This window comes from Rhamphochromis sp. 'chilingali' (genome assembly GCF_963969265.1).
Source record: "Rhamphochromis sp. 'chilingali' genome assembly, chromosome: 7".
NCBI classification, from domain to species: Eukaryota; Metazoa; Chordata; class Actinopteri; order Cichliformes; family Cichlidae; genus Rhamphochromis; species Rhamphochromis sp. 'chilingali'.
Genome location: NC_137934.1, coordinates 10,377,733 through 10,601,474, shown reverse-complemented (window position 1 = coordinate 10,601,474; position 223,742 = coordinate 10,377,733). Strand labels below are relative to the sequence as shown.

The 223,742-nt window shown below is 40.3% G+C and overlaps 3 protein-coding genes across 10 annotated transcripts; all 3 read left to right on the top strand.

Moving 5' to 3' along the window:
* The first annotated feature begins 12,633 nt into the window (after positions 1-12,633).
* LOC308399218 (uncharacterized protein) lies at positions 12,634-61,866 on the top strand. Of its 4 annotated transcripts, none has more exons than XM_080886330.1 (5): positions 12,634-15,634; positions 22,403-22,492; positions 58,165-58,301; positions 58,444-58,523; positions 61,428-61,866. In XM_080886330.1, the coding sequence occupies exons 1-5, from the start codon at positions 14,636-14,638 to the stop codon at positions 61,589-61,591; spliced, it is 1,470 nt and encodes a 489-aa protein (XP_080742456.1). In that variant the 5' UTR covers positions 12,634-14,635; the 3' UTR covers positions 61,592-61,866. The 4 variants fall into 4 exon arrangements, with proteins under 4 accessions (XP_080742456.1, XP_080742455.1, XP_080742457.1 ...); XM_080886329.1 differs by lacking the exon at positions 61,428-61,866 and adding an exon at positions 60,589-61,191; XM_080886331.1 differs by lacking the exon at positions 61,428-61,866 and adding an exon at positions 58,795-59,337.
* Positions 61,867-64,353: 2,487 nt separating this feature from the next.
* On the top strand, positions 64,354-68,959 carry LOC308400133 (E3 ubiquitin-protein ligase TRIM39-like). The gene is made up of 2 exons (XM_080887632.1): positions 64,354-64,528; positions 66,432-68,959. Exon 2 carries the CDS (start codon positions 66,434-66,436, stop codon positions 68,291-68,293), a length of 1,860 nt encoding a protein of 619 aa, XP_080743758.1. The 5' UTR covers positions 64,354-64,528; positions 66,432-66,433; the 3' UTR covers positions 68,294-68,959.
* Positions 68,960-73,141: 4,182 nt separating this feature from the next.
* LOC308400053 (ELKS/Rab6-interacting/CAST family member 1-like) lies at positions 73,142-221,963 on the top strand. Of its 5 annotated transcripts, none has more exons than XM_080887530.1 (22): positions 73,142-73,404; positions 82,663-83,483; positions 85,763-85,840; positions 86,046-86,201; positions 106,303-106,550; positions 106,653-106,824; positions 111,918-111,992; positions 112,907-113,062; positions 114,902-114,985; positions 116,569-116,736; positions 116,839-117,006; positions 119,483-119,620; positions 122,217-122,357; positions 125,280-125,420; positions 127,644-127,837; positions 143,792-143,927; positions 146,461-146,592; positions 153,863-154,023; positions 180,203-180,350; positions 189,788-189,895; positions 197,697-197,882; positions 219,962-221,963. In XM_080887530.1, the coding sequence occupies exons 2-22, from the start codon at positions 82,980-82,982 to the stop codon at positions 220,097-220,099; spliced, it is 3,432 nt and encodes a 1,143-aa protein (XP_080743656.1). In that variant the 5' UTR covers positions 73,142-73,404; positions 82,663-82,979; the 3' UTR covers positions 220,100-221,963. The 5 variants fall into 5 exon arrangements, with proteins under 5 accessions (XP_080743656.1, XP_080743655.1, XP_080743657.1 ...); XM_080887529.1 differs by having other exon boundaries at positions 114,902-114,994; XM_080887531.1 differs by lacking the exon at positions 114,902-114,985.
* The last annotated feature ends 1,779 nt before the right edge of the window (positions 221,964-223,742 follow it).

The following is a 223,742-nucleotide window of genomic DNA, read 5'->3' as shown; positions in this document are numbered from 1 at the left end:
TCCAGCTGTGCCCCTTCGTGGATCTACTGGAGCAGCTTCAGCAATAGTAAGTACTGTAAGCTCTCAAGCTCTCAGTGTCATTCTAATAGAAAAGCTATCATATAATGTAGGATGTATTATTCAGTCATTAGAAATAAGAAACACGTGTTAATTATTTTATAATGTAGGGAGAAATGGATCCGAAATTGATTTGACTTTTTTTCGTTTTTAAGTTAATAGTTGACTAATAATTAATAATTGTCTGTATTGAAAAGTAAGCAAAGACAGTTTCTGTTTTAGGCTCATTTTTTGTTCATTGTCAAGCAAACAGAAAAGGTTATTCAGCAGACGCTTCGATCTTATTTTGACAACTCAAGCCGGAAATGGTTTTATTTCCTGCTGAGGTAATTTACAACGGCTACCGGAGGCAAACCCGTGCATAATGACCCACCAGACAGCAGCAGTGTGAACCAACACGCGCCGCTCATCGTGTTTTTATTTCATTTGTTTTTAACACGTGCTTTGCCATTTTTTATTTAGACCGATAATTGTTGAGGTTGTTCAATGACGCCCCCACCATCTTTTCCTAAATATTGACTAATTTACCCTGAAAGAAAGAGGCTTTCACTTCAGCAGCAGGCCCACTCTATGCTCACGTTTTCTTTAATTTTTTTAAAATAAAATTTCACTTCACTAATTTGGAAACACACTTCACGCGTGCTGCTTCCTCCAGATTGTCATGCAAATGTTATTTTACTAAAGCAACTGTTTTGAAAATGCCACACACAAAAATCTGATTGTGGATTGTGAAAACTGCTGACTAATTTTCACAGTCATCACCAACAGCTTTCATCTGAACTTAAAGTTTCCACGGTGAACAGCAGGATGATTCGCTCTGTGTCGCTGGTACAGGAAAATCAGCTGGTAAAGAGTTGAAAAGGATGTGTTCACGCCTGTGACTTCTACCTGTGTTTGTTACTGGAAGCAGTGGCAAGGCTACAGCAAAAAGTGAGCCATTAACTTGTTTTTGTTTTTGGAGTTTTCACATGGCCACCTGTAGCTTAATGTGCCAGCGAAACAGGAACGAGTGTCTCAACGCAGATCAATTTTTTTCAAGCCTGGTCTTCGTTCCTGGTGCGTGTGTTATCCTGCACTTTCCTTTAGGCAAAGAAAGAATTATGAGGTTGTAAAAACAGGTTAGCCAAGTACAGACTAAAGCAGATAAAGTATACAAAAGCACTCTATACATTTCTATAAGCTCAGGTAGCATCCTGACCCCACTGTGCTGTAGCGTGCAGCTAATCTCATTTAAAGGAGCAGTTGGGCATGTATGCATATTTGCTTTCTTGCAGTGAGTTGGCTGAGCCGTCAAGCAAGCCTAATTAAAGCTTAATATCCTAATGTGTGCATCCTAATATATTACATCCCAGAGTATGTTATTATAACTTGAGGCACACAGAGAGTTTATGGAGAACATGCATGACCGAGATACTCCAGTCTGCTTTCCCCCTACACAACAGGCTGAACAGGCTTAATGTCACTTTTCCTTTTTATTACTATCTGACTGGTGTTGGCGAATATGGATGACATTCTGCTAAAATTTGAATTTGTGGAAATTGCAAGAAGAGAAGAAAAGCTTCACATAAATATTTAATGTATAGTCATGAGAGAGTTCTCAGTTATCTCAGATTTAGTCAAGGAAATCAGTAAGCATATCACAAAATGTCAAAATAGTCTTTTCACCTTTAACTATCATGTCTCTAATTCCAGGACAGTTGTTTATGCTTTTCAAGCATAACCTGGAGAGAACTGAAAGCTTCTCCTTTTTTTACCATTGCAGTCATTTCACAGGAAGTCACTTTGGTTTGCATTGTAAAACCTGGAATCCAGTTTGCCTGGAATCCATTATCTAAAGAATTAGACTCATTTGAAACTCTTTAATTGTTGTTCAGAGTGCAGGCAGTCGCAGGAGAGCTACAGTCATGGAACAAAGAAAGCACAAAGAAAGCACAAACTCTGTCAATTCTAAGGTTTTACATATCAGGACATAACAAAAACAAATCTGGTCCTCAGCAGGTCTTAAAATTAAGTTACTATAACCTCAGATGAACAACAAAATATGACACATTACACTGTTAGTATGTGTTTAGGAGGAAGTAAGAACATCAGCCATGATTTTAGATAAGCAGTTGTTGTGCTGCGCATCAACCAGGGGAGAGCTATAAGGTTATTTCTGAATATTAAAGCCTACAGTGAGAAAGATTATTCAAAAGTGGAAAATGTCCAACATAGTTGCCAGTCGTTCCCAGGATTGGAAGTCCCAGAAAATTCTCCTAAAGGTTAGGTAATATGCAATGCTCAGAGAAAATGGAAAAGCCCAAGAGCTACATCTCTATAGGCCTCACTTAGCATGTTAATAATGAAAGTCCAATGAGAAAACAACAGGACATCTATGGCTTGTTTGGAAAGGTTGCATGGTGAAAGCCGCTTCTTTCTAAAATGAGCTTGGCAGCAGATTGGCAGCAAGAGAGTAAAGTGGAGATGTTTGGCCATAATGCACAAAGCCATATTTAGATAAAGCCAACTGTCAAACATGATGGTGGAGGGCCAATGATTTTGGGTTGTTTTGCAACCACAGAACCTGGGCACCTTGCAGTCACTGAGTCAAATACGAACTTCTTTGTATACCAAAGTATTCTAAAGTCAAATATGAAGCTATTTGTACAACAGCTAAAGCTTGGCTGAAACTGGGTGATGTAACAGGGCAACAATCCCAAGCACAGAAGTAAATCTATAACAGAATGACAAAAAAAAAAGAAAATAATCATGGTGTCGTAATGGTCCGGTCCAGTTTAAGAAGCACGCGAATAAACAAGTGCCCACAAACTTCAATGATCTGAAGCAACATTGTAAAGAAGAGTGAGAAAAAATTTGTCCACAATGACATGAGAAATATTGATAAAGTTCTAAACTGGTGCTAAGGGTGGTCCTACAAGCTATTAAATCATGGAGCGTACTATATTTACACACACTGCTTCTGCATTTTGGCTCAGTATTTGTTAAGCAAATAATGACACAGTGTAATATGTCATGTGTTCCGTTCATCAACGGTTACAATTACCTAATTCTAAGCCCTGAAAAGGACAACATTTTTTAATGTCCATACATGTATGATCGTAGAACAGACAGAGGGTGTACTTTTCTTTTTTTTTTTTCACCATGACTGTACATTCAAGCAGATCATTTTCACAGAAATTCAGTACCTTAGAGCTTCAGGCAAGCTTCATTCACTGACAAAGGGTTTTCTGAAACACACAATGCAACACTTCAACCACTTCCTTTTTTGTCATTTCTCTTTATGCCCCAGTAACCTAGTTTTATCTAACTTTGCTTCAAACTCAGCGCTACCCCACTCCAGTCCGTTTTGCTTGTCCAACCTGTTTTTTCAACGTAATCTGGGTGCTGTTAGTTCTAGTTAAATGAGCCGCCATAAATCTGACGTTTAAAAAAACAATAATAATAATGATTGAAGTTATGCCAAAAGCATGAGCAATTTTGTTTGCATTTATAATAACACTCTTAAAATAACACTCTCACTCATTTTTTTTAATATTAGAATGACAACACTATTTTCATAGTCACCAGGAAATGTGATTGATTAAATTCCAGTTGGCTTATTCCACCCTTTGGCTATACTGACTCCACTACAACAACATTTCATATTATCCCCAAGTTTTACTGATAAAAGTGCAACGTTTCAGTGTTATCTTTCCTTCTATATGGTCTCTTTAAAATGCATTTCATTATTTTTCATACTTAACGGGAGGTGCGGGCCGTGCTTTTCCGCAGTATGTGCTACAGCTTCTTTTTTGCGGAGCTTCTTACACCTCATAATGATACTAAAAGAGGTTTCTATGTGTTACAGTGCACGCTGTTAAAAACCATCTTACTCTGGCCCTGAAACTCACCCACTCAGCACATGCAGAAGCAAGCAAAAGAAGAAGCTGGAGACCAAAGCTGAACCAAGAATATGTAAAGAGGAAATATGCAGAGGGCTGCTGACATGGCAGTGCAAGTACATCAGTTACTGGTGGGTGAATCTTCATGCGATTTGAATGTATCTATATGTAAAACATAGTGCACAATAAACACAGTATGGGTTCTTGTGTCACGTGTTTGGTGATGTCAGAAAAAATCTGACCTTCCAAGCAAGTTCCAGCAGGCTGGGGAATTTGTCGAAACTTGGCTCAGGTAGTCAAAATAAGCCTGTATGTGTATCTTTCACTTAAATAAACACCAGGGTACATCTTCTTGGCAACCTGTCTTTGTCACTGCTGCATCTCTTGCATGGTAGATACACCAATTTTTATATACTCTTGCATTTTATGTTCCTCTTTAACTGTTGCATCATATATTACCGTAATTTGATCAATGTGTGAGGCCTGTGACCAATCAGATGCTGGTTGGCTGCTATGATTACTAACTAATGCTTCTCTGCACTTAAAAAAGAAAAGCTAGCATTTGACTAATTTCTTGCTATTCTAACTTTGCCTTCTGTGGGTGTGGAAACACTTAGACTTATTTAAACGACTAATTTCTGCATTTTGAGTGCACTGATCAAGGACTGGAGCAGAATTAACATAGGAAGAGAATAGCATGGTTAATGCTTTTAAGGTCCTTTCTTTCTTTCTTTTTCTGTTTTGCATCGAAACATTAGCTTACCCTAAACTTATTTGAATTACAGCTTCCAACGAAAGTGTGTGGGTGCTTCTGAGTGTCAAAGGATGTGCTTTAAAAGCTCTCATTTTGCAACACTGAACCTGTCACTTCCCTTCTCAGTTATACTGCATGCAGCTCGCACTTTCTTTCTCTCTTTCTTTCTGAGTGCCTTTATGTGTGTGTGTGTGTGTAGCTTTTAAAGAAAGCCTTGCACTGAGAAGGAAAAAAAAGGCTCAATGTCTGGATCTACTGTGCAATGTAGGCTAATGTTTGAGATAATTAACTAATTTAGTGGCGTGTACTTGCAGTCAAATGGAATTGAGGACTGAATAATTGTGCAATACATTTTATTACCAGGTAGTGACACTAAAGAGTCCAGTCTGTTATTGCCAAAGTTTGATTGCACTTTCACTCCATTCCATACATCTCCACACAGACTTGTTAGAAACCCATTACTCTGCTATATATATATATATATATATATATATATATATATATATATATATATATATATATATATATATATATATATATATATATATAAGAGCCTTCATCAGGAACTCAATGGGGATGTGGCGTACAACACTAGAGGCCAACTCCAAGCCCATAGCACAAGTCACCATCAAGTGCGGGATCTACCAAGGAGATGCTCTGTCCCCACTGCTGTTCTGCATAGGCCTGAACCCCCTCAGTGAGATCATTAACAAGGCTGGCTACGGATACCGACTACGGAACGGAGCAGTTGTCAGCCACCTCCTGTACATGGATGACATCAAGCTGTATGCCAAGAGTGAACGAGACATCGATTCACTGATCCACACTACCAGGCTATACAGCAATGACATTGGAATGTCGTTCGGACTGGAGAAGTGTAGTCGGATGGTAACAAAGAGAGGGAAGGTAGTCAGAACTGAGGGGATTGAACTACCAGAAGGCAACATTGCAGACATAGAGGACAGTTACAAGTACTTGGGGATCCCGCAGGCAAATGGGAACCATGAAGAGGCCGCTAGAAAGGCTGCAACCACCAAGTACCTGCAGAGGGTCAGGCAAGTCCTGAGGAGTCAGCTGAATGGTAAGAACAAGATCCGGGCCATCAACACGTACGCCCTGCCCGTGATCAGGTACCCTGCTGGGGTAATAGGCTGGCCAAAGGAGGAGATAGAAGCCACTGACATAAAGACAAGAAAGCTCCTTACCATGCATGGAGGGTTTCACCCCAAGTCCAGCACCCTGAGGCTGTACGCTAAGCGGAAGGAAGGGGGCCGGGGACTGGTGAGTGTCAGCACCACAGTCCAGGATGAGACAACGAACATCCAAGAATACATTGGGAAGATGGCCCCAACTGACCGAGTGCTCAGTGAATACCTCAGGCAGCAGAAACCCAAGAAAGAGGAGGGAGACGAGGAACCATCATGGAAGGACAGGCCCCTGCACGGTATGTACCACCGGCAGATAGAGGAGGTGGCTGATATCCAGAAATCCTACCAGTGGCTGGACAAAGCTGGACTGAAAGACAGCACAGAGGCACTAATCATGGCAGCACAAGAACAAGCTCTGAGTACAAGATCCATAGAGGCTGGGGTCTATCACACCAGGCAAGACCCCAGGTGCAGGCTGTGTAAAGATGCCCCAGAGACAATCCAGCACATAACAGCAGGGTGCAAGATGCTAGCAGGCAAGGCATACATGGAACGCCATAACCAAGTGGCCGGCATAGTGTACAGGAACATCTGTGCCGAGTATAACCTGGAAGTCCCGAGGTCAAAATGGGAGATGCCCCCAAGGGTGGTGGAGAATGACCGAGCTAAGATCCTGTGGGACTTCCAGATACAGACGGACAAAATGGTGGTGGCTAACCAACCGGACATAGTGGTGGTAGACAAACAGAAGAAGACGGCCGTAGTGATCGATGTAGCGGTTCCGAATGACAGCAATATCAGGAAGAAGGAACACGAGAAGCTGGAGAAATACCAAGGGCTCAGAGAAGAGCTCGAGAGGATGTGGAGGGTGAAGGTAACGGTGGTCCCCGTGGTAATCGGAGCACTAGGTGCGGTGACTCCCAAGCTAGGCGAGTGGCTCCAGCAGATCCCGGGAACAACATCGGAGATCTCTGTCCAGAAGAGCGCAGTCCTGGGAACAGCTAAGATACTGCGCAGGACCCTCAAGCTCCCAGGCCTCTGGTAGAGGACCCGAGCTTGAAGGATAAACCGCCCGCAGGGGCGTGCTGGGTGGTTTTTTTTATATGATTACCTCTCATTTAGCTCTCCTTTTTTCTAATTTGCAGTTAAGAAAAAAACCCTACCATGTCATATTTAACCTGCTCATGTGCCCGCAAATGAGCACCTTTAATAGATGGCTGTGTGACAAATGACATCCAGTCACAATAATCCTCTGTATCTTTTTGCTTCCTGGTACCTCTTGGGTGTTAAATCTAAGCATTTACAAATACGTCATAGCTGAAAGGTTTCAATCGTAGAATTTGCTGGGATATTATTTAATGAAATCCAACTGCAAAATGCAGCTGAGAGAAGCCAGGACTCATAGCATGTGTGTGCTTGTTCACACCACTGTGTGCTCACATGTGCTGTAGTCTGCAGTCTGCCCTAAAGCCACATTGTAAAAATAACAGTGGCCATAAATGCCAAAGTGTTTTCATGAAATAAACTGTAAAGCCAATAACACAGGCTAAACCTTTCAGCTTTTTCCACTTACTAGGTTTGCTAAAGAGACAGCTCAAGGTTCAACTGTATCCTGTCAGAATAAATATAAAACGAGAGTGCAGAAGCTGTAAATGGGAGATGAACTGTGCCAGGGGCTCAACAACTGGCTGGACCAGACATGCAAGTGTTCATCAGAAAAGCAGTGTCACTGGATTAAAAAGGAGCGCGTAGCAGGTGAAATATTTTACATATTACCGTTTTTAAGATTTGTAACAACAAAGCAATGAGTGGGTGCACCATTTTTAATTATCTGCAGCTTTGTTTTAAAATTTAATTTCCTGTTTCAAAGGGAAAGTTAACTGAAGCCACATGAAAATCAGATTTCACTTTCGGAGTGTGTGTTTTTGTGCAAATAGATGTCTGCAAAATGTGTCCACTTCCACTTTACGCTTCAAGTAGGGGTAATTTTAGACACAAGAAGAGGCATTATCAGCAATTCTACAATAGGAATATCAAAGCATTTGCTTTTCTAAATTGTTGAGGACCTTTTATTCATATGAGCATGTGATTCATTTTGTATGCAGTCTGCGAGACGGTCTCCCACATTCAGTGCTTTGCCAACCTCTTTTATCAAAGCCCCCTTGCTGTGTGTGAGTCATTCAAATTTACAGCACCTTTGGAAACATCTAGTCATCATTGGAAGAAGAGTCTGCATCTTATAATAGAGTATAATAGATGCTGCGGGAAACCAGGCCAGAGACACACTTAAATGAGTAACAATCAATTGTTGACCCATTTTTCTTTATAACTTTTCTAAAGCTGTCAAGCCTTGTCAGTGCTTTAACGTTCTGCTTGAATAGCAAAATAGTTGTGAAGGTAAAAGTAATAAAGAACAGAGCCGAATTTTATAAAAGGCTGACTGCACTCATAAACTATATTTAAACAGCTGTCATTAGAAGTGGAGGGTTATACTTTTAAGTTGCTGACAAGACCACAGCCAAGATTTTCAGTTAATAGATTAATGTATGTTAAACAAACAGGATGTTGAGGTTTTGCAGAGATGTGACCACTAACCATGTGAAGTTAACTTGTTAACATTTTGGACCTGTATTGATAATGGTGACAACGTTGGATCAAGTTAATAAGGCCCAGTCACACAAGCCTAGAGACAAATATACAGGCATTTGGCAACCTCCAGTTATGAGGTTTGGCAGGATGGGCTTTAGATTCTGTTTTTCTTTTTTTTGTGTGTTAACGTATCTGCTTTTAGCCTCAGGTGGAGTTACTGGATTGGCACTGTGCCTGTGAGTGGAAGTCTTCCCCCCCGGCTGTTCTCCCCCCACTTGTCTCCTACTGTTTAATCAAGCTGGGTATTTCCAGGCAGATGGGTGCCACAGTTCTCTGCCAGATCATCCTCGCTAACACTCAGGGCTCCAAAGTTTTCAGTAGTTTCTTGTGCTTACCCCTGTTTAACCTCCTTGCGATTACTTTGGTTCCAAGCAGACAGCCACAGAAACCTGTAATTTGCATGTATGACGTCAACTAGTCTATAAACTCTCACCAGCTACTCTCCGAGCAATTGCAAGACTGTAGAAAGTGAGGGACAAAACGTAATGTCTGCAGTTCTGAGGCACAATTTTCACTTTGATGGTGAAGGTTCTCTATTTCCAATTTGCGATGCACTTTTTCAAATTCTACTGCCGTTTGGAGAGTAGTTGGCAAGTGTTTGCAGACATTACAGGCAATTTGCCAGTGACCAGAGCAATCACAAGCAGGTTTTTTGCTGCAGCGCCCTCTTTGCAACTCATTTTACCTAGTAACAGTTAGCAACCTTCAGGAACCACTCACCACTCATTGTCTAATTGTTAGGTGATATTTATAGCTCAAAAAACATCATTCAAGCTTTCCATAGGTTTTAGGCAACATGATTGATATGTTTTTTTCATTACTTATACTTTCTTTAGCAGCAGAAAAACAAAAACAAACTTTAAACAGAGCAATTAGCCAAGACTATAAGTCGAACATTAAGCTGAAGTGACTGTAAAACAACTAATCACTCCCTAATAAAGAGTCTCCTCAGCTTATCCAATTTAACACCAGTTAGTGAACGCAGAAGAGGTTTAACAGTGTAGTTCCCACTCACTCTGACCTCTTTAACCCTTTAAAACCGGTGGTGTTGTGCGCATGCACTGCGTCTGCGCAGAAACATTGGGTAGGATGTTTTCTCAGATAGGAGGGATTCCCAGAACACCGGAACCACGTAAGGTAGCGCAATAATATTTTTTGCATATAAAACTAGAGGAGTTGTACTTACATCTTATGCCATCAGCTTGTCCTAAGTCACAGTTTCCTTCCACATATAGCTTTGCAAAAATTGCATAAAAAGCGCTTGCAGGAACAAAAACATAATTTTCCAGAGACACGCTTTGCCGATCCGATCAGCTGTTTGTAACACTTCCTAGTTGGAATAGACGTCAGCGCGAACTATCGCATGTCTGCCAGTACCTGCCTGAAACCGGAAGTGACGTCATTTTCGCGGAAAATGTAGTTTTTTACTTGTGGGCCGCATAAGCCTTTACTGGTGTTTTTAAAAGTCATGTTTGACATTATGCTTTTCTGAATAGTTTCTGGGATGCTTAGAACTCAAATTGCACTGCTTTAAATAGTTTATTTTGATGCACATGCTGTTTTCTTTGCAAATTTGCATTCTAGGATTGTTTTTAGTTTTTTCTGCAGTATATAAAAATTGGTGTATCTCAAAAATAAAAATATGAAGACACTCAAAATAAATTTCCTGTTGTTGTAAACAATTTTGTGCAACTTTTTTGTATTTAAAGTTTTGAGGGATAAAGCTCTTAAATTTCTCTAAGTAGAAATATATGTAAAAGACAAAACAAAAACAATTTTCAATTTTTTTGTAGTTTATTGCACTTTTTTGCAATTTATGTAGTTACTATGGACTTAATGCATACATATTATTAAAATTTGGGCTATAACAGATGTATTGATGTATAGCAACTTGAAATGCTCCCAAAAATGGCACTACAGCATGTAAAAATATAAAGTAAGCTCTGGCGGACTTGGTTCTATGGTAGGTCTTAAAGGGTTAACTACTATAGGTCGAAGCATTGTTTTGTTCATTAATGCCAAAAACTTGTCACAGACCAAGCTTTAAAAACTCAGATGCACTATATGTATGTATGTATACTATATGCTTGTTTCATACAGAGATTAGTGTGCTTGTATGTGTATGAAAAGACTCAAGTAAAAATGGCAAACTACAACAAATGTCCTGAGCAGGTGGAAGATGAAAGTGTGCACCTGCTCATCTGTCAGTGAAAACAAACTAGCGCTTTGATCTGTTACACCGTCATCCCACAGTTCCCCGCTGCATCGGATGTGTATGTTTGTCTGCTAATGCGGGCATTACAGTGTGAGTTTTGTTCGGCCCAGCGATGCTTATGGTATCAGATCAAGTAACATGTTTAGATGTACAAATTCGCCTTATTAACTTTGAAATTGTGAAGTGTTTTATCCTTCCAGCCAGAGAGTGTGCGTATTATGGGTATTGTGGGGAAATTGTACTATTGGGTATCTGCATAATAAATCATAAATCAATGTAAAGGTTAAGACATTTAAGTTTAAGTAAAAGCTAGTGAAGCAGTATTTATGCTTTGGAGCACGTCATGGAATGTAAGTGGCTGTAATGGCTCCCGATGTGATGGAAACATGACTGTGTGCGCGCGTGTGTGTGTGCACGCATGCGCATTACTGCAGTGAAAACCTTTGGAGCATAAAGGCCCTTTTATCAGTGCTTGGATGAGAGACTGGTACTGTCTGCTTAGTGTGCATGTGTGTGTATGACAGCAATGTACAAAGCGAGAGGTCAGTACTGCCTGGTACTCAGCTGCTGAAGCCCTATCTTTGTGTGTGTGTGTGTGTGTGTGTGTGTGTGTGTGTGTGTGTGTGTGTGTGTGTGTGTGTGTGTGTGTGTGTGTGTGTGTGTGTGTGTGTGAGAGAGAGCGCGCGAGAGAGAGAGAAAGAGACAGACAGAGAGAGAAAAAGAGATGGGATGAGAGCATGAACAAATGACTAATGGCACAAAAACAATGCATAATGACAAAGTGTCACATCACAGCTGATTTTAGGTTTTTTGGAGTTTGAATCAAGTCTTAGGTCATTTAAGACAAGCCCAAGATAAGCTTCAAATGAGGTCTCAAGCATTGTCTCAATTAACTGTTTGCTGTGAGTGGAAGCAAACAGCCTGCTTTGTTATTGTTGCATTGTCTTTCACAGTTTCCATGCCCACATGGCTCACTTGCAGGCTCCTTGATTCCAGATAAGATTAAACAAAAGCAGCTTCCTGTGTCTTGCTGAGACTTGCCAACTAAAATGTCAGCTGTTGCTGACAAATTTTATGCACTGTAGCTTGCTGGAGATGAGCTTATATTAGCAATATACATTGGTTAATAAATTGCTAAAGTGTTTATAAGTACTGAGGTTAAAACCGATGTCGTATAAGGTGGTTGCCGTTGACATTACGTTGAGCCCACTTGTCTTTGTGCTCCTTTTTTGCGCAGGAGCACTTAGATGCATGAACAGAAGGAGCATTGCAAACCCCGAGTCAAAGATACATCCCATAATGCACCGGGACACATATTCAGTGTTGAATGTTTGGGGTCTTTCAACATCATGTAACCTCACTCAGCCAAGCCAGCCAGGGTTGATCAAGTCCTGGCTTGTGTTCCAGCAGCACTGGCCCACAGACCATTCCCCCTGATTCAAAGCCATCTGGAAGCCCTCCATGGCAGACTCGATTGCTTTCCTTTTTGTAGCCCTTGAGATCCCAAGTAGCTCATAGACCTTGCACAGAGGCTTACAAGAAAAGCCTCTCCACACCACTTCGATAGGCTCACACCATGCCTTCCAGATTCTCCTTCAATACAGGGAGAAGCCTCCTGTTATTAGTGGGCTGATACCCCTTAAACCACAGCCAGTCACTGGCATCACATCATAATTGGACAATCCCTATGTGGTTGAGATTTCACAGTATCCATAGTAGTCTGCAGTGAACATTTCTTGAGAATAAACAAAATATTATTTCAATTTTGCATTAGTATTGTTAACTATTAATTATCTATTAGTAAATGTTCAGATAAGATGTCCCATGCTTTTTTAGAGGGCACAATACCACCTGGACCCAAACCCAGACTTAAACCTTTAGTTTGTGGATCCCTGCTTTGAAGACTTTAGATTACATTTTAGCCATCTTGGGTTTTTTTGGAGGAAGAGACATGCCTACTTGGAAGACAGTGAAGTGTTAAATTATCAGTTAATATCAGTAAACTTGGTGAGAAAGGGCATCAATATGGATGCATTAGTGGTGAGGAACATTCAAATAAAATAGTGGAGTTTCACTCTCAAAAGTACAAAGTACAGAAGGACTGTTAGTGCAGTTAACTACACAGCATGCCGTAATGTTTGACCGATAGTTGCATGCTTCTCGAGGCACCAGCACTATAACCACAGTCAGGAGGTACAGTTCAATGATTTGAATTACCTTAAGTCATGCTCAGATGCCAGCATGATGATGAAAACCAATTCTTTCAAACTCCTTGCACCAGAAGTAATGAGGCATTTTTCTGTTGTTTATGTATGGCCTGTAAACTCATATCTTCTTGTAATTTTGTATCACATGTGCATTGCCTTTTTTTCTAATGGTTTGAACTATTTTTCCACCTAGCTTGAGTTAGTCAAATCAATCTCTCCCTAGGGTAACTTTGGTGTAGTTCAACTTTTTCCAGCTGGGTACATAGAGGTGTATTCAAAGTAGCCTCCCCAACACTGCTAAGACTGTAGATGGCATTAGTTGCCTCCATACATGTGTGTGTCCTCGTTCACGTACACAGGACGTCCCAAACAAGGACACTTTCATAGAAAAATTGCTTCAGAATGCTAAGTTTGCACCATGCTGCCATTTTAACATATTTACTTATGTTTTTCCTGCATTACCTTAACCAAGATCTTGCAGGATAATTTTAGAAAGTGCACACTGCTTCTTTTTGTTTACAGCTTGCATATAAAAAGAAAGTCGGTAGTGCTCTCTAAAATGCCTCCCATTGCATTCCCAGTAAAGGGCTCACAGAAACAATTCATACCTTAACTCCTCATTATGAGTGTCATGCCTGCAGCTCTAAGTAGATTTAAAACACCACATGGTCCTTCAAGGGTTTCTGAGGGCGAACACTATTCACCCTGGTCCATGTGGTGTGTGTATCACTTTTACCTTGACAAGTAACATGACTCATTTTTCATCCAATTTAAATGGTTGCGTGCAAATCACAACAGAAATCTGCTTGGATGCTATAAATAAAATACATTCCATTAAAAGTATTCCAGTTCCGGGCACTGAAGTCTTTTAGCTCCCATTCAGTGTTTTGCACGGTATTGTAAGTGATTCACAACAAGTCAAGTCGAGTCAAGTCAGTCTTATCTATCTAATCCACTATCACATATCGCATTTGCCTTAAGGTGGTTTAGAATGTGTACAAAATTCAGCCCTCTTTTGTAATTCTATTATGAATTTGGAAAGGGAAGTAAATACCTCTAAAATTGTCATGGTCCTGGGTCGTGCGACCCAGTGTTTTGTGTTTTAGCCTATTTTGATGTTTATTCTTTGTTTAGGGTCACTAAGGCAGTCCAGCCATTTGTACATATTACCCGTGTATTAAGTCTCCCTTGCCCTTCGTGTGTTTATGTCTGCGTGTCTTATATTGTCAAGTCCATGCTGTCGGTTATGTCATCTCCCCTGTACTACGTCTCCCCGGTTCATGTGTCTTGTCTAATCTCCATGTTTCCTGTTTTACTTTGAAAGTCTGTATTCACGGTCAGTGTATTCAGTTTCACTCCTTCTGTCCTGTCGTTAAGTTCATGTGTGTCAGCTGTGTTCCCATGTGTGGCCACTTCCCCTGATCATCCCTCATGTGTATTTAGTCTCTGTGTTTCATACAGTCTGTCTCGCGTCGTCTGTGTTACCACCTCCTGTGTTCTGTACCTCCAGCCATAGTCTTTCCTTAGTTTTGTCCAGTTTAGGTTTTCTGTTGAGTACTACACGTATGCTGCCCTCATTCTGTTTTTGTTCTTTTCATCAGCCATAATAAAAGGCTCGTTTTGTTGGAATCCACTCCTGCATCCTCGTTTGTGTTCGCACCTGGGTCCACCACACACCTTTCCGCACGGTCTGCCTCCGCAGACCGTGACAGTACGACGCGAGCATGCCGGACCCAGCGACACATGACATGGAGATCGTCCGGACAGTGGAGTCGCTATGCGACCGATGGCTGCACTGCCCCAGAGAGGGGGAACGGGAAGAGTTAGCCCGCCAAGTAGGGGTGTGCGTGTCCGTGTTCCCCTGGTTATGGGAGACGCTGCACCCCCTCGTCAGCGACTTTCTCGTCTCCACTCTCCGACTCCGCCCGCAGCAGCAGCGGCCCGGCGAGCGTGAGTCGTCACCAGAGCCATGCTGTTGCGGTGTTACCCCGCTACCTCATGAACCAGTGGCGGTCAGAGTCGGAACGGTGAGGCTCACCACCGACACACACACTTCATCGGCTTCCGCATCTTCGCCACCGCCTGTCTGCACGGAGATGCCCGAGGCTATTGACTTCGGTGAGGAGGAGCGGCAGCAGGTGTTGCGGGCGTATCGGGAGGACGAGCTATGCTGGAAGCCCTGGCTTATCTCCGAGGAGGAGCTTCTGCCAGCCGCCCCGCCTCGGACCGGCCGCCCGTCCTCGCCGCCTCGATCGGACTACACTTCTCCCGCTTCTTATCTGGCGCGGATGTGGTCGGAAGACGAGGAGCCGCTCGCCACAGAAATCCAAGTTCCGTCCGCGTCCACTTCAAGACGGAAGCGACGTTCACGTCGCCATCGCTCATCGCTACGGCATGTGTCGCCCTCCACTGAGCTACACGAGGAAGCTGTGGGGGGCATGGATTCCGACCTCGAGGGGCGGCAGCGCGCCGCATGCGCGCAACTGCAGGAGGAGCTACGGGAGGAGCCATGGCTCGCTCCTCACTACGGTGAGATCTTCCGCGGGACACGCCTAGCCCTTGGGGGCCCCCGGAGTTGCCTGGAGCTCCCGCCTGCCGCCCCGCCAACACTCGCCGCCTCAGCCTCTGCGACGCCGCAAGAGGCTCCACTTTCCACGTCAACGGGACCCACGGCCAAGAAGAAACGGCGTTCGTGTCGCCACCGCATCGCCCGACGCTCGGAGGTTAGTGACGATGTTTTGTGTCCACCTAATCGCTCTGGATGTACTGAGAGCGAGGGGCTCGGAGGGACAATAAATGTCTCAGAGATGAAGACCCCGTGTACCGGTACTGTTAACTCTGTCACCCCCCCCAGGCACCGTGTCACAGTCTGTTTTCTCGGAGGCCAGTGAAGAAGCTGTCTTTCCCGTGCCTCTGGCTACTGATATTGAAGGTGTTACTCTCGTGCCTACGTTTTGTATTGACAATAAAGCTAAGTTTTCTGGTGTTGGGCATGCTGTTTTTGGGGACGCCACACTGCCCTCACAGTACTGTGAACCTGACACTGCCAAACCGGCCATAGGCACTTCGGTTTTGGGGATCAACCCGTGCGATGTTCTGTTAAACCCTGTTATTATGAGTGTGCAGGCTGAGGGGGAGGTTAGGGAGATAGAGGATAGAGAAGACGCTGCACACCCAGGACATGCGTCTTTCGCTAAGGAGGCTTCTTTTAAGACTGTTACGGCATCTGGAGCCTTTTCGAAGACTGTGTCTCAGCACCTGCTATCCATTGACTATAAATCACGTGAGAAAACGTCTGATCTGACTAGTAATAAGACTGTATTCCCTTTGACTAGCACCCACCTTTTGGGGTCTTTTTTCCCTGTTCCCAAGCCGAATAATGAATGTTCTGCTTATGTAACTAGCCCAGCGCAAGAAGGAACGTCTGGTGTTGATCGGGAAATTGTATGTTATGTTCCGGCGCTAATCGGGCCCCAGGTTCCTCACTCTGCTGATGATTTGACCAGAGTGAGTGCTTTGGGGTCCGACATCAGCAACCGCTCTTCTGCACCAGTCCGCCGGGGCTGGACGAGTATTAAGGGCCTGCCGGGTTTTCCTATGTCTGTGAATGGCATTGTGATTTCTGTTAATACTAAAGTGAAGGTCTGTTTATGTTGTGCTTTCCCCTTATCTAATGACAAGGCTGTATTTTGTGTTTCCAAGACTGTCGGGGGGGGGGGGCGCCACGCTAATCATCACAAACCAGCTAGCCCTTTAACCGCACCCCTGGGCCAGGGCCTTTTGACTGCAGTTAATGAACTGGCCGATCTAAGGACAATTCAGCCGGATTGCTCAGAGCCAGTCCACTATGTTTTCTATGCCACGCCAAGTCCATGTGCATCCCACTCACTAGCTTTCTACAGCCGCCTAGTGTGTGGGGCTGAACCCCTCCTTAACTCAGTCTCGCCAACAGGGCTCTTAGACTCCAGTAAGTGTAGTTGTCTCCCATGTGACTGCCAAATTATTGTGTTCAAATCATCTGCACCTAGTCCTGGTTGTGTTATGTGGGTTCATGCATCGAGTCTTGGCCTTAAGAGTCATGCTTCCTGGGACAACATAACTGTCACTTGTGTCACTGAGCCACCTTGCTTCTGGTCTGAAATATTGTTTGAATCGTGCTCCAAGACAGAAGGAGTGTTTAGCTCCCCAAGAAGGGCAACTAAGGACAATTCGGACTGTGTTAAGGACTTAGAGACATCAAGGTCCTTGTCTGTCGTTGCTCCTCTGCTTACATCTGCCAAGGACAGTGTCCGGAGCTTCGTGCTCACTCCCAGGGTGGCTGTGGCGTTACCTGACCTCTCACCTGCGTCTGATCTCCAGGTAGAGGCAGTGGACACCCAGCCAGCACCTGAGCTAGCTCCCACCACCAGGGTCAGGGCAGCCGGAGGTCAGCCATATCCTGCGTTTACACCCCAGGCGGGAATGGCTGCCGTCCGGTTTGTTCCTACACCCAGGTGGGTTCCCAAAGTTATGCCAGTCAGTACACAGCTGAGCTCCGCACCCAGCCTCGGCGCTCAGGTGGGAGCGGTTGTCGCTCTGCAGGCGCCTGCACCGGCTCATGTTTCCATTGGAGGCTCAAGAGAGTCATCGCCACCACGACAGCCTCCTGCTCTGCTCCCTGTCCAGGTGGCAGCCCTGCTCCCGGTCCAGCCAGGGGCCTCCTTAACTGTTCACCCTGCGCCTGCTGCTGGATGCCCGGGTGTGCCTATCCGGCATCCTGCAGCATCCACACCACTTCACGTCATGCCAGCTGGAGGGCCCGAGGAGCCCCTCCGGCCTCATGTCTCGTCAGCTGGAGGGTCCGAGGGGCCCGTTCAGCCTCATGTCTCCGCTGGAGGGTCCGAGGGGCCCGTTCAGCCTCATGTCTCCGCTGGAGGGTCCGAGGGGCCCGTTCAGCCTCATGTCTCAGCTGGGGGGCCCGAGGAGCCCGTCCAGCACCATGCCACGTCTGCTGGGGGGCCCGAGGAGCCCGTCCAGCACCATGCCACGTCGGCTGGGGGGCCCGAGCCGCCCATCCAGCCACCTTCTGCGTCGTCGGCTGCAGCCTCAGAGTCGTCGTCGGCTGCAGCCTCAGAGTCGGCGTCTTCGTCTGGTCCGGCCTCATCGGAGTCGTCAGCCTCGTCTGGTCCTGTGTCCACCGGGCCTCGGCCAGTGCGCCTGACACTGCTCCGTCGCCGCTGCCTTCCGCGCGGCCGGCCCCCTGAACTGCTCCGTCGTCTCCTTCGCCGCTGCAGTGATTACTCAAAGTGCTGTGATTTTGATCAAAGAATCATCCCTGTTTTCGATGTAGTGCTACCTGAGGACTGAAGATCACGGCTATGCAATATATATTTTTGCCTTTGAGCACAGAGATTTGGCCACATTATTTTGATGATATTAGGTACTGTAGATGCTGTGTTCAAACTCTTTTCATTATTTTACACTTAAAAATGTTCATCTTGTTCCACAAATTACAGAAAGGTTTTTGCAGTCTTGTGAACTAACTTCTATCTTTACTTCTGAGAAACCTGGATGCGTTTTTATATCCAATCATGTTAATAACCTGTAACCAATTAATCTAATTAGTTCAAAAGGTAGGCAGCACGGTGGCACGGTGGTTAGCACTGTTGCCGCACAGCAAGAAGGTCCTGAGTTCAATTCCAACATCAGGCCGGGGTCTTTCTGTGTGGAGTTTGCATGTTCTCCCCGTGTTTGCGTGGGTTCTCTCCGGGTACTCCGGCTTCCTCCCACCGTCCAAAGACATGCAGCTTGTGGGGATAGGTTAATTGGATAATCTAAATTGTCACTAGGTATGAATGTGAGTGCGAATGGTTGTCTGTCCCTGTGTGTTGGCCCTGCGACAGACTGGCGACCTGTCCAGGGTGTACCCCGCCTCTCGCCCTATGACAGCTGGGATAGGCTCCAGCGACCCTGAAAAGGACAAGCGGAAGCGAATGGATGGATGGATGGATGGATAGTTCAAAAGGTTCCTACAGCTTTCTTTTTAGTAGCACTTACTTACCAGCCTTTTATTGTCTGGTCTCAACCTTTTTTTTTTAGATCTGTTGTTCAAAATGATTGAAAATTTTCCATGAAACAGTAAAATATCTCAGTTTTTTTTGTATTGCTACATTGTTTCTGAATTTGCTGTGTGCTATGTTCTCTCACTTCACACAATGAAACTCTTCCCTTCTGAGATTTTTGAGGATTTGTGTTTAGAGCAGTTTATTTTGTTATTTTTGACCTTGAATGTTAATGTCTTTAAAAAAAGAGAGAAGAAAACACTTGCTTTGTTGAGTTAAATACGTATGAGTGAGAAAGAAAGAAGTAAAATAACAACAGATCATAAGTTTGTGCCGTTGCTGTATTTGTTTATGGAGGGTTATTTTTGGTGCCTTTTTCAGTTCCTGTATTTCTCAGTCAAGCTCTAACAGAGGCCATTAAATTATGTACTATAATAAACCTGTTTTTTTTACATTATAAAAGTTTTGTTGTTCTAGTCCTAAATGGTTGCCAGCTAGTGTATCTTTGGATCTGAACAGATACTAATGGGTAACATATCGAGAGTAATCTGTAAGCCAGCTGGGCTAAATTTAAAGTCAGAATTTTTCAGTGTAAGTTTTTCTTGACTAGAGTTTAAAATGGGCTGGGACTGTCACATTTTGAATGATTCTTTTATTTACAGTATGTTTTAGGTACTATATAGATGGATTTAGATTTAGCACAGATTAGAAAGCTGGCCTGTTTATTTGTTGGATATTTATCTGGCAACAATATTTTAATATGTCTGGGCTATTGGATGGAGTCACACCTAAATTTACACAAAAGTCTTTAATATTTAAATGATCATAAAAATTGTAGCTGCCTGTAAAAAAACAACAACCCCAAAACAAATTCTAACCAATAAAAAGTGTCAGGCTGGAGAATGATTAACAGAGAGCTAAGACGTAAGTTGCACCTGATAATCTTTTTAGGGTTGTCATTAGACTTGTCATTTGTTGTAACATAAAGCTGCTTTTAAAGCTTCACAGTTAACCAACAAAAAAAATCACTGTCAATGTCAATAAATGACTCATTTGTATTCATTTAAATGAATAAAAATGCGATTTTAAGTCAACTACAGTCAATCACCTGTTAGCTAACATAGCAGCTAGCTGGCTAAACTTAGCTTATTTTTTGCTAACATTGTCACCAGCAAGGTATTACCTCATGTCACATAATTATTAACTATGTGGAGTTTGTAATGTAATTTTTGTTGTATTTCTTTACTGACGTCACTAACTAGTAGACTCACTTTATCATTTTGTCAAGTCATAAGTCGTTGTTTATGTTTCTTACTTTAAGTGTTGTAGGTGGGGAGAGGAGGTGAATTATGTAAAGGGACTCTGATGTTATGTGGTAAAATAGGCTGAATGGAAATCAATACACAGGCTGTTAGAGGCAACCAAAACAGTTGTGGAAAGCCTAATATTTCTTAAGTGGTATGAAAAATGTTACAAAGTTAACCTTGAGAGTAGCAAAGCATTTCACTCATCAATAGTAGTCTGCAGCCAAGCAGATAGTTTTGGTATAACGTGTCCAGTTTTTGAGATAGCTGCATGTTGAAATTATATGGCCTGTGTCCACATAATATACACTCAACAAAAATATAAACGCAACACCTTTGTTACTGCTCCCATTCCCCATGGGATGGACGTAGAGACCTAAAATTCATTCCAGATACACAATATAACCATCCCTCCCAAACAGTGGTCACAAATCAGTCCAAATGTGTGGTAGTGGGCACATCTGCTATATTGAGATAATCCATCCCACCTCACAGGTGTGCCACATCAGGATGCTGATCTGACATCATGAGTAGTGCACAGGTGTACCTCAGACTGCCCACAACAAAAGGCCACCCTGGAATGTGCAGTTTTGTCTCACAGCAAAATGCCACAGATGCAACAAGCAATGAGGGAGCGTGCAATTGGCATGCTGACAGCAGAAATGTCAACCAGATCTGTCGCCCGTGCATTGAATGTTCATTTCTCAACCATAAGCCGTCTCCACAGGCGTTCCAGAGAATATGGCAGCACATCCAACCGGCCTCACAACCGCAGACCTCGTGTAACCACACCAGCCCAGGACCTCCACATCCAGCAGGTTCACCTCCAAGATCGTCTGAGACCAGCCACCCAGACAGCTGCTGGAACAATTGGTTTGCACAACCAAACAATTTCTGCACAAACTGTCAGAAACCGTCTCAGGGACGCTCAACTGCATGCCCGTCGTCCTCATCGGGGTCTTGACCTGACTCCAGCTCGTCGCCGTAACAGACTTGTGTGGGCAAATGCTCACATTCGATGGCGTCTGGCACGTTGGAGAGGTGTGCGCTTCACGGATGAATCATGGTTCACATTGTTCAGGGCAGATGGCAGCTGAGAATGTCCCAGTTCTTGCATGGCCAGCATACTCACCGGACATGTCACTCATTGAGCATGTTCGGGATGTGCTTGACCGGCGTATACGACAGCGTGTACCAGTTCCCACGAATATCCAACAACCTCGCACAGCCATTGAAGTGGAGTGGACCAACATTCCACAGGCCACAATTGACAATCTGATAGACTCCATGCGACGATGTGTTGCACTGCATGAGGCAAATGGTGGTCACACCAGATACTGACCGGTTCTGGGTCCCCAGACCCCCAATAGCGCAAAAAACTGCACATTCCAGGGTGGCCTTTTGTTGTGGGCAGTCTGAGGTACACCTGTGCACTACTCATGATGTCAGATCAGCATCCTGATGTGGCACACCTGTGAGGTGGGATGGATTATCTCAATATAGCAGATGTGCCCACTACCACACATTTGGACTGATTTGTGACCACTGTTTGGGAGGGATGGTTATATTGTGTATCTGGAATGAATTTTAGGTCTCTACGTCCATCCCATGGGGAATGGGAGCAGTAACAAAGGTGTTGCGTTTATATTTTTGAGTGTAGTATGGAGCATAGTTTCACAGAGCCTGGGCTCCTTGAATTTAAAAAGCTGCAAACTCCCAACAATGAAGCCTCAGTGCTTTACTGGGAGCACACCTGACCTCAGTTAATTTGACAGAAATACAGCAATGCGTTTGTTGTGCAAACAAGCACAAATAGACACACAAAATATGTATTTGTTTTCGAGCCTTTTAGAATTTTTTAATAGATTAAAGGAGAGAATACTGGCAAAAAAAAAAAGACAGTGGGAAACTGAAAGAGTGCAAAGCGAGAGTCAGGCACAGGGAGAGAGACCAGGGTAGGCTGAATAAGCTGTTTGTTTGTCCCTCTGTTGTCCACCCTGGGCTTGCCTTGTGCCTGGCGTCCAGGGTGATTTCCCTTCACAACGACCACTGCCGCTCTTGCATTAGTATTTTCACTGCTGTGAGAGTAGCATTCAAGGGTGTACTGTGTTTAGTTGCTTGCTCCTCAACGGGCCTCATTATGCAGGGAATGGGAAAGACCGAGAGAGGAGAGCAGGGCCGAGACATCGACCTGACATCGCTGAGATCCACCATGCCAGCCAGCGGGCCCCTTCAGGTTAGTATACTTAAAAAGGCAGAAAAACTTATAAATAACTATAGATGAATTGCTTATTTTATTAAGCAAAAGCATTGCCTTCCTATCTGCCTTCCTTTTATTTCACCCTCTTCCTTAGTTCCTATTTCCCTCACTCTTTAATCTGACTTTTTTCTTAGTCCTGAGAGTTTGTTACTCTGAATCATTGCTTCTATCTTGGCTTTACCACAAAGCTGTGGTATGTTCTGCCTGTGTGAGAGCTGAGGATCAAAAGGCTGCCCTGTGGTTCTCTTGGTTAGGTTAAGTGCCTGTACTCGATCCCAAGACTAAGACACAACTACAGCATCCATCAAATATCAATTAGGGCCTGGGTGCAAAGGTTAATAATACCTTTTAAAGTAGCTGTGGGTCAAAGAAACAGGTATGCACGAATATAGAGATAGAAAAGGGGTCGTAGTATAATTGGAGTTTTTAGAGGTTGCATTTATTTTTTGATATTCCCATACTTTACACACGAATTTAAGCTACATTTAGTTTATTCACAAATATTTTGGATTTTATTCAAAAAGATTGAAGCTTCTTTTTTCAAATAATCATCTGACTCAATTTCACAGAAGTTATAGATATTTACATAACTGTTCCTGGTGTCTTCTGCTGGTCTGTAATAGAGGTAACAGGGTTCCTCCACATCAACCAGTAGAGCTATCAGTTACTGGCACAGTATTTTTAGCTACACAGTCTCCAGTGAACAAAGTGGGATTACTTAAGACAAGCTGTGTGTGTTTGTGTGCGTGAGTGTGTGTGAGACAGTGATAGATGTGGAAGACAGGGTATTCGCTCAGTTCATCAGCATATGTAAATGTCCATATTACATATAAATTTATTGTATATACATCATTTTGGTATGTAAATGATGTGTGTAAAATTCTCAATGAGATAAGCAGAATTCTGGATCTTAAATAAAGTGCTGTTTGCTTCTTTTTGTACATACATTTTTGGAAATGCATGCTTTTTCAACGCAGACAGTAAATGTCCTTTTCGGTGACCCCCTACTGTTATCACATTAGCGACAACTTTATTCTATCTCATAGGTTATCTGCCCGCTAACCACATCCAAATGTAGCATGAATGCTTGTACTGTTTATTCATAAAACTGAGATTCATAACACACTCTTTGACTTTTCACCAGTTCTGTTTTGATAAGTCGTAATCTGATAACAGTTAAACAGAGAACAATGTTACAGTTTATTGAAATGGTATTCAGCATATCTGTAGCACGGGTATGAATATGAATGAATGTGAATATATTAGCAGCAACTAATAAGACAGGAAGGCTTGAAGAGAGAGAAGAAAAAGACTTGTTTGGATAAGCTGAGAACCTGTACAGTACCATTTGGCCACGTTCTGCCACTATAGTGACTCCAGTGATAATAACATCACTTTAATGTATATCTGCAGATGTCAAGTCCTCCCCGGAACTATTCATTTGAACCATAGTGGCATAATTATATGATGACAGACACAAGGAGGGAAATGTGGGATCTTCAGTAAAGCAGAAACAAGTTTACCAAAGCATGCGTGCACATGAATGCGTGTTTAAGGAAGCGTGTGTTTAAGAACTCACTCTTTCAGCACAATATGCATCCCGTATGTTATGCCAGCTCAAACTTGTGGTCTGTGTGTATATGACTAATGCTAATGCCTTTATTCATGTCATTATGTATTTGTTGTGTTGTGCCAACAGCCAGTTTAAAATCAAAACACTTGCATCAAGGTACTTTATACTTTACAGTATTCTAGTAAATACCCCAACAATCAGATTAAATTTTCTGTGCAAGCACTTTGTGACTGTGGGAAAGAAAAGCTCTCTTTTAACAGGGGAAAATAACCAGCGAAACCAGGCTCAGCGAGTTGCAGTCATCAGCAGCGACAAGAGCAAAAAATTGCATCATTGAATTGAATAATGAAAAATGTTGGCAAATAAGGGTTGTCAGATATACACACAGTGCTTTTAGTGTTTACGGAGCAAACATCTGGCCATCATCTGAATTTGTCTCAAGACACACTCAGAATATCTTTGTCATGTGATTAAAAAAATAGCTATAAATTGAGCTTGATATAGGCAGTAGGTGGTCATCCATGTAGTCACCTGTCCAGGCTTTACCTCACCTCCTGCTCAGTGTCATCTAGAATAATAATAATGTATACTTTATTGATCCCCGTGGGGAAATTACTTGTTTTTCTCTGCATTTGACCCATTCACTCAGTGAAGCAGTGGGCAGCCACTAAGCAAGCGCCCGGGGAGCAGTGAGTAGGGACGGTACCTTGCTCAGGGTAGCCGTTCAGTGGATTCGAACCCCCGACCTTCCAATCATGGAGAAACTACTCTACCTACTGACCTATCCCTGCTCCTAGAATAGGCTCCAGGCCTCCATAATGTTATCCACAATAAGGTAGTAGAGCTGAGGAATTGCTGGGATCTTTTTGGTTGAGATTTAGATTCATATATGCTACTGTGGAATAAAACAGGACTGTTGATACAGAATTATTACCCAGAAGGATTTCTTGGTCTTTGAGTTCATGACATCGTCACAATATCCTGATATAATGCAGTAGCATAGCTTCAGAGTGAGAGCTTCCCCAAAGAGAAGCATATTATTTTCTGAAATTAGATCTATGAGGCTTTCATTCAGTGTCTCTGTGAGCCTGTCATGATGAATCTATTTCCATGGTGTGAAAGCTTTACACCTCTAAGTCACTCTCTATGTATAGAGCACAGCAAGAGGGTGTGGAGCGCCAATACAGAATTAGGAGGAATCACACGGCCTCTCCAAGCTTGGCACTCATGTTTCAAAGAAAGAGAATGACCACACTGTTCGAGGAGGATGGTCACAGTATGTTTAGTGATTAGAAAAAACCCTCTTATTTTTAGTGTTTGATTGTGAACAAGCTCTTAAGATTACTTGGAGAAATCATTAAAGTGAAAATAACCTTAAAGCAGACATTAAAGACTAGAATTTGGTGTAAACACTTAAAATGTTGCTGTTCTTCCAACACCATGGATCTCCTTGGTTACCAACATTGCTAAATTTTACACTTATAGATTAAACCTTCCATGCTTTTTCAAGGATTTCTAGCTTATTCAGTGGTGACATTCAGCTTTCATAGTGTTTTTACAGACATAGAAATGGCATCAATATCTTAGTGTGAGGACATAATGCAAAAAGTGAAAATTGAAACACAGGCATAAGAATTATTTCAGAGAAGTGTAAAATCATGTGAGCAAGCCTGAGCTGGCCATCAACTGACTTTGGTAGATGTCAGGAAAGAAAGGTCACTTCAGAGCAAGTCTTGCACGCCAATCACAGAAAATAGTAGTAATATACATATTAGTTTACCAAAGATTAAATATAATAAGGGAGGTCTGCATGTGTCTTATATAGTACTATGAAAAATTCTTGAGTCACCCTAGTAGGTGCGACAGTTTATTAAAACGTGCAAACGTACATAAAATACATTATCTAAGGCAAAAACAGGTTTTACAACTAGCTTGAAAGTCAATATTTGGTATGATCACCTTTATTCTTCAACTCAGCCTTGCCTCTTCTAGGCAAGCCTCCTTTGATTTCTTGAAGTAGTCTTCAGAAGTGATTCTCCAGACTTCTTGAACATCTTTCAAAGGTCTTTTTTGGACGTTGGCTTCCTTTTGTTCCATTCTCTGCCGAGATGATCTGACACTGCTTACACAATGTCGAGGTCCAGGCTCAACATTATTCACATGGCTGATAGGATTCCCTTGTGTGTTCTTCTGTCCAGGTGCGACTTTACTGCCCTGGCAGTGTGCTTGGGGTCATTATCATGCTGAAAAAGGAACATCCTGCCAATCAGACACTTTCAGATACTTTCCATGATATTGCGTGGTGAATCGAATTCTGACCATATTCTTCTGCATTCAGTCCAGGTTTTGTAACTTGGCATACCTCAGCTTTTTCTCCCTGTTTCTTTTCCTTAAGAATGGCCTCTTGGCAACCACCCTTCTACTGAGACCTTTTCTGAGGCTGTGGTGAACAGTAGATGAATCATCTGAAGGGTCAGATGCATCTCTCAAGTCCTGTGTCAGGTCTTTGCTGGATTTCCCCCCCCCTATTTCTTAAGGACATGACTTTCAGATACGGTTCATCTGCTGTAGATTTTTTTTTTTTAGGCCTGTCACCTCTTCTTTTGTCCTCCACTTGACTAGTTTGCTTAAGTCCTAGACAATAACTCTTTGGGAAAACTCCTTGTTGACTCATAAATACTGTTTTACACCTGTCAGACTGTGTTATCTTGAGATTTTTAGATTCAACTAAAGAAAAAAAATTGTGACAGGCTATTAACAAAGTTCCTGAAGATAAAGTTCTTTGTTAGATAAGTTGCTTCATTAGGTTGTCTGTTACACTGGTTTAGTAAACACAAAATCATTCATCTGACAATGATCAGGTCCAAGAACTGGACTGAAAACGCGTGGAAAAGCAGCAAATATATATATAAAAAAGATGAGAGCTATTGCTCAAGACCACATTAAAAATTCCAGGAAAGTCTGGCTTCTTCAAAACAAAATATGCAGAGTGTACATTACTGTAGTGTCTATATAACAAGGACTATATCACAAAACTTTGTTTTTGATGCATGTTTATGCTTTGTCTTTCTTGTTTCTTGAGCTATGCATCACATCAGTTCAATTTTATTTATATAGTGCCAAATCACAGCAATAACTTATTGGGGAGATCTACATTTATTTGCACAAGTGTCTTCCTTATGGGCTCAAAAAGCAAGAACCCATCATAGTTGGGTTAAAGCTAGGTTAAATACTACGAGTACACAGTTGATTAGAAATGTAAATCAGTATAATGGCCTCTAAAGTTATGGAAACACAAGTCTGTGTGCATGTCTGTGATTGTGCGTGTAACCACCTCTTGGCCCCTACATGGCAAATGTTACATTCTGAGTGTAGGTGTGAAGTATGAGAGTGCATGCATGTCTCTGTAATTCTAGGAACCGTCATCTGACGCCCGGCCGAGCCTCATCTTTAACTGAAATGGAATGACTGTTGTTGTTTAATGACTCGTGTTGTGTAATAGGTGTAACCAAACTGTGGGTCACATTCTTTTCCATTGTATATGTGTGCAAGTAGAAAGAGTTGTGTAATTTACCAGATATGTACAATAGAGTGTGAGTAGCTTGTAATTACATGGTACAGCACAGAATATGTGACAACTTTGTCCAAAGCGACTTGTTTTTAAAAAGCTTATTACATGGTGCATCAGCAACGATTTGTCAGTTGCAATAGGGTAGATAACAGATAGAAGATAACAGATTAGGACATTTTTTTAGCAAGATAATTTTTATAAACCACATTTTTTGAAGTTTAAATGGCATTGTCATAGATGAAGGTTAGTCTATAAATGAACTATACCACCAGTTTCAGAGATGACACGCAATCATTGTTTTTGTCGTCATAACCTTGAATATCCAGGCCTCTCTTATCTCTTGCTACTTATTATCAGAGACCTTTTCTGGGAGACATAAAAAAATCTAAATTTAGTTATAAAACTGTAGAATTAAATGTGAACGTGAAAGCGTTTGTTAATCACAGACATCTAACCAAAAACCCAATTTAAAAACTCTCTTTAAAATAAGGGAACTAGAGGTGAAAAATTCTAATGTCTGGGTTCAAACATGGCCGTTTTGGTAGTTTGCTGGTTTGGGTGTCAGACTATGCAATGCTCAGAACATTTTTAAAATAAGATCTCAGATTTTACAGATCTTACTTAGCATGATAATTGTTAAAGTTCATGACCAAACAATTAGAAAAAACTGAACAAGTATGGCTTGTTTTAAAGGGTTACCAAGGGAATGCCTCTCCTCTCTTAAAAAGACAGGACTTTGCGAAGCTGCATCTGTGCAAATCACAAGACCTCAGTTACAGTATTCTTGGCCATAATGCACAGCATTACAAACACAGCATATCAGCAGAAACAACTCTTACCACCTGTCAGCATGGTGTGATGATTTGAGGGGTGATGATAGCCACAGGACCTGGGCTCCTTGCAGTCATTGAGTCAACCATGTGAGGACATTTGTTCAGCTGCTAAAGCAGTCAAATGATATCCTACAATAACAGGGAAAAATAACTCATTGTTTATTTACTTTACCAGAACAAGATCAAACCCAGTACAAAAAGAGACTCCTGTAGAAGCCAATGGTTTATTCAGTGTTTTCATGCAGGACCATTTCCAAAATTGCTTCTGTTACAAGGATATAGTCCTTCTCCAAGGTCAAGGAAAAAACGTGCGGCTAAGCAGAGCTTCCGGTGCTGTTTGTCTATCTGTCAGCACGATTGTGCAACAACTATTAAGCCAAATTTTTATTAAATTTGGCAGTAATGGAACTTGGACAAAGAGAGAACTAATTAAATTCTGATGCAGATCTAGATTGCATTTGTATGTTCTTCTGTGTGGAGTTTGTATGTTCTCCCAGTGCTTGTGTGGGTTCTCTCTGGGTACTCCTGCTTCCCACAGTCCAAAGGCATGTTAACTGGTTATTCTAAATTAGCTGCAGGTGTGAATGTGGATGTGAATTGTTGTTGACGTGTCCAGGGTTATCCCTCTTCTTAAAATATGACAGCTGGGAAAGACTCCAGCCGCTCCCCCTCCTGCATGGACCAGAATTGGAGAAGTGGTTAAGAAGATGGATGGATGGATGGATGGATTGACCTTGATAGAAGATATGAAGAAATGCAACAGACCAATTTTATATTTCACTGTAGTTTAACAGTAATAATAGTACACACTGAATCCTTGGTTATGGGTTTCAAACTAGTGTCGGAAAATCATAAAATAAATTAATCTAATTGGTCTTCATTTCCTCAGATACCAGGTGTACTAGAAAATGCTGGTGTTTGCTCTTGTCACATTTGGCTGAGACTAGATTAGCAGCATGGCCTGGACACAAAACAGTGAAGCAGCTGTATTATGCAAATGTCTTACATAGTTGGTAGCCTTCAGGGGTAACTAAACATGTAATCACTCGTATTGTATAAGCCCCGATTCCAATAAGTTGAGACATTGTGAAAATATAAAGAAAAAAGAATGCAATGATTTGCAGCTCTCATAGACCAATGCTTTAGTTTACACAGCAAGCCAACCCGATTTACTTTAGTTAAGACAAAGACTGTTATTAAGACACTTAAAATACAAAAAGTATATTTTAAACTTGAGTAAATTTTAACCACTTTTTATTACAGTCCTAGTACTTCTACTTTGGAAGCCAAACCATCTTGTGTCTCACCAATTTCTCATATGCAGGAAAAAGTGATGCAAATAAGCTGTTTATAAAATGGCATTGCAAACGATTCAGCAGCTGTGTTTTTTGTTCGTGAGAGTAATACCTTTGGCGTTGACATTAGCCTTTGTGACTTTGCTATATAAAACACTATAAGAAAGAGAAACAACCTGAAAGCAGGATATGGGCCCATTATCTGCATATCTGCTTTGATCGTCTACCACTGAAAATATTATTTGAATTAGAAAATACATCATACTTGTCCTTGTCTGTGTGATTTACCACCATCCTTTTCTGTCTTTCCCTCATCTTTTTCTTCCATTTTTCCTTGTTACCCTATTCCTCCTTTCATTTCTCTCTATTCTTGTTCTTCCTCTCTTCTCTGTCCAGGGGGGATACTGTGTTTTCTTTTCATTTTGCAGGGGAAATGACAGATAACTCAGTTTGAATCTAAAACAGTTCTAAAAGGAGCCATGCCCAATTTTTGTGTGTGAGCGTGCATGTGTGCATGAGTTCGTTTGTGTGTGTGTGTGAGAAAAGGTTCTCTCAAAAGCGTTAAAGAGAGTATGTGTACAAAAAAAGGGCAAGATGAGTGATACCAGATGAAACTTTAGATCCTACTGCATATAAACAATTAAATTATCACACAAGGACCAGTTGGTCTGTCTCCTGTTTTGTTCTATTCCCTAAACCCACAATTATAGTGTCACACTGAAAAAAGGCAGATGTACGGCACAAGTGTTCTCATGACACACACAAGTCCACCGTTTTACTTCCACTTCAGTGGGATTTAAAGTCTTTGTATATTAGGACTCGTCTGTTTTGACATATTTCATGAAGACATTGTTTGTCAAAGTAACCAACAAGCATCTTTAAAAATTTGAGCAGATTTTTACATGAGAAATAAATCATTAATAGGAGCTTTAAGGCCAAGAGTTTCGTGACAGACTTTTTTTTTTTAAATGACATCAGAAACAGCAGTATGCGACATTACGTGATGGCAGAGCTTCAGTTCATCCTTTGTCATTTTTTTTTTTTTTTTTTTTTTTAATAAATAGGACAGGGGGAATGAATGAGAGAAAGAGGGGGAGAGAAAGAAAGAAAACCAAAGGGGAGAAGAGACGGTGAGAAGGGGGGGGGGGGAAGAGAGAGAGAGAAAAAAAAAAAGAACTCCTGGGTCACCTGTATGGAGAAAAAAAAAAAAAACAAACAAAAAAAACAAACAGAGGAGACAGCAAACAACAAAGAGCAACATAATAATAGAGAAAACAAAGCACCATCACAATAAACTAGCTAGTCATAGATATCAATATTTACTAAATAATAAACGATATTGTGCAGCACGCAAGATAGACAGCGCACAGTGTGCTTTGAGGCAGCAGCCAAGAAAGCTTTAGTCCGCGTCTGTGAATACCCATGTGTGCATACCTGTGTGGATCAGCATGCTTGCGTTCCAAAGGTTTCTCCATGTAATGATCTGCTAGGGAGTGTGGGGGGGCCACAGCCCCGTCCTCCAGGGTGTGAAGCGGGTATGGAGGAGATCAAAACTCCAGACATCCAGAGGCCCCCAGAACACAAGAGACCATGGAAGACCAACAGAGGGGCAGCCGCGCCACTGTTCCAGTAAGAGCTGAGGAGAGTCCCAGATGAGGGCTCGCCCAGCAGCCGCGGAGCAGAAGTCAGGGGGAGTTGCAGTGACGCGCCCGTGAGCTCCGCCGGCCCCCAGCTGTGCCTGAGTGACCGAGCCCCAGGCCGAGAGGCCAGGGGCACCCCACCTCCAAAGGGGCCCGAGCGAGCCCCAGGCCCCAGGCCCCGACAAGCGGCCGCCAAGGAGTGAGCCGGTGTGTACCCGGACGCCCACCCCCAGACACAAAGAACCACCAACACACCGACACCTGAGGGAGTCCGCCACCGGCAGGGGAAGTGGTGGTGGGTGGAGATAGACCTCCAAACCTTGGAGGGCCTGAGGTGTCCCCAGAGAGGTGGCGTCTGATACCCAACCTGACATATAGACACAGACATACAGGCACACACAGATACAAACATCCATTCCCACCCTCATGCTCTCATATGCACTTACTCCACACTCAACCAACGTGGAGACAGACATAAAGAGACGCTGTACACACAATCACACTCCCCAAGCGTACTCTACAAACCGGGTCTAGGTACCCTTGCCCCTGGAGGGGGGAATTGCACCCAGACCCAGGTGGTGTTACCCTTTTCCCTGCGGTGGGGAGAGGCAGACCACCCCGACTCCGCAGCAGCAGGGAGGCCCCACACCCCAGACCGCAGTCGGACGGCCAACTCCTCCTACTAGCCCTCCCGCTCCAGCAGGCCGCAGAGAATGGGGGTGGGAGAAGACTCCAAACCTCCCTCCACCCGCTCATTGTAGTGTTGATGCATATGTGTTCTAAGGTGCAATTAAAACCCAGGAGGGCATGGAGCTACCTGCCAAGGAGCAGCAGGTAAGCGCATAGTCCCTCCTGCTAGCCCTCAATGACTAAGTGTATTTAAAATTGATAGGTGGGCAACGACGTCAGGGGTGAGGTATACACCCTGATGGTGATTTGGACTCCGTGATTGTGCCCACCCCCAAGATCCTATATGTATGTGTAATGAGAGTGTGAATAATGTGAATGTCTAAGTTGTGGGATAAAATTGAGGCAGAGGCAGCCAGAAGGGGACGGGGGGGGGGGGGGGGGTAGCCTCCTCTGCACCCTGGTGACATACCCCCACTCCAAGGCCCTGCATGTGTGGGTGGTTGTGGAGGAGCGGGAAGAGGGAGGCAGCTGGAGATGGGGAGGGAAGGAAGGGAGGGGCAGGTAACCCCTCCCTGGGGCCAGCTCCCCCGCTGACCCCAGTAGGCACTCCCACCCTCCGCGACCCGCCAGGGAAGGGGGGCCCAGGCCCATCAGACCGGGGCCCAGTGCAGTAGCGCCCCCTGGCTCCACAGAGCCCTGGACAGTCCACCCAACCCCACCACAGAGAAAACTGCACCCACCCCACCATCCACACATCTTCCAGACTACATAAGACGGTAAACGCCCAGGCTGAGATCTTCCTCCACCTCTCCTGTATCTCCCCCTCCTGCAGAGAGTTCCTGAAGAGAAGAAAGCTCCTGCAAGATGTGACCATCCCCCCCACCAGTTGAAGACCCCACAGACTTTTGTTCTTCATCCACTTGTTCCAGCCATAGTTGCCAAGAAAAAGCAGGAACCCCCCCCCCCCCCCAATGCCGAGGGTTCCCTGCAGGGACAGTAACTCACAACACTTAAGTCATGCATGCACACACAGAGATGAACATAAATCAGAGATGAACACCAGGCTTATAAATCCGTACGCCAGTCTTCTCACAGGCTCTGTGTACACACCCTTCTCATAAAAACATTTTCGAGGAATTATGTATTGCTTCTCTGCAGCATTTACAACTATATTCAACTATATTTGAGCTGCCTGCAGCCTGCACGATGTGTACTGTGCTCAAATTGTTGCCACATAAATATAGAGATACCCACATATGCACAGATCTGTGAAAAAGCATTAACGTAAAAATAGGCATAAAAACAACATATGCAATACTTAAGAGGCTGCATGTGGTAGGGATTGTGATGAACAAAGCCTTTGTGTTTATTGATGCACAGTGAACCAGAACCTTTCATCTAATTCTCGCAGAAGATTGCGAATAAACATATTTCCCCAAAAGGCTGAGCTATTTCTTTAAGAGAGGGAAGTGATAGAAAACACATGAGAAAGCAAGAAGTAGGACTGAAGGGCGATGCAGCTTGGCATGTAGAGAAAAAGAAAAAGTAATTCGGGCCATGCAAACACACATAGAGAATCTGATTTCATCTTTGTTGATGAAATGCATGGCTGTGTGCCGGGCTGCTGGCCAGGGCGGCGCATGTGTCTGCGTGAGCATGTGTGTGTTTATGTTAATTGGGGGTTGAAGTAGAGGTAAATACAGACCTCTCTTTATCTGTGTTTTCCTTTCCTCCAGCATGAGTAGTAGGTCACTGGACTGGACAAAGTTTGTGTGGGAAAAACACCCAGTCCTGAATGTTTCTGGTCAAGCTTGTATGGCTGCCAGTTTGTTTGTGTTCATACGTGCTACTGTCAGAGGTGTGTGCAGAGTTAAGAGTCCCAGTGAGATAGGGTTCTTTGTCTGCACTTATTTGAATCAAAACAATGGAAAAATACAACTCTAAAGTGACTCTTCATAAACATTTCAATTGAGGATAGATCAGACGTTTAATAACTCTATACTTCACCTCCTCCTCTTCAGCTATATTAGGGTTTAGTTGTCTTCTAACCCACCTTTTAGATTAAAAATCCTGCAACTTTATTGTTATTCGTTTTCTCATTACTCACCTAGCATTGGCACTACCACGTCTTCAAATATGAAACTGGCATTTTTTTTTGGGCTTGTTTGTTTTTCTTTGTTAGAATTAGCTAATTTTGCAGCGTCCTTGGAAATGCGACTTGATAAATATCTTGGATATTCAAAGCGTGACAGAAACAATGAACCCATGGAATTCTATAATTGCACAGTATAGATACGAAAGATTCTTTTGAATCTATAGTACAAAAGTTTATTTTGCCTGCTCTATTATTTACAAGAGGACACCACAGTTCATACAATTGATTTAACGCCAAAGGAATTTGTGTCTCCTCCAGGGACCGAATTGGGAATCTTGTCAGTCAATTGTAAACCATACATTAAGAAAAACAAAACATCTTTTAAGAAACTCACAAAAATAGTTGAAGCTGAGTTAAAAGGCTTGAGCACTGTGTAAAATTGTTAACCAACACAGGGCAATTAAAAATATCAATGAAAAAGAAAGATGTTGTATTAACAAAATTGATGGATAAACTTACACTCAGTCAACCAAGTGATTTCTTACACATGATAATCTGAAAATGCTGGTTGAGTCTGCACCTATTCAACTTGCCTGTTTTCTTCAGCTGGACACAGCAGGACAATAATGTTTGATGGGAGACAAACATGAAAATCGACCTGTGCTACAGATTTTAGTGGAATCCAAGGCAAGCAAAGTTAATTCTGCTTCCAGAGGTCAGAGCCAATTGTTGCCACAAGGTAGCTGTAATCTAGAGGATGTAACAAACAGGCAACGAAAGAAGCTTACGGAACAGAAAACTCATTAAGAATGAGGATGAGAGATCACTTTCATTGTATTTTTAAGTCATGTCTAGATTTCAATGGACAAGCACTGCTCATCTTGCTTGCCCCAGTGGAACACTGTCAGGGCAAAGCAAGGCAAACAATAGCAGTCATGCATTAATAGGCAACACACAAACCTCCACCTCTAGTATATTGTTCATTTATTTCTCAACTGTAGAGTGCTATGTACCCAGCACCAAATGACAGACAGACAGAGCTGCCACTTATTGGTGGACATACTGTAGTAGTTAGTTTCTAAAGGGTGAGCTACTTTTGCCAAGCATAGAGGTCAAAAACAGCATACATGTAGAGTTAAGGTTATTAAATGAATCAAAGCAAATAAGTTCTTATGTTGCTCTGCATCTTTGAATAGTTACATAGTCAACAATTTACCTGGATTAGCTAGTCCAGCGGTCTCAAACCCCCGGGCCACGGACTGGTGCCGGTCCATGAGTCATTTGGTACCGGGCTGCGAGAGTTGAGGCTCGGGTGTGACATGTATAGTTTTCAGGGTTTTTATCATTAACTCGGTTTCCCTGGGTCTTTTCCCGTGTTGTAGTTGTGTGTCTTATTTTGAAAGAAATATTTACACGTTACCATAGCGACCAGAGAGCATTAAGGGGCAAAGAGGAGGATGTTACTCTCAATGCTGTTGTCGTATTTCAGGAGGACGCTGCAAATAAAGTTACACAACTACACAGTGAATTCACGTTTATTATTATATTTACAAAATACCACCGTTTTTATCTTGGTCATATCATTTTATTTTGTTGTATTTATCCGCAATCCGGTCTGTGAAAATATTGTCTGACATTAAACTTGTCCATGGTACAAAAAAGTTCGGGGACTGCTGAGCTAGTTTACATTTCGTCCAAGTGGGAAAATGGTTCTGAGGACAGGAGGTGACTTCATTTTTTTTGTTTAGATTTGTTTATGTTTGGTTGATTTTTCAATTGTACACAAATTTGGTGATTTGATAGGATATTAGGACGACTTCAAGCTCTGTTTAAACAACTCTTGTTTTAGTTTGTAATGCAGTACATTGTTGTGAGGTCATATAATTATCTGTGCTTAAAGAAAAAAACTGGGGGCAGGAAAGCAGTGATTCAGGGAAAGAACGAAAGTGCAGGCGGCAGGCAAGGGTCAGTCTTACCTCATCCAGGCTCTGTCACTGATGCCCCTTGGTGTATGTGGTGCTCATGGGACTATTGTTGAGCTCAGCCCTATGAGATCATGCTAAGTGTGAAACAAAGGCACCCACTTAATAACTGTTGTCTGTGTAAAGCCACGAGTCAATGCAACCCATTTTTGTTTACACACAAACTGTTATGATATTCTCTTACCGCTAGGAAAACTGTTTTTTATTAAGCAGTTATGTAGTTTTCCCAAAAATATTCCACATTTAAATGTTTTAAAGCTGCAGACTTTAGGTTTTACTGTTAACAAATTAGTTATACACATGTTGATTTTATGCTCCTTTAAAGCATACAATGTAGGCATTTTCTTCCACTCTAAACTGTTTTAACAAGCACATTGCTGTGCTCCTATTTGTTTTATTAAAAAAAAAATATGCTCATAACCACACACATTAGATTTCCTGGGATATTTATTGTTTTTTTTCTCCACATAAGTTTACTCTGAACAAACATATATATCACATTTATGATCCTTAGAGGACCTAAATAAATTCCCAGACTGGTGTTTGGTCACTTATGTGTGTGTGTGTGTGTGTGTGTGTGTGTGTGTGTGTGTGTGTGTGTGTGTGTGTGTGTGTGTGTGTGTGTGTGTTGCTTGTTCAGGAATATCCTTCAAAACCAACTGAAATTTTGACCTCTTCACTGACAGCAAACATCCATAACTTCTTGAACCCAGCCATAAATCCTCTTCACACACACACACACACACACACACACACACACACACACACACACACACACACACACACACACACACACACACACACACACACACACACACACACAGAGAGAGAGAGAGAGAGAGTTTAAAAAAAGGGCTACAGTTTAAAAAAATGTATAAAACATTCCAAGGAATAAAACTGTGAGATTTCTTTGTTCGCTTTTGATTAGGGGCCGGGATATTCAAACTGAAGGAGACAATAGAAAGTATGTTGTCTCACTGTGCATGAAACATTTAATAGGTAAAACAGAGTCCTGTTCTTTTTGTTGTGTTACAGCAATGCCAATCAGTGAAACCCTCTATCCCATTTATAATTCAAGAAAAACTCTCCAGTATTGTAATAAGGACTGGGCGGACACTCAACATTATCAGTATTGTAGTCTTTCCAAGAGCAAAGCACTTTATATCTTGGCTTGCCAAAGACGTTATAAAATTGAATGAAAACTAGTCACTTTGTTTCACTTTGTGTATTATGCTTCAAGTCTGTTTGCAAGTCAAGTCAAGTCAAAAGTTTGGCAGTGAAAGAGCAAAATGATGTCTATACATATTCATTTCCAGGAGTGGCAGTGGGACATCACATTCTTGTGGTTATGGGAAATTATACAAGTGCTTATTGAGAAAGCTTTAGTCAGAGAGTTCTTAAATGTATGATGATCATTCCCACATTGCAACTGCGATACAAACCCTTTTTGTAATGAGATAGCTAGACTTTCTTTCAGGCTGATAATGATTGCACATAAACTCTGTAAAAGTTGTTCTCCACTGTGGCTGGACTGGTATCAAAAGTTTCTTGACTTCTTTAAGTTGCTTGAAGACGTTTCACCTCTCATCCGAAAAACCTCTTCAGTTCTAGGGTCAAATGGTGGAGAGTCCCAGATTTAATCCCTGTGGGAGTGTCCCCCCAAGAGAACATGGACCCCCTAATGATCCTCTATCTAATCACACGAGCCCAGGTGTGAAAACGGGTGTAGGTCACAATCAGCCAAGGTTTCAGGTGAGCTCATTGTGAAACCTAGCCCCACCCTATCGTGATTTCATGTGTGGGTCCATTTGGCCTCTCGGGGGGTTACTCCCACGGGGATTAAATCTGGGACTCTCCACCATTTGACCCTAGAACTGAAGAAGCTTCTGGGATGAGAGGTTCAAGCAACTTAAAGAAGTCCTGACACTTTTCTTTCCAAGCTCCTTAAACTACGATGACCTGGATGACTGAGAACCTTCACAGATGTATCAAAAGTTATTGCGCTGAAGTGCACCTTAATGACTTAGCTGCAACAGGAAATCCATTCTTTCACTTAATGTGTGTAAAATGGCTGTTGTAGAGTAAACCAATGTATCCACACAGTCCTGGGGCATTTGTAACTGCTCCTGCAAGTTTTCTTTTATATTACCTACATCGCGTAATGCATGACTTAGTCACACTGTGCCTGTTGAATCTTGGCAATGTCAAATAAGGAAGTTTTTCATCATAATCTTATACTTCCACGTAGTAATTAGCCATTGTTGCTTTTCCTTACACACATGCCTAACTTGTGTTTTTAGCTCATCAAACATCCGGATAGAAAATAAAGTCAAGTGCAGGTTCAAGTGCTATGTATATACACAGAACCAAAGAGACCGTGACCGTGCCACGTGTTAAGTCATGTTTGACTGGTTGAGCAGGTATTAGGTTGCAAGCACCAACTGTATAACGTTCAGCTTCAGTAGATTTCCACTTGTCACATCTTGAGTAAAATGTTGACAGGGTTATAATTAACTCGCTAACTTAAAAGAAACCCAGTGGTGTTTACTGCCAGTCAGGTTGGAAAACAGAGGAAAAACACTTAATGCGTCAATAGCACGACTAGGTATGGACTTTTGCATGTTAGCACTGAAAAGGTGTTAAAGCAAAAGAGGTTGAACAATGACCCTTGTTGATTACTTAAAATGTCCAAGCCCAAGTCATTTGTGTATGAATATTAGTAGAGTAGAGCAGCTGGTTGTACACAGAGTGAAAACAGGGTTAAAGGTAAATACATGAAAATTAAGAGAAAGAATCATATTAATTAGGACAGGATGTGGGACTAGCGATTAACCCAAGAAGGGATCTGCTGATGAGAGATGTTTGAAAATATAACTAAACTTAAGTATAGCATGTTCTAAAATGGTATAATGAAAAAACTGGGTGTATTTTGGTTTTGTCCATGGTGATCTTCCTATCTAGTCAGTCCATTTTCTCTCTCTTCACACTTCACACTGTTATTCTGGTACAGTTATGATTGCTCTAGTCAACAGCTTGCTGTACTTTCATGACTACATTGATATTATTGTGTAAAAAGTGCTCATTTAGACATATGTCCAATACTTAACTCTGCTTATAGTTTCTTACAAGGTATTTATTGTCTGTTATGTTGTCCCTTTATGACTAATGAAAGACCTTTACACAGTTTTAATATTATAGTGCCACAAAGTGTAAGTAATCTCTCCATAAAATCCTTTTCAGACACAGAATAAGTTATATTACTGGGTTTATCCAGCTCGTAAAGTGATGGCATTTTTTTCATTCAGACACGGCTCATTTTTAGCTCATTTCGGCAAGGAACTCAAATACTTACATTTGATGGTTCTGGGTATGACTGTACGTGAGCCTCCTTGGCTTCTCGGTACAATTTAATTGTCATTAGTTTATGCAATACAGCCAACCAATGACAAGAAAACATATTACTTTCTCTTGTTACATCACACATTACAGTAACTTGTAGTATGTGATGGATCGTGAGCCAGATGAGCTTTAATGTTAATGACATTCTGGTTTGTAGAGACCTACTTGTGATGGGGAGAGGCGTGGTATGTGTGCAGTTCTTGCCGTAAAAACAAGACATATTTATGGCAAAGTGAAGGCTGAATGTGCTTTCTAAATATTCTTTTTTCTCATTAAGAGAATGGTCTGTATCTATGCTGTGCTGGTGCTGCAGCGAGTAATATTCAAGCCCATTCCCTCACACATGGGCTCAGGATTGAGCATGCGCTCTATTAAATTGGGAATACTGAAAATGCACGATAGGCAAATATTTACTGGATATCGTAAATAGAGCTGAAAAAGATAAACCGTTATCACTGATGTTAATTGAATTCTACCAAAACATGTTTATCAGTTAACTCAGTAATGTGTGCGTCAGTCAACACACGCGGCCACATGGTTCACCTCAAGTAAGACTTTTAAAATGACCAGACAAGAAGTAACATTTTCAAAATGCTGTGAGATTAACAGAAAGCACTCCCTGTGTTTCAGTTATGTTTTGTTTTTTATGCATATATTTAATTTTCAACACCGTCTCTATCTGACTGCCTGTCTCTTTAAATGTGTCATGTAATGGGATGCAGTTTCAGTGCATAACAGCGGCATTCGTGGAACTCAGGAAGTAGGAATACCAACATACACGCATGCACAGAGGAAGGAAGTGTGTGTTGCGGACAGCGATGAAGGCCGGGTCATTAAATCCAGGAAGTTGCGATGAGGAATGTCCTGCGATGTCACACATGGCATGAAAGCTTGCAGGCCTGAGGGGGATTTAAAGACCAAACATCTGCGGAAAAAAACATCTCTTCAGAATAAGTGAAGAGAAAAAAAATTGTCTTCAAGTGTCACCTATTCACGTTAGGAGTTTTCTTTTTATTACACCTGTTCACATCACACCTTAGGCCCCGAGCCAACATTAACAATATACAGTATTGTACGCAATCACGCAGAAATGTATTAGTGAGCCTTTCCCGCAGTCCTCTCCCCATGTTTGTTTTGGATACAAGCAGTCTGGTGTGGTTTTAAGTCAAAATCAAATTGTGGAAAATTACCTGCTTGGGTCAATGAATTATAATTGCTCAAAACCACAACCACAGTTAGGACGCACTGTGTAACCGCAATATAGTCACTCTAAGGCTTATATGACTCATAAGTCTGATGTTTGGTGCTGTTTTTGATCGTTTAATGGTTTTTGTACTCGTGCCTACAATGTGCCAAGAGCACACAAGCACAAACTGCACACATGCAAGCACAGTGTGGATTTTGGAGGAAAATATTGCATTGCTCAATAGTTGTATAATATCAGGAGCAGTACGTGATTGAAGGTTTTCACTGCTAGATGAAACACTGTTTTTGTTCTCTGTGCATGCATGTCGTTGGAATTTCAAGATGCTAGTTTTTCTTTCGAGACCAGGGCCACATTTTAGATCTTCCATTCTCAGATTAAGAAAGGTCGTAAATCTCAATGAGGGGATTGTATATTCTACTGCCATTATAGTCAGTGCACACCCATGGTTAACATTATAACTGCCATTACAAATAGTTTTATATATGAAAAGTTTTTATATATGAAAAGTGCATATGCCCCACACATCTACTGTACATACTTCTACCTTGCACATTACCTTTGGGAATTGGGACTGCTTTTTTTTTAGTCTAAATCTAAATTATGTATTTTGTAAGGAGCAACAATGTAGAAATGACAATTTTGGACTACTCTTTAATTATTAAGATTTATTTTATAAACTCAAAACTTTAGTGGTATTGGTGAGTAAAAAAAGGGTGACCTGCCTCTTTAAATGCCCCAGCATTGACCTTTACTATATCAACAGGAGATGCAATTAGTCTTTTATTGTGCATAGTGTCTTCCTTACATACTCTGACACTGATGGACTGTTGCAGCTGTGCAAAACTGACTCAAGAAACTTCACATATGTGTAGTAGCTCAAAATGAAGGGTGAACTGGAAGATGGGTGGAAAAAAGGGGGCTGGAAGGACCAAGTGATTCTGTATTAAGTATTGTGTTCACTTTCTTAGTTTCTATTTCTCCCTCCTTCACTGTGTGTGTGTGTGTGTGTGTGTGTCTAAAATGATAAAATGTAGATCTGAACACATCCACTATAGCAGAATGCACCACAAACATGATAGCACTTCAACATTACAAGATCCATACGCAAAACAAAAAAATACATCCACTTGCCACTTTAGGTATTTAGGCCTGCAGACATGGTCACGTCAACCTGCTGAAGTTCAAACAAAGCATTTGAATGAATGAAGGAAACTAATTTAAGTGACTTTGAATGTGGTCTACTGGGATTTTCTCACACAGACATCTATAGGGTTTACTGAGAACTGTCCGAAAAAGAGAAAATATAGGATAATGGCCAGACTGCTTGAAACTCATAGGAAGGCAACAGTAACTCAAATAACTCATTATAATCAAGGAATACAGAAGAGCACCTCTGAATGCATAAAATGATAAAGCTTGAAGCAGATGGTCTACAGCAGCAGAAGACCTCACCAGACTTTCAGCCCCTTAGTACCAAATGAGCATAGTTTCAAGGTCACAGCTTAACTGAGTGTTGTTGCATCCATCCATGCACCCATCCACACCCACAGTATCTTCTGGTGCAGCAGGATAACCCACCATGTCACAATGTCCAATCATCTCAAAGTGGTTTCCACAGTTTCAGTATAATAGAGCACCTGTGGGATGTGGTGGAAAAGGAGATTCACTACATGGATGTCGAGAAGACAAATCAACATTAACTGCATGATGGGTGCCCAACACAGCACTAGCAAGGCACAACAACCCCCATTCTCTTGGACTGGTTCATTTGTGGGAGGAAATCAGACAGTGTGTATGTCAGGAATCGCTGTGCGGCAGGCAGGAGTTGGACCCAAAATGCAGGACTCACAGACTCGGGGAGGTGAACTCAAAACACAGCTTTATTTGCTGGGAGAACAAACATACAAACTAGACTAAACTGGGAAACCATAAACTAAGAACTCACAGGGAGACACAGGGAGATCCACACACAGCATGAGGGACGACGTCACGCCGAACAGAGGGAGACTCAGACAGAAATACACAGAGGGTAAACGAGGAAAGTGGGAACACACGGGGAACACAGGTGACACTGATAATCATAACGAGACAGGGCGGGGTGAACTGAACATGACATGTACGGGCGTGAGAGTCACAAAGTAAACAGGAAGTGCACAGAGGTTCAGACAGGAGGAGAGAGAGCACGGGGAAAACACAGACATAACGGGCTGGGGAAACATGAAACAACCACAAAGGGAGACGAGGGCTCATAAATACACAGGGCACACAGGGGGGAGAGAGAGAGCACGGGGAGAACTTGGACATAATGGGCAGGGGAAACATGGAATAAAACATAAGGAGAGACGAGGGCTCACAGATACACAGAGGGGCACACAGGGGGTAAAAGCCATGAAGGGAAAACACTTAGGGAACAACACAACAGGGCAACTCAGAAAACATGGCCTAAATAAGGAACAAAATACAAACATACAAGAAAACTAAGAACACTGGGCCAACATGGCCCAGGACCATGACAGTGTAGGGAGAGCTCCATACAGAAAGGCCCCAGGAAGATCTGAATCCAACAGCTGTGGTGCTAAATATAGCGTACTATTCAGATCTGATTGCAAGATGTCCTCCAGTTTAGTTTTTAAATTCAGATTCTTTCTAGAGATAATTGAGCAGGTGCTGAGCATTGGTAGAGTCATGTCCCTAAGAATTTATGGCTGCAGCTCAGTCTTTCACACATACGCAAGAGAAGATTTTGCATGTTTGCAGCTTAAAATAACCTCTTGGTCATGACTGCAGAATGTCCTACAGTAGCACTGGTGTGAGAACTATTTGCAAATTTCAAGTTTAAAGGAAATGGAGGTATATTTGTTTTCTGAGAAATGTTTAAGTCTGTCACACGAACATTGTTTCATGGAGCATTTCCCTTTCAAATGACTGATGTGCTGCTGCTGCAGCAGTGGCGTGGCACGATGTTTACAGACAGCATTCCTCCAACAAAGGTCTTTAGCCTGCTCCCATAAGAGCAAACAATTTCACCATAAAGAGTCTTTGTCCAACTTGCTCTTTACCCCTAACCTCTTTGAAGGTGTTGACAACTCAAAAAGCAATTTAAAATGGTATAATCTACCAAGAAAAACAAATGGTATTTGCGATTCCCTGGTTAAGCGAGTGCATATATATATAACTGCAAAGCTCTTTTTATGACAGGTTAAACACTGCAGAGATGGACAAGGAATTCCAGCTATTGCTGCCATTGCTGTGCTCACAAAGACTCGCTGACATCAGGCTGACAACTTTCCAAACATGCCTTCCTTGTAATAGCAACTTCAAGCAAACTCTTAACAATGAGTAGGATACTTTTGCAACTCAACAAATCATGGTGGACGTTACTGTTACCAAGGTTCTTTTAACACGGCATTGTGTGAGGTACATGTGTATGATTTAGTGTATATGTGCGTTTACGTGCATTTAAAGACATAAATGTGTTTCCACAGCGTGTGGACCCGCCTGGAGACAAATGAATGTCACCATCATGCAAATCATGTGTGTTTGAGTGCGTGTGTGTTAATCCTCAAACACACAACCTGGTGGCACGCTATTTTAATGTTATCTTTTTAGCCTCTATTGCCTTTCCATCCATGCTTGAAGAGGAACAGTTCCTCCTGTATGCACGGGACACGTTTCATCAGTCAAACCAAAATCGTAACACACAAAATGAAAACTTGTCTGGAATTGATGATTCCTTTCGCCCTGTTGTTGATTCTTCTTGGATCAGAGCCTAAAAATTTGGAATTGGCTTCGCTTTTTCAAATCTGCTTTGCTTGACTTAACTTGGAGAAAATCTGACTGATTTTTTTTTTAAAATCCCTCCCGCTGTTTGGAAAATAATGAATAAATGAGATGCCATATGTTACCTCTAATTTATGCGTAAAGCAGTTGCTGCTTGTCTGAACTGAGCTACGGTGCAAATTCTTTCTTCTGTAACGTGGAAAGCTGCACTATATGGTTATGTGAACCTCACATAAATCTTATGTAATTTTTATGGGCCCATAGGAGATCTCCTTGGTCCTAGTCCAACAGAGTTACCTCATTTTTTCATAACAAAGGTTAACTCTGCTGCTGCATGCTTGTCATTCACACTCTCCATCTCTGAACTTCACTGCAGAGAAAACACTTTGGAGACAATGAGAACATTTCTGTTTATTTGTGTGTTTGTTATGTTGCCATGCCAGCGTGTAATTTATCAGAACGCACCGATGGTGCACATACTCCTGGCATGTGATGCACTCCCATATCCATCTGACACACACACACACACACACACACACACACACACACACACACACACACACACACACACACACACACATCTGCTGCACGCTTCTTCAAAGGTATGTAGCATTCCAGATGATCCTTTAATACTAAGAAAAACACACCTACCTCTTGTGAAACAATCTTATAGTGTGACTGCCCTCAGAGGAGAAACACTTATTTTTGGATTCGCACACACACACTTAAAAACATAGGTACAGACCAGCACCTTGAGCTATGATCAGAATGTGTCTTTGCATGCTTTAACGGGTTACCCTTTCTTCTTATATTGTGACTAACTGTAAATTGGGTCTAATTTTTGTAGTTTTTGTGGATATTAAAACATCAGATCTTGTCAGTCTGTATCAACGACTCCAAATCATCTGCAATGCATCTTTCCAATAGAGGATTCGACTCAGCTCGTTGCTAAATGGTTGTATTCTGGTTATAGTCCTGCATAAAAGCAAAGGAGCCAAGTGCCTATGTCAGCTGTTGGACTCTGAATGTAAGTAGATGATGTGAATTTCTGCATAAGTCAACAGCAACAGGTTTGTGATTGTCACCTGTTTGGCAGAGTTACTCATGAGATCATCACAAACAGATTGCATGTAATTGCCAACTTGTCCCCATTCAGTTGCAAACTGATAGCAGACTGATGACCATTTTATCACCAACTTGACACACTGTAAATGACTGCAAGTGGTTATAGACTTGGTCCCTGTCTTCAAGGCAACCGTTTTAAAGGCAATAAGATTACATACGATTGCAATAACGCTGCTTGGTCTCAAACCACTGTTTGTGAGATTGTAGCATTAGACACATGAATTAAATCAGACTGTTGGTCAGAGACAAAAAACTGTCTTTTCTCACAAAAATTGTGAATTCAGTTCAGATGAGCTGATATGTGTCTAACTTATTATTATTACTGCAACAAGACGATCCAGTTTTTATAAACTTTTATTCTTTAATGTTATTTTCCTGAATTAAATGAAACCTTAAATAAACAGCAATTAAATTCCCCAGGACCCAATAGGAGGTCACACCATGCCTCTGGTTAGGTTAAGGCAGGAACAGCACTTTGGCAGACTTAAGCCTAGATTAAGACTTAAGTGTGGTCACAAGAATAACTCTCGCGCTAAGCATCTGATGCCAAAATTTGCGTCATTTTTTAGGAATAGGTCGTTTAGTTGAGTGTAAATGAGTGACTGTTCGGATGCCCCCCTGCAGAGCTGGAGGGGCCAGCTGGCTGAGTCACTGATATGAGACACTCTGTCAGACCATGTGGTTATAGTGAGGAATGCTGAGAGTCAAATGATATTATATCACTGACACGCTTGTTCTCCTCCGTCCAGATGGCAAATGGAGGCTTAAAAGGTTAAAGGACTTTGAGTCATCAACAATGTTAAAAAAAAAAAGAAAGAAAAGAAAGAAGGAGTAAAGAGCTCTGTCATAGCCGTTTTCAAAATGACATTATTACATACTGGATTTCTGGATTTTCATAACAGATGCAGAAACATTAAGTATTTTAACGATGTAGTTGGATGGAGATGGAGCTCATTTTAATGGCTTAATGCAATGTGTGGTTATAAAATAATCACAGTAGTACTTTGCTATACTTGTTGTTTAATAGCCACACTTTATATGACCAGGCAACATAAATAATCCCTAATGTGTGTCTACCTTAAAACTATTGGAGAACAGCACCTAAGAGAGTCTGTTTATTTCAATCAATTACTGTATTCTCTTGGTTAAATAACCAGTTGTTTCCCTCTATTAGTGATTTTTACAGCAAACAACATGATCAAAAATTGCTTTGAAACATGATTATGCTTCTATACTTGTGAGGACCACTCTCTGATACATTTTATTTGCTTTCCCCTCACCTTTACCTTCACACCCCTACTGATCCTAGCCCTAAAGTTCAGAGCTTTTTAAAGGGTAGGGTTTTTTGCGCTCAAGTTGTAAACTCACAAAGCACCTATATTCAGATGAACATCATGTTTAATTATAGAAGCAGCTATCCTCCTACTTGTTTTGCTACTAGGAAAATTGATTTTGATCACCACAAAGAGGCGGGGGAGGAGAAGGGGATCAGACAGCATCAGCTGGTGCTGACGTGAAAGGGTTTTATTTATGATCCATGAATGTTTGTAATAAATTAAGATTTCTGCTGGTTTGATACAAATATAATACTTTTCTGTCTGACTGTCAAAGAAAGTAGAGCTGGAAAGAAAGAGGTGATTTATGTGATAGATAATGAGGGTAGAATACAAGAAGAAGGAAAAGGTCAAATGGTCATATCTGGGGTATTAAATTGACTTGTGGGACTTTCCATAGATAGCAAAGTAGGGGATATCTTAATTAGGGAACATCTTTTGTTTTTGTTTTGGTGTCTGTGGGAACATGTGGTCCACTACATGTAAAGACCAGCCTCATGCTCATATTATGTGCTGTTGCTGACTATTTACACAGTTTTTCCGTGCACTTTTTTGTTAGCTAACTGGGGGAAAGGTCAAGGGTCACACTCTCTCAAGTTGCAAACCTACAGCATGTGTTGTGACTGAGAGATAAATGTTGTGTGTCTGTGTGTGCGTGTATAGATAACAGCCTATTTCCTGTCTTTTCAATGTCAAAGTTCAGTGGGTTGTGTGCACGTGTGCGAGTTTATCTTCTTTTTGTTTGCTTCTGGACTTGAGTCGTGTTCACTGGCAATATCCCCTGTCCAATTCTCACAAACACACAAACTAAACGACCTGAAATGAAGCATTTCATGTGTTTCGTATGCTAACCCGAGCCCCCAAAGGAAACAAGCCCAGAAAATGAGAAAAGGGCTCATTAACTGGCACTTAGCAGTCAGCTGACTTCTAAGAGTTTTTATGATTCAAAATTAGTTTTCAGTGTTTGCCCTGAAAATTGGTATTTTTTAAAGTAATTCTGTATTGAAGTTAAACACATTATATAAATTATGAACTGATAAAGTTGAGAAACAGATGAGCACATATAACTACTGAGAATAACTACTGTATTTACTTCCTCTTCTGCAACTTCTTAGCTCTTTCTCTGATATTTCATATCATTGTTATGCAGATGATATTCAGCTATATATCTCTTTGAGCCCACCTGATGTTTCTAAGCTCCAAATCTTGGAGTCCTGCTTAGATTCCGTTAGAGATTGGATGGCTGGTAATTACCTTCAACTAAATGCTGATAAAATGGAAGTCATTGTCTTTGCTCCTGAGAAATTTGTTCCCCTCGTGGTTAAAAATCTAGGCCCTCTTGCTTCTTACATTAAATCCTCCATCAGGAACCTTGGTGTTACATTTGATCCAGCTCTGATGCTGGACACACGTTAAATCTTTGGTTCGCTCTTGTTTTTACCATTTAAGAAATATCGCTGAGTCCCATTGTGTCACGTTCCGAATTGGAAATGATTATTCATGTTTTTGTTTCATCTCGCTTAGAGTATTGTAATTCCTTGTTTACTTGCTTAAGTAATGCCTCCCTGGAACAACTGCAGGGTGTTCAAAATGCTGCTGCTAGGCTTCTGATAAAGCATCACAAATACTCCCATGCCACTCCCCTGCTGATTCAACTGCATTAGTTCCCTGTCAAGTTCAGGGTCCATTTTAAGATCATAATCATGACTTATAGGGCCCTACATGGTGTAGCTCCAACTTACATAAGTGATCTTCTTCTTCCTTATCACTCCAGCAGGTCCCTGAGGTCTTGTGACCAGGGGTTGCTGGTTGTCCAGCATACAAGGTTAAAAACAAAAGGTGACAGAGCGTTTGTATCAGTGGCTCCCAGACTCTGGAACTCGCTCCCTTTGAGTTTGAGATCTGTGGACTCAGTCATGTCTTTTAAAAAGCAGTTAAAAACGTATCTGTTTAAACTTGCTTTTGGTTGACTTTGTTTTGTTTGAGATTTTAATGTCTGTTTTCTGCCTTTGTAAAGCACTTTGTGATTTTATCTTGAAAGGTGCTATATAAATAAAATTTTACTTTACTTACTTTACTACATCCCATCATTACCTGTCATCTGGAGCAGATGGCAAATGTGGCAGCCTTCAAGTTAAAATCAAAATCCATAATGGATTTGAAGGGTGACAGGTGGGTACACCCTTGGCAGGTTACCAGTATAGGATAAAACGTCACATCTTACACCCTTAATCTGGAGTCATTTGTCTCATTTTTGTTTGGTTGTTACCACGCCTCAGATAAAGAAACGTCACTTTAGCTGCTAGATGCTCCTGTTTGGTTTACCAGACCATAGACTGTATATAACAGATGGAAATAGCCACTGTGACTCACTGATTTGTTGACTTCTATTTCAAACTCTTGAGACCCTGTGTCCTCATAAGGAGACATTACATTTGGACTTTTCTGCACCTTCATACAGTGTTTGATGCTTTGTGACTCAATAGTGCTTTTAATAGTTTTAAATTTACACCAAAACTTAATAGTTTTCCCAACCACTGTGGCCTGGCACAGAGGTGTGCTGTGAGAAATGATCAGGTGTGCCGCGGAAGATTATCTGGTTCCACCTAATTAGTACTCTAAGTGACCGGCATGAGTAACGGGTAGAGCAATTACATTCTCTTGCTCTAGAGGGCAGTAAAACTACCTGCTCTAATTAAATGGGTTGCCAACTGGCAGTAAAACAGAAGAAGTGAGACAATGCTGCAAGTAATAGCGATAGATAATTACTGAAATGAAAAAGTGGTCAATCTAACCTGGGTCTTGGAGAAAATTCTGACCCAGATGAAGGCCCTAGCATGAGTAGTGGTCAGAAAAAGGAAAAAAGGTATACTGGGGACTAACCAAACCAATTCCGCTATCCTTTCTTTAAGTGATGACGTGATGAATCCTGCTTCCGGGCCCAAAGTTGTCTGAATTTAATAAGGCTGTTGTGTTTTTAACATGTTTTAATGCTTTGTATCTTGTTCTATTTAATCTCAACAAGCCCCTAAAACAGTCAGTGATCACTTTCAGGCCTCTCTCGGTTTTTATTACTGCTAATCACTTTAAAGCTCAGTTTTTAAACCCTTACAATGTAACTACAGCCCAGCCCATGCAGCAGTATATTAATGACTAACCTCGTATTTTGGATGGATTATCTCGGTGGTTCTCCTGACTGACGTTTGGTCTGTTTACAGCATCCTGCCATGCGATTGTATTTGCCCTTAACCATTAGGAACCCTCACGTTTGAAAAAAGTACTCCGTTCGTTAGCGTTCGTCCTACAGCTTTACTGTTTATATAATGCTAACATAGCTTTGTCGCGCTATCGATCACGTAGCATATCATTATATACCAGCTAACTAAACTTCAGTAACCCTACAAACGTCACTGCTGTTTACTTTCCTGTCTTCGTTTTTGTTGGAAGTGATAGCAGAGCTGTACGTTTTAATTTGTTTCATAAATCCCTCAGTCAGAACATGGTATATTATATTTAAACGGAAGCTAGTGAGCTAACTCCCTGCTAACTTCCAACTCCGTTAAATATTATAAATTCTGTTTTCATGGATGCCTGGATGTTAAATTTAATTGTTACACCTGGTAGAGCAGCCACACTGATCATTTTATTACAGATGAAAGAGTTTAGACAGTTTTTCAACTCTCAGTGATGCCGCAGTGATCATTCCACTTAAGGACTTGCAGCAGAATTTGGGCCCAGACACGGCTAATGACGTCAGACTTAAAGACCAGGTATCCGGTTCTTAAAAATGATTAATATGCTTTTTGTGGCATTTTTGTTTGGTGATGTGCTGTGTGATTTTTCTAATGTGAAATAGCATATCGACAGTGATGCAAATTTGGACTAGCAATAAAAAAAAGTATAAAATGAGTCACTTTTAGCTGGAAAAGGGGGTCCAACTTGTTACACTCATGCCCCGAATAACCTAATAATTATAGGGTCTTACAAATCTTCCATCAAATGGGTGAGCCATGCTAAAAAATTCAGTTGTCATGAGGAACTTTTGTGTGTGTGTGTGTGTGGGGGGGGGAATCAGTCCTTGCCTCTTTGGGGAAAGAAGCGATGGTCTAAGACCACTTAACATTGCGGTACTGTACTTATATGCTTAACACAGAGGAAAGATGGTCAACAACATTGTCGGACATTACTCATAACAGGTAATGTACACACACAAGCTTTTTCCTTCACATCACAAAGGTTCATATTGTTTCTTCCGAATTCTTGCATGTAAGCATTTTCTTAGACTATCATAGGTCTCATGACTTTATGCAGGTAATAGGTCTGATCAGAGATCAACAACCTGTGACTGTGTTTTGGAAATTCTTTGAAGAAAACTATACGTTTGACATGACACATCTTCTTCCAATCTCATGCTTTATTTCAGGGTGGGATACAACCTAATCTAGGTAAGTCTTAACTAGAGACAATACTCTGCTGCCACTCAGCCAGTGAAAGGAAACACATCTTATCTTACTGCCTTTCTGCCTCCATTTTTGATGACTATTTCTCTTTCTGTCTGTTTCTTTTCAGGTACTTTTCTGCTTTCTTCCAACTCCCTCACCCTAAATGGCAGTTTAAATAAACAGAAAGATGTTGCCTTTAGGCATTGAGAGCCTTGGAAGAAAGAAGAACAAGAAAGTCAAGCAAGTACATTTACACTGAGTCAGATACACCGGAGGTCCACTCCTAGTTGGGTTTCCCTTTTCATTGGCCCTCACAGTGACCAATAAGAGTACAGGGGTGGAGCACTTCCTTTGAAGATGAGGGGGGCCTCCCATGTGGTTTGGTGTGTATGTGCGTGTGCATTCACAGTGTAAAGATGTACAGTTTTGTAAGCATGTTTTTGCGTGTATTATTGGAACAAATGTGCTTGCCAATACACGTGGGGCAACATATTTTTGTATGTGCCTCATAGTATATGCATAGGGCAAGTATGCATTATTTGTCTTATAAAGGGTTTGTGTGTTTGGGTGTGGATTGTGTACACTATGTGATATGGCACAGTGCCTATGGTTAAGGTTCAGTGATGGGGGGGGGAATGAGTTTTACAGGGGCTCTGTGGTTCTGGGAAAAGTTTACTATATAAATCCAATTTTCAAAACCACAAGAGGAAATAGATCTTCTGTGTGCAGAAATTTAAATTTTCTTCCCACCGTAGTGTCATGATAGGGAACCATTAACTTATATAAGAATATTATTTTACTCTACACTATTTCATAGTAAACATACTAAATTATGGTTACTTTGCATCTAGTAAATTCTTTTGGACATTATGTATAAGAATTTCTGGAGTGGGATCACGCCTCTGTCTAACCACGCTCCTTCCGGTTCTTATCTGTATAGGTTCCACTATTTCTGCAAGCTGTTCATTCTCGTTTACGTACCCCACCCTCCCTCCCCTTTTCAATTCTTTAACTTCTTCACTTCTATTTAGTACACGGGGATCTGCCAGGCCGGGGAGCCGTTGCCAGTCCCCTTCGAGGCCTTTCCCAAACCGCAGCTCAATTCATGTCCAAGTATCACCTTTACCTACTAAAACGCTGTCAAACCTAAAATGAGGACGTGGGCCCAGCTAGTGAAATTGTTATTTATGGCTCACAATGAATACAAGAATATTCTTCGAGATCCACAAAACAGCCAAAATTCTGTTTTTCATTAAAATGTCATAGGAAATGTTTGATGAAATAACTTGAATATTTTTATTGTAGTAACTCTGGTAAACTTCTTCTTCTGTATCATCATGCCAAGTTTTTACTCGGCCACATTATTAGGTAGGCAAATATCTAATCAAGCAATCACATGACAGCAAATCAGTGCATTTAGGCTTGGAGACAACTTTCTGAATTAAAACTGAACATAGACCATGGAGAAGAAAGATGTTTTCACCATCCATTTTATTACACTTATCCTTATTAGGGCAATGGGAGGGGGCTGGAGCTACCTTAGGGTGAGAGGCAGGGTAAATCTAGGTACACAGACAACCATTCACATTTACACTTATGAGCAATTTGGAATTACCAATTACCCAGCCCCGCTAACAGAAAGGTGCCAGCAGTGGAGTCGAACTCAGGACCTTCTTTCAAACACTGCTGATCTGCTGGGATATTCAATAGTAATTCAAATAGCCACTCACTACAACCAAAGTATGCAGAAGAGCAGTTTTGAGCACACACCATGTTGAAACTTGAAGCAGATGGGCAGCAGCAGAAGTCCACACTGAGTAACATTCTTGTCAGCTAACAGGAACCAAGGCTACAATTCGCATAGACCAGGCTTGGCCAATTCCAGACCTCAAGGGCTGGTGTCCTGCAGGTTTTAGATATCACCCTGGGTCTACACACCTAAATCAAATGATTAGTTTAAATCAGCTGTGATGGATCAAGGACAAATGGAAAACCTGCAGGACTCTCGAGGCCTGGGTTTGGACATCACTGGTATAGACAAACCACCCAAACTGTACAACAGAAGACTGGAATAAACTGACTCGTCTGATGAGCCTCAGTTTCTGTTAGTGTAAACAAAATTCAAGCTTGATCCTGCAACAGTTCAGGCTGGTAGTGGCAGTGTAATGGTGTTTTAGTATTTTTTCAATAATTCTGCATGAAAAAAAGAAAAAAAAATCTTGGTTCTTCATGATGAAGGTTGTCTCAGATCAGCTTTACAGCCTAAATGTGTGCAACTGTCCTAACCTCATCGAACTGCTTCTCCTAAACCTTGCTGCAAATAAGGACTTCTCTCCGTGTGTGAAACAACAGTTAAAAGAACTGTCTATCATTCAGTGTTAATAAATAAAGATAACTGCAGATTAAGAATGATAAAAGTGCAGTCAGTACATTTAGAGAGACATTACACTAAATGAACACACATGGTAAGTAAATCTGTATAGCCCACTCCAATGTTTTGGTTGTGGTGTGCGTCTATGTGTGTGTGTGTTTGTGTGTGTGTGTTTGTGTGTGTGTGTGGGTGTGTGTGTTTTGGCAGCACTCCCAAGGCTGATGTTGATAAAGTGCGACCACGAGTCCCCAAAGGAGAAAAAAATGGAAAAATGCCAGTGTACAGGCATATTTTTTCCCCATCTCGCTCTTTCCAATGCTGCATATTTTTTCTCACTTCCTCACTACCCACCCTGTGCTTCTCTCTCTTTCTGTGCTCTCTCTCCTAACTCTTACCAAGTTTCTGTCTCTCTCTCTCTCTCTCTCTTACACACACACTTAAACACAGAAAAGCTGCGGTACATGTGCTCATGGTGTTTTGACAGTCTTACAGTTCTGGGAATTGCCGAGTAGTTTCTCGGAGATCTACGCAGTCTGGATGAAAATGTACCAGAGGATGAAATCAAGCTTTGAGCACTAAAGTACACCACAGGCACTATTTTGATGAAAATCACAACATTATGACAGATAAACTGCCAACCACAGAAACATTTCAAGACTTTATATCCTGGGATTGGTAAACATCTGGATAAAGTGCAATGTAAAGTATATTCAAAAATACCGAGTAAAAACAGAGCTACTTTTTCCTCATTGGTGAAAGGACAGTTTGTTTTGGTTTGCGGCACTTGAACCGAAATGTCAGCATCAACAGCTTGCTCAAGAAACTGCAGCAGCACAGTTATGAGAAGCCACAGACCTCATATGAACAGTGTCAGTGAAAGCTATTTGCTACCAAAGCGCACCTTGCAAATTGCCGTCTCCATGCAGAAGGAACACATCCAGAACTTGTGGAGTGAAAGGAAAGGAAGAGGATGTAAACACAATGGCTACGCTAGCAGCAGTTGTGGTCAGAATGCAAGGAAGACACCTAAACATGTGACCTTTAAGAACGCTGTGTTTACATCCTTCAGAGTGCACCTACTCTACAACTTCTGGAGCGTTTCCATATGTTCACTGAGCCAGCAAACTGGCAAAACAGCGTGATAGCGACTGCTGCCAGGCTTTTACGATCATCCAAACATTTCTGTGTTCTGACCACCTCATCAAAAGCGGACAAATCTGAAACCAGCTTCACTTATTTTAAAGGTGTGTTGAAAGAGAGAGTAAGCAATGTGAGCCCTGCTTACTTTTGCACGGCAGCACATCTGGCAAAGGCCTGTGTGGTGTGGGTGTGCTGGCTCTTGGCTTTTGCAGAGCTACAAACATTTCAGTTCAGAAGATTGCTTTGTTCAGATTCATTGTCGGGTTTAAGATAATAAACAAGTGGTTACGTTTATGGAATTATGTTTTAAAAAGGACAGGCTATTAACAGCTTTCTCTTGGGTTGAAGTCCAATGCTGCAGGGCATTCACCCCCCCCCCCCAAGCCTAAATTATGCCATTACTTATAAAAATAGGAACAGGTTTTGCTATTGTTATGATTTCCACATGATTTATTATGTATTTTGTGGCATGGCAACAAAACACACCACATTTATTCAATAACAGATAATTTCCACTAGAGGGTGTCAAAACCACAGTGTTTATTACTGCATAGCATTACAGCACTGGGTTTGTGGCTTGACCGTGGCCATGTCATGCTTTACCATGATCTATGCAATAGTTTTTGCCTGTGATAGATTATAATAGTAATATCATCCTGAGAGGAAGAGATGAGCCTGATGAAGATGGTTTATATATATAACCAACAAAAGATCATCACATTGAAGACTAACTGCTTCCTAAAAGCATTCGCTCAACACATTGCTCAGAGGTTTTGGTCCATATTGACATGATGTTATCACACAGCTGCTACTACAGGTAGCATACATGATACAAGCCAGGATCAAGCACCGCTTGCATGTTGTTTACATCAGCAGAAATACATCAGCAGAAATTGACACTCATCCAACCACTTAATATTTTTCAAATCTTCTGCTGTCCCAGTTTTGGTGGATTGTCCTTGCACACTGTAGCCTCGGCTTCCTTTTTTTTAGTTCACTCTGTGTGGTCTTCTGCTGCTGTAGCCTATCTGCTAGAGTTGGTCTCTGTCTCGAGACCACTTTTACGTGGTCTTGGTCTTGTCTTGGTCTCGGATCCCTCGGTCTTGGTCTTGGTCTCGCTGTCTCGGTCTTGCTGTCTCAGAGCGACATAGTGGTCGGGAGATTTGGAGTCAACAGTATCCATGACACACAGCATAACGTTCGATAATGTGTCATGCGCAAAAGCATCAGCTCTAAGAGCCGTGCTTAGAGAGTGCTTTGTAGTGAATCAGAAGAGTCGACTCCCATTGAGCGAGAGCCGGCTCCTCACTTCATTTCCTTTCGCTGCTCAGCTCTCACACAGTGGCTCAGCTATGCTCCAATTCCTCCATATTGTGGCCAATCACATGCGAGGATATAGGATAATATCATTATGTCAAAAACAGAGAGGGTGAGAGACGCGACAGTCAAGTGGAGCGTGCGTCTGTCCTCTCAGTAAGTGAGTGACTCAGTAGACAGCGGTGAGGAGGGCTGTGCGAGTGCATCGCAAAAACACATAAATATGCCTGACACCCGTAAACGAAGCAGCATCTGGCTGCAGTTTAAAGACTTTTAAGTCTCTGTCTCAGTCTTGGTCTCATCTCGACTTTGTCTTGGTCTTGACTCCGACTGTCTTGGTCTTGGTTTAGGCAGTCTTGACTACTGTCTGCTTCAAGGTTCAACATTGTGTGAGTGTTCAGAGATGCTCTTCCGCATACCGTGGTTGTAACGAGTGGTTATTTGAGTTACTGTTGCCTTTCTGTAAGTCACTACCATGTAACTTGCTGGTTGCATTAAAGGCCATTTAAACCTAATGAAAGGCCTTGTGAGTGTGTCTATAAAGTCAGATACTTGCTATAACCCTTCTTAATGCACATGTATATGGAATATACATGGCTTAAAAGCTGAAATTAATATCAGTCGCAATTGGTTGGTGATTATAAAAACAGACGCGGCGCAAACAGAGGAGCTGAAGTGTTAACAATTGCTGCACATGTACAATGTCAGCGCTGTTTATTTTGGAGCAGCAAAGCACATTAAAGCACAGTGAGGTCATGAGGTGCAATGTGCCCTTAGTGTGAATATGACTGACTTCATTTATGTGATCTATGTCTTCCCTAAGTGCATTTCTCTTTCTATGCAGGCTGAAGAAAAACAGATTTATGGTACACATGCATACACACAGCCATCCATTTGCGAACAGAGCACTTTAGTATATAGATAAGTCTTATGTAATCCAATATATGCATCTGCAGTCTGTGTTCTATAGCAGGACAATTAGATCTAGAAAATTTTAGCCCTTTATATGTGCTGTGAGTCATACAGTAACGTAATGATGCCTCATGTTTTCATTTCTTCTCGTCTCACTGCACACGTTCACTATTGCTACCTTTATAAAGATGGTAATGCACATTCTAAGCTCTCCAAATAGTGTAATAGTGTAATTAACCGTACATCAACACACATGCACACAATTTCAATTTATGAAACATGAGCCACAAACTGCCTAATGCACTTCTTCTCTTGCAGTTCTCAAACAGTTAATTTGTCTGTTAATAGATTGCATAGAGGAGTATCAGATGAACTCAATATACCAACTTTCCCACTCATCATATCTCTGGTTTTCCTTTGGTTGCAAATATTGAATATGATAAATAATATAATAGATTATTCTGTAACCGTATCCTTGGTCTGTACTGCCCTCTTGTGGCCAGTTACTTGTTAGAGAAAATGATGTTCAGTACAGTATTTGTCTTAGCTCTTTATATTTGTTGATTAATTGTTTGGGGGTGAGATGAGTGTTTGAACGCTACTGAGTTATATTTTTAATAATTTCTGATAACTTTAAAAAAAGATAATTTTAAGGAATCCAATTCAGTGTTAAGATAAGATAAGATAACCTTTATTAGTCCCACACTTGGGAAATTTGTTTGTTTAAATAGTGTTGTTTAAATAGCACCAATTCATGACAACAGTTATCTGAAAACGTTTTGTATTACAAGGTAAGATCCCTGCTGCATTATAATGGATGGAATGAGTTTAAATGTAGTTTGTAAAAAGCATGGCTTGGTATTTAGTAACCAAATGACTGAATATTTGGGACTGCATTTTGCCATCAGTATCTTACACTCTTATACTTCTACTTACTTGAAAAGAAGTGTGTGGATACAATTGTAAGATAACCCACTTGAAATCTGTGTCTCTCTATTGCAGGGTGGTTCAGCCTCCAACCTGAACATGAACCTGTATGCTACTAAGAAAACAGCAGCTGAAGGCATGCTGGACATCGCCTTGTTCCTGGCTAACATTACACACATGAAGACAGTCATTGAACAGGGTGCAGGCTACAGGTACAATATATGTACATATGAAGAAGGCAAAACCGTAACTGTTTACCTGTGAGCTGTTTCTCAATGATCACATTTATGTTTGCCAAAAATATTATCTATTCACTATCCTTTTGTTTGCATTGCATTTCCTTTTCGTTTCTAGGTATTACGCCGCTGTTCTGACGCTCATTTCCTTTTCCCTGGCTCTTCAGATAGTGGCTGGAATCCTGATCATCATAATCGGTAGGCATTATAGATTTAGGCTGGACATCTTCTGACTCAGAAATCCATCTTCCATGTTTTTAACCCATCATATTAACACACTAATTTACTGACACTTGTTTGTAGTCAAATACAGCTAGTGCAGGTTTAAAGGTAGTGGCTTTAGGTATAAAATCCATAAGCAATCTAATGCATTTTATATGCAAGAACTACAGAAACACGATGGTTCCCTGCACTTTATGCTCTCGTTTTGTTGCTATTTTTGGTATGTGTTTGTATATGTGCATTGCAGCCCGGCGAGACCTCAATGAAGAAGCCAACCAGAAGCGCCTGGACAGCCTGAACAACACCCTAACCATCACCATCTTCCTCGTCTTTGTCACCAACATCTTCATCACTGTCTTCGGGATGGAACGCACTGGCCTCTTTGCCAGGATGCATTTCTGACTGTGTAACGTAGGCAATGGTTCTAGTATGTACACCTGTTTAGAAAGTAAGAACAGATTCTGACCCACATAACTAGGTTGTGGTCACACAAGCACACAATCATAACACATGCCAGTGTAACCTATTGTCCAACTCACTAACTAATCAACTATATTACTATTGTATTGTTTAGTTCAGTATGGATGGATTGGGCCAGCGGACCAACTAGATGTGTGTGTCTGTCTCTGTTTTTTCTGTCTGCATGGTTGTGTTCTGGTTATGTGTGTGTGCAATGTATGTATGCATTTTCCATTTGTGTGTATGTGTGAGTGCAGCTCGACTGGAGCTGACCCGCCTCCCTTCTTGTCAGCGGTGCTTGAACTTCTTGAACAATCTAATTACCGGCATCATCTGCCTCACTTTCATTATCAACATTATTAAATCGGCCTTTGGGACACAGCGCAGCTGCTTGCTGCGATGGTTATTTCAGCGCTTTATTCTATGAGACAGATTAAGCAGACAAATGTATGTACATTGATAAACATAAACATTTGATTAATGTTGCTGATGAAATGTTGAACTTTGCACACACCAAATTTGGCCACAAAGTAGTCCCCTTTAACATTCATTCATCCACAGCCACTGAACAAACAGCTATTACTGTAGCATAATAACTGTTTGTTCAGTAGCTGTGGATGAATGAATGTTTTTAAAAGGTATACACACTTTACAGTCAAAGATTGCTTCAACATTCAGTCTTAGAGCTAAGTGGGAGCAAGCTCTCAGTCATGCCAGTAAAGTTAAGTTGATTTTTAAATATACTCATTAGCTTACTTGCTAGCAGTGAGCAGCTTCTGTTCGAAGGAGCAGGGCTAACTTTTCCCTCCTGCGCAATCTTTGAGCTCTATCCTTTGCGGTTTACCATTATAAAACACACAGATTTATGGTATATATATTAAAATAAGCTGCTTGCACAGACTATATATAAAAGGTGGGTGTAAAAAACCTAAGTGACTTATTTGTTAGACAAAAATAAGTTGAGAAAGTGGAGCACTAAGATGCTAGCCAATGCGAGCAAGTTTGGCTAGCTAGCTGGTTCTGTAAGCCCAGTCTTTTTTTTACATTTTTCCTGTGATCGATAATTTCCTGATAGTCACGGACTGCTCTCTAAGACTATGTGACTGAGAGCTTATTCATTCGACCCTACCTTGTCACACTTTCAAAATGGAGACAAATGACATCACATGGTTTGCTGTTAAGTTCAATGCAAAACCTCAGTAGAGCCCAAACGTTATTTTGTTACCAGGACGTACATTGGGCATTTTAACAAGGAAGTCTTACAGGACTGGTGTACTTTTTGAGCTAGCGTCACAGTGCCAGTTTCTCCAATGGGCACAATACAGAGCTTGCTCATCAATCCAAACTTTGGTTTAATCCTGTTCAGTTTTTATGTTTTACAGTGAAATCTGAACCAGTCAAACTCACATAGACTACAAAGAGGATGGAGGGCAGCATGAGTGATGAGCCAACAATATTGCTGTTGTTTGGATTACTGAACGTTTGTATGTATGGGTTAACTGTGAGAGTGGTGGTTGTGTTTGAAATGTTTGAAATTGTGTGTTTGTGTGTCTGTCTGTGTGCATGTGTGTGCATGTTGCAGCCCGCAGGGACCTTAACGTGGTGTCCAATCAGAAACGACTCGACTACCTGAACAACGTTGCTACAGGCATCATCTTCGCCACCACAGTGATTAACTTCTTCATCAGCTTCTTCGGCTCCAAGAGGACCGGATTCTTCCGCTGGCTGTTGGCTCGACTCCACTTTTGAGACACACAAAACTATGAAAATATATCCAAGTCATGCACAGACCCACCAACATGCTTTGCAGCAGTATTTCATCTGTGCAGTAGCATGACACATTGGCCTAAGACAAAGTTGGAAAACAATCCCATGTGTTCAAACATTGCATCTTAATTCCTATTCAGACACTTGTCAAATTTCTCACACTGTAATCGAACTAAAATATTTTTAACTTTAACCAGCTGTCATTTAAACATGCATGGTTTTATTTGCTCCAATGACATGCTTGTGCAAATATTGTACTTTTTTATTGTAGATGTCTCTACTTTTTCTGTGCATTTTACATGTATTCTTCCCTTCTTTTATGTGCCTAATCGGTAAAAGTGTAAAGCTTGTTTTGATTTTAAATATACATCTTATTTTAAAACATCTTTGACATCAGAAAAATAGAAAAAAAAATATGAAATGGATAAATATCTTTGTGAATAAAAAGCTAAATAAAACGAGTGATTATAAAGAAAGCTATACTTGGCTTATTGTATTTTTACTGAACATTGTTATTTTGGGCCTGCATCTATACTATTCTTTTGGCAGATTAAAAATATATATAAGGCATTTTGGTCAAAAGAAATGTGTCATCATCTGGTCTCATGCCTGTTTTTCCTCTATTGTGTTTGTGTGCGTGTGTGTGCGACACAGGCCGTCGGAACCTGAACAATTCCACTCTACAAAAGCGTCTGGACTACCTGAACAACATAACCACCATTATAGTCTTCATCACCTCAGGCATCAATTTGTTCATCAGTACCTTTGCCATGAAGAGCACTGGATACTTCCCGTGGCTTATGATGCGCATTCACTGATATACACATGCACATGTGTAAACTATTGCACTTTTAGAGTTGCGCCACCATAAAAGCATGCTTGCAACAGCTTAAAATGTACGTTTGTTCATACTAGAGAGTTTTTCATGCAGGTTTTGGGCATTTCATGGGTAACTGACTGCGCACACATCCATTTTAACAGATTTGTATGCATTCCTTACATGTAACATGTATAGTCCCCAGTTTGTTGAGCTCTAACTCTAGCAGAACACACAAGACTCATTCTTCTTTGTCATGTTTCTAAACAGTGAAATCAAAATATGTGAAAACAATTTCCCTCTCAGTGACTTACACTAAAGATCACACTTTATTTGAATGCAATAAAAGCTCTAATTTACTGTTTGGGCTCTTTTTTTCCACAATGCCTTCATCTAATGGGGCCAGCTAGTGACCAGACGGGGGAAATGGACAAGGGAATATATTTCCAGATGTTATCAGATATGTAAAACAGGTTTATGGAGCTTTCTTAAGAAGATAATAAAGTCTGATTATATGTGTGCAATACTAGCACGGCAGGTGTTTCTTGGTTTTAGTAACTTTTTCCAGGAAAAGGTGACCGGAAGCTATCTTCTTCTTGCCCTTATTCTTCTTGTTTCAGTTCTTCCCTTTAGGAGCAGATCATCTGCTTCCATATTACCCTATGCCTTGCACACTCCTCTCTCTATCAGCTTTTTGCATCCCTTTCACCACATCTATGAATTTTCTCTATGGTATTCCTTTTTCTCCTGCCTGGCAGCTCCATGTTAAAGATCCTTTGCCTAATATAGCAAAGATATCTCCTCTGCACATTTCCAAACCATCTCTACCTTTTGTCCAGACCGCTCAACTTGAGCTGTCCCTCTGATATACTCATGTCTAATTTTGTCAACCCTGGTCACTCCCAAAGTGGCCATGTATCTTCTACTCTGCTACCTCCAGCCCCACCTCCTGTCTTTTTGTAAATCCCGTTGTCTCTAAACAATAGTTACCTTTCACTCTTGCTGCTATCCTTCTGTCACAAATCACCCCAACAGTCATCACCATCCACTACACCCTAGTTGCTCTCATTTCTTCACCTCTTTTGTGCATTGTCCATTGCTTTGGTAGGTTGACCACAGGGTTTTAAACTCATCTATCATTCCCCAGAAATTAAATTATTTGCAAGACTCTCCAGAAGTTGGCTGCAGCTCAGCCGAGCTGGTAATGGACAGAAGATGAGATGAGAAAGTGAGACAGGAGGTGGTGGAAATGGGAGTACAGTACACAAAAAGGAGAACAACAGTAAGATGGTTCACTCTCAGAGAAGGCTGTTTAATTTACTGGCTATCAAAAGAAAATTGAAAGGGAGAATATGGACTGATTTTGAAATGGCCCAGATTCAGGTGAAGTCACAGGTGCTATTGGATCATTGTTATCTCCCTGTAAGGACTGTCCACCCTAATGGAGTCAACTTGCATGTAAGCCTGATTAATGATGTAAAAAGGTATCATCTCAGGAAAAAGCACAATGGTGCCAGCAACTCAAATGATTGAAAATGTTGTAGGAGTAATAAGGCAAAATGCCTCAAAGTCACCCCTGATGGTGAAAAATGACAATTGCTATCTAAAACTGCTTTCTAAAGTACCTGATATCTGAATTGCAAAACTTTGGGGGCACGTTTGCACTGTGCAAAGGCATCCAATGATGTCGTGGAGAACAGAAATATGGAAAATGTGACAGAAGCAAGGCTCAAGTTGCTGGAACCACTGAGGGCAGTGCTCCTCATCGAGGTAAGAGAGCAGCCAGTAGAACTGTCAACGATACTCTTTACTTTTTTAGAATAAATAAAAAACCTGAAATTAGTTTTTGGCACCATAAGTCTGTAGCCTATAGATTAACAACCAATCTCAAAATACTTGATGATCAGTCAGGCTGACAGTTTACACAGTGTGTGCAGTGTCTGATCATTTCAGTTTGTGATTTTCTACAGGAATTTTTTGCTGTATCACTGTTTTAGTCAGTTCAAGTGTGAATCTGCAGTGACACCATCTTATAAACAATTATGTTGGTCAGTTCAACAAGAATGCCTCTTTCATTTGACTGTACCCGTGCTAGGCATCCGGCATAAAATCTTTATCTTTGCCAAATAAAGCAGATGAAGGTGGTCAACTTGGCTCTGGCAATTTTGGCAGGTGCTACCGTTATTGAAATCTTCCCCTTCTGAATATCATTTTTTAATGCTGTTAGTTACAATGTAAATGTAGTCATGCTTTAAAATGTTTGTTTTTTAAAACCAAAATCATCCTGTGATTTATCTGTCTGCATGACTTCAACGATCCTGTCTATACTCCATATGGACACAACTACAAGATTTGTATCACAGAGTTCTGACACAGCAGTGATGTGACAAGTCTTCCCTCTGCAATTATCCCACTAGACAGGAAAGCCGGGCTTGAGAATGTAACATCAGAAAGAAAAGAATTAGAATAGACTAAATCCAGGGATGTGTAGGCACAGCACTGGTTTATCCCTGGAGTTCGGTTTATTTTTTATGCTTGAGTTACTCGTATGTCAGTGTTAGCTTAACAAAGAAAAACAAAACACACAAAACACACACACACACACACACACACACACACACACACACACACACACACACACACACACACAAAACCCTTCAACACAAGGACTGGACTGAAAAACATTTTAAAACTATTGCTCAAGACCACTTTTAAAAATTTCCTAAGAAAGTCTGTCTCTTTAGAAGTAAAATATAAAGAAATTAGGGGTTGTTATGCAAAAATAAATAAATAAACAATTTTCTTTAAAAAAAAAAACAACCCTATTTCCTTCGGAGACTGCGCATTAACTGATGGATGATGAAATGGGAAATGAAACTGCACGCCTAATGTGAAAAAGCTGCATTTTGTTTTAAACCTCAACGCTACATTTGGGCAGGTAAGCTTTGACATTTTTTTTATCTTGTGTAATTTCTTTTAAAACATTCCGCAAAGATAGTTGAAACGCCGACGTGATACGGTCAAAACTGGGCGAGGTACGACGGCAGAAATGTGAACCCATCCCCGGACTTTGACGTTGTTTCCGCGTAGAGCTGAGCTCTTAGACGGTCTCTGATAAAGTTAGAAATATAGATTTCTTTTATGCTCTTCTTCTTCTTTTTTTTGGCAACTAGTATAGTTAGGTCATGGTTGTGAACAAACGTCCACACAACGTCGTCTTTTCGACGTACACAGCCTCGTGTTAGCGATGTGCCAAACGCTAATCCGCAAAGTCAGTCAACTTCAACAAATCTCAGGGTTTTGTGGTTGTGCTTTATGAATGTGTGTGTGTGTGCAGTAAGTCACAAGCAGAACACTTTGCTAAAGCTAGTACGATAGGCAAAGAGCAGCAAACTTATTTTTTAAAAACTGTTTGTCTTTTAATAACATGTAACTTTGACTTTCCGGATCTCCACCATGGGATAAGTTCCGTATTTTGCCAGCATAGACTAGAATAGGTTGCTACTTGCCTTGATTTTGTTCTTAAAGTTTCAGTGGAGAAATAATGAATGTGCATATAAGCATATCTTACAACTTACAACATCTTTGTTTACTGGTTTTGACCCTATTTCTATTTATGTCTTACACATCAAGCTCTTTTTTCTTCCATGAATAACCTGTTTTAAGCAGAGATAATTCTCAAATGAAATATCAAAACAAAACAAACCACATTTACAATCTGATAATACCAGAAGTATCACTTATACATGCACTGGCCAATACATTAGTTACACATTACTGGGCTGGGTTAGCAGCAATGCTCAGGTAGGCTGTGGCGTTTAAATGATGCTCAGTTGGCATTAAGGTGCCCGAAGTGTGACAAGAAAATATCCCCCACACCATTATCCAGCCATCATCAGCCTGAGCTTGATGCAAGACAGCATGGATCCATGCCTTCATGTTGTATATACCAAGACACATCTTCCAATCTTCTGTTGTTCAATTTTGATGAGCATATGTGAATGGCAGCCCAGTTTCCCATTCTTTGTAAATGGGAGTAACGCCTAGTATGGTCTTCTGCTGCTGTAGCCCATCTGCTACAGGGTTCAAGATGCTCTTCCAAGTGCCTTGGCTGTGTAGCCACTGTATAGCATCAACAAGGAATTATCACCCAGAAAACTGGCTTCCTCAGGATATTTCGTCTTTTTCAGACCATTCTCTGTAAACCCTAGAGATGGTCGTGCAGGAAAATCTCAGCAAATCAGCTGTTTGTAAAATACTCAAACCAACCCTTCTGGTACAAACAACCATACCACATTCAAAGTCACTTAAATCACCTTTAATTTTCATTCTGATGCTCAGTTTGAACTTCAGCAGCTCATCTTGACCATGTTGATATGCTTACATGCACTGAGCTTCCTCCATGTGATTGTCTGATCAGATATTTGCATTAATAAGCAGTTTGAATGGGTGTCCCTAATGAAGTGGCTGGTGAGTGTATGTAGCATATTGTAGTAATTCAGTAAATGTCTTAATTAAATTTTTTGGTTTTGGTTTTATATAAGACGGTGCTATAATGTTTAAAGTTACTACTAAAGTGTAGAAGAGCTGACCTGTTGATTTTTGTTTTTACAAATAAGGAATTTAACAAAAAAAACCAAATAATTATATGATATCCAGAATGTTGTTTTCAGTTGTGTTTTCACTAAAGTAAAATATTAGGTCAAACAGATTAATCTCAGCGTTGCTAGCCATATATATGTATAAGTTTTACCTTGAAAGACACTTTTTTATATACAATTTAATGTTTTGTCTATTTGAAATTCTAAGTCGTCTTCATTCTTTGTTCGTTTGTTTTTTAGTCATGGCCTCAGCCAGCAGCTTGCTGTGTGAGGAACAGTTCCTCTGTTCAATCTGCCTTAACACATTTACTGATCCTGTCACTACTCCATGTGGACACAACTACTGCAAGACTTGTATCACAGAGTACTGGGACAGCAGTGATGTAACGCAATGTCCCCTCTGCAAGAAGAGGTTCCGCCGCAGACCTCAGCTTCAGGTCAACACAGAGTTCAGAGATATGATGGAGTGCTTCAACAGCATGAGAGTAAAGGATGGAGAGGTTCTTGCTAAACCGGGGGAGGTGCCCTGTGATGTCTGTATCGGACCAAAGCGAAAGGCCCACAAGACGTGCCTGGTGTGTTTGACCTCATATTGCCAGGCCGACCTGGAGCCTCATCAGAGAGTTGCAAGCCTAAAGAAGCACAAGCTGATCGACCCCGTATCAAACCTGAAGGGCAGGGTGTGTCAGAAGCATGACAAGATGTTGGAGCTCTTCTGCTGCACAGATCAGGTGTGTATTTGTTTCATGTGCTTGAAAGACGACCACGTGACACACGTAACCATCCCCTCCGAACGTGCTTTCAGAGAGGGGAAAGCCCGGCTTGAGAGCTTAACATCAGAAATGAAAGCAATGGAAAAGACCAAATCCAGTCATGTGAAGGAAGCCAAACGCTCGGCTCGGCAAAACAAGGACGAATCAGAACGAGAGGTAGCAGATATTGCTGTGGTTTTAGGAGCTCTGGTGGCCTCTCTGCTAAAAAACCAGGACGAGCTAATTAAGCTAATCCAAGAGAAGCACAAAGCAGTAGAAACACAAGCTGAAACCCACATAGCTCTGCTGGAAGAAGAAGTAGATGAGTTAAGAAGGGGGATAGCTGAACTGGAAGAGTTTTTACAGACAGAAGACCATCTCCATTTCCTGCACAGCTGCTCGTCCCTCCACTACGTTGCATTCAATAAGGACGTATTTAAACCTCTGTCCCACGGTGTGCCTCCTTTTACAGACAGCCTTTCTAAAATGAGTCAACAGATATATTTGGGGATGGTGAAGAAGTACAGTGCTCAGATAGAAAAGATACTCAGTAAAGAAGTGGGCATGCTTGTTTATGAGCTCAATTCGTCTGATGGCTGTGATGCTGCTGAACAGGCTGCTACAGCAGAACCACTAATGAGAGACAATTTTATTGAAGGAGAAGGGATATCAAGAGAATATGATTTTGAAGAGGAGTGGAGACCACCTCGGGACAAGCTAATGATGATCCAGCTGTGTAATTCGATGACTCTAACTTTTGATCCCCATGTAGCCCATCCAATACTCAAGGTGTACGAGGGTGGCAAAAAACTAACACTTAATATACGTTTACGGCCTTACTCTCCTCTTTTTGAGCGACCATTTTTAAATCAACCCTATGTCCTTGCGACTGAAGGATTCTCCTCAGGCAGATTCTACTATGAGGTTTGTGTCAGCAAGAGTAAAGTCTGGACTTTAGGAGTGGTCAAAGAGTCTGTGAACAAGCACATGGGTTTTCCTCCCACCCCCAAAGATGGAGCCTGGACATTAAACGCACGGTACACTGGATGGGATGTGCAATATTTTGCCTGTGATTCCGAGATTCTTCTTTTGCATGTGAGACAGACACCCAAAACAGTTGGTGTGTTTGTCGATTACGAGAAAGGAGAGGTCTCGTTCTATGACGTGGATACCAGAACCCTGATGTACTCCTTCACAGGATGTACCTTCACTGAGAAACCATCAACATTAAAAGCTCTTCTGTATTATCTGCTTGGCTTTCCTTTAAGTAACAGGTGCAAGCTGTATCCTATTTTTGGAATCTTTCCGATAGGTAATAATTTTGCCAACCAAATATCCATCACAACTTAACTGTGGACCTCACAACTTAAAGTGCCACGTGTCATTAAGTTGTTATCACTGAGGAAGAGGCTACGTGCTTTTGAATACATAGTGCTAAACATGTTCTGCAGCCAAGACCTCATAACAATTTAGAAGCAGCAGACGTAGTAGTATGACATAGTAACGGAGGACGGATTCATGTACAAAGTAGTTATAAACATAAATGGTTGCATTACCTGTATTTAGCCAGTAGGTAGCACCATTGTTTAGCCATTGTGCTGATGTGCTGCCTTACAAATAAAGGGCCTTGAGGGTGGCATCATGGGAAATTAACTGCATTTATAGTCAAAAATGCTTATATACATATTTTATGCACATGTTAGTTTTGGACTCATTGTCTACAATTTTGCTTTTGACATCACTGACTGTCAACATTTTTACTGTCTTGTGTAATTCAGTCAACAATTTTACTTTTCTTTCAACTTATCATCAGTGCATCCAAAAGCAGAGCTGAAGGTTCTGAGTTTTCTGTACAGAGTTTACATGTTCTTCCAGTGAGTGTGTGGGTTTCCCGATGGACTGACGACCTCTCTGAAGTATAACCTCTCCCTTTACAGCTGAGAGCATTTATGAAAATGACTAGATGGATTTACAAAATGCCAAAAACCATCATCTGACGACAAGCTGGGTTTTTTGGGGGGGGGGGGGGGGGGGTTTGTATCTTGTATTATACTGCTATTAAAAATCTATTTCTTAGAAATTTCTTCTGGACCTTTGTTTTCTGTAACTTCAGATTATATTCACCTATGCCTTGTTTATGAATGCCCAACACATGGAGAATGTTAAAAAAAAAACTTTAAAAATGCTCACAGTTGAAGTTTGCAAACACAGTTTACAAAACCGTGTTGGTCCACCTCTCTCAGGGGGAACTTTAGCCAGCAGACTATTTATACCTTTGTTGTCTGACTGACTGGCGCCGAGGGAACTGGGACACTGTAAATGTGTGTCTGTGTGCATGTGTACTTACTTAGCATCTAGTTGGAAATATTTCTTTAGGATCAGGTGTTAATAGTGCATTAGAGAGACAGATAATGCAATACACTGACTGGTCACCTTTTGCCTGCAGAACTGACTTAATTCTTGGTGGCATACATTCAAAAAGGCGCTGGAAACTTTAATCGGAGGTTTTGGTCCATATTCTGACCCTAACATGTGAGTGTCAGAGCAGAAATCAAGATGCCGAGCTGACAGTAGTGGCAAACAGTGTGGCCTTCTGCTGCCTTAGCCCATCTTCTTCAAGCATTCGGAGATGCTCTTCTGCACACCTTTTTTGTAATGTTAGCCTGAAGCAATCTGGCCATTGTCATTTGACCTCCAGCATTTACAAGGCATTTTTACCTAAATGACTTCTGCTCTCTTGATATTTTCTCCTTTTTGAACAAATCTCTGAAAACCTTAAAGATTGTTGTGTTTAAAAATTTCTAGTAGATCAACAGTTTGTGAAATACTTCCACAACCATGCCACATTCAAAGTCGCTTAAATCACTTGTCTTCCTGATTCTTAGTTTGAACTTTGTCTAAAAGCCTCAATGATTTGCTGCCAATGTGATTGACTGATTAGATATTTGAATTAGCAAGCAGTTGAACTGGTGCATCTAACGAAGTGGCCAGTGAATGTAGAGCAAGAAGATGAGGATAACCTTATGGGAAATCTACAAACATACTGTATGCATGCTGTATTCCAGTCATTTACTCATCAAGCAGCTAGCTCCAGGAGTGCCATAAATCTGAAGTATAACTTACGAGCATCACACTAAAAAGCTGACAGGCCCATTCAGTAAAAGCACAGAAATAAATTAGTAAAATTGATCTTACTACAAATCAAATGTGCTGACTGTCATATGGTATGGAATAAAGAATAACGCAAGACCGACGTAGCTACATTTTTTTGTTGAGAATTTTTGTCACGGCGTGGTGCGCCGGTGTGTTTTTTGAAACAGGACCCAAAAGCAGATGTGGACGAGGTGTTGCAGGTTTAAACAGAAAGCGATCCTTTATTTGGATGATTGCAGGGGTTAAACAAGGAACCCTAAGCAAACTAAATAACACTAAGAAACAAATACTATGAAGTTCTATGACTATGGTGGGGATAACAGACGCCCCGACAATGACATTCAGAAAACAGAGGACTTAAATACACACATGAGGTGATCAGGGGAAGTGGAGACACATGAGGAAACAGCTGACTAGGATAAACATAATGATGCACAGGCAAGAGTAAAACTAACCACATGAACACAGAACACAAGACCCTTTTCAAAATAAAACAGGAAACATGCAGACTTAGACACGACAACACAACTTAACAGGCCTAACACACATAACAGACTAGACAAGGAACCAAACATAACCACACATGACGCATGAACCAGGGAAACTTAGTACAGGGGAGATGACATAACTAAGAAACAGGACTACACAGTAATCTAGAAATTAACTAGGTGAACTAAGCTAAGGCACAAATAAATACAAAAGATACATAAACTCAAACACTGGGTCGCTCGACCCAGGACCATGACAATTTTGTTAAAACATAAAAATACTGTAGACTTTTATGATGAATCTGGCTATTACTGATCTAAAGAAACTAAGGTTTTCATCCAAACGGCCTTCTCACATTCAAGTTAAAATAGTACTCATCCTCAAATCCATCATCTGATAAAATCAATAAAGATCCATTAGTGTGGAGGAAGAAAATCACATAGCCAAAGGTTTACTTTATAAATCCTCTGTGACTGATAGGATAAAGGTTAACTTTACTGGTATTGCCTTCCTTCAGATAAATCCTTGTGCCGTCCTTTTAATGGCCGAGCTTTTTTTCTCATCTTAATATAGATTATTTATGTTTTGGGATGTTTTTTTACCTGCAGAAAAGAACATCAATACAGGGCAGCATCTAATAACATTAGTTACATTTGTGTTTTACAAGTCAGAGGGGCTATTTGTTCTGTCAACAAAAGAACAGGTGATCACCTTGAGTCAGTGTATTAGGTAGTTAACTAATCATACCACATTTATTTTTAAGTCACATTAAACACCTGTACGGACAAATAACATATACAATTTTGCTTTACTGTTTTTTAAGAGTAAGTAAGTTCACATGGACAGAAGATAAATTAAAGGACAAGCCTGAACCCTTGACCACTACAACAACAGGATCCGGTGGCTCTGTTGGCATGGTTTGCGGCCATCGAGAGAAGAGTGAGTGTAAATTAACACTGCTGATTTGTTGAGGATGATTATGATATGACTCATGCGCTACGGCCTTCACAGTCACCAGATCTCACTCCAGTTGAACACTTATATGAGATTCTGGACTAACGTGTTAGACCGCACTTTCCACCAGCATCATGAAAACATGAATCGGGGGAATATTTTTGGGAGAAACACATTTCCAAAAGGTTTGGACAGGGACATGTTTACCACTATGCAGCATCCCCCCTTTATTTTACAACAGTCTTTAAACATCTGGGAAAATCTGAGAGATCAGCTGCTGGACTGTTGGGAGAGCACCGTTGTCCCATTGTTGTCTGATATATGATTCTAAATGCTCAGCAGTCCTTCTTTGTCATATTTTTTTAATGTTTTGTTTCATGATATGTCAAATGTGTCCTACAGGCAGGCCAGCTCAGCACCCAAACTCTTCTAGCGTGAACTATTCAACCATCTATCACAAAATAGATGCAGTATGTGGTTTAGGTTTCATCACTGATGGTGTCTTTCCAAAAGTGCAAGCTGACAGTTCACCCTCCTACCATCATCCTTTTAAACGAGCTTTGGCCCGGGGAGATCCACACCACCGCTGGCTGAAAAGTGTCCCAGTCCATGATAGTAGGTCGTTTACAGGTTGCTGTAGACACTCACTGTTGCACTTCTCTCGTTACCTCCTCTGTATTTGTTGATTACAATTTGAACCAAAAAATTTAAGTTTGGATTCATCATCCCGTAATTTTCAGTCCATTTCTTGTGTATTTTGGCATACCTCATCCTTTTCTCCTTGTTTTTCCCTTTTTTAATATTTCTTAAGGAGAAATCTGCTGTAGAATTTTTATTAGGCCTGAAACTTCTTTTGTCTGCCACACAGTTTGCTTGATTTTTTTAAGGATCTCAAATTTTTGGGTAATAGCTTTTTGGGACTAGCCTTGTTGGCACAAAAATAAATAAATAAATTTTATGCAAGCTAAACAAGTGGTAGACATACCACTGGTTCGTCCCTTGAGTTAGGTGGCTTTTTTATGTTTTTATGCTTACCACTGACCTTATTAGGTCTAAAAAAGAAAGGAAAAGAAAACAAAATTCCTGTGACTATGATTAGGTAAAGGGATTGGACTAAAAATGAGTGAAAATGGAGCCAATGTCCAAAGAAAAACTTTGACCTTCAGAAGCCTGGAGTACTATTGCTCAAGGCCACTCTTTAAGAAATAATAAAAACAATAAGTCTGGCTCCTTGGAAACAGAATATATAGAAATGAGGGGTGGCTCAAGACTTTTGCACAGCAGTGTATGGATGACAGAACTAAAGGAAACCACAATAGGTTCATAGGATCAAACCCAATTTCTATTTGTCGGCAAATTCGGGAAATATAGTATTCTCAGGTATATTTAAATGAAAAAGCAGCGATTTAAAAAAAAAAGTGACACATCACCACGTGATAAATGGATAATAATCATGAGGTGTTTTGTCATTGCGACTTTTAATGAGGATGGTTTGACGTGCACGAGGGAGAGGGAGGGAGAGCGGGATGGAGAGGTGGAAAGGGGAGGGGGCGGGGTACGTGTCGGAGGCGCGCGCTCCACCGTCGTGACGTCACGGGAGCGCCCGAGCAGAGCGGTGGGGAAGCCACCAGTGGTAGAGCTGGCAAAGACGGAAAAGAGGGAAAGATAGAGGAGATAGACAAGAGACGGAGAGGAAACGGGAACACAGCCCGAGACAGAGCGTTTCACCTCGTTTCACCGTCACCACACGCCACTTTAACCCCTGACAGCAGCAGAATAACTGAAGAGTGTATGTGACTGGCCTTTTTTCCCCCCTTCTCTTTTCTTATTTCACAACCGAGGGCAGGGACGTTAACACAGCCGCAGTGAGTACTGGAAGTTCCTTGCCACTCTTGAGTGTGTGCGTATGTACACACATGCATGCTTTATAACACAGGCCTTTGTGTATCTCTGTGTTTATTTGTTGTGTGTGTGTGTGTTGTAGTCATATTGGCCACTTATTGGGTCAACCCCACATGTGTGGTGTCTCTCTGCGTGTGTGTGTTTGTTTGGATTTGAGAAATAACAGGAACACGGGCACTAACATAATTAAATAATTAATATTTGATGGTCTCCTTTAAGCGAAGCAGCAGCAGAGGCGGCAGCAGTTTTGGGTCAGCTGTGATGGGGCTCTCCGTGCGTGCTTGACTGTCATTGTGGTACAACGACAGTGTGAGCTCCCCCCCCCCCCGCTTTTTTATTGTTCAGTAAAGCAGTTGTAGCTGTGCAGCCTGTAGACTTACAACACTACGTCTTGTATTGTACCTCCAAATGCGATTATCAGTCTGCTCGGCGTGTTGCAGGCGGCAGATGAAGCTGACAGCCCTTCTCAAATCCACGCTATGTGGCTATAATATTTCTGTAACATCACAGCGCCCATTTACTGACATTACTGTCTCGGGTTTATCTCATGTGGTATCGCTGATACGCCCTGGGGCACTTGAAGTGTAGGAAGTCGATCGCTTGAGTTAGTGTTTCGTCTCTTCCCCATAATAATCCCGTGGAGACTTTTTTTTTAGTTGTGTTGCAATATTTCCAACAGGATGCTTCAGCTCTTTGTCAGCTGACAGATTGCACGCACTGATTTTGCAAAACCAGTGACAACAGCGTCTTTGCAAACTTTAGCAAAAACATAGATTTGATATGATCGTGTTGATAAAGACAGGACGGTGGGTGGTGGTGGGGAGTGGGGGACGCTCACAGCTCCATTTCTTTGCACCGCCCCTCCTCCGGGAACATCCACTCAGGGAACTGAGCTGCTTCCTTCCATTGAGTTTATTGTAAACAATGGACATTTTTAAAAGCCCAGGCTCCACACACCTTAGTCTGACGAGGCCTTGATGTCATTCTAGCACTCCCTTCTTAGAGTTAGGTTTAGTAGCAATACTAATATGTTTTCTTTTAGCTTAGCATGGCCTGGCTGCAAACTTTTGACACCGACTGAACAATTTCCACACCCCTTAACAGTGTCTCGGTCTCCCTACATCAAAGGTAAAAAAAAAAAAGGGTTTGTCTTGAGGGCCTGAGGCTTTGCAGCAACACCAGCATGTGACACAGAAAGCAGCTCTTCTTATCACAGACTTTGCTTTTACCTTAAGACCGTATAATCTTTGGTGGTTTGTTTGTTTTTTTAATCACTCTGGCAGGGTGAGGCTGTTCCTAGATGGGAAGATGGGTCACCCTCTCCTCTCGCTTTTACTCTTGTTTAGCCTGGCAAGCTGATGATCACATTCTTCTTTAAAGGAGAGCCTGGGGGAGTTGCACGCTCACTTTCTCTTCCATTACACACTCCCAAATTAGTTTTGTTCTTCCCTGGCTTGCGTTAATTGTCTCAACGGTACATTTTCCATATTTGTTATGTAGGCAGAAGCCAAGATTAGATAAGCGCGGTGTGTTGCTGCGTCCGTATGACATCAGTGTATATTTTTTGTGCATGATGTGGATGTGTGTGCTTGTGTACGAGTTATAGTGCATGTATGCATGTATGTTTGCCCAGCCCGCATCTTAGATTAATTTCCTGTGGTACACAATAGCCTGGAGCTGATTGTATCTGTCCCTTATCAGTTTTGGGCTTTCCAGTGACTAAGCCATATTATATGTGTTACAAATAGGACCAGTGGCACGGACCAAAGTTGCAAATTTTATATCTGTATCATGCCAAGATATCTACTGCCTAACACTGAATTCACTGTTTACATAAAGGCCTCTTTCAAGGCATTTCAGAAAATAATCTATAGCTGATCCTAAATAGACTGTCTGAAGTGATAAAGGTGGGCTTTTTTTTTTTTTACTAAAATCACACAGAAAAGTGTTACAGGTGTTAAAAATATGTTTAAATGCATTAATCAGTATGGATGATGGTTTCTTTTTGTGGCATCAAGTCAGATATCCCTAATAATGCATTGCTTAAATACAAACAGCATCATGGGATTAGCTATGAAGTGCACAGTTGTCATAAATGAACCCCAGTAATCTTAAATACATTGTGATGTAGTGAGCAACAATACTGGGAGTGACCTTTGGCCTAAATCTATCAAGCTGCTCAAATAGAAAATGGACTTGTGTGAAAGATAAAAGCTATTATCCTTCACCTGGGTTAGGGTTAGGGTTAACCCTTACCTGCAAACCATTTAAAAAAAGCTTTTAGTCTGACTTGCGTGAGTCCTAGGTGCCTTCTTGGTAAGGTGTTTCAAGTTTGTTCAACTGTGATGCACACCAGAGGGAAGACCCTCTGGTGTGCATAGACTGGCACTGTCATAACCTGGATGGACCCAGATAAGCAGCAGAAAATGTATGTATGGATGGATAAATTAGAGCTATAGTGTCATTACAGCACTTGTAGCTTAAAAATGAGAGTAACCACTAAGCCACAAAGGTTGGATAAATGTTGGATAAATGAAAATGTGAGTCAAAATGTGCGCAAATGTAACTACTCTTGAAAAAGAGCAGTCGGCTTTTCAAAGGAGTAATCCTGTTGCAGGTTTAAAAAAACCCTAGTGAACAGCCGGCATCTCTTTAAATCTTGCGTTCGGAAACGAGTACGTCTCTCCCCTTCAGCGGGGCTGTCGAGATGACTTTCAGTGTGATGTGTAACCCCGGACAGCACCAGTGAGTCCTTTCCAGCCACATCAAATCACAACGAGCCTGACAGGAACAGAGAGTAATGGAGAAATAGTAATATTCAACATGAACATAATGTGTTTTTATGAGCCCCAGTCCTCAGGCGGGAGTCGAACTTTGTCAAAATTGTCTCCCACACTGAAATACCAGCCGGCTAAGTATAGGTTGAGTGGTGTGTGTGTTTTTGTGTCGCACTGTGCGGTGTGACGGACGGATGTGTGGTTGCCACATAAATAGAACATGCTGAACACCTTCAGGAATGCTGATGGTAAAAGAGAGAGGCAGTGAGAGGAAGCGAAAGCATCAGGGAGACAAGGGAGAGTCAGAGAGGGAAAGGAGGCATTATAGGAATGAGTGTGATGAGAGAAAACAAGACATTCAAGTCTAGGTATTCTAACCAAGCACCATCTGCCGCTCATATTAGGTAACGAAATCAAAAAAGCCTTCTTTCTCGACCAGATTTTCTGTTTGAGCCATCTAGGATGTCTGCCTGGTCCTATCACAAACTCTGCATTTGTATCTGCATCATTAGAGCTAATTAAAACTACTATAATCAATAGTCTTTTTTTTATCTTGGCTGAAGATTACATGACTGCTTCTATGTGTTTAAGATAATCAGCTGAGCTGCAGAGCTTTGTATCACATTATAGGTAGTTTTGATTTTACAGCATACATTTTTATCCACTCATAGCACTGTTTTCAGCTGCAGCAGGGAGCTGTTTATTAGCATAAAATCTCTAAAAACCCAGCTCAACACTACTTACCAGTCACTAACTGCTAGACAGCAATGCTAGTAATTATATGGTAAATACCCTGGAGCCTTTAGCATCTAAAAACCCTTCTGTTTCCATCAGAAACTGGTGTAAAACAGCCAGAAATAGTGAGGATTGGATATGTATTTATTAGCTAGGGAAAAGTAAAATTTTGATATGAAGTATAACATTGTTCTGTAGGTCCTACATATCTTGTTGTCTCCTAACAAGTTAACTTTAGTGAAGTGTAGTTATACTGTTATTGTATAGAAAGCTTCTTTTTTTTTTTTTTTACTGAAAATGCCCAAAAGTTATTTATTTGTCTGGGATTAGATTTTGACTTACACATTGATCTGTGGTTATTTTGTAATACAAAAATAACTGGGGTTTTTCCACTCTCAATGTACATAATGGATGTCTACACTCAAAATTTAAGTGCTTGCCGTTCAACCATAAATACTTCTATGATTGTTATAGTTTCAGCATCTAAGGGTGCACGAAATTGTTACCGGATTATCAGGTCAGAGCAAATCTTTGGGGAGCCTTTCCATTTTTGTTAAAGGCCTGAAAATCTCTCAGTGAGCTCCTGACAACCAAGGTCACTGGTTGGCAAGTGGTCACCGGGAGCTGCTTTGGTTGCTATCAAATTGCCATACTCATTCGTAGTATCGTGTATGGAAGACATCTTTTTTGGATGTACAATTTTGGTCCACTGAAGGGGTTGTTTTGTTTCTTTTTTTCTACGTCTAATGAACGTCTAGTGTTGATGTCCGTAGGAACTCTAAGTACGGGTTATTTATAATCCAAATGCGCTCATTGTGGACGTCTTTTCAATGTCAAACCTAGACTCATTTTAGATGTAGTTTTTATGATGCTTCTATAGGCTCTGTTGTCCAATATTTCCAGAAGGTGGAGGACACATTTTCTTTACAGAAACAGATATCTCAGTGGCGGCGCAGGCTCTTGACGCTAAAACAAAAGTGAGCAGCTGCACGGTGGATTTCGAGCAGGAATGTCCCCAGCTTCTCGTAGGTAGTTTGCATAATGTGCGTATCAACAAAGACCGTCGAGCAGATAGTCCCGTTCATACACACACACTTGCACAAACTTCTTGTACTTTCTGTCGCAACTTCTCTACGTCCTGCTGAAACACTGTTGAACCATGTGTGAAATAAATAAAGAAATGAAATGAATCACAACCACATTTACAACCGCATTAGCTGGGGAATACACAGATTGCTAGGAAGTCGCTAACTGGTGTTTAGACCTGCGTGACTGAAGCCATAATCCCATTGTACTCAGATTGTCTATAATTCACTTAAAGGGCACTCACATAACAGCTAAATTGTCAAAATAGTTTTTTTTTAGACCTGTTATAGACAAAATGATCAGTTTTAATAGTCACAAAAACATTACTGATGATATGTATGGAATAATAATAACCTTTTCTCACAAAGAAGCTTGCCCATAAGACATCCTGGTAATCCATGTTGATTGGACAGTTGAAAATTTATGACATGGCATGCTCCAAACAATAGATGAAAGGTGCATAGTTACATCAAACTTCTTCTATCAAAAAAAAGAAAAAGAAAAAAGAAAAGTGAAACTGGAAGTTCCAAGAGTGGGAGTTCTTAGAGACTGTCTCTTCTTGCACCTTCTGATTCGTTGCTATTATGTTACCAATCCTTGGTAGTTTAGTTGGGTATTTTAGAGGTTCAAGAAAACATTAACAAAGCAAGTGTTGCAACTTGCAGCCATCTTTGATGCCCGTATCTAATGAACAGACAGAATCAGTCACCTTATTTCAGTGATCACTGGTAAAGGTATAGTATAGTCAGATCCAGTAAAAGTTTCTAAAAGGTTTATCAGTTTTTCCCAAAAAAATAATGTTCAGAAAGCTTCCCCCCCCACGAGCCTTACTTCTATTACACTTGAGCACAGTGCACAACATTAGCGATCAGTGTGTCAAAGTTCCAACTTGAACAGCAGCTCCAGTTGAAATGGCCGTGAACCTCAGTTATATGGATGTGTCAGTAGAACAGCATAATAAGCTAAAATGTTTCCCGTGTTGCGTGTCATTGTTCTAGAATTCTCTGGATTTTCAAAAGACATTGTGGCTTTAGCAGAGCACCACAGAGAGCTACATCAGCACCAATACTGAAAACTGCTCAAACAATATTTCTAATCGAATAAGGCAAAAAAATAAAAATAAATTTACTGTTTAATCGTTCACACTGATTTTCCCAGTGTCTTCAAGTGCAGCAAACTCCAGCTGCTGATGAATACTGAAAGACGGAAAAGCTCTGATCTGATTTAAGCCAGTGAATAGACCTTAGGTGTAGTTTTACTGTTTCCAAGGTCAAGAATGACCTCATTGAACTTTCAGTGTAGCATTGTTTAATAGATGTTTCTTAAGGCTGAGCAATATTGCCCTTTTTACATTTGTGAGAAATGGCGTGAGGAAGGGCAAGCCTCTTGACAGATGGGTCTTTGAGAGTCATATGCTAGTGCTCATTTGATCTCATGATACCAGCTGCATCATAGGTGGGTTTGTGTGAGTTGTTGTTGGTGTTTTTGTTGTGTATTTTTGGACCTCTGGCTCTGGCTATCAAACCAACAGAAGCCTCAACCTGTGAGATACACTGGTGGTTTATTCATGTGACCCCCAGACTTGAACATCAGAAAACACAACACAGGCAGTGCTGTGTTTTCCATGAGGTCCTCAAGGAAATAAAAGTAAAGAGAGTCTGTGTATGTGATAGATTCTGACTGTACGTTGTGTACCCTGCCTCTTGTCCAATATCTTATTGCCACAACCACTCAGTGCCCAATGTAGTTTGTCAGTCATAGCAATTTGAAAATCAGCCTTGTATGTGCCCACAAATGCTTAAATAAAACCTAAAAAAGACTTTGACTCTGTAGATTTTTCTATTAAAGCAAGAATTGGGACGTGAACACTTGGATTATCTACAGGTCATCAGATCTTTAGGGAAGGAGGAAGAAAGCCCCCAATCCACCCTTTCTGTCTCCATCTCCACAGACTCATGTTCAAATCAAGCGTTAGATGTATCTGTGTTTTTAATGACACGATCACTCACTGCGGAAACTTGAAATGTTTCTATTTGGATTTTTTTCTGTATGGATGGATTCAGCTCTCCGTATATATTCATTTTACTCAGTTTTGATCTGTGTGAATGTGCATGTCCATACTGTATGCCAGTGTGTGCATGCGTGGGTGTGTGCCTGTGCTAGAGGGAGGTCTTTGGCCTGTTTCTATCCAGGTGTGTGTTTTTGGCCCGTGGGGGGATAGAGCAGATGGTCCCTGTTTTTGTTTCAGAGTGTATGAGTGTGTGTGGCTGTAACTGACTGGCTGTCAGTAACGTTTCCCTGGCCAAAGATCTGTGCCTAGCAGAGCATCACTGGGGAGTATACGCCTGTTTAAAGCCAGGCTCGGGTGAAGGGAAATTCAGATTGTTTGACTGAGGGGCTGCACAACTCACATACTCAGGGAAACTAATTAAATAATAAAACTAAGGAATGGATTTTTTTTTGTTTACATCTAACTTTTATTGCTAATATTATTCTTTTTATTTTGAATTGATGCCCCAAAGTAAATGCAACAATTTAGATATGACCTTGCAGATAAACATCAGCTTCAAGATAAAACAGCTATATGTAAGTAGAGGGTAAATATTTCTGCATTTTCTGTAAGTATTATTGTTTAATAGTGAAAAGGCAAGGCGCAAGAAAAACAAGTTTCCATTCTTGTGTGCGCTGACTGTATCTGAAGCTGCACTTCTTGTAAGAGATATGGATCGGATGACCAGTGTGGGTGTCCATTGGGTCCACTGACCTGAAGATAACATCACTGGCTTAAAGAGTAGCCAAACAATGAGAAATTCTGAAATTCTATACCGACGAGTATACAGACCAAATTGTTTTAGAGTTTGAAATATACTCTGTATACTAAAGATGGGTGTCAGCACAGGAAAATAACTAAGTCGCTCTAAATAAAAGACTAATAAGATATGGAAACATCCTCCAGACTGAAGCACTGATTTGTTGGATGGTGTGAAAGAGAAAGTTTTCACAGGTCTCTGCAGAGTCCTGTGAAAAATCCACTCCATGATTCAGTAGCTTGTGGAATAACCTTTAGGAACAGTAACTTGAAGTAATCGTTTTCTGCATGACTTCATCATTCTCTGTTGTGGAGGAATTTCGGCCCGTTCTTTACACCAGAAACAGCGTTTCAGTTGCTTTTTGGGCGATTGCAACACCTTAATTCTTTTCTTTTTTTCATCTTCGGATCTCACATTTTTTTCTCTTTTCATCAGCCACAGTGTTGTAGATTCGCAGCTGTTTCTAGGATCGTCACCAACATCGCCAAAAAACATATTCGAGGGCTCTTTTGTAGTGAAACAAACTTATAGAAGCTGTGAACATGCTGTTAAGTTGGGAATTTTAACACAAGAGTCTGCATTTACTCACTTTTACCATTTTCCACCCCTAGACATTGGTGCTCAGTCTGTAACTTAGTCCACTCGATTCATAATTAGTGGGTTTCACATACTACATACAGTTTTGAAACCCTGGAAGCTTATAGCCTTCATGAAAGGAAGTTTGAAATTTCAGAAACCTGAAAGACATTTATCACAAACATGTGAGCCCAGGCTCATAAATCATGTTCAAAATATTTGGGATTACTCCTTTAAATTGATTACACAGGCGAGCGCAGCCGGGATGGCGTGTTTCATTTTTAGCACCACAATAAAAAAATTTAAAAGAACTGTTTGATGTGACTGACTGATCAATTTTAGTAAGTTATTTTTTATCCAACACACACTCGCACGCACAATTACCACTGTAACTGATCTCTTTATTGAGGCTTTAATAGAAATACAGACTGCTGGAAATTTATTCATCATCTTTTTTAAACACGATTTTTTTCTTGGCATCTTATTGCATAATTAAATTGAATTAAATGAAACAAACAAGCAAACAAACAAAAAAAATGTAACTGACTGAAATGAACAGAGGCAAAGCAAAGCTTGTTCCAAATATGAAGTCAGCTGATTGAATGTTATCTGATGCTGCACAGCTCTAGGACACAGTGTTTGATATGGTGCACGGTGTGAATAAGAACAAGGCATAACGGGTGGTGGAGAGACAAAGCAGCCTTTGTAGAAAAAGAAATCAGCCTTAATTTTTTTTTGCTGTGAGTGTGCATATACTGTAGCTCAGTGTAATACTCTTGCCAGTAAGGTCGTCCTTTAACCTGCTGTTAATTTATGCTGACATCTGTGGCAGCTTTACGCCTGGCTGCTAAGTGTGCCTTAAGTGTCTTTGTGGACACAGTTTTGTGGCCACTGCTGCAGTGCAAATGCTGCAGCAATGACTGTCTGAAATAGTCAAGCTTCCATCTAGAAACTCAAGAGGCATTTTCAGTCACATTTTGTCTTGTTAGCAGATTAACATAAAAAAAAGTCATTCAAAATAAAAACAAGTAACGAAACCTTTGCTATGACCGGCAAATGTTGTGCAATTTATTTCACATCAGATCGCTTTTGTATTTGCTAGCTACACTCAGAGATGTGATTACCCAGCTACTGTGCTGAACCAAACCACAGCCTAGTAAAAATCGTATTCCTTTGTGCCTTAAGTGCAGCTTGTCTTTGTCCAGTAATCAAGTCTCTTCATCTCTTTTCTTTTTAGGTGATCCCATCATCCAAGCCCTTGTTGACTGCCTCGCTTGCTTTATCCAGAGGGATGCCCTATTGATTCCTACTTTCTAACAAAGCCCATGGATTACAGCAAGGGTGTTGAAAAGGCCTTGATCACAGCTGCATCACCACTATGACATATTTCAAGTCAAAAAGAGCCCAAGTTGAAGACTGACTGATTTTCTTTTTGTGGGGGACATCCATCTAACTTTTTTTTTTTAAAATTTTGAGCATGTTTTTCTTTGATTAAGTTGATTTACTTGTTCGATCACACACATCTCTGTAGTGCACGCCACTCTTCCTGTCACCATGTACGGCAGTTCCCGTTCCGTCTCAAAGCTGGATGTTGTTGGATCCAATGGGAACGGGTCAGCATCTGGGAGTCCCGGTCGCTCCCCACGCCTGTCTCGCTCCCCACGTTTAGGACACCGGCGAAACAGCAGCAGCAGCTCCACTGGAGGACTTACAGGCACTGGTAAAACCTTATCCATGGAGAATATTCAGTCTATTAATGCTGCCTATGCAACTGGTGCCATGTACTTCACTGACACAGCTGAAGACCCGGTCGGCGTTGGGAGTCTGAGCAGTGGGTTGAATCCCTCGCTGCCCAAAAGCACCATGACCCTGGGGAGGGCTGGGGCCAGGGTCCCCTATGGGGTCAGAGCGGCTGTAATGGGGAGTAGTCCTAATATAAACTCTGGAGGAGGAGGAGGTGGAAGTGGAGCGCTTGTACCCAGTGATGCAATAGCGTTTGGTGGGGAAATGCAAAACCAGTCTCCACAGGCGGCTACTGTGCCTCACTCTATGAGACAGGTAAAGTGCTGAATTTTCTTATTTTCAGGACAGAATTTTGTATATAGCATATATGACATACCTAAAGTGTGGTAGAAGGGAAAACATTTTCAAAAGGTGCTGTATTATGTAAATACCCAATGGTGATTTTTCTAGTTCAGCTTTTTGGTTTTGAGATGTCAAAATTCACTTTTCTCTCAATTTAAGCAAAATACAGAAATCTGAAACAAGCATTAAAAAAGAGAGAAGTGTCGGTGATAAATCTCAAACTCATTTTACATCATGAGCCACATGGGACCACTTTGGTCTTAACTGACCAGTTAGACTCCTTTTTCTGTCAGAGTAAAGAAGTATAGAAAAATTTTAATATCAAAAAGAAATTTCAGCAATAAATGTCAGTTTTTCTGCATAGAAAAGAAACGCTGCTTTGAGCTTAAATTGTAAAATTATAGAAAAAGTTGTGCTAACTCACTGTGCTGACTGTCCTGCAATTATAAAATGGATAATTTTTGTTAATTGATAGAATGCCCTCTTTTTTTTTTGCAATCCTACTGCAGTAATCATGGATTTCATTAGTAAATAGTGAATAAACAGGACCCTCCTGTCATTTAATTGTTTATCTGTTACTTATTTACTTTGGTGTAGTATGAAGTGCCATGAGGAAGGTCCGTATCAGTAAGAAAAGCTGTAAAACTAATGAAAATACAGTTAAAAAGTCTAAAATTTATGCGCTTCTTCAAAAGCATTTTCCAAAGCAATCCAGTTGGGCACTTTGGAGTTTTAGGCTGATCAATTATGGCCCTGTGCCTCATGTTTAACACCCGTGGTCTAGATGCAGCATGTGGGATTTTTGAGTTGAATGGTTAATTTTTCCTCTTAAGTCCGCCCTACACCAAATGAAACAACAAAAGTGTGGGCATTCACACAGTGTGTTTAAATAGACTAAGGTCTGCCGTCCTACTCCCTCTGCACTATTAGTCATAACCTGCTAGCTCATCTCTGAAGAGTTAGCTCGCCTCCTCCACTTGTTTCTTATTTCTTTAAAAAAGCAGCAAAAATAAAATTGATCTCTTCAGCTGTAATTACTGTTACAGGGTTTTCTATTCTGCATTTCACACGCATGTTTTCCTTAACCTGGTCTACTTTTGCACTTGCAAAACTGGCTCTGCGCACAGCCTAGAAACCTCAAATAAGTTTTTCAAAGCCAAAGCAGAGTCTGTTTGTTAAAAATGAATCTGAGTTCTGTTTAATTCTTAATAGAGTCGTTCTGGTGGTATCATGAATGAAACATTGATATTTTAAACATTTTCTCATTCCTGGTGAAATGTTTTATGTAGTATATGAAGGGAATTTAAGCAGTTATTCATGACCTGCTAAAATACACTCAGTGGCCTCTGTATTAGGTACACCTCGCCAGCACTAGGTATTTCCTTCATAATTGCCTTAACTCTTCATGGCATAGATTCAACGAAGTGCTAAAACTATTCTTCAGAAATTTTGGTCTATACTGATGTGATGGCATCACACAGTTGCTGCAGATCGATCAGGTGTACATCCACGATGCACCTGTTCTACCAGACTGTGCTATATTGAATTGAAATCTGGTGACTGTGGAAGCCATCTGAGTGCAGTGAACTAATTGTCATGTTCAAGAATCTGTTTGAAGTGATTTTAGCTTTGTAACATGGTGTGATATCCTGCTGGAAACAGTGTCCTCATCAGGAGATGGGTACACTTTGGTCATAAAGGGATGGATATCGTCAGCAACAGTGCTCAAATCGGCTGTGCACATTGTGAACTATGGGGCCCAACCCCTGGCAAGGAAATATGTTCCATACTATTACACCATCACCATCATCCTGAACCATTGATACAAAGCATGTCCACATACCTAAATGCAAAGTCGCTGCCATATGATTGGCTGATTAGATATACAAGCAGTTAAACACATGCACCTAATGAAGGGGCTGATGGGTGTATATCTCGAATACCCTGTTCTGATCTTCTAGCGATTAATTATTTGCCTTGTTAGACTTTAAAGGCAGTAACTCTCCCAAATGGCTGCGCATGTTTGTTTTTTCAGATTTGTGTGGAATTTCAGCGTCAGCTGTTGCTTTTGCACAGAGTGCTTCATGTTCAGTGTTGTCGTCCAAGATCACTTCACAAACTGCGAGCAGTGGCAGCTTCAAACAGAAAAAATGAAAATGATACGGATGAGCAGAAACTTTTAACATTAATGGTGAAAAACATAGTGGACTAATACTGTTTGTGTGTGTGTGTGTGTGTGTGTGTGTTCTCAGGTGAGAGAAGGTGCAATGTCAGACCTTCAGACTCAGTTGAGAGAAGTGCTGAGGGAGAACGAACTGCTGCGCAGAGACGTAAGAACACTTGTACTCGTACACCCACGGCTATGAAGATAAATTCATTTATAATGCAACATATGATATCTTCTGTTTGTTTCATTGTGACCTCCTGTGGGAATTGCTGTTGTAAGATTATAGCTATAAGGAGAATTTACTTATGCAAACAAATAAACACATTTATTAACATGAAGTCACTGTGCTTGATTTTGTATTCCAACAGCTAGAGGCCAAAGAGTCCAAGTTGAGTTCTTCTATGAACTCCATTAAGACGTTCTGGAGTCCAGAGCTGAAGAAAGAGAGAGCGCTGAGGAAGGATGAGGCCACAAAGATGGCTGTCTGGAAGGAACAGTACAGAGTCGTACAGGAAGAGACACAGGTAGGGAAATGATGTGTGCGTCTGTGTGTGCTTGTTTATGTCTCTGTGTGTTTCTGTGTTGCAAAATCTAATACAGTGATTCATTGTTTATATCCCTGGACTGTCTTAGCTCACTGCTCAGCTGAAGAACAAATTAAGACATGGACAGAGCAGTATGCCAACTTTAATATCCTGTTTAGACTTCAGTTATTTCCCCCATCATTTCAGCTCATCCTGGATTTGTAGAAAGTCTTTATAGCTGTTGCTTTAGACAGCTTTTAGCCTCAACTAGCTCTGGCATAGCTCTTCCTCTCAATTTAGCCCCATTTTTTAAATGCAAAAATGCTAAAGAAATGATATCCTGATAATTTTTCTGGACTGTTCTGGTGGATTTGTCTTGCTGCTGCAAGGCATCAGCAAAGATGAGTAAACAGATGAAATAGGCTGCTTGGTTGGGGACTCCCAGCTGTCTGTTGTTGCTGAAGCCATCTGGATAAGAAAGCGATGCAGCAGGCTGAAATATTACACAAGTGATGACACGCAGACATGTGCACTTGCAGTCACTCACACTAAGTAACACAGCATGGAAGATGCTAGCAGCAAAGGGCCAGCAGTTTAGAGGTACTTCACAACGTGACTAACTGAGAAGATACGAAGACGCAGTTTCCCCTGTTGCCTTCTCCCTTTCTCGCTCTCTCACTTTCTTAAGCTTTGGAAGTGTTTGTTGCACTTAAGGGAACACAATGTGTTGTTGTCAACTCACTTAATATTTTTACTTTACCTATCTCTGTCGGCTTTACTCCACAGGAAGAGGAGGTGAACTCAAAGGGAAAGGAGAAACTAGCACAAGCATAAATGACAACGCTAAGCAATGACTCTAAACTGAACTGAAAACAGAGTAGTGAAAATAAATAGGACAAATAATGCAAAATTGATTTTTTTTTCTTTTGTTGTTTATTTATCTTGATACTCTTGTCCAATTCAGTGCATTTATAGACTTGCATGTCCAAGCCCAGTGTAAAAAAAAGAAAAATATGTAAATAAAAAATAAAAACAGAATGCAATGATTTTCAAATCTTATAACAGAAGCTGTCAGCTGATTTTAATTCGATGGGAGCAACATGTGTCAAAGATATGAGAGATGGAACAAAAAAAATATGGCAAAAGAAGCAGCGGTAAGAACATTTTGAAACTAATTATGTTAAATGGCAATAGATAGAATGCAATTATCTGGAATAAAATGCATCTGTAATTTCAGAATAATGTTCCTCATCTTAGAATTGCCACGACTATGAATAATTGAAAATCTAGAGAAATCTCTGTGCGCAGGGACGGAGGACAATACTTAATTTTGTATGCCTGTGGCATTCAGGCCCTCAGATAGCACTGGATGAAATAACAGCCATGATTCTGATGGGGAGACCACTGCACAGGGTCAGGAAGACTTTTAGAAATCACCGTAAGTGAACATAGTTCACCGTGCCATCTACAAATATAGGTCATGCAAACAAAGTAGCAGCCAAGTGTGGATGTGACGGAAACACTGCTCTCTGGGTCAAAGCTCATTTAAAATGGACTGAGGCAAAGTAGTCAGACAAATAAAAATGTGAAATACATTTAGGAAAAAATGGACATTGCATCCTATGAGGTAAAAAGGAGCGACACCATCTGGCTTCTTATACGATACAATTTTATTTATATATCACGTTTAAAGCCAGGGGGTACACCAAAGTGCTTCACAGTAAAAATAACAGTAAATGATTACACTAAACAGTAAGTCATTAAAACAAGGTAAAATAGAGAAAGTAGAGAACACAAACAAACAGCATTAGTAAGTAGAGATAGGGAGAGATCATGATTATCCAGAGAAATGAGTAGCGATACAGCAATTAATGAGCGGTGAGAATTAGTTGGAAAAGCCAAGTTTTCAAGCTTTTCAAGGATTGAATGGAGTCAGAGGCACAAATGGTAGCAGGAAGACTATTCCAGAGGTTTGGTGCTATAGAGGCAAAAGCACGATCACTCCTAGTCTTCAGGCAGTGCCTGGGCTGGGCCAGAAGTAACTGACCGGAAGATCGTAAAGAACGGCTGGGAGTATAGAGACTGAGGAGGTCGGTGAGATAGTCAGAGGCAAGGTTGTTTAGGCATTTGAAAGTAAGCAACAGAACTTTAAAATCAATACGAAATGTAATAGGCAGCCAATGTAAGTCAGAGAGCACTGGAGTAATAGAGACAAACTTTCTAGTTCCGGTTAGGAGACGAGCTGCAGTATTCTGAACGAGCTGTAATCTTTGGAGGTGAGCAAGTTGGAGTCCAGAGTAGAGCGAGTTACAATAATCGAATCTGGAATTCACAAAGGCCTGTATCACTTTTTCAAGATCAGATATTAAGTGTTTGACCTTTGAAATTTGGCGCAATTGGAAGAAGCCAGATTTAACCACTGAGGAAACCTGTTTATCCAGCTTAAATGAACTATCCAGACAAACACTTAGATTACTTACAGTATCTGTAAGAAAGCCAGCAAAGGGACCAAATCGGGCAGCTAGCTGGTCTCGTGGAGTGTGACTATCAAACACCATAATCTCAGTTTTCTTCTCATTTAAAATGAGAGAAAGGGCTGACAGCCGCTCTGTAACCTCTTTCAAGCAGTCAGACAAATGATTCAATGAAGCTGGCAGGTCATTAGACAATTGGAAATAGATTTGAATGTTGTCAGCGTTATAGCACTCGTTTCTCTAATGGTATGGGGGACTATGGGTGCTGAAGAGAATATACACATTTTAGAGCAACATGTGCCATCCAGATGATGTCTTTTAACTGAAATCCTTGCAAATTTCAGTAAGACAACGCTAAACTGCGTACTGTATCCAATACAACGATATGGCTTTGTAGTAGAAGAGTCCGAGTGCTGAACTGGCCTGCCTTCATCCCAGACCTTTCACCAGCTGAAAACATTTGGCCTATCATGAAACGAAACACAGGTTAAAGAAGACGAAGGACTGTTGAGCAGCTAGAATCAAGAATAGGACAACATTCCCAAATGTCCAGCAACTCTGTCCAGCACCTGGTCTCCTCAGTTTTCAGATGTTTGCAGACTGTTACGAACTTTTTGAGATGTGCTGCTTCAATAATGTTGCTTCAAGATGATCTTATTTGTTCCTTATAATGGTACATTTTCCAGGTTATATATGTTTTTGTGTTCAATTATGAATAGATTAAGGGGTTATGAGATTTATAAATTGTTGCATTCTGTTTTTTGTTTACATTTTATGTAGAATCCAATGTTTTGGAATTGGGGTTGTATTTGTTGGAAGAAGGTGATGGTATGTCTAGGTGGAGTTAAACGGTGTCTTATGATGTTTTTAAGTGTAAATGAGTCATTCCAGGATTTGGTGGTGGCAGCAGACACCTAAAGCTTCTAAAGATCGTTGCAGCCGTACTTAATGTGAAGACAAGGCTTTATGCTTGATTGGCGAGCTAACAGATGATGTCACATTTCTGTCAGAGTGGTGTCACCAGTTCCAATAACATTTTACACATAAACCTGAACTGATCGTGTCATCCACTTTTGCTGATACAACCATGTCACTGGCCCATGTACTAGTTTGTCACATTGGCAATTTAACACCTGCTCTGATCTCTGCATGCGTGTGTGTTTGTGTGTGTGTGTGTGTGTGACAGGCTTTGATGTTTAAATGCGGAAAAAAAGTGGGAAAGGATTTCAGGTTGTGAAATTACATCACCAAATATTAAATCAGTGTAAGAGAAATTGCAGCCAGTTTCACAGGTGTTGGAACATGCGCGGTGTCTGCGTGGCTCCTGATATGCTGAGTTCAGATGTGTGTTTTGCGTGTCCGCATTAATTCAAAGTGGTTCAGTGTGTGAGAATAGATCAAACAAAGGAGCACATGATAAGTTGATTAATCTATCATGTACCTGGCCAGCTGCCAGCCATACACTAATCCTCAGCTGCCTTCACACACACACACATGCACACACTGCTTTGTGCGTGTGCATGTGTGTGACTGTGCTGTGCCATAACAGTGAGTGAATGCACATGCCAAGGCATGATCTCTCTTATTGGAAAATATGTTCTGTACGCTCACCCCCCCCTCTCCTTTCACTTTCATTCCCATTCTTTCCTCCAGATAAATCACACCCATTTAACACAATCCGTTTCACTGCCTGCTCTCGCCGTCCTGCCACTTTCTCTTTTTCTGTCTAATTGTTTCAGTGTTTTCTGGCTTTTTGTTTTCCTCCCACTCCCATTTTTCTCCCCTCTTAGTCATTCTCCTTCTCTTCTATTTCTGTCATCACATGCTAAGTCAGCTTTCACATTCTCTTTCCACCCTCCCTCCTGCCGCTCTCTGTCTTCGCCATCATCTTCGCGTTAGAAATCAAATTAAGTTACCTCCCAGTAATTTTGGGATATGTGAGTTCGGAGACGCACGCACACACATGCACAGTGGCTCACGCCCCTGCTGAGGAATGCTCATCTCTTCTCCACCCTCTGTCTTTCCTTTCCCTCCTTTCCTCCTTACTTATTCACCTCCTCCTACATGCTCAGCCTACTATCTTTACCTCTGTTCCACCAGTTTCTTTCTTTATCTTTTCCTCTTTTTTTCTCTCCGGACTTCCTTGTGTCTTTCCTTTCCTCACAAGTACATTCAGTGTCTCATTGTAAAAGCCAGGAAGACAGGCAGCCTTGATCTCATATGTATAGAGGCAAGATCCAATTAATAATATAGCTTGAACATATATATTTTGAACATGTGTACTTTATTTAGTCTTAAATCATGCAAAACTTCACATCTCATTTAATTCGATGAGTGTTTTTACTGCTTTCTTAAATTAAATTGACTTATGATTGGAAAAAAATAGAGCAAAAATACAAAAAAATAAGCAAAAATCTTTTTAATAGTCTTCACTGAGGCTTTTTGTGTGATGATGGACTTAAAGGGGTTCGTTTAGTGTGGCATTCTTAAAGATTGTTGAAGTTAGGATTTTATTAGTATAATATGAATACCGATGCTCTTGGTACTAGGGCTGTCGAGATGCCAATAACAGTAGAAATACACGATTCTTGGTAGTCAGTTCAATACCAGAACAAAATGCTTATCCTGTGTTCTTAAGCATAAACCCTGCTATTATGCCTAGCACCTGTGGCTAAGCTAGCAATGGCTACTCAGCAAAAAGTGCTTAAACCAGCATGACTCTCCTGTAATGAGGTAAATCTTTCAAAGACTGTTTTCCTGTCTAGCGATTGAGAAACACACAGCAATGTTAAACAAACTCGCCTAAAACCGGAAGTCAACGATGTTATAGGAGGGATAAAACTTTGTTTGTCCTGGCTTCTATCTGTACCTTGGTTCTGGTACAGGTACCAATTTAGTACGGGTTCTCAACACCAATCCCTAGTCGCTCCAGAGCTCTGACAAACTCACAGAGGTTTTATGTGTCTTTCAGATGAAAACAAAAACAAATAATTTGGGCAAATACAGGAAATTTGCCAGGTTCTCAGTTGAATCAAATGAGAGGCTTTTGTAAATGGCCTGTATTTATATAGCGCTTTACTAGTCCCTAAGGACCCCAAAGCGCTTTACATATCCAGTCATCCACCCATTCACACACACATTCACACACTGACATGACACATTTTGTGTCATGTCCATGCTGAGGTTTAGATTATTATTCTCCTGCTGTACTCTCATTTGCTTTATATTGTTTAATTTTCTTCTACTTGTTATCAAGTTATTCCTCCGCCTGCTTATTGCCGACTCCCTCTCCATCTCTTCTTCGATAGCCTCACCATTTCACTCCTAGTATGGGACTCCTCTTCTCACTCTTCACCCGTGGAAAAGAATAGACACACCATAGTCTCACAAATCTATTGATCTGCATACACACGTCCACTCTGTTCAGTGTTGTCTGTCTTACTTCTCACGTTTAGTGCACGGCCTTGCTTCACTTTCTAAAATGTGTTTGAGTGTGCGTGTTTGAGTGCGCTCACCCGATTTGTTCCACCCCTTTGATCACAGTAGGTAAGTACAATGTTTCGTGCAGGAGGAGGGGAGGGTGGGGGAAAAAAATGATGAAGGAATGTTTGGAACGCACAAGGGAAGCATCACTTTCCCTACTTTCTCCCCATCCTTTCCCTCTCTTTGTTAATTTGTTTCATAAACAAAGCAGTTTTATCTTTTTGTATCTCCTCTCTCCGTCACGCTTCCTTCAGTTTCCTTTAAAAAATATGTGACTTCACACACTCACAATAGCAGTTAGTATTTATGGCGTCCAGCAACTCAGCATCATAGTTTCCATTTGTTGGTGTTCTCTCCCAAAAATAAATCCGTGCACGACAGAAGAAGTAAAAAAAAACAGAGCATGCTGCTATTTGGTCTGCAATCCAACCTAAATAATCAGATTAAAGTGTAATGCGATATGCAGGTTGTGCTACACGTTGTAATTGTTAACAGGTTTTCCTCATTTTAAGTATAGGAGTCTTACTGCCTGTTCTACGCAGTTTGTCCCAGCGTTGAATCACCCCGTCTGAACAATGACCGCTCTGTCTGCCCATTTCTGGAGCTGCTAGATGCAATCTGTCATGTACTGTACTCGCGGCGAGTCATGTGACGTCAGAAGCAACATGTGTGAGAATGTGTGTGAAAGACACTCAGAGAGAGAGAGCGACAGTGTGTCTGTATGAAATAGGAGTTTTCGACCTGCTTGTTTTCTGATAGCAGCCTCATGCATGTGTCAGGAGTGGTTGTGATTATGTAAATGTGTGCGTGCATGTATGTGCTGTGCTCTCTATATTTATGCGGGGTGTGTTTGTGTGCATTGTCATTTGAATGTATGCATCTTTTGTTGTGTTTGTTTGCTGGATGTGAAAGAGAGTACCATGAGGGAATCTGTGTCCTTGTTGGCAGGCTTATGTGCACGTCAGTACAATTGGGCTTTTGTGTGCACATGTGTGTGTGTGTCTGTATTTGTGTGTCTGCGGGGGCACAAAATGTGTATTGTTGTGTATTTGTATTTGCATATGGGTTAAGCGTGTATACAAATCACGCACATAGACACAGACTTGCAGGTGCATATCTTGCAGAGAACGTCTACGTACTCTGTACTTACTATTTTTATTTTGTGCATATGTCTCTACTTGCATGCAAAAATTTGTGGATTTTAAAGAATTGGAAGGCACATGTCAGAGTTGTGATGTTTGTGGGATTGTGGGAGTGTGCATGCACGCTCACCCATGCGTGTCCTTTTGTTTTGGCTGCCAATCGCTTTTGTACTGCTGCACTGTTTTCATTCTTTTCAGTTATTTAGCTTCATAGTTAAGGTGCTGATGGGAAATAAAACTCTGTGTGTGTGTGTGTGTGTGTGTGTGTGTGTGTGTGTGTGTGTGTGTGTGTGTGTGTGTGTGTGTGTGTGTGAGTGTCACTGTAGAGAGGCAGAAAGTGTTTTTCTCCCATCATAATATATGAATTTGTTGGCATTCCTCTTCCTTCAATTCATTTAAAGTTGTCTACGCATTGCATGTACTGCATATTGGTCTAACTTGAAGCCATAGGTGCTGTTTTCTGTTTATTTTTGGAGAAATGAATCTGTGAAAGTGTGAATGAGGCTGGATAAGTAAGAGGGTAATTCAAACAGGCAGTTGTGCACAGTTCCCGACACACCTGGGTGACATTTTCCCTTCAGGTGGAGGAATAGAGGAGATAAACACAGAGGAGAAACAGAGAAGATAGTCTTTCTTTCGTGTTTCTTCTGTCATTTTTCCTTTTCTCTTTTGCCCTGAGCAGCAAAGTTGGATAGATAGAAACACAAACTGGCACTTGAGTGTATTTTCCACTTCATGAACATGGCAGTAAATCAGGCCTTCAGGTTAATGTGTAAATGGATGGTGCCACCAGAGCCGAGGTCTCTTCCCTCACTGCAGTGGAAATGTTTTTCTGAATCATCAATAAAATACATTTATGAATTGAGAGATCACTAAATAGAGAACAAGGCACAGTTTGAATTAAAGGTAAAACATCAAACTAAGAGAAATCCTTTGGACTTTAGCTTCTGTGCTGACTGATTCAAAACTTATGTTGTAATCATTCCTCAGCACTTAATGTTATTACACCTAGATTTAAGTTTTAATTTCATTACGCCGAGCTGGCACTAAGATTGTCCTCATGAGCTCAAATGAGTTCAAATCCAATAGAATCTGACGTCGTCAATTGTTTCCTGTGTTAGATTTCCATTCACTGCACAGAAAAGAAAAATGTTTCCAGTAAGAGTTTCTGTGCCAGCTGGCTGTGAAAATGCTTCGCCTGGCAATCTGTATGCTGCCGTAGATTTAAAAAAAGACGGGGGTGGATAGTGAAGAATAGATCAGGAAGAGTGGATTGAGTAAAGATGTATAAAATGTAGCGAGTCAGAGGGAGGAAATCACGAGAATGGAGGATAGATCAGCGTGGAAGCAGGGGGGTGAGTGGTGAAAGGAGAGATGAATAGCACAGACAAATTGGGCTTAAGATTGCAGATGAAATGTAGAGAAAGACTGATGGGTGTCGATGTGACAGGAGAGAAAGAAAGACCGGACTTAAAAGTAGGTGATGAAAAAGAACGTCGGGATGTGGAAAAATGAAGGGAAATACATGTGCATGAATAAAAAGTAAAATAAGATGCTATAGAAATAGTTGCACTGTACTACTTTCCTGTCATTACTGGCCCTTGATAAATATTTCTCAATAAACTAGACACCTGAGTCTTAACCACATGTAGCTCTCTGAGGTGGGGGGGCAGATAAAACAGAAGAAGAGGAGAAATTACGGAATTATGGAAAGAGTCAAAGAGAAAAAGCAGAGCTTGAAGACAGATTTACTCTGTAAAGATTTTGTCCAGGAGTCCCACCTGCAGCCCTTCAGCCCTGTAATCTCCGGTGTCTCTTTTTCTGTTCGCTGATTCAGTCAGTCAGCTGAGTACAATGGGTATTTCTGTTTGGTTAGAAATAAAAACAGAATTACTTGTTGATAAGCCGATGAAATTTCTTCCTCCTATAATTAGCTTATGGGGCGATTGTGGCTCAAGAGTTGGCAGTTTATCTTGTAATCGGAAGGTTGCCGGTTCGAGCCCCGGCTCTGACAATTTTTGTCGTTGTATCCTTGGGCAAGACACTTCACCCATTGTCTACTGGTGGTGGTGAGAGGGTCTGGTGGCGCCAGTGTCCGGCAGCCTCGCCTCTGTCAGTGCGTCCCAGGGCAGCTGTGGCTACAATGTAGCTTGCTATTACCAGTGTGTGAATGTGTGTGTGAACGGGTAAATGACTGAATGTAGTGTAAAACTTTGGGGTCCATAGGGACTAAGTAAAGCGCTATACAAATACAGGCCATTTATTATTTGGTTACTTTTGGTTTCAGCTCTATTTGTTATGGTAACATTGAACTATAAAGGCAATTTCTGTGATCTGGAAATATCAATACAGCAAAATCGGATGATTGAAGAGGTTATAATGAAGCCAGGGCTTTAACCAGATTAAATCGAGCGTAGCGTTTGTTCAAGCATGACATCAGGTCAAGCTCAGTTGCAATCCCAGAAGATCATCTCAACTCAGTGCTAGCTGATTTCAGCGGATGGCTCAGCTGCTACCCTTCTACACATGCTATTGGTAAACCTCACATAAATCATGGTTTTGGTCATGTTGTGCCCAAATAATAATGTCACCCACGACTCACGCGCATTTATACTCGTATTCGCCTGCATAGTAGGTTTTGCCACTCGTCCAAAATCTCTGCAGTAGTGCTGGTAACGAAATTGAACCGTGATCTGGGAATCTTTGAGCTTCTGCACTGATATGTCATTGAAAAGCCAGTAAAAGCTGCCGGAGTCATATACCCCTGTCTTCAGCCATGCCACCCACATGAGGTTATAAAAATTTATAGGGACACAATCGGCCAAAATTACACCAAAGCATGATTTGTGCCTCTTCTGAGGACATAGTATAAATGTCTCTTTAGCCTGCCAACAGATGTTGTGCATCTGTGAGCTGCTTTGCAACTCACCTCTAGCCCCACTTTTCCTTCCCTGCTGTCTCACAGTCAGTGGCATATCTGATTGGATCCAAAATGCCACAGGGAGAGTGCTACCATGAACTACAAAGAGAGATTATATTTCTACAGTATTAACTACTCTTCACTGGCACTCTATTAAATCCAGAATTAAATTTATAATCCTTCTCCTCACATACAAAGACTTGAATGATCAGACCCATCGTATCTTAAAGACCTTTTAGTACAGTCTTACTTGCAGTCCCTAGAGTTTCTAAAAGCACATTGTGTGGCAGAGCCTTGAGCTGTCAGGCCCGATCAGGCAACCCTGAACCATCCCATAATTATTCTGTTATTGGCTCACGCTGCGGGGGAGACTTCACATGATGCACTAAATTTTTCTTCTCCACTCCTCACTCCCCCATGTGTTTATTTGCCACTACTGCATGTCATTAACTTTTGTGTTCTCTCATCTATAGTTTGTGTTTTGTCCTCGTCTCTCTGCAATCTCCTTTTTTTTCTCTCTTCCCCCTCACCTCCCAACCGGTCATGGCAGAGGGCTGCCCCTCCTTGAGCCTTTTTCCTTTGTTTGGAGGGCTTTTCCTGTTAAAAGGGAATTCTTCCTTTTCATAATCTCCAGGAGAATGCTCAGAGTAGATTGTTGAACTTTTTTTTCTAACATTGCAAAATAAAGCTCCATAACTGTTGTTTTGATTTGGTGCTTTATGAATAAAACTGAATTGAACTGATCATCTGTTCTGCTCCGTTCTCACTGCCTTACGCTTGCCATTTATAGACATAGAAGGGGACATGTGTTGCAGATGGAAATATCAATCTCTTTTTCACTATAGTGGTTGATATTGAAAGCTGTTCATTTGGAAATAAGCACAGCTAGTGTAAATGCAGTAGAATTTCATAATAAAAGCAGTATGTTAAATTGGGTTTCATAGCTGATCTCATAGTTTTCCTTTGGTTTATATTCCAAATAGTTTTGTGCAGTTTAAGGGACTGCATTTAACCATATGTCTGATTTTTTGGGGCGATCGTGGCTCAAGAGTTGGGTGTTCGTCTTGTAATCGGAAGGTTGCCAGTTCGAGCTCCGACACTCTCGGTCGTTGTGTCCTTGGGCAAGATACTTCACCTGTTGCCCACTGGTGGTGGTCAGAGGGCCCGGTGGCGCCAGTGTCCGGCAGCCTCGTCTCTGTCAGTGCGCCCCAGGGTGGCTGTGGCTACACTGTAGCTTGCCATCACCAGTGTGTGGATGATTGTGTATAGTGTAAAGCGCTTTGGGGTCCTTAGGACCAAGTAAAGCGCTATACAAATACAGACCATTTACTATTTTTTGTGTCTTTAATTTAACAAGTACAATATACATTTTGCAGTTTCAAGAACATTAATACAGATGGTCAAAAACTAAGACGTTGCTTCTGGAAGATTTTCTTTAAACACAGTGGGGAGATTGATGCTTGACTGAGACTGAGAGGATCTGTGATACAGGGTCCTTGTGGAGAAGACAGCAGGCAGGGCCAGTAAAGTTTTAAAAAGTCACTTCTCCACATGCAGTGATGATGATATCTTTGTTCTCTATCCTCTCTCCTTCTGTTGTTTGCAGTCTGTGCCTTTTTCCATCCTCTGCATGTGGACTCATGACTCATTATTACTGTTTTTTTTCTATGTGTGTGTGTGTCTGTGTATGCATGCTGTCATTTTGCATGTGCAGGTTTATGTACTTGTGTCAGACGGTCGCACCTTCTACCTTTTGAAGTCAAATAAATAAAACACTATTGCTGCAGTTATCCCAGCATTTGTGTGTCCTCCAATTATTGTGGTGGGAGAATTTTGTGTGTGTGTGTTTTCACACACAAATGCTCATCAGTAACAGATGGTCCCCAAACCTGTGTGTTTATTTAGTGAGGATGGAGAGATAGGTGAGAGAGAGGGATGAAAGGAAAAGGGAATAAAGTAAATACAGAGAGTGATAGCAGGGCACCAAAAAACAGATGGACAGAGAAGAGGACGACAAAGGTGACAAAGTGTGGGCTAGAAAGCACAAGAAGGGTTTATATGCATGTAGAGAGTAAACTGTAACTGAAAAGAGAGCAAGACAAGCGAGAGAGAAAAGGGAGGAGACTTGTACACGCAGGAGTGTTATAAAACTTTAACTTCAACGCAGAGACATGGTGAAACAGCACTCTTTCCCCATGGTTTTCTTTTCAGAAAGACTCAGTGTTCGTTTTACAGTGGAAAGACAGAACGATCTGAAACTGAAAAGAAGCACAGGGTCAGTTTGCGCTGCTTTCACACAAGGCTGTTATTTTGCGAATTTTCCCTCTCACTTACTCTCTCTGCGTTTTTGTGTATGTGTGTCCCTGCGGTAGCCATGGCTTTCCTTATAAGGAGTGAGTTTGGGAGAAGTTGATGGGGGAATGGACAGAATTACAGTACAGTCACTCCCCCCCATGTTTTCTTCTGCTGCTTGTCTTTTTTCTCTTCAGTCTGCCTCTAAAGTCCTATATGATTGAGCTTCTCTTCTCTTCTCTTCTCTTCTCTTCTCTTCTCTTCTCTTCTCTTCTCTTCTCTTCTCTTCTCTTCTCTTCTCTTCTCTTCTCTTCTCTTCTCTTCTCTTCTCTTCTCTTCTCTTCTCAGAAGCTACTGATTAGGGTCAACATATAACACATATATATACTCCTGCCTTTTCTGTCTTTTCTGTCACATACACTTATTTCCGTCCTCATTTTTTCCTTTTTCTTTTTTTAATAGATGCGTGTAATAATGCTGTTTTTGCATTCTCGTGTGTCTTCCAGCCATTCTTCTTCTTTGCATTTTATTTCATCCTATTCATTATGTTCCACCACCTTTATCCTCAGAGAAAGAAGAGAGGGAGTGTGTTAATCTGCCTGTTGTCTAATGCCTGAGTGGGCGATTCTTTCAAACTGCTCACGGTCATTACACACACACGCATGCACACAAACACACACACATACACACAGCATGACCGCTGCCTCCAACATTATGTTGTCTCCTGCATATGTGTGTATCTCTGCGTGTGGGCATTATCATGCGTCCATCCTAATGTGTGTGTGTGTGTGTGTGTGTGTGTGTGTGTCGTGTATACATGTTTCTGTCACAGTGTGTCTTTTTGTTAAGGGGGAAGCATGACTCACCCAATGAGTGCAAAATAAGCGAGGGATGAGACGGAGGAGTAATAACGAAGGGATGGTTAATATTGAACGACAGATGAGCGGTGGCCGGAGGGAGGGATGACGTTGGATGGAAAAATTGTGACTATGCGCACAAATGGATTTTCTTTTCTCCTCTAACCATGAATAGGAATTATGTAGACTGCTCATTAGATTACAAGACATCGTTAATTTATTTGTCTATGATTTTTTTTAATCGACTCATTCATGTTCTGTTTTAAGCAATAAATGATATTTCAGTATGCAAACATACAGCAGCAGTGTATCCTACTAAATTTTACTTTCTTTTGCAAAAATTTGGTTCCAGTAATTTTTCTAGTGTTTGGAAATTTGGTCTCTACCTTGCTACAAGTGCCCTCTGTCATTTGTGTCATGGGAGGGGTCACCCTCACCAGTTATGCTAGTGGTCCCATGCAATCTTGAAGACCTCATATTACCATATCCCCCTCATAGAGTATTTGAAAGTAAAATGGGAAGCAGAGTCTTCAGCTTTCAGGACCAGCTCCCAGTTTGGATTCAGGAGACAGAAATCCTCTGCTTTTAAAATTGGGTTAAAACTTCCTTTTTAGACAAATCTTATAATTTGGGCTGGATCAGGTGACCCTGAACCACTCTAGCAGGCCTAGGTTGCTGGGGGCTTTGGACGATGAACTGAGTGTTTCTTCTTCACTTACCTCTTTTCAGTTCTCTATGCCTTTACACACCACTTTGCATTTAATCATTTTTCCTGTCTCTTTCTCCTCAACCCCAACTGGTCGCAGCAGATGGGTGGCACTCACCTAGTCTGGTGCTTTCTTCCTGTTAAAATGAATTTTTCTTTCCCACTGTTACCAAGTGCTTGCTCATAGGGGGGCTTGTCTGATATATGTTATTTTATGGTCTTTACCTTACAATATAAGGCACCTTGAGGCGACTGTTGTGATTTGGTGTTATACAAATAAATTCAAATAGAATAGAATTGAACATTTTGATATTTTTGCAAAAAAAAATACATAATCTGACATCCTTGGATCTGGTAAAAGAGCAAATGAAAATCACAGGTGATAGTCTATGTTCTGCTTAGAACATACCCTGTGTGTTTAATCTATGCCGTTATATTTTTTAGAGGTTGTGATTTTATGTAAATTTGGCTTTTTGAGTAACAGGTGCTGATGTGCATGTAAATGCAGTCATGACAGCCTCTATAGATAATATTTACAGTAATCATGACATTTAAGGAGTTGACTACTCTCACACTAAACATTTCAAACCACTGTCCTCCAATGTAGGGCTGTGCGATATGACCAAAATCTCATATCCCGATATAAGAATTCTATCGTAGATAACGATATAAATCACAAAAACGTAACATTTTCTGTAAAGTCTGTGAATCTCGGGCAGCTCGTCTTGCGGGAAGTGTTTCCAGCTGCGTCATGTAGCTGGAGTCGAGTGTTTTAACCGATGCATGAAACGATACATTTTTAGACACAAGTTGTAATGGCCGCCGTTTTCTTTGTGAGTATTTATTACACGGCGAGCTGCGGGGAAAAGCCTGTTCTAACGTTTGACTCTAAGGTTTATTTTTTAGCACCTGGCGGCTCTTTTTTACTTCTCCGTAAATAATCTGCTCTTTCACGTGATTCTGTTTATTTTGAAAAGTCTCAACAGGATCTTGAGCTTTATTGTGAAAGGTTTATGTGGAACATAAACAAGCGGACACGCGATGCTGTTACCGTCATTGTTGCTAACGACAACGCATAAAAACAGGCGCTTGTCCGTCCATAGTGTGGTTATATTAAATATAAGAGAAAGCGAAAACTTTAAGAAATGAATATAGCCACTACAGTGACCATCAAAACGATGAAAAAATATTGTCGTAAACAGTTTACTTTGCGACACCACGAAACAAACGATAGCATAAAATGAAACGATAGACGTTTTTATATCGTCATCCGAGATATATCGTTATATCGAACAGCCCTACTCCAATGTGTTCACATAAGTGGATTCTATCTGATTCATACATTTCATATGCAGCTTCAGCTCCTCTGAGGTAGAGATTTATCATCTTGATTTGTCATCTCATGTTTTTTGTCCCCGTTTAGATTTTCTTCTTTTCTTCGCTCTTAGGTGAGGTGTTTTTGCAAAGAAGAAAGAAAGAAAACTGATGCAAAGTGAAAGTAAAAAATTTCCTTATTTTCAGTAGCCATGCCGTGTTGCTTTGAGTAAAGTTTCTTTTACTTCGTGATTCTGACCATACGCTCAAACCGAGTCGGTGTACATGTATGCATGTTTGGTGCATACGCCCCCATTCCCATGAGAAATCAGGAAATATTTGACAGGGTCAAAGGTGATAGCCACAGATGACTCAGCAGAAACTGAGAAGAAAAACAGAACTTTCTCTCTCTCCTCCTTCTGTTTCTAACACAGACAGTTAACACTGTTTTCTCCCTTTTCCCTTTCTCCTTATCTCCCACTCTGCTTGCTTTATTTTCTTCTTGCTTCCTATAATATTTTCCTCCTTTCTCCCTCCTTTTTTCCTGTTCTGGCATTTCTCAGCACTACATTCCAGCTGTGTGTGCGTTAGGGGGAAGGCAGTAACACAAACTCTGCGCGCATGTGTGTGAGTGTGTGCGCGCTCTGTTTCTGAATTGTTTGTGTGTAAACTTTGTGCTTCTGTATGTTCATGCTGCATATGGTTGACTTTGATGGAGAGGCACATGGATTCGCATTTGCGTGAGGATGACTGTTTCCATGACTCTGACATGCTTCTGGGTGCTTGATGTGAGGGTGTGTATGTGTGTGTACGTGTGTGTGAATGTGATGCATGGGTTCGTTTTATTAATGCGTGAATAGCACATGAAACACAGTACATACTATTCAGTATTATAATAATGAGCATAGTTATTTGTGTTTCTCTCTTTTATTCCTTTTGGCATGCCAGCTTTCCCCTGTATTCTTAATGTTGCCCCCAAGTAGTTATCCTGTCATAAGATACACTCAAATGGATTTCTGTCACTCTCTGTCTGGCTCTAAATCTTCAGGGGAGTCCTAGAAATGTCAGCCTCAGCCGTCAGATTTGTGTGCATGTGAGGAGCTTTTGTATGAGTCAGCAAACCGACCCACACATGGCGATACGATAAAGAGAGAAAATGATCAAGACAATAAAGATGTTCACCATCTTTAATTTGGTTCAATACAAATGCATAAATTTGAAACAAACCAGAAGAGATGCTGCGCTGGCTCTCGTGTGACATAAAGCAGAGTACAGACAGTTGCTACAGTATTATCTCATTACCTTTTATCCAATTTTTTGTGTCTGTTTATACGAGCATACACTATGTTTGTGATCACTATCAGCTCCTATTTCCTTTTCCTTTCTTCTTTCTCATCTTTTATATCTAAGGATTGTTTCTTTTTGTCTCCTCACTAATCATTTTTTCCTTTTTGCTTGAATCGTTTCCCTTTTCTTCGTCAGTGTTCAGCAATCATAGCTGCAGGGGAGCGATAGCATCTCATCTTTTCTTCTTTTTTAATAACCTCTCCTGTTTACTTCTGCTCTCACTCATGTGCATCTCTCTCAGCGCTTTGGTACCTGTATTATTTTTATCTCTGGAAATACTCCATGACTAGTGTTGCGATGACCTGGCCGCTGTTCAGGTTGTTTGTGACGCATTTTAAAACAGCCTGGGGACATCAGTGTGACATCACACACACACACACGCGCGTACACACACACACACACACACACACACACACACACACACACACACACACACACACACACACACACACACACACACACACACTTTTATAATGTGCTGCTTTTGTGTGACTAAGAGGTAGCCATGTCACATCATCTCCTGTCATGATGGCTGTGATACTTACCTGACGGGAAACTTTTAGAACACATTACAGAGATGACACACATATGCTACCTCAGTTGGTCTGTCAGCTACTCACATGTTGGATAAGCTCGATCTTGACCTATTTTGTGCATGATTTTGAATAAAATCTAATGATTTACTTTGGGATTTCTTCATTTGACTCTCTGCAGTTTATTAATTACAGATACATTTTTGAAGATGTTAAAGGTCCACCCACACTTTTAGTATGAAGAACTTATTATTTCATTGATGCATTTCAGCCCATGGCCTCCATTAGAGACACTAATAAAGTCGATCCTTACACTACAAGTGCTGCTGACGTTTTAAGCTCGTCAGACTTTATGCTCTTCTCTTTGAAGAAGGTGAAGTGTTGCTAGAAGCCTCTTCTCTGTTTCTAAGATACACTTTTTCAAACCTTCTATGCTCCTCCGAAAACTGTAAACACACAATTTTCAGAGTACATCTGCAAAACATTGGACTCTTTTGGTAAAACTTAACAATCAAATTATAACTTGGTTGATTTATCCTCAAAGGATCACACACAGCCTGTAAAAGCAATAAACTACTGAGCATTCATTACACAAAATACCAGAAAAATGTAAAAACAGCACCACAGAAAAAACGCTCACACACACACATATCCATCCATCCATCCACCTATCCCTCTTGTTCTCCTTATCAGTTGGGTTGCTGTGACAGCAGGCTTAGCAGGTTATTCTACCTGCCCTTCTACCCAGCCACACTTTCCAGTTTCTCCTAGGGGATCCTGAATTATTTCCAGAGATAATCAGTATAATCTGCAGGTTGTGTCTTCTCCCAGCTAAGTGCACCTGGAAGACTACCAAAGGAAGGTGACCAGTAAACGTCCTTGTCAAGAGACCTGAATCACCTCAAATGCTCCTTTTGACATGTAGGAGCAGTGGGCATTCAGACATCTCTCTGGATGTCCGAGCTCCACCTCATCGCATCTCTAAGGCTGAGCACAGCCATCCTACAGAGGAAGCTCTGCTGATATTCACAACCTGATTTTTTGCAGTCATTTTTAGATTTAATAACCACAAGACAGGCTTGGGACACATATGAACTGGTAAATTGAAAGCTTTCCCTCTCAGCTCAGTGCTCCCTTAGACGCGACAATCTTGCAATCTAATCTTGCAATTCTACAAAAATAACATACACATGCACGCAGGATACACAAAATATTCAAGACTGTGGTAAATCTGCTGAGACTGGGTTTTATTATTTGTCCTGCTTTACTCATACTCATGGAAAAATATAAAATGAAATATTCCATATTCAGGTTTCACATGCATTTTAGGGCTCATAAGACCCATCCATGTCTATTATTGTGAATGAATGAATGTGTTTGTTTTGACATTTTTCTCACACAAAATAATTTTGCATAAAGAATTCAATGAATGCTGTAAACATTACAGAATGTTGCATGAGAAAGATGTGAAAGTAGCTTCTGCTATGAGTAAGAAGAAGCTACTTTCAGCTGCTCCTTTATTCACGAGGGGTTTTCACAGCCAGTAGCTCTGCATCTTTTATTTGGCAGATTTTTAAACCAGATGCCCTTCCTGACACAACCCCAAAGGGATTCATGTCTCCTCTCAGGGCTGTAAACCACTACACTATGGAGCCACACCACAATCACAATATGTCATCCATCGCCATTCCAAGAACAGGAACACAGCCTGTCACCGCGGCTCAAATGTTAGCTCCTCTGCTTCTCAGATTATTTCCAGCCATTCTTGTTATAGATTCTTATCTCACCTTGCTGACTGTGCACAGGCACATAATTGGTAAGTGACATCACAAGTAAGAAGGAATAGTGTGAGGTAGTTGTGTTTAAGAAATGAAATCACTGTGCAAAATCTTTTTAACTGAGTTTAGAGTTTTGCAGTAAGTGTGAAAATGATGTGATTATTTAATATATTTATTAAGTTATTTAACTGCACAAGGAATGGTGCATTTCAGTTCCAGTTCAGAGAATTATATTTTTGGGTTGTTTTATTAACAGTTTAGAAAACTTGTAATATGCCTTTAAAAATGAGCAATCCCATTAGGGATTCATTAATTCAGCTTTTCTTTACCTTTTAATTCCTAATCCCTCACTGATTACATTGAGTTAAACAAAACACGAAGCAACATTTTACTATAGGACTACTGCTTGTGCATTTCTGATTGGTGTATTCCTGCTGACGATCTTGACGCAAACAACTAAAAACTTTAGCAAACAGCAAAGGTCCACAGTCTGGTTAAAACTGCCTGCTCTGTTGCATTTTTTTTATCCTTATCAGACTTGCAATGACAACAGGATGAGCACAGCAGGCCAAAGGTCTTTGCTTTGCACTGGTGAGCCCCAAGAGCTCCTGGGTCACCCTGGAGATACTGTATAATCCCTTCCAGCATGTTTAAGGCATGAGGTCAGACTTCTTAAAAAGGAGGTGGAAAAACAACACTGAGCTGCTGATAAAAAAATCAGTGTTACAGCAGCAGATGTCCCAGTAACCTCAAATTACCACACACACCATTTGGCACACAGTGAACCAAGAGCCATTGGGAGATCTGGAGGAAAAGGACCTGCGTTGTTGTGGATTGTTTTACACTGTGTGGTGTTAAAGAAATCCCTGTTCCAAAGGTTACTGTATAGATGTGCTTATTGGTATTCTGGTGTACAGTGAGATTATAGAGACAGAGTGAGTTGGTGAAGTAAGCTGACCAAGACGTGTGACACTTACATACAAAGATGCACAAAAGGAAGGGACGGTATAGAAAATTTAGCAACTTGTAGCAATGACTTATAAAATTACCATTAGTGAAGCTAAGAAAGCAGGTACCAAGTTAAACTTATCTCAACTTTGGACTGAGCAAGCGAAGTGACTAGCAATAGGTGTAAAGGATTATAGGTGACATTAGACAGTTGCTATGATGGACATTGCACGGTCTGGAATATCCATTATAGTAATCGCTCACTCTTTCATTCGTAAGCTGAACATCCCTGTTTCCCTCCCACCAGCATCTTCAATGCACCATCCAGGCTTTGCAAGATGAGCTCAGAATCCAGCGCGATCTCAACCAGCTCTTCCAATCCGATTACTCCGGCCTCGGAAGCCAGCCCATTTCCCCTCAAGAAATGACAGAGGAGAACTTCTTGCGCCTCCATGCCGAGTATGAGAGGCAAGCCAAAGAGCTCTTCCTCCTGAGGAAGACTGTTGAAGAAATGGAGTTGAGGATAGACACACAGAAACACACACTAACTGCCAGGTAAAGATTAAAAAAAGACAGTTTAAATGTAATTTGTTAAGGTATGATTTCAGTGACCTTGTCTAAAGCATGCTATTAACTTCCTTGTTTTCTTGTTTACAGGGACGAGTCAATCAAGAAGTTACTGGAAATGTTGCAGAGTAAAGGCCTGTCATCTCGGGCAACCGAGGAGGATCATGAGCGAACGAGGCGACTCGCCGATGCTGAGATGACCATCCACCAATTGGAGGGTCTGCTTGAGCAAAAAGACAAGGAGATGCTACAACTCAGAGAGGTGCGTGTGTGTGTTTGTGTATGTGTATGTGTGTCACTGGCAAAGAAGAAACAATATGCAATCAAGTATTACCATGTGTGCAGGGGAGAGTCTTTGTGCATATCCAGATGTGAATGTGTTCACATCAGAGTGTATCATATCCAGGCAAAGCCCTTGGCTTCTTCCAGTCTTAAGTGTACACTTTATCCCAGTTTCTCCACTCACGTTTCTTTTTTCTCTCCTTCTGCTGGTTTAATGTTACATTCACTTTCTTAATACAAAAGCCCCCCCTAGTGGCAAAATGCTGTCAGTGTACTACATCCATCCTTCCAGCACATACTGCCAATTTCAGTGTGGCAAATAGTCAAAATATACTCTTGTGCATCTTTTAAGCTGCATTTTCAGGAATAATTCACAAATATTTTGACTGACCTATATGTCTTCTTGAAGATTAAGAGATCTGTGATCCACAAAATTCTGCTTTTTCTGACATTACAGATTTGCACTTGTTCATATCTGACAATAGTAATAATAATAGTTATATCAACTTGATTTATGTAGCACCTTTAAAGACAGAGATTGCACATGCTTCAACGGGTGAACAAAGGCAGAATGCTCATAAGGTAAATTAAAACAAAAAAACAGGAGAAACTTGCAAAAATGCAAACCACCAATTGTCAGTATAAATGATAACAATAAATAACAATAAAATTCTGTTTAGGTGATTCTAAATTGCACATAGGTGTGTGACTGTGAATGGCTGTCTGTCTCTCTGTTAGTCCTGCAACACAGAGGACTCAGATTGGTGACCCATCCAGGGTGTAACCTCCCTCTTGCCCTATGGTAGTTGGGATAGGCCATTCTCCCATGACTCTGATAAGGATTAGCTGAAGACAATGGTTGGATGGATAGAACAATAAAAGAAAATATAAACAGTAAAACAATAAAAAAACAACATATGAAAGGCAACATATAAGCAAACAGGTGGTAAAAACATGGAAACATACAAATAATCAAAATATAGAAGTCAGCTAAAACATGAACAAAAAAATGCACAACAAAAACATATCAGTATACTAATGCATTAGCCAGGGTGACAAATGCACAAATGCAGCATAATGTTAGAGGGGTGATATAAAGTCATACTTCAGTAAATGAATCACAGCAAATGATAAGACCATAAGAAAGAACAACTGGGAGTCTCTGCATATTTTCTGGCTGATTTTTCATCTCACTGCATCAGTACACTGGACAGAGTTTTTGTTTCGAAGATGTTAAATACAAAGCTGGAACCAACCGAGAGAATGAGAAAAACATTTTGCAGTATCTGAAGTAAAGATTCATTATAGAGTTTAGTGAATGTTACAGTGCTAAATAATGCAAATTTCTATTGAGCAAGTCTTGCTAACTTCCTGATTCTGTGCTGACACTTCCTTTCGGGATATTGTTCATTTTGCTAATTAACAAACTAGACTGTAATGTCCTGCAGCACAATTTTCATACCCTTCAACAATGTCCCTCATGGGGATGCTGCTGTGCAGTTATTAAATAATCCTCTGCTTAAAGTACATGCAGCCTTTTAATCTAACCTCCTGGATTCTTGATTGTAAAATGCCACTTAATCACATAAAGTAATTAATCAGCAAAATCACCAAATATAGAACCTAAAAATATTCCTCCCTTCCTTCCTTTTGTTCAGACTTTTGAAAACATGAACTAATTTTAAAGTGCTCTTTTTAGGACACAGAAAGATCTTCCCTTCATGGTTACTGAATGTCAAAGGGTTTAGGAATTTTTCTCAAAATTTGTTTATGCCATTTGCATATATCCATATTAAATGTGACGTAGTGTGCACTAGATTTTTGTTTATTGGCTCAACAGGTGTAGTGTTGGACTAGAACTGCTGGGGTCCAAGTCTGAGACACAAAAGTTGACCATTTTGTGCAAAATTTTCAGTGACTTTTTTCAGCAAACTAATGGCCATGGCTGTTTTACCAGGCTGGTTTTTTGAGTAAAAGGAAAAGGGAAAGAGATATCCATGTCTGGTACTTGGGGGGATATAACTGTGCAAAAGATAATGTGTTGTCATTATATATGCCATTTATTTATCTGTTTTTTGTTTTTAAATTAGTTTTAGCTATTGATAAAAATTACTGCTGTAGCCAGCACACTTTAAAAAGTGTAGCTTTAATGTAACCCTGGCAATTATTTCATGGTTCAGGCTTTAAGATGAGAAAAGATGGCATATAATTCAATAATTAGCTGATTGTTTGGTGTGATAAATTTAAGTTTCAGTTCAGTTTCAGTTTTATTTGTCATATGCAGAGATGGGCAGTAACTGTAATGTGATTACTTTTTTCAGGTAACGAGTAAAGTAAGGGATTACTGTTGCAAAAACGGTAATTAGATTACCGTTACTTTCCCGTAGGAACGCTGCGTTACTGCGTTACTAAAACCGTGATTTTTTTTGCAAGAATGTCTCATGACAGTGACGTAAGCGAGTGCGACGTTCGTGACAACAGCTGTGTGCAGATCAACAGTGCATCATATATCGAGTGCGGGAGAGAGTATGAGCGTGCAGCGTTTAAAGCGTGGAAGTACTAACCTTACTTTGAGTTTGATTCCATAAAAAGTGACAAAAACATTAGTGTCCGTTGTGCGTGGGAAGAAAACTTCTTTTTAAAGCGAAACCCCCCTAAACACACCGAGTGCGCTATGACGTAATGGGAAACTCACAGAGAAACTCGCGGATTCTTCCACTGACCGCTGCGGCACACCTGCACCAGGGTAAACCTCCGCCTATGCCACTCCTGGTTTACAGGTGAAAATAGAGCAACAGAACCGCTAGTCTTTGATTTTATTTATTTTCTTCTGTGTTTTACTTGCATCTATTTGAAAGAGTGAGTGTAAACACACACAAAAAATATATTTTATGTGCTGGAATGTGCAGAAAATAGGTTTAAATGTTAAACAAATTTCTTCCAGTCAGAGAATGTTGCATATAATAAAATTTTTGCTTGATGCATAAAGTTAAAACTAATAAAACAAGTTTTAAAAAGAGACTTTTCCATTTGATTACATTTTGTATGATGGATTATGCAGAAAAGTAGAATTGGGCTGAAAGATCTATCGCTTTATCACCTATTCAGGTTGTAAATCGTGTTTTTAAAATGTAACTAGGTAACTAAGTAACTAAGTAATTAATTACTTTTGAAAATAAGTAATTAGTAAAGTAACGGGATTACTTTTTGGGGGGAGTAATCGGTAATTAGTTACTGATTACTTTTTTCAAGTAACTTGACCAACACTGGTCATATGCAAGTTACCATAGGGTCAACATTGCAATGAAATGTGTTTGACGAGCAGCAGTCACTCAGCAGCATGGTACAGTAGAAGAAAATATAATAAAATATAATAAAATAAAATAAAATAATAAAGAAATAGAAAAATAGTAAAGAGCAAAATATTAGAGAGACGTGGTAAAAGAGAAAAGATGACTAAATATATATGTATCTATAAATATAAATATATGTACACTAGTGATTAAATAAGAAAATCTTGAAAAGAAATATGACGGGAGGGCAGATGGGATATTGCACAGGAATGAGCAGCAGAAAATTTAATTGCAATGCCGTAATATGACAGGCAGTATTTAGGCAGCATTGGCTATTAAGAAACGAGTCCTCGTGTGCCAATGTACTTTTATATAATTAAAGCAACAAAAAATACCTTCGAAATGGAAAAAATAATTATATAACACGAGTGATGTCAGGTGACTTGTGCATGCAAAGACCTCGTACACAGGTTTGACAGTCAGTTAAGCTACAACTCCTCTAAATGACCCAGAAAAGAGGTGTTAGGTTAAGATGAGGGTGCTGTAATCTCTAAAGTAAATAACGATGGAGGCAATTTTTCAGCAGTGGTTAAATTTTACAGTTATGTTTTCTGACATTTCATAATTAAAGCTGTAATTACGTTCTTGTTTTTGCAATTGCTGTATCAGTACTTTTTCAGTGAATACCACAGTGTGTGTGTGTGAGTGTGTGTGTGTGTGGGCATCTGTACCATCCTTGTCATCGCCTCTAGCAATGGCCTCCTACTATCCCTTTCACTCACATGTTTTTATGCTTTCTGGCTTATGCATTAGCTCTCTTTGTGTGTGTCCTTCAAAGAAAAGCAGTGATGCATACACAGCCGTGTCCTCCCCTTTGCTTTCACTCCCTCCTTTGCTCTTTCTTTCTCTATTTGTGCCCTTCCAACTGCACTCCCCCTACTTTCGTCTCACTTCATTTGACTAGAAGACTAGTGATGAAGTAACAGCTGCTAGACATTTTACTGCATTTTTCTTAGTAAATTGGAGTAGTGAGATAGCATGTTTTTGAGAATTTTGATGATTTTAGAGAAAAAACACTCTGGACTTTGGGTTAATTTGGACTTTTAAACCATTTTATATTTTTCTTAATCCATGGATACTGAAGCTTGGGAACTAATTCATTGAATTAACACAATTCCAGGCTGTCAGATTTGATCATTAAAATCTAAACACAGGCTAAACACAGTTAGCGTCGTTAGTGCTGTTTCAAGTAGTTCAAATGATGTGGGATGGCCGGATTGATCCAAGGAGGCTAAAAGCCAGTGCTTCTCCTAGAGGGAAACCTCTAGCTGAATCTCTCTCCTTTCCTGTTTCTCCCTCGATCCCTATTCCCCCTCCTTTCCATGTGTCACCCCCTTTCCAGCCCTCTCCTGCTTTCTCCCCATCACGGCATCACCTTTTGCGTTCGTCTCCCTCCTTCCCTGTCCCTTCCCCTCCTTCTCACCGGCACTACAACCATCCGGTTGCCACCCCCTCCTCTTGTCCTCCCCACTTTCCCTCTTTCTTTGTTGCCTCTTCTGTCCACCCTTCCGCTCATCCGTCCCTCCAGCACTCGCCATCCTTTCCTGCACCTGCTCCTCGTCCTACACCAACGGTTCAGCCTTCACTCCATCCCTTCCCATCAGTTGCTCTCGTCTCGCCTCCTGGCCCTCGACCTTCTCCTCTCTTGCCCCATCCCTCGCTCCATCCCGCTGTGTCTCCCTCTCTGTCATCTGCTGATCGTGCTGTTTGTGCCTCTCAGGAGCTGCACAGGAGATACGAAGCAGCTCCAGAATCAACAAAGACCAAGGCCCTGCAGACAGTCATCGAAATGAAGGTAAACAAATGCTAATGTAATTTAGAAATGTGTTTGTATATATCTATATACAGGGATTTAAATTTATGTCTACATTTATAGAGGATTATTTTGACCCCAACAATACAAATTGTTAAAAAAAATGATCTGAAATGCTGCTAATTCTGTAGTGCTGTATTTAATGTGCATATTATGTGGATATTATAGCTATTAATGACATAGGATTGCTAGAGCATGAATGAATTACACAGTCCAAATACTTGGGACTATCACTGGTCTTCATCAATGTCTAAATGCACTGAGTTGCTGCTGTATTATTTGCTGATTATTAATAGTGTTAATGAAAAGTTTAATGAGTGTACATGTGGTTGCTGGGTAAATATGATGGAAAATAAGGTAAAGAATAGACACAAATACACCATGAAGTGCAGTTTCACTAAACAAGACTTTAAATATCCCATATTAATATATTTGTTGCATTGGATAACATTTTAGACTCAAAAGAAGAAAACAAATAATTTTTCAGACTCTCAGTCGGAGGTTTATCCAACACACAGCATGAACTGGACATTAGTGTTTCTGACCTCTAAATGCGTTCTACTACCTGCTGGAAAAACATACCTAAAGCATCTTTTTTGTTACGTTCTGTTGAAAGTCTTTCTGTCTTTGCAGTTAATATTGACAAGATAAAGTTGGCCAACTGCTATGTCTGTTGGGCTTCACTGATTATTATTGAGATACAGATTCAAGTATTTTAAAAACATAATGGATTATTAGATAAAGTCTTTAAGCATTCAACAATAGTTACATTTACATTATTTTCACGTAGACTTCCTTTAATTGCATTTCCACCTGTGCTCCTATTTCACCCCATTTTATTATCACCGTATATTTGTTTATGGTCTGATTAGTTAGATGTGTTTGTCTCCTGTCAGGATGCAAAAATCAGCTCGTTGGAGCGTGGCATGAGAGAGCTGGAAGAGGAGGTGATGATGCTGAAATCCAATGGCGCTCTGAGCAGTGAAGAGAGGGAGGAGGAGATCAAACAGATGGAGGTCTACAGATCCCACTCCAAGTTCATGAAGAACAAGGTGATAAATGTACAAACACATACAGTCCAGACAGTAACTGAAACATAATAATAGATACAGCATTAAACTGATTAAGAGTTGAGAATAGTTGTTAAGTTTGAGGACAAATTGCCTGTAAATAGAGTAATGAGGCCACCGTGCAAGTCTGAAAGGTAGCAGTGGGGCTCAAACAGCTGATAAAGTCTCACAACACAGGAATTCCCTGGAAGTCATAGGAACTAAAAGAGCTTCACAAAGATTTATATAGACTGATATCTCAAACTAACAGCCAAACCTCGTACAGACATTCATTCAGTTCTTTACTGCCTCAAGTGAGATTAAATTACATTTAAATTGACACACTTTTCAAACGTAAGTCAGAAATATTCAAACTTTAAAATCTTTAAAAAATGATACAAACATTATAATAATTTAGGGAAATACGAAACCGTTTCATCTCTCAAACATGGCAGTGGTTCTGTCAGCAACAAGGTTGCAGCAGTGAAGGCAAAGCATCAAATAAACATATAAACAATAATAAGAATATATCCTTATATCTATCAAAGGACTCTAAATAGAATAGTTAGCATGTAGGATTTGTTTGACCTTGTGTATTTACTTCCTTTTAAGTCCCAGTATGATTTAAAAGGGCTACACTGCTCTATCTTGTCAAATTTTAGTCAATGTGCTGGAGACTATAAAAAAAAGTGTTTTTGCTCCATTATTGCCTGTCTGGTTGTATTTGCTTGTCTCACCATTTTTTCCCTTTGTGTTTTGAACAATATCTGGATTTTCTTGCTTAGCTGAGAATAAATTTGCTTTTTCACACTCACTACCTTGACGGATACAACTTCACTGTCAGGAATAAAAAGTGTCTGGGAGCCGTGCTCATTAAAACGGAAACTCCGTATACGTCTGTCGTGTGGGGAGGCGATCCAGTTTGGAAATTCAGCAGACTTTTTGTGTGCGCGAGCTGATATATTCTTGTTTTTCTCTGTAGTGGATTTGTGTCTCAAAACTGGAAGGAAGTAATTTACATGGTGTACCTTTTTATAGTCGGATTTCATTGCTGTTGGCATGCATATCTGTGGTAATACACTAGATGCATTCTTGTTTTGGACATTATTAGCTTTAACGTGTATTTAATCGAAGGTGTAAAGCTCTCCTCAATCAGAGCTTTTAATAATAGCAACAAAGAGCCATTTCATTTGTTAATCAAAATAAAGATAATGCACGCTTCTTCACATGTTCAGAAATGCTCCAGTAAGAAGTCTTCAAAGGACAGAGTACTGTAAAACAATGTAGGGGTTATATACATTATTTAAGCATGCCAGATGCAACTGTGGCAACATACTTGTTATGGCCCGGTGTGCTCTCCATTTTGCTAATTAGATGTTTGCCCTTCTTCAAAGCTCTGCCACTCACTCCAAAATTGATTCAAGAAACACCATTATCTGGAGTTTTTAATCCTTTTAATGCATTTTTTGGAATCTAAGCTGGAAGAGCAGATGCTCCCAGCAAAAGCTTTCGGTCAACATGTGCTTATCTAGTGGTCAGCTGATCTGATGGGGCAGTAAAAGGAGCAGGCAGGCTGTTGTGGAAACAGTTCAGTATAACACGGTATTATTTATAATACTGTAGGCAAAACGCACACAACAGGAACGGAGGTACCTGCAGAGGCTGTAAAGTTACTTATGTTAATACTAGTAATGATAAGATAAACTGCAGGCTGTTGCTGCCCTCACACCTCTGACTTATTGGAAGCAGGTTAGAGGCAAGGAAGAAACACAAGTAAGGGAAGCAAGAAGCAAAGCTTGGCTAATGGGAAGCACCCATGTTGATGCCCTCCTCTCCTGCCAGGTTGAGCAGCTGAAGGAAGAGCTAACTCACAGCGAGTCAGAGAAGGAGGAACTAAGGCAACGAGCCAATGAGCTTCAGCAGGAGGTGTCGGCAGTAAGAGACACACCTCTGTGTCTGTTTGCGCATCCTTTCTTTCTTTCTTTCTTTCTTTCTTTCTTTCTTTCTTTCTTTCTTTGACTGGCTAACGTAGTTCTAGTAGATTTCCAATAGATTCCCGGTAGCATGCTGTGTGTTCAGACAGCAGTAAGCAACTATAACATTCAAATGTCAAAACTATGCACACCAGCTGCAGAGAGCATCGTGGACCGTTCAAACAATATCCACTCATGAGGTGTACTTATTTTTCTCATGTAGTTATTTCATCATATTGCCATTAACATGGTCCATTTTGCATATATCTGCATCCTATAACTGTTTTGAACCAGTTCAAGACATGAGGAATTACAGAGGTTAAGTTTAAAGCCAGTCTAAAATGAATTGAGCCATTCTTCAAAACCTGGGTTAGCAAATGTGTTTTCTACACTTTGCTAAATACACCAGGAGAAAGCATTTTCTATTCTTTTGGTGAGCTGACAAAGTTAGTCTCTATAAACAGCTCAGGAATTTCAGTTCTCTTTGTGTGTGAGATCAGTGGCTTTTGATAGTAATAGTCGTACGCAGCAGTCTGATCGATACGGCTACAGAATTCCAGCAGAGTCCAGTTGTGCTGTGCTGCAGTGTCTGTATCACTAACACACTTCTCTTTGTCCTTGCATGAGGTTTCAGTCCATTTGTAGTTTAGACCACTTTGCTCCTGGGTTTGCTTTGCTTTTATATGACTGATTTACTGTATGGTTTGGGTCCATTCTTGTACTGTGTCATGTTAAATTCACCCCTAATCACAACACCTGCAAACTGAATTTCATGTTAAAAGGAGTGAAATTGTAATACGCAACTTCTCCAAATGTGGCAGTTTACTGTATTTGATTCCTGAGCTTTGGCCAGGTGAAAGAATTGACCCTGACCCATTAGTTGAAGTGTATAGCTAAGAGCAAAATAGATTAATACTGCACTGACTTCCATGTATGTCTAACTTTTGTTTACTTTTCAGGAGAAGAACTAAAATAAATGGCCGTTCTTTTCTTCTAAGGTCCTCATTGTGTCAAGATATATTTGATCATAGTCACAGCTTTAGGAGATAAACTGACACACTAACCTTTGTAAGAGGGATGAGTTTAAAACCACGGTCTGTTCTTGTTTTTCACTTTTTATGTGGATGAGGTAGCAGTCTTGTACCTCTCTCCATCACCGCAACCATCATCTCTTTTTACTCGTAAAGGGTAGACGTGTCTGCAGGCCTTAATAAAATATCTGCAATCTTCCGTAACAAGTTCTTTCCCCTCTGAATAAAGCAGTAAAGTTGTGCATTTAAAAAAAGATTTGTATCTTAAAAGCATTATCAGTCAGCTGCGAGCACTTCTTATTATTGTACCTGTTTCTTCTTTTACAGTTGGTCTTCTGCAGAGTAATGGCTAAAACTAACATTAGGACTGAGTGCTTACTTTGCAAAGCTTGTAGTACATTTTAATGCTTATATATGATATTAGAAAGCATATCGTCCTCTCCAGTACACACCTTTACACGCTCTTTTTTATCTGTCTGTCCCTTTTATATTTTGTGTTATTCAGATGGAACAGGCCAAGCAAGAGCTGAGCCGTAAGGACAGCGAGCTGTTGGCTCTCAGGACCAAACTGGACACTCTGAACAATCAGTTTTCTGACAGCAAACAACATGTGGATGTACTCAAAGAGTCACTAACCGCCAAGGAACAGAGAGCTGCCATACTGCAGACTGAGGTTTAGCTACACCCTCATTACAACCTTTCTGCTTCTTCACCGTTGATATTTGGTGTGTGAATGTTTATTTGCACTTTTGCGTACCTACTTGTGGGTTCACAGGTGGATGCCTTGCGTCTCCGACTGGAGGAAAAGGAGTCGCTCCTCTCTAAAAAGAGTCAGCAGATCTCAGAGCTGACGGAGGAGAAAAGCACTCAGCAAGGAGAGATCACTGACCTCAAAGACATGATGGACGTCAAGGAACGCAAAGTTAATGTTCTACAGAAGAAGGTGAGAACACACAAAATGCACTCCATTAATATAGACACATAAAGCAAAGTTGAAGTCCTTGTGATCCCTGTTTTAGGTCTGAGCTAACCAGTAATTGTAGAGTCCTGGGTTAATGCACTGCATCTGTTATGGTTTAAAATGTTACAGGGTGAGCATTTATGGAGTGTTATCCTTAATTTAGTACACATTTAAAGTACACTGCCTCAATAGGCAGTGTACTTTTTTTCTTTTAGCTGATTCTGGTCATGTTGCCCTCATAGTACTAGCTTACTTCCAAATAAACCAGCATCACCATTACCTCTAATATCGTCAGTTTCATCTCTTTGTGTCCAGAGGAAAACTGCGATATTCAGACTTTTTGGATAATGGATAACATGCATTAGAGCTGAAGCAGACACACCTTTACTCCTTTTCATGCTGATAGAAATTGATGTTCTGAGAATATGCCAACATTTAATACTATGACCACTAGATGGAGCTCTAACACAGCATGTAGCATGCAAGCAGACGTTGACAGACAAACAGTCAGACAGACAGGTGAGCAGAAAGACACAGCTGCACACAGACAGGCCGTTTAGGCAAAACTGAAGTCTCTGGTGTTTTCTGCATACTTTTTCCTGGTCTTCACTATGTAGTTTTTGTGAGTATCTCTGCGGTAATGCTGTCAGTTAGATGGATGGGCCAGAGTGACCCCTTGTCTTGGCTGTCTACACACACACATATACAGACACACACATTCACCCTGCTATCCTAAAAACTCTTGTGCTTGTCAGATATGTTGGTGGAACTTTTGGAATAAGACAATTTAAGCAAACTACCATAACAGCTATTGTAGTGGTTTTGAATGGGGATATCTAAAGGAGGATTCTTGCAGTCATCTAGGCCACTGCATCTAACACAGTAAGTGCAAAGCTTACAGAGAAGCCAGTGTGAGGTTGCATTCCTCCATCATCAGTCTTTTGTGTCTTTTCTGCGTCTTAATTTTCTCCCTCACCCAGTCGCAGCATTTGTGTCCTGTAGAAAAAAATGCAGAAATGGAGACTGTGTGCAGATAATTGATACAGACAATCAAGCAGACAGACATAAAGCAAGACAGGGAGGGGGAGGAGAGAGACAGAGTGTGTTTAAAATCATTAGATGCATACTAATGAGTTCCTCTTGATTAATAAATGATGACCTCTGCCATCTTCAAATGGAAAACAGTTCAGAGCCTGATAGGGAGGCAGAGATGCTGCTGATTCCTTCTTGATATCATCTGAAAAAAGTATGAATTTGGTCTCCTTTTTTCATGTGAAAACACAAAAAATACCTTCTTTCCGTTTTGTGGCCCTCCGCCTCGTGTTTTAATAGTACATAGATGATTTCTGCTGTGAGGAACATTGTGACATAGCTGATCATTGTTTTTGTATTGGGTCATTATCACAGATGACTTGGGAACTAAAATAGGACAAGAGAGAAGCAGTGAGTGAGTGTGTGTGTATGTCAGGTTCAGGAAATGCAGATCAAAGGCTCTCACTGCCTCTCAATGTCAAGTGTGTGTTCACATATGTGTGTATGTGCATGTGTGAGACAGGAGACAGAGAGGAGGAGGAGGTGGAGAACGTGTCAGTCAACCTGTCAGGTCAACAGTTGATTAATGAGGTGCTGGAAATGTTTTACTGTATGAACACACAAGCACACACACACATGCTCGCAATTTTTGTAGTGCTGCGTGTGTGTGTGTGTGTCTCACCTGCAGTGATGTCAATCTGACTCCAGTCTTTTTTTGTGAGAGTTTGCCAATCATTTGATTAACTTTCTCTCTGGCAAGGGGAAGGCAAGAGAAGCATAAAGAGGGGGAGATTGAAATTGTGCAATAATCCCACCCAAGTTCACTCATATGAAGACATTACATAAGCTTTCAAGCTCTATTTTCCTCCTGATTCTGTTATTTCTGTATGGTTCAACCTTTTGTTCCATCCATTTCTTAATGAAGACCACAAAGTTGACATAACTTCTTATCTTTGTCTGTGATCACTCTCTGTCCCGCCTTCCTTTTTCTCACACAGAGAGCTTCACATGTGCTGGCACTTCTAGCTTTGCGAGGACCCTCATTTACATAATGGTTTCCCTGTGTAGTCACATCTAAACTATCCCTAACCCCAGCCTACAGTAATTCTAACCTTCACCCTGCAGTTTAACCTGAACCCTCAAAGAGCCTCAGACTTGCCTGAAGCTCAAGTTGTTGCTTATGTAGATTGATACATGTGCACACACACATACACACACTTTGTCCACATGTTTAAGATGTGCTGCTATATTTGCATTTCTTCTGCAGAAGTTCAGTTTCTTGTGGACTTAAAAGCACCTGCTACAGTACTTCACTTTGGCTGAGTCTTAGAGCCAATAGAGCTGCCAACAAAATCTCACTGAGTGGTCAATGCGCAAATTATTCTTGAAAACCCCACAGAATTATTCTCTCCTTTTCTTTCTGCAGATAGAGAACCTCCAGGATCAACTGAGGGACAAAGAAAAACAGCTGAGTGGCTTGAAAGACAGAGTCAAGTCTCTGCAGACAGACACCTCAAACACAGACACTGCACTGGGAACGCTGGAGGAGGCTCTGGCTGAGAAGGTATACACACATGCACGTACACGCTCACCCGACCGTTTAACTCTTGAGCAAGGTTACATTAATAAAATCTTGATGAGCAAAACTGCAGACCACCCACAGGATGACCAGATGGCTCTGGATAAATGGAAATCGACCAATAATCACACTGGCTGTTTCATTATTAAATCATCCAGAGCTTGTGTTCATAAAAGATTAGGAACTGTCCAATGTGCAGCCACATGGCTCAAAGTAGTTCATTGGTCACTCTTTGGGTTTGGACATTCAGGTACTTTAGCCACAGAGCCGACTGTTTTATGACTCTGCTCTCAGTGGGGATTTAACCCTGATTCTGGGAATCTAACCAGCGACATTTAGAGCGGCAGAACACTTTAAAGTGTTTGATGAGAATATATTTTTGCGGTGTTATGCACGATTATGTTACCAACTCAATCTCCTTTGCATTTGCACGCGCACAGGAAACAGGCCTATTAATTGTCCAGTGACTAATATTGAGGGTGTCAGTTAGACGTGTGAGTGTTGGCAGGATGATGTGGCCGACGACTCCTGCTTCACTTGCACGGCTTTCACAAGCTTTTTTCCTCTCATTTTCATTCTGCTGGCGCCTTTCATTTTTAGCTTTCTTCCTTTCTGCATCCATTTTTATCTCCTTGCCCTGCTTTCGTTTCTTCTTCTGCTTCTGAGATGAATTATGTTGCATTTTAACTTTCCAGTGCTTGAGTTTTATGCACAATATTACTCATGTTTGATGGTGTTTGCAGCTATATTCTGTATTTTTTGTCTCTGTAAACGGTAGAAACAACCATGACTGAAATATTTGCATCCCTCATTCTGTTATCATAATTATTTTGAAGAATGTTGATGTTACAGTGGTATTCTTCACGAAAACCAATAAACCCAGAATTAATTAATTAATTAAAGTCTTGACTAAGGAAGACCCTCATTGGTTTGTCTTTACAAACTATTGAGTTTAACCATTAAAGTGCAAGGTGCAAAATATGAAAAAATAGAGGTGGTAGAGAATTAGATGGAAGAGAAATATAAGAGTGATGATATAGTAACTATTTAATTCTTTAATTGCTTAATTCTTCATAGCATTGCTACAATATGGCGAAAATAATATTCCAGGATCACAGAGATTTGTCAGCTGGATGTCCGTGATGTGACTCTGAAGGCTATTTGAGTACAGCGAACTCATTGTCATGTTCAGGAAACCATACGAATGTCGTGGCAGAAATTGCGACTCATCAGACCAGGCACTGTTTTTCCAATCTTCTTTTTTCTATGCAAACTATAGCCTCAGTTGCCCGTTAGCTGACAGGAGAGGCACCCACTGTGGTCTGCTGGTGCTGTAGCTTATCTGCTTCAAGGGTCGACGTGTTGCACATTTAGACATGCTGTTCTGCATACCTTGGTTGTAACAAGTGGTTTTATAAGTATCTGTTCCCTTCCCATAAGCTTGGGGTATTCTGGCCATTCTCCTCTGACCTCCAGGCATCAAAACGGCATTTTTATCCAGAGAAATGTCACTCTCTGGATATTTTCTCTTTTTCATACTATTTTCTATAACAATTGTGTGGCAAAATCCCAATAGATTAACAAGTGTTGAAACACACACTAGCCTGTCTGGCACCTACAACCATGCCACATTCAAAGTCACTTAGATCACATGTCTTCCCCATTCTAATGCTTGGCTTGAATTTCAACAGGTAATTGTGACCATGTCTGTATATCTAAATATATTGTGTTGCTGCCATGTGATTATCTGATTAAGTTTTTGTGTTAATGAGCAGTTGAGCAGGTGTATCTAAGATCCAAGTGGCTGCTTAGAAACCATGATAATATTCAAGCTTTTTAGGATTTCAATGAGATGCTGTTGTTGTGAAATTATAAAAATGCAATGCTTTTATAGTGTTACAGATGCATAAATGATAAAAAGGGTCATGTTATCTCATTCAACAGGTCAATGTTAGGCAATATGGTGAGATCATAGTATCTGATGTACGTAAGAACATTCAAGATGTATCTGTGTGCCAGGTTTGATAGCTCAACTCCTGATAATATAGGATGAGAGTTAGAGATTGAATTTATTGCAGTAAGATTTAACACTACTTCTAAAGTCAACCTTAAACTAACCTTTAGCCAAAGTGCCACCGCTTTTATTTTGTACAAGTCAAATGAGGACCCATAATAATAATATTTTAATAAAACACACTGCAGACCCAGTATACACTCTTTGCACTGCTTTTGCACGTGTGAACTTTTGTACTTTGACTTGAACGGGCCGCTATGTTCTTCTCAAGCTATAGAGATCGGTTATTGTATTTTAGTGGTTGTGAATTTTACATCTTCTGCCAAAACATATTATGGGCCTAAAATCGCTGTTGGCTGTTAGATCCTGTCAAAGCTGCCATGTACATAAAGTTTAATATGACTGTTATTAGTATAGAAACTTGATATTGAGTGACTGTGAATGACTGTTGGAGGGTATCAGGTGATTTTTTTTCCTCTCTTATTTTCCATCACTTCTTCTACCTCGACTACCTTCTTTCACTCCAATCTCCTTCCTTCTCTCTCCCTTTCTCTCTTTTCACTCCAGGAGCGAATCATCGAGCGGTTGAAGGAGCAGCGGGAAAGGGAGGAGCGGGAAAAGGGGGAGGAAGTGGAGACCATCAAGAAGGAGCTGAAAGAGCTGAGGGAGAAAGTCTCCCAGCTGCAGGCTGAACTGGCTGACCGTGAGGTAGAAGACACACTCAGGAATTTAAAAACACACGTCCATATTTGTGCTAAAAGTCAAAAAAACACATTCTCTCTCCTTCCTCACTGTGTTCCTGTCAAGAAAATGTGATTAATCTATCACTGTAGAGCAGACCTTGAATCCTCCCAGAGTTCTTTCGCTGAAGGACAACGATGAAACAGTCATGTTTCTCTGACAACAAAATCCAAGGCCCACAACCAAACGAAACAATGATCAGAGCTGAATTTTTCTGCCTGTGACCTTTGTGATTTGTACAAAACACCTCAGCAGAGGCAAAGACAGAGAGATGCAGAGAATGACAAAGCATTCTCAGACTCTGTTTTCTCTTTATTCACCCTGCAGCACAACAGAATAAAAGTTACTATTAGCCAATTCATGAAGTTGAGATTAGAAGGGGACCTGTTATGCCGATTTTGAGCTCTATAAACCCACCTAGATCATTTAAGCAAAACTATTCCAAGGTGATGTCAGCTTGACATGAGTCTGAAGCATAACATTTATACATATTTTATATTAAGCTTATACATCAGACATGCAAGATCTACTTTAAGGAAAATAAATATTTTAACATAGATTTTCTGTTATGAAAGCCTATCGCAGTGTAACTGACGGTCCTGCTTTAAAGCCAAAAGGCAAGAAAGCAAATTAAGAAGTAACACAACTATCAGAAGGGACACCGTCAAAACTAAACTATTGTTTACTGCAGGATTTGCAGTAAGAGCAAATTTAACTATGTGCCTTAGTTATTTCACTAAGGCATATAAGGCTCTAATCCAGTGAGCGACTGGGGCCTTTCTGGGTAGACTTTGCATGTTCTCCCTGTAACTTTCTGGGTTTTCTCTCGGTACTTCGGCTTCCTCCCACAGTCCAGAGAAATGAATGTCAAGTTAATTGTTGATTCTGAATTGAAATTTAGAGAGCAATACATGTAGAAATGCAGTTTTCTGTTGTAAAGGATTTTCTTCAATTTCAGTTCTGTTTTATTTAATGCAGAATCACAACAGGAGTCCCCTGAAGGCACTGTGTATTGTAACATAGCTACAATAATACAGAGAAAACCCCAACAATCAAATGACCCACTTTAAGCAAGCACTTGGCGACAGTAGGAAGGAAAAAAACCTTTAAAGGGAAGAAACCAATAGCAAAACAAGACTCAGGGAGGAGCAGCCATCTGCAATGATGGGTTGATGAGATTTCCTTATGCATATATGGAAAACACAAGGTGGGAATATTCCAGTACAAAAACAGTGAAGGGATCAGACATGGCATTGATAAAGTTAGATGCAGCATGAAAATGAGGAGCTGGGGTTGAGGTGGGTTGCAAAGCTGCTTGCAGAGGGAGCAAGAATTGTAAGCAGGGTAAAGCAATCACATTTGGATGTGTAGAATGATATCGGCTGTGTCACAATTAGGCTGTGTGCAGGCAGGAATTGGACCCAAACGCAAACTCACGGGAAACAGGACTGAACTCAAAATACTTTATTGCTGACAGAAGTTAAAGGCGATACAAAATAATATAAAACTAAACTGGGAGATCCTAAAGGAACTGACTCACGAGGAAACACACGGCAGGACACACAGTCATGTGGGACAACACAACACAGAACTGAGGGAGACGCGGACATAAATACGCAGATGGTTAATGAGGGAAGTGGGAGCACACGGGGAACACAGGTGACACTGATAATCGTAACGAGACACGGCAGGAGTAAACACAACAATGGCGTCCACAGACGGGAGACTATCAAAGTAAAACAGGAAGTACACAGAGACGCAGACCAGAGAGGAAGAGAACACAGACATAGCGGACCAGGGAAAGCGTGAAATAAAACACAAGGAGGAGAAACAAGGCATGGGGACTCAGACACGTGGAGGGGGACCCTGGGGGTAAAGACACGACGGCAAATCTAGTAAACTAAACTGAACAACCTAGGAACCATGGAATGAATAAAGAACAAAATACAAAAACATAAGAAACCTAAGAACACTGGGTCAAAATGACCCAGGACCATGACAGGCTGGCTAGCATAGAGGTACTGTATTCTTGATATGAAGACTCCTATTGATCTTTTTCAACAAGAAATTGATTAGGTAAAGTTACCAAACTCGGGCTGTTCCTTTAAAAGGGCAGTTTTCTACTTGTTACTGTAAAAAGTTCTCTGTACCCTGTCTGACTGTACTGTATTCCTTAAACTAATTTTAGTGATTGTGGGGTCATAAAACCTGTCACAGTCCTATAATATAATTTCAGAAATACATGGGAAACTCTCAGAGAAAACAAGCATTCCTCTCTCTGCTGCTGAAGGCAGATGTGGGGTTTGTCTGACAACAGGAGTATATATGCGTACCTAAATATAATCAGAGTAAGGTTTCTTTGACCAAAGCCCAGTCAAACATGATGATCCGGAGTCTAGAGTTGTTATTGTCAGTCATGGGTAAAATTACATGTCTGACAGTCTCTCCTTCTGGTCTCATTGGTTTCTGTTTCACTGCGCCTACCAAAAGAGGAAATCCCAAGAAAAGAAAGAAAAAGAGAGACTTCACAGACAGACGGATTGAGCCTGAGAGTGCGAAAAGAGACAGGTCACAGGAAATGCAATGACAAACAGAGTGCATGACCGAAGGGTTTAAGAAGGGCTTGCAGATTATTATCACTTTAAATCTGTTTGTCTAATATCACATATTATGAATAAGAATTTCTTTCTGTAATATAATCAGAAGCACACAAATGTTTTTTCCCTACCTCATAATAATTATTTTTGCTAAATATAACATTATTGTTATAGGTTGGAAAAAATAAAAAAATTTAATTAATCCATTGTTGTTTTCTAATGGGTGTGAAGAATAAGCTAAATAAGTAATAACTATTAAGGAGCTGTCTCTAATGTTTTTTCCTCCACCCAGACATCAGTGTTGGATCTCAAGGAGAAGGCTTCCTCTTTGGCCTCCTCGACTCTCAAGAAGGACAACAGGCTGAAAAGTTTGGAAATAAACCTGGAGCAGAAGAAAGAGGAGTGCATCAAGCTGGAGAACCAACTAAAGAAGGTTAGCTGAAAAGGCTGTAAATATAAAGTAAATGGCAAATTATTCATAGAGCTATGAAAGCAAAAACGCTGATGCCTTCAAAGAGAGAACGAGGGATTTTATGTCACCTGTTGTAGGCCGCATTTAGACAAAAGCAGGTGGAATTTTCTTGGCTCATTCCTGACGACTACAAGATTATCTACTGCATGAAACTCAGAGGTGAAAAGCTGTTTAGAGTAGCTACAGTTAAAGCATGGAAAACAGCAGAAAACTAAACCTAACCTCTCATTTCTTTTTGCGCCTTCCTAGGAAGGCAGAGAGTGTGTACGTGCACGTGTGTGTGTGCATATCACATACGTATTCTCTCCCACACAGCAGCCCAGAAAATGTTGTGTGTGTGACAGCTTGCTGACAGCCTTACAGTCACTTTCACAGACTGGTGAAGACAGCACACCATCACATGCCGAATGTGTATCCAGAGCTGTGTGTGTTTCTGGATGCATGTGTGTTGTTATATGTGTGTGAGAGAAAAGGGGGAATGTGTGGTGTTTTACTCATCAGACTTGATTTCAGTCTCTTTCTTTTACTGTAACGCGGATGGAAAAATTGTGAATGTGACATTGTGTGCGTGATGTTTCTTTCTTCCTTTATTTGTCTTTCTCTGTCTCTGCTCCACCCAGATCTTCTCAAACATTTCCTCTCCACATAAAGACTTATGAAAACTGTTGTACACTTCCAAAACTAATAGGGTTTATGTATTGTAGGAGCAAGGCATTCGCACATACACACACACATACTAAGTCCATCCCAAGAGCAACATTTACTTCTGGGAAATATACACAGCTGTTCTAACCTCTAAGCTGGTTATAACTTGTTGTATTTGTCTTTGTTTTTTTTCTTTCTTCTTCTCACATTTTCTGTGTCTTAAGTTTAGATGAACAGAGCAGAAGAAAGAAGAGAGCCACTAAAACTTAGATGCTTTTTAAATTTATTCACCTTTTCTCATCGTTCATACTAATATTTACCAGAAACTTAGCTTGTGGTTTTGTCTTTTTTTGTTAATGTTATATGTGTGCCAATTTGCGAGTGTGTGAAACACATATGCCTAATACTTTCATTTATATTATATTCTCCTCATCATCTCTTTCTCCTTACCATGGGGAAACAGATATTTCAGAGCAGTTAGGGCAGAGGGTGGTTTAAAAGTATCGTCTGACATGGGGGTAAAAATGAAGACACAATTCACCAAATCTAAGAAAGATGTCATCTAATAAACGTCTGTTTATTAGATGACATCTTTCTTAGATTTGGTGAATTGTGTCAAACGTGGCATTCTTAAAAGTCATTACTTTAAATATTAATTTGATACAAATATAAGCTTTTAGCATCGGAACCACACCTGTCTAGTCTTGAAAATCTTACAATTGAAAATCTAAAATCTATAAAAGTTTATAAGAGGCGATCATAGATTTGTTAGAGACATGTGGACCAAAAAAAAGAAAAAATACAGTAAGCTGACTGAGAAATTAAAGTCCCCCAAACAATCAGCTAAAACTAGAATGAAGCCATTGCAATACAAATGGTTAATGAAAATTTATATTATGCCACAAAACCTGTGTTGTTTGTCCCCTGGCATCCCAGACGCCTGTTGGAAATGTTCAGAAGAAAACAGTATTGTGTTTCGCTGAGTATGAGACTGCTCAGAACTGAAGAAATACTGTTGTTCAGACTTTATCTGCTAAATTAAGGTGAAGGATGTGCACATACATTCAGCACAGGTCTTCACATTTCTCGCTAGTAATAAACAGAAATTTTTTTTTTGAGTTTTTTGGAGTGGAAAACATGGAAAAAAACACTAGGAATATTTGGAAACAATTAGAGCCCTTTAAAAAAATGTGTAACATGCTTTGTACATAATTTCTACAATACTGGGGTGTCTATTTCAACAGTTTGCTTTATATGCTACTGTAAATGCAGTATCTAAAACCTGACATATACAAATCTTGTATCTTACCGCTAAAGCCTGATGTTTAGAGCTAAATGTCATTTTATTTAAGAGGAACACTTCCACTAAAAATTTTCTAAAAGCATGCATCTTTTTGAAATCCATCCAGCTCACCCTCCACACATGTTGTTACTGGCACGTCCTTTTTTGGTTTGAGCTTATCGTTTCAATCGCGTGATGGTCACCTCATTTTGAAAGCTAACACTTGGTTTATTTTTAATAATTAAATCCTGTTCCAGGCTCAGAGTGCAGCGGCAGAGTCTCAGGCCAACGCTGAACTCTCTGAGCGGATCTCCAGCCTTGAGCAGGAAGTGACCCGGTGCAAAGAGGAGGCTGGGAAGGCCCAATCTGAGGTGGAACGACTTCTCGAGATCCTCAGGGAGATGGAGAATGAAAAGAATGACAAGGAGAAAAAGATTCATGAACTAGAGAGGTAAGAAAGGATGATAAATATGGTAGATTAAACAATTATCGACACTGAGCAGTTTTCTTTTAATACTTGTGTATCTCTTTCCTTTAACCTAAATCAATGGATAAATTGTGTTTATTGGTGAAATGATTGTTTATCTAAGGCTCAGTCACACAGGCCTAGAGATCGGTCCCGATGGAAAAATTTGTATTCCTCCACTGGCTGTAAGGGGCTACTGGAGTTTGCTGGCTGTGACTGTGAAATCAGTTGCTAAAGCCTCATTCATTCATTCAGGGTGTCACTGACCTGTCTCTAGGTTGTGTGAAAGACTGTGTCTCAGATTCCACTTTACCACCCATTATTTTTATTTTCTGACTGAATCTGAAGCCGATTAGAGTCATTGGTGATCTTTCCTGTAAGACGAACTCATTAGTTGTTGCAGGCTCATTCCTCTCCCTCTTTTTCTTCCCATTTCCTCCTACCATTTTCTCCTTTATTTCTTGCACCCTAATTCATCTCTCCATCCATTCCCCTTCTTATTCCCATGTTTATACACAAATATGTGTATATTCACATTGGTTCGCATTGGTGTGAGTGCATTTATGGTTTTTTTTGTGTGTGTTTGTGCTCATAACATCCCGTAACATCCCAGAAATCCTGCTGCCTCTCATCTGTGGCGTTCTCAGCAGTCGCGAAAACAGGCCCCTGCCCCGGCTGCCTCTCAGCAGCCAATGGGGGGGCTAGTATGGGACTACCTGGGCACGTGAGTGGCTGACAGCTCTGTCAGTCAGTTATTTGTCTGACCACTGCACGAAAGAAACTCACTTTGCTTGTCAGAAGAGCACTGTGATAATAACCCCCACCCATGTGGAAAAGGCTATGAAGCATTAGCCACAGGGTAAGAAGTTTGGATTTTAGATGAAAAACATGCAAAACAAATTCATAAATCTGGATTATTAGATAAAAAATAATGACCGACAGCATCTTACACATATACTTCATTCATCATAGGTTGTGTATAACACTGAAAAAGATCTTCTCTCGTCAGGTTTTCTTGTATTTGCCAGCCCTTTCCACATGGGACAGAGCTGAGTATGTTCACTAATAATCACCATCAAAGAGTTGCGGCATTGGATCACTACTTGCTGAGTTTCTCTGTTATGGTGTACTTGTACTGTTCTCTCTCCCACGTCCAGAAATTGGAGCTAGTTGTACTCTTACATATCTAGGCATGAGCACAAAGTCTTAGTCGCCTGTTACTGCAGTATGACAAGCCAAACAGCTCCCCAAAGTTTGTAAAATGAGGGCACAGTTTGGCACCGAAGTTGCTGTACAGCACCGAAACTCTTTGAGCCTCTGTTCCTGTCAATGATGCAACTCTTTCATTTAGTGGCTCTGTTTTCTCGCTTCACTTTTGCTTCACTTTCAGCAGAGGATGCTTGACTTGCAGAGTTTACCACAATCGTTTTCTTTTTCAGACTCTTTTTCAGATGTTTCTATCCACTTTTCCACCTTGCTGTGCAATTTTGGATTAACCTTTCTCTCAACCTTTCTTGCCTGTGTACACCATGTCTACCTCATTAGCTATTCTTATTCTGCCTTTCCTTTCTGCTTATATCTGCTTATTTCTCTGCCTGTAGCTTCTGTCTGCCTGCATGCCTCCCTAACTCTGTGTTTACCTGAATACCTGTTTGATGTTGTGCCTCTGTGTCTGTTTAGCCCCAGTACGTAAAGAAATTATATTACGGACAGCAGTTCGATATTAGTGGTTTGAGTTTTTTAAGGGTGTGTTTGGTGCATTTTTAGTTGGTGCTGTTGAATAATGGAGAATGCATTGCTCTTGTGAAATTAGAGTTCATCTTCATTGGTTAAATGGGCCAGATGGTGTCTATAGCCCGCCTGTCTTCCTCTCTCTGTATGGCTTTTTATGCCTTTGATTTCTGAACTTTCTTATGCCATCTGTCAGCGCCTACTCGCTTGCTGTCTCTTGAATCTTTTACTTCAGTTTCTTTCTTGGACAGAATCTCCACCCATCCTAACTCTAGATTCGCCTCCTTTTCTCTGTCTGTGCATTTAGCAACGTGACTGCGAGATTTATGGTTGTTAATGATTTCAGGGAGATTCACTGCATCTCTCTTTGGCCAGTAGAAACACAGGACTATTAATAATTCAGCACCGAATAACTTCAAACATGTGTGTTTTAAGTGTGTCTGTGTGATGTTTAGTCTGCCAGTAGCCACAGATGCAGATTTACAGCAGTACTAAGTTTACAGACAACATTATACAGTAACTTTATAAGCAATTAAAATTGCAGATTGGTTTTATATGGAAAGATGTTTCATTATCCCAGTAGGGTACAATAAAATAAAAGCATCTTAAAAGTGAAATTTAATATCTGGAGTTTGAAAGCTGCTCTTTGGTAAGTGGAAAAGTGTTACATTTAGACTTAGAAAAGTGTCCTTTAATACAAAATTTTAGATTAAGTATGAGTAAATTTAACTTGCTCTTAAAGTAATTGCTGTGAAGTGAAGTGTTGTACAGCAGTCATATCAGAGGATATGCAGTTCTTTGTACATCTTATCATGTAGCAGATTCATTTAGCTGTTAGGGGTGTGATGAGGGAAACTATCCATGGCTAATTTCAGTGATTAAGCCATACAATCTCTTTGATAAGATGGTGCAACAGGCTTAGAGGTACATTTTCTGTAGGTTGGAGTGCACTGCTCCTTTACTGTGGCAGTGTTGTATATACAGGTTTCCGCAAATTACTAGACATAGCTCAAAAAGGTATGTCAGGATATCCTTTTTATTACTTTTGTTTCGATTAAATATCATGTGGATTGCAGTGATAGTGGTAGCGGATTTGCCTCTTAAAACGTTAATCCTTCGATTTCATATAAAATAGTTCCACTTGTCAATTCTAAAGTTGATTTTTTTCCGTCTTGGGACAGAGCTGCTTATGCTACCCTGCTCTGACGTCATCAAGTCAGATGGTGAATGCACCAACTGACTTGTTGCAGCGGTGCCATCCTATTATTGTACCACGCTCTAATTCAGCCAGCACTTTAGAATAACCAGTTCTTTTACAAATGTTTGTAAAAAGGAGACTGCATGGCTGAAAGAATAACATTTTTGTCTTTATAGTCTACTTTTCAAAATTTGACTGGAGAAGTCTGATAACTGCCATGTTAAGGATTATTATGATGTTTCTGGTTATGGCTGCTTATATCTGATAGGACATAAATCATTGAAGTTGAAGGATAGTATTGACCATATAGGTCAAGATACCAGTGAGCTGTTTTAGCATAGCTGCTGGTCTAAACAGATAGATGGTTAAAATTAGCTTGCAGTCCCTGCTTGAGATAGCAACCTTATATTCTGTAACAAGGCTTTTGTGAAACCTTATATGTACAAATGCTGATTTTATCCTCAAGCTGCCTAAGCCTGCTGTGAATTATACGACTTTGTCTGGAGCTAACAGGTATGTCAGAGGAGAATACATTTGCCACAGGCCAACTCTTAGCTTGGCACCGGGGCTAACCTTGGGCTACAAGTGAGCAGCGGGAGCATTACTAATGAAAAGATCAGATGTGGGTTAAACAAGGGTAAGAATCAAGCCTCTCTGTTTCCCCTGTAGTGTAAATCCAGCTGCAATGGCACCAGGTTATTTATTTCAGTAACAAGGACAGTAATTGGAGCAGACTGAGTGACTTCACACTGAGGGGAAATGGGGCTGAAAATCTGCCCTGATGGCCAAAATAAAGGATTTGGATGGAAGAGTGGAAAACGTAGAGAGGACAGAAAAAGGAAAGGGAAAGAAACGTGGTGGAAGAAGAAAAACAGCGAGAAAGAACAGAATAACGAGAGGAGACGTACAGAGAAGGGAGAGAACGGGCTGCGTCGCAGGGAGAGGGAAACAGAAAACAGAACTCACGGAAAAGACAGAAATGGGAAAAGGATAAGAGAGAAATATGAGAAAACGGGAGGAGGTTTGGCGAGAAGCAGAGTGTAGACCTGAGTAGTGAGAAATTAGAGAAGTTTATTGTTATATTCCTCAGTAATGGACAATTTGTCTCTGGCATGCTCAGTCAAAGTTCAGTTATGAGGAGTTATTGCATGGAAAACGTTTTGGGTATGCCAGTTTAGGAAATGAATTTTCTTTAAGATTTCATGTCTTAATGATTGCATGCTGGTTACCCTTTGCTTGAGATTTTGCAAATCCACAACCGGTGAACTGTTTAAGTGGCCCCAGTGGGAAGCAAAAGAAGTCATCCACAAAATCTGAACCATTGAAGAAATATTTCATAGAGAGCTTGCCCTCAGCTTCTGCTTTGATTGGCTAATTGCTCACTTTCCATGGTTTGTCATTGTGCCCTTAAATGTTTGTAGGGGTCATTTGAGTTGAGCGGGCCTCTCATAGCCCTCAGTGTTGTACTGAAAGGAGAAAAGCCTGAGTCTAACCTGTTTTTATGAGACTGTCTGCCTGCCTAACTGTTTGCTTGGTCATGCCTGTCTTCTTGTCTTAGTGTCCGCCTGCTGTCTCTCTTTGGGTAATTATGTCTCTCGGTCTGTTCTTTTGTCTCTTACGTCTTTCCTGTGCTTTGAAGATTGATCAAGCTGGCTAACCTAGCTCTCAACTCCTGTTTCCCCTCTCACCTTTCCCTCTCCTTCTCTCTCTTTCCCTTTCTTTTAACTTTCCAATGGAACGTTGTCTCCCGCTCTACTCAGTCTTGCCTCAAGGTTAGTACAGCATGCCTATTTTTCTTCCTTCGTCATTCTCCCTGTATTTCTCTCATCTCTCTCCTTTATTGTCATACTGCGTGTCCTTGCATCAAGACACTTACTTCACTCTGTCATAAACTCTGATTTTAATAATTCTCATCATATCTGTCTGTCTTTGAAGGAGGCACCTTGACTTTCACTTCACTCTTGCTGTCACATTGGTGCCGCTTTGAAGAGGAAACATTGTTTCTTCCTTTCACTTTCCATTATAACATCCTGCCAGAGTCTTCACCACACTAGCAGTTAAACTTTGATACCAGAGCTTCATTTAATAACTTCAGATTTGAGGCTACCACAGCAAACGAGCAAAATGTATCTCCATAATTAACTTGGACAGCTGTGAACTTTTGCTCAGAGGTCTTTTTATCTCTGTTGGATTTCTGTCTGTGTGGCTCTTCTAAAGAAATTACTCCACTTTTCACATGTTCTTGACACCACTACTGAAAGTCTTAAAACTTGCCTCTAATAAGTATCACACATATAATGATAAAGAACTTAAACACTGAAACGTATAAATGTTTAACTGAAACTAAAGATTTTAAACCGTAAAAAGTAAATGGAAGTAAGCAAGTGAAACACCTTGACTCTTTTTTTTTAATCCATTCTGCTGGCGTGCTTGGGATCATTGTGCTTTTGCATGATCGAGTTTCAGCAAAGCTTTAGATAGATGTCCTCAAATTAGCCTCAAAACACTTTGGCATACAGAGGAGTTTATGTCTGGACTGGACAATGACTGGACAGTGTCATGAAATGCTTACCCTCTTAATTCCTATGCACACACTAAGGATGTACTTAGCTATTTACAGGAGAACAGAGGCCTTTGAAAACTTTCTTTTTTACGTGACTATTCATGGGGATTGTTTATCCAGCACTGGCATTAACTGGGTCAGAGAAATAGAGATTTCCACATTGGTGCTTTTTTCTCCAGAATCAAGCATAGACCATACAATAGTAGCTCTCCTAAATGCTACATTTGCTACTAGGACTGTGCGATATGACCAAAATCTCATATCCCAATATAAGAATTCTATCGTCCGATAACGATATAAATCACAAAAATGTAACATTTTCTGTAAATTCTGTGAATCTCGGGCAGCTCGTCTTGCGGGAAGTGTTTCCAGCTGCGCGTCATGTAGCTGGAGTCGAGTGTTTTAACCGATGCATGAAACGATACATTTTTAGACATAAGTTGTAACAGCCGCCGTTTTCTCTGTGAGTATTTATTACACGGCGTGCTGCGGGGAAAAGCCTGTTCTAACGTTTGAGTCCAAGGTTGTTGTTTTTTTTAGCACCTGGCGGCTCTTTTTTACTTCTCATCCGTAAATAATCTGCTCTTTCACGTGATTCAGTTTATTTTCAAAAGTCTCAACAGGATCTTGAGCTTTATTTTGAAAGGTTTATGTGGAACATAAACAAGCGGACACGCGATGCTGTTACCGTCGTTGTTGCAAACGACAACGCATAAAAACAGGCGCTTGTCCGTCAGTAGTGTGGTTATATTAAATATAAGAGAAAGAGAGAACTTTAAGAAATGAATATAGCCACTACAGTGACCATCAAAACGATGAAAAAATATTGCCATAAACAGTTTATTTTGCGACACCACGAAACAAACGATAGCGTAAAATGAAACGATAGACGTTTTTATGTCGTCATCCGATATATATCGTTATATCGAACTATTTGCTACCCATACATGATAAGAATGGTAATTGGACCACTATTTATATTGTGCTTTCCTGCTGTTACTTCACCTATTCGCACTCACATGCTTGAATTCGGTGTTTTAATCTATTCACTTTTAGTACATTTTTAACTGTTAAGAAAGCACTTCAATAGGATGCATTGTGAGCAGTTTAGGGAAACGTCAGGTGAACTGGAGGAGCAGAGACTGAACGACCTTTAAATGACAGAGAACCTGCTCTACCTTCCTTCCTCAGTCTCTGTGTACAACTCTCAATTCTCGTTCAACACAACAAAAAGAAGGAAGGCACCACCTTGTGGCACTATAACCGACTGAACTTTACGGAGGAGAGTCATCAAAGAGACAGTCCTTTGAAAAAGCAAAACAATAAAAAAAAAGTAATGCAAAAATTGGCCAATTAAAATCAACTGCTGAGGGATTTGACTGGCATATGCATCCAGTCCTACAAGCAATACTGGGGTTTGGCAGGTGACTGGCTTAAACAAATACATGGAAAATGACCCGGTCTAACACGCATCTTTTTGATTTTCCAAAACATTTAACTATCCAATTTAGAGTTTCATTGTCCAAACTTTCCAAACTTGTTTAACTTTTAAATATTCCTGTCCCCACTCAAGACGTCATAATGTAATGAGATTCCAGCATGCAGAAACCAAAATCCTGAATTCGCCTTTTTTTTTGTAAACCGACATATCAAAGTCATATTGAGATTTGTCCGACATACGCATTGTGATCAACCACATAATAACCACTTCTTCCTTCTGTTTCCTGCATAAATCTGGTGGTCTGTTTTGTGTGCTCAGCTCTGCTGTTAAGGTCTCCCCAGTACCAGCACTTTCTTTGCTCTTTCTTTCTTTTTCAACTTCTAGAGCCACTGTTCCCCCTGCCGACTTGTCAGCTTTTTCATTGCTGTTATTTTGTTTTTTTGTGATCCAACTCTTCAGGGGGAGAAAAAAAACAAAAGAAAAGACAGTACTGCCTTGGTGTCTGGTAGACGACAGAAGACATCTTTTCGTCTTCTGTCCTTTTTTGTGCTTTTTTGTTTTGTTTTTTTCCACATATTGCCTTTTTTATTTTTTTTTCACGGGTTGTTTTCATGTGGAGCTAAGGAACTCCTCATCCACTGCCAAATGTCTGACATCAAGGTTTGTGGAGCTTAAAAAGGAATTTCTTTGGTCTGTGTGTTTGTGTGTGTATCTGTTTGAGGTCCTGAGCATTGAGGTGGTGCAGGGATTTGTCAGCTAATGGCTGACAACGCGCAGACACACACACGCACACTATCACAGACCATGCACATTTTCTTCTTTTGTTGCTGTTGTTGTTTTCTCTTTCACACACTTGCACATACGCATACACACACAAGTAGGAATTTGCCTGCTAATAGGTGACAGCGATACTGTAGGGATTGCTGCTGAGAGTTATCTAATTAAAAACCCTGCAGTCACATTGAAGCCCAATCTATAACAAAATCTGTGAATTAAAAAAAAAAAAGAATTCACAGATCTGATTTTTAACTACCACTTAAATAATCCGAACTGGTCTAAGTGGCTAAAAAATATTTATTTTAATAGAATATATGGGGAGAGTAGCACATTCAGTAGCACATTGTGTTGCAAGTTTAGCCGTTTAGGAGGCAGATCTTTAAAAAAACCCTCTTCTTCAAAAATCCCCCATCTTAAAATTGCTATTCTGATTAAAATAGTAAAGAAAAAACGAGACCAAAGAATAGCTAAAATAGCCAAAAAGACAAAAAACTGTATAATGCAATGTGTCTACATGTCTCTCCACAGAACAGAGCAAACTGTGAAATCCTAGTAGAGAAGTAGGAGAACTCAGTGTGCAACTGTAAATACATCCTAGTGTCTAGTTTAAAAAAATACAGGTACTTGATCACATTACACCTTACCAGGAGCTGCTCAGTTATGGAAGTCCATGCCATGAAGTTCCCAGGGTGCAGTTTTCGTGCAGATGTTAATCCCCGAGGTGGTTTATTGTGTCAGCAGACCACTGGCAACTTTTAGACATGGTGCGCCTCACCAACCGTGCTCTGTGACTTTACGTGGTCTGCCACTTTGTGGCTGAGTTACTAAATGCTTCCACTTTTCAATAATACCGCTTACGGTTCAAACAGTTGGAATATCTAGGAGGAAAGACATTTTCCAGTCAGAATTTCCCATCCACTCATTCCGTCAGAAATGTTTGTAAAGGCAGACTGCTGTGGCCCGATATCTTTGTCCTATAGTGTAGCTCCTCTGGTGGATGTGAGGATAGTACCTGTCATTATAAGGTACTCATAAGATAAAGATTGTCCTACGTCATTCACAAGTATGTATAGTATAGTATGAAATCTTGCATTTTGGCTTTTTCTAAATGGAGGCACCATCACTCAACCCAAACCAAATCCTTCTCTAATCAACACAAAGGCTTTCGGCTGTGTTTTTCAGCTGGATCAATGAGCTTTTTCAATCACTTAGCTTATCAACACAACATTTAACAACAGAACAAATTTAGCTAAAAATGGCCGCTTTCATTGATGTTCCGCTTGTAATCAATCAATATTTATGAATAATTACATTGTTCAATTAATTGTTTATTGTCATTTAAATTTTGTTTAAGAGCTTGTTTGTTTAAGACTCACAAGCCTATAGTACAGTTAACAGTAGATACTCAGGTAGCACTTTATAATAATGTCATACTTTTAAGCAATAGTAATGTAAAACATTGTCAACTATTTTATTCATCATTTATATATCATTACTCCTCCTTAGTATGCCATTTATAAATACTGATGTTTATCCACCCATCCATTACACCATGTACAGCTAACACTGCTACTACATCACAACTAATAGTAATTATAATCGTAGTCATAGTAAAATATCTCTATTTATAAATGGCATACTAAGGAGGCTTAATGTGACATAAATGATGAATTTGTCACTAGTGTGACATTATCATAAAGTGCTACCGATACTCAGTGTAATGTATGTTTTTCCTCATACTGTGCTTTGTAAGGTTGTTTTAGAAAAGGAATGCAACTCTATTTCCCTTCCCTGTATGGTTATGTTTTATGCACCGAGTTAAAAGCACCGTTAAGATACAGAGCTAAATGCGAGTCGACTCATCTATAATAAAATCTCAGTTTGGATCAGTTAAGTTCATCAAAAGATGAATATGAGACTTAGAAACAGAGCGTCAGTATTTAATTCCGGGACCTCACGGTTCACCATGTTAAACAAAGACACTGCCAAGATCAACTCTGGCTCTCTGTCACATGCTTACACTGTTACTATTACCAAAAATTTTGGTTTAGATATACCCTTTAAATATGATTTATCTTCATAAGGACAGATGCGATTTCTTTCTGTTTGTATCACAGTGTTTTTACAGTTAGTTTCCAGTAACTCACACTGTGAAGGTTTGTAGACACATGCACACGGGTCTTAGCTGCCTTTACTCCTTATTTACTTCACAAATTTACTTACCTGAGGGATTTTCTAGAGTTGTTTCTCAAGTCATAAAATAACTACCTCCTTCTTTATTCCTCCAAAATGTTTTTCTACCACATCGACAGCAGGAAAGACTCAACTATTATGTTTTTGCTGTTTTTTTTCTTCTTTTCTGTATTTTATAGTTTTTATGGGCTCAGTGAAGCAGACCAATGTTTCCTGTATTTTCAAAGGAAATACTGAATTCCAAATACTTAAAAGGAAATCCTTGATGTTAATGTTGGGCGAACTATGTGCAGTAAACATACATGAGGCCCGCGAGCATTTCTGATCAAATATTTATACAGGACTCCAAATGTAATATTAATACTACCTTAATGTGGGTCCCTGAGTATCAGCAACATGCTAATGAGGGAGGTTGAAAAGTTTTTCTTTTTTTTAAGGGTTTGAGGTTTACTGAAGTTTGTGAGATTGTCTGTGTGCATGTGTGTTTTCCTTTTTCCTGCTAATTATCACCAATATTCAGTATATGATTTTTGTACAACTCTAAGGTTTAATGAAGGCTTGACTGCGTTGTACATTTGTGTTTATATGATTAGATGTGTGTGCGTGTGTATGGTCAGTGCTTGGGGATATTTTGGGTGGGGGTTGGAAGAATTAGGGAAGTTCAAAATCCTGTCAACAAGTATATCAGTGTGTGTGTATGAATGTTAACACATAATATCTATTTACCTTGTGTGTCATCGTGTTTGTTTACGTGCATTTATGTGGGAATGTTGTAAAATGGGTGCTTGTTGTTGTGTTACGCGATGCTGCGCTCACAGCTCTGTATGTACACAACTGCTTGTGGGTGCTTCAAATATTTGTGTGTGGTCCGAGCCGGAGATTTGATCTAATACAAAGCAGGTTGTGTTTGGAACACGACCCCGTGTATAACTGCGTATGTGCGTATTTTGTGTGTGTGCGGACGTGGTTTCACTGCACATTTGTATGTCGTGTTTACAGCGCTGTGGGTAGTGAGCTCTCCTGTGATTCCGCCTCCTCCTCCTTCAGCGGTTTGCAGCAGTTGTTGAAAATGATTTCAGAGGGAGGGAAAAGGAAGTATTTTACATATTAAAACAACTTGGAATGGCACTGAGCCTCCGCTGAGCCGAGGCAGAAAGTTCACCGAGCAACGAGTGAAGTGTTCTGCTTTTTACTTAAACGTGTGAAATGCAAACTACAGTTTTTTAAACAGTACATTCATATTACCCCCGGTTTGTTATTCAATACAGAGAGAGGAGAAATATAAAGAAAGAAATGAACTGACACATTTTTGTTAGATATATATACACTGGCCACTTCATTAGATACACCTTGTTTGAACTGCCTTTTGCCGTCCTTGATTTTTCATGGCATAGATTCAATAAACTGCTGACAACATTCCCCAGAGATTTTGTTTTATACTAACGTGACAGCATCACACAGTTGCTGCACATTTGTCAGCAGCACATACATGATGGTAATCTCCCAATCCACCATATCCTAAAGGTCTTCTGTTAGATTGAGATCTGATGACGGTGGAAGCCATTTGATTCTATCAACTGTATTCCCGTTTATGGTGCCTTTACCTTTAACTAACCTACCAGATAAAAGATCTACTGTACTGTGTCTGTTTTGTTTTGTTTTGTTTTGTTTTAATGAACTGCAGATTATTCAGTCAAGATTGACAGTAACTATTAGTTCCAGGCATAACTTATTTTGTTACTTTGTCTTGTCTGATAAAGAGGTTTTCAGCTGTTCTCTTATTCACAAAGGGGTCACCACAGCAGGTAGCTCCACATGGTTGATTTGGCAGATTTTTATGCTCCTGACACAACCCCAAAGACATTTGATCTTTATAAATTACATCTAAAACCATTTAGAGGGACTATAACATACAGGTGCAGCATACTTGTGAGGATGAATTTCATATTAAGTATGATTTATATTCACATGATAATCATTATAGCATAAAAGCTTGTTTTGGCTCCTTCAAGGAGTTTGGAAAGAAAGGAAAGCACTAGATATGGAAATGACAAAAGAGGGAGATTCAAGAGCTAGGGAGAGGAAGAGAATATAGAAATGGTCTATGGTCTGATGAAAGCATTTTATCCAAAGGAAAAAGTTATGTTGCATTTGGAAAGGAACCCCGAAAGGAAAGAGAAGCGGTATATTTGTTCTCCAACATTGGCTCAGTGCAAATAAATAATTGCTTTGCATGCATGTAATTATAATGCGACATGCAAAATATTGGCATGTAAGTGGGAGGAAATGGATTTTGCAAGCAAGAAAATTTCAATGAGAGAGGAGAAGAGGAGGAGGAGGATGAAGTTGGTACGGTTTGATGTGAATGTGTGATAGTTACAAATGCAAATGACCTACATGCTAAAAAGCAAGCAAAGCAAATGTTTAGCATTAGAAAAAGTGAAAAGACAGGGGGACCGAGTGTTGAGTCATTAGGAAACGCCAAAAAATAAAAGTCTATTTCCACATGCGCGTACTCTCACATATGTACAGTAAATGCAGCATGAAGGTCAGAAACCTCAGAAAGCTTCCTGGAAATCCTCCAATAGGAACATTCCTGCCTGTTTATGACCTGTTACACACACATGGGCGTATAGCACAAAAAAATCATTCCCAAACATATTCATACAACTTTATCTCCCAATCATGGTGCAAAGTTAAAGGAAAAACATAGATAATGCATGCTTACTACATCTGCCTTCTGTTTAATATTTGAACCCCTAAACGCACATGAGGCACACATGCATGCTCTTTAACATACACGCACATCTTAGCACACTAATGGTTATTCAGTGAGTGCTAAACAGCCAGGTGCAGCAGCATAATGTTGGCTCTATCATTAGATTTAGTCTTTTTTATTACAACTTTACAAATTTCTCTGGACAGTTTGGAATCAGGCCTCCTGGACCTTTTAGCAAACACATAGAGGATTTTATAATACCTTCTACTGCCAATAACATTTCTCAGCCTTTCTGGCAATGATATTTGATGGATTACTCTCATTATTTTTAGCTAGTTTAAATTAGAATAGCAGCTAGTTTGTAGCTTAAAGAGACATGAAAGATGAGAACGATGAAGGAAAGGTTGCAATTGAATGCAGACTATAATGTGTGTACTACTCTATATGTAAACAAATAAACCTGAACTCATTAATTCAGACAGATGTTTCTAACTAAAGTAAACTGTGGGATCGCAGCAGTGCAGATGTGCAGAGTTAAGCTTGGAGATTTGTGATGCACAGACTAAGGTCAAAGGTCATGTGGACCTGTTTACACCTTCGGAAACAAAGTATGCAGTTTATGGCTGGTAAAAAGGATTTACAATGAGAGCAAACGCTCTGGATTCCCCTCACTGGAGGTCTTTTTTACTGGCAGCTGCAGCCACAGATATGACGATTTATCTACAAGCCTGTAAAAACTTAGAACAGGAACACACACATATGCATAAACATTTGTACAGTGAAGGCACGCCTACTGTGCAAAATGTAAACATAAAAATGAGTCAAGGACATATATAGTATGAGAACAATGACTTTTATTGAGTTTGATCACCTTCTTTTGTGCTGGTCAGCGCTTTAGTTTTGTCTTTGTTGGACGTGTGCTGGTTTCATGGAAATGTCAGTGTGTATGCGCTGGCAAATCTATGCTTACACATTCACCCTTCTTGTTTGACTTATCTTTCATCTATGTCATGATTCAGTAGACCTTGTTAAACCTTACTGGCATTAGCTTGAGTTACTCCACATCTGTGTATGTCTGCAGCATGAAAGGTATGAAAGGTCCAGATCAAGTCAAGCTGGTGTGATAGCCGATAGTTCTGTGACACAGTCACAAAGGCTTGCAGAAAGCTTAAACAGGGATTAAACTCTTCGAACCATTCTTCTCCCAGGAGGAATTACTCTCTGCTGTTTCTCCGTCTTTCACTATCGCTCTGTCTCCTTTCATTTCCCAGATGATGATTTAGACTCTGCTTCCCGACACACGGTAATCCCTCTGTGAAAAGACCCCCGTGCTTCCCACCGTGCAGAAATCAAAAATGTCATCTTGTCATTGATTCATAGCTTTTCATTGAATTTCTTTACTGATCTGATCTGTTATAGAAGCCCAAGGGAATTTTATTACTACATTGTACTGCAAAGAATCGCACAGTCTTACTGTATCACCCAGACTTCTTGCCTTTAACTGTAAACACCGGCATATTCAGGCTGTCTGTATACATGTGGGTATGATCTGGCTGAGAGAGTTTTTAAGATCTGTTAAAGTACAAAGCTGGAATTTCGTACTTTCGCCTATTTGCACCTGTTTTGAAATTACATAATTCTAAACAGCAATTTCTCAGTGTGATGCCATGAAGCTTTTCTAATTTGGGCTTTGGGTTTGTAACGACGTATGGTCAGTAATGCTACCCTTTTCAGCAAAGTATATTTTAGGTAGTCTTTATTTTAGGGGAATTAGTGCAAAAGGATGGTCTTGAACTTGTGGATCTTCAACTTACATTATCAGGATCTTAGAGACAGGTAAAGAAGTTCTTATGATTTACTACAGCCAAGCCACATTTCTGATTTTTTGTAATATCACTTAGATTTTACATTTTATTTGGACATGCTCTGGAAACTAAAGAAGCAAGCTAGCAGAACTACAGTTACACACTTGCATAAGGTTAGCTAGCTGCTATTACTAACTTTGATATGGGTGAGCACTCACTGTAGTGATCAACTGAAGCTAAGGTGGCAATAATCCTCTCTGCCTTAAGTCTTGTGACTCCCGTGTTCAGACATGTTTTTCTTAACCATGGAAATAATTGTGTCATCTCCCTCCACGGAGGAGGTTATTTGTTTTGGCAGTGTTTGCGTGCGTGTCATTTTGTCTAAAAATACGATAGTTTGCAAAGTTTTGAATGAATTCTGAGAGGACTGCTCTCACGTTAAAATTCCATCTGCCTTTCTTTCAAATTGACCCCACAATGTCAATCTTTAAAGAAAGAGAGAGAAATGGCTGCCTACTGTAGTCAGTTAGAGAACTGTTGTTGATAATATGATATAATAAGCTCAAGTTATTAATTACAAATAGATACTTATTATTCATTATCTATTTCTACATAATATTCCTGTAATCAAAATAAACTTGTCATGCAGCCCTTTGCTGGTTGTTACTACACTGCAAACATCTTAAAGGACATTTAAAAAGAATAAAGAAAACAAAGTGATATACAAATATACAAAATACAATACTACTCACTTAAAAGTAAATATGGAGTTTTGCGCTCTTGAAGAGCTTCTTGTTGATTTGTCATGAAATACCAAGAACAGGCCTCATCTGACCATGAAAAGCTTGTCAGTCAATTGTCCAATTATTTTAGAGCCTCTGAAAATGGGGCACTATGAATAAAAATGCCTCTATCCATCCATCCATCCATTCGCTTCCGCTTATCCTTTTCAGGGTCGTGGGGGGCGCTGGAGCCTATCCCAGCTGTCATAGGGCGAGAGGCGGGGTACACCCTGGACAGGTCGCCAGTCTGTCGCAGGGCCAACACACAGGGACAGACAACCATTCACAGTCACATTCATACCTAGTGACAATTTGGATTATCCAATTAACCTATCCCCACAAGCTGCATGTCTTTGGACGGTGGGAGGAAGCCGGAGTAGCCGGAGGGAACCCACGCAAACACGGGGAGAACATGCAAACTCCACACAGAAAGACCCCGGCCTGATGTTGGAATTGAACTCAGGACCTTCTTGCTGTGCGGCAACAGTGCTAACCACCGTGCCACCGAGCTGCAATAATGCCTCTAATTTCTAAAAATTTAATGCAGAACTTTTATAAAACCCCTTGAATTAAAGCTGAAGTTCTGTGCTTTCTGCATATTGATTGGTTGATTTAAAATCAACTGAGGTATTGTACAGAGCCCAAATTACAAATCTCATTTCTATTTTTAGCCTATTTTTTTTAGAGTGGTGACTGTGGGTTTATTTTGTATTTTTCTGTGTCTATACAGACAGATGAAGGACCAATCAAAGAAGGTGGCCAACCTGAAGCACAAGGAGCAGCTGGAAAAGAGCAGGAATGCCCAGATGATGGAAGAGGCCAAGAAGAGAGAGGACAATCTGAACGAAAGCTCGCTGCAGATAAAGGTATGCAGGGGGAGGATGAGGAAGCAGGAAGGAGGAGAAAGAGAGCTGTAGAAAGTTGGAGGGGTGAAATGAGAGGGTGAAAAAGTTTTCCCCCTTCTCGGTGTCCTTTGAATATTTTGTGCTATAACAACACTGTATCATCATAATGTGACAAGGAGCAGCCTAAGGCAATGTCAAACTTTTTCTCAAACACACACACACATGATGCAGCTTTCAGTCGGGAGTGTGTGAGAGGGATAACTGAAGAGGATAATTGACAGGGAGAGCAGATAGAAGATGGAGAGAGAAGAGGTGAGGAGATAACAAATGTGGGAAGAGGGGAAAAAGTTTGATAAAATAGGTGGAGAGGTGATTAGAGGAGGAAGAAGAGAGCTGCCAAATGAGTGCTGTGGGCTTTTAAAATGGTTCCCGGGATCTGGAAGCTACCCCACCCCCCAACTGTGCTGGGCGTGTCAGATGAACATATGTGGGGTGATTACTCTAACTTTGGTTTTCTTCATATATCTGCAGAATGTAATTTTTCTTTCAATTCACTTTTCTCTCTTTATAATTTCATCCTTTCTTCCTACCATTCCCACACTCCCCCCCCCCCCTCCTGTCCATCTTCCTCCTCCTCCTCCACTTCCAGTAATTGTTTACCTCAGTGGCCTCTCTGATTATAGGCAGATGAAAATACTCAATGCATATGCGTATGCACCCTCTAGCTATGATTGATCTTTGGTTAAAGGAGTTCAAAAGTTGTCATTCATGTGTATGCGTGTGGTTAGGAGATGAGCTGATGGTTATGTGAGTCATTCAGACATATGAGACCACAGTGGTTACAACCATAACTGGTGTGTGTCAGTGCTAAGTCATTATGCACAGCTCAAACAGCACTGCAGACTGTAAATGGAATCTGAGAGTAATTCAGACAATAAATTTCATTTAATACAAATAAGAAGTTTTGAATTAAAGTCCATCTCAGTCTGCATAGTTAGACACCAAGTAATGTTGGAACACTGACGACTAAGATTTTCAGCACATGTGTTGGAGATGTTCTGGAGGTTTGTTCATGGCCACTGTAATGTCCCCTCCCTCTCACCCCGTTCCCACTAGTTATTCATTCAGCTTTAATTTAACCAGCAAAGTCAGTTGGCTGGCAAGAAGAAAAATAAATCTTATTTTTGGGGAATTGGTGGGAAGTTCATGTTGTCATTTTATAAGAAACAGCTTCATGTGTGATCACAATCGTCTGAGGGAGATGGAAATCAGACTTTCTTGTTTCTGAGTCTTTTATTCTGGTTCTGCAAACGTGAATGGGAGGGGGTGTCCAGGGTGTTTTAATCTAGGGGCATGCTAAGCAGCTGCTTTTACAGAAAATTCAGAGCACGTTGTAATTGTATGATGGATGTCAAACAAAACCAGATGAGTTAGCCATGTCATTTACTCACACATACAAAATTACTAAAAGACATTTGTAGGTACGTTGTGATGCGAAGAAACTTCTGAGTTAAGAAAAGTTATGATGTATATTAATTGACAACCTGCCTAAAAGTGTGGTGCCCATGCAGCTCTGATCCACTGGAGAATGGATCTTTGGGTCCTGCTTGTTGTGGGGTCAGACCTCCACGGGTTCTGCTTGTTCCAATTATCCTAGGCCACATGAGCACTTCAGAGGCTTTTTTAAACCTCGCTCAAGCAATTTCTGAGCAGTTTTTGCATCATCTTTAGCCTCAGCCTCATCCCATGGGGACATGGCATTTTGACTTTTCTTGCACATCATTTAGTACGTAACAACTGCATGTTCAAAGATGAAGCTTAGCTTTTATACTTATTAGATCCAACTACTCCAAAATAGCTTGGAGAAATTAAAAACACAATCACACAGGCATCTTTGTGAGCCACAGAGATTGCTCTAAACACTCCATTTAATTTCTTTTTAATATGATTCAGTTGTTACTCTTGGCTCTGTGTGAAAGTGAGACTTTTATATGGTCATCTCGAGGCACAGTCAGAGCACTGATGCCTCATCTGCCTGCCTCTCAAATCTTGTGTTAGTGAGAAACAGCCGGTCAGAATGAAAATTAGCTTAAGGGACAGTGAAGTAGAAACAGCTTGATTTAGGCATAGGATGGCTAAAGGGTTGCACTAATTCCCAATATAAGACAAATACGATGTATTGTGAACTAATAATAATAACAAATGCAGAACATAGGTATGTGAAAATTGTGAAAATCTTAATTTTAAAGCACATATATCTGGTTTTATATATGCCCATCACTCACACATAGAATAGATTTCTATATATATATATATTCTGCATTTAACATTAAGGGTCCCCAGATGATGAATCCCACTAAGTTTAGTGACTTTATTCTCTATTCCCATCATAGCTACATTTGCAGTTTTGACTGAAAAGTTGCTGTAACTTTTTAATGGATTTGCACAAATTTGGTTCAGACGTTCACGTCTGAGACAAGATTATTTGTTCTAACTTTTGGGATCCCTTTTTTCATCTACTAATACTCTTTTCTTCCATACGTTTGCTTTGTAGGACTCTCTCCGTCAGAAGGAGGAGCGCATTGAGGAGCTGGAGGAAGCGCTGAGAGAAAGCGTTCAGATCACAGCCGAGAGGGAGGTGGTGCTCGCCCAGGAGGAGCAGGCACGCACACAGGCCGAGAAGCAAGTACGGTCTCTCTCAGTTGCTCACGCACGCATGAAACTGCATGTATAAGGACCCAAACCTTTCCTTAAACTCAACCCCTATCAGTTATTTTCTCAAACAGACACAGATGTCCTCACTTCTGAGGATTTTCCTCATTCATTCCTTTGCTTTGCGGCACATTTGGACATATGATGAAAAAACATATGGGCAAACATATTTAAAGCTACATAAAAACTCTTTTTGACATAGATAAACATCGCAGTGCCAAAAGTAGCTAATGGCAGTAGCTGTACACTTGCCAACTGAGCTCATTCAGGTGTGGCTCTGTGTGTGTGTGTGTGTGTGTGTGTGTGTGTGTGTGCGCGTGTTTGTCCAGTCACTCTTCATTTGCAGGGGAGGTAAATACATCTCTATTTAAAGAACAGCTTGCATTTTGTCCACTTTAGCCTGCAACACACAAACAGCTTTTTCAAATGAAGCGCAAGCTGACCACTCCAATTTGTAATGTGTTTTATCTATATTGAGGCACTAAGGAAAGCTGGTACCGGTGTTAAGGGAGGCTCAGAACGGAAGGGTTTTTGGTGAATTCAACCTCAGACCACAGGGAGTGTGCATATGTGTTGTTCCCCTGGGTACCAGTGACTTAACGAGGCCATAGAGATGGGAAATGTTCCTCAGTGCCTGGATGCGTTTTGACAAGTGGGAGAAAAAAAACTGTGTGGGCTGTACGGATGAAAACTGCCCTGAGAAAACACGGTCGGCTGTAGCTGTTGGCAATACGGCTGGACTCCATTGTTATTACTCCTGCTAAATGTTGGCTGCCTGTTCTGGCTTTTACTTACCGGACTACTTCTGGACCGACATGTAAAGACGGGCATGCAAACAGATGTTTTACTTTTGAGGTATTTTGCTGACATCCTTGCCCACAGTCAATGTTAATGAGCACCAGAGCCAAACAAGTAGCAGGCAGAGAGATGGAACAGAGCAAAGACAGATCATGGGCAAAGTCAAGCAGATAGACGACACCGGCCTGGGGGACACACGATAGGTTATTATCCGGAATAGTAATTACAGGTGAAATAAGACTTAGCTCTTTCAGATCCATGTGCAAACAAGAAGTGTTGTTTTTATGTTTCAGATTCTAGTCAGGATCGGGAAGTTTTCAAAGGTGCTTAGTGCAACAGGAAAATATGTTTAAGATGATCTGCACGACAGGTTGAATTTGCCTTTTGATGTAATGATGCAACCAAGAAGAAATAGCATTCTGCATTTAGATATTTAACTCTCTGGGATTTTGTTGCAAGAAACGAACATGTGTGAATATCTGATATTCTAATTAGGAAATGTAGTTTATTGAGTTTTATTCTAAAACCATTAGCTGGAGCATGGCTCAGGTAGTTGACATTTATTTGCTTTCCCAGCAGTGTAGATGCCTTTTGTGGTGTTTGAACATTAATAAATCTTCATTTTGTATTTTACCATCATGTTATCATACTTGCCAGTCAAATACTGGCTCTTCTGTGTGTTATCCGTAAGGTCTTTTCCATTCTTTGACACACTGGCCATGGCAACATTGAATGGTAATCAACTCATCACACAAAGTAAAGAAATCTGTATTTTGTGGAACACCAGCGTGAAGTTGCCCTATGCCACGGCCCCATCCGGATCACCCGCTGTAGCAGGGTGCTAGCAGCTGCTGCTAATCAGGTGCTAATCAGCCACCTGATTAGCAGCACCAGGGGTACCAGAAGCTCAAAACAAGAGTCAATAGCAGAATAAGATGTTTGGTTTGTTTGATGGAGAAGTTTTGGGAAGTTTTCCATGACCACAACCCACAAATACATTTTCCCCGTAGATATGGCACCAGTTAAGGGGAAATAAACAGGCTTTCCAATGGTATAAGACTTACTGCCAAGAAAATTGTTACAACAAATAAATAATCGACCAAAAACATTTCCTTAGTTTTCGTGATAAGTTTAGATACCAGCCTGCTTTTAAGGAATGTAAATGTCCACATTCAGGGGTTGGTTGGATGAATGGCGATGGGTTGAATCATCATATGTTAAAGTTTCATTGACTGCACTGATTTATTGATGTTTCTTCATTTTGGACTTGCTTTTTAGTTTTGCTTTCATTCCTTTAATCAAGATTTAAGCACTAAAAGCTGCATGGTTAGATTTAGCAAAAGATTGTGGGTTTATTATTATTATTATTATTGTTATTATTATTTTCAGGAGAGACCTAGCCTAGAGGGCGGTAGAAGTTACAGCACAAACAAAAATTAACTCTGCATGTTTAAAAAAAACTTATATGCTGTGTTTGAGTGCATGACAGGCGGGTCTCACTGGTGAGGAAAGCTTTTTAAAATGCCAAAACAGCAATATTTAATGGCTGTTTTTAACTGTAGGAATTTTTAAAGCCCTCAGGAACCTTACATTAGTTTTAAACAAAGCTAAGAAATTTTTTAAATTTAGCTCTTTTCAGTGCAGTCTTTTCACGAACCACAAGAAAAGCCCAAAGCAAAGTTCCTTGGCTAGATTTTGCAAAGCTAATCATCACTCATTGGTCAAACACAATCCTCGCTGCTGTTATTAGTTGGCTGGACTTCGTTCACACAGTGAGGAAGCACCGAAAGCCACAAGTATTAATATTCGGTCAATGGTTTGACGTTTCATCTAAGCAGAGAGCTACAGAGAGAGATGAAGATGGTGAACAAGAAAAGCAAACACATTTTTTCTTTTTTTACAGCAGCAGCATTGCTACGTGGGAGACAGGAGTTCTTTCTTTTTAATCTTGATGTGTTTCTTTTATGATTTAATAATTCTTTTATTTAAATTTGTCTTAAAATTGAGCCCCAAAGAAAGTCCCAGAGTCCTGAGTTTAATGGTTGCCTATTTCCTGGAGCAAAAAAAAAATTGAAAAAAAATTGCTGCTTAATGTCTTTACTGTAATTTTGCTAAGCTATCACAGTTCATTTGGCTGGAAAAACTTCAAAATGCTACAAGTGGCAGCTTTAATTAGATAGAACAGAGGCCATTTAGGCCAGGACAGGGTCCTGGAGAGTGTCCTCGTGTTAAAATGCTTCAGTCGAGAAGGAAGGAGCAAAAAGCGTCAGCGTGTGGTGAATGAGTGGAGATGGCAGCCAAACACTCCTGGCAGCCCTCTCCCAACAGCACTAACTCAACCTTTCAGCACAGACATACATGCACATGTGGATGTGGCACTCGCAGACAGTGCAAGTAATATGCAAGACGCCGGACCACATACATGCATACTTATTTCTTTAAATGCACACGCACAAACACGGCAGAAAGAAGTGCTAACTGCTATTTAAACAGTACGCCGGCGCTGCACAACGTTGCATTCAGCAGGAGCCAGATGGACCCAAGTTTGGTTTTGGAACTGGAAACTCGCCTCTGTCCCCACAAGTAAATTGTAAATAAATATTTTGGTGTTTCTGTTTTTTACAACTGCGTCACTGCAATTAACCTTTCACATAATAAATTATAAAATGATGACAGAGGCAGACAATTTCCTCCCTTAATGAGGCCGGCCTGTTCAAAGGCACACACACATCACTTATTATGGGGTTGGCACAAATGCGTACACACGCATATGCAAATGCAGCCAAACCAGGGACATTTATACTCGCATCTTGACTCCATATTGGGAGCCATACACACAACTTTTATGTCCAGCTATAGAGACAACATGTGTTTGCATAGTTGTAGGTGTGTGTGTGTGTGTGTGTGTGTGTGTGTGTGTGTGTGTGTGTGTGTGTGTGTGTGTGTGTGCGCGACTGTGTGATGAACAGGGTTTTTCCGGCATAAACACCACATAAAAATATTGTTAACTTTTTCTGCAAGACATTAGTCACTACTGTATTTATGATCGCTGAAGGAAGCTGCGTTTTTGTGTGTGTGTTGTGTGTGTGTGTGGGTGACAGAGAAATGAGTCAACAGAATGACACACCATGTCCGTCTCTTCCGAAACCAAAGACAGACGTCCTCTTCTCCTGCTTCCCGTCTTTTATTAACCACACAATTTCAATTCTTGAACTCAGTGCACCTTCTTCTTTCATTCATACTTTCCTATGCTTAAAATAAAGGCTGAAATCACCCTTATTCACACACGGAAACACTCTCAGAACACTGAAGGGGTTGCTGTCCATTCCCAGCCAGACCTTGTCTCTCCTCGCCCCCTCCCACCATCCCCCCATCCACTAATCGTTTTTTAATGATGATCACGCTTCTCTCTCTTCCTCTCTCTTAACTCCAGGTTGGTATCATGTCCCATCTTTTCCTTCTTACCCCCAACAAACAACCCTCTTCTATTGTCCACTATCTTTCTGTCTTGTCTGAACTAGGGCTGTGCGATATGACCAAAATCTCATATCCCGATATAAGAATTCTATCGTCCTGATAACGATATAAATCACAAAAATGTAACATTTTCTGTAAATTCTTTGAGTTTGAGTCTAAGGTTTATTTTTTAGCACCTGGCGGCTCTTTTTTACTTCTCATCTGTAAATAATCTGCTCTTTCACGTGATTCAGATTATTTTAAAAACTCTCAACAGGATCTTGAGCTTTATTGTGAAAGGTTTATGTGGAACATAAACAAGCGGACACGCGATGGCGTTACCGTCGTTGTTGCTAACCACAACGCATAAAAACAGGCGCTTGTCCGTCAGTAGTGTGGTTATATTACATATAAGAGAAAGAGAGAACTTTAAGAAATGAATATAGCCACTACAGTGACCATCAAAACGATGAGAAAATATTGCCGTAAACAGTTTATTTTGCGACACCACGAAACAAACGATAGCGTAAAATGAAACGATAGATGTTTTTATATCGTCATCCGATATATATCGTTATATCGAACAGCCCTAGTCTGAACTGTATTTCATGTTGCTGCCTGTCAGTGTCTTCCTTCTTGTGCATTTTCCTCTGTCTGGTTGCTTCTCTTTCATCAGCTTAGCATTTGCTTATTTTGCATTTTTCCTCCCTTTCTTTTGACATCTCTCACCACAAACAATCACTTTTCTTTGCTTCCTTCTTTTTCTTCCTTCGGCTTCCTTGATTTGTCTTTGCGCCTATCTTTTCATTACCCTTTGTATTCTCCGCCTTTCCTCTAGCAATTCCTTTTACATCCTTATGTCCGTCTCCACCTCCTTCACTGTTGTCATTCCCGCTTCTCACATCTCTTTCTCTGTTATTTTGTATGCAGCTCTCTCACATTCCAATGCATGAGTTCATCACAAGCGGATTTAGGTGGTCAAAGGTAACAAACAATCATCCCATACCTTGCTCGTCTGCTTTTTACATTTGTTCATCTTTTAATTTTAATTTTTTTTATTATATTTCCTTAATTTTTTACAGTAAGTTGTAAATAATTAAAAAAAAAAAAAAAGCCATTTAACAAAAGCTTTTATTGGATCTGTTCATTTTGATCAGTCAACAGATGCAACTTTGATGGAAAGTGAAAAAAGTAGAATTGTATTGATAAGACTTTGATTTGTTAATTGGTAGAAATGTTTTGGGGCATGCATACGGTACACTATGAATTAGTTTTCTTTTTTCAGTGGCCTTATATGGGTTTGGATATAAAGAGACATATTTCAGTCAGGGCCACTTCAGTCAAAAGAAGTTTGTCATTTCCTTCTAATGTGGGGGAATTATGTTGTACTGGCATACGTGGAAAGCCATTTAGGCATAATGCAGGGAATGGATTGGGAGGGAATCTTTAAGAGTGTCAGCTGAGCCTTCAGCTGCTGAAGGTGCGTCAGCTAATGTGCTGGGACTGCAGCTGAGCTTGACTTTGTGGCCTGCCTGAACTAACACTATGCCTTTTCTTTTTTCTCTGTTTTTCTGTTTTTTTGTCTCAGTTCCTGTCTTATTTTTCCGTTCTCATTCCATCACCAGTGTGTTCTTAATTGCAAATTAAATCTTAATGTACTTATGCAAAGCTTTTCACTACAAGTCCTTCATACTACAAACCAGAAACACTATCACAAACCTGCACATCGATGACACATACAGCCTTTAAGTCTGTATCTTTCCCAAGGACAGGAATAAAACCACAGACTTTGATTACCTTTGTTTCGATCTCCTGAGCCTGACACCGGTGTACACAAATGTATCACAATATTAATGAGAAAACAACAGAGAACAACTTTTTGAACTCTGCCTTTCTGCATCACCGTCAGTGCTCTGGAGAGAGACGAAAGGAGAGAATGAGCCAGAAATTAAGATCATAGTGGTGGTGGAGAAGATGCTGAATCCCATTATAAATATCAGTCATAACACGCATTTCTTTATGGTGACTTGTTTGCAGAAATGTTTGAGACATCTTTCTTTACAAGCTAATCTGACGTTCAGAATCCATGTATGCAACCTAAACCATTCATACACATCTACAAATAAACATCTGTAGCCGAAACAGGCACGTTCATTCATCTTGTGAAAGCAACACTTTGTTTGGCTGTCTGTGTGTATGCGTGGCTCCATAGATTTAGCAAAGATATCCAAACATGTAAAGATCGGATGTGTATACATAACATGGTAATCCAAATAAAACTAAGGGGAAATAAGAAGAGAAGATCTCAATGTCTTTGTGGTTCAGGTCAGAAGAACTTCTTCCACATGGCATGTAATATTGTCTGAGCTCAGCAGTGTTTAAAGTACTACCCAGGGTGCCGTATCTGACTGTAAAGCTGTAAGTTGTGTTTTGCAAAATAAATAAATATGTTATTAAATTACAATCTCAGTATAAAGCAGGGACTGCACATTAATTTGGCTGTAAGGTCTCAGCGACAATGCTTCAAGTTCACCGTTTGTCTTTAAGCATTCAGAAAAACAGCGATGCAAGACGAATTTATGCTAATTTAAAACTTTAGAGGTGTGTAGTATATAACTAGGAAAGGAAAGAAAAAGGTTTCCAAAGAGAAAATGTGTGTGTGCTTGTGTGTGTGTAGTGGTTATGTCGTTGAGAGAAATCCACACTGACCTCACTCACATTAAACTGACAAACTGATATATGCCCAGTGAGAGAGTGGGACACAGAATATGTATCAGAGAAGAGCGGGAGAAAGAGAAACAACTGAGACAGGGGAAGGAAAACAAGGAGGAGGAAAATCAACATACAGTAGGTCATATATGCACCGTAATAGACGACACGCTCGCAGACATAAAGACTAATATGTGCAAAAAAAAAAAAAAAAAAAAAGGAAAGGCGAGGAAAAAAAAATGAGCCAAAATATTTACACTGTGTTAACTTGTATGTGTCAGGTGGAGGACCTGCTGGTTGCTATGGAGAAGGTGAAACAGGAACTGGAGGTGATGAAAGCCAAGCTGTCATCAACTCAACTCTCACTGGCTGAGAAGGAAGGTCACCTGACTTCGCTGCGGGCCGAGAGGCGGAAGCACCTGGAAGAGGTCCTGGAGATGAAGTAAGAAGAAGTCTTTCTCTCCATCTAACTGAAAAAAATTTAAGCTGTTACATTTGGTTACATTTCGTGTTTCTGTCCTTTCACGCGGCGTACGTAAACGTGCACAATGCCTCATAAAATCTATGTTCATTCAGTTTCATTCATTTACGTTTTCAGCCGTCTCATGTGGCTGCGTTATAGTTTCATCAAAACAGCAAAAAATAACAATATAATGGAAAAATAGTTAATTTCCCTCTAAAACTGTAAAAATGTGACCACAACATGAATGAATGGCGAAAATGATTGTGTGGATATTTCTCAGCTTGCACCACCTTATCACATTGTTAAAAATGTCTAAATACATTGTTGTCCCATTGAGCTTTTAAGGCATATTTTACAGTGTGCTCTCCAATCATGTCCCTGATCTTGAAAAGCGATGAAAGAGTTCGAAATATTGTCCATCCATCCATCTGCTTCCGCTTATCCTTTTCAGGAGAGAACCAATCGCACTTACATTCACTCCCACATTCACACCTATGGGCAATTTAGTGTTTCCAATTAACCTATCCCCACTAACTGCATGTCTTTGGACTGTGGGAGGAAGCCGGAGTACCTGGGGAGAACCCACGCGAACATGGGGAGAACATGGGGAGACCCCGGCCTGATGGTGGAATTGAACTCAGGACCTTCTTGCCACCGTGCTGCCCCCCCATTGGGTTCATTTAAATTTATATTAATTCTTTTACATGAACATACTCTGCATGGCTTTAGTTTCTGTGCGGGTTAGTGCTCCTATCTACTTGGTGGTGTGCCGACTGCCATCCACTGTTGGCAACACACTGACCAGAACCTCATACAAACTCTGAGTATAAATCATTTACCCAGTGAAATGTAAAGTCTTAGTATGCTTTGTGGGAAGCCAGACTGGGAAACCTGCTGCTTTTAGACATATCTCAACATTTTAAAATATTTTTTGGACTACATCGTTATTTAATAAAAGCGTGGGTGATGTCTCAAATGTCCTAGAAAATATTGATTGCTGTATCATACGTCAATATCTGGTCTGAAAATACAATTCCTAGAGATGTGATTTGTGGTACATTTTGCACACAGCCGTGCTATGTTATTCTCTTTAATGCAGAGGTTAACGTAAAAAGGCTGCATTCAGTTTTAGTTTAACAGTATAAAGTTTCCAAAGTTTCTCATTTATTCTCACTGCTTAGAATTTAAATACAGAACAATCAACTCTTGATATCTCCAGGGGTCTCTTCTGCTGCTTCAGTTTCTATGACTGGTCACATTGACATGATCTTCACCCGGCACCTCATTAACTCTCTCCTCTTATTCCTCCCCCTCTTTCTCCTTTTATCTTCTCTCTCTTTCTCTCCACACTTTAAAATGATATACTTAAGTACTGTGATAATGCAATAACCATGTACCGCTATAAAGCTCTCGTAATATGATTGATTACATTAACAGACACCTACACAGTCTAACTCAAGGTACGGTTTAATAGATGGGTTTGTAGCTTAAATGCAGCAAAGAGGAGTCCCTTCTGCTATTTTATATCCTCACTGAGACCTTACAACAAGGTCCAGTTTAGTGGAACAGTGCACTGGGCTGAAAGAGATGCCAAAGAGACTGTCAGCATGCCCTGTCTATTTAAACAGATTGTGGGACAGTCAACTGTTGGATCATGGGAAATGAGGGCTTCCATTGTGATTTAGTTTTCCTGAACTCCAAGTTTGCATTTTTATTTTTGTTCTTTTTTAGGGAGACAGTGTGTGTGTGTAAGTCTGTGCATGTCCATTCACAGTCCAGGTGAGCAGAGTTACGGACCGTTTTATTGGTGTAGCAATGACTCGTGTGATTATTGCAGGCGTCAGTGAATCAGAATGTGTGGTGTTGTGTTTGCATGAAATTGCGTCTGTGTGTGCGCGCACGTGTGCAAGCGCACTCTTGATTGATTTACCGATGTCAAGCCCTGTCTAGCATTTCTTTTATACATACAATGACTTCATGATGAATATTTACGTAACAGGCACAGACGTGAATAGACACACACACACATGCTTCTTATATCCTGTACACAGAGTTACAAACAGAGAACACACAAACACATATTAACGTCATATAAACACACACATACACGCTGACCACCCCATAAGTATAGAGTACCAGGAGTTTTTCACGGTTCAGAATCGTACTTCTGGGCATGACTACACACAGCAGTAACAGCATGATGACTGACTGCTGAAAGTTAAAAAAAGAAGTTTCCATTTTACTTGTTCAACGGTAAAAAACAAACAAACAAAAAGAATTTCCAAAAGTTTATTCTGTTCATCTGGACGTAGCGTTTTGTGGGAGAAATGTTTCGTCACTCATCCAAGTGACTTCTTCAGTCTCAGCTGACTGCAGGTTTCCCCAATCTCATAAACAGTATATTTCCATAATGACTGAAACCAGCCCAGTGAAGGAACAATGGGCTGGGAGGTCAGTTCCTTAATCTTAATTATGCAAATTCTCATGACCATTGATCAACAACCACTGACCAAAGCCCACTGATCAATGGCCTTGAGTCCCATTCACAGAGAGTTGGGGAATGGCTGCAATCACAGCATTGTAAGATGGCGAAAGATGTACCCTTAGGCCCCCTCCTCGATTCAGAGATGGTCTTTCCCTTTTCACGTAAATGGCCTCCTTGACTCTGCGCTCAAACCAGCGTTCCTCCCTGTCCAAGATGTGTACATCCTCATCCTTGAAAGAGTGTCCACTGGCCTGTAGGTGTAAATAGACTGCAGAGCCTCGGTCTTAAAGGTGCACCCTGTTTATGTATTTTCGGTAAACCATACAGACTTGGTGTAGACTCCCCTGGGTATAGCCTGCGGTATGAGGTCCGGTCAATAGGCTTGTCTTGTTCTAACTGCTTCAGACAGTCTATCGCCCTCTTCCTGTAGCCACTTCCTGGGTCTCGTTTCAGGGGCTCATAAGTATTTTCATCACTGAGTAGTGACAAAATTTTCTCATGATAGTCTTTCTGGTTTAGCAATACTGTGCACCTCCCCTTGTCTGCCGGAAGGATGATAATGTTGTTGTCATCACTAAGTGATGTGAGTGCCTTCCTCTCCTCCATGGTGATGTTGGATGCTGGGGGCTTTGCATTGCTGAGACAGGCCGAAACTTTCGTCCGTAGTTGTTCTGCTTCCACTTCTGCAATATTGTTGTTACGAATTGCTGTTTCTGTGGCTGTGATCAGCTCCACCAAACGCTACGTCCAGATGAACAGAATCAACTTTTGGAGATTTACTTACCTGAATGACTGAGCATGCATCAAGACAACAAAAAGAATTACTGTTAATCAGAGGCTTTAAAGATAAAGATTCCTTTATTTTTGCTATAATATAGGGAAAATCCTTTCTTCCAAAATCCAATGCTCACTTTTGAAATTCACCAGGTTATTGAGACCAGGGATGTCCAACTCATTATACATCGTGAACCACATGCAACCCACTTTGATCTTAAGTGAGCCGGACCAAAGAAACTCGCCTTTCCATCACTATAAGGACGTTTAACTGCGCATTAATTACCTTTTGTGAAAAAACTGAAATTTCTATTGTAGAAAAACAGGAACTTTTCTGTCATGTTTTTTTTTTATTATTCGATTTTTATTAGTAGAAAAAGTTGGCACACATGTACCAGAAAAACATCACAGCTGAGGAGGGGGAACTTCAATACAAATTGCCAGCCAGATTTTAAAAGAAAGAGCTGGCAAGATCATAAGTAATGGCACCGTCACATTTCCCCTTTAACGTAAGTCTGACATATAACCTATGGATATATTTGTATTAAATACTGTCCAGTGTATCAGTATAGGAATTTTTTGCTGCAGCAGCCACAAGAATCCATTATCGGTCAGACTCTAATTAACAATCTCAAGCAGCCAGTTTAGTCTGTGCATCATTTAACATCCCTCTCCTACCAGCTGAATGTATGTGTGAATGCGTGTATAAATATAGCATGATTCCCATGATTAAGCTCCTGTCGCCATTTTGTTCCAGCTTGCAACCTGAACTGTGAGGTGACTGCGTGTTTCCATACACAGATCAAACCTACTCTACATTAAACCAAATATTTACTCTGCTGATAACCTCTGCTGTTTCTGGAGCAGATAAATAAAGTTCAGTGTGACGAATCAGTGAATTATACATTCATTATGTGTCTGCAAATAATGACTCTCTCCCCCCCCCCCCCCCCCCCTTTTTTTTTTTTCTCTCTTGCCCTTGGCCTCAATCTTTAACACATATTCTAACTCAGCAGTGTGTTTTACTATTAATGTTTCTTTGTGTTGTTTCCACACATAAGAAACGTCAAGACAAATTTATAATTATCATCAAACTCTTCTTTTTGGTGTAGAATTTTCCTAACAATGAAACATTATGTTTGTATAACATACTGATAGATCAAGTCCTACTTTAATTAATAAAACGTCAGACAGACGTCTTTACGTTTGTCTAACTAACTGTTTATCTCCTTCAAAAATACTGATTATAGTTGGCACAGTAGTATGCACTGGGCTGTAGTTTGTTTGTCTTTTGGCTGAGTCTACTGTTTTCAGTTGGTATCTGTTTTGGAGCAACCTTATCAAATCTCTAAAAACCCTCCATGAATTGCCTTCAGGGGCTTATGTAATTTATTTGAGTATCCAACAACGCTGGATTTTAGAGCTCTTATATTTTTCATGCCGTTGCAGGTCTCTCCACACATTTGGGATAATGCATATCTGTGTCTGTTCCTCCTTAGTGAAAAATTTAGACATTTCAGGTAGCTGGTACTTGCCTCTCAGTGAGTTATGCCCATGACGCCATTGCTCATATTTTTCACAAGACATTAGAGTACGGTCAGCAAACACGTCATTTGTTTCTAGCTTTCTCCCACACGTGAAACATGAGATGTTTAAGGTGGCGGCGTCCCTTGTGTTCATATATCTCAATGTATTGCACATGAAGCTGTCTCTGCGCACACAGGCCGCTCTAACTCTTGGGGGTTTGATGTCTGATTTGCTGCCCAGTTTTACATCGGTGTAAGGTTTAATGTTGCTGTAAGACATGATATATGATACAGCATGTTTCAGTGGTTTCTTGGGCAAACACACACAAACACTCACTCCCATGCGGCAACATATACCAAATACAGCTGAGCGAATGTACATACTGACGTTCTGTCTCGCTCTCTCACCTTCTCTTGTTTCCTCCCTCCACACACACACACACCGATGTGAAGTTGTGAGGCTTTAAGTCTATCTTTGTGCTGTAGTTCTCAGCAGCTGGTACTATATGTCTTTACAGACTTTAATGCACACACACACAAGTACAAATACACAAAAAGAGCCACGCACATCTGCCCTGCAGGGTTCCAACACGTGACTTATTTTCTTCGGGGTTTATGCACATGCTCATTTTCTTCCAGTCTCCTTTGGGTTGATGTGCATGCGCGCTGTCATGTGTTTCTATAGTTTGGCATATGCAGGTGTGTTTGTGCGACTGTGTGTCGCAGCCAGCTGCAGGAATGTGCTGACAGTGTGTGCGTAACAGCAGGGTGTCAGGTCTGAAATCTCAATCTAAATGAATTAAAACCTATTTTGCTTTCTGCTGTTCAGCTTAACTGACATTTAACACACATCCCTCGCTCTGTCTTTCCCTCATTTCTATTCATCAGTTTCATACAAAGTCAAACACACACATCCGTGTCCATCTTTTATGGTTGCTGTATGTGTTGGGACAGTTTCTAGCTCCCAGTAAGCTAGAAACCCAGTACATGTGATGTGTTTGGTAATGTTTCAGTTGATGCAGCTGTTTTCGTTGTCCAAGACGAAGAGACAGTAAATCCAGCAGAACCATAACTTTAACATCTCCATCAGGACTCGATGGATGGAAGTCATCTCAAAAAGAGGTTCTTTTCCTTAAAAGGCTTTACAGTATGGACAGCAACGCCCTTTATGCCTTTATTTTTCACAGGAAAAAGTCTGCCAAGAAAACCTTTAATGCGAGGCTGTAATTTTACGATTTTTACTGTGATGACGAGTTGCTACATATTTCACCCCTTAACTCATTCAGCATGATAAGACCAGATTCTGTCAACACAGAAACACCCAGATTACAGTTAAACATGCCAAAGCAGTTGAACTTCTCATTCATCCATGCATTTTCTTGACTGCTTATCCAATGGGAGTTGCGGTGGAGATGAAGCCTCTCTTTGTTGACACTGAGCAAGAAGCAGAATACAATGTGGACAGGTCGCAAGGGCTACCACAAAAAGATAGACAACCACATACTAACAACTGTGGTCAATTTAGAAGCAACAGTTTACCCAAGGCCCAGAGGAAGCCTACGCAGGCACAAGAAAAGCATGTAAACTCGTGCAGGTTTCAGTCATCCAGGTCATGGTAGTCCTGAGTGCTGAGAAAATAAAGCAGCTGGGCTTCTTTAAGTCCCCGAAGGTGTATTAGCCACATCCAAGAGGCTTTTTTGATGATGGAGATTGGATCATCTCTGATGGAGAATCACTGGGACTTCACCTCTTGTGGTTGTCCCCCTGGAGGTGGTCCTGAGCGTCAATGACCCACTATTAATCATATAATGAACAAAAATGTGGGTCATTACCATCACTGGGGCCAAGGTGTGATACCTCTAAGCCCCACACCACCATCATGTGAGTTCTCGTCACCATCAGTTGTTTTAGAGCTCAAGAAGCCTCTTGGATGAGACGCGAAACATCTTTACAAACCTCCAGTTGCTGTCTTTTGAAGGACTCGACAAAAAAATGGAAGCTGCTACAGCAAAGACTCGGCCAACCAACAGGCTCAGCCACAGAACCTTGTTGCTGTCATGTGACAGCGATAACCACCATGTTGTGCTGGAAATCTGACACGGTTTGTGTCAAATCCACTTTTTATCAGATTAAATATTCTCAAATTTAAAGATTTGGTTGACCTCAGAACTGCACAAACAATGTACAAAGCAGCAAATAAATCTTCAGAACTTGTTCCAAAAAAGACCAAATACTCATGACCTGAGAGGAATCCTTATGTTCAGCAAGCCTCTAGTAAGGACAAATGTAAATATGACAGCATTACAGTCAGAGGAGTTAGTGTGTGGAACACCTGTACAGATGAAATCAAGAAAAGTACATCAATACAAAAATTCACACAATTGTTCAAAAAGAATAAATTGCATGAATATAGGAAATCTTCCTCTCAGTGACTGAGTTGTCTCATTGTGTCCTCATTTTTTATAGATCAAGGGCAGAGTAACCCAAGCTTAAGTGTTCATTAAGGTGTTTGTCACACAAATATAAAATAAGCTCAGAGATTAAGCGGGTGTTAAACACAGCGTGATTAGTTTATGTAAAAATGTAGTTTGTTGTTGTTCTGGTTTACGTGCTGAAAATGGTTTTATTTGTGTATGTTCAACGTGTTAGACTTGTACATAGTTAAACATATATTGATCAAATAATGTTGAATCCTGGATATGGATTTGTAAGCAATGAAATTTGAAATAAGGGGGTAGAAACAGGAAAACTTCATCCTACTCCTTTTCGAGCACACACATTCTGTAGACATAGATATATACACGAAAACTTAATGATTTTTAAGTTGTTTTTTTCTCTTGTTATTTCAATTATATTTGCATGTTCAAAATAAAATTCTGTCTGTCTGTCTGTCTGTCTGTCTGTCTGTCTGTCTGTCTGTCTGTCTGTCTGTCTGTCTGTCTCTCTCTCTCTCTCTCTCTCTCTCTCTCTCTCTCTCTCTCTCTCTCTCTATCTATCTATCTATCTATCTATCTATCTATCTATCTATCTATCTATCTATCTATCTATCTATCTATCTATCTATCTATCTATCTATCTATCTATCTATCTATCTATCTATCTATCTATCTATCTATCTATCTATCTATCTATCTATCTATCTATCTATCTTCCTTCCGTAGTGACCACATTTTCATATGACATTTCCATTCCAACAGAACTGGGTTTGTTGAGGTGTAAACTCTGGTTTCTTAATTCTGAGATTTTGGGTTCTAATTATGTTGCTCTCATAAAGGGCTAGAACACGATACATCATGGTATAATGATTAAAGCGTACACATGTCTCCATGATTGTTTTCTCCTCCTAGACGACTGGTATCTATAAATATCATTTCTTTTCTTGAAATCAAAAGCCTTGGTTTTTTATTTAAATTATTTTATAATGTGTCAAATGTTAATTTACCTAATTAAAAAGTGATAAGAGGAGAGGAGATGTGCAGGAGAGAACGAGGGGCTCACAGAGGAAGCAGCGGAAAAGACAGTAAAGAGGTCAGGGCAGGAAGTATAAGTCGCTTTAGGGGGGAAGGAGTAAGAGGATAAATTAAATGAAAGAAAGAAAAGCAGAAAATGTCTTTTTGGCAGAGAGAAAAGGAGAAAGACAGCTGTCCTACAACAACTTACAACATATCCAACAAAACTGCATGATATCCCAAAGAAATGATATTCCCTTCATCTCTGTCTGCCTTCCATCTTCCGTTCATCCATCAATCTTTGAGATGACACTTTATGGTTAATGTCCCCTCCTTTTACTTTCATGCCCTACCTTTATGCACAACTTTATGTCAACTAATTTATTGATCATATTTTTACCAGACAAGAAAAATTCACTTAACATTTTATGAACCTCAGAAATCATCTGTTGCACCAAATGTTGTAAACAGGTCATCAGAAAAAAAAAACACTGAAGAAACTCAAAGAAGAGAAGAAATCAGGGCGACGATGCACGACGTCAAGGTTTTCAGCAACAGGCAAACAAAGTCACTGGCAGCACTGGCAGTTATTTCCTTTCTGCAGAGAAAGACGCAGAACATTTTAGTTATTTAATCTGTGTGTGGGATGCTGCCTCGGGTTGAGAAAGTAGTGATAATCTCGTATTAGGAGGTGATTCACTGAGAATTTTTTTCCTTCAAATTCCCAGCAACACCAAACTCCATCTGGATATAATAGACCTGGATCTCCTGTGCGCACAACAGACTGGACAGATTTTAACCCACTAAGATGAAGCTTTTTAGTAGATTGAGAGGAAAAAAAATATCACATTTGTCTTTTTCACTTGTGCACACAAAGACTAGATTTTGAGCCTCGTGTACAATTAGGCCATAAAGAAAGTCTGCAGACACACGAAGCGGCTTCGCTGTCTTCAGTCTCCTGCAGTGAGAACCTTGGCCGATGCCTCAAGGTGAATGCTATAAATTCAATTTATTTCTCCTTAGCTGCTCTGTTCTCTGTTTTATCTCCCTACCAGACTCCTTCTCCTTCCCCCTGCGCCCTTTCCGCCATCCCTCCCTTCATTCCTGTCGTCCCTCCTTTACTTCATCTTTCAACCTGAAATAACTTCTCTCAGTCCATTCCATCCTCCTTTTTTGTCTCCTCCCTTGCATCCTCCCTTCCACTTTTCTTCATCTCTTTCCATTCATCTCTCCATTGCCATCCCTTCTTTTAAGCCTACACCTGTCTGGCAAAGTCATTATTGCCTGATTTCTGTTTGGCAAGCTGTATATCTCCCACCGTCCGTGTCTTCACCGTTGTCACTACATACTGAAACTAATCGATGACGTGTCGGGCTCTCTTTTTGCGCTTTTGCGTGTGTGTGTAGTCGAAGATCTCATTTTCGAAGGCTCTGTCAATGGAATGACATCTCTGCTTTTTACAGCTGTCACTAACAATATGGCTGCATGTGTAAGACACACACACACACACACACACACACACACACACACACACACACACACACACACACACACACACACACACACACAGTCGTTTACAAAAAAAAGGAAACAGACAGCAAGACTGCTGAGAAGCTTTCCCTCCCAGAGGAATGCTTGGAGATGTATACAAACACATACACACAGACGCATAAAAATACATCCTCCCACATGAATGCATGTACACATGATGCTCGTGGCAGCACACCAAGCACAGAGATGCGCTTTGATCCCCTCAGACAGCAATGAGATTAATCCACAGTGTGCCAAAGCAAGTCTGTGTTTGTGTGTGTGTGTGTGTAACAGACATGTTCAGAGCTTAGTATGACAAAAAGGGGCACGCAGTTTTGACACTTAGTCTTACAAGCTCAAATCAGGGCGCCACGCTTTATGTCTCGCTCTCTTCTCTCCACTTTTTTGTGCGCTCTGTATTTCCCTTTTGTCTTTCGCTCTGGCTCTCTGCCTCTGTTCTGATGCTTTTTTACTTTTTGTAGGAATCTGAAACATTTGAATCGGTAAACTAGAGACAATAAAAGACACGCTTCACTCAGAAGTTGTGTTCTTTTGTTTTTGTTTTTATTTGATTTTCTAAAAACAAAAGAATCCTTGTAAACCAGTGAATGTTTACTTTCATGTCGCTGGCATCATGTACGCTTTGTTACTACATTTTTTCGGACATGTAGCCCAATTCTTTGAATTAAACTCAGTTGGGGGGGGGGGGTTATATTTATAACAGGGAGATTACAGCTAAAAGAAACAAGTGGAGAGGAAAAACAGATAAAGGAAAAAAGGATGCGGCAAAACCTAAAGTTGCCTCTTTTCCTCAGGCTGATTACAGGTTGCGTGTGCCAGGCCATCAAACAGATCATTAAACAGCAATTAGAGGGAGGGAGTGATGAAGAGAGAAAACGTATCGAAAAACAGAAAACAAAACGTGGATTCTTTCAAAGCCTCTGATTGTATGTTGGAAGTGCCAGACGATTTCATTTCTATTCTGGGAATAATAAAAGTGCAGTATAAGACCGGCAGAGGAGAACCGAACAAACCAGTGACAAACCAGTCAGCTTCAGATGAAGCTAAAAATTGACCAAAATAGTTTGATGATTCAACTTTGTAATCAGGGTTAAACTATAGGTATAATGAATATTTGTAATGTAATGATACCATTTTCTTTTCAGACTTTTCCCTCCTTTTTGGCAAAGCTGGCTCGCAGTAAAGTGATTGTTAACTGAAATAAAATGATGGAAATGGGAACAATGGGTTATATTTCAAAGTGAAATAGCTTTAATCATTGTTTGAGTTTTGCCTTTTCTTAGTTTTGTGAGCAAGATTCACATTGAAAGATGATAAAAAAATTGTTTTAATTTGATTCTAATGTAAAGAAATAGCAGCTGTGTTTAGTGTTGCGCCGCATAAATCTAAAAATAGCGTTTTTGCTTCTGTAGAAAGTAAAGTTCAGTCACAAATATGAAGTATTAGCCTCTACATGTTATATATACTGTTGTCAAACTAAATAGACACATTAATTCACTGTAGTTCACTGTAATGAGCACAGTTTTTTGTCTACTAAACCAAAACATCAGCAATGTTGTAGCTGAAAAACAAAGTGATGCATTCTTGTCACTGGCTGGCTTTTTTTGCACAAATTAATGAGAATTGAAATCCACTGAGAAATCATGGAGGCTCTTAAACAGTCATAACCAGGAAAACAGTCAGTCTCCTTTCACTAACCAATGCTCTAAAACAGGGGTCTGAAAATCGAATGAGCTGTGGGCCACTGCTGGCGCTGTCATCTCATTGGAGGGCCACTTTAGTGTTCAAGTAGTACAAAAAACAAACAAACAAGAAAACACCCACAAATATTTCTGAAAATGTAGTAGGTAGTAGTAGTTTTTGTATAATAAGAAAAAGCTGCAAATGTATAATTATAATTTTATATAGTGCTATCATTTTTTCGTATTTAACAAATTAAAGAATGCAGACATAAGTGTGCACATTTTTCACTGCTAGTTAAAATAGTTTTCTTTACAAAGAATTCTCACTGCATTAATTATCTTATGGCCCTGAGTGAGCTGTTTAGGAAAAGGGACTTCACTAAAACAGGGATGACAGTGTAGTAACCAGCATGTGATGTTGATTAGGCAGCATGGATGCTATCTTTAGAAAATGAAGATCAATATCAAAATCAATAAAATTGCCCATAATCGTGCTGATGAATGAAGATAGGCACCATGAAATGAAGGGCAAAGGTTTGATGCAAAACAAAAAAAGAACAGCCATGTGTGTGTTTTTGTGCACGGTGCGCCACAAGAGAGTTTAATGTGCCACACGGCCGGCGTTCAAGCTCTACAGCCAGTGATGGAGTTTAACTGAATGCTTGTTACGCTCTAATTACAACATGGGTTGTCTGCTGAAGGGCAGGCTCCCTCTGTGTGCAGCAGGTGTCAGCTCAGTCGTCACTTGTCTGTAAATATCTATGAATGTCGGCGTGATTTGAAGATCAGGGTATTTTGGTTTTTAAGGTGTTATTAGAAGATGAGTATTCTAAGTGTGGTCTATTGGCCAATGACCACCTCTGATAGCACATTATGTTGCCCATAAAGTACTGTAATATATTTAGCCCAAGCATAGTTGATGTAGTGAAATGGCAAAGAAAAAGTACACAGACAATTACATCAAGGGTCAGGAAATGTATCAGTCTTCTCACTAACGATTCAAAATCTTCAAACCAGTCCAAAGAGGACAATTAGCAACATTAACCACCCGCCTCTGAACAATAAAGTGTTCGACATGCACATTTTTCCTGTAAAGCCCTCCATCACAAGCTAGCTTCCAGAAGTGGTAGTCATTCATCAAACCTTCGAGAGCCATGGATTAGAAGATGTGAAAGTTGCATCCAACCTCCGTCTACTTCCCCTTAATCCACTGACACGCAGTAGCGTTGTATGACGCCGATAAAGATCAGCCGAAAGATTTCAGTTACTCTTACGTAGTCATAAGATAAATTGCACTTCAGTGATCATGTGGGACTCACAGGTGTCCATTACTTTCACTGGTTAATATGGCAGGAGTGAGTTTGTGCTGACAGATTGTAAGCAGATGTCTTGGTCTCAGTAACTAAGCATAGAAATGGATTTACTGTAAAGAACCACAGTGAGCACAAAGCTGCAGCTTTGTCACACTTCTTTGTGTGTTTCTGTGTGTGTGTGTGTGTGTGTGTGTGTGTGTGTGTGTGTGTGTGTGTGTGTGTGTGTGTGGTCTCATGGGAAGAGCAAACTCCCGCACACCATAGATAATGCATTTTTACACTTTTCTTATTAGTCACAGTGTGTGTTTTTAAGTGTGTGTGTGCGAGCGTCTGAGCGACAGACAAAGAGAAAGAGAGGTGAGGGAGCGGGAGAAGTTTTTTTAGAGGGAAAAAAGGGAGCGAGAAAAAGGGGGGAATATGTCAAGAACAGATCCTCATTCTGTCATGCAGTAGTCCCACCTGCCCTTCTCTCCGTCTTGCTCTCTCTTCCCCTCTTACTTCCTTTGTCTCTCTACCTCCCTTTCCTGTGTCTGCTTCCCTGCCTCTCCTTCACGTCTCTTTGATTTGTTTTCCCTCCAAATCCTCCAGTTATTTTATTCCCTTCCCTGTCAATGCTGTGTATGTGTGTGTGTGTGTGTGTGTGAGTGTGTTTGCCATCTTGCTGTCTTTTTTTTTAAGCCTCTCTGATGTACAACAGCTCCTTGAGGGGAGCTTTTCTCTCCCTCTCAAACACTCAAGCACACACACACACAGATATCCTATGCACCAGCTTTAACCTATTTCCCTAACACTTGCCTCAGATGGTCTCTCATCCCGTCTTCTCTCTCCATGCTAAATTATTCATGTCCAGCATCTCTGACCCACTTCCATTATAGTTTAAGACACAGACTCTGCTCTCAAAAAGTTCTTGCCCAAAAAATCCTGCTGTTCTCACTGTGTTGTTATACATCGGGCTACTTTAATCTAGGCAGCGTCAGTCAAACATAAAACAAAGTCTCTACCAAATCAGGCTCTGGCTGCTGTGCTGACGGCAAGCGGATCATTTTTTCACTCATTATTATTTTTCTCAGTTTTTATAGGCTTGATAAAAACGTATGTTTTCCAGATCAGTAAACAGGATTTGGATTTTGGCATTGAATTAAAGCTTCGAGGCCATTCTCAGCTGTAATTCCCGATAATCATTTTATCATTCTTCTGCCTTTTCAGCATAGCGTTATCCCTTTGATGTGTTTATTGCAGCCCTAGAGAACTGTTTCAAAGTTTTGATCGCACATTACCACGTCGGTAGGTGTCGATAATTTTCCCTAATAACCTCAGTTGTATAATGTGGTGAAGTGAAACTTTGTGTTGGCCCTTCTGCAGGAGAGCGCTACAGTAAATAGTTTACTATAAACCAGAGATTTATTGGCTTAACTTTGATGGTCCACACATGGCAGGCCAGTAGTAACAAATGTTTCATAAAACCTGCTCCGATGTGTGCGTTCGTTGCACTGTGTTTTCTCTTGTAGGGTTATAAAGCAGAGTGTTTGTGTTTGGGAGTTTGTGTAGTGTACTGCAGTGCAGTCTAAGAGCAGAGGGCAAAGTGGAGCAAAGGCTTGCGTTACAGGAACTATTAACTCCATGTCAGATATAAATCTGGCTGTATATATTTAATGTGTGTGTGTGTGTGTGTGTGTGTGTGTGTGTGTGTGTGTGTGTGTGTGTGTGTGTGTGTGTGTGTGTGTGTGTGTGTGTGTGTGTGTGTGTGTGTGTGTGTGTAAGAGAGAGAAGCAGAGAAAGTGAGGGAGCTGGCCTTGAAGCAGATGAGTTGTCTACTTGCTGGTTGTCCGCCGCAGGACAGAAGTTGTCAGCTGGGAGAGAAATACTACCCACTCAGGAGACCCAGAAAGTGTGTGTGTGTGTGTGTGTGTGTGTGTGTGTGTGTGTGTGTGTGTGTGAGAGAGAGACAGAGAGAGAGAGAGAAAGAGGAGAAATCTATTAATTTTACATCCTCACGGACAATTAGATTATGCACAGTCATGAGCAGCAGAACCAACCAAAGAGATGTGCTTATGCATGCGAGGATTGTCGGAAACAGAGCTAAAAGCGTATCAGCAAAGGTTTAAAAAACAAAAACGAGGAAGTCTTTTTTTTCCTTTCTCTATCGCAGATTTCTCCAATCAACATCTTAGCACTACCTCTGTTTCTGTGTGTCTGTTTGCACAATATGTGTGAGTTCACGTGTTGTTAGCCACAACTGACAGACAGCTTTATTCTTCTCATTTCTACTTTGCACTCTCCTCTTTGTAAAAAATTATCTTTTAGCTGACATTAAACAAAAATATCACAGCCAATCTTTTGCCCCTTCGCTGCTTCCCTGTTTCTTCCTCATGCACAAACAGCCCATTCTCACTCCCGAGGCGTAACATGCCGACGTTTTGTCACGTCCCGCGGTGTTCCTGAGGAACGCGAAAGGAGACCTTCGGCGTTGTATTCCAGCCCTAAACCTAACCTTATCCCTAGGCCTAACCATAACCTTTTTCCTGACCTTAACCAGGACTGTAATGATGTTAAATAGCGTGTTTCTAAGCGATTTGAAGAAAAAGAGCGAACATGTGTAGATTGAGTCCATACGGTTCTCATATTTCCTCATTTTTCCGAGGTCGTCATTTAGGAACGTGGTGGGTAGCCGAAAACGTAATATGTTGACGATTTGTCACCTAGCGTAAAATTTTACGCTTTGGGAGTGAGAACGTGTTGGCACAAAAGAGAAAAAGCAGGAAACTGGATTTTTTATCATTAGTTAATGGTATGCCTGTTCACACAATTTCCAAATTTCATGTGTCAATTTTTCTCTAAAGTCACCTTCAAGCTAAGTTGGTAAGGTCTGAAATTTTTTTAACCCTGGAGAACCAATGGGGTCGGCTCTGACCCCATTGGTTCTCCAGGGTTAATTTATGTTCTTCAGTGTGATGTGTCTAAGTGTGATCTAAGCCTATCCAATTAGTACCTTATACGTGTCTGTTAAAAACAAAATATCCATAGCACTTGATTGTCTTAATTCCTTATCCAATACAGGATCACAGGGAAGCTGGAGCCTACCCCAGTAGGATATAGCCTGTTCACGTCAGCAGTCTATTACAGGGCTAAAACAGAGAGACAGGCTACCATTCACATCTACAGCAAGTTTATAATCACCAGTCAACCTAACATGTGTGTTGTTGGACTGCTGGAGTACCCAGGGACAACATACAAAACTACACACAGAAAGGCGCCCTAGTCTTTTTCAGTAGCCACTGTCACCTCATAGCAAGATGGTCCTGGGTTCAAACTACCTACAAGCAGGACCTTGCTGTGAAACTACACTGTTCACCACTGCAGTGCCCTCTTTTTACAGCAGGGCTCAAAATGAGCACATTTACACATTTTATGCCCTGACACATAGACCACAATAAGGAAAATTTGAGAAAAAGAACACCTGATAAAGGTTTGATCATATATTTCTTTTTCCCCAGACAAATTTGTATCGAAGCTGAAGTAAGAAGTTGAAGTTTTATAGCAATGCTGTCGACTTTAGTTTGCCAGCTTTTGCTCTAGTTTATCTGGAGCATCTAAATTGGTTCCTTTGGCCTGATCGACTCATCTTATTGGTTGGTTAGATAAAAAACCAAAAAAAGCTCCGTTCTATGCAATGCAGTTGGATATATTTTAAGGCATCTCTTCAGCCTATAAAACAGAAACCAGCTCACAAATTTGTAATTCTCTAACTTCTTTCATCTTCTGGTGAAGCAGCTCAGAAGTGGCATGGGCAGATCTACAGGGTTAATGGAGAGCAGACACAGTCCTTTAACTGCTACATAAATTCTATAAATAATAAGAATTATCTCAGTTTGTGGAGATTGGAATGAGTTTGATTTTCTTTGTTTCGCTGTTTTCAAAACTTTCCTGTCTGCTTTTGTTTAAAGAGAACCAAAGCACTGATGGTTAACGTGATTATAGAGTGTAATTAACATATTTTTCCGAATCCCCAGTCGCCAGCTAAGTGAATTTGCTGTTTTTGCTTACCTCGAAACTCACTTATTTGTCAACACTGGTCAAGTAGGGGTCGAGCTGGTTTTGCGGGGAGTACTATGCACCATTGGGAGAAAAAACTAAAAACTATATCAAAGTTTAAGTGCGATTAAAAAGTCTTAACAATTCATGAATATTGTTGTTTTTTTTTTAAAGAAAACGTCCCATCACAGTGCTTGACACGCACCGCGTAATACAGGGGTTAACTCGGGCGTCCCGCAAGCAGCCTCGAGGGTAACCAGAGCAGACAGTGTCACAGAAAACAATGGAGAGCTTTTTTGTTCAGTCGGAAACAGAGAACAGAGAACGGGGATTATTTCTAAAATAGCTCTGTGTTTGTCTTTGAAAGAGACTGGCCAGTATCACACTGCACTGAATCTACTTTACAGACACAGGGGCACACACACATACACACACTTCAGTCATATAGACACTAATGCAAGGAATAAGGCTTTGAATACACACAGAGAGCCTGTGAGCATGCACATACACCCTTACACAAAATACCAATGCAGTAGTATAGGCACAAACACACATATACACATGGCAGATTGCATTAAAGGGCAACAGCATGAAGAGATAATGCAGCGTACATGGGAAGCTGCTTTAGTGTGTGTGTAGAAAAATGCGAGCGATCTAAGACCAGGCATTAGGGTTTGTGATAAAGTGAGGGGCCTTAAGTGGTTTTAGAAAGGAGAGAGCCCCTGTGTGTGTTTGTGTGTGTGTTGGGGCTGGGGTCAGGTGCCTGGTGCATTTGTGTATATCTGCTTACTGTCTGCCTTGTCGCCACAGCGATGACATCATGGCACACGACCGCCAAATGACGGAAAGAATTCCTCCAGTCTTCTTTACAGACAGAGAGATAGCACGAGTGGTGAAGGATGAGGGAAAGGAAATGATGGAAACGAGAGCTGCAGTGTGGGTGGGGAGTACTGATAGAGAATAAGTGAGAGAAATTTTAGATGGAAACTTGTTAATAACTTGTAAAAAGCTTAAATGAAAACATATGGACTGTTTGTAGGACTGGAATCTTTAGTCAGCATTTCCTGGCCAATGAATTACACCGATAGTTGACAATTCCCAACAGTTTACATCCCTTTATGATAAGAAGGCTGTCCAATATAGCGAGGTGGTGGATAAGGGTGGTGGTCATTGTCACAAGCAACCTCAATCTGGTTGCAAAGCCTGCATGCCATCACGCAGCTGCAGTTGTTGGAGTAATAAATATATTTTCCTACTCCAGCCTGTCTTGCATATATCATGTATTTAATTTTTTCCCATTGTTATATGTCTCTAACTTTAACCATGATTTATTTTCCATGACCATAAATTTACACATAAAATTATATTGAAGTGACCACTGGCAAATGTTTTTTGAGAAGACAGTAAATCAGTTCCTGGACTAGACCGAAGCTCTTTGGCACTGAAAGCTACTGTCGGGATTTACAGAGTGAAAAGGTAGTGATGGAAAGGTGTGGACAGAAGTTATTTTTGTGGCTTGTGTTTGTGAGAGTTTCAGGCTAAATCTGGGGAGAGGGGATTTAGGTGAATTATACGTCATCATCTGCAGTAAGAAATATTGATAAAGTGTGTAAGTGTATGTGTGTGTGTATACAATTCCTGATGGTGTAAAAGAAAAAACAATAAGAAAACATAGAAGTAGAGCAAATGTAGGCTACCAGTCAGATTCAGGTTTATGGTATTCTATAAATGTGACATCTACTTTGTGCATCTCCTTACTGTTCATGCTGTCTTATAAATTTCGTCAATGGAATACACGTTCCCCTGTAGACTCCATTTACCTTGCCCTCACTGACCTCAGTGAATTTCAGATATTCCTTCTGTGAGCAGAATGGACATTGCAATTATGAGGTTTTTTTGTTTTTTTTTAGCAGCAGTTGCTATTTACTTCCTCCACTGACACCTGCAATTTCTACCACAGAAAACATCTCATTCTTCTGCCTCTCTGTGGTCTGCGCTGTCATGTTTTTTTCCCCCAAGAAAACATAAATACAGCTCCTACGTTATATTTGTCCGAGTACAAGTTCCAAGCTGTGTCATCATTTTGCACATTAGTAGATGAGCCCCAGAACTTTCCATTGAAATCTGTGCTTTTTTTGTTTCCAGTTACAGTCTCACCCTCATTTTTTTCTGCTTAGTAAATCTGATCCCTTGTCTGGCGATAGGATGTGGGGGAAAAACGGGCAGGTGGACCAGTATGTGTGAATTTACGATGACAACTCAGTAAACTTATCATTGGAATAGTTTTTAGTGTTTTTCAGTGTTTCTCATGTCATGTGGAAAAGAAAGTAATCATGGGACCAGACTAACCAGACTTTACTGGTAGGAATTTAAGAATCTAAGTAACAGCCAGGTGCTCCTAATCAAATGCACTTCATTAATCAATTAACAGCAAATGCCAGCACCTCTATACAAGCATTCGTTTTGGCAATTTGCTGATCTGGAGCATTTAGGAGTATATTAATACAATTGCAGGAGTGGACGTCCCAGCAAATTCACCCCAAGGTCAGACCGTGCAATGCTCAGACGAACTGCAGAAAAAACCCAAAAGCTACATCTCAGACTTTACTGGCCTCAGTTAGCATGTTAAATGTTGAAGTTCATAACGGTACAATTAAAGAAAAGAATGAACAAATATGCTTAGAAAGTTTCCAAGAGATCTTCACTCTAAAAAGTTTACACCAGAGAACTTCCGGAACAATGTTCTTTGGACAGATGTGACCAAAGTGCAGATGATTGGCCATAATGCACAGCATCACATTTAGCAAATACCAAACACAGTGTATCAGCACAAACACTTGATATTAAATGGGGGTGGACGGGTGATGATTTAGGCTTGTTTGGTCACCTTGCAGTCACTGAGTCAGCTATGAACTCCTCTGTATTTCAAAGTATCCTCAGTTGTGTCAAATGAGAGGCCAGCTGTCCAAAGCTTGGCCTGTTAAGGTGCTTCAGCAAGCTAATGAATTATGGGATGGAGCTTATTCCATCCAACAATAATCTTTCAGGAATCTAGCTGTGAGAATATTATTAAGTTGTCTCATCAGCATGTTATATATGATGTTATTTCAATGGCAAATCTTTTTTGGTTCACCCACTGCACCATCACAGCAGTGATATTGAAATAAATAACAAGGAATGTGTTTTTCTGATACAGTGCTTTTGTTGGCTTAACAGACAGAGAAAAGAGCTCATCAACACAAAATCCTATGACAGATACCGTGTGTATATATACACTACTGCCAACACAACGTCAAGTAGTCACTGAGACGTTTAGTGTAAAATTACCATAGGATTTAATCCAAAAGGTGTATTCCAAAATGGAAAACTTACAGTATTAAAGAACTAACCTCTTTAACAAGATATTATTCTTTGTTAGCAGACCTTCCTCCATCCTGTTGCTTCGGAAAGACTTGAAAGGGGAGTTACAGATCTAAGGCTGCACGTCCACTGGGACCCTTTCCTCCACAATGTGCTGGCTCCGTTGTCTTTGTTATTTTTAATGATAAGGACAGATTGCCAACAGTGGCAAGAGCGTACTATGTTTTAAGTGCCCCTTCACAGTAGAATCATCCAAAGATTCGGCAAAAGAGTGCTGCACTCGAAACAGTTGTCTTTAACAATTACATAGCAATAGCAGTAGCCACAACCATCAGTTGTCATAAGCATGTGCTTAGCTGGGAATGTCAAGCATAGAGAGTGTGTTTCTCTCTCTCTGTGTGTGTGTGTGTGTGTGTGTGTGTGTGTGTGTGTGTGTGTGTGTGTGTGTGTGTGTGTGTGTGTGTGTGTGTGTGTGTGTGTGTGTGTGTGTGTGTCAGACGGAGAAGAAGGGAGAGCCACAGACAGGCCCAGAATGAGACAAGTGCATCTGGAATAAATATCATTTTATCACCAGGGGTTTATAAGCGCCTTGTGCTGGCAGGTAACCCTCAGATATGGTATAAAACTAGACGCACTGTTAGCTTTAACAAGAGTAATGTTCCATTAGCCTCTCTGCATACGTGTGAGTCAGAATCTGTGTACCGGTGTTTGTATAAAAGGAAAGGGGAAAGACTGTGAGACTGTTCCAGTGTCTCACAGTCTGGAATGAAAAAGTCCATGTGCTAATGTTTGTATAAAAAGTATTTAATTGATTGGCTCACAGACGAAGAAAAAGACCATTCTTAGTAATAGCAAGGAAAAGTATTTCATAGAGTTAAAGACGCTTATTTTTTTGATTGCATGATGCGTAGTGTGGTATAAAAACCTTAAACTCCTAGGACCTGGCATCCACATATGTGGATATCACATTTTGGGTTGTCTAGACCAAAATACTAAATATTGCTATACTTACGAGGACGTTATACTACCACTGTTCTATCGAAATTTAAAGCGAGTGTCCTCATATGTGCATCTAATTTTTCTCAGAAACAAAAATCAGGTTAAAAAAAACCAAAAAACATAATTCTTTGTTTTTACATTCATCAGGCCCCAATCAGCCCAAATAGCAAAGAGAAATTAAAAATACATGCCATGAAAGAGTGCGGGTCTTAGGAGGATAAAGAAAAGCAATACATTAATGTTTAACTGGCATAAATGGGACTAAATATCAATCTCATATAGTTCACTGATTGCTCTTTATTTTAAATTTCATATCATAATAAGAATTTTAGTTATTTCTAATATCAGCAGGTCTTCTCATGGCTCATAAGATAAAATGAAACACTAATACATGCAAATGACATTTTTACTTACTGAGTTATCAGTAAATATGCTGCAAATAATTAAGGCATCAAACATATCCAAATGATATTTGTCCCTAGTTTGTAGTGTTTGATCTTCACCTGTAGGTCTTTGATCTCCCTCCCTCCCTCTATCACTAAAAACAAAAAAAAAACCCAAAATATTCAAATAACTCATTTTATTATTAAACACTGGGATACCTGACAGCACCTAATTTGGCCAGGAAATTAATCTACCGACCCATGTCCCAGCTTCCCCTGTCAGTTTAGATGCATGATAGGACATTTGTACACTGACAGTTTGGTCCATGAGGTTGACCAAAGAATCTGTGGGTCTTCACACAGTCTAAACATGTAATCTGTCTTCATTTAGACACCCTCATCACTGCATTCCTTGTTGCACCGCTGTATCTCTCTGTGTGTATGTGACAGGGTGAGAGGGAGGGTTTAATTGCGTGTTGAGTAAAGAGAAAAAGCGCTCAGAAATGGAATCTAAAAAATGCTAATAAATTATACCTCTGTCTGCATCAGCGTGGATTTCTGTGCTTTGGCTCAAACATTATGAACACCTCTGCCAAATATGCTGTTACTTTTTCACGTGTTGCCAAAAAAGCTCTGAACTGCTAAACGATGGACTCTATAAGACCACTAAAGGTGCCCTGTGGAATCTGGAAAAAGCTGGAGCTGCCGTTTTCTAGCATATCCCTCAGAAAACCAATTACCAATTTCACTTCAAGTCTAATACAGGGAGTGCAGAATTATTAGGCAAATGAGTATTTTGTCCACTTCATCCTCTTCATGCATGTTGTCTTACTCCAAGCTGTATAGGCTCAAAAGCCTACTACCAATTAAGCATATTAGGTGATGTGCATCGCTGTAATGAGAAGGGGTGTGGTCTAATGACATCAACATCCTATATCAGGTGTGCATAATTATTAGGCAACGTCCTTTCCTTTGGCAAAATGGGTCAAAAGAAGGACTTGACAGGCTCAGAAAAGTCAAAAATAGTGAGATATCTTGCAGAGGGATGCAGCAGTCTCAAAATTGCAAAGCTTCTGAAGCGTGATCATCGAACAATCAAGCGTTTCATTCAAAATAGTCAACAGGGTCGCAAGAAGCGTGTGGAAAAACCAAGGCGCAAAATAACTGCCCATGAACTGAGAAAAGTCAAGCGTGCAGCTGCCAAGATGCCACTTGCCACCAGTTTGGCCATATTTCAGAGCTGCAACATCACTGGAGTGCCCAAAAGCACAAGGTGTGCAATACTCAGAGACATGGCCAAGGTAAGAAAGGCTGAAAGACGACCACCACTGAACAAGACACACAAGCTGAAACGTCAAGACTGGGCCAAGAAATATCTCAAGACTGGTTTTTCTAAGGTTTTATGGACTGATGAAATGAGAGTGAGTCTTGATGGGCCAGATGGATGGGCCCGTGGCTGGATTGGTAAAGGGCAGAGAGCTCCAGTCCGACTCAGACGCCAGCAAGGTGGAGGTGGAGTACTGGTTTGGGCTGGTATCATCAAAGATGAGCTTGTGGGGCCTTTTCGGGTTGGGGATGGAGTCAAGCTCAACTCCCAGTCCTACTGCCAGTTCCTGGAAGACACCTTCTTCAAGCAGTGGTACAGGAAGAAGTCTGCATCCTTCAAGAAAAACATGATTTTCATGCAGGACAATGCTCCATCACACGCGTCCAAGTACTCCACAGCGTGGCTGGCAAGAAAGGGTATAAAGAAGAAAAACTAATGACATGGCCACCTTGTTCACCTGATCTGAACCCCATTGAGAACCTGTGGTCCATCATCAAATGTGAGATTTACAAGGAGGGAAAACAGTACACCTCTCTGAACAGTGTCTGGGAGGCTGTGGTTGCTGCTGCACGCAATGTTGATGGTGAACAGATCAAAACACTGACAGAATCCATGGATGGCAGGCTTTTGAGTGTCCTTGCAAAGAAAGGTGCTATATTGGTCGCTGATTTGTTTTTGTTTTGTTTTTGAATGTCAGAAATGTATATTTGTGAATGTGGAGATGTTATATTGGTGTCACTGGTAAAAATAAATAATTGAAATGGGTATATATTTGTTTTTTGTTAAGTTGCCTAATAATTATGCACAGTAATAGTCACCTGCACACACAGATATCCCCCTAAAATAGCTAAAACTAAAAACTACTTCCAAAAACATTCAGCTTTGATATTAATGAGTTTTTGGGTTCATTGAGAACATGGTTGTTGTTCAATAATAAAATTATTCCTCAAAAATACAACTTGCCTAATAATTCCGCACTCCCTGTATATCCAAACCCTTGACATTTTTTGCCTAATTCGTGAGTTGTTGATGCATTCTGGGTTCTTCTTTTTGAGTTTACTTTAACATTTAAATGTCTTAAAACTGTATTTGCAAAAAGACACTTTTACAAAAAGTAAAGTGAAAAGTGAATGTGTTCCACTTTTTACATGTTTTTTTTTTTTGCAACGTTGCATTTTTTTATGTGTTCATGTGCTTGTTTGATTGTGTGTGGCAAGTCTTTATAGGAGCATTATGGGATTGTGGAAAAAACAGCAGCGATTTAGACTGAAAACAGATATAATTTTGAGAATTCTTAACGTTGGGTGTCCTTGAATGTGGTTCTGTCCAATCTGTGGCTGATGGGATGAATGGGATGTGGCTTGGTGCTTCTCGACCACATGGAATGCTATCTATCTGTCAACCAGATCATCCAGGCAGGAGGGAAAGATAGACGGAGTCAAAATGGCTGGAAATGGAGACAGGGACTAGAGAATTGTATGGAAACGGAGGGAGAGAGAGGCATATAGAGACTTGAAAATACATTTTTACATAATTGCTAATTGCAGATAATATCAAATATGTGCTCTTAGCCCTTCTTGGAATACTGGGGACTTGGGAGTTTTGTGTTTACAACCAAGTTAGAAAATATGCACTTTCACGATTGTCCCTATTTTCTCCCTAGTTTTTCATCATTGTCATGTATCTTCTTATTTTAAAACTGTTTATGCAGGAAGAGCCAATCAAAAAGTGCAAAAAGTTAGATGAGTAAAATAAAGACATATCAGATAAGAACCAATGGGAAGTAGACTCACTTGGCACTTTGTAAGGAACATATTGTTTGTTAGGCACCCTTTTACCTCCACAAGTGCCTAAAATCTTTGTGGCATAGATTCAGCAAAGTGCTGGAAACACTGATGCATCTATGAGAGTATGAATGTGTATGAATGTTAGATAGAAAGCAGTTACGTTGAAAAAGCATAGAAAAAAAGTCCTTCTATGAATTTGTAAATGAAGCTGAATGAAGTTATCGCTATACAAGAACCAGACCATTTACCATTTCCAGCATCACACAGTTCTTCCAGGATGTAAATCTCCCATTGCACCACATCTCAAAGGTGCTCTATTGGACTATGACTTGGTGGCTGTGTGGGTCATTTGAAAACTCATTGTCATTTTTAAGAAACCAGTTTGAGATTATATGAGCTTTGTAATGTAGTTCATTATCCTGATGGAAGATGGGTACACTGTGGTCATAAAGGGATAGACATGGTAGACACTCAAGTAGGCTCCAGTGCCTAAATGATGCATTCAGTGTGTGGTCCCCTGCTGCTGTAGCCCATCTGCTTTAAGCTTTGATGTGTTGATGCTCTTCAACATACCTTGATTGCAACAAGTGGTTATTTGAGTTCCTGATTGATGCCATTCTCCTCTGGCATTTTTGTACAGAGAACCACTGCTCACTGAATATTTTATCTTTTCGTGAACATTCTTAAGTAAACCCTGTGCAGGAAAATCCCAGTAGGTAAGCAGTTTCTCATGTCAGCCCGTCTAGCACAAACAACCATACAAAGTCACTTCGATCACCTTCATTCCCCATTCTGATGGTTGGTTTGCACAGCAAGTCGTGTTGACTGTGTCTACATGCCTAAATGCACAGAGTTGCTGTCATATGATTGGTTGATTAGATATTTGCATTAATGAGCGTCTGGTATTTTGGTGAGTCTAAGCAACAATACTGTAAAACTCTTGTTTGCATGCTCTGCATCATAGTCACCATCAAGAGTCTTCCTGTTTTTTCATAATATATAGAGCTTAAGTGTGGTTAAGATGAGTGCGCTCTTCTGGTTGACACATCATGGGTTCGCCATAAAATTAAAGAGTTGCTTCACCCAAATTAGTCTACAACCACGCCGTTGGTTATAGTTGTACTGGTTCAGAGTTTAAGGTGATCTATTCCTGCAATTTCTACATTCAAACAGAAACAGGTGGAAAAGACTGGGCTTTAATCTGTGTTGACACAAAGAGGCATCTTGTGTCCAACGCTAGATTAACCACAGATAGTTTCAACTTTAAGTAATGTCATTGTAACTTTTCAGTGTCATTAACACCACAACTAGACCAGGAGCTGCACTACTGCTGAAACATTCTTAGTGAAAAATTATTTCATAATATTTTTTATGGCGAGGAGCGTTATTAAATGCTTTTAAGAATGTGTGTGAAGCAACAGTTTTCCTTTCTTTTGATGTAATTTTAATAAAAATGAATGCTTTACTAATCACAATTGGTCTCTGCGCAGGCAAGAGGCACTCCTGGCAGCGATAAGTGAGAAAGACGCCAATATCGCCCTGCTGGAGCTCTCCTCGTCCAAGAAGAAGAAAACCCAGGAAGAGGTCGCAGCTCTGAAGAGGGAGAAGGATAGTCTGGTTCAACAGCTCAAACAGCAGGTAAGACTCAAACACTGACATCCAAGGAAAAACCAGGAAAGCTTTTTGAGAGGAATGCAGGTTCCAAATCTGGAAAAAAATGTGAATAAAAGCAGGGGGAACACAGGTGAGGTGACAGTGACAAGAGTAGTAAAGAAAAACAAGACTGGCAGAGAGAAACTGAGTCCAGATGTAACCGCAGCACTCCAACCACAAAGGGTAAATTTAGGATTAACCTACCACTCCTACTCTCACCACATGCACACACAGAGTTCTGAACTTCAGCAGAGTTCTGGTGACAACATTTTCTTATGAACTGGTATTTATGTAAATGTTCTGTCCGCAGACACATGCACACTAACACACACAAAACCTTGCATGTCACCTTACTGGCACGGTTAGATGTTAATAAGTTCAAGCACACAAATGCTCACACCAATGTGTACACATTCCCTCAGGCCAAAAACAAGGATATAAACATGACCAAATGCCTCTGTGGTTCCACACAGAGGTCTATTCATACACACACACACTCCCACACACACACTCCATAACGCAGTTAAGGTTCTCGTGGGTCTTTTGAAATAACCAACTCCTTAGTGAATGAGCCTACTGGGAGTTTGGTGGATTTCTTCTTTACTGTTCTCTCCTCTGTATGTCTCATCATTTCTCTGGATGTGATATTACTTTTATTAACTTGCTTAACCAACGAAGTATACGATGAGGTGCTCTATACTTTTTAGTGGAGCTTAAGTTTAATGTCACAGTAGTAAATGTAGATAACTTTCAGTATTAAATTAATATACACCTTAACTTTTGTTTATGGTAGGCCATAAACCATAAGCCATCCTTCTACCAAGGAAGGTTGTGATAGACAGTGGCTAAGAAGCATATTTCTTATTCCACAAGGTCAGAAAACATATAAAGTCTCTTCAGGAAGTTCTGGATGTCCCCTCAGTTGGGTCTGCCTGTAAATCCTCCAAAGGTCGGTGCCCAGGAGGCACCCTAACCGGATCTCTGACGAGACAGCTGTGGCTTAGGGGTGTCTACTAATCCCCTGTGTCTACAAGATTCTTCATTTTGCCCTTGATACATTAATACATTAATTAAGAGTGTCAGAATATTAGATCAAAGTTCTGTAAAAAGCAATGTATGAATGAGTATATTTGGGTCGACAGACGGATTTGTGCTGCGGCTGCAGTGATACGGACGCTGTACTGGTCTGTTGTGGTGAAGAGAAAGCTGAGTGTAAAACCGCAGCTCTCAATTTACTTGGTCGATCTACGTCTCTACCCTGACCTATGGTCATGAGCTGTGGGTGGTGACCGAAAGAACGAGATCGCGGGTACAAGCGGCAGAAATGGGCTTCCTCCGAAGGGTGGCTAGCCTCTGCCTTAGAGATAGGGTGGAAGTTCGGCCATCTGGGAGGGGCTCAGAGTAGAGCCGCTGCTCCTCCACATTGAAAGGAGCCAGTTGAGGTGGTTCAGGCATCTGACAAGGATGCTCCCTGGGCGCCTCCTGGGTGAGCTGTTTCGGGCATTTCCCACTGGGAGGAGGCCCCGGGGCAGACCCAGGACGCGCTGGAGAGATTATATCTCTCAGCTGGCCTGGAAACGCCTTGGTATTCCCCCGGACAAGCTGGAGGAGGTGGCTGGGGAGAGGGAGGTCTGCTTGGGCTGCTGCCCCCGCGACCTGGCCCCGGATAAGCGGAAGAAGATGGATGGATGGATGGATGGATGGATTTTGGCTTATCTCTTTATTACCAGTCCAGTCCAACGCCTGTGCTCCTTCTAATGCCACAACAATCCACCTCATGTTCCACTTCCTGATTAAGATTCTTGATGTTTGAAAGCATTTGCTTGGGACAGTTATTCCCTCAAACCAAAGGGAGCCAGAGCACTCCACCACTTCCTGGCAAAGAACCATGGCCTCAGACTTGGAGGTGCTGTCTTTCATTCAGGCTGTTTCACACTTAGATGCAAACCACTCCATTGCATGCTGAAGATTACGCGCCAGTGAAACCAACAGAACCACATCGTCTGCAAAAAGCAAGGATACTATTCTGAGGTTTCCATAATGGACACCCGATTCACTCTGGCTAGGTCATGAGATACTGTCCATGAATATCACAAATATGAGCAGAGACCAGGGGCAACAAAGTGTGGAGTCCAAATCGATAGAAAACATGCTTCACGTTGACAAAGGAACTTGTAGCAAATAACCCCAAACAGAGAGTTATGATGCTCAAGATGAGTCTACTTCTATCATAGCCAAAGCTTGATTTTTAGCAGCTAATAAAAGCAGAGACTGTCAGGCTTAACTGTCAGGCTTGTAGCATCATTCACAAGCCCGTTCATAATTACAGCCGAACAGATGTTTTCTGTCAAGTACATTTGGGATTAGTTTTCACCAACTTTGCTGTCAGCTTTGTGGAAGAACTCAAATACTAAAGGTGTTACGTTTCATACATTATACATAATAACAACCCCAGGACTGATCTTAACAAAATTCAGCTGTTAAATTATACACGCAAGTGTGAAAAAACAGGAAAATTACTGTACAGGGAATCCCTTTCTAACTTTTCTCCTTCCCTTTCTTTTTGCACTGTTTTTCTACATTTTACTTTTTTTTTTTATTTGACCTTTGACCTTTGTTATCTGTTGCACTATCCAACCAGGCTTTCCATTTTATGTTTTGCTCAATTACTCAGAAATACCATCCAAGTTTTTTTTTTAAATTTGATAGTTGCACGAAATGTAACTTTCACTGGTGGAACAGTCTGTTAAACTCGCTTAGATCATATAAAAATGTATTATCTAAGCATACTCTGTGTGTAATCAGCAATCTCGTAAGCACAGTGCACACCAGGCATACAGATATGATAACGACACATGGTAAATCATAACTAAGCAAAAATCGTAGAGCTTTACACTCACTTTAAAACCCCATGGTTCAGATTAACTTGTCATAAAGACCCCTAGAATACAAATGCTATCACAAGACTTTCGTGTTCAATGTTGCCAAAAGTTGACTTAATGTATGGAAGCTCCGAGGTTTCAAAAAGACAAGCATTGGCTATGCAAAAGAAAAGCAACATTTGCACGCCACAGTGTTTGAATAGATGTTTAAGAGAGAAGTGCAAGGTGTTAGAAAGTAGTGTCAAATGAAGTCAGAGTAACAGTCCTCACCCTCTCTCTTTTTTCCTTCCTCATCCCTCCATCTCGTCTCCGTCTCCGCGTTCTATTTGAAGTCATTTATGACACTTCAGGGTCTCGAAGGTGGTTACTGACAACACAGAGACTCAACTGTCTGCAGCTATGAGTGTGCGCATGCATGCAAGGGTGTGTAACGTTTTGCACAGCTCCAAGTCTCTCACTCTCTCTCTCGCTCCCATTCTCTCTGTAGAGCCATAATGTTCAGTCTCCAGTGATGGATCACAGCGGAGACTTCCTCAGTATTCCTGTGTGTACACATGCATCTGTTTGCAATGTTATCAAGTAAGCTGAGGCTTATGTAGCATTTTCTTGTGTCACGGATCGACTTTTAGATGCTTATAAATTAACTGACAAGTGGACAGAGGCAGAGTGATAGCATAAAATTAAAACTGAGTTTTTTGATGAAGAGTAAACTCTGTTTGTTGTAAGGCCTCATGTGGCAGGTAGTGTTTCAGTTAGCAAGCTAACTTTGGGTTAATACTCTGGGTTTGCAGTTTTATGAATGCTGTTCACTTATGCGTGTGTTAGAAAAGTTGTTTGAAAAGTTTTTGAAGTTTGTTTTTTGACGACGACCACTCTTCAGTGAGTCACAGGTCAGAGTTGGGGTGTTTTTTGATGGAGTGCTTAAATACTGTTTCCAGTCTGGTCTGAATTTGGGTTTCACACAGCACAGTAACCTATGCCGCAGAGCTGTCAGACCCCACTACAGAGCAGGTTAAATTCAGAGAATTACATTTCTCGTGCCATGGAGCTGTTTGTGTAGTAACAGGCATGTAGAATTGATCGTACCCTATCTATTATGAGATTTATTATGAATTGAAACTATTTCAGTTAATCCATTGCAAGGTATTAATGCTGTGTACTAATGATATGGCGATTGTAAGCACATTTAGTCAGAACAGACTAATAAACCAGTGAATACAAGCAAAGAAGATTTGTATTTGTTGCGCTTATGCTGCATACGTTAAAACGCACCTGTGTCCCTGAAAGCTTTTCCTGCATGTTAACCTTTGACCCCCAGCTGCAGGAGGCTGTAGATCAAGGTAACTTCAGCTCTCTTCACTCTCCTGTGTATCCCACAGTCTCCTTCCTCTTCCCTCTAAAGCAGTTTTCACACATCTGCTGAAGCCCTAAACATTTCTCAACATACCTGCCGTAAGTGCATGTGACAACCCAAATATATGATACAACTGGATTGGTCTTGCCTGCCTAGCACAAAATCCACCTGTGCCAATGTGAGAAATCCAATGCAATGGTAAATTTCTGATGAATTTACAGCAAATCACTGGTATTCATGGATCCTGGACTGTGCAGTGTATTTCAAATATTAACAACTGATTTTTCCTGACACATATTATGTGTTAAATGCATAGAGTGTATATGAAAGATGCAGTCAGCCTTTGGTTTAACATCACATCTTTGGAGGCTCTACTTTGCATTTTACGGCTGTCACCATCTTGATTTTCCAAAGCCAGTAGTGACCACATTTATACCGTAGACTGAATCTAACATGTAAAAGTAAAAAGTTACCATGCTTCTCACCTCATTTTTGACCTCCATAGGCATTTTTCTAGCATACTTTTTTTTTTTTTTATCTGGGATGGCTGTGGGTCAGAAGGTAAATCATTTCATCTGGTAATTGCAAGGTTGTTGATTTGATCCATGATTGCTCCAGTCCATGTCCCAAAGTATCCTTGGGCAAGATACAGAATCCCACAGTACAGGAAAAGGAAGTACACAAGAAAAAAGTGCTTGTGTGAAAGAGACATGTAGTATAAAATGCTTTGGGTGCTGGAGTAGAAAGCTGTTGTATAAGAATCAGTCCATTTATCATTTATGGCTTTAGTTGCTAGTTTGAGGTCTTATCCAACACACCATAGTGTTCATTTTGTAAATTATGGTCCAGCTTGTAACAAATTAAGGAAAAAGCAGTTGGTGTGGCTACCTTGACAAGTCACTGTCATATTATCTTGCAGTGTACTTGGTTTCTTTGTGAACTCCATCTGTGCCACGCACTCAATTTCAAAAGCAAAGAAAAAATAATATTTGTAATATTTTATGAAATGTTACAATAGAAAGAAGAGGGTGGAGGTGAGGAATTAGCAGGATCTCTCCTTTAGCAGACACATGTTTAACAGTTACAGGTCAGGGATGTATGTGTGGCTATGGTCCTCGGTCCAAACCTCTATGGCTGTAATATGGACATTTTTAAGACTTTTGGCTCTTCGTGTGATGATATTGTATTTCCAGCAGACCTGAATGAGATCTGTCCGCATCCATAATGTGGTCCATAAAGGGTCAAAACATATTTAAATAAATCTTTAATCTTTAAATCTTTACATAAATTATTTTTTACACAACAAATATTTGCATTCTTAGAACATATGTCCTGACATTCTAGATTTCCTATTTTGGTTTTGCAAATTAAATTATCTCCATTTTATTTGTGAACTAAAAACATCTTTAATACTATAACGCCCCTGTTCTTCTTTTCTGAATCACAGTTCATAGTGTTCATGCTTTGTTTTCCCACTAAACTCTTCATCACTTCTTGTTTGTAGTTATGATGACCTCCCGTGTTACTGGCAAGTGAAAAAATGTGGATCTAATCAAATTTATAACACCGCCGAGACTTACTGCAATGAAATAATCTCCACAGCACTCAGCTCAAACACGATTCATTATCATTTGTATTTTTCCACTTATTAACAATTTTCTTTTCTTGATATAAAATGGGTTAAGAGTAATCTAATTTCTTATCATGATGAAATAGTTCTTGTCAAACCATGACTCAGCAACTTTTCATTGTTGATAATTGCACAGATATCTACAAAGGCGCTTCTATTGCCACCGGAGAGAAAGGCAAAACAATAATCTCATGTAATGTTCCCCAGAGCGTTATCGTAATGAAATAATTTTCTTCCAAGCGTGGCTCAGCAGCCCCCCCACCCCCTCACTTCACCTCGTTTTCATTTGTTTCTCATTCTTTCGATTGTTAGCGAGTTACAGCCGAGCTGTATGAAGGATGTGTGGGGGAGAAGCGGAGGGGAGGGAAGAAGACGTAGAGAAGCTTGAGGGAGGAGGAGTGAAATAATGGTGTGATGATTAGATTAAGTGAGAAAGAGAGTTGGCACAAGAACAAATGAGCTGAAGTCAGCATTCCTGACAGTTAGCGAAAGAGGAGAAATGTAAAGAAAGGCCAAAGTGGAAAATGAGGACACTTCTTCAGCCATATTTTCTTCTTTGTCTTTCCACCTCACCGATTTGCATCAACTTCATTTTTAGGATTTTTTTTTTCCTCTTGCATGTTGCTCTCTAGATTTTCCATCATTTAAAGACAGATTTTTACTAAAGACTAATAAAAATCTTCTTTTTAGAATTTTGGCCATAGTCATTTTTAAAAGCTTTTAGAAACAAAATTACCACAATTGGACGAGACGGCAGAACTGCACTTTTAGATTAATTAGAAAAGCTGCTTCACATAGACATGAAGACTTGCTTATGAGTATCGATGTAAATAAGTAAGGTACGAATGTAATAGGATGGGGCTGATTGTTCAATTAACCACACTGTAACTCATACTATTTGTCATATTATTGCATTAATAATGTGCCAAAAGGCACAAATATTCTCAGGTGATCCACTTCATGCCTTAAATTGCGATTAAAAAAGAACAAAGACTTTTGCTTATCTTAAAAGACCAAATTCATTTTGTAGCAACCTGTAAACATGTTTATTTCTGCAGCATTTAATATCAGTATTTAAGGTGCCAAAGTCAATCTATTGGGATTGACTTGGTTTTGGAGCCAGCCTCAAGTGGCTCTTCAAGAAATAAACAATAAATAAATAAACAAAATGAACTCGAAATAGTGGACTAGACATGAAAACAAGAAGAGAGAAAGAGGACATGTTGCAAGCAGAAGGAAGGAAACAAACAGAAGCTGGAATTGGCCACAGATAAAATCAAGTTATGGAGCTCAAAATGAGAGAATGAAGCAGGGAAAAATGAAATACTATGTTTATAGATGGGAAGAAGACACTTAAAAAAGTGAGCTTCGATAACTACAGAAAGGAGTGCGTTAGGTATTTGGGTAAAAAGACTTAATCTTCAAAAGTATTATGTATGACAGAGGTGAGCAATGAAGACAGGAAGAGTGGGAGGAACTGGGGATTATTTTGATACAGAAAGCTCTAGGATGAGGAGAAAGAGGACAGGACACAGATAAAGTGTTTTTACAGAAAGGTAGGACAGAAGATACTAAAGAGATCAGAAATCAGGCACCCTCTTGACACAGCTTATCCTCTTCTTAACTGTCTTTCCTCCTTTTTGTTTCTTGCTTTCCAGATCCCAGAGCCTTTTTTGCAAGTGTTGGAGCAAATGTTTTTAATGTATGTTTACTTACGATCTCTTAACCTTTATGAAATAAACTTTCCTAAGGACAGAGGCACATCTGTCTGTTCAGCTTTATGTCACGTGTTCCATATGAACCTGGGGTTTTGGGTTATTATTATCTATTTTCATCTTTGAGGCAAACTCCTGGCATAAGTCATGTAGGCATATTTCTAGAAATTAACCGTAAGACTCCACACACGAGACCTCTTCCTCCATCTTTCAGTGTGACACAGTCCACTAAAGAGATGCTTACCTAAGATGGTCATTCAGAAGAACATAGAAACAAACAAAGACACCGGCTTTATTAATCCCACACTGGGGAAATTCACACGTTACAGCAACACAAGGGTCAGCAAGAAAAAGTGAATTAGAGATAATAATTGGAATAAATAAAAGAGAAAAACAATAGTGTACAAATAAAAAAATACACAATTTTACATATGTACATAAAGTGAAGTGGCAGTGATATATGTATTTATATATTTTTGCAGGCAACTATCACGTGTGTGTGTGTATTGTACAGTCTGGACCAAGTCTTACTTGCTCTTTTAATTTCATTAAATTTGCGTTTCCCAAGCCAGTGTCTGGTGCATATGAACTTTCCATATGTTACAACAACAGCATAAAGAAAAAAAAATCTGTGTAAGGACGGTTGCGGGGGAGGGCAGGTGGAAGTTGCGGTCAGATACTAATAAAGGTGACTTTACAGCTCTGCGCGTGTTTATCTTCAAACTTGTGTGGTGTGCAGATAAACTGTCTGCTCTGCGAGTTTGCTTTATAGGTGTTTTTAAGTGCGGCATGGGCTCGTTTGTGCAGGTCCAGATACTCACCAAGTGTAACACACTGTCAGACGCGTGATCGTTTTGCTCACATGCACACTCCTAAAAGTGCAGTCTTTCATTTAGCTTTCAAACAAATGCATATAAAAATTTTTTTTTTTACTTTTTGTCAAACACACACACACACACACACACATATATATATATATATATATATATATATATATATATATATATATATATATATATATATATATATATATATATATACATACACACACACACACACAAAACCTCAGTCTGTCCTGCTTAAGCTCCTGTTCCTTGCAGGGCTCAGTGTGAGGCTATGGGGATTTAGAGTATACAAGACTTACAGATTTATACTGACTCCATCTCTTGCTTTTCATCTCTCACCCCTCACACTTTGCAGGCCTACTGTAAAACCTGAAGTATAACTATAACATGTGAAACAGATGGAGCAGCAAGACGAGGAGAGAAGACGAAAAGTGGGGGGGGGGAATGTGACAGTAATCCGAGGAGCAAAAAGATGGTTGCAGAGAAAAGACAGGAGAAATGAGAATGGAGAAAAGAAAGATACGGAGGAGGAGGAGATGAAAGTGTTTTGGAGGCCTTTGTATGTGTACAGTCTAATATTTGTCTAAGTCTTTATGGATCTCCCCTCAAGTGGCAACTTAACAAGCCTGTTATTTTTCTGCGCCGGTTAACAAGCTACACAACAGGTTGCATGATGGTTGTGTGTGTTTGCAGTCTGAAATGTGCAAGATGAACCAACCCAGTTCTTGAAACTCAAATACAAATGGACAGTTGGGAAGCCCTCTGTTACTGTTTTCCTCTTGCGCACAAAAACACACACATATGCACACTTTTTCAGGCAAAGCTCATGGCACTCACTCAAAAATCTACTTCTCTCCAAATTAACTTCACGCGCACACGTACACACACTGGTTTATGCTCCGTCTAAAACACGAATGTCATAATGATGATCGTGCTAAATTCCACCTAAAAACAAAAACGTGTTTCTAATGAGATATATTATTTTTGTCTCTGCAGACGCAGAACAGGATGAAGCTGATGGCGGACAACTATGAGGATGATCATTTGAAGGTTTCATCCCCAAACTCAGAGCAGCCCAACAATCACAAACCCTCCCCAGACCAGGTAAGATAACTGCCCCGGACGGTGTGAATTGGCCAAACCAGTGAAATCTTTATTTTCTTTAATAATATTTGAATGAAAGACTTTCCAGCAAGTCATATTGCCATTTCTGGGCTATTGGATGTTAGCTTATTTCTCTTCAAATTTACTAATTAAAGTTAACCATTTTTTAGCACTATTACTTGTTCTGCACTCTCTATATCTCTGTTAAGTTTCCCTTTTTTGCTAAACTAACTTCCTGTTTCTGAACTCACGCTGCGGCTGGACTGAACTAACCGATAGGACGATGAGGAGGGCATTTGGGCCTAGCCAATCACATGCCTTCTTCCTCACCCTCAGTCCATCATTGTGTACAGAAGGGTGAGCGTCTTCTCTGTCTGGATTTGATCATGGCCATCGTTTCATTCGTCTTCCTTTTCTTTAGTTTCATCCGTGACTTTGTGATCTCATTCTGGCATCATTGTCTGTCATTTCACTTTATTTGTGGCCTCATATCGTTTTTTATTTATTCAGTTTTCCTCCATTCTTTCTAACATTGAAATCCAATCTTGAAATGCATCTTTTATTCTGTGATTCATCTTTCCTTTCCTTTTCCCTTCAGCCATCAAATCTTGAATTGTGCTTCATTTGTTCAATTTCTCATCCTTAAATATAATTTCATCCTCTCATGATAAGGATTTCTTCCAGTTGGCATTCTCTGAACTCTTTTTTATGATTTATTTTTTTCCCTGTGCATTTTTATACCCATGATTTCATTATTTCAACCTTCATTAATCTTTTGGATGATTCCCTTGTTCCCCAAGTCTACTTGGGTCTTGCCTTTGGTTTGATATTGTAAGCTTCATGTGTCAATCATATGCCAACTGAGACCATATTCTTATTCAAATCAACTGAAATGTGTGATGTAGTGTTGGAAATGTGCACCTTTGCTAAACTGCTATGTAAAAAGTATATTTCTTCTGTCAGAAATGATGAAAAGAAGGTTTTTCCTTTGACCTTGCTCCTGTGTTGTTTTTTTAATCATACAATAGGGGCTTTCCAGTATTTCAAAAGCCCAAAGGTCATTAATTGTAGATGCGTAACAAGATTCAACTCAAGAAAGAACAAAAGACACCCAACCACAATACGTCTAATGTAGAGCAGTCTTTCTTAAGAAAAAAGAAAGAAACCTGAGCATTGAGTAGTGCAAGTGTTCAGGTTTCAACGCCAAACTGGCAAAGTCACTTGTTCCCATTAAACTCTTGAAACAAGTGAATTGGAAATTTTTACACATTTTAAGCAATTAATGGTTAAAAGGCTCTTCTAAGTTTAGTGGTTATTAAAAGGCATCCAAACGGTTGGATCTACTAAGACCACAGTGCAGAGACGGCACCACATATGAGCTGCACATGCTGCTTTTAGTGCAGCTCAGCTGCTCCAGATGGATTTCCCATTGGGATGCTAAAAGCCCAAAGGGTTCACCATTGGATCTAAGTTTGACCCTGGTTATTAATTAGCGGTAGCACCTCCCTGCTGAGAGAGGCAGCACACACACAGCTTATACTCTATCTCCTTTTCTTTCTGTTTCCACCTCTCTGTATTTACATAGCCACATGAAAACACACTCTCTTGGTGTGTAAGATTGGTAATTTGCCATAGCACATTTCATCCGCACAGTGAGTGATTGTGTGTATTCTGTGAGGGGATTTTGTGCTGCAGCTGGACAATGAAATGCTTCAGAGACAACTGCTGCTGCACAGAAACACAGGGGAGCACTCTTAAGACACATCAGGCATTGTCAAGGCCACTTCATGGTATTTTGCTTTTTCAAATAGCTTTCAGATTTATTAGATGCATAACTACACAAAAAATAGTAGAAAATGTACATTTTATAAATTAGCAAGTGTCTTTTTCAGAGTTTTTTAATGTGTTTTAAAATCTGTCACCATTTCTATGGAAGTGAAAGTGATATTACATTTACATTACTTATTCCTGAGATTTTTTTTGTAAGGTGGATTAAACAGTTTGACAATACAGTCTAAACATGTAATTGGTTCAGCTTGTTTGGCTGTTGGTTAACAATCTAGCATCCACAGTTTTAAAGACATCATGTTCAGATTTTGTGTGATGGTAGACACCAGAACAGCCCGAGATGATTTCATTTTGGTGAAATGGTCACGCTCTTCGGGGAGAGTTGTGCTCTGTGAGTGTTCTTGTTTTCCTTATCAAACAAAACAGTTTTTCACACGTCTTGCCATTTTTTTCCCCATCTCACAAGCCCAAAACCCTCAAATTAATCCAGTTACAACAGCGGTCCCCAACCGCTGGGCCACGGACTGGGCCACGACCCAGTCCGTGAGTCGTTTGGTACTGGGCCACGAGAGTTGAGGTTCGGGTGTGAAATTTATGGTTTTCAGGGTTTTTATTGGTTTTTAGCATTAACTCGGGTTACCTGGGTCTTTTCCCGTGTGTTATGAATAAATCTTATTTTTTTCTGGTACCGGTGCTGGTTTTATTTTGTTGTATTTATCCACAACACCTTAAAGGCCGGTCCGTGAAAATATTGTTGGAAATAAACCAGTGAAATACGAATACAGAAGATCCAAGCTCCACAATGAACACCCGCGGACGACCAGCGGATTCAAACCCAGAACCTTAATGTGAGGCAAACACTAATGCTGTGCAGCCTCTTGTATAGTGTTTGCGTATTCCCCCCTGTCTGAATGGGTTCTGTCTGGGTACTCTGGCTTCCCCCTACAGTCCAAAGACATGTAGGAGTGAATGGTTGTCGGTCTCTCTGTCTTAGCTCTGCAACAAACTGACGAGCAGTTTTACAACCGGATGATACATTTGCTTGGCAGTTTAAGAGATCATCTACTAGCCAAGACTTCATCGGTTGGGTCACTGAGATAGCACTTACAGAGCAGTGAAAGCCTACACCCACTACTGATGCTGATGCTGGACAAATATGTGCATTTTTGCTGGTGTGTATTTGTCTCAGAGGGTTCTGCGGAGGAAGAAAAGTCTTGATTTCACCATATAATGTGGCCATAGAGGTTTTTTTTTAATACATCCCATCAGTGAGGCTAGCTGAATGTCTCTCTATGGAGTTCTTTCATAGAACAGTAAGAATCTGGTAGGCAGGCAGGGGCGTCTAATAAAGAAGCACAAACACACACACACTGACTCACAGTGCTGTATAAAGTTATTTCTCCTTTGGGATTGTTTCATACTACAGTAAGATACTGAGAAGCCCTGCGGACCCATTAACCACACACACACACACATTGCATATGTTGGCTATTGGAGGCTGTGTAATACAAGAAAAACATGTATACCTTAATGAAAGTCTTGCGAATACTTTCAGTGGTCTGTGTTCCTGTTCGTATTTTATCCCATAATTCCTCCTCCATTTTTCTTATAATAGAACTTAAAGAAAAGGAAACAACTCGTGTTATTTCTCTCCTAATGTCTTCCTCATATCGCCGTCATTCCTTCCATTCTTCGTGTCTGTTTCTCATTCGTCTTGTATTTGATCCGCAGAGCTCCACTGCAGGTCTGGAAAGTGTGGACAGTGATTTTTTTTTTTAAGCTTTCTGACAGAATAGTATGAATTACAAAGTGTGAGAGGACAGCTGTTACAAATATGTTAAGTATGTTTGTAGAGCAGTAAAGCCAAATTTGGAGAATTTTCTTCAGATATTGCCATATTACACATTAGTCTGGGAGAGATAACGGCCTCACTGCACATCTGCCATCAGCAAATATAACTCAGAGCCAAAGAAAGAGGGCTTGAAATGCCGAATGTGTAGAATCTCTTCAGCCTTTTAACTCCAAATGTTGTCGTTCCCTCTCTTTCCTTCTCGGTCTACCTCCCTTTCTCCTCCAGAGGGAAATGTTCAGTAATGTATTTTGTAATGGACTGTAACCTACTGGCAGGTCCTCCCTGGAAAATACTGTAACTGGAGCCATTTACAAAGCTGATAACCACCATGAATGAGTGTGAGTGTGTGTATGTATGTTTTTCTGTGTCGGAACCTATTTGTGTCTGCATGTGTATGAGTGTGTTGCGCTGACTTGTGCTACCACACATTTAAAAGTGTATATTTTATGTGTTTGTGTGTGTTAGGGTTAGGTTTAGCTGCTGGTGAGTATTGGCGATTCACTGGAAAAACACAAAATTGCTGAGACTTTTTCTGTCAGTTGTTTGTGCAGCAAATCAGGGAAGACTCAAAATCACAAGTGACAGCTCCTCTGATGTACTGTCACTTTTCATTGTTGCGTCAATGCCACTAAAGAATGGAGTACAATTTTTTTTCACAAAATCCCTCCATCCAATCTACTTTTGATGAACTTAACCTCAAAAGGATTCTCAAATGCCAGAGCAATTAAATTATGTTTTTGTCAGTGTTTAAGTGATAACCAAGTAAGTATTTTATAGTTAGAAAACATGCTAAAAGTGACTAGGACAAGTAGGCAACAGGTAAGCGACTGCTTAAAGCTGTACTCCAATGCTGACGCAAAGGTGCTCGGTAGCTCAAGCTGGAAAACATGGAGAATTTATTCCTAATAATTTTCAAAGTTTGTATTCTCTGTACATTTATTGTACTCTGCTACAACCCAGAATGTGCATTTGGCACAAACTTACAATTTAGACCCAATAGCTGGGTCAGATCAAGGGCACATTCTCACCATAAACAAACTACTCTGGAGTTCATTTGGAACCAGGCCTCCTCCAAAGGGTCTTGGTGCAGTTGATTTGGTTTTGGCCCTAGTGCGATTATCATGTTCATATCTGCACAGATGAATTGCACCAAGAGGAAAAACAAACCAGAGTTAACGGACTAAACAGGGCAGGGGTTAAAGCAACCTTGGAGGTGAACAACAAAAGGCGGGAAAGGAAACAGATTATCAATTCTACAATCAAAACCAAGATAATCTTAACTCAGACAATAATGTTGACTACTACTGGGAGATATAACCAAATGGACAATGTAGCAGATGTACTGCCTGGTACAAGATGAAGCTTTAAATGGGTGGGGGTATAGCAGTTTGAGTATACTCAATTGTACATTGCTGTAACACCAGGGTGATGGACAACTTTTCAGCAATAAAAAATGGAACAAGACACAGAGACATGGAGCACAAGTAAAGTCTAGACTTGACTAAGCCTGCATGTTGCAGAGAAAATACAGGTTTTCCTTACAGCTTGCTGCCTGGGGAATCTACAAACAGTAAAGCAACGGCAAAAGAAAATGAAGAAACCAGAACAAGATTACACTGCAATGACTCTCGCTGTACCATTACAATTAAGGCCTCAGTAAAGTTGTGCATTCCTGCTGCTGCTGCCAACGTGTTTCAAAAGGCACAACTTTTATTTTAAAGATGAATGGTCTCTGCATTCAGTTTGTGTCACACATTTTCAACTTTCATTATCGCTCAACAACTAGTTGGGGAGCGTTTGGAGATAGGTGGGCATCGTCCATGAAAACTAAGGTCGACTTCAACAATTCACAAGTGACCCAAGCAGGCACAAGGAGGTTTTTGGCGTAGCACCATGTACCTCTTTGTGACCAGTTTCACCCTAGCCAGTGATGGCTGACACCGTGTTGCCAGTTGTTTTAAGAACTTTGAGTATCTGGGATAGACACACACACACACAGACAAGCAGAGAAAAATAAAAATAAATAATATGCAAAATAAAAATTAAGTGACACAAGATCAAATTGAGAAAAATATAAAAAAAATGTAAATGAAGTGTTTGGCAACACAAAAACAATTATTATTTTTCCTGCTATATTTATCTGATGATGTCATATCATCATTTATTTATTGATGTTCACCGACTTCACCAAATAACATTCTGTGTAAAATGAATGTATATAATCAAACCCCAAACCTGAGGCAAATTCACATCGATATTTGTAGTTCTTGTGTTTAAGAAGTGAAGACGTGACGAGGTTAAAAAGTGGAGGAAGAGTTTAGAGAGAAAGATGTTACTGCGCTGAGGATCCTGTCAATGAAACACATGGGTTGTGTTTGTGTGTGGGTATGCTGAGTGACGATGAGCACAGCTCGCAGAGTGTGGACAGACGCTGCTGGGATTAAATATACTTTACCCACACACACACTAACAGCCCTCTTAAAATGCTTCCTCTGCACTTAAATCGTAGTATTCCCCAAGGAGAACAGTGTGTGTCAGCACGCCTTATCTCTGTGTGTGTGTGTGCGCGTGTGTGTGTGTGTGCCCTGGGAGGTCTCATGTCATGCGCCCAGAATGCATGTATCTGTTTTGCTCATCTGCACTTATATAGTCAGACGTTCAACAAGAAATGATGCTTTTTAAAGAGAATCGTCTTTCTACTTCTGAGTTCATAATAGCCATTACCTGTGGATTGGTGGGGATTAATATGTTCTTCCAGTATTCTGTTTACTCGTGAGCATGACAGTCTACCAACAAAATATGTTTTTATATATATGTTCACCTCTTTCCTCTGTCTATTTTTCCATTAATTAATTCGTCTTTCATTAATCTAAATGTCTGAATTAGCCAAAACTAATTTTACTTTACACCGAGGTAAACTTTGCCCTAAACATACAGTCTGTGGTGTCTGAAATCATATTTTCAATTATATTATATTAAATTATATTTTCTTGTTTGCAATTTATTTGAACTCCTACTACTTCCAAGCACTTTGCAACTTGTGTGCCTTTGAGTTTTGGTATATATTTCTCCTGTTTGCTATTCATTCCTCCTGTCTACTATTTATATTTTATTCCGGCACAGTTGTACATGTACAGTGACAATAAAGGGCTATTCTAGTCTATTCTATGAAATCTGTTTGTTTTTTGACCCTGTAAAAACAATTTTCCGGTGTTAAAATTTCAGTTTTGTGAAAAAAAACAGCTACAAAAAATAAAAACAACTGATTTGTAGGGAAGTGATTTGAGAAGAGGTGTGCTATAAATCAAGTTCAACATAGCCAGGCTTTTTTGTGTTTTTGTGCCAGGCTCAAAAAAACCCTTAAAACTCTTGTCAGAAAAGAGCAGCTCTCTTTTTTTACCTGGCTAAATCACCATGGTAACTATGCTGAACATGTTTTAAGCGTATTATAGGTTCTCTGCTGGGGGATTGTGTCTTATATGTGCAAATTGTTAAGCTGTACTTTACTAGAAACTGCTGAAAGAAGCACCGCATCATCAGGGGAATGTGTGTGCATTAACTTTTTGAAAGCAGTCTCAATTACACATCCATCAGTGCCTCATCAGGCAAGCTGTAAGAAGACTTTTACCAAGCTAACAAATACTTAAACTATGCATATATCACTGGTATTTTTATTTGATTTGATTACTTTTTTCAATTCATGAGATTATTTCAGTTAATTGGATTTTTTTTATGTTTAGTTTTTAGTTTTGTTTCCATAAACTACAATAACCTTGGTGCTCACAGTGGATCAGCTGCTGTAGGTGCAGTGTTTGTGGAAACTGAGCACATTGTTTTTCTTTAAATGAACTACTTTAAATGGTTTTCTCGGCTGAAAACTGCCCATGAGGGTCTTCTTTCAGTCTCAGCTACAGCTGTGACAGTATGCAATTAAAAACAGTGCACTGATCCTCATTATTAGAAGCGCTTTCTCTGGCTTTCTCTCAGTGTGCCTCTGCTTCATTTTCTTTGTCTTACTCATCTTACATTTGCCCATCACTGCATGTCCATCTGGCCTAGTATTCTTGCAAAATCGTTATTATTATCGTTCATGTTTTTTGTTTTGCTATTTTTCATACAGTAAACACATAAAAGAATACATTTTCTGTTTTCCTCCTTCAGATTCTTTCTCCTCTCCTGGATCTTAATCAGAATCGCAGTAAGCTGAAGCTGTACATCAGTCACCTGACCTCACTGTGTCAGGAGCGAGACCCAATCATATTGCAAGATTTTGCCCCGCCCCCCGCCTATCACCGCTCTGACTCCGCCTCCTGGCATACGCAGCTGCACAGCATGACGCAGGAACAGGTGAGGACTCCTGGGTGTGTTCTGAGTGAGAGATGAGAGGAAGGAAAAAATGAAATGCAACGACATCAGTCATTCCTGCGGTTCAAAAAAAGTGTTTGTGTGTGTAAGAAAAAGGGGGGAAAAAGAGCGAGAGCGTGTTCTATTTTTGAGAAGCGTGGAGGGAAAAAAAGCGATAATATTTAGTCGCTCCTCATTTATCAATTCTTTAAAACTCTCCACTGTGTGTGTTTGTGTGCTTGCCTTTACATGCTGTATGTGTTGACATGCACGAGGTTGCATGCTTGTTCTTGCTGTGAGTGTGCAGATGTGTGTGTGTGTGTGTGTGTGTGTGTGTTTGCATGTAGGAGTAGGGGCACACACTTGGGCTTGCCTGGCAGGTTTTTGGCGCTGCTTTTGACATTATTGAAAAGATTTACTCCAGCAGGTCACCTGACGACAAGCGCCTGGCTGCGGAACAAAAACCGTTTCAGACATTTTATTTTACTGGGAGTAAACTCCGTTTCAAGCTTTTGGCAGCAGGGAAAGGGTTGGTTCATATACAGTGCAGAGTAAGGAGGGTAGAGAAGTATATTTATTTCACTGTCAAAAGAGTTGTCATCTTTGAGAGGGAGGAGAGCAACGGGAAGGGAATCAAGGATAACGAAAGAAAAGGTGAGGCTTCGAGAAAGTTACAGAACCACTGGCCAACCTTGCTTGCTTAGATGTTGCTGCATTATCATGGCAACCAGCTGTGTTTTCAGATATTCAATATAAACAGTATATTATTAAATTTAAAAAATTGTGGCCCTCTGCGGCTTCCCCTGTCTCCCTCTCTGTCTTTTTCTCCATATTGAAAACGTATCAGGCAATGCATGGTCGCTACATGTGGTATGCATTGAAGAACGTAACTTTAGACACACTCGCAGAGCTACGTGACAGAGTGTGTGGTTGGGGTACAGCGGGACTAGTTTTCTACAGTCTGTATGAAAGCCCTTTTTGTGTCTTAATGCAAGGAAATGTCTCCGTTAAGCACAAAGTGTTTCAAAAACGCTGCTGCGTGGTGTCGATTTAAATAAACTTTCGATATGTAAAATTAAATTCTCATTTAATCACAGGTACATTAAATGAACAAAGAAATGGTCTGGAGGCCTTTCGTGGACATTTTTCACCATCAGCCTGCTTTCATAAAAAAAAGCAGACTGTTCTGTGGTCTAGTGGCTGAAGATCTACATTTTCAAAAGAAAAACATAGTCTATTAAAACTGATTATGTGGGCAGCTGTGAAAGCTTATCTAACGAGGCTGAATGTAGCCTGCAGTATTTTATTCCTAACTTATATTTATAAAAACATTTTCAGAATATTGAAAACATTTGTACCAAACTGCGCTCACGGCCACATCCAAGTCAAATCTACAACAGAGGAAAAAAGAGCTTAATAGACCAACCTACCCAATTCACCGCAAATGACTTTTTTCCTTTTTCGCATTAACCATTTTCATGGCAGGGTGCAATGTTTTGATTTTTGTTATTTTGCTGCAGGGGCAAAATGAACTCCTAGAATAGAGTTACAAAAAAAATCGCTGTGCCTGTCTTTACTGTAGTCAAACTTATCCTTGCATTATTATAAAGTAGCTGTATATGTGGTGATTATCACATATACACGTGAGGTTACCAATCGTCATGTAACATAAAGCTGAAGAAGAAATTTAATACCTGATGTAACTGCCCTTGAAGTGGAACTTTGGTACTTATCCCTTATTTTCTGTCATACATATGTTGATGCTCAACAATGTGGCCAAAGTTTCAAATAATGGGGTCAGTATATCTTCACATAATCCACGCGAGCCACAATTTAGACTTCACTCTGCTATAAACACTCTGTTTTACACTGCTGGATGTGTAGTTGGTAAAGAGAGAGCGGATATTCTTAATATAGTCATCTCGGGCACACAGCTCTGGTTTGGCACAGAGGGCCCACACACCTGCTGCTCAAACCTTCTGTTTATGTGGATCAGCCAACCAGAACGAAGCTAAAGGAGAGGTGGAGGAGCTATATTAACTTTTTTCAGAACTAATTTAGTAACTAATAAGCTCTCCTTTAACCTGTTTGGATTTTTCCATAAAAAAACAATAAAGCCTTTACATGAATGTCTTTTAATTCCTGCACTGGGAAGTGAGGCTGGAGTTCATGAAAAGCTGAGCTAAAGGGCCCTATAGATGTTAACTCAGAGGTGGCTTAGACTAGTGACAGAGTCCTCTGTACACCACCACTGGAGATCAGTGTGTTTAGAAGTGGGTCAGCTGTTATCGCGAACATGTTTACAACTCTTTCAGAAAATACTAATGGTGACTAATGTGTGAGGTACAGATCTGTTAGAGGGACGTGGTATTTAATGCTAAAGAGTGACAGTGTTACTGTGAGCTCCTTTGAGGGTGTTTTACTCATAAAGGTGGGAAGACTGTTTTACTGTGGATGGACAATAACTGCTGTGCTTCTCCTTTGAGCCTCTTGGACACATCATTAAATTCATAGAGAAAAAGCCCTGAGTGTTTCACTCTCCTCTGTGTGTCCAGCGTGGTGAACTGTTGTGTGGTAGAGTTCATATCTGCTGTGCTTTCCATGCAGCCCCACAGATTTTTTTTATTTTATATTGGATTAAATTGCGGTTCTCTTGCTTTCCTTAGAAGTTAATTAAGTTATTTTTATGCTGTAGACAAGCCCAAAGGGTATTTATTCCTAAAAGCCTGTCTTTCTTTGACATCCTTAGTGATGTGTGGCTAACTGTTGAATAAGCAATTACACCCACTCCCAACCCTGTTTGGTCACTGGAAGCTTTAAGTTATGAATGATGCTCTGGTGTGTACTGAGGAAAGTGTTTCCACACTGAGTACAGCAGAGACCAGGGCTGGGGTTCACTGGACTTTAGTCTATATGTGAGGGTTACATGTTCTGTACAGTGGTCATCCGCTAAATGGATAGGTATAAAATTATGCACAGACTTTCGACCTTTCTCCTAGCACTGACAGCAGATTGGCAGATTTGGTTTGTGCTGTTTTAAAATAAATATGGGGTTCAAATGATTCATAAATCAGAGTCCCACTTTTTTTTTTAGAAATGCAGTTGTACTCATTAGTTATTTTTTATACTATTTTTAGTGGGATGTTTCCATTAACAACATCACAGTTTGAATCTTTCTTCTTCTTCTTCCTCTCTTTTTCTGCAAACCCACCCATATTCAGGCACCACTTGGCGCCATGTGTTTTTTTTTTTATTGTTGTTTTTTTTTTTAAGACCCCAACCCTGCCTATGTACAATCGCACACACACACTGCCAGTCTTTCATTCAGACCCGTGTTTCTCGTTTTCCTTCATCATGTGTCAGCATCACCCTGGCTGACCCTCTTAATGCGCACACAGACTCCCTCCAGACCACCATGTTCCAGTGTGCCAGCCTCTCTTCTCTGTCTTGTGGTGAGTGTGTGTGCTTTACAAGCCTCTCCCTGGCTCTGTTAAAATGCCTGGCACTCTGTAAACCCATTAGGCTCACACTAAAATAGCATGTAAAACCCATAGATGCAGACAAAATCTCACAGGCGGAAACCTACATGTCTGGCACCCACATATGGATTAACATGAATGCACAGCAATCATGAATGACCATTGGAGGCTTGTCTATCTTGCTGTGTGCTTCTGTAATGCGGCACAAACTCAAAACTTTTACTAACACTCTGCTGTGCCGCTTATCCCCAAAAAATGCACAATACAAATATGGAAAGAACACAACGATTTATAAATCTATAAACACTATATTTAATTTAAAATTGTAAAAAAACACAAAAAAAAAACAGGTAAAATGAAGGAAGTGTTTCAGCAATCATCAGCGAGGTTTAAGACAAACAATCACAGCATATAAAAGCCAGGTGAGATCCCATTACCAATCAGAACATAATGAAAAACACCGGCAGAAAAAACGTGCCAAAGGTAGCAGACGCGTGCCAACAATCGTAATCATAATACACTCCTACAGTTCTACAAAAATAGTATCAACACACAACCAGCAAACACAACAGTATTAAAACCACTGGAATAGGAAACGTAAACAGAAAAATGTGTTTCCACTAAAGTTATCAGACATCAAAAAATACATAAACAATCTGAAGAAAAGCCCGTACATGAAATATCACAAGAAAAACCAAATCACTAAAACAGCTGCACAATAGCTCTTGATTCAAGCTTTTAGGGGGTTTCTGTGTGTAGTGGTTGAATCCAGTCTGCAACCCTTTGTATTAAATGTTTGTATACTTTCTATACCTTGGAATTTATGGGAACTCCAATATGTCCAGCTGCATTAAAATGCTTTCATCAACATACATCTTATATCGCTTTTGTGCTCAGAGATTCTGACTTTTAGGTCACGAGTAAATCACAAATTAGGTTCTCTAAGAAACTAGATTTTTGAGTTTCTTTTTCCTTCCAGTGTAAGTGGTGTAGAAAAGCATCCTCTTTGAACACAGCAGTGGATACAATTTAACATGGGATTCGTGATCAAGCTTTATACAGGGAGTGCAGAATTATTAGGCAAATGAGTATTTTGTCCACATCATCCTCTTCATGCATGTTGTCTTACTCCAAGCTGTATAGGCTCAAAAGCCTACTACCAATTAAGCATATTAGGTGATGTGCATCTCTGTAATGAGAAGGGGTGTGGTCTAATGACATCAACAGCCTATATCAGGTGTGCATAATTATTAGGCAACGTCCTTTCCTTTGGCAAAATGGGTCAAAAGAAGGACTTGACAGGCTCAGAAAAGTCAAAAATAGTGAGATATCTTGCAGAGGGATGCAGCAGTCTCAAAATTGCAAAGCTTCTGAAGCGTGATCATCGAACAATCAAGTGTTTCATTCAAAATAGTCAACAGGGTCGCAAGAAGCGTGTGGACAAACCAAGGCGCAAAATAACTGCCCATGAACTGAGAAAAGTCAAGCGTGCAGCTGCCAAGATGCCACTTGCCACCAGTTTGGCCATATTTCAGAGCTGCAACATCACTGGAGTGCCCAAAAGCACAAGGTGTGCAATACTCAGAGACATGGCCAAGGTAAGAAAGGCTGAAAGACGACCACCACTGAACAAGACACACAAGCTGAAACGTCAAGACTGGGCCAAGAAATATCTCAAGACTGGTTTTTCTAAGGTTTTATGGACTGATGAAATGAGAGTGAGTCTTGATGGGCCAGATGGATGGGCCCGTGGCTGGATTGGTAAAGGGCAGAGAGCTCCAGTCCGACTCAGACGCCAGCAAGGTGGAGGTGGAGTACTGGTTTGGGCTGGTATCATCAAAGATGAGCTTGTGGGGCCTTTTCGGATTGAGGATGGAGTCAAGCTCAACTCCCAGTCCTACTGCCAGTTTCTGGAAGACACCTTCTTCAAGCAGTGGTACAGGAAGAAGTCTGCATCCTTCAAGAAAAACATGATTTTCATGCAGGACAATGCTCCATCACACGCGTCCAAGTACTCCACAGCGTGGCTGGCAAGAAAGGGTATAAAAGAAGAAAAACTAATGACATGGCCACCTTGTTCACCTGATCTGAACCCCATTGAGAACCTGTGGTCCATCATCAAATGTGAGATTTACAAGGAGGGAAAACAGTACACCTCTCTGAACAGTGTCTGGGAGGCTGTGGTTGCTGCTGCACGCAATGTTGATGGTGAACAGATCAAAACACTGACAGAACCCATGGATGGCAGGCTTTTGAGTGTCCTTGCAAAGAAAGGTGGCTATATTGGTCGCTGATTTGTTTTTGTTTTGTTTTTGAATGTCAGAAACGTATATTTGTGAATGTGGAGATGTTATATTGGTTTCACTGGTAAAAAATAAATAATTGAAATGGGTATATATTTGTTTTTTGTTAAGTTGCCTAATAATTATGCACAGTAATAGTCACCTGCACACACAGATATCCCCCTAAAATAGCTAAAACTAAAAACAAACTAAAAACTACTTCCAAAAACATTCAGCTTTGATATTAATGAGTTTTTTGGGTTCCTTGAGAACATGGTTGTTGTTCAATAATAAAATTATTCCTCAAAAATACAACTTGCCTAATAATTCTGCACTCCCTGTAGTGACCGTTACTACAATGTAGAAAATTGTTTCGGCTAATTAACTTATGCTAAAGCTGAAATGCTGGGGGAGACAACATATTCTTTTCAGTGGGCTTAGTTTCATACTTTACCAAATCCAACCAGTGGTGACAGACTTAGACATTCATAAGTCTTTCAGGCAGGATCAGTGAGTGGTAAAGCTAAAGAGCAATAAGGTCAGCATATGAGGTAAGCAGAGATGAAAGGATGAAGTGGGTAATCAAGTGTATATATTCACGCTTGTCTGGTGGAAGGAGAGAGTTGTAGAAAGAGGCTTCTTTTATTTCAAAATATGACATTTTGTGGGTTTTTTTAATGTTCTGATTTTAGATGCATCTTGTGCGTTTCAGTGTGTCATCCTCTGGCATCACTGCTTTGATCAATCGACTGCATTTTTCAGATTTGACAAGTATGAAGGCTTTGTCAAAATCACTCCCTGTTTTCTACATAGTGGACTACATTTATTGTATTTATTTCAGCGTCTGTGTGAATTTTTCATTACACGGTGGCCAAAAATAATACACAGCAAGACTGAAACTTGTGTCCATGTCATAAATACTGCAGTTGCTGCCATTTAATGGACATGTAGTCGTTGGTGATGATGCAATTTCAAGATGAGAAGTGACAAACGTGTCTGAAATCTCAATTCACCTTCGAGACAAAAGTTTTTATTTTGTGTCAAATAGCTCTTGTCTGACAGAAACTTACTGGACAAAAATACTTCTCAATATGTAAATACTTGATAAAAGTATTTGTCACTTTACACCTACAGGAGCTGCTTCCCTATGGAAAGAAGCTCTCAGTGCAGGCTTTATGTGCTGATGTTAATGACGGGGGACTCTTTTACCGGCGACTTTTACCCACTTAGCGCCTCAGGATTCAGAGAAAATGGTCATCCACTTTGAGGCTGAGCTGCTGTGGCTCCTAAACACTTCCACTTTGCAATGATACCACTTAAAGTTGATCATCTAGGAGGAAAGAAGTTTCAAAAACTGTCTCATTGTGACAGAAGCATTTTATTACAGTACCACACTCGAATTCAGTGAGTAAGTCTTAATCTTTCACAAATCTTTGTAAAGGCAGACAGCATGGTTAGGTGCTTGATTTTATACACTCGTGGCAATGAATGAAAACACCTGAATTCAAAGTTTAAGAGGCGTAACCCCGTACTTTTCACCATAACCTAATTTATTAAGAAGCTCAGAACAGCGGGAGATATATAGGGCATATAAATCTCATGCATGTGTTGAAGTAGTGTGGACTGATACATGTTATAAAATGAAAGAGCATTTGTTCCCTAAGATGTGCAAGTGATGTTTAAAATGGTTAAAAAATAACACACTTTAAGTTTTGTTTGTTCATTTTTAAAGCACAGCTGCTCTTTTTTACTTCAGTTGTGTTTTTGTGAGGTGTAAAAGCAGTAGAAGTAGATCTGTCCCTTAACTTTTAATACTTTATGTTTTAAAAAAATACATTTTAGTGTTTTTTCTTTCTTTTAAGTGCAGGATTATGTCTTTTTGTGGCAGTTGTGCATTGTTTTTTTGTGCTTTTATATTGTTCTTTTTGTGGGCGATTTCTTCAGAACCTGTCAGTAAACCAATTTTCCCAGCAGGGACAACAAAATGACTGAACTGAACTGAACCGAAGAGCTTTTGCAAATGAGGCCATTCGTTTGAATTTGACATTTGAGTGACTGGGCCCTCTCTCGTATCCACTGTTCTGACATTTACTCAGTGAAAGTGTTAGACTAATGAAACTTAACATTATCCAGGTCAGCCTTTTACGTGTCATCTTTCAGCTAAGCTAAGCACAGTAGTGAGCTTTTAGCAAAAGGCCAGTTTCAGTAATGATGATGGATCTTCCGGAGACATTTATTTTGCTCTTCTGTTTCTATGTGTTTGTTTCCATCTCTCTCTTTAACCTCGGCTGAACTACAAAAGTAACAATGATTCCAATAGAGAGGTTTTACTAAAAGGGCTGTTTTCTGTGCCATAGTCATAATAATAACCTTTATGACTCAATGACGTCTCTAACAAGCACTGAAGAGAACTGGCGTCATATTCTTCCACACACTCGCGCGTGCACACACAGGAAGGCTTTCTCTCACGCGCTTCTCTCTGGCCTACGTCTGGCTATAAGAGTGAAGGTATAAGGATCTCTTGGCTGTGTTTGTTTATGGCTGTTTGTCTAACTGTTCGAGTATTTGAAAGAGCCGTCAAGGTCAAGTTTGTTGTATATTTGTTGAAAACTATGAGATTGTGTAAGTGTACGAGTCTTTTTAAGCCCATACTGAAGACATTTGCGCGCGTTAGGTCCTGTAAAAAAAAATGTATTAAGTGTTATTGGCCGAGTTGGACATTTTATCACTGCTCTTATGAATCCTGCTTGAATTGTCAGCCCATGACACTCTATCTGCTAAAACTCAAACGGCTCCCAGTGAGTGGCTGCGACTGTTTCTTAGCCAACTCAAACTAGAGAAACACCACGAAAACCGAGTCCTCATATTTACGACTCTACAACTCATTGTAATGAAAGAAAACACCGCACAATTACACACTTCAAATGTCTTTGTTGTTACAGTGTGATCTCCAAATAATAAGCTTGTCAGAGAGAAATGAGCTTTCTCTTTGCTTGTTTTTTAAGTTATACAACAAGTAATCTGTGAGGTTTCCACAGCCTCACAGTTGTTAAATCTACTAAAGTGACTCATGGCTTTTTAACAAACTTCCACTGCAATGGAGATGTACCATTCTGCTCCTGCAGCCCGAGACATGTCGCTTTTGTAAAGAAGAGAAAACTAAAGACTCTGTAGCTGTTATGTGGAGATAAGAGCAGTGAAATTAGTAGTTCTAAATATAACTGACAGTGTTATCTCTCAAATTAGGATTAATTGGCCCTTCTAAATGACTCTAAAGCTGTGCTAGATAACTTGGCCCTCTAGTGATTCTGAATGGTATTGCAGCAGTTTTTGTCGGTAAGACGCAAGTGCTTGACTGTCTTGTTTTCGGTTAACAGCATAGCTAACTCTCAGGATTGCTACTGTGCAAAACAATACAAAATCAAAAAAAGAAGAATCTACTTTCAGAGACTCCCCTATTCACAAGGGGTTACCACAGCGAGTAGCTTCACATGTTTGTAAGCTGGATACCAACAGGGACTGATGTCTCTTCCTGCGATCAAACCAAGGTTTGCTTGTTAGGAGGAATTAGTGGTACAGAAATGCAATACTGAATCTGTGTAGCATGTACTGACATTGCTTGGGAAGTTCACGTCAGGTTTCGCGGTAGGTTTTCAGAGGGGTTTGCGGTTATGACATAGAAGATGTTCGCTGGAGCAAACATCTGGTAAGAACTTTTACATATTGCTTATACTATTAGACTCTTGTGGAGAAAGCCGTGTTCAGCACATTGTGATTTACAAGTATTTGACTCCTTGGATAACAAGAAAAGGTTTGAAACTACAGTTTTGAGGGGTGTGCAATCTCATAAATTAAGAAAATGTGAGAAAATTACTGTGGCATTGCCTTCTGAAGATATGCTAATAGACTTACAGCTAACCTGGGTTTGTTTGTGCAGTTGCTGACATACTTCCCCTTTAGCATGGGAAAATTCCAGCACGGTGGCAGCACTAAAAGAAAGATTTATAGGCAACCAATCTAAACACTGATATTTCAGTGGAGATTTCATAATAACAAGTTAAAGAAAAAATGCTCTTTAACTAAAACTTTGAAGTCTGTTCAGAGGTACAAATTAGGTTTCAAATGCACACTATCATGTTTTTTCAGCTCTACACCCTGATGCCCTGTAGCAAATTGATGCCCTCTTCACAGACCACATGTGTCTGCTTTAGGACCCATCGTGGTTTTAAGGTCACTGATTGGAAGACTTTTGATGGACAGGACATAGAAAAACAGGACAGGGTTGAGCTGGAACTTTAACATCACAACTGATAATGCAGAGCGTGACTACAGTACAACAATGGCAGTGATAGCCCAGTTGTGAGAATGTGTATCTGTTTATGCTGAATTTGAACATCCACTGTGAGTTTTTTTTAAAAGTGTACTTTGTAGACTGTAGGTGTGGTGATAGTTTTCCAGTGTAACTACTTTTCCTGTCTGCTTGTCGTTCTGTTTTGTGGCTTTGTCTTTCATAATAGTTTAGTGTGAATGTGCAGCCCCCAGCGAACAGTCACGGCTGGAGATTTTTTAAGCTGTTGTTTTCATGAATTCTCTTAAAAGCCCAGAGGTGGATTCTTTAAATTTTGCTCACTCAGCCTAAAGAATAAACCCGTTACTGTCACTGTAAACCTGGCCATTGTTTGTTTCAATCATATAAACTTTTACATACGCTATTATTCAAGTCTGGGTGGATAGGGTGTAAACTGCAACTTGATTCTATATATGGTGGAAGGATAGAAGCTGAACTTTGAGAGTTTCACAACTCAGAATTGTTATTTAGATTGCTGCAAGATTAGATTAGATTGAAGTAGATGGTTTAAATCTCCATTTACTTGGGAAGTTGTTTTGCTTGCGCCTTCATCTGAGCTTTTTGATTAATTAGCTATAAATCAAAGTGCATGTGTCTGTGTTTAAATGAAGTTGTAAGACGGGAGTTGAGTAGTAGATGAGAGAGAGGAGGAAGGGGTGGAGAGGAGACGTTTGGGAGCTGAGCAGACATTAAGGCTCATCTATTTGTGTTGCATTGTGGTCTGGGGTCTCTCTAAGCTTTCATTAGGCAGCTCTGCTTCCTGCTCGAGGATGATTGTTTTTTCTCTAAACACGACACTGAGGTCCTCAGCAATCATTACACACACACACACACACACACACACACACACACACACGAAGCTGTGTATGCATGACTTCAGAGGACAATGCATCACATTAACTTCATGCTAAATTACCATAACCATTACTTGACTTAAACCAAGTTTTCATACCAGGGAAGTTCCACAGTGTAACAGTATACACACTTTGATGTCCTCACAGTGTAAGTAAAGTGCACAGTATATACTTAGAAATACAGCTAAAAAGAGGCGCAGTGAGACATGCACATGTCCTCTGCACCTTTTTCACAGTCACACACACACATTGGCCTTCGTCGGTCATTACAGACAAGCTGCTGGTTTTTATGCAGATTTATTGAATGCAGTCTTAATGGCTTTACCAGTCGTTCTCTTTTTACATGCATTTGTCATTTCCTGTCTTTCACTTCTTTTACCCTTGATCTCCGCCTGTCTTTGGTTATCACTTTCTCCTCCCTCTTCTGTCTTTTTACTCTCCTCTCTTGCTTTTCACTGTTCTTTGAAATATTTTTTCCCACTCCACACTCTGCTATTGTCACTCACCCTTGCTGAGTCTCCACCACCTTTGTCTTTCTCTCTCTTACACCATTTTAGCTCTGCCTTCGATCTCTACCTCTTTTCCACTTTTATCTTTTTCTTTCTTCTCCCTTTTTCTTGATAAGAAGCAGCAGGTGAAGGTCAAAGATGTCAATTCAAACACAACAAGATATGCAAAGAAAACGCTTTCTACTCTAAGATTTTTTTATTTCTATTTTAAGCATTTTGGGTTTTTTTTATTTTTTTATTTACTTTTTTTTTTACAGTGGCTGCTATTGTCGAAGTGCAGCTTAATGTATTTGTGCTGCTATTCCTTCACCAGCTTCCTTTTGATGCTCTATAGCCATGCTGCAGGAATTTATTTAAGTACAGCCATAAAAACATTTTACACAGATTTCTGTGGAACAATTAATTTTGTGCAGATGTCATACTTTCACTGCTTTATGCAAGCAGAGAAATATGTGTGTTTGTGTGTGTGTGTGTTTTTTTAAGGAAGAATTGTAAATGAAGTCTTGTACAGTGGAATATGATTGATGATTTTCCGGCATGGCATTGAGTGCCAAGATAGAATTTGTTGATAAAATTCAAAACTGATAGCTATGCAGTTTTTTTTAATCATTCAAGACACACACCTCCTCTTACTTCAGTTCTTACTTGTTCTCATTCAAAATGATATGTGGCTTTATATTTTTCCTTGTGTATTACTACAGATACATGTTGACATCATAAATAAAAAAACTTGACTTCCTAGGAGTTTTTAAGTGTTTGATGTAAGTTTGATGAGTCAGTCAGTATGCCATGCTATGAGCTGTAACACTAATTTAAAACTAAAGTAATATATTTAAAAAATTGCGCACCTATAGGTTTAAAAACAGCGAGTGTGAGTACCACACAGGTTCTTCACGTCTTTTTCTCAGCTCTGTTTTAAGATTTTTGCCTGGCCGCAGTCCTAGTGAGGGAAACTGCTCAATATAAAGCTTTTAGATATATTAATATAAATTGCCCAGCTTTTGAAAAGTGCTTTGGACCCTCCTTAGCTTGCTTGGTGTCTTTCTTCTTTAAAAGCATATTCATTTTTTTTAAAACATCTAGGCTTATTTTTGTTGCACCTTTGCATTGCATGTAAAGTAGCACTTTCATTTTAACAAGAAAACTAAATCAAACCAAAGAATAAATAAATAAATAAATTCTTGTACAACCTTAGAACTGTGGATTATTTTATATTAAACTGCCATCTTTTCAGATTGGCCTTCTGGGAGGTTACACCTACAGTATATACAGTTAATGCTGCAGTCTGTTTCTGCTGCTTTTTTCTGCAGCCATTAGTGTTGTAAGTCCAGCCACATATAGTCACTCCTCTAGGGCCGATTAAGGTTTTAGGTCTCGCTCTGCAAGTTTGGTTCCCTTTAAAAGTATCCCACTGTTACAGTTACCACACATATATTCAAAAGCACCTTTAGCGGAAGGTTTGAGGGCTCCCAGATTTGAGTGTCCCTCCCAAGAAACTCCTCCCACACTCTGGGCTTGTAAATATGAATATGTTCCTGTAGTCAGTTTGGCTGATTATATAACCTAATAAAATAAAATTACCAAGTGATGCTGAATTGCCTGAAAAACACTTCCCATGATTTTTTTTCTTAAGAAAACTGCGGTGCTTGAACGGTGCAGTGTTTTAGTCCTCAAGGAACAGTTTAAGGCACAAGTCCTCAAGCTCTATTCCCACTGCAGCTTGTTAGCTCGTGTTATTAGCTGAGCTGCCTGGGCAGGAAAGCACACACACACTTTGGTGCTTTTGGGCTTGGTGCAGTAAAGGCAGCCAACTTCTAAAGCAGTCTACATACAGTATAAGCCGGTTAGAGTATAATGGTTTAAATAGAGACGGGCAGAGCAACAGGGATTATGACCGTCTATGTAGGCCTGTTATACTTTATCCCTTTGCTGTTCTTCATAAAGGAGTTTCTGTAGCACCACTCAGAGAAGCTCCATAAACCTTCTGTGATTGCATCTTTACTTCCTGCATTTATGCTCTTGCGGGATATCATTAGGCAAAAATTTGCTCACTAGCCTTTTTCTGTATCCCGACATCACCGATCACTCTCCAGTGTTGTTTCAAGCAGATTATATCATTAATGCAAAAACAACCGTTTCACCTTTTACCCTAAACATTTCCTGCTTTTTTGCAGCTGTACTTTTTTCTGTCAGTTTTAACATGTTAATGTTCTTGCAGTTTGTGTGTTTTATTGTTACACTTTATCAGCAAACTGTTAAGAATGAACTTTCTACTTTTGTTTTATAGCTCTAAATGTCCTGCCAGTCCTAGACATCCAATATCTGTAAAAAAAAAAGAAAGAAATATACAACACGATATAAAAACATAAAAAATATACAGAGGTTAACACATTTGTTAGATCAGCTGTTATAAAAACAAGAAAACTCAAATATTTTAGAAATCTGTCATAAACTAATTTAAAACTATAAAAATAATATTATTATTTATTATTTTAAAAAGCTACATTTACATTTTTATACCCAGATTTGAGCTGGCACACTGGATGTCTCTGAGAAGTCAGAAATTATTTAAATTAAATTAAATTAAATTAAATTAATCAAGCATAACAATCAACAGCTAAACCACAGAAAAAAATAAAATTTACAATTTTTTTCAGCTTTTTGTGTATAAAAATTAATGAAAATTGATGGAAAACAACAATAATTATATTTTAGCATTAAAATATGATGGATTAACCATTACAAAAACATTAAAAATTGGTTTTGGTAATCACCAATGCTGTTAATTTAAGACAGCTGTGGCATATGCCTTAGACTGTGTGGAGATCTAATAAATGTGTTAAGCACGGTATTTTTCTTTTTGTTTTAACTGCTCTGTTTGTTGTTGTTTTTTACTATATTAAGCACTAATTGGATTGTACATCGGCCTTTCTCTACCCTCGATTTTTCAACTGATTTTTATGTGAAGGATCTGTGTTGAATTTACCCAGAAATTCAATGAAAAGAAATTGAATAGTTTTTGCTTTCTCCATCTTAGCCCCTCTATTATGAAATTAAGACTGTTGATCACTAATGTCAGTAAACTACCAGTTCCTGACACAATAACGTCAAAAAAAGGCAACAAATAACAAAAACTGGCTCTAGATACGATTGTACTATATGTATAGTTCTTTTGAACTCCCCGGAATGAAGTGGAGTTCTTAATTGAGACGATCTAGTTAGAAGTTATCGGGTAACACCAAGTCGAGCTTAGTTAACAAGCTGCATCCATAGACTTCTGGCCTCATAATCATCTCTAACTTAAAAACTGTAGTAACAAAGCAGAAGATGCTGGTGTGTCTGCAGCAGGCAGTTGTTCTGCTTACAGATACTAATGCATTCTAGTTATATATTTGTTCTTCTGTCTTTTTGCCTTTTGCTGTTTGATCGTTTCTCTCTCTCCGTTAATCTCAGCACGCTATCTCTACGGTTCCTTTAGAAAATATAAGCATTCCTTTGCAGTGTGTGTCAAAGGGTCAGTGTGCACACACCGTACCTCACTCTGATTCTCATGCTGATAACCAGCGTCTGCGCTTCTGTGTGTGTGCGTGTGCATGATAGATAGTAATCCATCACCATAATGGAGCTTTAATGGCTGCAGTAAAAATCATCTTCGTCAAACTCTCTCTCTATTACACAAACACACAACTTACGTGTACCTCTGTCTACCTTGTCTACCTCTCTGTTTCCCACAATCCTCTCTGCCACTCCATAAATCAGACCTCAAGCTTACAGCGTTTGCTTTAGCCTCACGCTGTGCACTCACACACACACCTGGCATGTCAAAACCCAAACCACTGGATCACACACCAATTCACCAACACCTACACTTATAAACACACATACATGCATGTGCATACACACACTCACACACAAACACGCACGCAGTTACAAGAGTCATGAATCTGGCAAATTTTTCCCACTTTCATTATTTCGTCTGCATTTCTCTCTGACCACACACTGTGATTGCATGAGACACGATCCATGGGAGCTTACAACCAAAACATCCAAGCTAGTACCTCATACCTGGAAACTGTTTATATTTAATTTCTTTGGGTCATTAACGACTTTTGGATTATGTGTAGCAAGAGAGGAAGTCTATTGCTTGGCAACAAAGAGACTTTTTCTTCCCCTACCGAGTATTAAATTTTGATCATTTTCTAAAGAAAGCTGTGTTTTGTTTTTCTAGTTCTGGCCATCATTCATCATATCAGTCATGATATCAGTTATGAGAATATTTTTCTCCCTGGGTTAATTGTAACAATTTAAGAATGTTGCAACTCAGCTTTTTAATGGAGACCATTATACTTGCAGGCATGAAAAAAGGGGGGAAGCAAGAGGGGAATCAAGGTCATCACATTGGTTTTTGTTTTCATTACTGAAAAAGGGGATCATATTAGAGATTTCCTTACAGTCGGTCACGAAATAATTTCAGTCAGGGCCACTTTGGTCTAAAAGATGATTGTTATTCCATGTGCAGCAATTTACATTTGGCAGTACAGTTGTTTTGTTCTATGCAGAGAAAAGCGGTTAGACCTTTGGTACTGAACAGAGCAGACATCACAAAAATCTGAACATGATTGAGACACAATGAAAAGAAGAAACATGCAGACGTAGGTTGCAAAGCAGCTTGCGGAGGAAGCAGCAACTCTAGACAGGCTAAAGTGACTTAAATAACCTATCCTATATGACTTTTGCCAATAGGCACCGTGGGTTATCAATGACATCAACCCTATTAGCTAGTGTACGAGGGACCTTAATTATAAATCTGTTAATATAATTAAACTTAGTAGCTATATCCTCAATCATCCATCTCACGATAGTGCTTGACTCAAAGGCAACTGGATTTCTTTTAGGTTCTTTAAGATGACCTCTTAAAGAACCTCTTTAAGACCTCTTGAAAGCCTTCTATAGTTTTAAAAGCTGGCGAGGAGTCCCAGGTATTTAACCTCTAGTGGGACATGTCAGGACATCTTTGTGAATCATTGCCCACCCTATAGCCATGTAAGTTGTTAAAGTCAAATGGCTGAGGGTGGACTGGCAGTTGGAGGCTCTCTTGGTGTCGTAGGCCATCATCTCTCTCCAGTCATCTGTTTTCTCTGCTTCACGGCACAGCATGCACAACACTGCACAACTTGCAGTGAGGTTTGCCAGGACCTATAATAAGAGGACCAAACAATCACTCCACAGGTCTTATGGTATATCATAGGAGAAACTGCTCTTACATTGTAGATCACAGGTGTCGAACTCCAGGCGTCGAGGGTCGATGTCCTCCAGGTTTTAGATGTGTCCTTGATCCAACACCGCTGACTTAAATGGCTAAATTACCTCCTCAACATATCTTGAAGTTCTCCAGAGGCCTGGTAATGAACTACTCATGTGATTCAGGTGTGTTGACTCAGGGTGAGATCTAAAACCTGCAGGCCCTCAAGGCCTGGAGTTTGACACCCCTGTTGTAGATGTTCACATCTTGGACAGGGAAGACAGATATTTTGACAGAGCTGTGCCTAACCGGATCAACCAATGTTGCGCAGAAGAGGTAGCCTCGCAGAGGTAGGTTGATCCGGTTAGGCACAGCTCTGTCAAAATATCTGTCTTCCCTGTCCAAGATGTGAACATCTTCAACAGGGGTGTCAAACTCCAGGCCTTGAGGGCCGGTGTCCTGCAGGTTTTAGATCTCACCAAAAAATGTATGCCCTTGTAAAAATTGTGCATACAATTTCAGATAGAGTGTAAGAAGACGCTGGTTATTGTAATTAGTCACAAACCCAAAAATTAAGGAACAGCCGATTTTCTAAACTTAGGGGGAACAAATGTTGCAGCATTGTAATGTTTTCTGTTAAATCACCAGTCCAATAATGACAGACTAAATTTTAAAAACAAGCTCCAGACTGCACACATCAAAATTTTCCTAAAGCTGGTTTTAAATAAAAGCTGCCAATGACCACAGAGTCGACTGTTCTGCATGATGTGATATGTTCTTATGGACACAAGAGGCATTGAATTTATAAAACTAAATGTGCAAATTATTACAGCGGTTCTGGTGTTCGTTAAGTAAGATGATTGAGGTGGTAGCCAACATGCTTTTTTTATTTCCTCAAGACATTACTGATCAATTTTATGCCTAAAAACACATGAGGATTGTGCTATAACGTAATCTCATAATAGCATGGCTCTTGTTTTTTTTTTAATCGTCATCCTGTTTTTAAGTTGTGTTTAACACATTAATTTCAGATTTTTAGGCACTTTTTGAAGTCTTTTTCCTCCGGTGTAGGTCGAGGTTGCCTGAGTCAGAAAGCAGATGCAGCAGACAGATACTAAACTATTTATCTCTTCTCAGTTGTCTTACACTCTTATCTTTACTGCTGTGTTTTTCTAGGTGATTGCAACTAAAATGCAAGGCCGTTAAGCTAAATCACCTGCAAACACCACCAGTGTAGAAAAGTGTAGCGGGGCTTTCTGATTCTTCCAACACGAGTGTGCAAGGACATTGGCCAGAGTAAGAATGAGGACAGCAAATCAGTGGAAATGATAAAAAAAAATCAAGGTGCAGATAATGAGGGCAGATAGAACAGAAAGAGAGATAAGTGATAAAAGTTGGACTATGTGCTCAAAAATCATCACTCTGTTTGACAGCTCATCACTTCCACGCAACCGTGATTCATCAGAGGCCTAAACGAACGTGTCAAAATTATTCCATAGACCTCCAAAGTTGTTGTTTTGCAAAGCATCTGTTTTCTGCTTACATCACCTGGAAAGACTGAATAAGTCATTAATTTTTTTGTTGTTGTTTTTGCTGTGGGGGGTTGTTCCCTGCTGTCTGAAACTAATGGGGCTTTCCGAATATGCCAATTTGAGCCAAACTTGCTCAGTCTCTCCAGTTCTGTCCCATTCTCTTCTTGCATATTACTTTGATTATCTTCTCCTATTATATTAATTCTTTGCCTGTCAGCATTTCTTTTTGGCTCTACAAAATCGTATGTTTTAGTTTAGGTAGCTTGGTTTCCTCTCAGCTTCTGGTTTCCGACTTGGAGTTTTGCATGTTCTCCTTGTGTCTGTGTGGGTTTTTTTCCATTCACTGCAGTTAAGTGAAAGTAGATAAGATGCAGTGATAGTAGGGAACAGGTAGAAGACAGCCTGGACAAATGAGGAATGAAATTCAGTAGAAGCGAGAGAAGAATACATGTGTGTGAATGAAAGAGAGGCAGGTGCAACAGTAAAGATGCAAGGAGTAGAGGTAGTGAAGGCAGGTGAGTGTAAATATATGAAGTCAGCCATACAAAGTGTAAGGAAGAGGACTCCCTTACTGCATTTATTTATATTGTATTGTCTGTATAGCACTTTAGAGCACACCTTTCACTTTATTAAAAGCACCTTATCAAGCACTTTATGAGCATTGCACTTTAAGCATGGATTTGCACACAAGAAGTTTAAATATTTATTGTCTATTTATTGGGAATTTTAAAATCAGTTGGTGGCCTTGTTTCAGATCCTGCACAGCTGCTCCTCGTCAAGGAATGTGGTGGTTGTCTGTCAGGAGAGAAGAATGGTGATTGAGATTGTGATTAAGGTTTACCAATAAGGAAAACTAATGCAAGTGTGTGTGTGAAATCTAGGGATAAAAGTGGTGCAAATAAGTGTTTGTAAGTTAATGATTACTCACCTTTCTTGCCTGTGTCCTCTTCAAGGTGTTTGGGCAAATATTTCCCCGGGGGTCCAGACACCATTTAAAGGTTCCGGGAGAGTCCATTGGTAAAGAGAGTGTGGTGAATCTTTTTGTGCTTGGGTTTCTGGGTTTTTATAATATTGGGTTTGGTGTAACATTAAAGTGTGAAGTATTTATTAATATGTAAATGTGAAAATGTATTTATGTATTTATTTATTCTTATTGATATATTGTATACTGTGGTGGAAGGTTGGGATTTAAGAATTTACCTGAGAGTGGAATAATGGTTAAGTCTGTGACAGCTGAACATATTTAAGGCTGCCAGTTGTCATTAGAGGATGGATTTTTGTGCTGTGAAGAAGCTCGACAAGTTAATTGTTGTAAGGAGAGCCGTATAGCGAATAAATACTTTGTTCCACTACACTTGCCTTGGTCTGTCTCACTGTGTTTCCAGCCGCTAAGGGCTGCCCTGTTACACAAAGCAACAGACCGTGCACAAAAGAGCTAAAGAAGAGAGTGCAGACAGAGTGGAGTGGGTGGAGACAAGTGTCAGGGGTGATTTGTGACAGATGGATAGCAGCAGGACTGAAAGGCAAGGTTTACAAGATGGTGGTGAGACCTGCTGTGATGTATGGTTTGAAGCAAAAAGCCAGGAGGCAGAGCTGGTGGCAGAGTTGAAGATACTAGGTTTTTTTATTGAGTGACAAAGAGGGACAGGATGAGAAATAAGCATATCAAAGGGACAACTCAGGTTGAGAGGCAAGGCTGAGATGGTTTGGACAACAGCAGAGGTGGGATAGTGGCTATATCGTATAAAGGATGTTAAAGCTGGGGTTGCCAGGCAAGAGGAAAACTACAGAGAGGGTTCGTGATTATAGCAAAGAAGCACATGCAGAGGAGGGTTGGTGTGACAAACAAGGATACTGGGGAAAGGATGTGATGATGACAGATTATCTTCTGTGGTGACCCCTAAAAACAGAAGCAAAGGAGTAAGATGATGAGCTATAGTTTCATTGCTGGCATGAATGGTTTTCTGTTTCTGTGACTGAGAAGTAACCACTAATATCATAGGCTCCACCAGGGAAAATGGATGGATCTACAGCTAATAAGATTCAATACAAACTTGGATTCATATTAAAAGAGGGTTGTTTTTTTTTTTTTAACATCCTCGATGACATTTCAGCAGTTTACATTTTAACTTCCTGAAAGTTGGGGACTTGCATGCTAAACAAAAGGAGTTTCAAAACTGTGGTAAAGCGTTCAGCTCGTTGTCTTTCTGGTCCAAGTATTTAAACAAAATTCCCTGATGCACATCTTGCATTTTCCAAAATGCAACTTGATAGTGTCTTTGATTAGCACTTTCATTGTGCCTTTATACACAACTGTGGCCTATTTCCAATAATTAATATAACAGCATGATATATGGATAATGACTTCCTTTTCCAAGTAATTTATTAGATAGATTATCATTAATCATTAATAGTGTTATTACTTGCATCAGTTTTACACATAAAGAATAAAGCCACTGTGATATAAAATACCACTGAGATTTTCTGGATAACAGATGAGAGCAGAGGGAAGAGGTTAAGACTTAACAAGGGAATATTAGCCAATATTTGACCCAGGCCTCACACACACATATACTCACACACAGACAAACATAAATGTGGGCTTGTGTTACATGGCCGTTTCAGCGGCTCTCGTATTGATACAGATGTATTGGTCATTAAGTCAGTTAGGTTTGACGTCTCAGCCCAACTGCAGCCAAAGATAATAATATCAGCGCTCTCTCAGAGAAATTTTCCACTCTGTCCGAACAGAAAGAACTACAATTTGGTGTTTAAGATTGAAGTCTGATGCGTGTGTGTGTGTGTGTGTTTGTTTGTGTGTCCTAAACCCTGCTCAGTGATCATCCATTGGACTGTTTTTTTCTTCTCATCAGTCAAAATACTAACAGAATAGTTGGTGTTCTTCTTAGACATAACCACCTGCTAGTTAGCTTAGCAAGATATAGGTGTAAACAGCTACCCTGATTCTTGTTCAGTTTAGTAGTTTATCAGCATATCACATTTGTGTTATCTCTGGAAATGTCAAATCATTATAACCAACCAAGAAGTCAGATGTTATTGATTGTTTAGAAATAATACATCTAATGGAAAATAAATTTGTTGCTCTCATTTAAAGCTAGCTGTTTGTTTTTGGTAAAAAGTAGATATAGCAAGCATAAAAACTTCACCCAGTGCTTTGTAATTCCCATTTTTATTCTTTTTTGTTTGTTTGTTTGTTTGGGGGGGCATTTTGACTGTTTGGGAGCTAATTTATTTATTTATTTACACGAGAAGGTGAAATGCTAAGCTAGCATTTTATGCTAGCAAGTTCTGTTTATAGGTTGTATAGTTGTGCACTTTAAGATGTTGTTTAGTGCTGAATTAGAAATAAAATATCACAATTTGACTCAAAAGCTCAACAGACTGTTAGGACAACTATCTACAGAGCCAGCTGTATTATTGGTCAGATAACAAGATACTAACTTCACACCTTTTCAGTTCAGTGAATAACATTAGCTGAGGTGAAGCTCAGCTAACAGATGCTAACAGATTGTCATGGACAAACCTTTAGCTATGTTCACATGACGTCAGTGTGTTTTGGACACAACTTCTAGTGGATATTTGTGGAACTGCAGTTTTTGGCACTTAGCCTTGTTTTGATTTTTCAATCCAGGAAGTGGCACCCTGTTAGTTTTTACTCTGAGCTAAACGAACTGGCTGCATATTTATCCTACAGACCTGAACACCATCAGAGAGAAAGTTAATATGAACGTTTTTTCATGAAAGTATTTCTTTTTTTGGCTTTTAAAAAAAAGTCTAAATTTTCTCCTCTCTCTTTCCGGCCTTTTTTTCCTCAGTTGGAGGCGGAGTTAGCACTGTGCGAGAGGGAGGGGGCGGAGCTCCAGGAGTACGCCAATCAAGTCCTGCAGCAGATCGCCGACCGATGCCCTGACATTTTAGAGCAAGTTGTCAACGCCTTGGAGGACAGCTGCTGACACACTAATGCACACACTGGCAGAAAATGATTTTTTTTTTTAAAAAGCTTACATTCAAACATTTAGTCGTATTTAAAGTCAGAACGCAAACATTTAACACAGCTTGGCCCCATAATTCCCCGATGCACAAATAAAATTAGTGCTGCACATGAATAGGAATACGTTCCCAGCCTTCAAAGAAAAGGGGAACTAAGACAAAAAATCAAATTATTACTGAAAACTGGGCTTTAGTTGCTTTAATTTTCTGTTTAGAGCACTATATCAGCATGCAAGTCAGCTAGAAATAATTGATAATCTACATTTATTTACATTACTACCCCAACACAGAAAGAGCCCTTACTGCACTGGCCATACGCGACACCTTATAGTGAGCTTCCCATGTCCTGGGATTCAACGGGAGGATTTGTATTCGTGACTTGGGGCAAAAAGTATTTTCAAACCTTAACAAAAAGTTGAACATAAGCTGAGCTTGCCAGGTTCTTACACGCTGTTGCCACATTATTGTATTAGTTCAGATTCAAAAATATGTTTATTTCAACTGCCTTTGGCTCTTTACATCATTTGCTGCTATCTTTGTAATTTTTAGGTTCCTTTTTTTTCCACTTTCTTTGTTTTTGTCTGATGAAATGTCCTAACATGCAGTTTCTTTCAGCAGTATTCTCTAGATAGTTGTGTAAATTGTAAAGGGAGCGGTTTAATTAACACATACACAACTTTCGTCAGGGGTAACATGACACTTTAATCTATTGTTTCCCATTATTGATGAAAGGTACAAACTACAGTAAATAACTCGCAAAACTCCCTTTATGAAGACACACTGGCATGGATGGTCTGACTTTCTGTTTCACCACAGAAAATCACACGTCTCCTTCATTTATGGCGCCCATGCCAAAATTAGGTTCAGATAAGAAAACCCCTTTTATGACAATCCCTTTAGCGTTAACATGAGGTGTCAAGTCTGAACTTTACTCATTTACCTTTAGTCAAACGTCTTTTTTTCTTTGTTTTGGGAGGGGAGAAAATATAAAGTAAATGTTATATATATTTTTTTGCTTTTGGTAATATATATTAAACACTAATCTTGTTTAACTGAAAGTGTCGTCATCTGTTGGTTGGTATGCTAGCATATGGTAATGCGTCAAAGTCTTTTCTTTTTTTTCCTTGGACACTGTTATTGGGAACGTGTATTGCACCTACAGAAGGCTTTGTGTCCACCGGGAATGTTTTCTCAGACTCAGTTTCTTGTTCTTGTTGTCTACAGTGGAAATGACACTGCATGTCTCCCACAGCGCTGACAGCCTTAGCATGATTTAAACTTTTACGGCAGTGAGCACTAGAGGTTCAAATTGTTTCAGCTTGAAGCAAAATTTCCTTCTTTCCCCCCCCCCATCCCTTATACTGTATTGAGTGATGAGGCCATGACGGGAACTGTTTAGCGCTGCTTCCTGGTAAGAAACACCTGGTGGACACAAAATCTAAAGACACAGATTCACATTACGCTCTCAAATCTGACTGGGGACGCTCATGAGAAAAAAGGAAAAAACAGCTTTTGTTTGTTGGCACCTGAGCAGCGTTTTAAAAAGCTTAAAGTCACAGGGGTGCAAACGAGAAGCTTCATTTCAAAGATACCTGAAATCTCACGCTGCTTTGGGTTGAAGGTTCCTCAGATGTCTTTTTTTTTGTGGTTGTGTTTTAAGAGGGGACCCCAGCAGATCTGAGTGTGTTGTAAGTTCAGTATTTGTTGTCTGTTTTATACTGATAATGTTTGTCACTGGGGGTGATGATGACTGGGACTCACTTTAAATTTCTTGTGGATTAAAAATCAGATTGAGAGAGAATGTAATAAAATATGGATTTATCTTTATTTCTCATGTCATGCCTGTTATTTTCTCTGGTTTGTTCGCTGTCAGATTCTCTGGGATATGTGACAAGTGAAACGAAGAAAACGCTGCTTGATTGTGCCCCCTGATCAATTTTAATCAAATGTAAAAAGTATCCTGTGTTCTAGGGCTGTTCGATATAACGATATATATCGGATGACGATATAAAAACGTCTATCGTTTCATTTTACGCTATCGTTTGTTTCGTGGTGTCGCAAAATAAACCGTTTACGGCAATATTTTTCATCGTTTTGGTGGTCACTGTAGTGGCTATATTCATTTCTTAAAGTTCTCTCTTTCTCTTATATTTAATATAACCACACTACAGACAGACAAGCGCATGTTTTTATGCGTTGTGGTTAGCAACAACGACGGTAACAGCATCGGGTGTCCGCATGTTTATGTTCCACATAAACCTTTCACAATAAAGTTCAAGATCCTGTTGAGACTTTTCAAAATAAACTGGATCACGTGAAAGAGCAGATTATTTACGGACGAGAAGTAAAAAAGAGCCGCCAGGTGCTAAAAAATAAACCTTAGACTCAAACGTTAGAACAGGCTTTTCCCCGCAGCACGCCGTGTAATAAATACTCACAACTTATGTCTAAAAATGTATAGTTTCATGCATCAGTTAAAACACTCGACTCCAGCTACATGACGCGCAGCTGGAAACACTTCCCGCAAGTCGAGCTGCCTGAGATTCACAGAATTTACAGAAAATGTTACATTTTTGTGATTTATATCGTTATCAGGACGATAGAATTCTTATATCGGGATATGAGATTTTGGTCATATCACACAGCCCTACTGTGTTCCACTACTATAAAAAACTCATAAAAGCTAACTTTCTTTCACAGCAGCTAGCGAGCATACTTAGGTAGATCTGTCCTTTTTTTCTGACTTCAGCTTTCCATTCCCTTTGCCTCCTTCATTCTGCCGTGTTTTTCATGTGTACACTGAACTATTTCTCTTATCTTGTGAAATAAACTAAATTTTGATTTGATTTGTTTGAACTACATTTTCATACTAGAAGAGAATGGTTAGTCTGCTAATAGGAAGGCAACAGTAACTCAAATAACCACTTCTTAAAACCAAGGTATGCAGAGGAGCTTCTCTGACCACACAACACATTGAACGTTGAAGCAGATGGGCTACAGCAGCAGAAGACCACACTGGGTGTCAGAACAGGAAATTGAGGCTATAAATTTATACAGACTCACCAAAAGTTGGACAGTAGAAGATTAAAAATAACATTGACTCGCTTGATGAGTCTCCATTTCTGCTGCAACGTTTGGAAGGTGGGGGTCCGAATTTGGAATTCTGCCTTGTATCAACGGCTCAGGCTCGTGTTGATGGTGTATTAATCTGTAACTTTTGGCCTCTAAATAGCAACTGAGTACAGTATAAATGTCAAAGCTTACCTGAGTATTACTGCTGACCATGTCCGTCCCTTCGTGACCACGTTACATCCATCTTCTGATGGTTAATGCTACATATCACAAAGCTCAAATCATCAACTGGTTTCTTGAACTTGACAGTTCGTTGTACTCAAATGACCTCCACAGTCACCAGATTACCAAGAATATTTCCAGCACCTTGTTGAATCTGCGCCATAAAGAAACAAAGCAGTTCTGAATTAGGACTGTGCGATATGACCAAAATCTCATATCACGATATAGGACATTTCTCATCCCGATAATGATATATATCACAAAATAGTGCTTTTTCTGTAAATTCTGTGAATCTTGGGAAACTCTACTTGT

Excerpts from the sequence above, each read along its gene's own strand:
- LOC308399218 (XM_080886329.1), top strand. The coding sequence starts at position 14,636 with ATGCCGGACCCAGCGACACATGACATGGAGATCGTCCGGACAGTGGAG. Across the intron at positions 15,635-22,402 it reads GCATCGCCCGACGCTCGGAG|GGAATGGGAAAGACCGAGAG; the intron begins GTTAGTGACGAT and ends CTCATTATGCAG. Across the intron at positions 58,524-60,588 it reads AATCCTGATCATCATAATCG|CCCGCAGGGACCTTAACGTG; the intron begins GTAGGCATTATA and ends TGCATGTTGCAG.
- LOC308400133 (XM_080887632.1), top strand. The coding sequence starts at position 66,434 with ATGGCCTCAGCCAGCAGCTTGCTGTGTGAGGAACAGTTCCTCTGTTCA.
- LOC308400053 (XM_080887529.1), top strand. The coding sequence starts at position 82,980 with ATGTACGGCAGTTCCCGTTCCGTCTCAAAGCTGGATGTTGTTGGATCC. Across the intron at positions 119,621-122,216 it reads AGGAGGCTCTGGCTGAGAAG|GAGCGAATCATCGAGCGGTT; the intron begins GTATACACACAT and ends TTTTCACTCCAG. Across the intron at positions 143,928-146,460 it reads AAAGCTCGCTGCAGATAAAG|GACTCTCTCCGTCAGAAGGA; the intron begins GTATGCAGGGGG and ends TTTGCTTTGTAG.